The following is a 288,358-nucleotide window of genomic DNA, read 5'->3' as shown; positions in this document are numbered from 1 at the left end:
TTGGCTTGCAGGGAAAAAAAAAAAAATCTCCCTCCTTTGAAATTCAGTGTCACTCTAGCTGCACTTCTAGCTCTTGGTACTCTATGTGTTTTAGCTTTTCGTACGGTTATCTAAGCATTTCTTTCCTACAGTGACTACTAGATTGCAAGCCCCTGATAGCTGCGAATTTGTCGTCTCTGCAATGACAGCTCCTTGCAGGCACAAGTATATGTTAAGGCATTTTCTTAGATTTTGCTGTGTGTTCAATTTAAAGTCACCCCAAGAGATTTTTGAATGAGTAACTACACTTGGTTCTCATCAAGTTTGTCCTTGATAGTCTGCATAAATCAGGTCATTGAGTTATCCCAAATACTAAGCCAGCAATGCATAATTCTCACCTAAAATTATAGATGATGAAACAGATTTAATGATTTAATCAAATCATTGGTGGAAGGTCTGAGGCAGACTCTAATTGGCATCCTCTGATGCCCATTTGCTGCCTTCTCAGCTGCTCCAGGCTGGTCTGGTGAGGGGCCTTCCCTGAACCAAATGGAGAGTCTATCGCAGTGGGATGGGCTGGTCTGTGATGGAACAAGTAGTCCTCTCTGGATTGCCTCTTTCCAATTGCCATTCTATTTCTCCAGGTTCTATTCCCAACTCTCTGACCTGAACAGTCGAGTCCCATCAATTTCTCTCATTTCCCTTCCAGGCCCACATGTCGACTTTTTCATTCTGCCCAGCCCCCTTGGATTCATTCTTCAGTGGATGGTTTCCTTTCCCAGAGATGTGTTTCTCCTCTGTGACCTTCTAAGCCTTCCCTCCACCCAGGCTTCATTTCCCCCACAGCGAATCTAGGAGACTCCAATCCTCCGCTCAGTCTGAAGCTGGAGCCTTGGTTTCTTAGGAAGGGACTTAGCTTAGAACTGTTCTTCACACAGAATAGGATCCAGCAGATATTCATTAATCTGAAAATGGCTGCAACAGAATAACTGGTGTGGAAGTGGGTCCAAGCATCATCAGGAATCATCTACCTCCAACCGCCACAGCCCTAACACACCATGGTGCAGGATCCATGGCCTCAAGCTAGAAGGCTAGAAGGAAAAATTGACAGTGAAATAGCAATTGTTATAGTCACAAGGACGACTGCTGAATTGTCAAGTATCTGCCGAAATAATGTTGTCACAAATCCACAAATCTGGGAGTAAAATAAGTGAAATCAATATCAAGGCAAGAAGTCAGTAACAGCCAACGCAGAGCTAGAAGCAGGCTGAGCCTATTGACTCAGAGCATCCTGCCTCTGTTCTCTGCTTCCTGCTTAAAATGCAATAGATACAAAGTGTGCAGCTTACTCAGCATCCGTGTTCTCGCTTTCCTGGGGATCATATACCACCATCTAGTCATTAGCATTGAAATGCATGCTTCTAGGTTAAAGCTTCCCTCGGCTCCAGCTGCGCCAGGAGGGCTGCTGGGAAAACCTCCCCCCAGCCCCCATAGCAGTGCCATGTAATCAGTCACTTGAGTCTTGTTTGTTTGTTTGTTTGTTCCTTGCTGTTGTTCTTTCTTTTGTAATTAATCCATCCATTCATTAATTCATTCAGCAAACATTTACAGAGCACTTTCTCTGCCCCAGTGCCATGCTACTTCACAGAGTTTAAAACACGAAATACATCGATAGCTACTTCTGTCATTTAATTTAAAGAAACAGAATATCCTAGATTTCTCAGCAACCCTCAGTCCCATCAATGCTATCAGAAAAGTCCAGAACCAATCAGAATACTCAGTCACCCTATTGTGGAGATAAAAATTCTGATTGTCATTATGGTGTGAAAATGCTAAGCAGAGATGGTTCCAGAGACTTTAAGGCGTCAAAAAGTGTTCAGCATCTTCAACCATAACTGCAGCTTATGAACACACAGACTGAAGCTAAACACATGCAGAGGACAGCAGAGGACTGCCAGTAAAGCTATGGGTCTGCAAACCCTCACATTCAAGTGCTCTCCTAGGAAAGAGTGTGTGTTCAACCTAAGGACAGGAAGATGAACAAAAAGTAGGACTTAAAGGAGGCTGTAGGAGAGCATTGAGCTTATAAAAAAAAAAAAAAAGAACACAGAGAAAATGAGAAAGAGAGAAAGAGAGAGGTCCTTTCAGAATATAATGGCTAGACCAACGGGGTGAGCATAATGGGCCAGAAGGATAAGAGTTGATGGCAGAGGGTGGAAAGAAGATACAGAGAAAGCTTAGCAGTAAAGAACATGGGAGGCCCTCCGAGTTCTGGAGCTTTGTTCCTCAGGCCAGATTGCCTCCATGCCTCAATGACACCAGCTCATAAATGCTATATCCCTGGGGCTGAGGCCCTTCATTTGTGCTCATTGTGATGACAGTGTGGGCAGCTGGTTACACACTCTTCCTACCACCCTGGCTGAATGCTGCCCAGTTGGAAAACTGGCAGAGACTTACCAGGGTGCCTGGCATTCCTTAAGAGATGTCGCTGTAAGCCATGGGTATCAAAGAATGAATTTTCAGCAATGCACCCAGAATCAACTTACATTTTTATAAGGGATAATTCTGTCTGTGGTGTGGAAGAAAGAGAGACAAGAAAAAAGAGAGGGCATAGTTAGAAGTCAACCACAACAGCAGTGGTGGGAGGACTGCCAGGCATTTCTGGAAGAATCATTAGGGAGTGGCCTGAGTCTCCACCCCCAAGCCACGGCTGTGCCTGGAGCTCCACTGTGGCACAGTACTGCCTACCTTGCATAGATCTTGGCTGCAAAATCCACTCAAGAGACCCAGTCTCACCTCCTCTTGCAAAGGTTCCTATTCTTCACAGGTTTCTAGATGTGATTTGGAACACCCAATAGCCCATTCTCTAAGTCTGAAGTCTCTTTGGGATGGTCTTTGGTATTATTTATAATCCATGACACTGTGTGCATCATCATGGCCTATTGGATACAGGAAACATCCGACTCAGAAAAGACAATCACAGAGAGAAAAAAAGTGGTCAGATTCCACTGCAATGAGCTGAAATTTCCTAAGAAGTCAAGTCTGAGCAGGTCTCCTGTGTCCATCTACACAGAGGAAGGGTTAGGGGGAGAGCTATTAAGAGACATGGCCAATATCATGCAGTCCTTGAAAAATAGAAAATGTCAGGGGGCTTCAATGTAAATTTTCTAATTTGGGGGAAATACTAAGAAACACAAATGAACAACATTGTAAAGATACAGAAAAACAGAAAAGAATGCTTCCGACTCCAATTTTCTTGTGGCCTAGCTGAACTGATTTCTTACATAAGCTAATGCATAATCAAGTTTAGAAGAACACCTGGTGAATATCAGTACACATAAGTGCTGGCCACTGTTATTTTGAGTATCCATGAGAATGTCTGTGGTAATATTGGAAAGTAAACGCGTCAAAGCAACCTGAGAAGATTCCATTCTGTTTCTGTCACTAAAGACGAGAAAATTGCAGAATCCTTTCTATTTCTTCACTGCCAGAAAGTTACAGAATTTTGGTTGGTTGCTATTTTATTTTTCAAATGAATGAAATAATCCTAAAATTTGTTTTCTGGACCAATTGATCTCTATCTGCATATCAATTTTTGGTGTTTCCCTGTCTTTTGTTGTCAATAATATCACCCTGCATAATTTGATTTAAGAAAAGGTCAAGAAATTTTTATACTCTGCAGAAAACGGCTTATTTGTAAGGTTTGCTAAGATCTTGCTATTATACCTTGTTCCAATGCAACAGTTGCTGGTCATGAGTCATAAATTAAAACTGAGCAACAAAAATTATAATTTTATTCTAACACCCATACCACAAAACTGACAAAATGTATGACTCAAATACCTACATTAGTGCATATAGCAAAGTTTGATTCAATAAAGCTTACTTGCTGGAAATCAGATGCCAAGAGTCCTTTTGATTTACCTTTTGGTCAATTTCAAATGAAGCATTCCTCTGGATTGTTAGCATGTACATAGAAGTACCATAGTAAAGGAAAAAGAAAGAAAAGAAAAGAAAATGCACTTGAAGTTTAAACACTCCAGGAAGACTGGGTTCTCCTAATCCCAGCATGTTGACATAAACAACCTGGATGGGACAAGGTGAGGAATTAACAGGAGAAGGGATCAAGGCTCACCACACACAAGGTTATGAGTCAGTCAGAGGTAACTCCAAGTAGAACCAGGACGGGTGGAGAAGAGGAAGCAATATTTCTTACTCTTTTTTACTCCACAGTGACAGAGGGGACACTATACCCAGCCATTGTATCTGTGGCTTGCACAAAGATCATCACCTGAAGGGGCTGAGTGGGACTGATTTCCAGACAATCTCCGGTCAGAATGCTGTGCCCTTTGGCCCCAGTTGTGGGCATGGATAGAAAAAATACCTCTTCTAATTAATACAAAGGGAAGTAGGAACCATAAGACTTCAGCTGGAAATCACTGCACATGTGCAAAACCAATCAATCAATAACTAAACAAATAAATATTTATGAATATTTTAAGTGTTATCTGTAGAATGGGCTCCCAGAAAAAAAAAATTTGCAAAAGTGAGTTTAAACACATGGCCCATAGTTCTAAAGACATCATATGGTTAGGAAAGGAGTCTAAAGAAGAGTCCAGTGGATGTCCATATTCTTGTCCTCCAGAACAAAGAATTGTGAAACACACAGAAAAAAGTAGCTAATATGTAGATTTATTGAAAGTGAAAGTACACTCCTTAAAGCAGAGTTGGAGTCAGAGAGAAGGACTCAAGTGTCCAAGACCAGGAACAGGGTGCCTTATACCTGCCCTCAGTTGGGGATTTCCAGAAGGAGTGTTACTTGCCTAGATTCACTTTCCTTAGTCCTATTGACACTCAGGATAGGAGTTTCCATGGCATCCTCGCTGACACAACCAGGTGCATTGTTCTGCGACCTGCAGACATCTTGGCATATTCCACCATTTTGCCATCACCAACCTCCCACCTCAGGGCAAGGGCTCCTAGAATTATATTACAAACTGTTATATGCAATTCATTGTATAGACCTGTGGAAAGATTATCTGAAATTTCAAAATTGCAGAAAGTTTACTTCAGCTGCAGAACAAGAACTACGAGAAAAAGAACAATACAAGAACAACACAATATAAGAAGAACAAGAAATAGAAGTCTATTACCTACCAAATACGAAGATCACCGAAAGATTCAATATCAAAAGGCCACCTGAGCTCAAGGGGTTGCCAACCAAACTATCCAAGACCCTGGTTCTCAGACAAAGGAAGGAATTAAAAATTAGGCAGGAGCATGTATTCATGCTGCCTGGTCTGAACCACCTGCTTGGCCAACATAATAACAGTTCTCAGTCCAATCAGAGCAAAGGATATTTTTTTCATGAAATTATTGTTTTTTTCTTTTTGACTGAATACTCTCTATTCAAATCATAATGTGTCTAGGACAGGGAACATTAACTTATAGGGGTTCATGGAGCTAGATTAGATTACCAGAAACACAAGACTGAATTCCTTCTTAAACTGAGACTTTTTTTGTGTGGATTTTTAAAAAATTCAATGTAATTGACTACTTAAAAGTATTTACCTCCTACTTTTAACAACTGTGTCTCTAATGACAAACAGTGGAGTTGTATTTTTTAGTAAAAGGAACAAAACAGCTGGAGTTATATACTGGAACAATTTTTGAAAGACTCAGCATAAGAAAATGTTAAACACTTAAGAGTGGAGAAGCGGGATGTCTTAAAATAGCAAATCAGTGAGTTACTTCCAATTTGAAAGAGAAGAAAGCATTGCAGATGAAGAATAAGCAGGTTTCAAATGGGCTATTACCATTTTTCTTTGAAAAAAAATTATTTTAAAAAAAGTAAATCAATCAGTCAAATAGCAAACAACTATTTATTAGATATGCAATCAGTTCTTGAAAGAATTCCAAAGAAAGGGTAACTCTTTCTTATGTGAGGTGGTTAAAATAACTGTTATACTATGAGATGAGTGATAGTACATTAGTAAATATATTCAATTATATTTCTGACTAAACTTAAAAGTTAGCAACCTATGGCTATGTACCTGTTTTATTTGCTTTAATTATCTTAGTCCTTAAATTCCAAATCTTGAGACTATAGATTGATGAAACCATTAATCTATTACCAAAAATAGCTAAAAAAATAGAATACAGATTAGAAGATTCAATTGTTCAAATTATGTTTAGTTGTTCAAATAGCTTGGGAGGGAAGAACAGAGAAGGATCTAATAAGTTGGTTAACCAACCTGAAGGTAAATCTAGTAACTAAATTCCCCCACATAAAACTCTTCTGTACATTCGTTGACACTCTTTCCTCTGTTCTCCAAATTTTTATGAGTGTTTATAATTATATAACCAGGGGTCTAGGAGCTAGATTTATGGAAGGATATAATGATTTAGAGAAGACAAAAAAATCATATAAAATAAAGAGCAGGTTATTATGACAAGTCCAGAAGAGATCCTTTATAAAGGATGCAAAGAATGACTTGATTTATCTTTTATCATTATAGAATTATATAATGAATATTTTAAGTGTTATCTGATTTATCACCCTACTAAAGGAGCCTCCATTATTAACTTTCTAGAAAAAGACAACTGTTAATTCTTTGAAATATCTCTGGAGAAATGAATGTTATAACCAGTAGACAAATAGTTTTTAATTATTTTCTCTCCCTAGAGACAGGAAAACTCCATTACTTCTAGCAACTCCCTGTTCTCAGAGCTGCTATGACCAATGAACTGCCTATTCTCAAGTATAGCCTTGTGGTTATCCTAGGACTTCTCAATCTGTGAGGATAGTTGGGGGGAACATAAATACAAGAAAGAATTCCCTTTAATATATGTTAGGGTCAAAGAGTTAAAGTACCTTACAATCAACACAATCAAAAAAAGACTATACAAATTTAAAAATGTATAAAGTGAAAATTTCATGTTTATTATAAACAAAGTTCGTTTTTAATTTCAAAATATTGTTCAAGAACCTTAAAGTTAAGGCATCCTGTTATTCAAATATTGCTTTATTCAGATGATCATCACAATTTTGGAAATATAGATGAAAGTGGATCTCTAGTATAGAATAATGATCAACTAAATTGTAGCAGATCTATAATGCACAGTCACAAAATACAATTGACTTCTTTAAAAAGCAAGTAATGATGGGAAAAATTCTTATGACAGAATGTTAAGTGATTCCAATGTGAAAATAAATCATATATAATTATATCTGAGAAATAAGAGTGGTTTTTTTCTTTTTAACTTGTCGTTTTTAAAATTATTCACAAGGAGGCCATAATTCATTTATTGCTAAGGGAATTCACTTTTTTCAGGTTTGTCAAGCCACGCTGTTATACACCCAATATTGAGGAGAGAAAATGTTCTCTTTCTTCTCTAAGGTCACAGTTTTGAAGAAGCAAGGGACATCAAATTTCCCCATGATGCTCTTTATTTGAAGTGTCAGTTTGATGTAAATCTTGGCCCAGGGTGCTCTCCCAGCAATATGCTTGCTTTAAAATCCATGTTAGAATAAAATTGCTTCCTAGTTTTTTGCAAAAATGACTTCCAAGTATAGTACAAGTGCTAATAATTTTCACCATATCCAAAAATTGGCAAGAATCGAGTTTGCAGCTGCTACAGTTCCCATTTGCTTCAGGAATTTGCACATTTTATGATAGAAAAGACCACTAGTTATAAAGTTCCCACTGGTTTATGCATGTAGATGTGTTTCTTTATTTCTGCTTAATATTTAAGTTTGCTTGTTATTGTTAGATATTTAATATATATTATTATGTTTTAGTATGTATCATATAATTAATGTACAATATTATATCAACATTATACCATTGATACATGTTAATATATAAATATATATTATTATAGCAATAAGATATACTATATATTATTACTGTGATTATAATTATAATAATTACATGTTATATAATTATAATAATTATATATAATTACTATAATATTATATTCTTATGACTCTTATGAGAATATAATTATAAGCTAGATTGTCTTTTATTCTTATAAGAGTGTTATAAAAACAGTTACCACATATCAAAGATTCTGAAGTAGTTATATTCATGTAATGAAAGATTAGATTATTGTCTTCAATTTCAAAAAACAAATTTTGCTATCGTTTTAGTTAAATTATAAAGTTGCAATTGTGTTGGCCCTAGAGTTGCATGCCTGGCTCTGATTCCATGCCTAGTAAACCACTAACTATCTGGTGTGTCAATGAGGACACTACGTCACAAAGAAACTATATGACTTTTCCAACATTATATATGTGCCATCGAGGTCTAGCACTTAAGTCCTCTAATATTAGTTGAGTGCTATCCGTATGCTGCATATATTTGAAGTCTGTAAATCAATAAAAGATCAAACAAGAAATTATGTTTTGACAACAGGCAATAATATGAACATAAGCTGTTTATTAAGGGCATTTGATTTACAAATACCAAAATGTATCCACATATAAAATGCAAAAATAAATCCTCTGGTAATAAATATAATAAGCCTTCAAGCAATTAAAATTATAAAATGTATGTCTTTATGTCTGCTTCTTTCCTTCAATATTATGTGTGTGAGACTGATTCATTTTCTTTCTTAGATTGTAATTCATTCAGATCTATCACTTATGATTTTCAATTGTATGAATATATCATAGATCCTTTATCTACCTTATTTTTATCTACTTAATTGTATACAATTTGTTGTATTTGTTGCAGTAATTAATCATTTCTATCATTAGAAAATTCTAACATTTTGCTTATTTCTCAATAATTTTTCCTAGCTCAGCTTTCATAATATGTTCTTGTTTGTCTTCTGTTTTTATGAGTTTTCTTTCTTTCCTAGAATAAGTATTTTATATTTACTATTTTATATTTACTTATATTTTCTAAATTTTCTTTGATCCAATTCTAATTTTATCTTAAGTATCACTGATAAACGTTTCTGCAAGCTTAATTCTACTATTTAATTGATTCCAAATCTAATATGTTTAATTAAGTCTTTTTCAACGTATTCTTTTCTGCTTCTATTTGTTTGATACATGAAATACTAATCAAATTCAGAATAGATAAGAACCACTATATAACTTTATTAATAATTTTTCCTCTCTCTAAACATTATCCACTCATTCATCTTAAATGATTCCTTATATTTTTATCATTAGGTTTGATATTTAATTATTGGAGTAACCCCCAAGTTTTGAAGAGTTGCCTTTAAAATCTATCTAGAAGTACCTGTTCTAAAAGAGAAACTTAGTAAACTCCAGAGACAAATATAAATGTAAATCATTCCAGTACCCTTAATATGATGAAGAATCCTAAGTGTGTTCAAGGTGATATTGTTGGATATCAAACCCACCTTCATACTACTTTTATACATACAGAGAAATCATATAGGCTCAAAATGATAGGATAAACAGTTTGGGGTACAGGTTACAGATAATTTTTTAATTATTAGACTTAGAAACCAGTATTATTTAATCTTGAAAATGGTATATTCTCATTTTGTTGGTGTTATGACTACTAGAGAAAACTATCTTCCCTCTGGATGATTTTAAAGAAGTATTTAGCATTCTTTCTTATTCTATCAGTCCCCGAAAAACATTTTCACTAGGTTTTCAGCTACATAGTCATAGTGTTAGTCATATTGAATTAGTAATTAATTCATCTTCTCAGTGATGTTTTTTTACTGACCTGCTATCCAATCAGGTACTGTATGACTCACAGAAACTATTAAATAAGCATATTGTAAGCTTTAAAATTCAATTGTATCAGCAACACTAATTAATTAAGGTTCATATTACAATGGCAACAGCCCTATTCTCTTGCACAATAAAGCATGTAAGGACCAATATTACTGTTCCAACTTGCATAACAGCCCTTTGATGTGGTGGGCACTCAATAGCTTCACTTAGCTGCAAGGAATGCTGGGAAATAGTCTTAATGTGTACTGGGGTAAAGGAAACAGGTGGTAGAAACAATGGTAGGCCCTGCCAATGTCTAATCATGCACCCAAATATCCATTCTATCCTTTCTCTCAAACAAAGGAACACTGGACTTGCTCTTCAAGTTCCAGGAAGGCACTTCAATTTCCATTTAAATACCACAATCCTTCAAATCTCAAAGTAATAGGATGTATAATTGTAGGATTTAGGATGTATTCACCTTTGAGTGCAAATATAGCTCTTCCTGAGCTGGTGACCTTTAAATTAAGACATCACATGCATTATATGGGAAAGAGTAGGGGTGGGCAACTGCAGGAAACTTCCTCCGAATGTGGAAAAACAGACTGTACATGTCCCTAGCATTCATAAGCCTGATGGACAGCCAGTCTCCCTCAAGTTGTGGGAGTTTCCCTGATTATCTCCCGATTTTGTTTGGGGGAAGAATCTCCATAGTCCATTGCTTTCCATGTCTATTGATTCCACACATTTTCTATGGTGCCACATTTGATTTGGACATTATACATTCTACTTTCTATGGTGGCTGCCAAATTTTCACAGTTGATCTGCAGTTCATGAATATGTAACTGCCCCTAATTTTCATGTTTCTAACAGTTAAAGGAAGGTGTGCATAAGCCAGTTCACCAATATTTTCCAAATATAACAAAAAATAATACATGGATAAAAGATATATTCAAAATGCAAGATAGATCAATGGACTTTAATACAACTGTGTATTTAAACTTCATTAGAACTAGCCTTTGAAAAGTTTCCTCTTGTAGAGTTTAGGTGTAGAATCAAAGAATGTCTACAATCAGAGCTACAGTCAATATTTACAATGAGAATACTATTAAATACTATTAAATACTGCTAGTATTTTTATGAGGTCAGTTTTCCATATACTTCAGTCAAAACAACATATTAAAACAGACTGAATATAGAAACAGGTGTGTGAATTTAACCATCTTCTTTTGAAACTTCACTTTGTGACAGTGAAGAGATTTACAAACATATAACAATGCAACTTTCTCTTTATTTAGAAATATATCTGCTTTTCATGAAAAAATGTCATTTATATTAACATGAAGATTATTAATGTTATTTTTTAATAAAATATTTGAATTCTATTTAATTTCTAATAGAGTAAATTTTGAAATAGAGAATACACATAAGAGCATTTTTATGGTCAATAACAAACGTTAGAGAATCACTGGTCTAGAAATAAGCTCAGAAGGAAACAGAAATGGGTTTCTGATGAATACCTAATGTCCCCGCTACAAACATTACAGAATTCATATCTGCAGATAGAATTGTCTCTTGCAAAAATCACAAATTCCTGAAGGAAAACCACCTGTGATATGAGAGTAAATAAACCACAAGTATGTTCTGGGTTATTTCATAACAAAAAAATATTTGCAGATAGGGAAAAAACAGCAGAACACATAAGTTCTGGCGCTTCTCTTTACCTAATCTGACAGGAAATATACTGTCCAGGTAAATATCCATCCAAAAGTAATGGGAGGTGGCATGCATACAGATTTGCAAATGTTCCTAAATTTTAGTGTTATGTTTTTCACTTTGTATTTTCAATGTCTTGATATTCACAGTATGGTCTTTTACATGGTTCATAATGGGATATAGTTCATATACATAGCTGCTTATTTATAAAATATTTTTGATATGATAGATTCATTATATCCTTTTTCTTGAGATACAGAAATAATAGATCACAAATTTAGCTCACTGCCTTTAATAACAGTTGCTTAATAATACTTGATCTTACATTCTCATGTTGTACAGATAGAATGACTAGAGAGGAATTATCAAGGAAATAGAGGACAAATAGCAGTAGAAATCAAGTAGACCTAAGAGAAAACTACAGAACACTTCATTCAATAGGAGGATGCAGATGCTCCTCAAACACTCATCGAACATCCCTCTGATAGACCAAATATGAGAGCTCTAAGCAAATATTTCAAAGTACTGAAGAATATTATCCAATCCCAGTGGAAATGAGTCAGAAAACAGTGATAAAGAAATTTGGGGAAGTCTTAAATATATACAAATTAAAGAACACATCTAATTAACCAGTGAATATAAAAAATCAGAAGGAAAATTAGAAAATAGTATATAGAGTTAGCTGGAAATTCCACACAATTATTAAAATAGTGACTGATCTGTCACACCTACGTCTCCACCTGACCCCCAAAAGTGTAAATGCATCTTTCCTTTCTCATTTTTTTCATGTGCTTCTATAAAACCTCATGTAAGTCATAAGAACCTCTCTTAGCTCATGGTTCACTCTGAACCTCTCTTAGCTCATGGTTCACTCTAAATTATTTCAACCTAGAAGTGTAATTAAAAAATAAATTTGTTTATCTCAAATTTTGTGCACTCGTAGTTAGCCTGTGATTAGGTAAATTACATATTCTATTCCATATGATGTAAACACTATAAATAATAAGATTTATAACTTACTTTTTGTAATACCACCTAAAAGAGCAATTTTATTACCATTTAAACTATCATTACCATTGATATCAAACTTTTGAACATAATTAATGAATAAAAAATCATGAAGAGAGGAGACTACATGCGTCTTACTAGTAATTGGCATTTCAGGTAAGAATCACTAAAATCATCTCTATTACACAAAAAAAATTAGAGGCATAACAAAAAGAAAGATCTAGAATGTGTTTCAGAGCTGTAACTGAAAACTACATAGATCCATTAAGAATTGCCCTTCTCTCCAAGTGTAAAGAGGTACAGAAACTTTTATACTCACCACTCACGGTAGTGTTAATTCTTGAAAAGGCAATGTAGTTCAAAATCAAATGGTAAAAGAATAGAGAAATTTATTCTAAGGATGTATTAATACACTGTTTTAAATGTATTAATACATCCTTAGAATAAATTCCTAAATAAATTGAGAAATCTACCAGACACTCTTGTTCTCTTATCTAGCTAATTACTCTCTCTCTCATCTCCAAAAAGGCAATTCCAATTATCAATTTAATGTGTCTCCTTCTACATATACTTTATACATACATAAGAAAAACCTGTGCTTAATATTAATATATTAATTTAATTACATATCCTGGAGTCATTTGTATTTTGCTACATAGGGAGCTCCCTTAATTTTTTTTATAGTTTCATAGATGTATATGGGGGGAAAAACGAACCAGATTCTATTTTACCACCTCATACTGATAAAATGCATGACTTTCCCACCTATTTACTGGTTAAAAAAATGTTTCAATGAGTAATACTGTACATACACTGTTTTAAATGTATTAATACATCCTTATAATACATTCCTAAAAATAGAATTGATGAGTCAAAGGAACTATATGCCTTGACAATTTTGATAAATATTGAAAAATTACTCTCCCACAGGACTAAACCAATTTACATTTCCACCAATAATCTACATAATTTCCTGTTTCTCTGAGCCTTACTAATAAAAAATATTAACAGTCAACTTTTTATCATTTGAAACAAGCTTGAAGGAGCTTGATTACCTTGTCTGATGTTTTAAGCCTTTTATCTTCACTAAGAATTCCTAGTGGGCAACTGAACAGTTGAAATCTTATTTACTTCTAAGATCTTTTTATGCATTAAGGAAATCAGCCTTTTATGTGTGATCCAGTTTGGAATATTTCTCCAGTCTTCTGAATTTTAACTATGCTTAGTTTACATTTGTTGGTTTGATTTTTCCATGCGTTAGTTTTAGAGTTGTGCTGACTTTAATGTAATAGAATATTTCAGTCTCTTCTTGATGGATCTTGGATTTTCACTTAGAGTTGGAAAGTCCTTCTCCCCTGTAACATTATAAATTAATTCTAAGTTTCATTACTTATATTTAAAGACTGACTCAGAGTGTTTCAAGGTGTTCTGTGTAAGGTAAGAATATAAATTAAGGTCTTTCCAGCTGGCTAACCTCATTTTCTCAATAATATAGTTTGAATAGTCTACATTTTCCCTTATTGATTTGAAAATCAAGTTAGTTTCTATATTCAGATGTACAATTTTAAATTATCTTTGTATTATTTCACTTTGAAATATCTTGTCATAAATAGTTTGGTGCTATAATATTTTAATTACTAATTATGTTAATTATAATACTATGGCCTATTTTGTCTTGAAACAATTATATCATGATATCAACTAATAGTTAAGTATTATTTTTATCATAAATAACTTTTAAAACTATTTCTTAGCTTAGTATTTTTTGTTTCATAATGCATTCATTGGAATTCTATCCCTAATGAATTCCTTTCTTTCTTCTCTTTAACTCATTACATTCGTCTTTCCCTAATCTTTTGAGTGAGATGTTTAATCATTTGTTTTCATTTCTTGTTTTATTGATATAAGTATTTAAGGCTATACATAATTTTCCTTCTATGTTCTTCAGGCTATAATGCAGAAGTCATTTAATTTTTATTTCTATCTGGTTTATGGTCTTGGCTAGTATTTGTTTCTTTTTTTGACCAAGGGAAAAAGTAAAGATACTTAAAAGTTTTAAGAGAAAAACTGGTTGATTTATGATTTGAAAATAAATTTCTATTTATATTTCTTTTAATGTAGGGTTAAGTTTTATGATCATTAAAACGCTACACTTATAAAACATATTCTACATCAATAATTAACAGTCAGATATTCTACTTATTGTATTATGTTGGGATTTCATGGTTGAGCTTGTTTTTGGCTCTCCTAATCTTTGTACCCAGAGAGGTGCCTTCAGTTCTCTTCCCAGAGAATCTGTTCCACATTTAATCTCCTGCAATATCTCCTTAAAAGCTCAGTATCTGCTTATTGCTTTATAGATATTTATATGTTACACACACTGATTAATTATAACCTTTAACATTATTGTTTCCATCTTCATTTCATGTAATATTTTATAATTGGATTTCATTTTATCTAATGTTAACAACATAAAATCTCCTTCTTTTCATTTTCCTTATCTTTGAATATCATTTTATCTTTTACATTTTGAATCCTGTCATATAGGTGTTTCTTATTCAGGTGGGTTTTGTTTGATGACCCAATATGAAAATTCTATTTCTTTTTCTCTTATAAGGCAAACCCATTTATAAGAGATATGTTTAGTCAGATACTGTTTTATAACTTTTAATGTTATTATCCATTTTATTTTATTTTATTATGTCTTTTTATGGGCCTTGTGTGTGGGTTTTGTTTGTAGGATATATGTATGTGAGCTCTTTCTTCTATTTAAAAGTTTTATATTTTTGTCTGGTATTTACTTTTATAATTTAAGTACTGTGTTTCCCTTAGTTTTAGTTATTTGGATATTTGGACAATGTCTCTTAATTTTAACTTTGAGTCATGATAAAATTGGCTTATATCTTATATCCTCTTCTGCTCCCTTAGATTGTCTTCTCAATCATTCAATTTAATCATAATGGTATCTTTTCTAATGTCTTCCTTTGCATTGTTAATTATGTCCAAATTTTAATTTTTTTTAGTTTACTTATTCTAATTTATATGTTATAGATATTTATATGTTACACACACTGATTATATCTATTGTTATATATAACAGCATAATGCAATTCAATTCATATTATACAAATAGAGCACAGTTTTTCATGTCTCTGGTTGTACACAAAGTAGAGTCACACCATTTGTGTTTTCACACATGTACTTAGGGTAATGATATCTGTTTCATTCCACAGTCTTTCCTAGCCCCATCCCCTTTCCCTCCCCTTTGCCCTATCTAAAGTTCATTTATTCCTCCTATGCTTCCTGCCCCCCATCCCCATTATGAGTCAGCCTCCTTATATCAGAGAAAGCATTCAGCATTTGGTCACTAGCATTATCTTCTTCAACTCCATCCATTTACCAGCAACTGCCATAATTTTATTCTCTTTTAATGCTGAGTATATTCCATTGTGTATATATACCAGTTTCTTTATCCATTCATCTACTGAAGGGCATCAATTTTGGTTCAACAATTTAGCTATTGCAAATTGAGCTGCTATAAACATTGATGTGGCTGCATGGCTGTAGTATGCTGTTTTTAAGTCCTTTGGTTATAAACCGAGGAATGATGTTCTACCTCACCTTGGGCCCAGAGCAATGGAGTCAGCCACCTATGTACAAAGACCCTAGAAACTACGAACCAAAATAAACTTTTCCTCATATATGTTGTTCTTGTAGGATTTTCTTTTAAATTATGTTTTATTTTGTCTTAATTTCTTTTTTTGTTTGTCAATGGACCTATATTTTATATGTTTGTATGTGGTGCTGAGAATCAAACAGTGCCTCACACATGCTAGGCAAGCACTCTACCACTGAGCCACAACTCCCACCCCCTCTTGTAGGGTTTTTTTGGTCACACCGATGGAAAAGCTGATTAAATCATCCTAATTTTACAGGCAAAACAATGAATCAGTAAACTTGCTCTCTTTCCTTTATATCTTTGCTTCTGTTTCTTTGTTATTATACAAGATGAGCATCCCTATTCTAAAAGTCCAAAATCCAAAATGCTGAAGAATCTGAAACTTTGTGAGTACTGACATGACACCACAAGTGAAAAAATTCCACACCATGCAACTTTCTTTTAAAAAAAATATTTTCTTAATTGTCGTTACACCTTTATTTTATTTATTTGTTTGTTTATATGTGATGAATTGAATTGAGAATTGAACCCAATGCCTCACACATGCCAGGCAAGTGTGCTACTGCTGATCTACAGCTCCAGCCCCACATCATGCAACTTTCTATATGAGCAAATAATGTGCATCAAAAAATACCTAAAATACAGATTTGCTGAGGGCCATTGCCAAGTAGGTATGATGCATGGCATGACCCAGGTCATTTGTAGTGACATTGCATGTAAGGTGACCTTGCTCAAGGACCAGGATGGATCCAGGTTTAGGGTGTATCCTGCTGGGATTAGGGAGTATCCCACTCCTTGGGTTTAGGGCGGTTCCAGGTTTAAGGTGTACCCTGCTGGGAATAGGGTGTATCCTGCTGCCTCAGGCACGCCCGCTCCTTGAGTTCCCGTTGAGTTCTCATGGGATTCAGAGAGTATTTGGGATTTTGCCCAGAACGTGATTTGGGTCCAGAACGTGAATTTCCCCAGAACGTGTGTAGAGTGCCGGTGTGAGTTCAGGAATAAAGAATTGCTGTTTGAATCTACAAGGCTGTGAGTGGCTCGTGATTTTGTGCCCAGCCAGACTGCGGCACAGATTATTTTTGGTCCAAATCATTCTAAATGAGGAATAATCCATCTATATGATATTTTCATTCTCTTTTGTCAACCTAAAATCCATACCATTTTTTTCATAATCATCTGCTTGAATATATACAATATCCATTGCCAGTCTTTTATCCAATCTTTTGAAGACAGTTTTTGTTGAATACATTGTGTCTTCTGGAAACTTTCTTGAGAAAAAATATTCTGACTTCTTGCATGTGAGAAATGCTTGCCCTGTAGCTTCTATTCTGGAGGCCCAATTGGGCTGAATTTTGAATTATTGGCTCACAATTCATTTCTTTGCAGATATTTCAATGCAATTTTCAATTGAAGATGTTCAACATTGCTGTGAAGTCTGAGAATTAACTTTTCTTGTTATAAATGACTTGATCTATTTTTGTCATAGTGTTCAAGTAATTATGAATTTGTGAGTTTTTATCCTACAGCTCCATATGAACCACTTGAGGAACAGTTTGCCTGGAATACACTATCATCGTACAGAGCATGCATTTCAATCTCATTTTCATTCCTTGAGTTGTATCAGTAAATATTTTCCCTATTTTGGCTTTTACTTTTGTTTCTTAGAGACTGGAATTGTACACAGGCTGATTCTTCTTTCTATGTGTTTTTCCCTTTAGGTTTTTCCTTGGGCAATTTTTTATTTCTATGTTATGCTTTCTCTTCTCATTTCCTTTGTTTTTCATAGGCTTTGTTCCTGGTTTTGTTGTTGTTGTTTGTTTGTTTTGCTATGTTTTAATTCTATTGTGGTTTTGTCTCCAATTTTACTTGTCTTGTGATTTCTGCCACTTCGTACTTTAGGTCCTCTTTTTCCACATGAGATTTCTTTTTTCTTTTTTTTTTTTAAGAGAGAGAGAGAGAGAGAGAGAGAGAGAGAGAGAGAATTCTAATATTTATTTTTTAGTTTTCAGTGGACACAACCTCTTTATTTTATTTTTATGTGGTGCTGAGGATCTAACCCAGTGCCCCGCCACTTGAGCCACATCCGCAGCCCGACACATGAGATTTCTTCATGAAGGGGATTGTTTACTAGGTTTTTGTTTAAGGAATTTTTTTTTTAATTTAAGCCAAATTTTTCCGTCAGAGCTTTTATTTTCTTCAGGGTAACACTTCTCCTGTTAGTAATTTTTTTCTGATCTTTTTGCTTTTTTTCTTGCTGTACCATTATACCAATGTTATACTAAATCTTTTTTATTTCTTATCATTGAATATGTTGTCTTTCCTCAAATGAGGTTCCTATTGACAGGAAGGCAAAGTAGTTTTTCAAGCTTTCCAGTTTTCACTGCACAAGTGTGCTCTTTTTTCTCCTTGTTGCCTTCTCTGCTCCTTAATAGTAGCAGTTTTTCCAATGACATATTTTTACACATTGCATGGGCTCCTCTCCTCTGGATGAGCATTTGTGTGACATCTCTTGCATTCTGATGTCCCTGGGTCCTTCATTCCTTCTTGCATCTTTCTTTTCTCCACTCACTTTCTCTTATGAATGTGGTTAGAGTTTAGGAATTATATCTCCCTCCTAGTACACCATAGATGAGTTCTCTTGGTTTTTACTTTTGAATAATTTCCATGAGGAGAAGGAAAATGCAGACTTTTGCTGCCATAATCACATTAGAAATCCTCTTTGGTAACTTTACAATCACTTTTAAGGTTGATTCATTTTATCAGAAAAAATATATATACACAATTTCTCCTCCATGGAAGGTTTATCAGAAAATAAGTATTAGCTGTAAACTTGAATCTTTTATGAATATTAACTATGAACTTTAAACTAGAATAAATATTATAAAATGAAATCTTTTGACACAGGCATGTACAAAGTAGAAGGGGTTTTAGCTAAGGTGTAGAAGAAAGAACTTGGATATTCATATAATCTCAATTTTGTATGCCAGATAATAAAAGAGAATAAAATCATGTCATTTGCAGATAAATGGATGGAGTTAGAGAAGATAATGCTAAATGAAGTTAGACAATCCCAAAAAACCAAATGCCGAATGTTTGCTTGGATATAAGTAGGTTGATTCATAGTGGGATAGGGAGGGGGAACATGGGAGGAATAGGGAACTCTAGATAAGGCACAGGTTTGGGAGGGGAAGGGAGGGGGTATGGGGTTATAAATGATGGTGGAATATGATGGACATTATTATCCAAAGTACATATGTAAAGACATGAATTGGTATGAATATACTTTGTATACAACCAGAGATATGAAAAATTGTGCTCTATATGTGGAATAAGAATTGTAATGCATTCTGCTATCATATATAAATTTAAAAAATCAATTAAAAAAGATTAGTTAGGTCTTTTTCTCCATAATTTACCAATTAAAAGTTAGGAATTGACAACATATAAAATTAATTGGTCTTTCATATCCTACAGATACAACTTGACAACAGTAAAGTTTCTCATATATATATAATGGCAGCCCTGAAACTCATAGGAGAGTTGTCAAATTATCCTTCCTATTTATTACATTCATCATCTTTCTGTCCTTTTTCAGCCTCTCTTAAAAACCTTGATAACAAAGAAGATTCTTCCTTCTCAGGTACTCTCAGTGATATGGAATATTGCATTGTTACATGTATACTCTCCTCCCTCCATCCAGAAAAATGATCATAGCTCCCTGTCTGCATTCAGTAGAAGACCTCACCTCTTCCTGGTACAGAATGATAGGATAAAATCTCAGCAAAGTGTTAGTATTGGCAACCTGCTGAAACAGACCAAGTGTGTTGGAGTAGGGAAGGCATGTTGTCTGCTTTCAACTTTCTCTTTCTCATAGATAGATACTTACACACATAAGAAAGAAAGAGATTAGAAATATGGCTGGTTTAATGGCTGGATGGTTGGTTAAATAGGTGAGAGAGAGAAAGAAAGGATAGATAAATATGACAAATAGATAAATTATGCAGATGAAAGATTGGTAGATAGGCAGATTGATAAAAATATACATACATGCATATGAAAAAAATGATGATTAGAGATGGATAAATGGATGGATGGATTAATGGTTGACCTTTCTACTCAAAGTTTCATGGTTCAAATCTTCTGTTCTCAACCTATACTACTCTGTAATACTTGTAAATATCATTAAAAAAACTTCACCATGTAAAAAAAATTCTATCTAGAATATAATGATGATACTGACTGGCCCACATCTTCCTCTCCAGGTGTTGTCCATGGTTATTCACACCCCCCAGTTAATAAACTGGTCCCCTTTGGCCTATAAGTGAACACCATTACCTCCAGACTTATAGGCCAGGAATGGGTTGTGAGTGCACCATTCAGTATATTCTTTTAATAATTGGAACCAGAATTTGGAAACTACATTCAGTCCACTAACAATTTAAACCAAGAGTTTCCATAAATTTGAGTCTGGGGTAGCCAGATTTGTGTAAATGAGAAAAAGTTGAGAGGAATGGGAGAGAGAAAGAAATGAATAATAAAGCAATAGTCAGAACTTTAGGGGTCCAGGTCTCTGTTTCATGCTAGGATTGCCAGTTATCAAGATTCCTTTGGTTGCTTAAACTAGTTTCATTAAATCTGAACTTTGTAAAACAATGATTCCATAATTAGATATGCCTATTATTTAAAATAAGACAACATAGAAACATTTGTTGACAAAGCAATGATAAAAGCAACAGAAATATTTGAATTAAAATATTACAACAGAAGTTCAAATTACAGCTTAAGGGGGAAAAAACAAAAGATACTTTAACATTTGCAGCATTAACAACATGAAATAACTTATTTGTGCAGGTTCATTAGGCCTCAAGGAATTCTCAGTGGAGTATATTATGTAGAATAAAATTTCACAACCTCCTACCTTTTCAACCCAGCTATAAAAATCACAAAGCCATGCTTCAATACCAGCTTACACTTCACCATTTTAAATCAGATTCTTGGATCACTCCAGATTGATTAATCCAGATTCACAGACATGGAACTAAGATGACACCCTTTTGGCCAACTGGGGACCCTGTCCAAGGTATTTAAATCTCTAGTGATTAGAAACTCTCTTTTTTTTAAAGGTGGCAGCATGGATGATAATTATGGCAAGAATGACTTCAATGGACACATGTGAATAGGAGTTTTACTATGTGTTAGATTTGCAACACGAGGAAGTTTCTTCTACGCAACAAAGTACAAGGTCTGTTGAAGACCCAGGGATATTATATTCCAGTTAAGAAATGAATGAACTTGACCTTGTTATGTTCCTATACCAAGAGTGTCACAATGAACATCTTTGGTTGTCAAACTAAAGAACTAAAAAAAGTGTACATGAACATCTGAAGACAGGCACATGTCTGTCCATACTTCAGACGTGTGCCCTGTGTTCTCAAAACTGAATACTCGATGCTGCTAAAAACTTCCCTGTTTTCCAGGAAGCTTTCAGTCTTTTTTCCTATATGTCACCTATGTATAAATTTTTTAAAGTTTCTGTAGTACAAGAGGAAATTGGAACATTTTACTTTAAAATATTTAATTAACTAACAGGGTACATATTCAAGGCATATGACATGATTTAATATATGCTGTGCATTGATTAATAAGTTATCACAACTCATATATTTCATTGGTGTGGTTGGGGGAGGGGCATGATGACACTTAAAAATCTTCTCATCATTTTATATATAGTTAATACTGTACTATTAATTATAGTCACTATAATGTATGTCAGTTCCCCCAAATTTATTCATGTTACAACTGAAAGTCTATATCCTTGACCAATGTCTTCCTTTATTTTCATTTAAACAGAGCTATACAATTTTTTTTTGAGATGTTTGAGTTTTTTACATTTGTTGTTGGTGGTTTTTTGTTTTGTTTTGTTTTGTTTTCAGTATTGGACCTTGAACCCAGGCACTCTTTACTACTGAGTTACATCTGCAGCCCTTGTTTCATTTCATTGTGAGACAAGATCTTGTTAAGATGCCCAGGCTGGTCTTGAATTTGCAATCCTCCTGATTCAGCATTCCAAGTAGCTGGGATTATAGGACTGCACAACTTCCCTAGTCTGAGATTTTTAATATTTGGGATATTAACCCCTTATCAGGTATAGAGATTGTAAATATTTTCTCCCCTAGCATGTCACTGTTGATTGCTTCCTTTGCTAGATGGAAGTTTTTTAGCTTTATGCAATCCCATTTGTCTATTTTTGCTTTTGTTGCCTGACCTTTTGTGGTCAGATCCAAAAACAATCTTTCTAAGTCCAATGCCATTCCAGCTTACACATCACAATTTTAAATCATGTTTTTTTCTACTGTTTTACATTTAGAACACTCACATTTTAGTCTCTAATCCATTTTCAATTGTTTTTTGTGTATGATTTGAGATAAGGGTGAAATTTTATTCTTCTGTGGGCAGATATCTTATTTCCCTAACTTTATGGAAAACAAAATTATTTTTCTATTGTATGTCTGTGGCACCTCTTTTTTGGAAAATCAATTAATTGACCACCAATGCTTGAGGTCACTTCTGGACTCTGGACTCTATATTCTCTCTCATGAGTCAGTGTGTCTATTTTATGTCAGGATTATGTGTTTTGATTACTATAGTTCTGTGATTTAGTCATCGAGATCAGGTCGATTACCTTCAATATTTGAGAATTTGTGGTTTCATATAACTTTTAGAGTCTTTTGTCTATTCCTGTGAAATATAATATTGGAAATTTGAAAGGGACTCAGTTAAATCTGATTGTCTCTTTGGGTAGCATGGATATTTGAACAATGTTAATTCTTTTAATTCATGAATATGAAATAGCTTTCTATTTATTTGTGCTTTCTCCAATTTCTTTTATCCATGCTTTATAGTTTTCAGTGTATACATCTTTCATCTCCTTGTTTAAATTTATTCCTATGTATTTTATTTTGTAGCTATTGTTAATAAGATTGTTTTGTTGGTTTCTTTTTTTGGATAATTCAATGTTAATACAAAGTATCTGAATAAACAATTTGTCTTAAGAAGACATACAAATTGCCAGAAGATGCTAAAAAAATATTTAACATCACTAATCATAAGAGAAATGCAAATATAAACCACAATGATATAATACCTCATACTTGTCAGAAGGACAATTATCAAAAAGATTATATATAAGAATAGTGTTGAGCAGGATATGGAAAAAAAAGGAACACTTGGATATGACTGGGGGAACATAAATTAGTATAGCCATTACAGAAAACTGTATGTGGGCCCTTTAAAAAATAAAACATGATCAGCAATCCCACTTCTGGATATATATGTAAAAATTTGAAATCAATATGTCAAAGAGATATTTGCACTCCTCTATTCATCATGGCAGTACCTACAATAGCCAAATTATGAAATGATTGTAGGTTATGTCCATCAATATGTGGTGATATTTTGAATATTAAAAAAATATCCTCAGGTGATTTTAATATGTAGCCAAGAGTGAGGAAAATCCAGTAGTACTCTCAAAATGATTCCATTTTCATTTGATATATTTATAATCTACTTAAATACATAAAATCATCTGGACCCCACAAGGCCACAGACATGGGACAGATGCACAGAAAGGAAATGATTGGCCATAGTGGCTAGTGAGGATGTTTAAGGTCTTATGTCAAACAGGTTATGAGGCCATAATTCTGCCTTTGGGGGATAGTTCTTTGTCTTAGTCCATTTTATGTTGCTATAACTGAATATCATAGGCTGAGTAATTTATGAAGAGAAAAAAAAGGTTAAAAAGAAAAAAAGGCTTGTTGTTTTGGAGACTAAGAAGTTCAAGAGCATGGCCGCAGCATCTGCTCAGCTTTGTATTGCTTCAAATCACAGTGGATAGTCAGAGGGCAAGAGGGCATAAATGATGAGAGAAAGCACATGGGTGGCCTTGCTTTGTAACAATTCACTCTCAAGGTAACTAGTCCTGTCCTGAGAAGGAGAGAACTCAGTCCCCAGATAAGAATTAAACCAGTCCTAGATTGATGTGGTGGTTCACACCTATAATCCTAGTGCCTTGGGAAGCTGAAGCAGGAAGACCGCGAGTTCAAGGCAAGTCTCAGCAATTTAGCTAGGTCCTAGACAACTTAGACGCTGCCTCAAAATAAATAAATAAATAAATAAAATTTTAAAAGGGCTGGAGATAATGACTCAATGGTTAAGTGCCCTAGTTTAATTCCTGGGATCAAAAGGAAAAAAGAAAAAAAGATAGAAAGAAAGAAAAGAAAAAATTAACCCAGTCTAACAAAGTCTTATAAGAACTCATTAATTCCTGGTAAGAAAATGATCTCTTCTCAAAGCCATCCACCTCTCTAGACATAGTTACATTGGAAATCTAGAGCAGCAGAGGAAGCATATGGTCAGTAATCACGACTTTTATTAAATAACACCAATGCTCATGTTATAAAGTGTGATTGAATAACTGAATAAAATGGTAGAGAAAAACTTCCTGGTGTTATATGCTGTTAGTAGCAGATATTTAAGTGGTTTTTAGGTAGAAAGCACAGCCTCCCCAAAAATTCTTTTGATCAAGAGAGAACAGGTTAATTTTGAATATGAGGAAGCTAAAGAACAGGGCTAGGTTGCAAGTAAGGGTGAACTCAAAGGTCATTAGAGAACAAAATTGTGTGGATGCAGAAAGGACCCTAAAAGGGACAATGTGGATGGTGATCAGACAGGGCAATGAATGAGCTATGCTCAGGACCACATCAACTAAACAGAATTGGTGATTTCTGAGAGGTAACCTGCAGTTTTTCCTCAGCATCCATCAGGACAAAAGTCTCTTCTATCCAATTCCCTCCTGTTTTGCCTGCATTCTAGGGAGTAGTGGATTTAATAGGGAGTATTTTGCCCTACAATGATCCTCCCTCCTTTACCTAGAGAAGCTCTGCTTTTCACTACTTTACATACTGGGGACTTTGAGCAAATGAAAACTACTTAAAAAAATACAGTTGAGAAGCCATTAATTTAAGGCTAAATGTATATTATTTTTATTCCATGGAGTGACCCAATAATTCTAAATAAATCCTTTACTGGAGACTTTTTATTATATCATAAGGGACAAGTGTTGCTGCACCTATTGCTCCAGTTAGGGAAAGGCACTGGTGGATCCCACTCTGGATGCAGGGTTGTGAGGGCCATGCAAGTTAAGCAACACTCCTGCAAAAAGAGACTCTTAACATGGTTATTTCTAAGCAAGTTCACTTCCTGCTAAATATTAATATTTTTTATGAGGTATATCAGATCCACGTTCAAAAACTGTTTAGTACGCTGAACATTTGGGCACCAAAATAATAGAGAAAAAAATTAACATAAGCCTCTTAGTTAATATTATATGGGTAAAACAATTAAAATGCACGTGTCATTACTAAATTCCCACAGAAGGACATAGAAGTTAAATAGAATTTTTTTTTAATGCAATTAAGGACAGATGCCTGGGGCCCCATTGCAGACTTTCCGAGTGTTTCAGATTCCTCAGGTGATTCCAAGAGAAGCCAAAGCTGGGTGCTATTCAGTCAAGAGAACCAAGTCCTTCCTCCTAGACAAGATTTCCACAAGTTTCTCTTCACTTCTGTCTCCATAGATACTCAAAAGGGGAGGACCACGGGGAAGGTCCTGATGGAAGGACAGCAGGGCAGGACTTACTATTCTCTACTCATTCTACCTGTCATTTGGGGACAGACCTCCAAGAAATTCCATTTGCACCTCCCAACCACACCATCTTCATCAGTGCAGTCTGACTAGAAATCATGGTAATCTCTCCCTGACTTCTGAGTCCATTTCTCAATTGGTGGAAAATCCAGAGAATGAGTGAATTTCCTCTAGGATACAAATGCAAACAAACCTGGGTTCCTAGGGCTGGAGAGCATGGTAACGCAGGAGGACCCCAGCCTGACACTCTCCCTAGCTCAGCTGTCTGTGGCCCTCAAAAGTGAAAACACGTCAGTTGCAAGATGCTTCCCCAGAGGAGAAGCTGGAAGAACCCTTTGGGCATAAGCAGACATAAAATAAACTATTAAAATAATTGTTTTATATTTTACTTTTAATATTTGCTTGATTTTATTTCAGATAACCTATCTCCAACTTTCTGTTTTAGTTTATTATCATGCAATTAAGCCACATCCCCACTTAGATATTAAAATGTTCAATATTTTGAAAACTACGTGTCAGTAATGTAATGTGTATTTAAGTCATTTGAAAAATAGGTAAATTTTCCCTACATACTGCAACACCACACATAGGACAAATGAAATCACCACACCTCGGCCTGGTGCACAGCACCCCTCTATAATAGTGGCAATGGGAAGGGAACAGCACATACTATTAGCAACCCAAGAGGTCACTGCTGTGGTGTCACTCAGCCACCTGTTCACACTGTCATGAGGGTCAGTGGCCCCCAACTCTTTGTATAGTCATTGACTAGGTGTATGATTCAAGATAACAGGAACTGAAATACAGCCTGATATAAGGAATTAGTTCTTGGTGTTATATTGCACAGCAGGGTAATGATAGTGTTGTGGCTTGGAGGTAAGGTGTCCCACAGTAGGTCATGTATGAGACAGTGCAAGTTTTAAAGGAGAAATGATTGAGTTCTGAGAGCCTAAACCCAATCAGTTAATTAATCCCCTGACAGGATTAACTGAGTGATGACTGAAGAGATGGATAAAATGTGGCTGAAGGAGGTGGGTCCCTTGGCACCTATTTTGTATCTGGTGAGTAGAGTCTCTCTCTCTGCCCTGATCACCATGTGAGCTGTTTCTCTTCCATACTCTTCCACCATGTTCTGCCTCAACTCAAGTATGAGGAATGAAGCCTGTTATCTATGGACTAAGACATCTGAGATTGTTAGACCCTAAATAAGCTTTTCCTCCTCTAAAATTGTTCATGTAGGTCTTCTAATCATAGCAGCAGAAAAGCTGACTAAAACAAATACTGACAATTTATTATATGTTTCAAAATTCCTATAATAGAAGAATTCTAAGGTTCTCATATACAGAAATGATAAATCGTTGAAGATATGGAAATGCTGATTACCCTGATTTGATCATTACACATTGTATACATGTATCAAATTATCATACTATACTCCATAAAATGTACAAATATTATGGATCAATTAAATTTAGATATCAAAAAGGAATAGATTCATATACATATTATTAAAATAATATTATATGTATTTTTAATTCCTAAGAATTCTAACTATTTTCAATTTTTACTTCAGATTTTTTCTTACATGAATTTTTTGAACTTTAGTTGGAAGCCATTGCTTATTGACAAAGAAGAAGAATTAAATATATTGTAAAAATAATTGTTTTGTATTTTATTTTTAATATTTGCTCAATTTTATTTCAGATAACCTATCTCCAACGTTTTATTTTAGTTTATTATCATACAATTAAGCCACATCCCCACTTAGATGTTAAAATGTTCAATATTTTTGAAAACCAACTATGTTTCAGTAATTCACTTGTTTAAGTCATTTTAAAAGTAGGTAAATTTTCCCTACTTTACAAATGAAAAATTAAAATACCCAAACATTTGTACTCACTTGCCCAAATTCCCAGCTTCATTTGAAATATTTTTGTAATAGATTAGTAATTATGTTTTGGACTTAATAATGTGGTCTTTTTAATCTTTGACAAATTAAGAATTAATTTTTAAAATATATACTCAGTGTCATGAATATTTTAACAATAATATTACATATAACTCCACTTTCCTGAAACATATCATATTGATGCATCATTTTCTTCTGTCACATAGTTTTCTACTTTATAAACAAAGAGTACAGATTTGGGAATCTCAAGAGGCAGATTTAAATCCTAGATTGATGTAATATAAGAAGAATGAGCAGCAGCTCTGAGACCAAAAACACAGGCCCCACCACAGCTGTGGTGTTTGTTCTCTCATTTTCCACCAGGCACATTGGCGCACACCTATAATCCCGGTGACTCTAAAGGCTGAGGCAGGAGGATCCAAGTTCAAAGCCAGCCTCAGCAATTTAGCGAGATCCTAAGCAATTCAGGGAGACTATATCTGAAAGTGCAAAGGGCTGGTGAATGTGGCTCAGTGGATTCGAATCCCTGGGTTCAATCCCTTGTTTAAAAAAAAAAAAAGAGGGCTTATTTTCTTTGTCTAAGAAAATGGTGGCTATATTACTTTCTTCATGAGATTATTGTGGGGACAAAATGAGGTCATGGTTATAAATTCTCTTACACTGTGACTGGCACTTCATAAATGTTAAATTACTCTTGGTTTCATTTCTCCCCTCCTAATCACACATAGAAATAATTCAAGTTTATGTATCTGAACCCGAACGCCATTCAGACAGTCACCATCCATATGTCTTTGTGATCCCTCGACTCAATGTATGACTAATCAGTTTTAAGTTTATAGCAGCTGAAGATATCTCAATCCTTTTAATGAGTCAAATACAACTCAACACTAGGTTGTCAAGAAGGATAACATGTTTAAAAAGTTGTTTTCTCCCAGGAAAAATACATTGACTTTTAGCCCCTAGAGTGAAGGCTGCCACAGGTAGAAGACAGCAAAATGAATGAGGTCCTCACAGGAATTCTCTTATTTCCTCTCTTGGCCAAGCATTTTACAAAACACCTGCTGCCAAATTCTCGAGATGCAGATGACAAGTTATCATCTAGCCCTAGAATTAAATCCATGTTAAAAGTGCTCTGTCTCATGGATGTTGATGTAGTGGAGCCCCTCTTAGCCTTTTCAATGAAAGAAGATATAAAACCTTGGGGATTGTCCCCCATCAAGTATGTATCAACTTTGCATTGTTATATTTAACACATTAATTGTATTCATCTTTAGGAAGGTGTTTATACACCCATGTTACACACATGTACAACATCTTTAGTGCTTGGGCAGATTCAGATCTTTCAATTATCAATTTTAGCATCTACCTCCTTCTGCTCAACAGCTTTTGAATGTTGGCAATGGAAGAGACGACTTGAAAAGGATATTAAATGTATGAACCCACGCCTTGCAGAGGTATTTTCCACACATTCCCTTATAACTGAACATTTCTGGCTTTCTATACATAGTAATAAGACAAATTTATAGCAGAAAACTCCTGGAATTGGTCAGTTCTGGGCTTAATTCCTGTCTTCATTACTTAAACAATGTTTTAAATTGGATTTAAAAATTAACTGGTCTGAGCTTCAGTCTCTGAAAAGGGGTTGCAAAATCAGACTCACAAAATGTACTTAGTCCTTCTGTTTTTCTTTCATGCATAGATCCTATAACTTCTGCTCATTGGTCTTTTCCTGTCCAAGGAGCTACCACTCCTCCATTGTTTAACAACTTATTCTCTTTATGCTAACATAACCCAGCTTGCCTGTATCGTTTCAGCATTGCCAAGTAGAAGAAATAACAAAGCAACTCTATCTTAGATCAGAAGGAAGTTTGATCAGCTTGGTAACTGAACAATTTTGAGGTTCATAGATTTCTTCATGCCCCATCTGTTGAATGCCATCAGTGCTGTAGAAAGTCCTTGTGATTCCCCATGCCTCTTGTATATGCTTCCTTTGCCCCCAGAAAAAAAAAGATGTTTTTCACAATAATGAGGCTTTAAGCTTCACATCTGGGAAAAAAATAGAAAACTGTGGGTCTCTTCCTGTGTATGTGTGGTGAGGATTGAAACTAAGGCTTCTTGTACATGCTAAGCACACACTCTACCACCAAACTATGCTGTAGTCCCTCTTCCCAAAGCTTTTTAAAAATACTCCTTAAGCTTCACTATACCTGAACCATCTCAAGCCATGAACCCTCCTCTTAACCCATCACAAAGTATAAGACACATATTACCATTATTGGCTTAGACTAAGTGAGGTCTCTCCTGAATTGATAATGCGGTCTTTCTGAATAACACATGACTGACAAACACAGGGAGAGAGGTGGTACAAATATCTACATTCCACTATTTCACCATTCAAGTCTTTTCTTTCAACAGAATTTTTCATTTCTATCATGTTTGCTCTTAGGTATTACCATTCTAATTCAACATGGCCCCAGTGGCCAGTTCTAGAAACTTTCATGGGAAAGATCTGCTGTTGGATAACAGTACAGTAAGTATAGTTCCAGAAGAAGGTGTCCATTGATTTCCCAGGAACATATAAGTTTGCTGAAATTGTAAAATAAAATAAAATTGGGAAAACTGTTTATAAACAAAGATGAGTGTGAATGTCTTCTGATTCCTAAGTAAACCCATCTAGACTTGTCTTTGTGAGGAGACCTTGGTTTGTGAAAGAGGAAAAAATTCAAGGGGAATGTGCAATAACAGAAGTATCATTAGTCTATAGAGTATTGTTCACTTGATTACTGCCTTTTAGTAAGATGGGCATTTGAATGCATAGTATTATGGAATTTACTGATGGTTTACATTAAACCTACATATTTTTATGTAAAAAGTTCTTTATATTTACATAAAACAACCCAAAAAAAGGCAATGAATGTGGGTGATATAGAGAAAATCATGAAAATATTTTAAGCGTTCATCTTAAGGCTAATGGATACATTCTTAATAGCAGAAAGGAGAATAAACATTCATTTTTAAAGTACAGCATACTATCAACATATTTCCTAGGAAAATTGCACATTATAATAAAAAGGCACAGCCTCTCAAGGTGAGTACTTTATTTAAATGAGCAAGATCAGTTATATTTAGTTTAAAAAATAACACAGTACCTGATACCTAATACATTCAAATGGCACCTTACAAACACTCTTCTAGACATACTGCATGGATTATAAAATTTAATAAGAAATGCTCAGAAATGTTTTGTTTAAAGCCTGGAAAAATCCAAGCCATATTGATGAGATAATTTGCTGCAGTCACATTAAAATAGCCATATTTAAATATATAAAAAAAAGATGGCATCTGTAATATTGGCCCTGTTTGTGATTGATCAGTAAATTATTGTTCATCACTTCACAAATAGTTAGTTTTATTCAGTATTTTAGGCCTCCATGATGTACATAGGTATGCAAAAAAATAGGAAACATGATACATGCGTTTCTACCATAATAAACTTTAACAATTCATAAATAAATACAAATATATCTATTTTTAAGAACCCTCATTCTCATCAATCAGTAGGGTCCCACCTAACAGAAACACCTATCACAGGATGCTCCATAATTGCACTTTTTCCTCATGAAAAGCTGGTGCTACCAGTTTTTTTTTTGGCTGAATTCCCAGACACCGGATGCTTTAGTTTTATTACAAACCTTGCCCATTTTAATCTGATTCTTTCTTCATGATACATGAGCCTCTCCTTGCAGGGTAAGTTCATTCGAGTGCAGTTCTCTCATTTTAAATTAATCGGCTGCCTTCCACATTATCCAGATTGAAGTGTTGATTGTATACTATTTATCTTCTTAATAACAAAAAAAATTAATCTGTAAAGGAAAGATCAAAGAAGACATTCTGTTCTCCACTGTGAGAGATGAAGTGGTCTGATGTCACTGAGAGGAACATTTGCCTCCTTATATTTATTTCTGGGTGGCTGTTATTTTATTTAAATGTGATTGCTTTCTGGACTTTATATTTTTAACATTAGTTCCAGAATACCCATCAAGATTCACTTCGGGTCTTCCCAAGACCATAGCTGCTTCTTGCCAGGAATGCTGAACAGCCTCTCCTGATGTCCACTTTTAAACCAACTCCAGTATCCTCTTCGGAACAAAGATGTAGCATCCACACCCAAAGCAAAAAGCTGCAAAGAGATACTCAGCCTACAAAGCACTCCTTCCTTGCTAAGTGATCAGCACAATGCCTTCCTAACAGCACCTCACTCATTCCTCCCTCCAACCACTGGCTTCCTTCCCATTCTGCAGTGTAATGAGGGAAGAAATACTCATTCATAAACACCAGATGGAACCAGGAAACACATCCAGACATATATACCTAAGAAATTAGATCAGATGTTCAGAACTCTCCCTTGCAAGATATGAGCTCTGTGCTTCACTGGAGAATCAAAGTCCAGGGTTAACTCAAGGTTATGGTAAGATGCAATAGTCAAAGGAGTGAGTAAAGATGATGGAGCCATGGTATAAATGTCATCAGGGCCCTGGAATTAAACCCTAGTGTACATATAGTTTCTTCCATAAACCATGCAGACATTCCATCAATGCATGCCAAGTACTAAACACATACTAGGTCTGGAGAATGCAGTAAGAAACCCTAAAGTCCAAGCCGCACCCTCATTTAATTTAAAGGACGTGGTTCATGAACCCAATAACAACATGGACTTTCACAGAGGGTTTGTTAGATGCCAGGCATATCTGTGGATAATTTATTAGTTGTTTTAATTTCCATATAAATTATTTAGAGTCACTATTGCCATCCCTTTTTTATAGAGGAACAGATATAGGTATATAAAATACTTGTCCCAAAAGACATGGCCAGCAAGCTATACTGCCAAGTTTTGTGTATAAGCAGCAGGAACCGCCCCCCAAAATTTGTGCTCTGAGCCGTCAGTTGTATCAACAGAGCCATCAGTTGTATTAATAGAGCCATCTTCAGCATCGCACTCCAGCTCATCTTTACAAAAGAAAGCACAGTCTCAGAATCCTTTAGAGTGAAGAGTCAGGCTGGAGGTTATCTTAGACAAAACTCCTGTATTTGAGAGAGGAGGCTGAAGCTAACAGAGGGCTTCTGACTGAAGAGGCACTGGGCACCACATTCCTATACTACACATTACCTTCCTCATTTAAAACTAGCTGCAGCCAGCGAGGTAGTCATGTTAACTGAATCACCCAGCCCCACGTTTTCCAGCTTGAATAAGAGAATAATTAAGTTCAAATCACATTGCCTCTATGTTAACTTCAGCTTTTTTAGTTCTTTTTCTTGTCTCTCTGTGTCCCCCAAAACCCTGCCTATGTGTTTTCAATCTTGCATTTTGATAGCAGGCCCCCACTCAGCAGAAAGATTTTATTTTATTTTTTTTACTATGTCCAAAGCTCCTCCCTTCAGGGTGATCTTTTTCTAGATGTGTCTGTCACAGATAAGTAGTAGCTGGCCATCTGGAGAATCCAGGAAGATCAGGACATACCCCAAACATTGGTACCTTCTCAGTACAGCTGGGCATCTCCTACAGGGCAGAGCAGTACAACAGGCTAGCGAAGGGTAGTGGGTGATAGGAACACAGACCCAGCTGGTGATACACAGGAGTGTCCACTGCACACGTGGTAGGTCTGTCCTCTCAGCCTGCATGTCCTCACTTGAAAATGATGATGGGAAGGGCACAGACTCTCGGACTGTCACAGTCTCACAGCAAGTGCCTGAAAACTGTAGCTCTGATTATTAGTCAGTGAGATTTAATCTGGTGTTTGTTTACTGAGGTGTTTTCACTTGACAGCAGTTTATCCATTTTGATTTGTACACTTTTCTGTCTTCACAGGGTACATTCTATAATACACATGAGATCTGAGATGACACAAATTTTAAGTCTAAATCTTCAGGCCTTCATTCCTGCCTTCACTTCTAGGACAGTCTCCTAGTCTGTCCTGCCTTCCATTCATAAATGAAAATAATAACACTTGCCAGAGTTCTTCTAATAAATTGTTTTTTTTAAATAAAAAGAGTTTTATATGACCAAAAGCATCTGACGCACACCAGTCCTCCATGAGAATTCTTGTAAAGAAGAAAGAGCTTGTATTGTGATTTTTTTTTCCCAATTCCTATCATGGAAAGCCTTAACCAATGTTTTATTTAAATCACCTATGACGTTATTCATTTATCTTTCTCAAAGAGACACTTTATACAAAAATGTTAAGAGTTCCACTTAAGACAATTCTGAACTAGATGGCAAAGGTATTCTTCACACAACCCAAGTGTTAGAGAGATTCACTAGATAATAGTGGATTCTCCTCTCCAGGTGGAGACACAAAGTCCTGCTGAGTTTAATATAGTCCTTCAAGACCTGGCTTTAAATGGGCCATCTCCAGCCAAGAGACGTGGAGTGAGGCAATGAGTATTTATGTCTGTAATTACCTGATTTGCATAGCTAATTGCCCTCCACTGCCTGTGCAGCCTGGACTGCGCCAGTAGTCTAGATGCGGGGCTGAGAGCCAACAACTGCCTAGTACAAATGCTCTTTCTGCAATTCATTTGCTGAATGGCTTAGACAAATCACTTAGCACCTCCACATCTCAATTTTCCACTCTCTGTAAGCGTGGCAATGGTTTATACTTGTTTACCAATTAGCTGACTCAGTTAATAAATTTAAATTGCTTTGTAGATAGGTGATATTGAGTGCGAGTAAGTATTAATTATTGTGATTTGTGAACACTTCTCAGATAGTGAGTCTTACATGCAAATGAGGCAATAACTAGCCTAATTTGGTAAAAAGAGAAATAAATGCTAAGTAGACGTTGTGTCAGCAAGTGCAAATGTTTACATGAAAGCAGAAAGGAAGAATTAGAAGATGCACTGGTGGGAAATTGTCCTTGGACTGCCAAATTAGTCTGTTGCTTGCAGAGTCAAAAACAGATTGAGAAAGTGAATGATCTGGCAAGAGACCCTGGACAACCTCACCCCTTGGAGAGAGCAAGCTGAATCTACATGGTTGGACATGGAAAATCTAAAGGGTAGTCCAACAACTTTCCTTGAGAGTAATTGATTACTATCAATACACCTAAATTGCATCTGCCTTAGGAGCCACATGCTCTTTTGGGTGATTGGCAAGGGGAATGAATGTAACCTAAGAAAGAAAAGTACTAGGAATTATTCTCAGCCTTTGAAAAACTCATAATCTGAAAGAGGAAGACCTATAAACATGCGCATGCTTACATACACACACACACTTACGTATACACATACACAAGAGATTAAGTAATTATAAGAGACATCTGGTAGAAGAAAAAGTTGGTTCCCATCTACATATTGTGAGGTCAGGCTCCAAATTCCTTAATAGGACACCCAAAGCACAAGAGTTAATAACAAGAATAAACAAATGGGACTTACTTAAACTAAAAAGTTTTTTCTCAGCAAGAGAAACAATAAGAGAGGTAAATAGGGAGCCTACATCCTGGGAACAAATCTTTACTCCTCAGACTTCAGATAGAGCCCTAATATCCAGAGTATACAAAGAACTCAAAAAATTAAACAATAAGAAAACAAATAACCCAATCAACAAATGGGCCAAGGACCTGAACAGACACTTCTCAGAGGAGGACATACAATCAATCAACAAGTACATGAAAAAATGCTCACCATCTCCAGCAGTCAGAGAAATGCAAATCAAAACCACCCTAAGATACCATCTCACTCCAGTAAGATTGGCAGCCATTATGAAGTCAAACAAAAACAAGTGCTGGCGAAGATGTAGGGAAAAGGGTACTCTTGTACATTGCTGGTGGGACTGCAAATTGGTGCGGCCAATTTGGAAAGCAGTATGGAGATTCCTGGGAAAGCTGGGAATGGAACCACCATTTGACCCAGCTATTGCCCTTCTCAGACTATTCCCTGAAGACCATAAAAGAGCATACTACAGGGATACTGCCACATCAATGTTCATAGCAGCACAATTCACAATAGCTAGACTGTGGAACCAACCCAGATGCCCTTCAATAGATGAATGGATAAAAAAAATGTGGCATTTATACACAATGGAGTATTACTCTGCACTAAAAAATGACAAAATCATGGAATTTGCAGGGAAATGGATGGCATTAGAGCATATTATGCTAAGTGAAGCTAGCCAATCCCTAAAAAACAAATGCCAAATGTCTTCTTTGATATAATGAGAGCAACTAAGAACAGAGCAGGGAGTAAGAGCAGGAGGAAAAGATTAACATTAAACAGAGACATGAGGTGGGAGGGAAAGGGAGAGAAAAGGGAAATTGAATGGAAATGGAAAGAGACCCTCATTGTTACACAAAATTACATATAAGAGGTTGTGAGGGGAATGGGGAAAAAACAAGGAGAGAAATGAATTACAGTAGATGTGGTAGAGGGAGAAGATGGGAGGGGAGGGGAGGGGGGATAGTAGAGGATAGGAAAGATAGCAGAATACAACAGTTACTAATATGGCATTATGTAAAAATGTGGATGTATAACTGATGTGATTCTGCAATCTTATTTGGGGTATAAATGGGAGTTCATAACCCACTTGAATCTAATGTATGAAATATGATATGTCAAGAGCTTTGTAATGTTTTGAACAACCAATTTAAAAAGAGACATCTGGATGAGCAACTAGAATTAAAAGAAATCAAGAGAGGCTTCAGAGAGGAGGTAATATTTGAACTGGATCCTAGAAAAATAATAATAATTAGCAAGAAAGTAATGAACACACAGTTCAGCCTTTGGAGCAACAAGATAAGTGGGTGTTTCTGGCCATTCTACTGGGTGGACAGCATATGTCCAACACAGGCAAAGTGAAATGGAGGTAATTATAATAACAAGTGACCAGAGAAGGGAGGACATGGCCAAAGAGGGCCTTTGAATCATCTTCTTAGCACAGTATCTCTTAGAAAAGCAGGCCACATACTAAAGAGGCATTTTATTTCTTTTTTTAAAAAATGTTTTATTGGCTTATTTTGTCTAGCATGGTATTATCCAACTCCATCCATTTAAGCGGAGAGGGGTACTAGGGAAGAATACCTTAGATTAGGTAGAGGAGAGTGAAGAGAGAGAAGGAATGGGAGCGGATGGATTTGGGGATACGAAAGATAGTAGAATGAAATGAACATTATTACGTTATGTGTGTGTGTGTGTGTGTGTGTGTGTGTGTGTGTGTATATATATATATATATATATATATGACTGCATGACTGATGTGATTCTACAATTTATACAATCAGAAAAATGAGAAATAATACCCCATATACGATATATCAAAGTGCATAAATGCATTCTACTGTCATGTATAACTAAAACAAATGAAAAAAAAATTTTTAAAGTTTTCTTGGGGCATTATAATTGTATATGGTAATTGAAATCATTGTGCCTTACTAAAAACATGCACATTACATGGAATTTAAGTCTACAAAACCATGGTTTCCTTCAGCCACAGAAACTTCCCTTTTCAATGAACCTCAAGGAGGTGAAAACCAAAACAAAATAGAAAGAGTATAAAAATTCCAGGCTTATGTATTAAGTCTAAGGAAGCCAAACACCTAAATTGCCTTTGCATAATGGATATTTATTTTTGTAATTATCTGAAGGTTGGCAATAATCATTTTATTTATTTCTTTACCCACCTCCTTGATACACACAGTGTATCCCTATTTTATAATCCTATGCTGGATGTTGTCATTTGATGACTTTTGGGAACTGACCCGCTTCTTATCTAAGGAAACTCTCTGTTTTCACTTTGGCAGGACATAGTTCTATACCTCTTTCTAGGGAAGCTATCAGGGAGCAGATAATCCTTCCTTCTTTGGATAGCCAGGAGGGGCATAGGTGGCCTGACCCCAGCCACCATCTAAATCCAGATACCATGGTTTCTGCTAAAGCTGTGTGGGTATGGAGAGAATGGGGCAGAGGACCAGGAAGCTCAAGATTCCAAGGGGATTGCTGATTGTGGTAGAACATGCCTGTAATCCTAGCAGCTCAAGAGACTAAGGCAAGAAAGTCAGCCTCAACAATTTAGTGAAGTCCTTAGAAACACAGTGACAACTTGTATCAAAAAAAAATTAAAATAAAAAGGGCCAGGCATAGTGGTGCACACCTGTAATCCCATTAGCTCTAGAGATTAAGTCAGGAGGATTGTGAGTTCAAAGCCAGCCTCAGCAACAGCAAGGTGTTAAGCAATTCAGTGAGATCCTGACTCTAAATAAAATATGAAATAGGGCTGTGGATGTGGCTCAGTGGTTGAATGCCCCTGAGTGTAATCCCCAGTACCAAAAAAAAATTAAAAATAAAAAATAAAAAGAGCTGGAGATGTGGCTCAGTGATTAAGCACTGTTGGGTTTAATTCCTAGTACAAAAAAAAAAAAAAAAAACCAAGGTTCCAAGGGGGGGGGGTGACTGAAAATGTGTCATGATGATAACATCAGAGGTGGCATTGTGACCATATGCTTCATCAGATCCCTGACCTTCTTGAGCTCCGGTCTTGGCAATTCTCCCAGCTTAGCCCACAGCCCTAAACAAGGACTCTGAGAACCCCAAGTATCTCCTGGAACAACTTATTGTCTGTTTCACTTAACAAGCAAGAATCTCAACTGCACTACAGAAGTGTTAATCCTGTACCTGGAGTAACAGAGGACACAACTGCCCTGACACTCAGTGGTGCCGTCTTAATTCCAGCCACACCATTTAATCTAGCACTGTTCTGAGGTTCTGCCCAGCACCAGAGTTTGAGGCACTGCAAAGTATAACCAAGTTTTGACAGCATGAAATGAGTGAAAATTGTATAATAATTAATATTTTTCTATATTCATATCCCACATCCACATAAAAAAGGATAAGAGCAACCATTTATTTCCTACTATGTGCTTCGCCTTGTACCATAACATATATCCCTTTATGTATTCCATCCCATCTAATATCTAAATCGTTATAAGGATAGTATTTTACCCATGTTTACAGAGAAGAATTGAGGCTCCATAAAGTTTGGGCTATTTGCAAATGCACAAAAACAGTATGTATTTGCCTAACTCTTTATTTAATTTTTTATTTGTTTTAATTAGTTATATATGACAATAGAAAGCATTTATGCACTTTGGTATACATAGATGGGATATAATTTCTCATTTTTCTGAGTGTACATGTTGCAGAATCATATTGGTAATGCAGTCACATATATACATATAGCAATAATGTCTGTTTCATTCTACTATCTTTCCTATCCCCACATCCCCTCTCTTCCCCTCCCATCACTTCCCTCTACCTAATTTAAGGTAACGCTATTCTTCCCTAGTGCCCCCTGTGCCTTATTGTGAATTAGCATGCACATATTAGAGAAAACATTCAGCCTTTGGTTTTTTAGGATTAGCTTATTTCACTTAGCATGATATTCTCCCACTCCAAACATTTACTGTCAAATGCCATAATTTTATTCTTCTTTAAAGCTGAGAAATATTCCATTGAGTATATATACCATATTTTCTTTATCCATTCATCTATTGAGGGACACCTAGGTTGGTTCCATAGTCTAGCTATTGTGAATTGAGCTGCTATAAACATTGATGTGTCTGTGTCACTATAGTATGCTGATTTTTTAGTCCTTTGGGTATAAACCAAGGAGTGGGATAGCTGGGTCAAATGGTGGTTACATTCCAAATTTTCTGAGGAATCTCTATACTGCTTTCCATAGTGGTTGCACCAATTTGCAGTTCCACCAACAATATATGAGTGTAACTTTTTCACCACATCCTCACCAACATTTATTGTTGCCTGTATTCTTGATTACCATTCTGACAGGAATGAGATGAAATCTTAGTGTAGTTTTGATTTGCATTTCTCTAATTGCTAGAAATGTTGAACACTTTTTCATATATTTGAAGATCAATTGTATTTCTTCTTCTGTGAAGTGTCTGTTCAGTTTCGTAGCCCATTTATTGATTGGGTTATTTGTTTTATGTTTTTGTTTGTTTGTTTGTTTTGTTTTGGTGTTAAGTATTTGGAGTTCTTTATATATACTAGAGATTAATGCTTTATTGGAGGTGGATGTGGTAAAGATTTTTCTCCCAATCTCTAGGCTCTCTCTTTGCTTCACTAATTGTTTCCTTTGCTGAGAAGTTTTTTTTTTTTTAATTTGAATCCATTTCATTTATTAATTCTTGATTTTACTTCTTGTGCTTTAGGAGTCTTGTTAAGGAAGTCAGATCCTAGGCCAATATGGTAAAGATTTGGGTCTATTTTTTTCTTCTATTAGCACAGGGTCTCTGTTCTAGCACCTAAATCTTTGATCCACTTTGAATTGAATTTTTTGTGCAGGGTGAGAGATAGAGGTTTAATTTCATTTTTATACATATGGATTTCCAGTTTTGCCAGCATCATTTGTTGAATAGGCTATCTTTTCTCCAGTGAATGTTTTTGGCACCTTTGTCTAGTATGACATAACCATATTTATGTAGGTTTGTCTCTATTCCTCTATTCTATTCCATTGTTCTACAAGTCTATTTGGTGCCAATACCATGCCATGAGTTTAGCATATACAGCTTTTACAATGTTGAGGTATGTTCCTACTATTCCTAGTTTTTCTAATGTTTTGAACATGAAGGTGTGCTGTATTTTGTCAAATCCCAAGATGGGTTCAGCCACATGCAACCAAACCTGCAGTCTCCCCAGAAGCAGTCCACTAGACTGTGGTAGCAGCAGTAGTGGCGGTGGTTGTTGGCAACAGGCACCAGGGCAGCAGTAGTGGTGGCTGCAGAAGCCGCTACAACTGCAGCTGTGGGGGACATTGTCTCTAGGCGATCTCCAGGGGTCAGCGGGAGTGTTGGCTTCAGTTGCTTCTCAGGCAGTGGTTTCTTCTGTGGCAGTAGCACCCAGAAAGAAGACCTCCAGGTGATCTCAGGCTGACAGCAGTGGAAACAGAGGCAGCAGCAATGGCGGTGGCGCTGCAGGTGGCGGTTTGTTGACAAGAGACTTCCGGTTCAGCAGCAGCGACCACGGAGGTAGCCACAGAATTCACCTCGGAGGTAATGGGGGCCATGCCCAGAGAAGAGATCTCCAGGCATGGCACTGACTTCTTCTGCAGCCCAGAAAGAAGACCCCTCCAGGTGATCTCAGGCTGGCAGCAGTAGTGGTTTGCCTAACCCTTTTTTATTTCATGAAGTTTTAGTTAGACCTGAGTCATGGAAGCCTGGCTATCTGATAAATGTTACTTAATTGATGGTGCAAAAAGATGGACAGAATTGCAAGCACGGTATTAACAAAGCAAGTATTTATGCTTGAAGACTTATTATATTCATAAATGTCCCCTTGTGCCCTGCAGAAATAGAAACTGCCTTTTTCTAGCACTAAAAAAAAATGAAAGAATAAGAAAAAATTAAGACATCATATCTGATAAAAGATTTCTACACAGAATATGTAAGAACTCTTACAATAAAAAATACAACAATCTAATTTTAAAATGGACAAATAGCCAATTAGGTCATGAAAATATACCCAATATTATCAATCACTAAAAAAATGCAAATCAAAACTGCATACTCACCTCACACCCATCTGAATGACTAAATTAAGAAGTCTTGGTGAGGATGTAGAGAAATCGGATTTGACACATTGCTAAAAGAAAAATAAAATCCATGTTAGAGTACATGAGTCACAAACAATATGCTAAGTGAAAGAAACCAGCAAGAAAGACCAACTATTGCATGTGCCATTATACAGAATGTCCATACTAGGTGAAACTATGGAGATAGTAGGTTGATGGATGCCTAGGGACTGGTCAAGGGAGCAAGTGTGGAATCAGGGGTGAAATAGGCACAAACTTCTTTTTGGGTTAGTGAAAATATTCCAAGATTAGATTATATTGATGATTCCACAATGCTATAAATATGCTAAATAAATAATAAATGCTAAATAAATGCTAAAAAGCATAATACACTAAACAAATGAAGCTCATAGTTTACATGAATTATATCTCAACAAAGCTCTTCCCAATAAAAGGAATTTATTTAGTTGATGATTATACCATGTAACTTATTTTCAATAATTCTAAAATGTTTAATAACTATCCTTCTTTATGACTAACCAACCTTGGGCTATAGAGGTCACTTAATCTCTGTAAGTACCTCTCTGCATAACACAGTGAATGAATAACTAATATCTAAGTGGAACCTTCCATCATGCTTTTGACTAAACAAATAATATTCAAATGATAGAGCCCAATATGTTTTGAAAATTTTACCTTTAACTTCACAATCCTTTTATGATACATATATCATTGTTTCCATTTCTATTTATTTTTCTGTGGCTGAGAAAAAATGAGAATGAGAGAATTTTTAAAGCATTTTACACAGTTAATAAATAAATTTATTAAATATACATTTGTTTAATTTCAAAATAGGAACTCTTTTCTACTGTTCCTGTTTTTTTCTCCATTATACAAAGTTCAAATCTCTAAAGTAATAATTTGCTTCAGAGATATAAAAAAGTCATGAAAACAAAGCTGTTATTTCTTCATCATTTATATAAAGAAACAATATTAGTCACCTAAAGATTGAAAAAAAAGTTGTTCCAAGTGTGCATAATGTAGATGAGCGAAAATGCTCTGTCAGTTCTCAATCCAGTATTCCTGAAGGTATTTGAGTGGTACTGTACTACTAAGAACATATCTTTAATTTGGTTTTCTTTAATTCTTGTAAAACATATTTAATCTTATAGTTTTCTTCTCTGGAAAAGCAATAAAAATAATGCACTGACAGTAACAAAAAAAATAAAAATAAAAGAACTTTCCATACTAGAACAGGTGTTAAATTAGCCACAAGAGGACTCTCCTGTTATTTCCCAAATGTAATACAATGGAATTACAGGGAATGCATCATTAAGAAGGGAAAAGCTTTTTAAACTCCTATTCTCCAGTATAAATTAATAGCTTCTAGGTTTATTACCTCCCAGAAGGAAACAAGCTGAATTTGTTTACTCCTACATATGAATAATCATGTCCATCATGTCCCAGCAGAAGAAAACATACAAAAATGATTAATGTTCTTAGTTATATGAAGTAAACAGAAGGCCCAGTCAGAAATAAGGAGAGAGAGAGGACTTGAAATGTAACAAAGAATGTAGTTTGCTCTAGGGAGTTTAGATTTGCAGACAGACAATAATCCAAGAGCAAAGTTCATGGCAGTACAAGAAAGGCATGACCCCTATTATGTACCAACCAGCATTGAATAAGAAATACTTTCCTTCCTCATAGTGTTTAAGATCTCACTCATCTCAGTCCATTATAGACAGTTTCATGTCTTAGGAGCAGACATGCAGAAAACTGGGTGATGGGGATAAGTCACTACCAAATAAGGTCACCTTTGTATGCATCTTACATAAAAAATACAGAACACATCAGCAAATTGAGCTGATTAAACTAGAGACACAAATGATTTAAACACACATAATCTCAATAACAACCCCATGAAATGCCGTTTCTCACGTTGTCCAGATGTGAATATTGAAGTTGGAGCAGTTATGTGCTTCCAAGCTTAGATAGTTAGGTCTGTGTCTGCCAGTCTATGGTCGTCTTTCTTTGAGAAGAAAACACAAATGAGCAGAGAAAAAGCAAAAAAATCAGGAGGGACCAGATCCTAGAAAGCAAAGCACAGAATTTGTAACAGCCAGTTCTTTCTGTGTACCAACCTGGAATACCAATGGCAATGGCATGGAAACTTAGGAATTTATTCACCTGCTAGTGGGACAGACTGAGTAACTCCCCTCCACTTGTCTTGGATCCTCCCTGCAGATCCAGATGATTCTGGGAGAATTTTCATACGTGACAATGGTTAAGGCCAAGGGAGACATCCCAACTGTGCAGGCACAACGGGAGCCCCTGCCTATGCCAAGTCAACTGCTGGCCCAGGGGCCACAACAAAGCACAAGAGAAGTGCTCAGAGAAGTGAGGAAGTAACTTACTCTACCTCAGTGGTGGGAATAACAAGGAAAACAGGTGGAGGACATTGTGGTTTGTCTGGTCACTGGTGTGGACAATTTGGGCACTCAGCTTTCTCAGTCACTGGGGATAGAGACTTGGAGTCAACATACAGACACAAGGAACTGGTGAGAGAGCTGGCAGGTAGCAACCTGAGCCGATGTCTAGGAGCTCCTTTAATGTGGAAGTGATTACAATTGATATAGAATGCATCTTCCAATCATACATAAGCAAGCAGGTTACACAACATCTAGAAACCAATCATCTTATGATTAATGTAGCCACACTATGAGGAAGCTCTAAATATTGCTACGCAGTGGAAGGCAGACTGGAAGGATCATTGTCCCTATGAAAAGAGGGCCTTATGAGCTGAGGGTTTCATGCCCTGAAGCACCCGACTTTCGGTTTCCTGGCCTTGTAGCTTGGCAACTCTGACCACAAGCACTGAGGATGTGGTTTCACTGACGGCTTGATAGAGTAGAGCGCCCCGTCTCCTGCAGGTGTTCCTGTCAGGCCTGTATGAGCCTAGGTTTTCCTTGCATTCTGAGTTGCTCATAGCTGATAGCTGTAAACTGAAAGTTATTCCAACAGGACATGGATAAAAAGAGGTAAAGAATGGGAGTCAATCTTTCCATCTACCTCAGCATCTACAGAAATTTTACTTCAACAGTTTACTTCTGGGGAACCACTTACAGATGTTACTCAGGAGATTAAAACAGTCAGTGTTATCCTAGGTGTATGTTGGGAAAAACTTTAAAGAATAAATCAATTATTGGGATGCATGATAAGGAGATAATTTTCCCCCTTTCCTGGAAAATACATGAAATGCAAGATTTCCACTGCCACAGTCCGGCTGCAGCAAAATAACCAGGGGGTGATGAACAACTTGTGTAGATTGATAGAGCAGGAGTGGAAGCCATTATTGCAGGACAGGAGCAGTATTTATACATTCCACACAGCTTATCTAATTAGCATAAACTAGATGCAGCAGTCAACCAATCAGGAATCTCCACACTTAATGGCTCCCTTTTGTTACTTCTCAAACACTCCCTCTGGCATTTTGCCAGGCACCATCTAGACTTGTTTACGAACTCTAACATTCCCCTGGCAAAATGCCAGGTGTTATTTTGACTTGTTTACAGACTCTAACATTCCACAGTGGCTAAAGGATAAATGGAATCCACCTACCTGACTCCTGTAATTAGGTACTGAAGATCTGTCAGACTCCTGCAAAAATGGATCTGTACATTTTTATGGTGATTTTTTGCAAACATTTGTTCAAAGAAAAGAAACCAAAAGGGAACTAGGATTAGATTTCAAGCTTTGTTCAAAATATAGCAATGTGCATATGACATAATAAGTACTTTCATTGAATAGACAACTGTTTAAATCACCACCTGACTTTCATTCAGCATGTACATTTCCATTCAATAATAATGTGAAATTCTATCATTGATATTTTTAAATTATCAAAAGTGTTTTCAGAGCTTTGCACTAATCTTTATCCACCATTGGGATATACTTCATTTACCAAACTATGTATGAGTTTGCCTATTGAAAATTGATTATTATCTTCATATATGTTAAATTTGAAGTTGTGTAGATCTGAGCATGTACTTTTTCTGAGTCTTTTCTTATTTTTAAAAGAAAAATGCTAATACCTACAATATAAGAAAGTGTGGGTATTAAAGAAAAATATAAAGCATGATGCCTTCATTCATGGGAGCTATTATTATCATTATCATCATTATTATCATTATTGTTTGGCATGTCCCAGTGAAGAATGGGCTCCCACTTACAACATATTAAAGACCTCTTCAGTTAATAATGAGTTACTTTGAATCCTTCTGAAATCACAACAATAAATAGAAAATTGTTTTGTTTCTTAAGAATCAGTGACTCTCCCAGAAACCCCTAAAGCTAAGACAGGAGAATCTCAAGTTCAAAACCAGCCTCATCAACTTAGCAATGCCCTAGGTAACCAGCAAGACCCTGTCATGAAATTAAAAAAAAAAAGGCCCAACACTCCAGCATGTCAGCTCAAGAACTGAGTTCCCAAACAAGACTCCTCAAGTGCAAGAAATAAAATTTAAAATTAATAAATGCAATGGCATCAAATTAAAAAGCATCTTCACAGCAAAGAAAACAATAAAGATCATGAAGAAAAATCCTAAAGATGGGAGAAGACCTTTGGCATCTGCTGCTCAGGGCATTAATATCCAGGATATACAAAGAGCTCAAAAAACTTAACACCAAAAAACAAATAATCCAATCAATAAATGGGAAAAGGAATTAAACAATACTTCTTGAAAGAAGAAATACATGAGAATACGTGAAAATACATAAAAAGTGCTCAACATCTCTAACAATTAGACAAATGCAAAAACTACACATAAATTTCATCTCACTCCACTCAGAATGGCAATTATTAAGAATACAGTAACAATAAGTGTTGTCAAGGATGTGGGGAGAGAGATACTCTCATATGTTGCTAGTGGGACTGAAAATTGTTACAACCACTCTGGAAAGCAGTATGGATGTTTCTGAAAAAGCTAGGAATGAAGCCACAATGTGATCCAGCTATTAAATCAGCATACTAGAGGGATGTAGCTACATAATGTTTATAGCAGCTCAATTCACAGTAGCTAAGCTATGGAGTTAATCTAGGTTGTCTTCAACAGATGAATGGATAAAGAAATGTGGTTTATATACACAATGGAATATTACTCAGCTATAAAAAAGAAGGACTGTGGCATTTGCTGGTAAGTGTATGAAACTGAAAACTATCATGCTAAGTAAAATAAGTCAATCCCAATAAGTCAAAGGTTGAATGTTTTATCTGTGGAAGCTTATCAAAAGTGGGGGAGGGGTGGGTTGATAAAAAAAAGAATAGAAGAAAGATCAGAGGTACAGACAAGGAGAATGAAAGGAAGGGGGAAGGATGGGATAGGAAAATTCAATGGAATGATTATGATCTAATTTCATTATATATATATATATATACACACACACACACACACACACACACACACACACAGTGAATCTCACCACCATATATATCCACAAGGCATTAATTTAAAAAAAAAAGTAAATAAAAGAAAGATCAACATAGACACCAGCCAGCACAGAACCCATGTTCATAGTAGGCCCAGGTCCACCCCTCCACCGGCAGGCACCCACCCATGCCCAGCCTCTGGCATAGGACTGCCCCTTCTGACCAGCAGACAACCACAGGAGGTCAAGCCCAGAAGCCCAGATTCAACCACACCAGCCTGAGCATGACCCAGGCTCACAACTACCGAGAATGCCCAGGCCCAGCCCAGATCCACCCACACCAACTTATTCAGGACCCAGGTCCAGGGTAGGTCTGAGTTTGCCCCACACACACACACACACACACACAGGAACCTAAGCTTAAACCACTTCCATCTAGGGACACTTCAGTCACTGCCATAGCCTTCCCCATGCAGTAGCTCCTAACTTTTTGATAACATACAGGGCCTAGAAGCAGCTGTATCTCAGAGCAGGCATCCCAAAGAGAGTGTGGGGCCCACCCTTTCAGCCCCATCTCTGTAAGACATTGCTTCCATCTTGGGGCACCTCAACTATTATCTCAAGTTAACTCAGTTATTGCCGCCACCACCTTTAGATGCAGTAGCATACATGAGAGTCACCAGCAGGGTCTGGAATCCCAAGATCAAGATGAGGTACAGACAATCTGCATGGGTACTACAAGAATATAGGGTAGAAACTGTAATATCTTAGATCCATGATGCAAGAAAGGAAGACACATAGACAACATAAAAAAAAAAACAAGAGAGGAAAGTGCCCCAAACAAACCAGGATACTACTATAACAGAATCCATGGACAGCGAAGCTGATGAAATGTCAGGGAAGAAGATCAAAAGGTTCATAATTAAAATGATTTGTGAATTAAAGAATGACCAAAATGAGCAAATACAGAAAAAAACTGATTACTTCGATAAAGAGATAAGAGAGAAATACAGGTAGCAAAAGATTACTTCAAGAAAGAGATAGAGACTCTGAAAAAAAAAAGTCAGAAATCCTTGAAATGAAGGATACAAAAAAGACAAATAAAAAACTCAATAGAAAGCATAATCAACAGACTAGATCTCTTCGAAGAAAGAACATTAGATAATGAAGACAAAGTATACAATCTGGAAAATAAAGTTAATCACATAGAGAAGATAGTAAGAAGCCATGAACCATGAACAGAACATCCAAGAATTATGGGACAGCATCAAAAGACCAACTCTAAGTGTTATTGGGAAAGAGGAAGGCACAGAGCTTCAAACCAAAGAAATGCACAATCTCTCCTATGAGATAATATCAGAAAATTTCCCAAGCATGAAGAACAAATAGGAAAACCAAATACAGGAAGCTTACCAGATACCAAATGTACAAAATTACAACAGATCTACACCAAGGCACATTATAATGAAAATGCCTGGCATACAGAATAAAGATAGAATCTTAAAAGCTGCCAGAGGAATTCGTATCTCAGCAGATTTTTCAACACAGACCCTCGAAGCCAGGAGATCATGGAACAACATATACCAAGCTCTGAAAGAAAGTGGATGCCAACCAAGAATCTTATATCCAGCAAAATTAAGCTTTACATTTGATGATGAAATAAAAACCTTCTATGATAAACAAAAGTTAAAAGAATTTACAACTAGAAAGCCTCCACTACAGAACATCCTCAGCAAAATATTCCAAGAAAAGGAAATGAAAAACAATGATGAAAATCAGCAGAGGGGGGAATTACACTAAAGGAAAACCTATGCAGAGTAGAAACCAAGTCATGTTAAATACCAAAAATCAACAAAAATGGCTGGGAATACAAATAATGTCTCAATAATAATCCTGAATGTTAATGGCCTAAACTCACCAGTCAAAAGACATAGACTAGCAGATTGGATTAAAAAAAGAAAAAACCAACAATATGCTGCCTCCAAGAGACTCAACTCATAAGAAAAGACAGCCACAGACTGAAGGTGAAGGGTTGGGAAAAAAATCATACCACTCGCATGGACTGCGGAAGCAAGAAGGGGTTTCCATCCTCATATCAAATAAAGTAAACTTCAAGCTAAAATCAATCAAAAAGGATAAAGAAGGACACTACTCAAGGGAACCATACACCAACAAGACTAACAATTATAAATATATATGCCCAAACAATGGAGTGTCTACATTCATCAAACAAACTCTTTACAAGTTCAAGAATCAAATAGACCAAAACACAATAATTTTGGGTGACTTTAACACACCTCTTTCACCACTGGACAGATCTTCCAAACAAAAGCTGAAAAAAGAAATTATAGAACTCAATTACACAATCAGTAACTTAGACTTAACTGATATATATAGAATATTTCATCCTTCAACAAACAAATACACTTTTTCTCTCAGCAGCACATGGATCCTTCTCTAAAATAGACCATATATTATGCCACAAAACAAATCTTAGCAAATATAAAAAAGTAGAGATACTACCCTGCATTCTATCAGATCACAAAGGAATGAAATTAGAAATAAATGAAAGATAACAAATAAAAGCTATTCCAACACCTGGAAACTAAATAATATGCTACTGAATGAACAATGGGTTGCAGAAGACATTAAGGAGGAGATTAAAAATTTTTAGAGGTGAATGATAATACAGATAACAACATGTAGGAAATTCTGGGACACTATGAAAGCAGTTCTAAGAGGAAAGTTCATTGCATGAAGTGCATTCCTTAAAAGAAGAAAAAGTCAACAAATAAATGACCTAACGTTACATCTCAAAGCCCTAGAAAAAGAAGTAAAAGTCAACCACAAAAGCAGTAGGAGATAGGAAATAATTAAAATCAGAGCTGAAGTCAATGAAATAGAAACAAAAGAAACAATTTAAAAAATTGTTAGAATGAAAAGTTGGTTCTGTAAGTTGATTCCCAAGTATGTTATTTTTTTTTTTGAGGCTATTGTAAATGGGCTAGTTTTTCTCATTTCCCTCTCAGAGGATTTGTCACCAAAAAAGGTTGGTTCTTTGAAAAAATAAATAAAATTGACAGACTGTTAGCTAGTATAATGAAGAAAAGGAGAGAGAAATCTCAAATTACTAACATACATGTTGAAAAAGGAAATATCATGACAGACACTACAGAAATACAGAATGTAATTAGAAATTAGTTTGAAAACTTGTACTCCAGTAAAATAGAAAATATTGAAGGCATCAACAAATTTCTAGAGTCATATAATTTGCCCAAACTGAATCAGGATGTTATATACAATTTAACCAAATCAAATTCAAGACGCCATCAGAAGTCTACCAACCAAGAAAAGCCAAGGACCAGATGGATACACAGCTGAGATCTACAAGACTTTTAAAGAAGAACTAATACCAATACTCTTCAATTTATTTCAGGAAACAGAAAATGATGCAGTAATTCCAAACTCATAATATGAGGCCAATATCACCCTGATTCCCAAACCAGGCAAAGACACATCAAAAAAGGAAAACTTCAGACCAATATCTCAAAGGAACATAGATGCAAAAATTCTCAATAAAATTCTGGCAAATCAAAAACAAAAACATATCAGAAAGATCATGCACCATGATCAAGTGGGATTCATCCCAGGGATGCAAGGTTGGTTCAATATACAGAAATCAATAAATGTAATTCATCACATCAATAGACTTAAAGATAAGAATCATATGATCATCTCAATAGACACAGAAAAAGCATTTGACAAAATACAGCACTAGAAAAAATTAGGGATAACAGGAGCATATCTCAACATCATAAAGCCTATCTAAGCTAAGCTCCAGGCCAACGTCATTCTAAATGGACAAAAATTGAAGGCATTCCCTCTAAAAACTGGAACAAGACAGGGATGACCTCTAACACCACTTCTATTTAACATAGTTCTTGAAACACTGGACATAGCAATTAGACAGATGAAAGAAATGAAAGGGATATGTATAGGCAAAGAATAACTCAAATTGGCACTATTTGCTGATAATATGATTCTATACCTAGAAAACCCAAAAAACTCCACCAGAAAACTTCTAGAACTAGTAAATGAATTCAGCAAAGTAGCAAGATATAATAAAATCAACACACATAAATCAAAGGAATTTCTGTATATCAGTGACAAATTCTCAGAAAGAGAAACGAGGAAAATTTCCCCATTTATAATAGCCTCAAAAAAATAAATAAAATACTTTGGAATCAACTTAACAAAAGAGATGAAAGATCTATATAATTATAATAATATATAATTATAATTTTGTGGGTTAATCTCTGTACCATTGGTTTCAATTGAATCAAACTAAAAAGTTTCTTCTCAGCAAAAGAAACAATCTGTGAGGTGAATAGAGAGCCTACATCTTGGGAGCAAATCCTTACTCCTCACACATCACACAGAAGCCTAAAGAAAGAAATCAAAGAAGACCTTAGAAGATGGAAGGACCTACCTTGTTCATGGATAGGGAATATTAATATTATCAAAATGACCATATTACCGAAAGTACTATACATATTTAATGCAATTCTGATCAAAATCCCACTGGCATTCCTGATAGAAATAGAAAAAGCAACCATGAAAGTCATCTGGAAAAATAAGAGACCCAGAATAGCTAAAGCAATCCTTAGCAGGATGAGTGAAGCAGGTGGCATCACTATACCAGACCTTAAACTATACTACAGAGCAATAGTAACAAAAACAGCATGTATTGGCACCAAAACAGACTGGTAGACCAATGGTACAGAATAGAGGACACAGAGACTAATCCACAAAATGACAATTATTATATATTAGACAAAGGTACCAAAAACCTGCACTGGAGAAAAGATAGCATCTTCAACAAATGGTGTTGAGAAAACTGGAAATCCATATGTAACAAAATGAAATTAAATCTCTATCTCTCACCATGCGCTCAACTCCAAATGGATCAAAGACCTAGGAATTAAACCAGAGACTCTGCATCTAATAGAAGAAAAAGTAGGCCTAATCTTCATCATGTGGGATTAGGCCCCAACTTCCTTAATAAGACTCCTTTGGCACACAAGAATCAATGAATGGAATGGAATCAAACTAAAAAAATTTTCTTCTCAGCAAAAGAAACAATCTGTGAGGTGCATAGAGAGCCTACATCTTGTGAGCAAATCTTTACCCCTCACACATCAGATAGACCACTAATCTCTAGGGTATATAAAGAACGCAAAGAGCTAAGCACCAAAAAAAAACAAATAACCTAATCAATACACGGGCCAAGGACCTGAATAGACACTTCTCAGAAGAGGATATACAATCAATCAACAAATATATGAAAAATGTTAAAAAAAAAAAGAAAAAAAGAAAAATGTTCATCGTCTATAGCAATTAGAGAAATGCAAATCAAAACTACTCTTAAGATTTCATCTCACTCCAGTCAGAATGTCAGCTATTATGAAAACAAACAATAATAAGTGTTGTCGAGGATGTGGGGAAAAAGATACACTCATACACTGCTGGTGGGGCTACAAATTGGTGCAGCCAATCTGGAAAGCAGTATGGAGATTCCTTGGAAAATTGGGAATGGAACCACCATTTTACCCAACTATCCCTCTCCTCAGTGTATACACAAAGGACTTAAAAACAGCATACTACAGGGACACAGCCACATCAATGTTTATAGCATTACAATTCACAATAGATAAACTGTGGGACCATTCTAGATGCCCTTCAATAGATGAATGGATAAAAAAAAATATATGGCATATATACACAATGGAATATTACTCAGCAATAAAAGAGAATAAAATGGCATTTGCAGGTAAATGGATGGAGTTAGAGAAGATAATGCTAAGTGAAGCTTAATGATCCCAAAACAGCAAATGTCAAATGTTTTCTCTGATATAAGGAGGCTGATTCATAGTGGGGTAGGGAGGGGGTGCATGGGAGGACTAAACAAACTCTAGATAGGGCAGAGGGTGGGAGGGGAAAAGAAGGGGTACGGGGTTAGAAATGATGGAGGAATGTGATGGACATTATTATTCAAAGAACATGTATGAAGACATGGATTCGTGTGACTCTACATTGTGCACCACCAGAGATATGAGAAATTGTGCTCTATATGTGTAATAAGAATTATAATGTATTCCACTGTTTAAATAAATTAAAAATTAATTAAAAAAAGAAAGATCAGTGTAGTAGAGGAAGGGAAGAGGAGTGGGAAGAAGGGACTGGAAGGGGAAATACTGGGGAGTGAAGAACACATTATAGTCCATGCTTATAAAAATAAAATTAGAAATCCTGTAAATTTAATAAAATATGAGTACCACCTTTATGATGAAAATTATATGATGTTACTAAATAAACAACTACACCACGTTCAGTGATGGAAAGTGTCAGTATAATAAAGAGAATAATTTCCTCTCAAAAAGGGCCAGGGACTGGGTATATGATTCAATGGTTAAATGCCCCTTGGTTCAATTCTGGGAAACAAAAATAAGGAATTAGGGACTCAAGAAATAGGTTTGTTTTTCTTATTGTTGATATTGTTGTTTTTGTTGTTGTACTTCCTCCTCCTCTTCTTCTTTTTAAAGCTATAGCATTTTCTCTTTTGTTGTCAGTTCAAACATAACTCTGCACTGTGGAGACTGGAAGTGATTGCTGCCTGATGACCTGGAAATAAAGAAGGTAAGAGTCTCCATCAAGTTCTGGCAAGGCAGGTGACTGGTGCAGCCAAATGAATGTCTTTAATTGCCAGCCCTTTTCACAGATCCTGGGGCAGGTTAAGGATCCACCAAACATATTGTCTCATGGTCTATGGCCTCCCTTAGTGAGGCTGGGAGGCAGAAGGGGAGGTAGAGGGGGTAGTCCCACACATCAACATTTTTGCTTCATTCTCTCCTTTTAATAGAATAAATTAAGTATCTCCACCCAGAACATCATCAGTTTGGGTAAACTCAGCAGTAGAACAATATTGTGCTAACAGAGAGTCCGTGGTAACCAAGGTGGCCCACATTTGACAAAGTTCTCATCATGTACATTTGCATGCTACATATGCTCTGACATCTGATATCCCTTCTAAAATTAATACCAAAATGCCTAGTCATCCATTAACCACATGCACACCATCCCTACCCAATGATACTCTTGTCTATTCCACTCTCTGTAAGAAAAACCCGTTCTATTAGGCTTGACTTCCTCAGTGAGTAGGGAATTCCCGGACATCATTGGAAGTTTCAAGCAAAAGAACAGCTGGATGGTTAAGATACTAGAAAATGATGAAGTGCTTATACTCTATGAATTTTTTTATATTCCATTTCTAACATTAAGAACTGGAAAGGACTTTAACATGGGTTGAACTCCTACTAATTGCCAGGCCTATTAGGCATGCTTTACATAGACAGGTTTTATTCTGTTTATGTAAATATGTAATGAGACACCTCTGCAAGGCCTCTATTTTATAGAAAAGGGAAATGAGATTCAAAAAGCAAAAGGGACTTGTCCAAGATTGAATATCGAGGGAATATCAAAGCTGGGATTTAACTAGGGCCGGTCAGGATTTTTATTTAATTTTATAGGAGGATTTGTTTTGCTTCATTACACAATACTACCTTACAACCCTAGTCCAGGAGAAATAATTTTGCATGATCTGAATGTGAATTTGATTTGCTTTGGCCTTTTCCATTAGTAACTAATCACATTATGCTACGGATCAGAAAGGAGAGCAAAGAAGGCCACAGTGCCTGTGAAATCAGCTTGTCCAGGGGTTGGCTGGAGGAGAATGAGAGAGGCAAAAGCTGTGAGAACATTGTTGAGGTTAGAAACAAACTGGGTGCAGTGGTGCATGCCTATAATCCCAGCAGCTCTGTTGGCTGAGGCAGGAGGATTGTGAGTTCAAAGCCATACTCAGCAAGTTAGCAAGGCCCTAAGCAATTTGGTGCGACCCTGTCTCTAGATAAAAAAAATAAAATAAAAAGTTCTGGGAAGTGCCTCAGTGGTTGAGTGCCCTGGGTTCAACCCCCAGCATATATGTATATAATATCTATTAAAGAATAGATAGATATAATACATATATATGTATATACACATATATGCATATATATATACACAAACACATACACGCTACCTAAATATTACTGGAACCTTTTCCAACTCTTCTTAAGTCAAGAAAATGATGACATCATAGGGTTTGAGAGAAGAAAATGGAAAACAAAAGCTTACTTGCAGCAAGTTTGGAGATTACAGAAGATCACCCAAAATTTAAGTTCCCTCAGAATCATCAAAGAATCTCTCCTAAATTCCTCAAGATTTTCCTGAAGAGAAAAATTAAAATTCCTTGAGAAGCATAGCATTCCTACATTGGTTGGAAAGGCCTTGGAGATTCCCTGTTACCTTCCCTAAAGTATAAGCTAAACAATAATCTCTCTTTGCTTGCCATCTTCAAAAACAAACAAACAGCCATTAGGAAACATGGAGTTTTTCAAGGGGTGTCTAGCAGAGAGGAACTGAACAGAGAGGGACTGAAGGTGAAAATGGGAAGAAGTCAAGCTTCCGAAGAGCCTCATGGAAAAGCAGCAGAGTTTACATTTCATCTCAGTTCTCCAAATACCAGTCTAGAATTTCTGTCCTTCAGCCACCTTTTCAGGAGATGTATTTGGTGATTGTGTGTTGCTGAGAGCCACAGCTGAGTCGGAATGGCCCCTGGCATTTTGCCAATAGTATTGGTTGACAGGCGAGGCATTACTATCCGCCGAGGCTGCTACTTTGGAGTTCTCAAGCTACTTTGGAGTTCTCACGCTACTTTGGAGTTCTCGTGGGGATTCCCGGAGAGTTCCCATTGGTAGGGAGAGTTCCCGGGGAGCGTGTGTGGACTGTGCTGGTGGAGTTCAGAAATAAAGTTTGTTCCTGCTTCAGTGGCTCGTGATTTGTGCCCAGCCAGACTGTGGCATTTGGTGGCCCGTGCGGGGAACGCCTGAAGCTCGGGGGTAAGTGAAATTGCTCGCCCCTAAGGAAGGTGAGAGAATAGGTGACCACTTCAAAAAACAATGTGTTTTTGTTTTGATTTGTTTTGTTTGGTTTCAAGCTGCCTATCCCTAGAACTTTCTCAGGCAAACTGGGAAAAATGGTTGGCTCAAGGTTTGAAGTTGTCCGCCCCTGAGGAAGAGATAGAAATAGACCACAAATGCACATGTCAAGAAAATAGGAAAATTGATACAACGATTTTTTGTTCCGTTTTTGTTTCATTCTGTTTCAGTTTTGTTTTGTGTTATCTTATTGGGTTGTGTTATCTTTATAGTAGATTAGAAATTAGTAAAAAACAAACCGAAAGAGTGTTAAGTAAATTGTTAGAGGTTCAAACCATGGAGAAAGACATTTTAGATCAAGTAAAATAGAAGGTCTCTCGAGCTAGTCAGACAGAGGAAGAAAATTTAAAGGAAGAAAGCTTAGAGGAGAAACAGCTATTAGGGAAAAAGCTACAACAGGAGGCTGCTACTAACACCGTTCTATCACCAGAGGGCGTAATTCAACTAACAGCTCCACCTATAGAGACAGCTGAGTGGCCCTCAACCCCTGTAGTTGATAGATGGGATCCTGAGACAGGACCTCAAAGATTAGCATGCCCTATACTTGAGCAAGCAGGAGGGCAGCGAATTCACCGTGCTCTAGATTTCAAAACAGTGAAGCAGTTAAAGGAGGCTGTAACAACCTATGGCCCTCAAGCACCCTTCACTGTAAGCATGGTCGAATCCATTACCAACTTGGACATGACACCAGCCGACTGTGCTAGCATGTGTAAATCTGTGCTAAATGGAGGACAATATTTGTTATGAAAGGTTGCCAATGAGGAATTTTGCATGGAGACGGCTAGGTGAAATGCAGCAGCCGGTTGCCCTCAAAGAAATCTAGATATGTTGTTAGGAAAAGGACCTTATGAGGGTCAATGGCAACAAATTGAATATGATCCTGCTATATATGCACAAATTGCTGCAGATGCAGTTAGGGCATGGAAGACTTTACTAGGACATGGAGATTTACAAGGTTAATTATCTAAGGTAATACAGGGAGCTAATGAAACTTATGCTGAATTTGTAGATAGGCTTATTCAAACAGCTACCAGAGTTTTGGGGGATACAGAACAAGAAATGCCATTAATTAAACAACTGGCTTATGACCAAGCAAATCGTTGGTGCAGAGAGGTCATTAGACCATGGAAACATGGAGATTTAAACACATATATTAAATTATGTAGAGACATTAATGAACAAGGGCAAGTGTTTGCAGCTGCAGTGCAACAGGCTTTAGATGCCAGGCGCCATCTTGACTTGTTTACAGACTCTAACAGTGTGTTAAATACTATTCTAAATGCTGATATCAGATTTATGGCATTGTTGTTTTCAAGAGACCAGAGATTGGTGGAGAGGGCCAATCAATGCTCAAACCGCATATTCTCAGCACTCCAATAGTAGGGGTATTTCTTAGGGTAATGTGAGAAGTACAGAGGAGAAAAATCTGAGTTCCTCCTGTGGTGGGTCACAGGATAAAATGAAGATTGTATTGACCAAGCAATTAATGGCACAATTTTGACCTTCATAGCAATATTCAATACAAATAATTATGGTGATGGAGCCAGAGTCATGTTTCACATTGGGTAAGCAAGTTAAGGGAATGAACTGTGTGTGCAGAATGCCTATGCATGAATCCAGTCCCAACACTCACTCTCTATGTAACTGTGAGCACATGATTTAAATACTTGAGCCCTATATTTCTCAACAGTAAAGTGGGCATATGTATGTTATGAAGATAACAAGACTTACATGCGGTTAGTTGAATACCTGAAACGTTATGCCTTATGGAAATGTTGACAATTATTATCATTATAAATTAGACACAAAGACTTGGGTTTGTTGCCTCCATTGAGGACTTATAAGTCTCCTCTTATAAGAAACCTCTTTCAAGATGAAGGAGAGGGAAGCACCAGGTTCAGAATGTGTCATTTTTGTAGACAAAAAGTCTGCACTGCTTCAGGTCCAACACGGAAGTACTGAATTTTTTAATATAAAATATTCCTAGTGTAGGTACAAATATTCTTCCAGAACATCTTAGACTATGACTAAAAAAAGCAAAAAATTGTCCAATTTTATTAGATGAGCAAATAACAGCATTAGTATTTATAAAAGGAAACTGGGTCTTTCATGTGATGGTGATTCTTGGAACAGAAATCAGGTTGAGCACATAATATGTGAAATTTAAGCCTGTCAGTCACTGCCAACCCTGAAAATGCAGCATCCTCACATTGTTCATGGTCTAGGCCAAACCCCTGGATCATCAGCAAGGAACGGCTAATTCTCCCAGCTGTCATTAACAATCTTGATGATCATCTTACTGCCCCACCTCAGCCATTGTGCTTTCTGACACTTTGCTGGTCAGCACTGTGGCTTCTCTCTTTGCTGGTGCTGCAGGCTGTCCTTCTGTCTACGTGTTCTGAACTGGCTTCCTTCATATCACTCTCCACCTTCTACGCCGTCTTGAAGAGCTGATTCCCACTGACTAGGTGTTCAGGATTCTGTTACGGTTTTGACCATGTTCAGTCAGTAAAGGAGCACTGGGGTTGGGGAGTGGGGGCATGGACAGAGATGAAAGGAAGGAGGAGGATGCTCCTATAGTCAGAAGCAACAACTTGTCTATGGTGATAGCTCTGGCAGACAGACACTTTGAATTCCAGATTTTGTGGAATGGCCCTGGATACTGGGCATCAAGAAAGCCTCCTCCTACTGCCCCTTAGGTCTAAAGGCAAGGGATAATGGCTTTCTGATGTTACTCATTTCTGCCTACTTCACTGTCTTCTTTAGTCTTCTCAGCTCCTTAATAACCTGAACACCAACCTCCTAAACTCCACTCTCTCTGTTTCAAACACTCAAGTGGCTTCTGCTTTCCTGGTTAGACCTTGACTAGCAGAGTTGGTTTCATGAGTGTTCTTCCCTCCACAGTGGCACAGAGACCTGTTTTTGTTTGTTTTTTTTGTTTGTTTTTTTTTTTTTTTTGAAAGGGTTTGTGCTTGGTCTAGTGCTCAGCTATTACCATGTTCAAGAAACTCCCTAAAATTTCATTTTTCTCAGGGACCCACAGGTAAGTCAGCTAACCCTGCCAAGCAACACACATGAAAACTTTCAAAATTGCTTGCTATGATAGAGAAAGTTCAGAAGAGGTATTATTCTTCCCAGGATTGTCTGGCCAGGGATCTAGACATGAAATAGATGTTCCCTCTGACGTACTGTTTTTGGAGATGACAGCAGCACTTGGTCTTGGCTCATCATGTGCCCCATATGATAGCACAGCAATCCCATCCTAAACAGGGTTCTCTTTCAGTCCTAAGCTGTCCATGGACATAAAACAGCTATCAGGCTGGCTGCTCAAGGCAATGGGACATGTCATGAATATTGCAGCTGACAGGAGCAATCTAGTTATACAAAGCAAATCTATACTATACTTACGAAGATGAAATCTCTGTTGTCTCACAATCCATGATGAAAACATTTTAATGGGAAAATGTATTCAACTTGTTACTTGGGAACTGGCTGATATACCCTAGGAAACAGTATTATAACAGATGTCCAGTGACTACCCATCAGGGTCATGAGTCTAACCCAGCCTCAGTGTTGTGAAGTCCCTATGTTGAGCCCCTGGAAAACCTTGACTCCTGCCACCATGATCTATTTACATGGATTCCACAATGAGTCTGGGCTGCTAGACCAGAATATCATATACAAGCTATCTTGGAAAACAAACACTGCTCACAGTTTTGAAGGCTAAAAGTCCCAGATCAGGCTGTCTATATGGTAAGTTTCTCTCTGAGGGCTCACTTTCAGATTATATTCCCAGATGGCACTCAATTGCAGATATTTTTTTTCTTTTCTTCTGGCATTGTGGATTGAACCAAGGGGAAATTTACTATTGAGCTACATCCCCAATCCTTTTATATATTTTTTAATTTATTATTATTATTAATTATTATTATTTTAGTACTAAGGATTGAATCCAGGGTTGCTTAACCACTGAGCTTCAGCCCCAGCCATTTTTTTTAATTTATTTTTCATTTTGAGACAGGGTCTCACTAAGTTGTTGAGGCTTTCCTTAAATTTGTGATCCTCCTGTCTCAGCCTCCCAAGCCAGTGGGAAGACACGCAAGTGCCACCACACCCAGTTTATATATTTTTTTTATTTTTAGACAGGGTCTTGCTAGGTTGTTGAGGCTGGCCTCAAACCTGTTATCTTTTGGCCTCAGCCTCCTGAATCATTGGTATTACTGGTGTAAGCCATCACACCTGGATGAGAAAAAGGTCTTCTATACTTCATTTAAATTCAATTACATCCCAAGTCCCCAACCTATGAAAGTCATCAAATTAAGTATTGGGTTTTCAGCATAGGAATTTGGAGGGAGGGCCCAACCCTTGGTGAGTGATAGTAAGCCAAAGAGGGAGTGCTAGGTAGCTGGGAGAGAGGCTGACTGACATCACAGGGTGGATTTTCATGGCCAATTCATCTCCAAGAGCTCTTTCTGCAGTCCATGCCTTTCTTTAACACCTGTATGGGACAAAAGTATCTTCACATTCTCTGACCATCTAATGAGTCCAACATCCTATCTTTCCCTAAAATTCTTTCTCAACAATCAAAAACAAATCCCTGGATAACTGGCCAAGATATAAGTCATTTTCCAGATCTCAAGGTCATGTACCCTTCTATTAAAAATGAACAGTCTGGCATTCTGAAAAGATTGTCATGACCACTTACTTTCAGGGCCACTCTTAAGTCAGAATTTATTGAGACAGCACTTTGGTCTTGGCTGGTGCCAGTACATTATGCAGAACCTTCTGAAAACTAAGGCTGAGATTAAATCTTTTATTTCGAATTTTTAATTTGGCAACTGGCCAAAGGAAATCCCCCTTAAGATGATAGATTTGGGTTGAGAGCATTGAAAATGAACAAGGAGTCTTAGGCAACGTCTCGTGTATCTGCTGATTATATGTACACATTATTTGCTTTTTAAAATGGATTTCTGCTGTATATTTTAGTCTTATGGTTTGGTGATTAGATATTATCCAGATTATAATAAGAAATTCAATCCCATAGTCTATTGGTAATCAAAGCAAATAGCAGTCTCTACAAAGACCCAATTACAAACAAGGAGCTGATTGTTAAAATGGGAACAGTTATCAACATGAGAGGCCTGACATCGCTCAAAACCCTTCAGGGTCTGCCTTATGATTTCACTATAAACCACCTGAACTTAAGGAGTGAGGAGGTAGGTTCTACCTGAGAGAATACTATCTACATAATTTAATAGGGGTACTTCAGTTACAGGAGATAGCACTATTCAACTCTATTTACTGATTGAATACTTTTTGTCATAAACATTTATTTTATTTTATGCCTGTATTATAATCCAATCATATTTTACTTATTTATTTGCTCAAATATTTCAGCTTTAGCCATTATGAATTTTCAGTTGTCTCCTGTATCCCTTCAATATATCTTCATCATTAGTAGTTTATTGCTGGGGGTTTTATCTGTCTGTTTTTTTTTTTTTGGGGTGGGGAGTGAGGGTGGGAGTGGAGAGGGAACACTACTAACCTTTTTTTTTTGAACACTACTAACCTTCTGGATTAACAAAATGCTTTCAGCTCATCTTGTGTATTTCTTCCTTGAGCCGTAGAATTATCCATTTCTCCTAAATTACTCTTATTGATTCATTTTATTCTAGATGATACTAGAAACAAAGACCTCTATGTTAAGTGTGCTCATTGGGATTGAGGTATCTCCAGACTCAGTCAACTGAAAGAGCAAGGGAATGTCTGGGTCTCTAATAACCCATGTATATAGCTCTCTCTATAAAAATTTCTGTGTAAACAACTATATCTATATTCTAAAAGTGAGTCCTATTATTGTCTCCAGCTCTGATCCTTTATTATATGGATCATTTTAGCCTCCTCCAACAGTGAGAAACCTACCATTAGCCATCTATCATCTATTTACTTTGCTATTCAATTTCGATATACATGTATGACAGTGTAAGGACTGTTATAACCCATACCCCATTGGGAAGCAACTATATGAACTAGAATACAATACTTATACACTCTTACTTTGCCTTTAGTCTTACAGACTCCACTCAGTTCCAAAATTATTTTGGAACTTATTCCCCTACCCATTTCTCTGAGGTATCTTATGCATTTGCAATACAGGTAGATAATTTCATCACTTTCTCCATTCCATCCTAAAATGGCTTAAACTCCTAAATGATGTTATTTTTACAAATTTCATATATTTAGTTTAATTGTTTGCTATGAATTTCTACAGGTTCTCTTAAATGCATGCTATCAAGTATCCATCATTACAAAATTATACAGAATAATTTCATCACTGAAAATAGTATCCTGTGCCTCACCTCTTCAATACCTCCATACTCCACCTCTTTTCCCAAATTTTGTAAACCACTAATCTGTTTACTTCCTCAATAAGTTTACATTCCATAATCCCATACAATTGGAATCACATAGTATGAAGCTTTTCTTTTATTTTTCTTTTTATTTAGGGTTCATCCATGTATTTTTTGTTACTTAAATGCTCATTTATCTCTTCTTTTTGCCAAATAATATTCCATTTTGTCCATTCACCAATTGAAGAGCATCTTGTCACCAAGTAGAGATGATTATAAATAAACCTGTTATAAGCATTCTCATGCTAGTGTTTGCAAGAACATGTGATCAAACTAGTTGGATAAGTTGGACACATCAGGTAAATACCCATGGAATCATTGCGGGACTGTATAGTCAGGCTGACAAGGTTTTGTTTGTTTGTTTGTTTATATTCATAATTCTCTAGTGTCAAATTATATGGAACATCTATTCTTATATTTATGTGCCAATGTATAATTCCTTTGGTGAAATGTCTGTTCCGATCTTCTATTATTTGATTTTTTACAATTGAGTTTTAAGAATTTTTTAATAATTTGTACATATTATCAGACACGAATTTGCACATATTTTCCCCTAAAATGTCACTAGAATTTTCATTCTGTTAGCAAAGTCTTTTATAGAACCAAAGTTTTTAATTTCAATAACACCCAACTAGACAATATTGTCTTTAAAAACTATGATTATATCAAAACATTTATCATTAAACCTAAGGACTCTCAGATTTTTTCTTTTATATTTTCTTCAAGGTATTTCATGATTTTGCATTTTTCATTTAAGTGTATGGTCCCTGTTGAGTTAATTTTTGCCAAAGGTGTGAGGCTACGCCTAGATTCAGGCTTTTGCATGAATTTGTGAAAAACACTTTCTTTGCTTTACTGTGTAGCCTTTGATCCTTTGGCAATGATGGATTGACTATATTTATTTGGGTCTATTTATGGGTTCTCTATTTTGTTCCATTGATCTTTTTATCTATTCTTTTACCAACTACTAAATCCTCATTATTATTGTAGCCTTACAATAAGTCTCTAAGTCAGATAATGTCAGTCCTTTGAATATGATATTTAATATTGGTTGTGATAGCTTTTATAAGTATTTTTTATGTTCCTATAAACTTTAAAATTAGTTGTCAATGTCTACAAAACTACATACTGAAATTTTGATAGGGATTATGTTGAATCTATAAAGTTCATAATAGCCATCATATTAACCTTGAATTTTCTAATTCATAAACATAGAATCTCTCTCCACTAATTTAGATCTTGTTTGATTTCTTTTACCAGAGTTTTGTAGTGTTCTGAATAAGGGTCCTATACACATTTTGTTATATCTAGGCCTAAATATTTCATTTTTTGAACTATTACATTTATTTAATTTTAAGGTCTAATTTTTCATTGGTGCTATATAAAAAAATAATTGGCTTATATATGTTACTCTTCTACCTTGAAATCTTGCCAAAATCCCTGTAGTTTGGGGAATTTTTGTTGATTTTACATAGACAAGCATGAATCTAAGAATAACACCTTTTTTCTTGCTTTCCCATGCATATATATTTTATTTCTTATTTGTGTCTTATTGTACTAGGTATACTTACAACATGATCTTGAAATAACTGATGATGCTCTTTTAGTTTTTTCTTACTCTTTAACACCACCCTCATCCTACAACACACAGGAGTAAAATATAACAGTTCACAAGGTAATCTGTGGCCCACATTTTTAATTCACCTAATTACACACATTAGCTCACATTTATAATTCTGTAGTCCCTTCATTGATTTTGTTTTTGATTCCTTCCTTTGAAATCTTGGATTGAATATGGATGATGTTTTTCAGCCCTAAATCATCCTACATCATCATGATCAAATTGACTTTGTTATCTAACACTCAATTTAAGAGATTAAAAGATTCACTGGTGGCAACTGATAGCAAGAAAGATAGAGAAAACAATTTTGGATACCGGGCATATTAGGGATAGCCACAATGCTTAGGATAAAAAAGAGGTGATTTGAATATAATGAACTTGGAAATTAAGAAGTGAAAAAGACTTTGGAGGAAAAATGAAATAATAGTAAAAACAAAATCTATATACCTTAAATATTTTATTTGGATTGGATAGTTGAGGAACCCGGGTTTACTCTTCTCTTCGCCTCCTATGAAAGAATGTATCCTAAGGCAGCAATAAATTCTCCCCCAGATAATATTTCCACTCTGTGATTTGAACAAACACTAAAATTACCTTTTGAGAATTAACATAAGTGAAAATATAGGAGATTGGGATAGCAATACATATACTAATATAACAAGGTTGAAACCAAAGTTTAAAAAATGTTGAATGAGCTGTTACTGAATTTAGAGGGGAAAAGTATCCATAAAAAGAAATGTTGGTCCGCAATGCAAGTATTAGAAATGAAGGTTCAGAAATATAGATTTTGTAGAATTTCTATATCCCTCTCCAAAAGGTGGTTGCCCCCAGAGTTTAGTCGAATTGGAAATAGAAAAAGATGTTATCTTTATTGAGAATACAGAAGTACCTAATTAGCCTCACCAATAAAATCAGCTCAGTTCTGAGCTCAAGAAGCAACCTCTGATGGTACAGGTATTCCCATGCTACCCATAGTCCTCAGAGGGTAAAGGCACCAACAATGTATTCTACAGGGAAATGAAGCCTCTTGAGCATTCTGTTCCTCATTACAAATGAACAAGCTAGTATCTTTTGTATAAAATTATATTTTGTCAGGAGTTTGGTTAACACTAATCAGCAGCTCTTAAACTTCACCAATTTAATGTTCTGACCAAGTGGTCAAGCTCTGGAGTCAGTAAGCTCGCCCAGTCATTTATCATAGTCTATATACAACACGCCCAACTCCAGCCAGCCTCCCTGTTGAAGGCCAACCACATCACACTCCTTAAAATATCAACAATCCCACTGACAATATTTCTATTTCAAAAAGTGTGAAATGATAAATAAGAATTTAAAACATTCACCTTAGACCAATTCTCCCTGGAGAATGATAGAGCCCTTGAAGGCATTACCAGGTTCTCCAGGTACCACCCACCCTTCTTCATATTTTATATCTGAGGCTGAGTAGGACTCAACTATCTTCTGGCCTGAAACTTGGAGAGCGGCTCATGTTAAGCTACACACTTAAATAAAATAAGTGTTAAGTACACCCTTGGATTGTTCTCTCAAAAGAAGTACTTGAGTTTCTGCTTGAAATCAGAAAACAGCCTAAGAGTAAAGGATTGACATGACAACATGACAGAAAGAAGTATAATATAATTCATAGCCCATGGCTGGAGCAGCAAACACAAGGCAACTGATATTCCCCTGACTCTGGCTAGATGGTACCTTCCTTCCAAATGTCAGTCAAGGTGTTTGTCTCAGAATGTGATGCCCACATTCAGGTTCATTCGGGGTAACTTTAAATGATGAATTCAGCCATGACATCACTTCTTGAAAAAAAAATGCATACAAGTGATTAATGGCAAAAGAGCGTAGGCAAGCGGACCACAGTCAGTCGGGGAAAAATATGGAAAGTTAGAAAATAAAATACATACTCAGCAGATGCTTGGTCTTTTCTCCTTCTCAGGAAGTGTGCTTTGGGCACTTAAAAAGTATACTGTTCTTGAAAAATGAAGCTTTCCTGACACATAAGGATTGTGTGAAGGAACAGTCACAGTGATGGGGTCCACAAGGTCCAGTGGTTAACTCAGCACAGACCTTCCTTGTTCCTGGGCTCTAGGGGGCTGCCTGTTGAAATCACATTGGGAGTTTCTAAATATTCTACACTTTCCCATGAATTTTCTTCGGATAGTATTGAAAAAACTCAAAATAACGATAATTCAATTTGTTGAATGATTTTGAGTACATAAGCAAAATTCTAATGGGATGGTGTGCTGGTGAGAAGAGCTCATTATAAGAGAAGAAAAGCCTGAGAACTGATTAACACAAGGGAGGGCTAAGGCCATAGCAATAACCTTTCTTCCCATGGCATATAGAGAGGAGAGGGCAAAATATTTCAAAATTCAATCTGAAGCAGAGTGACAATCTCATCAGGTACTAAAAAATGGGTCAATATCCAAAAAATTCAATGGGAAGGTGACTAACATACGATGTAAAGACAAATGAAGGCTAGGAATTCATGGCCATAATAGACCAAGCATCTGTGCAGAATGAGATGAGAGTTTATATACCTTTGACTACTTTGGATACCTCACACGAATGGAATCACATAGTTTTTGAGACAGACTTATTTCATTTAGCATAATGTCATCCAGGTGCATCTATTTCATCATAAATTGTAGGATTTCCTTTTTTCAAGGCTGAATAATATTCCTTTGCACATATATACCACATGATCATCTGTCAATGACCATTTAAATTATTTCCATAGCTTGGTTATTGTAAATAATGCTACAATGAAAATGGATGTAAGATCACACTTTGAGAAAACAATAGAACAGTGATTGCCAGGAGATGGTAACCAGGGAAGAGGGAGTTGTTCTACGGGTATACAGTTACCCAAGAAGAACACAACAGCACATTTAACACCACAGTGTTGTACACTTACACATTTGTTCAGATATTTGTTCAGATAGTAGATGTCATTAAAATTTTTGTCACCAAAAAATAATGAAGGAAAGGGACATAAGGAATCTTTTGGAGGTTATGGATGTATACATATGGTATTCCCTTGGCTGCCACGATGGTATCACAGGTAGACGCTCATTTTCAAACTCATCAACTTTAGTATGTTAAATAAGTGCAGTTTTTTGAATATCAATTATAACTTAAAAAGTTGTAGAAGATTAAAGACCTATTGCTAGAGACAAAATCAAATTCACATAAATGAGATAAGAAAGGACAATAGTCTTGATTGATAAAGACTGAGCTACAGTCACTAAGAAAACTTTGCTTTCTAAGTTCAAGAGAACTGGATGTAAGGGGCTGTTCTATAGGAAAGTACAAAAAGACTTTAAAAGGAGGCTACAAAAACAGCCAATTCATGTAACATATGAAGTGACATGGTTAACTTCTTAAATTCATGACATTAAAATTCCAGGATTTAACTCAGTACCTGAAAAACCATAATTTGATCATAATTCTAAAAGCTCTTAGGGGAAATAGAAGGGAAAATACATGGAAAGTGCCTGGAATATATTTGAATTATGTACAGGAAACCATGACACAACATTTACGTTTTGGTTTGTTTATTTGTTTGTTGCTTGTTTGTTTTTATTTTGTACCCAGGGGCACTTAACCACTGAGCCACATCCCCGACCTTTTTATTGTTTTATTTTAAGACAGGGTCTTTCTGGTAATTGCTTAGGACCTCACTGAGTTGCAGAGAGTGGACTCCAACTTGTGATCCTGCTGCTCTCATTCTTCCCAGTTACTGGGTTTATAGTTATGCTCCACTGTGCCCAGCTATTTTGTTTTTCATCCAAAAATACTTAATGCCTATATGCTTTCCTTAGAAATTTTCTTTTCCACTGACAACGAGTAGGAATCCACTACCAGGCTTGTCTTGTGTTGGCCTTGTGCCTGCACAAAGTTTAGCCTACGGCAGAGACCACATGGAAGACAGTAGAGCCAGCAAGGAGCAGCCAAGGACAGACAAGTGGGACTGTCCCAAGATAGATTGTGCTCCAAAAAGAGCTAATAAAAGTTTCAAGAAAAGCACACAGGCTGGTACCATAGGACATAGAAAATACGTGCATAGGACATAGAACATTCCATGTGGTGGCTCCCATGCAGAAGTGGTATCTCAGGAAAGGTGTTAGTACCCACTTCCTTAGAGCAGAAGCATGACAGCAATTCCAAGCACAAAGTCAACCAGGGAGTGTCTAATTGTGAGTTTTCCAGGGATAGTAATGTCAGCAAGCAGTGCATAAGTGAGGTTCAAGCTTTCAAAAACTTCTCAGAGGGACCTGACTGAGCAATCAAGAGACCGAAGCTCCCCAAAGTTGAAAGAGAAGACACATGGAAAACAGTGTCTGTCTGGGTTCCGGGAGGGGCAGTATTGGCTGGGAATTTCTAAACTATGGCAGTGGGAATTGCTAGGATGAGATCAATTGCTAGCAAAGCAAGATCATAGAATTGGGACAGGGATCATGAATTTTCTTGGAAAGATCTAGCTACTAAATATTATATGTTTTGTGAACAATACTGTCTCCCCTGCAGCTACTCAGTTCTGCGATTGCATTGAGTACTAAAAGCAGCCACAGTCAAAGCAAATGAACACAAGCAGCTACATCCCAATCAAATTCCATTTACAAATCCAAATATCAACCAGATTTAGCTGCAATTTGTTGGTAGCTTTCTTAGAGGAGAAACTTTGCAGGTATAAAAAATGTATACTTTCTGAATATTGTTTTTTAATTTTGATTTGTTATATATGACAATAGAATGCATTACAATTCATATTACACATATAGAGCACAATTTTTCATATCTCTGGTTGTACACTAAGTAGAGTCATATTCTTTGTGTCTTCTTACATGTACTTAGGGTAATAATGACCATCACATTCCACCATCTTTCCTACCCCTATACCCCCTCCTTTCTCCTCCCTCCCTTTTTCCCCTTTGCCCTATCTAGAGTTCATTTAATCCTTGCCCCACAACCCCCCACAGCATATTATGGATCCTTAAACCAGAAAATCTTTCGGCATTTGGTTTTTTGGGATTGGCTAATTTCACTTAGCATTATATTCTCCAGCTTCATCCATTTACCTGAAAATGCCATGATTTTATTCTCTTGTAATGCTGAATAATATTCCATTGTGTATATATACCACATTTTCTTTATCCATTCATCTACTGAAAGGCATCTAGGTTCATTCCACAGGTTAGCTATTGTGAATTGTGCTGCTATAAATATTGATGTGGCTATGTCCCTATAGTACGCTTTTTTAAAGTTCTTTGAGTATAGACTGAGGAGAGGAATAGCTGGGTAAAATGGTGGTTCCATTCCCAGTTTTCCAAGAAATCTCCATTCTGCTTTCCATAATGACTGCATTAATTTGCAGTCCCACCAGCAATGTATGAGTGTGCTTTTTCCCCACATCCTCACCAACACTTGTTGTTTGTGTTCTTCATAGCTGCCATTCTAACTGGAGTGAGATGAATTCTTAAGAGTAGTTTTGATTTGCATTGAAAGAGATGTTAAACATTTTTCATATATTTGTTGATTGATTGTATTTCTTCTTCTGTGAAGTGTCTGTTCAGTTCCGTAGCCCATTTATTGACTGGGTTATTTGAGGGTTTTTTTTTTGTGTGTGTGTGTGTTAAGATTTTTGAGTTCTTTATATATTCAAGAGATTAATGCTCTGACGTGCATGTGGTAAGAATTTGTTCCCAATTAGTAGGCTCTCTTTTCACCTCACTGATTGTTTCTTTTGCTGAGAAGAAGCTTTTTAGTTTGAATTCATCCTATTGATTCTTGATAATAATTCTTAAGCTATAGGAGTCTTATTGAGGAAGTTGGGGCCTAATCCCACATGATGTAGATTTGGGCCTACCTTTTCTTCTAATAAACGCAGTATCTGATCCAATTTTTCTATGTATGTATATGAATATACCACAGTTACTCTTCCATTTATGTATATACACAGGCACCATTAAAAAATAAAAACTATAAATGAATAGCAGAAATATAAGTAGAATAGAGAAAAGAGAACAGGGGGAGGGGCAAGTGGAGGGATAAGGGAAACACTGGGACTGATTTAGGGCAAATTATATTTCACACTTTTATAATTATGTCAAAATGAATCTTAATGTATGTATAACTAAAAAAACTAATAAAAATTATTTTTTTGCTCTGACATTAAAAAATAGGTGATCACTGTTCAAAATTTATAGAGTAGAAAAATGTAAAAATGTTTTAAATTACCTATTTATTACCAGAGAACCACAAAAATATTTTGATATGCATTCAATATTTTTGCCAACTTTTTATACAAAAGTGAAATTCTATGTATGGATAAACCTGTTTACTGCTTTTTAGTGAAAATTTTAATTATCATTTATATAATCTCATAAAAATTCCTCATAAATATTTGGATCACTATAAAATACTTTACCATTTAATCCATATTAACTAATAAAGACATGGTTTCCAATGCTTTGCTATTATAAGTGGATTGGATGTAAGCATACACTAAGACATCTTTACCCATGCACCTGATCTTGTCTTTATCAATTGATTACCTGAATTGAATTTGGGTGCACTACCCAGAGTGATCCTGCTGCTCTCATTCTTCCAAGTCACTGGGTGAGAAACTAGAATGACTGCTTTTTAACACTGAGCTACAAACTAGTCTTTCTCAGGAATACATCAAAGAATAATTAAATAATTTTTTGCTCAGTTTATTATTACCATATTTGATACTTACCTTGCCATAAAAATTTCAATCATAAAATTGAGATGTAAACATTGATTGGATGGTATAATGATGTAAATCATTTGATTCTAATATCTCACTTCTAAATTTGAAAATTAAAAAAAGAGCATCCAAGTAGAATTCAATAAGTAAAAAAATTTGAAGGTAATAATGTTAATAATAATTTATATTTGTATAAATTCTTAATGGTTTTAAAACCCACTTTCATATACATTCTTTAACCCTAGAACCAGTACTTTTTCAAGATAACTTTTTTTAGAACAGCAAGTACATGATCTTATCTGCTCTAGGACTATGTATGAAAGCATCAAACCAGATCCACTCAATATATTCCACCATCCACACACACACACACACACATACACACACACATACACACACACACAAATGATGTTTCCAAAGAATTGCAATTCATTTTAATAGAGAAGTAATCTGGAAAAGAATAAAAATATTAATGTTAGATTATTAGATTGAGACACAAAGCCAAAAAAAAGATAAAAAGTCAAAATCTACATTGAAAAATTATTTTGTTTTTGTCAACTTTAAATAATGTTGATATATCTTGAAAAATGGAAGAATAAAAACTAAAAAGTTTTATACTACACAATCTGAAACCCATAACAATCAAACCTTTCCACAATGTTTAAAAGAATTTCTCAAAGGTCATCTCTCACTCTGAACTCCTGTTTCCACTGAAATTTAAAGAATCAATAGCTGGAAATCCTACAAATGTCCCCTCTATTTTATATTGATAGAATCTCAGTTTATACCTATAACCAAGACAAGCAAAGAAACCAAATTTTCACAGTGAAAATTTTCAACTTAAATAATCCTGTTGTTGAAAGAGTTCTGCAAAGTACAGATGTTGAAAACCAGAGGAAGGCTCCAGGATGGGAGTTTAAAAGGAAAGCTATGTTAAGAGCTGAGACGCTAAGAGCATGCTTTCAGATTAAATGTTGAAGATAAATGACAGACAGACACATAGATAAATACATAGATAGATACATAGAAATATGGAGATAAAGATAGAGCTATACATATCTCCATAAGATATATATATATAGATATAGATATAGATATATAGATATATAGATACAGATATAGATATAGATATAGATATAGATATCTTTAGATATGTATATAGATAGATAGATAGATAGATATAGATATAGATATAGATATCTTTATATATATATATATATATATATATATATATATATATATTTAGATATGTATATCTACGTGTGTGTGTGTGTGTGTGTGTAGAAAGAGAGAGAGAGAGAGAGAGAGAGAGAGGAGAGAGAGAGAGATCATTCTGGAAAAACAGAAAGAGACAACAAGGAAATGCACTCGACTTTAGCTTTTAGCTGAAGGTTAGGTGAAGAATTTTTTTTTAAATCTCCCTCAACAAACTTAACCAGAATTTAAGAAAAAATTATAGTACTTGTATTTCCTAAAACTCGCAGATAATGTAGGACTATATATTTCAACCAACAGGTAAGTTTTCAAAGAATCTGTACAGAATCCAGTTATTCCCAGAAAAAAAAGTCACAAAACATGCAAGAAAACAAATCATGATGCATAAGAAAAAACAAACCAAGATAGAGTCACAATGCAGTTATGGGAATGAAGAGAGACACTAAGTATGTTTAAAATGTATCCCAAGATGGAAGTGACACTCTGAATATAAAGCAAGGAGCAAGGGACCAAACACACTTGGAAAAAGCAAATAAGTAATGCAACTTCTCAAAATTTAGGGGAAAAAAATATTGAAATTAGAGATTCATACTTAAGTAACTTCTAAAAATCAAATTTCCAATAAGGATTAAGGATCCAAACTGAAAAGTCAGAGAAGCAAGAAAGTATAATAAACTAATTTATTAACTAACTAGTAATATAATTTACTATATAAAACAATGATATTATTTTACAATTTGTGACACTAAACAAGATAAAATGTCCAGCAAAATAAAAATTGCATAAAAATTGGAAATTAAATGACCCAACTTAAAGCATTTGCTCATCCTGGTTTTGGGGGGTTTTTTGTTTGTTTGTTTGTTTGTTTTGTTTTGTTTTGTTTTGTGAAGATCATAAAATTACTGGTAAAATTAAGAAATCCAAAACAAAAAGAAAGAACAAAAGACAAAGATCCAATCTAAAGCACAAAATAAAGTTAGAAAAACAAATTCAAATACATCAAAATTAAAATAAATGTGAAACAATTAGAAATGCTTAGGAAATGACAAAACTTTTCATTCAGGATTTAAATATTGGTAGAAAACAATTGTTAGATATATTAACCAAAATAAATCTGGTGTTGATATAGCAGTATATGGAAAAATAGACTTTTCTCACAAAGAACATTTCTAGAGATGATGAATTCTCATAATAATTAAAAAGTACAACCCACCCACAGTAATAAAATGTTCAATTGTTAATTCACTGTATATTATAGGTTCAAATTATACAAGTCAAATAGGCCTAACAAATCAATAGCAGAGAAAAATTTTTTGATTTTTGAAATTTAATCAAAAGATATAATTAAGAAAAAGAATAGACATAAAATATTAATTGGGAGAAAATATTAGTGAAACATATCTTCAAAGACCTGGTAAACTTTCCATATAAATAAATCTTACAACACAATAATAAAAAGAAGAAATCCAATAAAGGACAAAAATCCAACATGGACAAAAGTTTTAAGCATACATTCCACAAGGGCAGACATATGAATAACCCACAAGCACATAAAACTTTGCTCACCATCATTATTCATAGAAGAAATAATAATTAAAACTAAAATTATTCATCACTACATACCAACCCAAATTATAAAAATTTAAAAGATTGAAATATACATGATTCTAAGAATTCTCATTTTTTGCTGATGGAAACACAGCATGGTTGCTTGGTGGTAAAGTACTTGACTAGCATGTACAAGGTCTGGGTTTGGTTGTCAACAACACATACCCATAAGGCTTTTTTTTCCTGCATAAATGAAAGACTCATAAATTCATATGGAATTCCAAGAGAACTTGAATAGGCAAAACAATCTTGACACAAGTTAGAGAACTTGCAGTTCACAAGGTTTCATTATACCAAACAGAGTAGGGGTAGTATAAAGACTGACATAATGACCAAAGGAAGGGCTGGGGTTGTGACTTAGTGCTAAAGCACTTGCCTGGCATGTGTGAGGCACTGGGTTCAATCCTCAGCACCACATAAAAATAAATAAGTAAACTAAAGGTATTGTATTCGTTTACAATTAAAAATTTTAAAAAATTAGAAAGACCAAAGGAATAGAAGTGAAAGTCCAGAAGTAAATCTATACATCTATGGTAATGTGATGTTGAACTAAGGTACTTGGTCCATTTAATAGTAGGCAGAACAGTCTCTTCAACAAATGGAGATGGGAAATTAAACATCCATTAAAAAAAGGAGTAAAGTTCAGCCCTTACTTCATATTATTTCCAAAATTTAATTTAAAATGGATCAGTGATCTAAATATAAGAGTTAAAATTATAAAACCCTTAGAAGACAAGATAGGGCTAAATGCTAATGAACTTATATTCAGATAAGATCTAGGATTCTTAGATATTGTACTAATAGCACAAACAACAAAGAAGAAAATAAACATTACTTTATCAAAATAAAATCTTTATGCATCAAAAGACATTATTAAGGGCTGAGGTTGTGGCTCATTGGTAGAGCATTTTCCTAGCATGGGTGAGGCACTTGGTTCAATCCTCAGCATCACATAAAAATAAATAAGTAAAATAAAGGCATTGTGTCTGTCTACAACTAAAAAATATTTTTAAAAAGGCATTATTAAGAAAGTGAAAGATGAGATACAAACAAGTATATATCTGATAAGGGTTTGGTATCCATAATGCATAAAGAATAATTTCAACAACAAAAAGACAAACATCCTAATTATAACATTCACAAAGGAATTGAATAGATATTTCTTCAAAGGAGATACAAACGTATCCAATAAAGATACAGAAAGATGTTCAGGGACACTCTTAGCCTCTTACTCTTTATATTTAGAGTGCATTCCTTTTACTTTATTATGCAAAGTATTTAATAACTTTCCTCAATTGAAATTCAACAAGCGAAGTTATTTCAAAGATCACCTTTAGATATTCAAATACATGGGTTTGAACACTAGCTACATTCAAAACATTTAACCCTTGCTATGAATAGACACTGACCAATTAGAAAGGACATTTTATGTACACAATTGTTACAGCTGTTCCAGACAGGCCCAGCTGCATCCTGATCCTAGTGCAAAGCAGTTCTGTTCAGAAAGGTAGAATACTGACATGGTAATGGGCTTATATCCAAACATACTCTTTAGAGATGTCACCAAAAGTGTATATCATATTAACATTTGTGCTTTGTCCCAGCCACAATGAATGACTTGCTCAATTCAGACTAGGAAAAAGCAAATCACTTAGGTAGCACAAGAGTTCAGTCTTCAACCAGATTTACCAGATATTAACTCCAATTATTGCTGCACAGTATTGTTAAGGCATAAATTATATGCTGCAATAAATGTGCAAATCTGATTATGCCCAAATCATGTCCTAAATACACTCCATCCTTCCATCCCCCCCCAACACTTCCCCTCCATCCGTATGAGACTACAGAGTTGACACCACAGGAAACCATATCATTCACCATCATAGTAACACAATTACCTGTTTCTTTTTACAGCTCCCCCTGTACCACAGCATGTAAATCTCAGGGAAGGGACTGTATTTTATTCTCCTTATTCCTAGTACCCATCATACTGCCTAGAATAAATGTGAAATACTAAAAATTTTGGAATCACACTGTTAAAAATGAGAATAAGCTTTTAGTCTCCACAAGCACTTAAGGTGTTTAAGGATGATCTGTGTTTGATGTCTTTATTTTACATTTTCCTTGACAGGGAAACAAGAGAGAAAGGACATCTTATAGTGCTGCTAAAGTGGCAATTGTGTATACATTTCTCATCTTAGCTGTGGAAGAAAAACCATTTAGAGTTCATGTTAGTCCATCTAAAAAAATAATGTTTGTCAGATAACTTTTATGGAAATCAGATACAAATATAGAAGGAAAAAACCATGGTATAGATTACCTAATAATAAACTTCAGATTTTAAACTAACGACTCCTGGTTGACATTCACATTGTCTTTAAAGTCCACACATTTGAAATCTGCAAGTTATCTACATTTATTAAATAATTCATGATCATACAGAATATTTTGGAATCACAAAAAATTAAAAATTAAAAATAACTCCTGTATAATATCAGAAAATAGAGAAGATATAAAATTTGTATGAACACAGTTACCTTTTTTCATAATTTCGTACATTACTTTTATTCTTTTTTTATTTTTAAATATATTCTTTTATGTTTGATTAACACACAAAATCATGTATATTTCTAGAATGAAGTGTGATATTTCAGTACATGTATACAGTATGTAATGATTAGATCAGGACAATTGGCATCTCCATCTCTTCAAACATTTATCCTTTCTTTGTGTAAGAACACGTAAGTTCCTCTCTTCTGGGTATTTTGAAATATGCTTTTAGTTGTCAATCATACTGGTTATCCAGCTCTGTTTTAGAACTTTAGAAGCTTTTCCTGCTTCCACTGCAGCTATCCTTTTCCTCCCCACTCTCATGCACACACTTTTTATCTTCCAGTAACCATTATTTTGCTTTCTATTTCTATGAGATCAATGTTTTAGCTTCTACGTGCTAAGTGAGAACAGTGTTAATATATGAATGGACCTACAGGAGTGGATGCAAAGTGGATAGACCTTTGCATTTCACAGAAGTGACCCACTGTGAGCCTCCACCTCAACCAGACATACAGAATGCATTCAGCGGATATCAACTTTCCTCTATTCTCAGCCATTCCAGGGAACAATGGATTTAAAAACGTAAATATACATTCAGCTAAAATTCAATAGATTCAACTTACAGTTACTTGATAAAGTGAATGACTTCTTAGGACAAATTACAATCTTATTATAGTATATCAAAGAAGAATTTAAGCATTTTTATTAAGAAACTAAAGTACTACTAAATGGTTATTATCAATTATAACAAGCAAGCCGGTTTTGCCCTAGAACACATTCAGGACACTTTTTTTCTTTAATGATTCTTTTTTATTTAGACAATTAAAAATCTATCTTGTTAATGGGGTGTATTATATTGAGTGAAATAATTCAGACATACAAAGACAAATACCACTTAACATACATTACTTTTATTTTGAAAAAATTATATTTTCATCATGTAAGCTAGTGCTTTACTTTTCTAACTCACAATTGTTTGACCTTAAAAGCATAACTAATTTATTAATATTTTATTTCCAAATCTTTACTCTCTTCTGCTGTTGATTTAAAATTATTCCTTGTTAGTATATTAAGTTCATGTGCATACTGAACTTCTATTTTATTGATTATTGGAAATTTCTCAATTGCTATAAATTTTTATGTCCTAATAAAGAAGATAGGCTATTCCTCATTATCATCATTTTCAAAATTTATTTTGCAAATAGTGGAAACAGAGAAATTCAAGCACTGGGCATTTGTCTTCTGTATTTTAATCAAAGATCAAACATGGGCAGCCAAATTTGTTCCTTCTAGACATATCTTAAAGACTTAAAAGTATAATAAAATTGATCAAACGAAGTACATATATGAATATATACCACTATGAATTCTACTTCTGTGTGTGACTATAATGCACCAACTTAAAAAGTAAATGAATAGAAGGAAGACCATTAGAACAGGAGGGGGAAGGAGGAAGGGTATAGTACTGGTGACTGAAATGGAACAAATGATATGCATTTGTGACAATGCCAAAATGGATCTCACAATTATGTGTGACTAAAATACACCAATAAAAATATTTTTAAATTTTTAAAAAATTAAAAATTAAGGTTAATTTGAAAAGGTATAAGCCTATAACAACCAGTGAATCCAAGATATGAGTGAAGAGGAGAAAATATCAAAAGCTAAGAAAGCAGATAAATGAGGTAGTAACTGAGAAAGTCCAGTGGTCCCTGTTAACAACATAATATTTAGTCTTAAATGTAAAATGACTGAGGATGTAAGAAAATCAGCTGGAGAAGAGATAAAACAGATGGTTATGGGTTAACTAACACCTGAGTGTGACAGATTCATAGTCCTTTGACAAACAGGAAGAGAGGGGAAGAGGGCTGGCCTGACCAAAAAAATAAACTTTATACATTCCAAAATGCACTCAATCCCAGAAAGGCCTTCCTGCCACAAAAGAACAAAGGGACATGGGAACAACCTCCTAAAGGTTTATTTCTTTAAATAACCCAATAGGAGACAGTAAAACCTAGGCAACCTATGGGAAGGTTGTACACCCCATAGTACTCAGCCAATGAGAAACCTAGAGAGGAACCTTGTGCTTCTAGGGGGTAAAATGCGGATTGTAACCACTCTGGGTATGCCTGCTCCCACAAAGTCCTGATCTTCTAAGACTGTCAGTGAAGCCTTGCTTTTTGCTTAGTCAATTCTTTGGGTTTAGGAGGGTGAGAGTATTTCCTCACAGTAACTCACTGAGCAACCCAAAAGTTATATATACAATATTATTCTTAATAAGTAAGAATTCTATACCCCTTCATACATATATTATTTATTTGTCATAGTATATGACATATTTAGGTCATATGTAATACTCAATAAAGAGCAAAGAGTTTTTAAGAACTGATGACATGATAGTATAAACATAAAACTAAAGTAAGTCAAGAAAATCTGTAGACATTTATTTCAAATACTAAAAAAATGTGGAAAATACAAAAGATACAAAACTTAAGAGTTTCTGTTCAAAAGATCCATCAACAAAATGATAGGGTTCCAAAAAAGAGATAATAAAGACAAAATCAAGACAACTCTTACAGAAATAATTTTAAAAATCCATCCTCTGAAACTGAAGAACTTGAAGGAATACCTGAAAGACTTCTTTCCCCCTAGCTTTTAATTAAGATGAAAAGTGTTACCCATTCCTTAAAAGGAGAAAACAAATGGAAAATATACAAAATCAAACTTTTTCTTCATTCCTCCAGAGATATCATAGATTGTCAGGCAACCTTAGCTGAAACTTTAGGAAAGTACCTGTAAAGAATAATGGTACATGACCTAGTGTAGGTTTGGACAAGAGTGTAGAACCTTGGAACCTACAGGCAGAAGGAAAATTTTCACCACCTCACAGGCTGGTCTCTAGGACTTCAATGGCAGCTTTCAAGAAAGCTGGGAAAGGAAAAGACAGGGAGAAAGCCCTTCTCATGTTGCATACCTAGGGGAGAGAACAAAAGCTGCTGCAAGGATATAGCACTACCTAGATACTTGGTCCCCACTGTTCAGCAGAGCAAAGCCTTAAACTGCTTTGGGGAGGCCAGTAAACCCTGTCATCCTCAGGACTTAAAGATCCATTGCAACTATAGAAAGGAAACAAACAAACAAATAAACCCACCATATCTGGAGTAGGTGCTGAAAAAAAAAAAATCTTGAACCCAAATAGTAAAGCTCTCCTAAGACTTGGGAAAGAGGAGAATCACAGAGAAACCATAGACAAATCAATGCCTAATATGAAGGCTAAATGAGGAAAGGAGTACTCCCTGCTTCCCACACAGCTAGCAAACTCCCAGTCACAAATAACCTAATTTCAAGGACGGTGTAGAGAAAAGCACATAAAGGAGACATTGTCCAAGGTGCAAACACACATGGAAGGATAAAAGCTGGTGGTATTTCAGGATCATTGAGAAAAATCCTCTTGCAACCTGATCCCCATTTAAATAAAAAGTAAGCTAGAAAAATTAAGAAACCTGTATGGAATTGAAGGTAACTATAGCAACAATAAAACCAAATCCGGCTTAATTTCTGACTAGATTGACTCAGAGTCTCACAATAAAAGCCTAACAAAAGAGAAGAAGGCATACCCACTTCCAGCTATAAATTCTATTTACTTAAGTCTCTTCTGTCCTACATAAGATGTCCAACTTTCAGTCAAAAATTAGAAGACACAGAAAGAAACAAGAAATGATAACATCCTGAAGAGAGACAAGAAAGTCAGCAGAGAGATACGCTTATAAGACCTTATATTGGTCCATTTTTTATTATACGAATGAAATATGTGAGGCTGGGCAACTTTATAAAGAAAATGGGTTTATATGGCTCACAGTTACAGATGATGTAAGTCCAAATAGCATACCCAGTTCTAGCAAGGGCCTCCTTGGCTGTGTCTCACCATGGTGGATGTGCATGTATGGAGAGATCACACGGCCAGACAGCATGGCCAGAGAAGTGGGGATGGGCAACAAACTTGTCTCCTTTATAACAACCCTCTCATGAGACATAATTTAGGGGTATTGCATCCCTTCATAAGGGATATTCCAGATTGACCTTAGGATCTCCCACTACACCGAATCTTAAAAACGCCACACCACCTCCCAGCACCACATACTGATAATTGAGCTTCCAATGCATAAACCCTTGGAGGGTGAATTCAAACTATAACTGAGTTGGAAATAGAAGATATCAGAGAATTAAAATAATAAATGTCAAAGATTTAGTGGGGAAAGGAGAAGCATGCATGGACCCAGAGGAATTTTAAAACATTGCATAAAAGAGTTAAATGTAAGTGCTGGAAATGAAAGCATTGCACCAAAGACAAAAAAAAAAAAAACTCCTTCAACAAGTGCTTATGTAGAATTATAGTGTCAAGGAAAGACTCAGTAAAATTGAAGTTACATCAATAGAAATTACCCAAACTGAAGCATGGGAGAGGGAAAAAAACATAGAAAAAAAATTTTAAAGACTAAAGTATTCAAGAGCTAAGGAATGATACAAAATTACTTCCTATGTTTATGATTCGAACCAAAGGAAAAAAGAGAGAATGAGGCAAAAACATAATTGAAGATATCAGAGTTGAGAACTGACCAAAAGTATAAAGGACACAAAATCACATGAGAAGCTCAAATTATGCTAAATAAGATAAATATGTAAACTAAAAGTAAAGAGAAAATCTTGAAGGAATAATTATCATCAGAAACTGTTTAAGAGGACAGTAGAATGATGTGCCTAATTTTATGATTACAAAAACAATTAACACAGAATTCTATACCTACTGAAGCTATCTTTCTAGTTGATAACAATATGAAAACTCTTTGACCTAAGCAAAAACTTAGAAAATATATTAACTGCTGAATTGCATTACAAGAAATGGGAAAATAAGTTCTTCAGAAAAAAGAAATAAGATGTCTGACAGAAACTTGCATCTACACAAAGAAATAGACTGTTAGTAGTAACATAACTGAAGAGAAATATCAAATAATTTCTTCTTTGCTCTAAAATACTATTACCAGTATTAAAATACTATAATAAGAATGCACCATGTTTATAGGTTATGTAAAAGTAAAATGTATGACACTACATCAGAAATAAATGGAGAAAAAAAGACTCCAGTTGAGAAATTTTTACACTACAGGAGAAGTGTCATGATATTTGAATATTGAATATTATTAATCAAAATGTTGGCTTTCTCTCCCCCTGAAGATAGCCTGCATTATCCCTTGTATGACTATTCCTTGCTTGAATGCCTATTCCATGTGAAATAAAAGATTCCCACCATTCTCTCTTGAATATATACCTAATTTCCTAAATAAACCTCTATCTATGCCTTTGAATAATATACATACACACACGTACATATATAGAAAGAATATATAAAACATATGTATGCATACATACTTACATATATATAATTATATACATTATAATATATATATATATATATATATATATATATACACACACACACACACATATATATGTGTGTGTATGTATGTATGTATGTGTGTGTGTGTGTATGTGTATAAAACTCCTAAATCCTGGAGAAATCATTAAGAAAAAAAATTTTTAAAGGGGACTAAAGAGTAATACAAAATAAGAGACAAAAGACAATCATTGTTTTAAATACTGAATTATTGCAAAAGAGAAAAAAAACAAAAATAAAAAATGGTAGACAAAATAATAGACATTTCAATCATATTGAAAACTATAGTAAATATGGTCTAAGCATTCCATTTAAAAGAACCATTCAGAAGAGTATATAAAATAATTAACATCCAAATATATGGTACTTAGACCTGCCGCCCGCGCCTGCAAGGTAGGCAGACCTGCGACTGACCAGAAGAACAGGCCCAGCGGCCCACCGGCGTGGTACACACGTCACCCCAATTGGAGGAGGGGCAGAGCAGAGCCGCCGCCCGCCGCCCGCACCTGCAAGGTAGGCAGACCTGTGACCTACCAGGAGAACAGGCCCAGCAGCCCGCCGGCATGGTAGACACATCACCCCAATTGGAGGAAGGGCCCAGCTGCCGCCTGCAAGGTAGGCAGACCGCGCATCTCGGAGAAAGGGCCCAGCGGCCAGCCGGCCTAGTTGAAAGACCACCACAATTGGAGGAGGGGCACAGCCACCGCCCGCGCATGCAAGGTAGGCAGACCTGCAACCTGGAGAACAGGTCCAGTGGCCCGCCAGCGTGGTAGACAGATCGCCCCTATTGGAGGAGGGGCCCAGCCTTTGCCCGCAAGGTAGGCAGATCACGCGAACTGGAGAAGGGGCCTAGCAGCCCGCCGGCGTGATAGACAGATCACCCCAATTGGAGGAGGAGCACAGCCTCCGCTTGCCCCTTCAAGGGAGACTTTGCAACTATACAAGAGCAATATAAATATATAGGGGGAAAATTCAATAACACAACAGTTTCACCAAGCAGAAAGAAATGCGAGCAGTATGAAAAGACAAGGAAAGAAAGGACCACAAGCAATGGAGGTCAACTCAAGTTTAGAAGAGGTAATAGCTGCAGCAGATGGAATGTCAGATAAAGAATTCAGGATTTACATGCTTCAGATGATCTGGAGTCTCAAGGAAGACATTAGACAGCAAAATCAGACAATGAAAGATCACTTCAACAATGAATTACATAAACAAATCCAAGAAGCAAAAGATCAACTATACAGGGAGATAGAGGTTATAACAAACAAACAAACATAAATCCTAGAAATGCAGGAAGCAATAAACCAACTTAAAAACTCAAATGAGAATACTAACAGCAGAGTAGAACACTTAGAAGACAAAACATCAGACAATGAAGACAAAGTATTTCAACTTTGAAAAGAACATAGACAGCTCAGCGAGACTGTTAAGAAACCATGAGCAGAACATCCAAGAAATATGGGATAACATAAAGAGACCAAACTTAAGAGTCATTGGGATACAGGAAGGTACAGAACTCCAAACCAAAGAAATGAGCAATCTGTTCAACGAAATAATACGAGAAAACTTCCCAGACTTGAAGAATGAGACAGAATCCCAAATCCTAGAAGCCTACAGGACGCCGATCATGCAAAATCATAAGAGATCCACACCTAGATACATTATAATGAAGATGCCCAACATACAGAATAAGGAGAGAATTTTAAAAGCTTCAAGAGAAAGGAAGCAGATTACATTTAGGGGTAAACCAATCAGGATAACAGCTGATCTTTCAACACAGACTCTGAAAGCTAGAAGATCCCAGAACAACATATTTCAAACGCTGAAAGAAAATGGGTTCTAACCAAGAATTGTGTATCCAGCGAAATTATGCTTCAGGATGGAAGATGAAATTAAAACCTTCCACAATAAACAAAAGCTAAAAGAATTGGCAGCTAAAAAACCATCTCTTCAAAACATCCTCGACAAAACCTTACAGGAAGAGGAAATGGAAAATAACAATGAAAACCAACAGTGGGAGGAGTACAGTAAAGGGAAAAAATAATCAAAGAGGAAAAACAAACCATGTTAAGTAACATAAATAAACAAATATGGCTGGAAGAACAATCCATATCTCAATAATAACCCTAAATGTTAATGGCCTAAACTCACCAATTAAGAGACACAGGCTAGTAGAGTGGATCAAAAAAAAAAAAGATCCAACAATATGCTGCCTACAGGAGACGCATTTGATAGGAAAAGACATACATAGACTGAAGGTGAAAGGTTGGGAAAAATCATATCACTCATATGGACTTCGGAAACAAGCAGGAGTATCCATACTCATATCAAATAAAATAGATATCAAGCTAAAGTTAATTAAAAGGGATAATGAGGGATACTACATACTGCTCAAGGAAACCATACACCAACAAGACACAACATAACTATAACAATCATAAATATATATGCTCCAAACAATGGTGCAGCTATGTTCATCAAACTCTTCTCAAGTTCAAGAGTCTAATAGACCACCATACAATAATCATGGGAGACTTCAACACACCTCTCTCACCACTGGACAGATCTTCCAAACAAAAGTTGAATAAAGAAACTATAGAACTCAATAATACAATTAATAACCTAGACTTAATTGACATATATAGAATATACCACCCATCATCAAGCAGTTACACTTTTTAATCAGCAGCACATGGATCCTTCTCAAAAATAGATCATATATTATGTCACAGGGCAACTCTTAGACATTATAAAGGAGTAGAGATAATACCATGCATCTTATCTGATCATAATGGAATGAAACTGGAAATCAACGATAAAAGAAGGAAGGAAAAATCATGCATCACTTGGAGAATGAACAATAGGTTACTGAATGATCAATGGGTTATAGAAGACATCAAGGAGGAAATTAAAAAATTTTTAGAGATAAATGAAAACACAGACACAACATATCGGAATCTATGGGACACAATGAAAGCAGTTCTAAGAGGAAAATTCATTGCCTGGAGTTCATTCCTTAAAAAAAGGAAAAACCAATAAATAAATAATCTCACACTTCATCTCAAAATCCTAGAAAAAGAAGAGCAAAACAACAGCAAAAGAAGTAGAAGGCAAGAAATAATTAAAATCAGAGCTGAAGTTAATGAAATCAAAACAAAAGAAGCAATTGAAAAAATTGACAAAACCTAAAGTTGGTTCTTTAAAAAAATAAATAAGATCGACAGACCCTTAGCCATGCTAGCGAAGAGAAGAAGAGAGAGAACTCAAATTACTAGCATTCGGGATGAAAAAGGCAATATCACAACAGACACTTCAGAGATACAGAAGATAATTAGAAATTATTTTGAATCCTTATACTCCAATAAAATAGAAGATAGTGAAGGCATCGATAAATTTCTTAAGTCATATGATCTACCCAGATTGAGTCAGGAGACAGCCTAAACAGACCAATATCAATTGAGGAAATAGAAGAAGCCATCAAAAGACTACCAACTAAGAAAAGCCCAGGACCGGATGGGTATACAGCAGAGTTTTACATAACCTTTAAAGAAGAACTAATACCAATACTTTTCAAGCTATTCCAGGAAATAGAAAAAGAGGAAAAAATCCAAATTCATTCTACGAGGCCAACATCACCCTGATTCATAAACCAGACAAAGATACTTCAAAGAAAGAAAACCACAGACCAATATCTCTAATGAATCTAGATGCAAAAATCCTCAATAAAATTCTGGCGAATCGGATACAAAAACATATCAAAAAAATTGTGCACCATGATCAAGTAGGATTCATCCCTGGGATGCAAGGCTGGTTCAATATACGGAAATCAATAAATGTTATTCACCACATCAATAGACTTAAAGATAAGAACCATATAATCATCTCGATAGATGCAGAAAAAACATTTGACAAAGTACAGCATACCTTTATGTTCAAAACTCTGGAAAAACTAGGGATAACAGGAACATACCTCAAGATTGTAAAAGCTATCTATGCTAAGCCTCAGGCTAGCATCATTCTGAACGGAGAAAAATTGAAGGCATTCCCTCTAAAATCTGGAACAAGACAGGGATGCCCTCTCTCACCACTTCTGTTCAACATAGTTCTCAAAATGCTGGCCAGAGCAATTAGACAGACGAAAGAAATTAAAGGCATAAAAATAGGAAAAGAAGAACTTAAATTATCACTATTTTCAGGTGACTTGATTCTATACCTAGCAGACCCAAAAGGGTCTACAAAGAAACTATTAGAGCTAATAAATGAATTCAGCAAAGTGGCAGGATATAAAATCAACACGCATAAATCAAAGGCATTCCTGTATATCAGCGACAAATCCTCTGAAATGGAAATGAGGACAACCACTCCATTCACAATATCCTCAAAAAAAAATAAAATACTTGGGAATCAACCTAACAAAAGAGGTGAAAGACTTGTACAATGAAAACTACAGAACCCTAAAGAGAGAAATAGAAGAAGATCTTAGAAGATGGAAAAATGTACCCTGTTCATGGATAGGCAGAAATAACATCATCAAAATGGCGATATTACCAAAAGTTCTCTATAGGTTTAATGCAATGCCAATCAAAATCCCAACGGCATTTCTTGTAGAAATAGAGAAAGCAATCATGAAATTCATATGGAAAAATAGAAGACCCAGAATAGCAAAAACAATGCTAAGCAGAAAGTGTGAATCAGGCGGTATAGCGATACCAGACTTCAAACTATACTACAGAGCAATAGTAACAAAAACAGCATGGTACTGGTACCAAAACAGGCAGGTGGACCAATGGTACAGAATAGAGGACACAGAAACCAATCCACAATATTACAACTATCTTATATTTGATAAAGGGGCTAAAAGCGTGCAATGGAGGAAGGACAGCATCTTAAACAATTATTGCTGGGAAAACTGGAAATCCATATGCAAAAAAATGAAACTGAATCCCTTTCTCTCGCCATGCACAAATGTTAACTCAAAATGGATCAAGGAGCTTGATATCAAATCAGAGACACGGTGTCTGATAGAAGAAAAAGTTGGCTACGATCTACATACTGTGGGGTCGGGCTCCAAATTCCTCAATAAGACACCCATAGCACAAGAGTTAATAACTAGAATCAACAAATGGGACTTACTCAAACTAAAAAGTTTTTTCTCAGCAAAAGAAACAATAAGAGAGGTAAATAGGGAGCCTACATCCTGGGAACAAATCTTTACTCCTCACACTTCAGATAGAGCCCTAATATCCAGAGTATACAAAGAACTCAAAAAATTAAACAATAAGAAAACAAATAACCCAATCAACAAATGGGCCAAGGACCTGAACAGACACTTCTCAGAGGAGGACATACAATCAATCAACAAGTACATGAAAAAATGCTCACCATCTCTAGCAGTCAGAGAAATGCAAATCAAAACCACCCTAAGATAACATCTCACTCCAGTAAGATTGGCAGCCATTAGGAAGTCAAACAACAACAAGTGCTGGCGAGGATGTGGGGAAAGGGTACACTTGTACATTGCTGGTGGGACTGCAAATTGGTGCGGCCAATTTGGAAAGCAGTATGGAGATTTCTTGGAAAGCTGGGAATGGAACCACCATTTGACCCAGCTATTCCCCTTCTTGGTCTATTCCCTAAAGACCTAAAAAGAGCATATTACAGGGACACTGCTACATCGATGTTCATAGCAGCACAATTCACAATAGCAAGACTGTGGAACCAACCTAGATGCCCTTCAATAGACGAATGGATAAAAAAAATGTGGCATTTATACACAATGGAGTATTACTCTGCATTAAAAAATGACAAAATCATAGAATTTGCAGGGAAATGGATGGCATTAGAGCAGATTATGCTAAGTGAAGCTAGCCAATCCCTAAAAAACAAATACCAAATGTCTTCTTTGATATAAGGAGAGTAACTAAGAAAAGAGTAGGGACAAAGAGCATGAGAAGAAGATTAACATTAAACAGGGATGAGAGGTGGGAGGGAAAGGGAGAGAGAAGGGAAATTGCATGGAAATGGAAGGAGACCCTCAGGGTTATACAAAGTTACATACAAGAGGAAGTGAGAGGAAAGGGAAAAAATAAGGGGGAGAAATGAATTACAGTAGATGGGGTAGAGAGAGAAGAGGGGAGGGGAGGGGAGGGGAGGGGAGGGGGGATAGTAGAGGATAGGAAAGGCAGCAGAATACAACAGACACTAGTATGGCAATATGTAAATCAGTGGATGTGTGACCGATGTGATTCTGCAATCTGTATACGGGGTAAAAATGGGAGTTCATAACCCACTTGAATCAAAATGTGAAATATGATATATCAAGAACTATGTAATGTTTTGAACAACCAACAATAAAAATTTAAAAAAATGAAAAAATATATGGTACTTAAAAGACATCCATACAAAGACATCTTTAAATGCAAAGAAACAAATGACTTAAAGGTCAAATAATGTAAAACAAAAGAAAACTTGAGTGCATATATGAATGGCAGACCAAATGGACTGTAAAACAAGTAGTATTGCCAGAGATTAGTAGTCACTGAATAATTTTCTTCCTAAAAATCGTAGTTCAATCCAGGTGAAATAAAAGGATAAGTAGTAAAATTCACAATTATAATTGGAACCTTTAGTAGTTCTTTGCTAGTAATCAATGGGACAAAGAGAAAATATATACAGACATAGATGACCTGAAGGACACTATCAACCAATTTGACCTCACTGACATTTACAGACACTTCCAACAAGAGCAGATATATAAAAGTGTAATTGGAGCAATCATCAGGATACGATTTATTCTTGATCAAAAACATAAAACTTAATAAATAAAAAATATTGAAATTTTACTAAAATCATTTTTGGATCTTAGTGGGAATAAAGTATAAATGAACAGAGAAATATATATGAAGAAATCATTCAATATTTGGAAATCAAAACACAAGACACTTATGGCATATGAAAGAAGTTAAACAGATAATGGGAATTTTGATGGGAATTTTGAATTTAGTGAAAATAAGGCCACAGCACATTGATTTCAACTAAACCACATTCAAAGAAAAACTGGCAACATTGAATATTTAAGTTACAAAAGAATGAGAGCCTCTCATCAATATCTAACTTTTCACTTGGAGAAGTTAGAAACAGAAGAACAAATTAGATCCAAATAAGCAGGAGTGTACAGGAAGATGACAGAGACAAAGGACGAGGCAGGAATGTCACCCATCAAGCTGCAATTTTGAAGACGGAGTGGTGGTTCTGATCCCATCACCTGGGGTATCACTGTAATTGGTAAGAGTTGATAATATACTTCACGGCATCTCCAGGATATAAAGCTGTGGAAGGATTCTGCCTGTGGGGCTGGGGATGAGTCACTTCTGTTCCCTGTGCTAGTTTCCTTACCTGTGGAATAGGTATTTAAACCAAGAGTGACACTGCTGCTTTAATATGCCACATCAATAGGCTGAATGAGAATCACTGTAAGAAGTTTAAAAGACGAGAGGAAAAAAAAAGGTGTTTATCTTCTAATTTCTAAAAGGGCATTGTAAATAGCATGACATTTTACATTTTTGAAGACACTAAGATGTTTCTGCAGGCACATCTTACTTTCCAAGAAAATCAATGAGCAGGGGAACAGGCCTTTCTAGATGATCCTGTGAGGGAGGGTTCCAAAGTATCTACTCATATTTTGGTAAGTAAAAACTAAAATAGCCCAGAATACATATTTTAAATAAAACCAGGTATTTAAATGTGGCTGCTAGCTATTTCCCATGGTTACATAAATTGTAGAGGATAAAAATAAAACAAAAATTCCTCTGGATTTCTGACCTCAACAGCAAAGGGGCAATAAGCCCTCACAGAAAGAAACACTATAGGGACCAATAAGAGGCAGCAATAAAATGGTAGAGAATTCTCAAAAAATGCCATTCGGGTAAGTGACATTTTAGTAGTTAACTGGATGTTTTCTGAAAATGTAACTCTACATTACGTCTCTTGTCAACTTTTTCCTGTATTGAAAACATGTCTAACTCATAAATTGTAGACATCTATAAATTTTCAAAGGTCAGAGTTTTCCTCGCTTATCATATTAAATATGTTATGGATACATATTGGTGATTTTTCTTTATATATTGGTGCAACATTAATGAAATTTCAACCCTTTTATAGAGTTTCACTCCAATTTAGAAAAGGCTTACAGGGTTGAGACTGTCATTGAGAAGGTACAAGTTTGAAAATTCATGCCCACATCTCTGTGAAGGAGCTCCAGCTACGGTAGCAACCAGGGCTCAAACAGCAATATGTGACAGCAGCTCTTTACACACTGAAAATATAATGATGCTGGCCGCGATGATATTTCTATTTTCTGTTTCATCTTAGCTATGGCACTCCATTTCTTGTATTTTTTTTTCTTTTTTTAACACCAGTAATATAGAGTCATTGTGGAAAAATAGGCAACAGAGGTAAAAAAAACAATATATTAATATTGTTTTTACATATATATATATGAATATAAACATATGAATTATATATGTATATATATGAAAAAACAGCATTAATATATTGGTTTATATCTTTCCCAGCTTATATGCATACACTTATATAATAATCCTATACCTTTAATAATCTCCTTTTCTCTCAGAATGCAAGGCTTTTGATGTAATAAATATAATAACCTTATCATTTTCAAAAACTACTGCTTTGAATTTAAAAGTAACAAGAAGTTTTAGCTGGAGGCTATAGAAGGAACTTTATCAATAAAAGATAGACCAAGGGACATAAAATGACAAGAGATGTGAGAAAATTGTGTGGTCAAGTACTTTAAATTTTAATAAATCAATTTACTAAAAACCATTTATACCAGATCTTCTGTATATTTGAATATCTTCTAAGCTACACAGAAATAATGATGAATTGCATGAGGATTGTGGTCTCACATGGTTTACTATGTAATGGGGAAGAAGCCAAATTCCTCAAACAAACGTTTATTCAACAAGCTACATAAAATACTAGAAAGAACTTTAGGAATGACATAAGGTACTTAAGTGTCATGATTACACCAACATAGCATAGTATTCAACTAAGCAACTGATAGAAGATTTGTGGGAAAGATGGCATTTAATTGAATTAAATTCATGAGTCTGAAGTCAAAATTGACAAGAAAATCCCAGGATAAGGAAAACAACCCACGCAGTGTGCACCACATTGGAGTCTGAAGTAGAGTAGGAGCCCAATGTTTGACTCCAAGTCAAAGGACTGGATCTCATTGCCTCAAAACTCAATAAGGTAGAGGATAACACTGAAATCCAATCAGAACTTGTGGTTAAATTAATCCAAGATTCCACACATGCAAGTCCCAACTACTTAAGGGAAATTTATTGGAGAAAATAGAAAGGAATTAATCTTGCATAGAAAATATATGCCTTAGATCATATCATCCTCACAATCCCATTTGAAGTGTACATTATTAACTCTATTTCTTAAATGTTAAAAAATTGAAATTCAAAGAGCATCAAATGTGTCCTCCAATAATGCAGGTCATAAATAATGGAATCCAGTGTAAATTTAGGGAAATTTGCTTTCAAGGACAATCCCTTTCAGTCATCTCACTGTCACACTGGAAGTGATTAAATAAATGGAGGTATAAACCTGAAACAAACTTTTAAATGAAAGGATGGCTCTGAGTTTGTGGAGAATAATAAATGGAGAATTGAAGGAAGAAGATAAAGAAGAAGGATGGAGAATAGAGTCTGACTGAATGTGATGGAATGTTAAATGATGCTGCTTCTTAACTATACTGTCTAGGAAAGAAGCCCTTCACGAACACAGGATATTAGTAGAACACCTTTCTTTAGTAAGTTTTTCACCCTTCTGCCAGTCTAGAAATTCAGTCCTGATGATGTGAGACCTAGTATCTCCAGAAGTAAGAACACTGCCTATTTCACAGTTCATAAGGGAAGCCAGGCTTAGGGAAAATTATGACCTTCATAAGACAGCAAATGGATGAGGAAGGGGAGTCTGAGTCTGCAGCAGAACCCCAAGTGTTTCAGCAGACCCTGTGTGGCTGCTGACTATCTTAGTCTTACTTCCCCTTGAAGCTCCATAGAGAAGAGTAGGTAGGGTACAGCTGCAATTGCTGCATTACCTATAGCCCAAAGAGCTCTCCTGCAATTCCCTTCCCTTCAAGAGCTGCATTTACCAAGGAAAGAGCCATTGCTAAAGGCCATAAGAAATTTGAAGCAGGAGAGAGGGCAGTGAAAGACTCAGTTCCAGATGCATGGCAGGTGAATAGATATTTACACAGTGAACTTGGGACTAACTGTAGAAATGACTTTGCCCAGTTTCCCAAAGCAGGTAAATCTGTGAGATATGTAAGTATCACTGGAAATGTTGAGGTTGTTTTGATAGGATATTTGGGAAATATCCTACTAATTAGGATACTAATAAATATCCTATTAATTCCCTACTAATTAATGCTTTCAAAAATTAAACTCATTTGCCTACAAATGCCATGATTTTATTCTCTTTTAATACTGAGTAATATTCCATCATGTATATATACCAGTTTCTTTATCCATTCATCTATTAAAGGGCATCTAGGTTGGTTCCACAATTTAGCTACTATAAATTGTACTACTCTAAGCATTGACATGGCTGTGTCACTGTAGTATGCTGTTTTTAAATCCTATAAATAAATAAAATGCAATAATAGAGTTTTTAAAAAAATCTATTTCTGGCCCACAGAAAGACGTCTCTTTAAAAGCAGGTCTTTAATTTCTGTCAGGTGGTTCTCTAACCTCCATAATCAATGGCTTGTTTCCCCTTGGTGGGATTTATTCAAAGCAAAGAAAAATCCCCAGCCACCTGCCACATAAAGATATTGATTAACTATAAGCAACATATTATAAGAGAAATCTTCCATCCATCAGCAGCCACGAGGCCACACATCCCACTGTACAGACCCCCAAGTTGTCTGTAGAAGTTATATTTATCATGATAGTAAACTTGTTGATAAGAATTCATCTCCCAAGAAAAGGAAATTAAAAGCCATTTCTAGAGTACTAAAATGGCCCAGCCCTATTTCCAATGTCTTCCTTGCTTGGGTCAGGTTTATAGTTTTTCAGTGATAGATGGCCACCACTCAAGATGGCCGTTACCCACTTTGGCATGAGGTGATGAAAATGTCTCTTCCAAGTGACAGCAAATGACAGCAGGATGATATAGCCCACTATTGGCTGGGCTCAAAACTGCAAACAAGCAAGCAATTAACTTCCCTTACTGTAACAGATGGGCATCCTGCAGGGGGATACTAGAGAGATTTAACTGGAAGGCTGAGATTGTATGTATTAATCCAAAAGCAAAGAGTCTAGTGCAGCGATTAGTAGGACAAAGAGTGATATCTTAACTATGAAGTTATTCGCAGGCTATTACACAAAGCTCTTTCTGTAAAAATGCAGCTATGATCAGGCACTGGCTACTTGCGTCTGAGGTATTATGACTTTACACACACACACACACACTCACACACCTTCCTCACTACTATATTGACAGAAAGGAATGCATTAAAATGAGAAAGGGTCTCTCTTAGGTGATCACAGTATTATTGTTTATTTTCTTCTACATTGTATAATTTTCAAATCATCTTAAATAAGCATATATTATGTTTTGTTAAATGCCTTTCTTGTAAGTTTGAACATCAGCAAGAATACATGCCTTTCCTCAAGATTATAGCATAATAAAATAAACTTTGATTCCATGAGGTATTGCGTTTGTTTTATGGATCCTGAGAATCCAGGATCATGAAATAATTCCAGTAATTTCACCATAACAAAAACCTCTATCCACATAACTCTGATCACATGTAGAAGTAGAAACATATAATACTCATTTTTTAACCTTTCGATTTGGACAAAAAAGGAGAATGGTAATAATAAGGTAGTGTCTAGTTCTAGCACTGAAATAGTCAACATGATGTAATGGAATCAGATCATAAGTTTGACAAGTAAAAGTGCAGGATACTCTATTAAATTTGAATTATTGAAAAACAACAAAAAATATTTTAATATAGATATAGCTCATGTAGTATTTTCTGTACTTCATCTGGGAATCCCAAATGGAAAGAATCTAAGTTAAGAAACCTGGGAACTTAATTTGAAGTTCAGATTCTAGCCCTGTTCCTAACGACCTGGCCCTCAATTTCCTGAGTTAAATAGGAGGCTGGCTCCTGGTTGAAGTGCAAGGAAATGTTCCTGATGAACTTCATTCCTAGAGACTTGTGATAAACCAAAATTTGTTTTTCCCAAACTCAGACCTTAGAACCATGAGGATTCGGGAGCATAGGTTTTGAGGTCTTTAAGTTTTTGTTTTTTTTTTCATTGATTTTTTCCAATTTTGTTTTACTTTTTCTAACAATTTTTAAAATTATAGCAACCAACAATAAAAATTAAAAAGAAAATAAAATAAAATAAAATTATATAAGCAAAATTTCTTTCCAGTTGGTATTTGGAAGGATATGGGAGAGGGGGACTACTTCCATTTTTGTCAACAAAAAAAAGGAAGAAAATGTTCAGAATGTTTTATTTAAAAATTTTTTGAAGAGCTGTGGATGCAAAGAAATTGAAAGGAACTAAAACTCCAGAAGGCAAAACACATCCTAGGTGAGCCAAGACTGAAGCTCACCCTCTCATCATTCTGAAGTGGCCAGAGGTATGATGGAGAAACTTGTGTCGTCCAGAGACAAACTGTGGCTGGGATAATAAGGAAACATGCAAATCACTGATAAACTGTGGGCAAGCAGGTCAACTCGGGGTCTGAAGAGAATGCAAAGGCAAAGAATTTCTCTTGTCCCAGTAATTACGTGACCTGTGAAATTTTGGTGGTAGGAAGGGTTCAGGAAGGCTGGTGAGCAGAAGGAGAGCATGAGCTCTCCTTATCTAAGTTACCTAAGTCTCACAGCCCTGCAGTATCCAGATCTCAGCCTCCAAGCCTCCAGGTTTCCAGAACTGGATGTCTGTACGTCTTTTAGATTTATTACACAGTAGCCTCACAGTCTCAAGGGGTAGGGGTCTTCCTGGGTCTTGATTCTAGAATCTTAGGGACCAATACAGCTTGAGCTCACTTTCAAAGCATGTGAAGTGATAGGTGAGCCAAGTTTAAAGATGAAGTCAAACCCAAGTCAAATTAAATTGTTAAAATTGTAAATACAGCAAGCATCTCAATGATTGATCAGCTCAAAGAGATGGTCTGTCTTAGCGGTTCATGACTATCACAAATACTTGAGATCTACTTATAAAAAGTTCATGTTGATTCAGTTTCATATATTCCAACAGTCTATGGCTGGTTAGTTAGCCCTGTTTCTTTTGGACAAATGGTGAGACAGCATATCATGTCAGGAAGCATGTAGCAGAGCACTGCCATTCACTTCATGGCCAGGAATGAATGAAAGAGAGAAAGACATCAGATAGAAAAAGAGGAGGGAGGGGCTGGATCTCTCTCTCCTCTCAAAGGCATGGCCCAGTCATAATACCTCAGAGTGCAAGTAGCCAGTCCCTACGGAAGGCCACCTACTTGGCCCCACCTCTTAATGTTTTCCACCACCTCTCAATAGCATCACCCTGGAGACTAAGCCTTTAACACAGAGACATTTACTTCCAGATTCAAACTAGAGCATGGCCCTAAGCTCTAGTTGTTTAATATACTTAACAGAGGCAAGGATATTCCATAAAATAAGAATATATCTATTTCCATGTATCTACCTATAAATACACATGTACACACACACACACACACACACACACACACACACACACACAGATATTTGTCAATCAGAAATAAGCTGAAATAAAATAAAATATGATGGCTCATATTTTAGTATCAGCAGATATACTCTAACATAACTATGAGTTGAATTTTTTTAAGTTTATAGAGAAAGATATAGGTTACGAAGGTTAGGAGAGATATGGAAACTTTAAAATAACATGTTAGCATCCAAGAAACTCAACATCTGAAATAAAATTTTGTTGTATAGGGTTAACAGGAAATTGGACACAGAATAATTAGGATTTGTGAATTTGAAGACAAGTCAATAGGTATCACTGAAATTGAAGTATTGGCTGAAAAAAAAAGACTGTGTAAATGAACAGAGCTTTGATGGCCTTTCACCAATTTCAAGCATTCTGAATTATGTATAGTTGAATCTCTAGTAGGAGAGGAAGACAAGAAAAGAAAAAGTATTTTTTAAACATTGACCACTTTTTAAACTTATTCACAAATAACAATCCAGACACACTGCAAGTTCAACAGACATTAAACAGAATAAATACAATGAAATGAGAACATAGGAACAGCATAGTTAACTGGCTTAAAAACAACAATATGAAGAAAATCTTAAAAGATGTCAAAGAAAAAGACACATTAGATATACAAAAAAAAAGTTTGAGAAAATTCAAGACTTCTCATTAAAAACAATGGAAGACAAAAATCATCATTAAAAAAACAACTTTTAATTAGGAAAATAAAAACCTGACAATCTAGAATCTAATATTCAGTAAGGACCATTTTCAATAATGAAGGTGAAATTTTCAGAGAAATGAAAGTTGAGAGATTTTGTTGCCATGAGACCTGTATCATAAGACATGCTAGAGCAAGTTTTCAGGTAGAAAACAAACAAGGATTCCAGATAGAAACTTGTATGTAAAGAAAGAAATGAAGAAACCTTGAAAGAGTAAATGGGAAATTATTTTACTTTTTTTTTTCATTTAAGAAAAATTCAGTTGACTGTTAAAAGCAAAATATTAATGACTATGGGGTTTATAGCTTATGTAGAAGTAAAATATATAACAATGATAACATAAAGAACAAGATCACACATTCATGGAGTTACGTTGTTGTAAAGTTTCTTACATTAGCCTTGGAGGGCAGTAAATTAATCAAGGTAGATGTGATAAATTAAGGATACCTATTGTAACCCCTATAGCAACCGTGACAAAAGTAATACCAGCACATACAGATAAAATCCAACAGACACAATAAAATAATAAAAGACACCCATTGAAACCACAGAAATACCAATAGCAACAACAAAATAAGTAAAAACAAAGTAAGAAAAAAGGAAAAAGCAACACCAACACAAGGACAAGTAGAAAACAAATCACAAGATGGTAAATATAAGCCCTAATGCCATTGATAATTATGGTAGATTAACCACTTTAAATAAAAGATAGAAATTTTTCTTTAAAACACATCAAAGAATGGGCACATTAAAATAACACAGATCAGGTTGACTTTTCTATGTTATACTGCTCTCAAGAAATTAATTTTAAATATAAAATTATGTAAAAAGATTAGCAGAATGGAAAAGCTACACTACTCAAAGAGTAAGCTCAAGATAATTGATGTGAAAATACTAATATTAGATACAATAGAATTTCAGACTATGAGTGTACTAGATATGAAAAGGACCATTGCATAATGAAAAAAGGTCAAATAATCACATCCCAATAATCCCAAATGTGTATAAATAGTGTCAAAATACTTGGAGAAGAAAATTGACAGCACTAAAGGTTTTAAAAACAAATCCACAGTCGTAATTATAATTATAATCATAATTTCAATGTCTAGCTCTCAATGCATGAGAGAAAATATAAACAAAACTCAGGAAGAATATATGGAACCAACTTGCTGTAGTTGGTATTTGTGAAACACTATGGTTAACATCTTTTCTAGAGCTCATGGGGCAGTGAACAAGTAAAACACACCATGGTCTGTGAAGCCAGTCTTTTTGTATTTTGAAAACTTAAAATAATAAATATGTGTCTTCTAATCTCAGTTAAATTAAATTAAAAATAAATAGCATTTAATTATAAAATATCTAGAAAATTTCCAAATATTTACAGACTTTGTAGCAGATATTAAATAAGAAAGTGATCAAACAAAGCCCAAGAAAAATTAGAAATGTTTCAGCAATGATAAAAAAAACCTCAAAAATATCAACAACCTGTATGAGATAAAGATATAGTGGTTCTTAAAGAAAAACTGATGTTAAATGGTTTAATAGGAAATTAATTATGCAAACATTCAATATGAAATATACAAAGAGAAAGAAAGAGAGTAAAATTTACCTAAAGAGATAAATGAAACAGAAACAAACTATAAAACATATTTATAAGGCACAAGTTAGGTTTTTTAAAAGTAGTAATGAAATTTCAAGCAAATAGAGAAAGAATATGTAATAACAAATCCTACTATTATGTATCATTATAATGTGCCAATATAAAGAAAAAAGTTGAATTTTTTAAAATTGTTTAATTTAAAAATTGAATTTCTAAGTAATCTTCTACTCACAGAGAAATCTCCAGGCCAGATGCTTTATTGGTGAATTCTATCAGATATTTAAAGAAGAAATAATACCAACTTTCCGGAAGTCTCTTTCAAATAAGATGAAAAAATATTTCTGAAGTTTCTTTTATTGTTTCTTTTATTAAAAGCAAACCTGAGAGATTTCAAAAGAAAAAAATTACAGACCAATATTTCTCATAAAAATAAATATAGAAATCCTCATTAAATAATAGCAAACTGAACCCAGTATCAAGATCTAGTGGTTTATTCAAGAAACACAACATTTGTTTGATGTTTAAAATTTAATCAATTCACACATTAAGAAAAAAATTTATGATCATGTTAACTGTTGTCAAAATACATGCACTGGAGAAAAATCAACACTCATTCATTAAAGGAGGAGGAGGAGGAGGAGGAGGAGGAGGAGGAGGAGGAGGGAGTACAATACAATTGACAAAAAAATAAATAAAAATAAAAATGAATTTCTTGAATCTAATAAAAGATATGCACAAATCAAATCTGTACCCAATATTAATTTGAATTATTAATTATGAATGATTTCCTTGTATGACTAGGAGCAAGACTCTCAGTCTTTTTATTTCAGACTGCATTGGAGGTTCCTAAAGAACACAATCAAACATTAAAAAAGACAAACTAAGAATTTTCAAAAGCAGTTATACTCTCATTATTGAAGCCCAGAAATTCTTTTCTTTAAAAATTTTTGAGAAATATAGAAAACAATAATTACAATTAGTAAGTGAATTTACCAGGTGATAGGATATAAGATCAATATGCAAAATCTAATTCCTTATTTTTTATAACCCAGGGGCACTTAACCACTGAACCATATTCTCATCCCTTTTTATTTTTATTTTAAGAAGGGTTTTGCTAAGTTGCTTAGGGCCTTGCTAATTTGCTGAGGCTGGCCTTGAACTTTTGATTCTCCTACCTCAGCCTCCTGAGTTAATTGTCATTTGTAATAGCATCTAAAAGCAGCAAATGCTTGTATTAAATTTTTAAAGTGTCATAAAATATCACAAAGAAAATATAAACATATAGAGATATATATACTATGTTCATAGATTAGACTCAATATTATTAAAATGTCAATCCTTCCCAAATGGATCTGTAGAATAGTACAATCCCAGTAAGCATTTCTGTAAAAACAGACATATAAATTCAATTTCTGTTATGTAAATCCAAAAGAGTTAGTAAAGCTAATATAATTTTCAAAATTTTGGAAGGATGAACAGTACTTATTTCAAGTCTTATTATTAAGCTACTTAATCAGGCACTGTGTTAACATAAGGATATATAAATCCATGGAACAGAATAGAAATATGGTGAATAAAATTGATAGAATTGACTAATTTGACAGATTCTGAAAGGAAAGTCAACTTAGCACATGATATTCAAAATAATGGAGGTATCTATTTGGAAAGAAATAAACCTTGACCTCTCTTTCTGGACATACCACAAACTTTCCTTGAACAAGATCATAGACCAAAACATAAAAGCTCAACCTACTATGCCTCCAGAATAAAACATGAAAATAACTGTTCTCGTGTCAGAGAAGTCAAAGATATTTTGAAAGGGGGAGAAAAAGTAGATCTGAAGAAAACACAAGTTTGGTAAGTTGGAATTTATGAAAATTTAATATTACTGCTTTGTAAGAGACTCTTTAAACCTGAAGGTGTAACCATTCAAAAAAATTTTTTGAACAACAAAAACTCAGAAAATACTGATAATACTTTCATCTAAGGAATCCTATCAAAAACATAAAAACTCTAGAAACTCCACAAAAAGGTTAACAACCAATTTTTTTAAAGGGTGATGAGAATAGACTCTTTACAACATAAGATACATTAATAGTCACAAGCTCATGAGAAAATGTTCAACATAGGGGAGTCAAATGCAAGTTAAAAGCACACTGAGATATATTTTCACACTCACTAGGTGGTTAAAGTATTAAAAGGTTAGTAACTTCAATGTTGAAAAGGATGTGATATAATAGGAACTCTCAGATATTGCTGGTAGATATATAAAATGCACACAGTCATTTTGGAAAGTAGTTTGGAAATTTTTTATAAAGTTATTTATATATTATAGATATACCAATTGCACTTCTCCAAGAGCATATATCCACAAAATTACTTGTGTAAAAATGCTCAGTTAGCTTTAATCATGATAGTCAAAGTGTGAAAACCACTCAAATGTTCTTTAGTAGGTGAATAGAGAAACAGGGTTGGGGCCATACAATGGAACACTCAGCAGTTAAAAACAATTTTCTGAGATACGTAATCTCACTGGTGAATCTTAAAACCATCAGCTAATGGTAAGTATTACCAGGAGGAGATTTCCTTGACTCTTGTGTTCCTAAAGGAAAGATTTCAGATGAGACTTACAAGCAGTCCATTGTGTGAGCAATGAGATTTATTAAGCAAGAAGTGAAAGTACACTCCCAAGAAGAGGGAGCAGGTCATCCTGCACAGAAACAATGTCCTGACACCCCATTTAGGTTCTGTCTGTCTTTTTTATATCCAACATTGTCTGAGTTTTTTTCTCCATTTCCCCTACCTCACATGATTGTCAAACATGATTGACAGTTAATATCAATAATTATATCCTATCACATCATTATCTATAAAAGCCCACAAAGTGGGTGTGGGGTTAAAACTGCAATACTGATGATTTTGTAATGGCTTGGTAATTTGCCACAGGTTACCTTCAAACATACGGAAACTTAGTGCATGAGCCCAGGGAACTGGTTTGACTGAGCAGATACACTGTTTCCAGATAGAACATGGAGTTCTATCTGCAACTGGGCATAGCTTTCTTTGTCACTTGGTCTCTCCTTTTGGTCTGCCTCTAATTGCCCTCTTCTTTCCTGTGGCCTTGATCATGTTTATACTAACTACCTAATAAAAGAAGTTTGACGTAAGAGACTATGTGGCACTACATGATTCCCTGTATGGACATCCTTAAGCAAAATGGTAGTGATTATTTGGGAAAGGTGCGGTGGTAGGCAGTCAGATAAAGGATTGACTGAAATGGATAATAGGATAATTTCTGAAATGGTAACAATGTATATTTTTATTTTGGGGTTACCTAAACATTTGTGTAAACTTGTCAAAGGCCACAAAGTATGTAAAATATTTCTCAATAAAATTGGTTTAAAATGATGTAAGCACAGGTCCTTAGATGACCACGCTATGAAGACCATCATGTGAGTTTATTTCTAACAGTTCAAATGTGTTTATTTTTATGCTGATATGGCATTTGGTACAATTTTAATAGTTACAGACTCAATAAGAAACGGCAGTGAATCTTCATAAATAACAATTGTAGTTATGTTAAGTAAAGGATAGCTACTTTATGGGAAGTCCTGCTAATGAAGCTCTGAAGTAGTTTAAATAAAGAAAAAAATCTGAAGAATCCAGGGCCCACCAGGCATGAAACTCTGGCGATGCTGAGCACAGAGGAACCAGTTATTAGAAACATGGGCCTCTCATACTGAGAGCTGCCATGGGGTTTCAGGAAGATTCCCTTCCTGTCTCATTAAACTGGTGGGTCTGGCTTCAATTTCTCTGGTTTTATAGTTTATTTTATATCTGGTCTGTAAATTCATTTTTATAATTGTCTAAAAGCTATAAGCCTAAGGATTTGTAGTGTCTTATGTTTGCATATATTTAAGTAAAATTATAATAAAAAGAATTTAAGTCAACATTGGGGGATCTGTGTGAATATTTCCTCCTTTAAAAGAGACCAATACATTATTCAAGGCTGGAAAATGCTGAGTATTTCCAAATGGTGTTTTAATTGGAAAAGACCCAGAAATCTTGATTGAATGCTGGGACTGCCAGAAAAATGCAGCCGAGTTGGCAATGGTGACTCTTTGCACAATTCAGGACCAGTTCTGCCTCTGACAGCACAGAGGCAGATTTTCTGGGATGTCATGAAAGGAATTCTTGTGCAGAAAAAGCAGTGGCTTAATCTCCAAGTGAGAAACCACTTTTGAGAGCAGTGGAGATAGTCCTAAAACCCACTTAGAGTCTAATGGTTATGGTGGGATTTCAATATCTGCAGATAGGTTTGGGGGCCACAGTCTGAACTATATCAATGAATTCAATTAATAAACACACTGAACCATTTGATTTGTCAGGACTTTTGAATTTGCAAGTAACAGAAAATTCTAATTCAAAATGGCTTGGGAAAGAAAAAAAAATTTAAAAGATATACGTGGGACTTGTCAATTGAAAAGAACACCAGTCGGAGACTTTTTCAATTCTGAGAGGACATTACATGATATTAACAGGAGTTGATTTGTCTTTTATTCTTGTTTCAGTTTTCTTCTATACTGTCTACATTTCAGTTAGACTTATCCTTTGTGGTGCCTCTAGCTGATCAAGACTTATGTATACATAATTCAGGACTAATGGAAAAAAGAAAAAGTTTTCATCTTCAGATGATTCAAGCAGAAGTCCCAGTCCTGACTCTCATCATCCCAAAAGGATCATATGAGCATCCCTACATCACTCATCATGACACAAAGACAAAGATCCTAGTTATACCTGTTTCCCTTGTTCCAGGTGTTAGCTCTATCTGAGAAACAGTTGGGCTGAGAATGGGTTGACTTTGATCTTCTAGAAGAAAATCAAGTTGGTATTTGTTATCAGAAGAAGGATAATGGATGCTGGGTGGCAAACATTTAAAAACCTACTGCCATATAGATATGATCATCTCTCTATATATATACAACCTCCAACAAAATTAATATAAGCATCAATAAATAAATTTCTAATAAGTGAATGGTAATAGTATCTTTGAGGCACAAAGAAGAAATAGTTGAATGCAAATATAGAAGGCTGCTTTGAAACTATTTGAAAAATTTTTACCCAAAGAATACTAGTGAACTTCTGGCTTCTGTTCCAATACATAGGAAAAGCTTAGAAGTCTTCCCTCTGTTCTTAAAAAAAAAAAAAAAAACAAAAAGTTAAACCTACTGAAAAATCAACAAACACCAAAAATCAAAAACTTCAGTTTTTCAGAGAAATGAACTCACAAGCAAACCTCTATTCCCAAAATTAGATAAGTGAATGCAGAGAATTAAAACTTATTGAAGTATAAATTCAGAGTAGCAACCTCCATGAGAAACAGAGATGGGATAGGAAAACCTGAACTGTAATTAACTAATTGTTTGAGGTCAGTGTAAACAAGTCTCACATTAAAAACTCCAGCTGAACCCAGACATAGTGGCCATCACACTTTTGTGAGTTTCATCTGCTGTAGCTTCATCAGGTTCTTGCTTCCATCAAGGGTATGGAAAAAGGAGCTACTTTGAAATATACCAAAGCATTCTGTTCTTCTTACAAAGGTTTGCCCTCAGGAGAGACTAGTTAACAGTGCTTAACCTGCTGTGGTATCATTAGACCCTAATGTCTTTGGGGAAGGGAAAACTCAACTTCAACCCACTGCAGCCATCCTGTACCACCTGAGGATAAAGCTAATCTAAAAGTACTGGTGACATTTGCGTACAGGCCCACCAAAGACTAAAACCTGATAAAACTAAAGAATGCTTCCCTTTTCCCCACTTTTAAACATTACTAAAGGCCTACTTTTACCTTTTTTTTTTTTTTTTGCACAATACATATGCCCAGACATCAAGAAAAAATTACAAGGCATACTAAAAAGCAAGCAAACAGACAACAAAAAAAAAAGACACACACACACACACACACACAGTTTGAAAAACTAGAACAAGTATCAGAACCAGACATGGCAGGAAATTTGGAATTATCAGACCAGGAACTGAACTGGAATATTAACAACTACAGTTAATATACAAAGAGCAATAACAGACAAAGTAAACAACATGCTAGAACAGATGGGCTATCTAAACAAAGAGAGGGAAATCCTAAGAAAGAACCAAAAGGAAATGCTCAAGATCAAAAACACTGCGGCAGAAATGAAGGATGCCTTTCATGGACTTATTAATAAACCATACAGGAGGAGAGAAAAGAATGAGTTTGAAGATATTTTGATAGAAACCTCTAAAATTGAAAAGCAAGAAGAAGAAAGACTGAAAACAATAGAACAGAATTGAGAGGATTCTTTGGGACAATTATAAAAGTTGCATTATATATGCCATGGGATTGCAAGAAAGGAAAAACAGAGAAAAAGGGGATGGAAAGAGTGTTTGAAACAATAGTGATTGAAAATTTCCCCAAATTAACATCAGGCACCAAACCACAGTTCCAGGAACTTCAGAGACCCTCCAACAGGATAATTGCCAGAATAACTGTGCCTAGACATGTCATTTTCAAACTACCAATATCCAAAGACAAACTCCTGAATGATGCCAGAGGGGGAAAATACCTTAACTATAAAAGGGAAAAAAGGAATACATTTGACTTCGCAGAAATCATGCAAGAAAAAGAAAGTGAAAATTAAAATACAATTATGCACCACATAACATTTTTGTCCATGACAGACTCCTTTTTGATGTTGGTTCCATAAAACTATAATGGAGCTGAAAATTTCTTTGTCTATTTAATGCATAACTGGAGAGAACCTCTACCCAGGCTATTACTGCAACTGAGGAAGACCCTGAGAAGACACTGAAGCAATGCTGAAAGGATTCCAGCACTTACTTCTGCTGCTTTCTTGGCTTGGGATGATGTCAACAAGGAGTGAATAAATGACATCTGGAACAAGATACTCGATAGGTTATTTCAAGACTATGAAAGATTTTCAAAAAAAAAAAAAAAAGAGGTTGCAAAAATCAACAAGAAGGAGGTTAAGTAAGACGGCAACACCTTTGCCATGTGTGTGGGTGAGGATCCCATTGAGGAGCTCCTGGAGATGGTTCCTGATGAATTGGCTAATGAGGAATCATTCAAACTGGAACAGGAAGTTTTAGCTAAAAAAGAGTCAGGAGGAAAAGAAACCTCAAGAGAAGGAAAAGAAGAATCCCCGAGAGAACTGACAGTGAAAGGTTTAGCAGAAATATTTGCAGACCTTAACAAGCACCTTAAAAAGTGTGAAAATAGGGCTGAGGATGTGGCTGGTAGCAGAGGGCTTGCCTGTCATACATGCCATACATTTTCATCACCAGCACCACCAAAAATAAATAAATGAAGTGAAAATGTGGGTCCCAACATGATCAACTGAAATGAAAATTTGCGGCACATCATCTGCTTACACGATGATATAGAGAAACAAACCAGGGAAACTTCCTTGGTTAGATCTCTGAAAATAGTACCACCTCCTCAATAAGAGCCTCAGGAAGGTCCTTTAGGAAGAAGTCCAGAAGCTGCCATAGGAGATGCCAGCTCCATGCATGTTAGTACCTCTGAAGACCTTCCAGTGGGACAAGGTGTGGAGATGGAAGACAGTGATAATGATGATCCTGACCCTGGGCAGGCCCAGGCTAATGGGCTGTGTCTTTTTGATTTTTGTTTGTTTGTTTTAAACAAAAATGCTTAGAAAGTTAAAGTAAGTAAATAAGTAAAATCTTTTTCTACAAAATCAGGACATAAAGAAAGATTTTGTACAGCTATACAATGAGTTTCACTTTTTAACAAAAGTGTTAAAAGGTTTAAAGAAATTAAACAGTTACAGTTACAGGAAGCTAAGGTTAATTTATTATTAAAGAAGTCAAAATATTTTTGAATAAATTTAGTATAACCCAAGTGTACAGAGTTTATAAAGTCAACAGTGATACCCTAGGCCTGAATATCAACCTAGATATATTCTCAAAAATTATCTTTTAAAAATGAAGAATAAATGAAGATTTTTCTCAAGTAAAAATTGAGGGGATGTGTAACCAGCAAAACTGCCTTGCAAGAAATGTTATAAGAAATTCATTAGAGAGGAGGAAAATGATATAGTTCAAAAAGTTGGGTCTATATAAAGAAAGGAAGAATATCAGAGAAGGAATAAATGATGGTACAATCAAACCTTTTATTTCTCTTGATCAGTTAAGACCAAGATATGAAAGAACAAAATGAAATCATGAGTTGGTACCAGTCCAGAAGCAAACTAAAGTTGAATGGTAAGAAATCCTGTGCTTGGTGATAGAAACTTGAAGTTCAGTTCATCAAACATCTAGCTAAACAAGGTAGAGGTTGCTTAATTTGCTGCAAGACAGAGCATTGATTACCAGAATATGAACCAAATAAAATAACTTGGTATAAATAATAAAGTGAAAGGCCAATTATTAGTGTACAATCCAGTTCCAACAATAGTAAGATAGGGAAGGCTTACCCATGCTCCAACACTGGTGGGCCCCAGAGCCACCTCCTCACTGAGCAGTGGTAGAGATCAGGTACTGAATGCCTCACTAGTCCCACTAAGGATTTTCTTCTTGAACATTACAAAGGAATAGGAAATAATGAGGACAAAAGAGGTATACACTGAGCTATAGAACAGGGATTTTTAATCCAGGACCACAGAGAAATTCCAGGTTTCCTACTGCCTGGTGCTAAAAGGAAGGAGTTTCTCTTGATAACTGGACTAACTAGTATGGCTTTCTTAATTAAATTATTTATTTATTTGATTTTGTTATACATAATTGCAGAATGCAATTCATTTCATATTACACATACAGAGCATAATTTTTCTTTTTTTAATTTTTAAATTTTTTTTAGCTATAGGTGGACACAACCTTTATTTTATTTTTATGTAGTGCTGAGGATCAAACCCAAGGCCTCACACATGCTAGGCAAGCACTTTACCTCTGAGCCACAGCCCCAGCGCTAGAGCATAATACTTCAAGTCACTGATTGTACACAAAGTATTTTTACACCATTCGTGTCTTCATACATGTACTTAGGGTAATGATGTCTAACTCATTCCACCATCATTCCTATTCCCTTGCCCCTCCCTTTCCCTCCCTCCCCTTTGCCCTATCTCAAGTTCCTCCATTCCTCCCAAGCTCCCCCACCATTGCCATTATGAGTTAGCATCTTCATATCAAAGAAAATATTCCACCTTTGGTTTTGGGGGATTGGCTTGCTTCACTTAGCATTATCTGTTCCAACTTTATCCATTTATCTGCAAATGCCATGATTTTATTCTCTTTTAATGCTGAGTAATGTTCCATTGTGTATATATACCAAAGTTTCCCTAACCATTCATATACTGAAGGGCATGTAGATTGGTTCCATAATTTAGCTATTGTGAATTGTGCTGCTATAAACATTGATATGGCTGTGTCCCTGTAGTATGGTGTTTTTAAGTCCTTTGGGTATAAACTGAGGAGTGGGATTGCTGGGTCAGATGGTGGTTTCATTCCAAGTTTTCCAAGGAATCTCCAACTGTTTCCAGATTGGCTGCACCAATTTGCAGTCCCACCAGCAATGTATGAGTGTGCCTTTTGCCCCACATCCTCACCAACAATTGTTGTTTGTATTCTTGATAACTGCCATTTTGACTGGAGTGAGATGAAATCTTAAGAGTAGTTTTGTCTTGCATTTGCCTAATTGCTAGAGATGTTGAATATTTTAAAGTCATGTATCAAATAAGAAGTGCCTGGGACTGTCCAGCAAACAACTAAAATAGTTCAGGGGGCATCCATGTGTGAGAACTCAACTTATTTGCAGGACAGTTATGTATGATTAAGCATAGCCTGGAGGGGAGAAAGTGATGGGGAAGACCTATGAAAAATCACCTTATGTTAGTTATTTTGTGTTTCTTTGTTAAATCATCTGATAAACATTTATCATGCCCCTGATATGTTCTAACAGATGTGGCATGTGTTAGATGCTAAAAATGCAGCAATGACTTAAAGGGTGGTTGGGGCATGGAAGGTGAAATAAATTAAACAAATACAATGGGCCCTCTATATTGACAGATTCTGCATCCTCAAATTCAACCAACTGTGGATCAAAAATATTCAGAAAACATTTGCATCTATAATGATCCTGCTGTCACTTTTTTTCTTTTTGTTATTCCCTAAACAAAACAGTGTAACAATTATTTACATGGCATTTACATTGTGCTACTTATTATAAGTAATCTAGAGATGATTTAAAGTACACAGGAGGATGTGTATAGGTTATATGCAGACAGTATTCCATTTTATATAAAGGACTTAAGCATCCATGGATTTTAGTGTCTGCAGGGGTTCTTGGAACCAATTCTCTGCAGTTACTGAGGGATGACTGTATACACGGCACTAGCTTACAAGCACAAAGGAGTTTGTATTTGAAAATAATGGCTTTTGAAGCATGCGTGGGTGATTTGATGGTACAACCCTGTTCTATTTCAGCCAGCCCAAATCACCCCCAACTGAGAAGGACCAACAGAAGTGGATAGCATGAAAGGCAACCTATGCAGAAACAGCTTTTTCATGATGCCTAGAAGTGCATCATTGCAATGTTCTTGAACTCATTAGATACTTCCCACCCTCTCCCTTGGTCTTCAGTTTCCCTGGCTTAATCACCAACAAATGATCATTTCCTCAGTACCTCATATCTTCTGCTTTTACCTCAGATATGACCCTGTCATTGTCCTTATTTCCTAAAGTTCCAGAAGAGTAGGTCCTGGCTATAGTTTGGAAATGTTCCTTGAAGGCCCATGTGTTAAAGTCTTGGTCACCAATCTGTGGCACTATTGGGAGGTGTTAAAACCTTTAGGAGGTGGGGCCTGGTGGAAGGAAGTCAAATGATTGGGTCATGCCTTAAAAAGGATATTGGGACTCTCTGAACATTTCTCTCTCTCTCTCTCTCTCTCTCTCTCTCTCTCTCTCTCTCTCTCTCTTTCTCCCCAAAGCCACCAGGTAAGAAGGTAAGCAGCTTTGCTTTACCACTTGCTACCCACCATGACGTAATGTCTTGCCATCGGCCCAAAAGCAATGGAGAAAACAAATCATTGACTGAAACCTTCAAAACTTCAGCCAAAATAACTTTTTCCTACTTTAAGTTGATTATTCCAAATATTTGGTCACAGTGAGGGAAAGTCCTTGGCTGTTATAGGATACATCCTCTGGTTCCATCATTGCTCAAGTCAGTAACTGGCAACATCTGGGAAAGTGTTGATATGCTTCAAACGATTTCAAAGTTTCTTGGAATATTATAGATTGTTCTGGAAACCAATAAGCTTGGGACAGAGAGAGAAGTCATCCCTGGAAGACATGTGCCTAACTCTACCATCTATGTGTTACCTATTCATTATCAGTCCACTTGAAAGACCCTCCATTCTTATCCCCAGCAAGACATCCCTTGCATACCACTACATCTTGTGGTATCAAGCCAGGTCTGTGCCTGGCTCCTGGGAAGACCTTAAGCCAGAGAATCAGCTAGGAGAAGGAGAAGGAATATCCCATGTCAGAAGTGCTCCAGATTTTATTACAGAAGTTCTTGAGCAACCTCAAGGAAAATCCTGTCCTTCCATATCTACATGACACTCAGCACTTTGAATAGACTGCCACCTTTGGAACTTTGGAACCATCCAAAGGAAAGAGCAAAATCTCGAGTGATACAATTAAAGGTCCTTACTCTGCTTGACCCACCTGGATCCTTTTCAAAAACATCACCATGACATGCCATCAGCAGTCCCAACAATTCTAAGCAATCTGCTCATTGCAATTCTTAGACCAATAAACTCCAATCAGCCCTTGTTTCATAATAATTGTTTCAAAACTTTCTTACCCATCAGTATTGATGTGGTCTGTGATGCACACACAGTGAATGATTCCGTGGTATATTAAAAATGGATCCCTAGAAACTCCTTCCAAGGAGCAAGCTTTTGCGACTGATTTTAGAAGAATATCTCTGAGTCATCCATTTGATTATTTGAACAGATGCTGCTGACTTTCGGCATCATAGCAGAAGGGATGAGTCCCCAAGGTGCGTTGTAATCAGGCAGCCTGTAAGGCGGGTCGGTGCAGGGAACAGTAACTCTCAAACCCAGGCATGTATCAAAAGTGTAAGCAGTAATGGAGCTGTTGCTTTGTCAACTGGTAGTTTGCTCCAGAGCAGAACTTTAATTAGTGGCTCCCTTAACAGCCAAGCAGGCTCTGTGTACATCCATAAAAAGCCATCTGAGCACTAACAGTGGCTTCTTCCACTCATTAAATTGAGGGAATGGTCAACCTTCTGCCTGAACCACAGAAGTCCCGCTGACCTGATTTCAGGTGGAAGTGGTTTTTATTCCCTGTAACCTGGAAAGAGGAAGGTTTTACAGCATTTCCTTCACTGGCTCAAGTCCAGAATTCAAATTGATTGTGGCTTTGTCAAAGGTGTAAACAGGTGTAAGCACCTGTTATTATTTTGAGCAGGACCTTAGGCAGTCTGAAGGATAAGGTGAGGAACTCTCTTCATTTGTGCTGGCCTTGCTGCAGTCACTGTACCTGGAACATGAGTTCCCAGAGGGCTTCCTATCCCTTGGAAGCTACAAGGTGCTTCCCCATCCACAACAGTCAGGCCCACTGGCAGGGTGCCATGTCTGTCCACTGCCACTCCTAAAGATATTTCACCTCTGTATCCCCAAGCAAATCTTCATTGTTGAGAATATGCAGAAGGTACTTGCTCTGTCCCTGTATCTGCTTTCCAATCCCAGTGAGGCCTTTTCTACTTGTGGGGGCCATTTTCCAATAATCCTAACTTCATGCCATATTTTATTTCACACCATCTCTTAACTACTTTTAATGCCAGCAGATGATTTTGTCACAACCTCCTTTGAGCAGATCCAAGCTTTCTGGTATCTTGTCTATTTCATTGTCCATAGAGGCTCTGATGTGAATCCTATCCTAAAGCACCTTGTTTTGCATCTTCCTCCAAGGTGAACCTGCTACTTGGTTCCTTTTCCTTTAGTGTCTCATTTTCCATTAAAGTACCTTCTTTCTGCCAGGCATCTCTTAATTTGTTTCCCAATTCATTGGCATCCTCTCATCCACTGAAACTGTTAAGAGACGGCCACTAGCCTGAGGATGTGCAGCTGGGAAAATCTCAGCAACCAACCTCAAGGGTGACAACAGCCTGTGCATTGCTTCTCTGCAGCCTGATGAGTAAAAAGGCCTGGTAGGTTAACTTGTATAGTGTGGGCAGAATAGGGAAACAAAGCGGGGGGCATATTAATTAACACAATGAATAATTCAAAGAGCACTTTCTCCCAGATAGCAGTTGGGCTGGGCTGGAACATGACTATGGAACTCTAATATCATGCTTCAGGGTCAACCTGGCTTTGAGCTGTATAATCTAAGTCAAAATCTCTTTGAGATATAGTTCTTCACTGAAAAAAAAGGAAACAATAATAGAGGTCTTGAAAGACCCTCAAAATTCAAGGTGCTGAATGAGATGGTTACGAATATACCCAACAATGTGTAGATGATAAGCAAATTTTGCCAGTTTTTACCTTTTTTCTTCCTCCCACCCTCCTCCCTCTGTATTAGTCCATTTCCAGTTATTGTATGAAAATTATTAAGGCTGGCTACTTCACAAAGAAAATAAATGTATTTTGGCTCATGGTTCTGGAGGTGCAGTCTAGGCAATGGCAATGGGTTCTTGCTGGCAGCGTCCCAAGGTAGCACAGAGAGTCACTTGCTGAGAGACAGGGAATGTATGTACATCTATCTGGTCTCTTTCCCTTTTGATAAAGCCACAGGATGCAATCCTATTCTAATGACATTTTCTAATCCAAATCATGCCCCTATTACCACCACAGTGCCAACCAGAATCAGGTTAAGTTTCTACCCTCTTCATAAATTAAACATCTGATTTTGGAGATTAAACTCTTGCGTGAGTTCAAACCACAGCTTCCTCTCCCCTTCCCCTCCTCCCTTTCTTCCTTCCATTCCCCTCTTCCTTCTTTACTCCTTCCCTTCTTATTTAGTCCTCTGAAGATCCTAGGTGCAAAGCATAAAGAAATAAATGAAGCATAGCCCCAGCTCTTTAGTAAGATGCTATTTCAGAGTGAGTGCAGATACATCAGAGCAATGAAGAAGTCGACTATTAAAAAGGTTGTAACAGATCAGAGAAGAGGAAGGTAAGATCAATTCTGCCTAAGGGCATGGGAAAGGTGACCAATCTTTGAAGTGGAAGTCTAATCCTGCCTGAAACCTACCTGCTCTGCTTTGCTGAGGACTGGACCTGAGACCCAGCACACACTCACACTATCTTTGGAATATGGTTGTGTTTCAGCTGACTGATTTAACTCTTGCACAAAGAAAGAAAAATGGGAGTAATAAACTGGATTTAAAATGGCATGATGGCAGAAATGTGCCATGTTACCAGGGCATGTAAGGTTTCCTCTCCATTCAGAGATTCTCTCTTTTTCCTTTTAAAAAAATAAAGACCCTATAACACTGGGTGGCATATCCAATGTTGCAAAACCAAAACCTGGTGGAACTTGGATGAGACTCACATCATCATATTCCCTGATCACAGATCGTTCTGCTTCTGCCTTTCACTTCTGTAGCCTGAGAAACAAATAGGAAGGAAGAAAGAGAGGAAGAGGATGGAAGAGAGGGGAGAAAGGAAGAAAGGAAGAAAAATGTAATGGAGAAAGGGATGGAGAGTGATTGCAACAATTTATTGTTTTGTCAATAAATAAATTTTAAATTCTTTCAATGCTAGCAAACTCCATAGTTTGAGTTACACAGCTAATCAAGCTGTATGGGTGTTGTTCGTTGTTCTCATTCACTAAGGACAAAATCTTTCTGTAATTGCCTTCCTCCCTAATCTCATCTGCCCTGTCATACCATCTCTGAGAATATCTGTTAGAAAAATCAGGTTTATGAATAGCTCATATTGTGGCTCTCCAATGTGACTGGAAGGAACAATTTCTCATTCAAAGAGACCTGTGATTGAGGCAAAACCAACGAAGAGACATTATTCCCTTTTTCAGACCCCAAACAAATTTTCAGTTAGAATGCTTTATACATACTATCATAGGTTCTTATTAGCTGCATCCATTTGTGGTCAACCCACTGTAGACATAGACTTTTTGTTAAACAAAACAAAGAGGATATTTAATGACAGAAACAGAATTAGTTAATAAATAAGTCAAACAAGAAAAACTTCCTACATTCTATAAAATTGTTTGATGGTGTCACAAGATCCTCCCCTCTGGACCTGTTTCCCACAATGTATATAATCACACCTCTTAGCCCCATTTGCATATTGGAGGCACTGTGAAATCTGTGGAATTCGTATTAAAGATATCATAAAGACACAGAAGCCTAACTGATGGATCAGAGCACATGTGGAAGAGTACTGGAAAGAACTGAAAAGCATTGGACAGGTGGTGGTCCCACTATTACAGTCCACAGGCAAAGTTGGCCCATCTCTTATCCTGGGATGAGCAGAAGAAAAGAGAGTGAAAAAGCAAAGGTAGAAGCACTCAAATCATCCTGGACATGTAAACCTTCCACTTGACCACAGTTAGTTTTGTCTTCTTTACTTTTTGTTGTTGTTGTTGTTGTTGTTATTGTTGTTTTTTTCCCCTGCAACTTCTCTCCCAGGATTTCCAAGTCTTCCTGTTCTTTCTAGCACCTCATTTAAGCCTGATTTGATCATGATAAAGGGTGAGAGTAACCTCAAATCACATTCCACCCCCCAGCAAAAGTCCTGCCTGAGCTTTTAGGAAAGATAGTGTTTATCATCAGAGCATTTTCAAGGATTCCAAAATACCGTGCGTAGTAACCACTGCCCTGAAAATGAACATGTCTATAAAAATTCCATTTCATAGGTTAATTTGAACAGGACCATTGACCTTTTCTCCGTAATCCAAGTGCACTCTGTGATCAAGAGCAAAGAGTAAACACAAGCCTAGTCCACACAGTCCTCCACTTAACAGTTTAGCATTCTAACAAATTAATCAAAAATGTTTGTTTGTGGTAGAAGAGAGAGCAAAGCAGAGATTCAGAAAGCACATTGTTTGGATTTTTGTGAAGTTTCATACTTTCATGCGTCTATACCTCTGGGTTTCTGAATGTAAAGAGGGATAAAAACTTCCCAACAATCTAAGTCAATACCGTCTTCGCATCCCAAACTGAACAATTTGGTTGCGTTTTTCAACAGTGGCAGAACCAGCTGTCCACAAAGCGGAAAGCCAAAGGGGGCCAGTTAGAGAGGAAGAAATTAAAGAATAAAGGAAAAAGAAAGATGAAAGGTCCATCGGAGAGTGAGTGACAAGCCTGGAGAAAGGCAGCCTGCGCAGCGCTGGCTGCCCACCAGGGAGGTGAGCAGACCGCCTCGCGCTAGCCTGACAGGTGAATGGAGCGGCGCAAAAGGAGAAAGCGTGCGAAAGAAGGTCCTCTCGCAGACCGTCGCGGCTACGCCTGCCGAGCGGGGGCAGCAGAGGAGCTGGGCGCGAGTTGGGCGGAAGACGGCTGCGACAGGAGGCGGGAGGCTGGAGGCGGGTGCGCAGGCTACACGCCAGCCTGCGTACCACTCGCCCGCCGGACGCGCTCAGGGCTTCTCCTCTTCCTCCGACGCGGGGCGGCTGCCCAGACATCCCCGCCTCTAGGTCTGGAGAACTCCCGAAACCGCCCGCGGAGTAGAGCGAGGCCGGGAGTCTGGCGGTCCCCAAGGCGCTCTTTGTCGTGGAGACGCGGGGACTAGACCCTGGGATGAGCGGAGGAGGGCGGCGCGGGCACTGACGCGAGTTGGGACCAGGACAACCCGCCGCTGGCAGGGGGATGCGCCAGCCCCGGCAGACAACCTAACGGGGTGCACGCGCCAGGCGGAGCGCGCAGGTGGGACTGCGCTCTCCGTGGTCCGTCCCGCGCGGGTCCCCTGCTGGCCGGAGGATGGGCACTGGTGCCCCAGGGCTGCGCCCGCCGCTGCTGCCCCCACCGCGAGCCCGGCGTCAGGCTGGCGTCCCATGCTCATGTATGTAGACTGGGCGCTGGTCTTCAGGGATGAGGGTGTATGTTGGGTGTCCGCGCCCCACGCGCTGGGACGACGCCCTGCTGCTGGGGTGAACCCTCATTTCCCCGCAGCCCAAGTTTGTAAATATGGGAGGTTCGCCCCGGGTTAAGGTCGGCTGGACCCGGACTAGGAATGAGCAGAGAGCGGGTATGACAACCCTAATGGAGAGGGTTGAGGGGGAGGAGGACAAGCGCACTGGAGCATTTAGAGTGGGTGGGCGTTTAGGGAAGCCAGGTTGGGTTGCAATTGCATAGCAGTGATAGGGGCTTTCTATGCTCCTTTGGGTGGTAGAAACTTTGAGACCCAGAAAGGTTGGTTGGCATCCCTCCAAGTGAGATACTCTTACCCCTACTTTGCGTGCTGGAGCCCATACCTCCCCCACCGTCCACCTCGGTGTTTCTGGGCAGTCTCTATCACCAGGACCCCTCCCGGGTAAAAGCACTTCCAAGACTGAGCGCTATGGCTGGCTACCCAACCTCGCATCACCGCTCTAATCGCCCGTGACTGGTTGGGCACCGGGGGCTGGCAAAGGAACAGATGCCTTGGGAATCCCCGATTCTGCTATCCCGGAAGGGTGAGGGGTATCCTTCGGGGCAGCAGGGGTTAGAAAAGATAGAAAGCCTGTGCTCCCCGGACGGGAGGCATTTAAGAAGTTACGAATGAGTCACGGGGTCGAAGGAGAAGCCTTGTTAATCTGCTCCTCCCCCCTTTCCCCAGTAGAAGCCCTTAGGGCAAGTGAGAAAAGGTTTGCCTTTAATCTTCCTGCCCATTCAGTGTCCAGCTCCACTGCAGAATTTTCCATTTAATAACCTTGAAGAAATACGGCCAGGACCTAGGGAGGGACAACCAGTGTGCCTGAATTATGTGGTTTCTGTATGAGCTTTGCAGGCGGGCACGGCCGGCTCGCTGCATTCCCTAGCTCCTCAAGCCGCCGGTGACAATCTCCAACACTCTTCACCACTACAGAAGACCCTGCCGGCCGGTGTATTTCTTGGACTTCAATTCCAGTGTATTCCTCCACAATTTGCGATGTCTAAGAACCCCAGCTGTGCACTGACGCTAAGCATGCTGCCTCCGTCTCCGGCGTCCAGCTCTTTAATCTAGAGCTATGCTGGAGCCCGGGCGGCACCGGGCCGGGTGGGGGCCGCGGCGGCCGGGGCGCGCGCGGGCCGTGGGGCTCAGTTGTGCTGCTGTTCTCTCCGCAGGGACAGCGGCTCCCGGCTGGCGGCGGCGCGCTCCCGGGCTGTGAATGCGACTCTCCCTGTGTCCGCGCTCCCCGCCCGCCCGCCCGCCGGGACGTGGTAGGGGATGCCCAGCTCCACTGCGATGGCAGTTGGCGCGCTCTCCAGTTCCCTTCTGGTCACCTGCTGCCTGATGGTGGCTCTTTGCAGTCCGAGCATCCCTCTGGAGAAGCTGGCCCAGGCACCAGAGCAGCCGGGCCAGGAGAAGCGCGAGCACGCGTCTCGGGACGGCCCGGGGCGAGTGAGCGAGCTCGGGCGCGCAGCGAGAGACGAGGGCAGCAGTGCCCGGGACTGGAAGAGCAAGAGCAACCGTGGGTTCTCCAGCCGCGAAGCGTGGAGCAAGCAGAAGCAGGCCTGGGGTGTCCAAGGCGGTGGCGCCAAGGCCGGGGACTTGCAGGTCCGACCTCGCGGGGACACCCCCCAAGGGGAGTTCCCGGCCGCAGCCGCCCAGGACGCGATCAGCCGGGAACTCGCGCCTACGCCAGAGCTGCCTGAGGAGTACGCGTACCCAGACTACCGAGGGAAGGGCTGCGTGGACGAGAGTGGCTTCGTGTACGCTATTGGGGAGAAGTTCGCGCCGGGTCCCTCTGCCTGCCCGTGCCTGTGCACCGAGGAGGGGCCGCTGTGCGCACAGCCTGAGTGCCCGAGGCTGCACCCGCGCTGCATCCACGTCGACACGAGCCAGTGCTGCCCGCAGTGCAAGGAGAGGAAGAACTACTGCGAGTTCCGGGGCAAGACCTATCAGACTTTGGAAGAGTTCGTGGTAAGAGGACAGGCGACTTTGCACTTTCCTGGAAGGGGTGAAGCAGTTTTTGTTCTATGGTTCCCTACTATTAAGAGGCAGTTTTTGGTTCTCATGACCCTTTAACAAGACCTCTCTTTTACATTGTAGAGGTAACACTTCCAAGAGGATATTTGGCCAATCCATATTGAGTGCCTAGATATTCACTATAAAAGGGTTTCATTAGAAGGAAGCCCAAGGTAATGAAGGGAACAGCTCCAAAGTACCAACTGTACTTTCAACGTGAATGTATGGCTTCTAAGAAGTACTATAGGTGAAATGCTCAACCTGTTTTCAAACAGGGTAATTTACTATGACACTTGGGATATATTCTTAAACTAACAGCTGATTAACACACACACACATACATACACACACACACGCCATTTCCCTAAATTATTTGTTCACGGTATCATGCAAATGTTCTAAAAATTAAAAGAAAAAGAAAACATTGGCTAATTAGGCTCCAAATCATACTGGATGGCAAAATCACAAAGTCCAGTTTATAGTTAAAAATGATTTCATTTCAGAAGAGTAGCAGTAATATTCACAGTACTAGTCATGGCCCCAATGTTTCTGTATTGGGCCCCAGGCTATGTTTTTCATATGCATTAGTTTATTTAAATTTCATATACCATGCTAGAAGGTAGATTATTGTCTGTTATCTCCATTTTATAAAGAGGAAACTGAGACACAGAATATTTAAATAACTTGAAGGCAATGAAGCTATTAGAAAGCAGATCCATCAGTTAGAACTCTGCAATGCTACTCCATAGCTCACGCTTTTAACCCTTACTCACCACCTTGAACCAAAAGCCCAGCCCTATTGAGGTGTGGATTTGCTTGGAGGTGCTGCCCAGCACGCATGCGCTGGCCCTGGGTAAACTCTCCTCCGCTAGGGGACTCTGAGAGAACTCAGCAGATGTTCAGCATTTCCAAACTCCTCAAGGTAGATTCAACCCATGACTGGCCCTGGTCTGGGCCCCTTGACTTAACAAGCAACAGATTCTTTTTTTTTTTTTTTTTTTTTTCTCGCCTGCAGAGGGCATACTGGAACCTACAGCCCCTAAAGAGGAGTTTGGAAGGCAGGTAGGGAGGAACTCTTGAGGAATCTGTGAGAGCTGCTGATTCCAGGGCACATTACTGAGTTGTAGCAATGTGTTATCGAGTTGTATAGACATGTAAAGGCAGAAATGACAACACCATAGATAATGTACAAATATGGAATGAGTCCTGGGATTTAGAGTCAGGAAACATGGGTTTCATTCTGGCTTGAACATTAGGCAACTATATTACCAAAACAGAGCACATGTCCCCTCTGGATTTCTTTTCTCACCTCTGTAGTGTGAGGGTCAAGCTATCAGTAAGGCTCATGAGCAAAGTATAGTTTCAGACATAAAATATTTAATTACTTACAGTCTTTGGCTTCAGCTCTTTAGAGAAAGACAACTCTGGTGAGAATTTCCCATGAACCATCCCTAAGTGATACATTTCTGAGTCAGGAACTCTTCTCTCCAAATCCCTCCTGTTGGTTGGGAAGTCTGGTGTATACTTCTTCAGATGTTTTGGTCACTACACAAAATACACAGGCAAAAGCATCCATGGGTGCTAAGGAGCCTAAAGAGGCACCTTCCATTTTGCTGTGGGAAAATATCATAGGTACTGGCTCAATAAAACAATTCTCTTATAAGTAGTTGACTTTCATTAAGATAATCAAACTTTTATAAGGTCAAAGATAGGCAACTGTTCTTAAATTAATAACATTTGTTGTTTGCAATATTTAGTGTTCCACAGTTTTTTTCTTATAAAGTTTCCATAAAATAAGCTGAAGAATTACTACCACTTTCATCTAAAGAGCCCAAATACTTCTCAGAGTGGCCATTCATCCCGGGTAGAAGGAAAAACTGAAACTTGTTTTTTTTTTTTTCTTTTTTTCTTTTTAACTCATGGCCAAGAACAGCCCTAAAGCTGTCTTTGCCTCTAGGGGAAAAGAATCTCTTCTTTGATTTCTGTTTGCAAAAACTGGTAGTCAATACATAGAATGTGTTTTTCAAACTCTGGGGATGGAAGATGATATTGACCAAAGAGGGACTGGAAAGATTACAATCTTATAAAACCAATAAAGCTGTTTTTAGAGTATTAAGTGCATCTTTCATCTTCAAATGACATTTTATTCTTAACTTTCATCTTAGGATCCACACATGCTTAAATGCTGAAAAGTTATTATGAATTTTTAATTATATGCTTTCTGCTTTCTCTTACGTACACTACAGAAAGGTATTTTTTGTATGGTGTCATGTTTTCTCATTTCTGTTAGCATCAGGTAAATTTCTAGGTATTTCTCTTACGTAGTGTGGCTTTGTGCATACCACGTAGTGTCTCTGTTTTTGTTTCCTACAATGTTGAAAGGAAAACCCAGCATTTTGATGACAGGTATGGAAAAGACGAATGCAGAAGGAGGTAGGGCCAGCTGTAAGTCCATGGGGTTCATGGGGTGCAGTAAAGGAAATTTGTTGTGATGCTGAGGCCAGACCAAAGCACTTGGTAACATGCCTGCTCTGGGTATTGTGGGCTTTAGAGAGAGATAAATTGTAGGTCTGCAGTTTGCACAGCACAAAGTATATGGAAAAAGAAAAAGGAAGCATTTTCTATCAGAAGTGCTTTGAGCTACTCTGAAGAAAATGTAATTCAAATGGAGATTGTGGCACAATAAGGTCATACTTGGAACAGTGTTTACCTTGGCACAGAAGGAAGTGAGAGAGAGATGGCGCCTGGCTCTCTTTCTCTGAGAGATGAACAGCCCTGCAATAGTCTATTCTCTACTTCCTGAGAGGAAATCACTACTGATGGAGTCTGGACCCACCTTGACTGTGACTGAAGTGAGGAGCAGATAAAACTCCTGAGCTGCTGTTGCCTATGATGTGCAGGGCATTTGGCCCCAACAATAATGGCTTCTCCTTAGCTTCCTGGATTTCTGAGTCTTTGGGCACATAAGCTTTCTTGCCACTTTCTGTGCCAAGTATTGTACAAATTCCAAACCTCTTCCCTCTTCTTTCTGGATTCTTTTACTCATCAAAACTCCTCTTCCTTTACAGTCTGTTTAATCTCAGCCACATGGGTAGAAAACATCACTGATACAACAAAACGCCATTAAGTTGCTAGTAATAATGAGTGTAGCATCCCCATTCATTAGGGAATGGTTGTAACTTAATTTGTGAGTCCAAAGAAAAATATAGATAGTAGCAGAGTTTTTTTCTCTACTAACTCTTAAGTTGTACCGAATATCTTATTCTTCAACCTGTGCCACCAGACATCCAACTTTGAGGAAGCCTGTTCATTGGTTTATATATGTTTTATAAATAATTCATATCTGTGCTTCCTAGGATATATTGACTTTCTAGGGCTTAAATAACAAAGTACTAAAATCTGGGTGCCTTAAGCAACAGAAACTTATTGCCTCATAGTCCTGAGGGCTAGAGGTCTAGGATCAAGGTGTGTACAGGTTTGATTCTTTCTGAGTCCTATTTCCTTGGTTTCCAGGTGGTTTCGGTGTCTCTATCTGTTTTTCCCCCTGGAGATATGTCTGTGTCCATTTTTTTTTTTTTTTTTTTGCTAGCACTGGGACTCAGGTTCTTGTGCATGCTAGGCAGGAAGTACTCTACCATTGAGCTGTGGCCCAAACCCAAGCTTCTTCTTCTTCTTTTAAAGTCACCAAAACTAATGGATTGAAGCCAACTCTAATGATCTCTTAATCACCTCTTTAAATAACTTGTCGTATCCCCAAGTGCATTCAGATTCTGGGGTATTTAGGGGATATAATTGCAAAATATGAATTTGAGGGGGACACAATTCTGCCCATAACGTAGGATGTCTGTGACCAGAGTTGACCTTGTAGAAACAGACCCAAGGAGCATTGATTGGGGAAGGATGCACTAGTAAATATGAATAAAAGGAAGAAAGTATTTACAAAGAATGCAGAGATTAAGTGGTAATGAACTCACTGATGAATATAAATACCCAAATGGCCTCCGATGCATATTCAGTTTCTGTGTCTATTCTATTCTTAGTGCTCCTTTTGGAATTCTTATATTACTTATGTGAATAGATCCTTTTATCATAGATAACTAAAAGGTGAAGGAGGGAGGGGGTTATTGAGCAGTTTTACATCTGCCCTTAATGATCACTATTCATTCCACAAGCAAATCAAATTTGAAATTCATTAATAAAAGTACTTCTATTGTGATCAAGAGAATAAGTTGTTCCCGTTATGAGAATTATGGTCTCCTGTTGGATTGTGACGTTTGAACAGGAGTCTACAGCCTTGTTTCAGTGTTTTATAGAATCTAATGAAATCTGTGCTTTCTGAAATAAGGCCTTATAGGATAACTAAATCATTATGTTCCTTTGTGTTTAGTTGGGGTGGTATCAGTTCAGGGTGTCAGCAATGGTCATCAGAGCTGATCAGAAGCTCTTGATTGAGAATTGTATAAGACTTTGAAAAAAAAGAGAGAATGAATTATTAATAAGTGCGGCTTGCTAGACTACCTTTCAAAGCTTGAAAAATGTTGAAAGGGGTTCTGGTGGACAAATTGATCTGGGACCATAGAGAGCCAACTGCTCTCCCATGGCTTCAGTGTCTGACTTGCCATTAACCCCATTGCAAAATCTCATTTCTGGACTTTTATCAATGAAAAATTATTCTCACATGAAATTTGGAACCAAACCCTTCATCTAAATAGATCTCTATTAAAACTTTGAAATTGTGCCAGTAAAGAGAAAGACACAATTAATCATACTTTTCAGTCTTCATATTCTTGTGGCTGATATTGCTGAACCAAAAATAATGTTATTATTATCTACCTTTACAAAGTAAAATGACTCAGTTTGTATTAAGTTTGTGCCCTTTTCTGTGAGACAGTCTAATATATGTGCTGTTGCCACCTCTGATTTTGTTCTGGTTAAGATTTTGCAAATGCTGCCTTTCTACCTAAAGCCATTTAAACAATCACAATTTTTTAAAAAGAAGGAATCCATTTGGTTTGGCTTCTTTGGACTTTTCAATGTGTTTCTAACTCAGGTGGGAGCAACATAATCTTAAAAACTCTTACTTACATGCCTTATGCAATGTTTGATGTATAAATACAGTCTAGCCTTTTCTAATGGTCAGAGGAAGCCAGTATGTATCTAAAATTTATTATACATTAGCTTATTTTCCTTTGTCAATTTATAGGACAGATTGATGAGCTGGTGGTATTTTCTTTATTTTGAAGGAAAGAAAACTAAGGTTCAAAAAGAGTCGAGTAACTTGATCCTGGTCGCAGAGCTAGTAAATGGTAGAGCCAAGATTTGAGTCCTACTCTGTTGAACTCTGACAATCCTGCTCTTCCAGCTGTTCCACAGTGTCTTCATGACCATATTCTGATGAAGCAGCAGTTTGTGTGTGGCAAAAAGAATGGTATTTAGTACCAGGTACCTGGAAAAAAGAATACTTCCACAGACTTGGAACATCCAGCCCATGTTTCTGTCCAACGGATATTCAGTGGATCTTAGATAAGCTTTATTTATGTGGATTTATATTATATCTGACTCAGGCTATCTAGAATAAAATAAATGTCTACCTACTTCAAAGTATGAAATACTGAGTTGTAATGATAACAAACAAATTTGGTCTTAGGTGTTCCTCAAGGACAATGGGGAAGGATTCCAGTGAGCAGTGTACAAGAATGTGAGATCTGAAGAGGTAGATAGGACCTCAGTGAGATCTGAAGAGGTGAATAGGACCTCAGGGGTGACCAGGCCTATCTCGGGCCAACCTGTGACCCAAGAGTCACATCTGGCCTTAGAAGGTATTCCAAGTGGCCATTATTTACCAGATGAGAGGTTCGTATAAATATGCAGATTGTCTATTTCTTGTGAAAATGGTAATACTCCCTGATGGCAGCCGTGTACCAGAGCTGAGCACTGGAGAGGGCATTTGCTATGGAGCTCTCCACTTAGTGGTCATGTGACTCCCCCTTGAATCTGTTTCTTTGAAGTTTCACCCTAGAAAATAGGAAATACATGTCTTATTCAAATCAGACAGCTAGCTGGTAGGCAAAGGAGGTTTGGGATCTCCAGGTTCAGTGTTATCAAGTCCTGTCCCCTTCACAGATTTCAGAGGGTGAGCTTTGGGGACTTCAAGCACAGGGAATTTAGAGTCTAGAGACGTCAGTATAAAACATCACTCTCCATCATTCTGTGCCTCTGGGAAAAATTTTAGAGCTTCACTGTTCTCATTGTTTTCTGGTGATATAACATAGGTAAAACCTGCATCTCTCTTACATTATAAGAAGCAAATGAGATATACTTAAGAGCAGCTCACTCCGAGATCTGATGTGAACATTTAGGAGAATGTGTATCTGTGAGAAGTGATGACTGTACCCTAGCAGTCTGGGGCTCTAGGAGAAATATCTATAGATACCTTCTTCTTCAGCACTGGCTTATTTTTTTATCTTTTTTTATTATTTTTTTGGTACTAAGGGTTGAACCTAGGGGCACTTAACCACTGAGCCACATCCACAGCCCTTTATAATATTTTTTTTTATTTTGAGACAGGGTCTCACTAAGTTGCTTAGGGCCTCTCTAAGTTGCTGAAGCTGGCTTAGAATTTGTGATTCTCCTGCCTCAGTCTTCCAAGTCACTGGGATTAGAGGCATGCATCATCATGCCCAGCTCAGTGCTGACATTTGGAGCTAGGTTTCCCCCACAGAGCATTTCCCCTCCAAATCTGGTAAATTCCAACAGAATAAACATTCTTGTACTTATTTGTTCATAATAATTTGAACCATGAGCCAGGCACTGGGCTAGATTCAGGAGACACAAATGGGTGTCTCCAGGAGACAGTCAGGAACACTGGTGTGTGACGTGTTCTGAGGGCCTCGTGGGGAGGCTGTGAGTGGGTATGCAGCTGGGAGCCACTGCCTTGTTTATTACTGTTATTATTGTTATTATTAATAATAGACTCTTCTTGTTGATGGCTCAGTTTTGAATGACAGAGGAGTCCTGGAGCAGATGTTCTAGGGAAAAGAAAAGAATTTTTCTCAAATATAACAATTGTGAGTTTGAATAAAGGATGTGGCTTTTCGCCCAGGCCTGCATGCCCTGTAACCATCTTCATGGCACTTTTCTGACCACGTAGCTGGAAATCCTCCTTGCTGCTCATCTGCTCCAAGGCTGAGATCCTGCCAGCTGGATCTCACTTCTCATTCTATTTCTGTCAGGCACTGGGGTGCGGCCAGGACATAGACTGCCTTTCGAATCTGTGGAAAAGGATGATGTCAGTCATCTGCCGATGGCCCTGTGGGTTTTCTCAGAAGCACTAGCCACTGAGAAAGCATAAGAATTGAAAATTAAAATGTCCTGTGGCTCTGTGCATTTCCACTTGTGGCAGAAATGATATTGCTTTAAACATATAGAGAGCATTTCTTTCCTGGGAATATGGAAGATGGCCTGAAAATCCCACCTTTGACAAATCCGTGAACTCCTGAATATCTACATTCATCAGCCTTCCATACTATAACAAAATATCTGAGATAATCAACTTACTAAAGAAAAAGAGTTGTTTTGGCTCACAGTTTTAAAAGCTCTAGCCCGTGATATATTGGCCCCACTGTTTTGGGTCTACTATGGGGTAGTACATCATGATGGGAGCACATGGCTGGGTAAAACCACTCATGTCATGAGCCATAGAAAAAAAAAAAAGAAAGGAAGGAGCCTGGGTCCCACAATCCCCCTTATAGGAGCACCCCCATGACCTAAGGACTTCTCACTAGGCCCCACCTCTTCAAAGTTCTATCACTTCCCAGTATCACCACACTGGGAACCAAACCCTGACCACATGGGCCTTTGAAAGACATTTGCAATCCCAACTACAGCAGTGTGTTTTGAAAAGCACAGCTGAAATAGGAAGAAAGTTAAATAAATTAATTCCTAGAAGGGGATATTGTAATCCACAGAACAAAGGAGTCCTTGCTGTGGTGGTTGTCTGGAGGCGTCTGTTGGTCCCTGAGGTCTGTGCTCATGGGGCAAGACTGAGGCATATGATGAGTCCAGGGCCCTATGATGAAAGATTCAGATAAATATCTATCTCATATATCCAGTTTCTCTTGAAGAGCCTGTTCTGCAAAAGAAAAGTGTAGGCAAACACCTCTCAACAGGCCTCATCACTGTGCAAAGGGGAAGAAAATGTTTTCTTTGGGTAGTTTTAGTCTCTAGCATACAAATCTGTTATGGGCATGGAAGCCAAATCATGCTTCTCTGTATAACCTACAAAATCCATGTGGATTTTTTTTTTTTTTTGAGAGGTGGGGGAGGAGTCTACAGGTATCTGACCTAAGCAAACATTTAGAGGTGGAATACACCCTCCAACCAGGCTGCAAAAAATTCGTACAAACTGCATTCCAGAGAATGTGACCTCAAAACTAAAATTACACTCAAAAAGAAAGGGCCTCAAAAAGTAAGAGTCAGCCAAGATAAAATATGTCATATCAGACTCAGATATTGGAATATAAAATAAGTATATTTAATATAAATAAAGAAATATATGTTGGAATAAAATTCATTGATAAAGAATGGAAATGCATATGGAATACTAGTCAGCTTTGAAGAAAAATCAAATACAACTTGAATAAATGGGTAATAAAAGCATGGGAATCAATTAATTGGAATTAGTGAGAGGAGTACTTAACAGTAGTCTGTTAGATACTGATGAAGAGATAATTTAGTGAACCAGCAGATAGCTCCAAGGAAAGTAGCCAATATGAAAGGCAGGCATATGGTGGAACATAGTAGTGACATGTTTCCATACATGGAGGAGAGAATGAGAAATCTAGCATACACCTGATTAGAATTCTAATGGAGATAGAAGAGTGCATGGGAGAAATCAAGAAGTAAGTGTCCAAGACTTTCTAGTTGAAAGACCAATTGTCTGATTCAGAAAAAAACAGTGAATCTAAAGACATTTAAAAAAAATGTATCATACCTAACCACGTTGTAGTGATACTGCAGAACACCAAAGACGAAAAAAGATGCTCAAAGCTATCAGAGAGAAGACATTACACTAGAATTCTTTTGTCTCATTAAGGGCTACAGTCACAACACACTAAGATAACATCTTTGAAGAATAAAGAGAAGCAAATGTTAATCTGATTTATATATGCACCAAGGAATCCAAACAAAAGTAATTTTAAGAAATAATAAGCCACCATGATACATACCTGCAGTTCCAGTTACTCAGGAAGCTGAGGCAGGAGAATCGCTGGAGCCCAGGAGTTTGAGACCAGTGCCTGGGCAACATAGTGAGACCCTTTATCTCAAAAAAAAAAAAAAAAATCAGGAGGAAGGAAAATGATCACAGAAGAAGCAAAGTCACAGTTAAGGAGAGAATAAAACCTTTTGTTTACTAAACGGTAGACTAGTGGCTCTTACCCGAGAATAAGGATGCCTGCCTTCTCCCAGGGGACATTTACACTTCCTGGAGTTATTTTGATTATCATATGGACGTGAGGATGGAGGATGTTAGTGACATCTCCTGGGTAGTGGCCAGATGTGCTGTTGGAGTTCCACAGTATACCAAAGAGTCCTGAACAACCCACACCTGGGTATGGGGTGAAGAACCCCAGTATAGACTGAGTGATGTTAAGTCTCCAGGGTCTGTCTTTACCTGGGGAGGGGTCGGTTTGTCTTAAACTTTAGTTTGACTTGGGAACTTTAAATAGGACAGGCCAGTAGATAAAGCTTTCAAATGCTCTTGGAAAATAAAAGGTACTAGGGGCTAGCTCAGCTTTAGGGCAAATCAAGATAGAAGTGGACACTTTCAAGGACCCCTCCTGCTTCCCAGGGATGCCTACTCCAGACAACCACCAAGCTCCATTGAACCATGAGCAAATTTTCCTGCCCTTTCTGTCCTAAATGTCAGAATACTTCAAAATGATCTTCCTTTCTAGTTGTCTCTCTGTACTTTTGGGGCACAGGGCTGCTAAGGAATAGTCCTTTCAACCATCCAAAACAGACTGGTCCTTCTGTATTGTATCTTTGTCTTGCTTACATCCACCTTTAAAGCAGTTTATTTTTTATTTTGTTTTGGAATTGTTTGCCTTTCACAAAGATATCTCAGTACTTTTTAGGAGACTTGAAATGAATAAATATTATAAAAAAATGTTTGAAGCAAGTTACCACTCTTATTTGTTAACTATTTTTGGAGTATTAGGACCGGACCTCTCCTCTTGGTAATGTCTAGGGGCACAGTAACCCAGTCAGGGAATCCACTGTGACTGTAGCATTTTGTCCTGTTGGCTGTGATCAGCAAGTGGCCAGAAGGAAGGTCACATCCCCTTCTCATTTGGGGCAGGCCTGCCCTGAGACCCAGTGCAGCCACTTGCTAGTGGTGCAACTTTGTTACACATGCAGAAGTGTCAGAAAAAGGATAAGAAAAAGGATTCTGACAAGGCTGCTCCTTCCCCTGGGTATGAGGAGCAGGAGAGGTGGCCTGAGGGATAAACTGTGCTCTGGAGTCTGCCTCTCAGTTCTGGGTAACCTCCTGCTGTTGGCAGAGTTCATTTCTGGGCTCTCAGTACCCTCCAGGAAGCCAAGAAAATAAGCTCATCTTGCTTCTGGGTAACAGCGAGGGATGAAGGATACAATTTAATGGTCAGGTCTCAGGGACCATCACACCAGTGTATCTGAGTGCAAAGATGGATTCCTTTCTGGTTGAATGAGCCCTCCAGGCTCCTCTTTACCGGAGCTTAAAACCCTACAGAAAAAGGACTTGATTACCTAGAAAAACTGCTGTGGTGCCCTGCTCTAATTTGAGAGCACTTAGTTCCGGGCAGAGGGATAGGGCCAGGGGTGTGAGCCAGCGGTGTGTCTGCTGCTGGCTGGGCTGAGCTCCAGCTCTTCCCGAGTGACTGGCAGCTGATGTACCCTGAATGAGCTTTAGCAAGACAGCCAGACTCTGACATCAGGCCATGCCCACACAGGCCACTTTATGGCTGGGAGTCTGATCCCTGTTGCTGGGGCCATACCAGCTGTGGGTAGAATGTCATACCCCTTTGGTCATTGTCATTGCTCCCTGCTTAAGGTGTCTGTTGTTGCTGCCATCTAGAGTGAGGAATGCCAAAAGGGGCAACATAGCTCTTTCCTTCTGATGCATGTGTGTGTGTGTGTGTGTGTGTGTGTGTGTGTGTGTGTTGATAAACACATACTAGTTTCAATGCATTACTTTTTCCTCATTTGCCACAGTCCTCACCACTCCTTATTACTGCATGTAGTTTGTACTTCATTTACTTACTTGACTGATCCCTGAAAAAATGGATTTGCAGTCTTCAAGAGAGAACCAGTCCCCATGCCACAGTTGTCTTTTAAAAGCCTACTCTTCTGAAGATATTTGATTTTAGGCATTTGTGTGGTAAGTGAAAAGTATCCCCTGATTCATTCTCCCAAGGGTTACTTAGCTTTAATACTTTATTCTCATTCTAAAACAAAAGTGTTTGGATCTTCCTTTTTTTAAAAAAGAAAAAAAGTGGTTCACCTTTCAGCAAAAGTTAGCAGAAGGACTTCATTTATACCAGTAGTCCAGAGTAGTTTGTCATATCCAGGTGACATCACCTCCCTTCTCTTAAGGGCTTGATTTAGGAATCTGAGAATGAGCAAATTATCCACTAAAGGAATTCCACAAGTGTCTTGGCATCACCTAGGCCCCCAGACGGGAGGCAAGACCCCTCCCTACCCTAGGTACAGTACCAGATGGATGCACTGAATCTGGTCGCCCACTGCCCTGTGGTCCTTGGTCCCTCCATTCTCTGCACTGGTTTGCGGGACTTAGAGCAGGAGGCCATACACCCAACAAGGCACATTCACCTGCCTCCACTGCAGCAGGATATTTATTGGTGCATCCATGTAACTATATGTCAGTCATGCCTACAGATTCCAGAATGTTCCTCAGGTCTGCACCACTAGCAGAGAAGAAGGGTTCTTCCTCCTGATTCTCTAAGCTTCTCAGCTCATTGCCAGCAAATACAAATTCTGTGTAAATACTGCCAACATATCCCCTCTCACGATTGACCTAGCAAGTTCCTGCACGATTCCTGTTAATCTGAGAGAATTATTTAGAAGAGGAATTGGAAGATGTTAGTAGACAAGGGTCTTGCCTCAAGCTAAAGCATAAAGAAGGCCACGCTGTTGGTTGGTGCATGAGAAGAAAGCTGTGTCACCTCTCTTTGGCAGGCTGGTGTGCTGTGACTCTGCCGTACGGTCCGTGGAGTTGTTTTTTGTTTTTTGTTGTTGTTGTTGTTGTTGTTTTCCTGATGCTCAGAAGCTGACAGCTTCTGGGACAGTTCTTAATTAAGTCCCTTTGTGTGCAAATCCATTCTCTGACAGAGAGTGGAAAGGAAAAGAGAATAGCAGCAGCAGCAACAACAACGACAAAAATCTTCTCTGAAGGACAGAGAAGGCTCTCTGTCACTGGTTTTCTCTTGCTACTTATGTTGGAGGTTAAAGGTGGCCTGTGGATCAGCCTCATTCAATTTTAGACTCACTCCCTTCCCGTGGGAGCAGTGGGCATGTCAGGGAATGTGGAGCCTTTTTTGTGCTGGCCCTGGTGAGCAAAGGGACATGAGACAGCAGGGGCACTGGCCAGCCTTTGAGATTGTGGGGCAGGAGAGTACATGGATCAGCTGTGTCCTGCTTCTGGTCAAGTTTGAAGGAAGCATGTGATAATGCCTTGGAATGCTTTGATAAGACAATTTCAGGGAAGGAAAACTGAAGTGGAACTGGGAAGAGATTCGATTCCAGGTGATTGTGGAGAAGAAGGTAGTCACTTCTGGGAATCTTGCAGGTAGTAGAGAGATCAGGGCCCCTCATGGCCCAGGATGCATGTGGATTCTGAGCACTCGGTAATGAAGATGTTTATACTGGTGGCTGGGTTCTGTGACCAGACCAGTGTTCAGGTGTCCATCCTGTCTTGGCAATACACCAGACCTGTGGGTATTTTCACTCTATAAAAGTGGAGTCAAAAGGCATCACTTCTGCCCTTTCCTCCAGCTCTGAATTAATACAATTATTCCAGATTCTCAGACGCTAATAAGATGTCGTGTTTTGCATAGAAGGGGACTTGGTGACTTGTCTTCTGTGTGCATCTTGCTAAGAGTGTGAGCTGGACACAGGTTTGATGGATTGCGAATCTAGAAAGGACACTTTCGCCACCTGGTGACAAAACTGTGACAATGGCTTTGGGAGGCTGCATGCCCTGGGCCAGGTGGAGAGGCTGCTTTTAGGTTCCTGCCTCTGGCAACTTGTTTCTTAGTCTGAGCTCATCAGAATAATCCACAGCAGAGTCAGAAGGAACCCAACAAAATTCAGATGTGTGAATGTGGAGATAATTTTCTTTAGTTTTAGAACACTTCTTTTAGTTTTGTGACTCCCCACATCTGCAGATGGCTGAAAACATTTATGCTTGGCAATTTTAGCTAAGTCTCTTCCGGGATATCCCAGTCTTTTGGGGTATCAGGAATCTCATTACTTTTGGTAATCACTCAGCATTTCAGGAATTCTCCCCTCTGAACACATCTTTACCTTCTTTTATTTATTCCAAGTGGGAAGAACTCTTGTAGTATTACGGTGTTAGGAAGGAAATCTTATTCTGTGCTATCTCCTGCTTCTTGCCCCTGGTAGAATTCAGCCCACAATGCCAGGGTGCTGCTGGTCCTGCACTTTCATGGGGACATTTTTCTAGCTCCCTTGGCTATGGTCATGGGCCTTTTTAGAGCCCCTGGGACTGGGGTCTTTACCCCCTGCAGCTGACTTGTCTCAAGTCCCTCTGTACTACTGGTCCCCAGGGATCTCTGCTATACTCTGCACCCCAGAAGAGGATGGACAGTGCCTGTTAGGACTTCTTGTTAGTATGTGTCCCATGATAAAATTACACAGAGACCACCATGGGGACAAATGGCAAATGCACTCTGGAGCTTGACTCATGGCCTGATGGTAGACCCCTGGAGGCTTGGTGTGTGCCACCCTCAACCAGGGTCAGCTTTGCATCCTGAGGTGGGGCTTCCCTGTAGGCACTCTCTTGAACAGTTACTATGGGGAGGTAGCCAGTGCCTCACTAGGTGGTTCTTCCTGCCAAGGAGGGGGAAAGTCACCTAAGAAATTAATAATTAATGAAGAACAAAAGACAAAGTCAGAAAGATATTTTCAAAAATTGGAGCCCCTGATAAGTCCAGTCCACAAAGGAGCTGGAGCTAGACAATTAGAAAATGGCTCCTGAGGTTTATTTAAGGGGATCCATCAAAGGCAAGGATAAGTTTTCAGGGTGGGTTCTTGCTTCGTGATGTCTTGCAGTCAGCAGGTTGATTGGCATCTTGGCAGGTCACACCCATCTCGAGAGGCTGTGTGGCTACAGCAAGTCACCCCATCTCTGGTGCTATGTGGGACCTAGCAGAGCTGAATAGGACTCACAATGTGTCTAGGCAATCTTATACAGAGGAAATGTCCACTGGAAGCTCCCAGACATGAGATTATCTTATTCATTAGGCTGTGATGCTTGATATAGTCCATATACAGCCTCAGATGGCTTTCAACAAGCTACAGTAACTTTTCTTTGGTACACTTCAAAATGTTTGTGTTGGGTACACCTAAAGCCAATTAACATTCCCACCTCTGCAAGTAACCAATAAAACGAGCTCCCTTCTTTCAATCAGGGAGCCAGCCTGGCATCTTCTTGTTGGTGCTGGGTCACCTGTCCTAAACAAGAGCCCAAATAAAAGCCTTTTGCTCATTTGACTTGATTTCACTCCATCACCATTGGGACAAAATTTCTCAGTGTCTGGCATTAAGAACACTGATTCCTCCATGTCTCAGGGGTCCCAGAACCTATCAAAAGCCAACTTTCTCAGAGGTCTACAAGGTCTCCAGAATGTGTCCAGGGGAGTGGAAGACCAGCTTGGACTTCTCAGACTTCACTAAGATTGGGGGATGTTCTCCAACCTCAGGTTGACTCAAGCCTGGGTTAAGGCATTTGAACTCTTGCCTTTGCCATTTGCCCTTCTTCCTTCCTGGCTCAAGTCTTCCTTTTCAATACCAAAGATAGCCTGCCTTCCCTGCAGTGCATGCTTTGAATACATCTTCCTTATTTCTGCTCCATGGTTGAACCTCCTTTCTTATTCTTGGTAAGAAAAACCAGCTTAACAAGTACTGAAAAATGATCACTTTCACTCTGGAAAGCTTCACTATTGTAATACTTAAAAACTCAAATGTAAGCAATGAGTTACTTGTTCCAGCTTGTGTCTGCTCTCAAGAAAACTAAGGCATGGCTTCTTTGTATACATAGGGAGGTAGCATGGCTGAAGGGGAAGCACCTCTGAGAAAGGAACATGTGTTGGATATTATTTTGGAATACAGCCAGCCCTCTCTATCTGTGGGTTCTCTGTCTATGGATTCAACTTACTATGGCTTGAAAGTACTGGAGAAAAACTTGAAAGTGTGTACTGAACATGTACAGACTTGTTCATTATTTCCTAGAGATACAATAAAGCAACATTAACATAGCTTTTGCATTGTATTAGGTATTATAAATCATATAGAGATGGTTAAATATCGGGGAGGGCATACATAGGCTATATGCAAATGCTTAGTCATTTTGTATAAGGAACTTGAGCATCTGTGGATTTTGGGATCTACAAGGATCTGTACAAGGATCCTGGAATCAACTCCCTCAGATACTGAGGGAGTTGAGTGCCTAAGCATATTGTGAACATTATTTAATCATCCCCCTTTTCCAGATAAGGAGACTGAGGAACAAGTTCAAGGTATCTTGTTCAAGGTCACACAGTCAATCAATGGCAGAAGTAGGTTGGACCCAGAGTCTGGTTGTCCACTCATGCCACACACTTTTACACTGCATTAGACACTTTAATTTGCACCCATGTACATTAAGTAGTGTGACCATTGGGATTGTACCCTGCTTTGTTTCTCAGATATCTTCCTCTTTCCCCTTTTTTGTATGAGAACACTGAGGCTCAGCAAGGTGAAGGGACTGGCCTGAGATGGTGCCTTTTAGCTACAGAGTTGCCTTACTCCTCAAATCTCTGTACTGTTGCAATGTGAGGATACAATTCCACCTGTCTTTGGTAGTGTATCCTGATGCTTGCTCTTCTGGGAGAAAACTAGAAACCTCCCATCTTGATGGTCAGAGGCTTCCTCACCAGTGATGTGTCTGGCTTTGCGTTTCCAGTGGGCTTACTGGGAGGAGGCCAGTAAGAACTGGGGTTCCTTACAGCGTCTTCCCTTTTGGAGCCCATCAGGAAGTTGCTGGGATAGAAGGGCACATGGAATTCTGCCTGTGTAACTTATCCTGTGTTTTAGTCAGCTTTTTCACTGTGACTTAAGGATCTGACCAGAAAAACTATAGAGAAGGAAAAAATTTATTCAAGGGCTCGTGTTTTCAGAGGTCTTCATCCATAGAAGGCCGGCTCCATTTCTCAGAGCTTGAGGTAAGGCAGAACATCATAATGAAGAGTGTAGCAGAGGGAAGCAGCTTACATCATGGTGACCAGGAAGCAGAGATACTCTAGCTTCAGATACGAAATGTAAACCCCATAGCCACACTAGCAATTAACCACTTCCTCCAGCCACACCCCACCTGCCTCTAGTTACCACTCAGTTAATCCCATCAGGGATTAATCCACTGATTGGGTCAAGACTCTCACAATCCAATCATTTCTCCTCTGAACCTTCTTGCATTGTCTCACTTGTGAGCTTTGGGGGATATCTCACATTCAAACCATAACATCCTGGGACTGCAATGCCAGACCTGCAGGAATTGGCCTGAAGCCACATGCAGGTTAGGGAACAGATCTTGCCTGCCACCACCTGCCTGGACCTGTAGATCTCAGTGCATCCTGGAGTCTAGCCCTCAGCAGTTAATACCATGGACACCCTCTGAGGGGTCCTAATGGGGTGTTAAATGGTGATGTCATTCTCTGCACTCTCTTTGAATCCCCAACGAAGGGCTTCAGCCCAGAGGAGCTTCATCACACCCCTGTATCAGGTGGTTACCAGATGGGGGTAATAAGTGGGATTTAGGGTATTTCCTGGCATACATTAGGTATTTACCAAATATATTTGGATACAGAATGAATATTTAAACATTTTTTGTACAAAATATCAAGTGTGCATAAATAATATGCAGATGTTCAGGTACCACATGTTACTCCAGATGCTGTCATTTTATCCCATTTGTTTCTATTTTAATGAAATAAAAAGGTACAGATAAAACTAAATCTCACCAGGTGCAGTGGTGCATGCCTGTCATTCCAGCAACATGGGAGGCTGAGGCAGGAGAACACAAGTTTGAGACCAACCTCAGCAAGGCCCTAAGCAACTTAGTAAGACCCTAGCTCAAAGAAATAAAACAAAAATGGGCTGGGGATGTGGCTCAGTGGTACAGATCTTGCCTGGCAAACATGAGGCTCTGGGTTCTATGCCCAACTCCAATAAAATGTTTTTGAGATTCATAGCTTTTTTGCATGCATAATAATGCATTAATTTTTGCCACTTTCTTATATTCCAGCTCTTACTAATGAATTCCACTTGTTACTAAGTTTTTTCTTTATTCCAAGCTGTTACAATTTTAGATTGTCCATATAAACAGGACCCTATTATTTTACTTCCAAGTTTTTAACCAACTGAGAAATGACACAAAGTCAGGCGTTAGTGTCCTAGGCTTGATGTGCAGCTAGATGGATGGCATGTCACCAGCAGATCAGGAGCATATCTGTACCTCCATAGTCAGAGCAACTGCAGAGCCCACATATAGCACAGCACCTGCAAGCTTACTGAAAGTGGGGTACAGATGCCATTTTCCATTGACAAGCTGACATCCAAAGTTTTCAAGATCAGAGGGGCCAAACAGAGCTGGCTGCAGAGTTTCTTTGAATACCCACTCCTAGAGAGACATGACTGGAAACAAGAAATGGAGGGATTTTTGCACTCCTGACCCTTCCATCATGACTTCCTGTGTATCATGATCCAAAGTCATTGTGTCTATTTGCGTACTGACATACATAAGAATTCAGGAGCTCCTATTTGCCAAAGCTTGATGTCATCACACATTCTTCTCCTATAACTATAGTGCCTATGATATTCTCATTTGATTTGAGTTTTCCTGATTTTGAATGTGCAGGAACATGCTTTCATATATTAATTGACTATCCAGATTGTCTCTTTTGTAAATTGCCTTGGAATAGACTTTGCTTATTTTTCTTTTCAGTTTTAAAAAATAATTCACAATTGATTTATAGGATGTTTCTTTTGCACAAAATGGATATTCATACTCGGCAGTTCCATCATGATAACTCCAACAGTGACAACTGGTATTTGTTAAGTGTTGTATGTTTTAATTCATTTCATCCCCCACAATAATCCTTTCAGCTCAACACTGTTATTATATTAGCCATATTTTTTATTGATTTTTTTACAAAAAATAAATGACAGCAAAATGCATTACAATTCTTGTTACATGTATACAGCACAATTTTTCATATCTTGTTGACACCAATTCATGTCTTCATACATGTACCTTGGATGATGATGTCTATCACATTCTATCATCCTAGCTAATCCCCTGCCCCCATCTTTATATCATGATAACAAAATATCTCAAATAATCATCTTACAAATATATAAGGTTTACTTGGGCTTACAATTTAGGAGGCTCTAGTTCACGAATGATTTGACCCATTGCTTTTGGGTCTGTGGGGAAGTAGCACATTGTGGTGGAGCAAAACCATTTACTTCATGGTCAAGAAACAAAAGAAAGCATGGAAGAAACTGAGGCCCCACACTCCTCTTCTGGGATAGGCCCCCAGTGACCTAAAGACCTCCTGCTGGGCTCCATCTTTTAAAGAATCCATCCCTAACAATAGTGCCTCCCTGGGGTCTAAACTTGTAAACATGGACTTTTAGAGGATGTTTAAGATCCAAACTGTAAGAGTTATTTCCAACTCACAGGTCTGGACATTAAACTACAGCAATGTTCAGTTACTTTCCAATAATTACACCAATAAGTATGCTGGATTTAAACCCATGCTGGTTAGCTGTACTGTTTTTGGCCTTTGTGATACAATACGTGAGCTCAGCAGGCAGGTAACTACAGATGTTGCAACTAGAAGGCAGTGAAATAAATGTTGCTTATGATTGAACAAGAAATTGTTGGTTAGCAAAGATCCAGGTTGATCTTGTTTTATCATGCAAGGACCACAGACCCCACCCCCAGCATGTACAGGATGTGTTCCCAGTCTCTTCCCTCTCTCCCTGCTATGTCTGCTCTGCTGCTGTACCTCTTCATCATGACTATATTCAGTCAGTTTTGAATAGGCAGCATACTCTGAATATTCATCTCCATCCTTCAGCCTCTTGTCTACGTAGCTGTCTTTTCTGCTCTACCTGCCCAGTCCTCCTCACCCATCTTAACCATATTCTAGCTTGTTCTCTAACCAGTCATTCCATCAGAAGTGAAAATTTGCCTTAGGAACTCTCAAAAAGCACATAGCATCTGACATATTCTGCCATCTTATTAGTTTCTCCTCCAGATATTGACTACAGTGTATATGAGGTGAGTGATTTAGGTATTACTTTGTATCTTTCTCTGACCAACAGATTCTCAAGAGGGCTTGTAGCAAGGTTTGTTGCAGTCTTATACAATTGGTGGATGGAGGGATGGAGGGTGCATGATGCCATTGGAGGAGGCCCCGCCTTTGTTGATGCTGCAGGTCCCACATGTAGAATTTCCATTCTGCAAGATGAAATACATTTCTTTCATCTTTGGAATTGAAAAATAATTTGTCAATTTTGGAAGTAAGAAATTTTGAGCCTCCATTTATTCTGCAGAAATTTTTTAGTTGTTTAAAGAAAACTTGAAAGAGAATAGAGGGTTAAAAAACAGGAATTAGGTAGACTGTGTTGTGGTTGCTGTAGAAGGTTCTGAATTAGAAACAGTCTTGAAGTTCTACTGTGTGCTCTAAGGCTTCGAATTAACCTACTTGATTTCTACATATGCCTTACATACAAAATCAGACCTCTTCTTTCAAGTCATTGCTTTAATGTTTTTATAGTAGTGTCTGCATATTCTATTCCATCTATGGGTTAAATATATAGATCTTGATGCCTTTCAATGGACAGATTTGTTTTTATCTGCATCTCACCCTATCCTTAGATGTGGGCATCTAATCCTTAAGTACTTTGTGAAGTGCTGTGCAACCCTTCTTGAAGCAAAGCTGTAGGGTTTTTTTGTTGTTGTTGTTGTTGTTTTGTTTTTTATCGTGTACTGTGCAAGCTTATTGACTGTATCAGTCTGTTTCCACTCCTGTAATAAAATACCTAAGGCTGAGTAAAGTGTAAAGAAAAGAGGGTTATTTAGCATATGGTTTTTCAGGCTGAAAATTTAAGCTTGGGTGACTTCATTTGTCTGACTTTGTTTGAGGGCCCCATAGGAGATATCGTCACAGTGGCTGTAGCATATATGAGAGGAAGAGATCACATGGTGACACAGAAAGCCAGAGAGAGAAATTCATGGGCCACCCTTGCTCTTTTTTTTCCATTTTTTAAATTTGTTTTAATTAGTTACACATGACAGTATAGCAGTGTTACCACAAGAACTGCCTTAACCATTTCACAGGTAGCACCGCAAATGACCTAACCACTTCATACACCACTTAAAGGTTTCACCACCTTTCACAGGAACCACTGGGGAGTAAACCACATGCAAATGTAGCAAGCAAGTAAATGACTGAGATTTGGCTTTGGATCTGGAGTTACAGAGTCCAGCTGGCCACCATTCTGCACAGACTAGGATTAGGGAACTAATAGATGGAGGCTTTGTACTGTGTGCCTGGCCAACTTCAGGAGGTTCAGGGACCAAAGTCTTTTCAAGGAGGAAGTGATTGGAAGAGAATGATAGGAAGGAAATAGGCAGGGCAGATTCCAGTGTTTTTTTCTTTGTCATTATGATAATTCTATTTTGTGGTCATTGCAGAATCAAAGAATTTGGAGGTTAGAAAAATAAACGCCACTTCTCTACTGATAAAAATGGGGAGAAGAGTTCATTTCATGCTGAATAATGTTGGTTGAGAAAGATCTATACTGGAGCCTGTTGCCTCATACTTCTCTTTCTTCTCTGTGTTTAAATTAATCCCAATAATGAAATCATTACAATTATTTAGGAATTTATTCTGGGATTTTCATGCCTCCCATTTGTCGGCTCTTGAGTTTTCAGCCTGGAATTGTTCCCTGGCTACAAGAACGAATGCATTTTGCAGCAGTGGGATTTCATGGCACCTACTCCAACAATTCACAGTAAACATCTCCAGTTTGGAAGGAAGTGCAATGGTGGTCACCACATGGGTGACAGGATTGTTGACCTGGGCATCTCATCTCTTCCTTCTTTCCCATGAAAAACCTTTCGTGGTCATTTAGAACAGGAAGATGTGTTAAACTGGATTTTTAAAAAGTATGTTGCATTCCAAAGTGGGTAGGTATTCTGATGGGTAATTAGGGAATGCTGCTGAACAGACAGAAAAGAGCAGAAAGAAGTCCTGGAAAAGACTTCCTACTTCGCACAATGCGAAGAGATTTGAGACATAGATAAGAATAGATAAAAATTTACCCAGCTCTCTGCAATATTTCAGAACCTGGCTCTCATGGTTAAAATTATTATAATCACAGTTATTAACCAAGGAAACATTTCCTACTGATGGCTGCTTAATTGCACCTGAGTTCCTTAATGTTACCTATATGTGACAAAATATAAAAATTATTTTATATTACTTACATAAAATTATTAGTCCCCAAATCTCAACCACTTACCATCCTATGGGGATTCATGTGTTGGAGGGTGATGGAGGCATGGTCCCTACTCTGGCAAAGTTGAGGTACATTTAAGATGGGGGGGTGTTCGTTTCTCCAGGAAGTGGTTAGGTCATATACAGGTACTTAATTTATGTTTAAAGTACTTCAGTTAAATGGTATTCACTTTATAAGTCTCATTTTATATTTAAGAATCATTTCATCCTACATTACCCACATCTACTTCATTGTTCAGAAATAGAGTCAATATTTATTGTACAGTCCCTGCTGCTTATGGACATATGATGTAGACATAAATGATTACTAAGGACAACAAGGGTCTAACTAATTAGGAGCCATTCTGTTTTAATTACCACTGAGTTCATATCTTGACCAAGGCTGTACTATTCATGTTGTGGACGTGGTTGTTTCATTGAAAAAAGTATTCCCAATCTTGTCTGTTCTTGATTGTTGTGCTTCAGGTTTGAGGATGTATTTCTTAGATATATTTTAAAGCATAGTTTTTTTGTAAGCAGAGTCAGTGTAACAGCTATGAAAGTTGCATGAATGAATAAATGAGAAGGAACTTCACCATCAGCTGAGAGATTGCATGTGGAGGCCAGGTCCAGCATGCTCACCTTGGTTATTCTCCCTTAAACCCCGGATATCATCCCTTTCTCACCTTTCTCCCTGCAATGTCAAAGGACTGGCCTCAGGAGTAGAATAAATGAATGAAATGTCTTTATTTTCACTGCCAGTTGGGAGGAACAGTATCCTTTGCGTCCAACACAGTAGGTGCCCTGAGGTGCTGAGCAGACTCTTTGTTGGAATGGTGGGTACCTGTGCTGTAAGGAGGGCAGGCCAGAGTCCCGCTGAGTCTTTGTGGGCCACACTAGAGGACTCAAGGCTTGGATTTCAGTGGGAAATCTTCATGTGCCACATGGTAAGTCCAAGAGTGGCTGCATCTTCCTCTGCTGGCTGCTCAGTTCACATAAGCGCAGGCTTGAGTGTTGATTTTGTCTTGTTTCTTAACTTAGCAACATTCCCTACACTGTCTGAGGGTCATGGGAGACATAGATACAAGCCCAGGTGAAGCCTTCATGGAGGGCCAGGCCCCAGCTCTTCCATGTTAGGGTCAAAGATGGCTTCCCAGAGGAGGACTCCTTTTAATGTTATCGGTGGTGAACAGGAGTTTATCAGATGTGAGCTTTACCAGGAACAGATCAGCATGGGGAATAGACATGTATGAGAATATTTTTTTTTCAATGAAACAACTGTGACTACAACATGGATAGCACAGCCCAGGTTAAGCAAAGACTGGGTCAGTTGTGCTCAGTAGTATTACTGATCTCTGAAGACAAGGACCCAACATTATTTTTGTCTGTTAGGTCAATGCAGGGCTGGTTACTTGAGTAGAGTCCAATCAGTGACCTGATCCTGCCACACACAGGGGTGGTGAGGCCTACAAGACAGTCCGAACATAGTCGCTGAGCCCATGAGGCAGGTCTCACTAAGAAGTGGGTTGTGTGTTGGGTTTGGGGCTGGCCAGGCCCTAGGATTGCACTGTCTCACAAGAGGTGGGGGCTTCTGCATAGTGAAGGCAGGCTTCTGTTTTGTGACTTGAGTCCTGGGGCAAGGGCTGTGAGAGCCTGTCATCAAAAGAGAAACTCTGGTTTCTATGATCCAGGTGCGTGTGGTTAACAGGAAGGCTTTAGCCCAGATGAGAGTAGGACTAGAAGGCATGTGGCTGGCGTCTGATGGAACCACAGAGTTTGGAACTTGTTCTCAGCAGCCTTCCTTCACCAGAACTAGGCAGCTGAACCTGGGGTGAGAGTAAATAGGAACCCAGTAGGGGAGCCGGTGAAGCAGACTGGGACCAGGAGACACACTCATGGTAACCCTAATTCTAAGCATTGACTCTGATTTTTGAGAAGTGAACAACTCTCTAAATAATCAAATTAGGATTTCTAAATATTTAAGACCGTAAAACTCATCATCAGCTTTTTGATAAAATTGCAGAACCTTTAAGAAAATAGTTCCCCATTGTGTTTGGCTGCGTTTGAGTGGGTTCCACAACATGGTGTGGTGAAATTGCAGCTCTGAGGTGGTAACCCTAAGAGTTTCCTTCTCAGGCCAGGTTCCTTGCCCTCTTCATGAGGGCATGTCCCTCATGGGAAACTGCTGCTGGTTCAGGGCCTCCTGCCCAGCTATCTGGGGTCATTTGATTTGTAGTTGCACACTTTGCTCTGTGGTCCTGCTCTTTTCCTGGAGCTATACTTATGAACACGACATAGGGTCCATTCCCCCTCCTTTCAAATTCACAGCTAGATACAATGCTTTTTATTCTCTCCCTGGAGTACCACCAAGGTGAGGGGTAGGAGCTAGGTGGTGCAGCTTTCTGAGAACAGATTCAGATATTTGACCCTCTTTTACCCCTAACCCCAGCCACCTCTACTGCTCTCTGTGGGGTCTGGCTCTCCATCTCTAATCCATACCATCTTGGATATCTGACTTGTGCCAAAATCCATTTAGTTGAAGGCTCCAACATGCGATAACCCGTACCTCTGACAACTCAAGGTCTCTGCTTTTAATACTCAGAATCTTTTCTTCCTCCTGCTTGCTGTGTATGTCTGCCCTTGAGACAGAGGTGCTGCAATCTGAATGAGGGAAATGGTAGGAGGTGAAGGTAAATAAGACCACGTGGCAACAGCAACCAAGAGAAACACTAGCTATGGTAGCAAAACCCAAAAAACTTTGTTGTGTCAAAATATATCCCTAAAACATACCTTTTTTGTTATACTGTTGTAAGTTTGATTTTAACTTCTAAGACTGTTTTGTAAACCAGGTCAATATTTTGTCCTGGATTGAGGTTTTCCAAAGTTTCCTTTCTTTTCTTTTTTTTTTCCAAGCATGCATGCACACACATGCACACACATGCACACACACAAACACACACACACACAAACATACACACAAGTACACATATATTTGTCCTGGCTCCCAGGCAGGTTGACTCTGGCCTAGGGCAAACATACATTTAAACCCAAAGCTTGAATGTATCTGCCAGCATTTAACTGTACCTGTTTGAGCTTCTACTTTATGCAATAACTAGTCTGTTGATCACAGATCACTAATCTGTCTCAAAATAAAACATAAAAAGGGCTGGGATGTGGCTCAGTGGATGTTTGTTTGTTTGTTTGTTTGTTCCTGATTGCATTGCATAGAAGAAGCATCTGTCACATCTGTAAATGTTACTTGTGTTCTTTGCCCCACAAGTGATATTTGTATCATGTTGTGGTACACACAAATCAAATGTTGTCTCCCTGCTCCTGAGAAGACAGGAAACATGGCTTCACAAACCTGTTTCACATGATCATTGTATTTCAAAGTGCAGCTTTCAATCTATGGTGTCTGCTTCTGATGGCCAGGACTCTATGTGCTGTTTTTGCCTTGTTCTGGGTCAATCCAGATCAGAAATTACCCAATGTTTCCAGGAAATAAATTATGCACACTGTACCCTGCACTGCTACAGGAGGACTCAGTTGGCAGTTACTGCAGTTCCTGTGCGATCTCTTCAGGAATGGCCGTTGTGCTTGACTTGTCTGGTGTCAAAAGGTAGAGTTTAGGCCAATACCTAGAGTCCAGAGGCAGATGGCAGCCTAATATCTAGAACAGCATAACACTGGATGCTGGAAGGAAATATCACCCAGGGCCTTGGAGGAAGGTGATTACAGTGGGATTGCAGTCAGGAGCCCCAGGTGGAATCAAAGCTCAACCCCTTAGGAAATTTCTGCTGCAGACAAGTTGCCTAATATCTCTGAGTCTAAGTTTCCTCATCAAAAATAGGGCCAGTAATTGTAGTAGAGTTGTGTTAGCATTCATGAATTCAGACATAACATTCATACAGCCCCTCACAAGAGGCTTGGCCCATTTTCTCCTCCTTTCACCTCTTTCCTGCCTTCCCTGTTCTAGTGTGTTCATAACCAGAAACCTTAGAAATGCTCCATGCTAGGTTGGGCAGTGACTTGCCAGGGCTACAGAAGAGGGATTATTCATGATGAATGGCTGGGCCAGAAATCAGTAGCAATTTATTATTTGATCAATCTTTCAAAAAAGCAAAAGCATTTTTTCAAAAGGAGGCTAATAAAGAAGCCCAGTCATTAGATGACTAAGCACTTTAGATGCTCTCTCTCGTTGGATGTGAGAGCCATGTGTCCCCAGTGAATGGATGTGTACATACAGTGACCTGCTAAACACCCAAGGTGTCTATGTCCACACTTGGAAAACTGCTGGACATGTCAATTTTTTTTTTAATATTCCTAAAACAGCCAGGCGCAGTGGCACAGGCCTGTGATCATAGTGATTTGGGAGACTGAGGCAGGGGGATCATGAGTTCAAAGCCAGCCTCAGCAACTTAGTGAAACCCTGTCTCAAAATAAAACATAAAAAGGGCTGGGGATGTGGCTCAGTGGGTAAGTCCCCCTGGGTTCAATACCTGGTATTAAATATATATATATTTTTTAAATTTTTATTTTAAATATATATATATATTTTTTTTCCCCAAAACATTTGATGTCTGATGTCTTTACAGAAAGTTTAGGAGAATAAAAATATGACCTTGTAAAGCACAGCTTGAGGGAGATATGATCTGACCGGTGGACTTGTGTTTCAGGTGTCTCCATGTGAGAGGTGCCGCTGTGAAGCCAACGGTGAAGTGCTCTGCACAGTGTCGGCTTGTCCCCAGACAGAGTGTGTGGACCCCGTGTATGAGCCTGACCAGTGCTGTCCCATCTGCAAAAATGGTATGTGGAATGCCCGTCGGTGACAGGGTGCACCTCTGAGTCCACCATGCATTCTACTCTCTACTTCATGGTAGAAGGAACGTGTATGGATATCTGAGCTTAAATAGAAGTGTCCACGCATGCACAAGCATGTGTATGTGACCTTCAGGTCACAGGGTATGGTTGGGACTTGCTGTGTATCAGGCATTCCCTGTCTTATTGGTGACAGCCCCATTTTTATGGATATTAAGAAATTCTTAGGGAAGAAATTAAATTTCCACTATCAAGGAGAGTCACTTATTTTAATTTAGCTTTGTTTGTTCTTGCAAAGCTGTTTCTTTCTTTCCAAGACAAATCAAACATGCTGGTTGAGCTCATTTACTTTTCATTACTAAGTGAATTAAACTTGGAACATAATTGAATATTTTTCATAAGCAAATTAGGCAGGGAGAGAGACCCCGGTTCTCAGGAAGAGCCAGTGGTTGATCAGAAGCCATGCCTGCTTCATGAAAAGAAATGGCAAGATGCCCTTAGTGCTGAATTACCATGGACAGGGATTTCTTTTTCTGAATAACTAGGACTCTGGACCTGAGTCACTGGGCATCATTCTCCACGAGGGAATAAAATGAGAGCCAGAATGGGTGAGAAGTATGGCTCAAGAGGGAGATTTGGCAAGGAGAAGAGAGTACCTTGGAAGAGAGCAGAATCAGGAATCACAGCTGCCATCTTCAGGATCTGATTGTTGTGTGTGACAAGAGAGACTGGGTTTTCTAGATGTCAGACACATGGTGTATGCTTCTGGTACTCTGTGTGGGAGCATTTTGGGCTAACTTGTGTCCTCTGCCTGCTGGACCAAGGCTTGATGACCATGTGATAATGGGCTTTGTAAGTTGCAGGCAAGCTCTGGGAGCATGGTTTACCCAGGTGTTAATGGTGTCCTTGGCAACTCTGTGAATCTGCAGTCATGCCAATCATACATGGATCGGGAAGTACCGTGGAAGTCTTTGACTGGGTACATACACCCAAATTGCACCACAAAGCATTATAACACACTTCAAATATGTAATCAAATCAGGAAATGAAGTATCTTTTGAGACCAGGCTTGACAAAGCACGACTGTTGTAGTAGGAATGCAATAATTACCAGGTTGCTATGTGTATAGTCCTCTAAATACAAGTGGACAATGACTAAGAAAAAAGGCACAAAGTGTAATTCATGAGGGGTTGGCTGTTCTTTAGTGCATGTTTATTATGAAGAAACCATGAGGATAATTCCATAAAATGAGAATGTGAAACTTTGGACATAGAGTATGTTCTTTTAAAAAATGATGTTGAAAAATTACAGTAAGGTAGAGGGGACATCAATTATAGTTTATATTACTAGCATAAATTGGGAATAATGGGATGGGGTGGAGTTGGGGAAGCAGAAGCAGGTAGAGGCCAGGGGAGTCTCCTTGGGATTGGGATGTGGCAATACAGTAGCACTGTGAAGAGTTGGCCCACATCTCAGGACTGTTGGGAGATGGTGAAGATAGGATTCTCATATAGTTCCCTGTGTGGAGAACTGGGACCAGAGAATAACTCCTCACTGAGTCAGATGAGATTTAGCTAATGATTTAAACACTGGTGGCTAAAATACTTGGCATTTTAAGTGCCCAAAATATTTCATACTTTTCTTGGTTAGTTATGGTTAGAAACCAATTTTGGCGTTAGAGAGTCATGGATGGAATCCTAATTTGGAACAATAGGTAGGAAATCAGAATTTCAGTCCTTGGGTCTGTTTTATCTGCCTTTCCCAGTAGAAAAATTTCAGACCAATGGAAAAGCTGAAATAGTTCTACAATGAGTAATTATATACCCTTCTCTATATTTGCCTCTTGTTGATGTTTAGCCACATTTGCTTCCTTTGTCTTTCCACCTCACAACCCAGCTCTGAAAACCAGTAACATCAGTGTATTTACTCATTTGTTCTGTCCCATAATATGCAGAGTAACTTCTGTTTACCCTACCACAACATGAATCCTAACCAGTAGAGATCAAGAATTCTTGGCAGTTCTTTTATCCTAGTTAAGGTACAGGATCAGAAAATATTTGAATTAATTCTTTGTCATGTTAAAATTTATGAAGATATAATTTACTTCTGTTTGCATTCAACTTTTGCATCATTTAAGGTATCATTTTACTTATTTATTTATAGGTCCTGGGGATTGAACCCAGGGACAGTCAATCTCTGAGCCATATCTTCAGTCTTTTATTTTATTTTATTTTATTTTGAGACAGGGTGTTGCTAAGTTGACCAGACTGGCCTTGACCTTGGAATCATACTTCCTCAGCTTCTCAAGTCACTAGGATTATAGGTATACACTACCATGCCTGGCAAGTTTTATTTTTTGTGTAGGCAAAATGTGTTTGAAAGTGTGTTTTATTATTGGATTGATGGTTTAGGAAGAGAGTAGAAGGCAATCCACCCTGATGATAAACTTCCAAGTGTTCACCCTTCACCTCTATAGTTTGAGAAACAGCGCAGGTCAAAATTAGACGTGGTTTTTATGGCGACAGTTGAGAGATTTCTTAGAAGGATGAATATTTTTAAACTAGATTTATATTACATAAGGCTTTGTATTAAGAGACTTGAGCCCATTTTATCAAAACATCCACCAGTTTTTATTTTCAAGACTATAACTAAAAATAAGTTGGAATGTATTTAATTATGTACATATTTTGAAATTTTGTTCTGTTTACCAGAGAGAACTTGGCTTTAAGCTGTATCCAGTTGTCGGGTACTCTGACTTTGATGGGACAAATCAAGTGTAGAATTTTGAGTACAAGCGATTTGCTCAAAAATGAAAGCCAATTCTGTCAGAAGTGAATGCTCTGTAGTAATGGACTGAGGTTAATGAATAATTTACAGTAGTCCAACCCTGCCGCCACACACACACACACACACACACACACACACACACAAATAATGTTTTTATATAAAAAAATTCTATCTGAATATTGAAAATTAGGATACATCAAAAAAAGAGATGCTTCATATGAAATTAAGTTCGAGGATAGACTTAGCTTGGATGAAGTACCAAGGTTCTAACTCTTGATCTCTGCAGACCAGCCTCTCCTCCTCATGTCTTGACCTATGGCATTAAATAGCCTTTTCTCCCAATCGAAGGAAAATTACAGTTCACTGTGAGCTGCCAAAGTCCCTTGCATCAAAGGAGCAAAAGTTTGAAATGAAGAATGTCTTGAATATAAATAAATGATCACAAATCAAATACAGTTTAATATATTCACTTTGCTGACTTGTGTAGATCAGTCTCCCAAGGGTTTTCTTTTGATAAAATGGATGTTCCGTGGTTGAGCTTGTTTTTTGTTGTTGTTATTTGTTTTGTTTTATTCTCTTTTTCTTCCCCCACAATGATGTAAACAGCGAGTATTATATTGACTTTCAAGGATTCAGGTTTTCTCTGGCAATTGATGTACTTCAGAAGTTCACAGCACCCTTTCCATTTAAGCCCCTGGGTCTCAGATGTGCTTGTCAGCACTAAGTAGGCCTGAGGTTCCCATTAGTGATCAGTAGGCCTCCCTTTGGCATGTATACAGCCACCTTACTTTATGGATACCAAGGAAGAGAACCGATAAAAAGCAGGAATCGGTGGTGTAGTATGAACGCCATGTTAGCTATGCATCTCAAAGGTAGAAGATGGTACCTAAGGGGCGTGTGATGTATACCAGCAGCACAAAGGCACTGGATACAAAGATTACATCTCTCCCAAAGGTCTCACTGATACTTGATGATAGTTATTTGAATCTTTATTTTCATAGGAAAATAAATATAGCTGTTTGGGGAGGAAAATAAAAAACATTTATAAAATGGATAAGGTGAACAATGAGCTTTCAAATGAGTAGATGTACTGCTATGGAAATTATGTGAGAAGCACTGACTGAGAATTAAGCAAGAATTTTCTTTTGGTTGTTTGTTTTCTTGTGTATCTCAGAGAAGGATAAGTTCATAGTTAAAATTTATGGAGTGAGTTCAACAAAACCAAATGGGATGCTTATGGGTGGGTGTGGGTGTGTTTCAGATCAAGATTCTCTCATAAAAGCCTCCTCGTATTTGGCCTTACCATGGAATACTTCCAAAATTTTCACCAAGGAAATAATATCGATCATAAAGGAATGCTCATCATTATTTATAGATGATATGGTTGTGCCCATAAGAAATAAAGGAATTCCCAAATATCAAAATAAATAGTTAATTGTAGTAAGGTTGTTTAGCAATGTTTAATAAAAAGCTGTATTTCTATATAAGAACAAAAAATGTAGAAATGCATTAAAAACTACAGTTTCAAATAACATTATGCATATTAGATTAAATAAATCCAACTAAATTTTGTAAGCTCACTACAGTTAAAAATCATAAAAGTTTTATTGAGAAATTCAAGAAGCCCTGAGGAAATGGTGGCATACAACATATTCACAACAGACTCAATAATGTAAAGAAGTCAAGCTGATTCAAATTTGTCTATTGATTGAGCGCAAATCCAGTAAAAAATTTTAATGATTATTATTACATTTTTGTGCATGGAAAATACCAGATTGGTTCTAAACTCCAAATGGGAATATAAGAGTTAAAAGTAGTCCAGTGAAATATTGAAAAACAGTAAGCCTGGAAAGTGTATATGACGAGAGAGATTAAGACTCAAAGTCACAATAAGTAACATACTGCGATATGGTCTAAAAGACTGACAAATGGAGCAGAATTGAGTTGAAAAGACCTGTGTATGTAAGATCAGCAGCTTTATGTCTAAGCTGATACTGCAGGATAGTGGGCAAAAGAGTAGTCATTCCAATGATTGGTGTTCAACCACAAATAGGTAAATAAATTCCCTACAGATTACAGATTTAGATATTAAGGCTAATACAATAATGCTTTTAGAGGAAAACACAGGAGAGCATCTTCATGATTTTGCCTAGATGATGATTAATTTTAAAAGAACACTAAAAGGATGGGTGTGATGCTCCCAGTGGCTCCAGAGGCTGAGGCAGGAGGATGGCAAGTTCAAAGACAGTCTCAACAACTTAGCAAGGGCCTAAGCAACTTAGCAATACCCCATCTCAAAATTAAAAAAATAAAAGGCACTGGGGATGTAGCTAAGTGGTTAAGCGCCTCTGAGTTCAATCTCTGGCTAAAAACAACAACAAAAACAAAAACACTAAAATTATTAACCATAAAGAAAGAATTAATAAATTGGACTTTTATTAAAATTAAGAAGCTTCGTTTATCAAATAATACTATTAAACAAATGCAAGGTAGCTTACATATTTGGAGAAAATATGTCATGGATATATCAGAAAGGTATCTATTTAACAATTCCAACACATCAAAATAAATCAAAGAGATATAAAAGAGAGAAAAATACAGAGTAGATTCCCAGCTCTGTACATTGGTACCCCTTTCCCATTCTTCTCATCAGAGGGATGCATTTTCTCACTGAGTTTTAGGTACTTAGTCTAGCACTATTTCCATCCCATTCCATTCCCATGATAGGGCCAGTCATTGTTGCAGATATGACGGAAAAAAAATAGAAAAAAATGTAATTTCAGGGCAAACAAATTAGTGTTAACCTGGAGTAGGCTATTATAGATTAAGGTGCATCTTGTAATTCCTAGAGCAATCACTAAGATAATCAATAAAGGAATTATGCACAATGCACTAAAAAATGTATAAATTTTAAAAAGGCATTCAAGGTGAAACAGAAACAAACAAAACCCCAGGAAACAGATAGGAAACAAAATTTAAAAATGTGCATGGTCTCAAAACAAAGCCCCAAAATACATGAAGTAAAAATCTATATAATTCAAGGACAAATGGAAACTTAAATAATTAGAGTTGGAAATGTCAAACCGTTCATTCATTGAAGATCTAAAGAAATCTTGCAAGTTAGCAAGGGTTATAGAAGACTTGAATGACACTATCAACAAACTTGACCTAAAAGATATGGATGAAGAATACACTACCCTGTACAATTCTTATTTTTGCCAAGGACAGACAGATATTCTTTAGGGGAAATCAAGTGTTAAGCCATAAAAACATTCTCAGAAAACTTAAAGTGCTTAGTCATAGAAAGTATGTTCTTTGAAGAGAACAGATTTTGATCAGAATTAATAGTAGAATAAAATGTGGGAAATCTGAAAATATCTGGAAATTAAATATCATACCATAAATAACCCAGGGGTCATCGTAGAAATCACAGAGTTTTTAGAAAACATCTTGAATCTTTAATAAAATGAAAACAGAACATATCATACTTGATGGGATGATGCTAAATAGTGCTTAGAAGGAAATTTAGCTCTCAAATCAACAATTTAAGCTTCTCTCCTAAGGAACTAGAGAAGAAGAGCAGATTTTACCAAAAGAATGCAGAAGAAAGAACATAATAAGATGCAGGCAGAAATCAATAGAGTATAAATTTAAAAAGCTTAGGAGAATATTCATTATAACCAACTTAAGCAAGTTCTTTGGAAGCAATAAAATTGACAAAACCTTCACAAAACTGACCAAGAAGAAATCAGAGAGGATACACAAGTGAGGAATGAAAGAGGGCATCATCAAGGATCCTTCAAAAATGAAAATTATTATGAGGCAATGTTATGGTCAGCTATACGCCAACAAATTAGACAAATGTGAAGAAAAGGAAAACTTCTTAGGAAAGCAAAAATAAAAATTCAAACTGATACCCAAAATCTTTCCCCAAATGAAAAGCCTATCTGCCTTCCCCAGAGAATTCTACCAGATATTTAAAAAAGAAATCTCACAAGTTCTTCACAAACTAATTCAGGAAATAGAGGCACAGCACATATTTCAATTTAATTTCTGCATTAATTATGAACTTGATATTAAAGCTACATGAGGGCATCTCACATGCACAAAGGGAAACTACATACATTTTTTTTTCTTTTTGAACATAGATGGAAAACTTTTAACAAAATATTAGCAATCTGAATCCAACACCCTCAAAATAATTAAACAGTATAACAAGTGAGAATCTTTTCCAGGAATTTAAATGTGTCTTAATAACTGAAAAAAAAACTAATGAAATATGCTGCAGTAATAAGATAAAGATAACAAAACTACACATGATCTCAAGAGAGGTAGAGAAGGTATTTGACAAAATCCAGCATTCATTTATCATTCGAACTCTTGATAAACTAGGCATAAAATGGAACTTTCTCAGTTTGTTAAAGGCAACTGAGTCACAGCCAACCGCTAGCGTGAATATTCCCACGGTGCTCCTGCCTCCTAAGATCAGGAGGAAGGCAAGGATATCCATTTTCACATCTTCTATCCACTAATGAAGTGAAGGAGAAAAAGAGAGGAAGGAAGGGAGGAAAAATTAGAAAGAAAAACTGTATTTATTAGAAAACTATACGCGGGAAGTTCCAATCATCTCCCCTCCCAACACTCACACTTATTAGAATTAATAAAGATTGATACCAGATGAATATACAAAAAAAATTCCTGTAGCCTATAATAGATCACAAAAATTGAATAAAAATAATTCCATTTGGAATATCATCCAAAAGAATAGAATAATTAAGAATAAATGCAACAATGGGAGTGCAAGATTTGGAAACCAAAACTAAAAAATATTGCTGAAAGAAATTAAAGGAGATATAAATTAATAGATATCTCATATGTATAAGAATGAATATCTTTTCCAGTCACTGAGGCACACACCTGTAATCCCAGCAGCTTGGGAGGCTGAGACAGGAGGATTGTGAGTTCAAAGTCAGCCCCAGCAATTTAACAAGGTTTTAAGCAACTCAGCAAGACCCTGTCTCTAAATAAAATACAAAAAAGGGCTGAGAATGTGGCTCAGTGGTTAAGTTTATCCCTGATTAAAAAAATATATATATATTGTCGAGATGGCAGTACTTCCAAAATTGAGCAGTAAATTCAATGCATTCTTATGCAAATCTGAGCACACTTTATATTTCTCAGAAATGAACAAGATGACTCTAAAGTTCAAATGAATCATAAAGTATAGATTAAACAATTTTGGAAAAGTACAGTTAAAAATTTTTTAATATCTCATTTCATAACATTTGTAAATTATCAGTCTATGGTATTGTTGCAATATATATATATATGTATATATATATGTATATATATATATACACACACACACACACACACACATACATACATACATACATACACACATACTATTTTATATATGTTATATTTATATAACCTTTGATGTATATTTTCTTGAATATTCCTCAGTTGGGAATCCAGGAAAAAAAGTGCAGGATATGCATCTTTACATATTTGTTTTCAACTAGGGTAAAAAGGCACTTCAATGGAAAAAATAGTTTTTTCAACAAATGGTGTTGGGACAACTAGATAATCACAGAGGCTAAATTCATACCATCTACAAATGTTACTTGTAGGTGACCCATAGGCCTAAAATAAAGAACAGTCTCTTGACCAGGTTGGGCAGAGTTCTTAGATTTAACATTAAAATCACAGTCTATAAAGGAGAAAACAAAACTTGAATGCATGAAAAGTATAATCTCTTGCATTTAAAAATACACTATGAAGAAAATAAAAATAAAAGTTACAGAGTGTGGGAAAATATTTTCAAATCATATATCTGAAGAAAGACTTTTATCAAGAATGTACATAGAAATTTTATGACCTGAAAAGAACAAAAACCATAACAAAAAAATGGGCACAGGATTTAAGCACACATTTTAGCCGAGAAAATGAGCAAATGGCAAATAATCACAGAAGAAAATATTCGCCCTAGTAATCTTTAGAGAAATAAAAATTAAAGGCACATTGAGAGACTACCATATTCCCCCAAATTAGTTACAGTACCAAAGACAGACAAAACCAATGTTGGAAAAAGATGTGGAGAAACTAGAAGCCTCAAAGCCAGGCCACGTAGTGCTTGTCTGTATTTCCATTTCTTCAGTAATCTGAGGCAGGAGGATTACAAATTTGAGGCCAGCCTGGACAGTGAAGCTCTGCATTGGATCCCTAGGAACATAAAACAACAGAAAAAAAAAAAAAACTAGAACCCACAAACATTGAGAGTGGAATTGTCAAATGGTATATCCACTTCGGAAAATAATTTAACATTCACTGAGATATTAAACAAAAAACTTCCATACATCCCCACAATTCCATTCTAGGATTCCATCCCAGGAAAATTGAAAGTATATGTCCAACAAAGATGTGTATGCAAATGTTCAGAGCAGGATTATTCTTAAAGGACAAAGAATAAAGATCTGAATGTCCACCAACTGTTGAATAGATAAACAAAATGTGGTGAATTCATACCATGGAATACTATTTGGGAATAAAAGAAAATGAACTAACAATACATGCTACAATACGAATGAACCTGAAAATCAGTATTCTAAATGAAAGTAGTTAATTTTCAAAAGAGCACTGAGAGCAGAGTTAACTGACAGAATTAACTGCAAATAGGCATGAGAGAATTTATTGAGGTGATATTTATTGATTGGGTTGCTATGATGACTACACAGTTGAATAATTTACTAAAAATTAAGCTGTAGACTTACAATGGGTAAGTTTTATAGTATATAAGGTATAGCTGAATAAAGTTGCTAAAAACTTGACAAGGTCTTTAAAAGAAAAGTAAAATTTTTCTAATTTCCTTTGACTTGTCAAGACTAATCTTGACTACATATTCTTCCATCTTTCCTCAGACTAACTTTTCTATCCCAGTTCTGATGTCCTTGATATTTTTGTTAAATCTTCCTTATCAAGCCTGCCAAAGCCAAAACCCTTCTAAGAATATATTCTTATTACTCATATTAAAATAAAAACTTCAGATAAATTAAAGAGAGTGTATTTCAGCAAAGAAAGCTTGATGAGCTGGACAACACTCAAAACTAGAAGTGGTCTTAGAGGTCCACCCAGTAGTTGAATATTTTTTAAATTTTTTAAAATTATAAATGGATACAATATCTGTAATTTTTTATTTATTTTTATATGGTGCTGAGGATTGAACCCAGTGCCTCACACATGGGAGGCAAGCGTTCTACCACTGAACTACAGCCCCAGCCCCACACAGTAGTTCAATCAACAAGATTTTATAGAGAGAATATGAGAATAAAGTAGAAAAATCCTCTGATTGGCTAACATCTGGACATCTGCCTTATTTGGGCATAGTGTGATGAGATATTTGCCTTATTTGGCTGTGGTCTGATCAGTCGATTGCCTGTGACTGGCTGAGGTGTAGAGATGTTTGTGATTGACTGAAGTCTGCCTATTTGTTACAAAAATCAACTTCTAAGTTATGTTTTAGTTTGTTCGGTAGGAACTTTAAGTAAGGAGATAGCCTCAGGTTAATCGCCTCCTACTTGTTTATTTTCACACCTTTAAAAGATATGAAATTGTGAAGAATAACACAGCATAGAAACCAAATAGAAGTCAATGGCTTTTTGTGGATTTCTATATTCTAGATCCCCCATCCATAATATGGATGTCCAGTTCCCCACACAAACACCTTCTTTGGTCACTCTTCTCTACAGGGCAGATACTACTTCTTTTCCTTCAAGTCCTGCATTTCCTCATGTCATTGTAGGATCTTCCTTTTTATGATTCAGCTTCCCAGAATGTGGGATGGGATTGAAAATGCAAGAAGAATGAAAATCAGGAAGTGCCTCCTGGTCCATGGCAGGCACTATAGTTCTCTGGGTGGCTGACAGTAAGATACACCATCCACCTGCTCCTTCACTCCAGTGATTCGCAAAGACAGCTGAGCATCAGAATTGTCTTGAGGATAGGTTCAGACAAAAACCACCAGCCGCAGCCCTGATGTTCCTGATCCATAAGGTCTGGGTTGGGGTCTGAAAATCAGCACTTTTATGAAGCTCCTAGGTGCTCCTGATGCTGCTGGTCTGGAGACCACCCTGTGAAGACCACTGCTTTCTGGCACTCATTTTTCCCACACTCTTCTTTGTTCATTTCCTCACGGTCAGATTTAGTGAGAGAATATAGTAGAGCTGCAAGGCTTTAAACACGGAGTGAGATCATTCTGAGACTTAACTGCGTTTACAAATGCTTTCATTATGTCTGGTGTTTTTCTAGAAGCTTTAGAGTTTATAGAAATATAAAACATGTAATAGTACTTTAAAATTTGAAAATATCAGGGCAGAGAGAAAATGAGCATTGAATGGCAAATTAGGCCAGAATATGATGCTTTGTCTCATCCAGTAAAGCAAGTTATTAAAGGTGGACATAAAATTTGACTATAAACTTTCTAGCAGCCAAAACAAAACAAAAAAAAAGAAAACCATAATGAATAATAATAAATATTAGTTACAAAGAGAAACGCAAAATTAAGCTTTTTCTTGGTAGTGAGGCTGGAAGGAATGACTTCTTAGTGAATAGATTCCCTAAAAAATAAGTACATACATAAATTCAAAAATATTTAAAAGCTTTATTCAACTCCTTCTGCTTGTATTCTTCAAAATAAGTCAAGAACCCAACTCCAAAGTGCTAAAATACTTATCTACATGTGTCTTAATTTACTTGCGATTTGCTTTGGTGAGAATAATGATTCAGATGGCAGCATATTAATCCTCATAAAGCCCAGTGAGCATCAATTATTTATTCTTATTTAGAAAAGCATGTGAATGTCCTAGCCTCCGTGGTATATATTTTTATTCTGTTCCTTATCAGTTCCTTAACTAGTATTAATTCAGGGTTTACTGGTACCTGTTCCAGGCTTCATGCTCAGTATTGTCAGAAGAAAGCTCAGCTAGTTCTTGGATCTTCTTATTTCTGACAACTAGATAAGAGGAAAAGCAAAGTTTGGTTTCATGAATTTTCATTCCCACCTGAGATCCTTGAATTAGCTCTTTTTCATAAATTTGACAACAACCCAGAATGGTTTGTTTGCAAACACTGATGCAGAGTTTTATTTTTGAAACAAAAGGTAGAGAGGGATCACCCCAAAGTAGTTCCTACCAGTTTATGAAGATGACACTCTGAGTCAAGTGCACTTTGACTATAAACTTCTTCCTATCAGAAGGTATATGGTGGTGGTTTTGCACACTAGTTTCTGAACAGAAACTAGTCTGCACTTTGCCTGGCCATTTCCATTTTACACAATGCCTTTGACCTTGCTGAGAACCAGACCTGAAGTCCCTTTCCCATCTCCATTCTTTTGTAAATCACTTTCAGTCTCTGAAGACAAGTTTTCAAATATCCTAAGAAAGCTTCCATGGCCTACTTTCTAACCACTGTTAGCTATTCTCAAAACCTACCACGCTAATCACATTGATTCTGAGTCTGGGCATTGTGGAGACAACACGTTTAAGCATTCTCATTTATTCAACATTGGCTTCTCCTTGTAGATTTTTGGAGAGGAATGTGCATGGCTTTATAGATTTTTATTGTTTATACAAAACATTAAGGCTTATTGTTTATTCTTTGCAAACATAAAGATGAATCAAGATTTGGTGCTTGCCCTTAATGAGCTCATGGTCTAGAGGGGAGGTTGTCGTGTAAATAACTCGTGTTTGCTGTTCTACTTGAATTATGATGAAGGGTGTGGGGGAGTGAGTAATATTGCAGTAACATCACTACTACGAATGTGGCCTTGATTTTGAACTATTTCATTAGGATAAATTCCCAAGAGTGAGATGATTAGGTCAAAGGCTTGGAACATTTTTATGACTCTGATATTATTGCCATGCCATTTTACAAAAGACTGTGCACATTTATAAAGCCTCTAGTTTTATTATAACCTTGGTATTCTTAAATTTAATCTATAGAAGATGGTGCCTCGTTATTTCAATATTGAGAGCCTAAACTTTAAAATATCCTGGATGACATTTTTCTGTAATATACTCTCTACCTTCTTAACAAAGTAACTTCTAACATAATTTAAATGGTTCTTGATGACTGAAGGCCATTGATAGGAAAACCAATTGTTGAACTGCCCTATAATGCAGTTAGGACTTCAGAATAAGATTTTAATTAAGTAACTTCATTTTTCTGTGTCCTTTTTGTACCTGTAAAATGGAGATATGAAATGAAGCTACATTAGTGGATGTTTGGTGAAAAATGACATGATGGATTTTGAAATCCTTCTTTCATTTATCCAGAGGATACTGACTCATCCTTTGCTGTATGCCTCAGGCAATAAAATGAAAAATAATAGTAAGACCCCCAGAAACATAGATTAGGCAAAAGAAACAGTAGGAGAAGTTTTCTTCACTGCATGAGGAGGCGGCCTGTCGGGCTATAGAAGGTGAGAAGAAAAGGTGGAGTGAGCAGACCCTAGGGCACAGCACATGTTAAGGGGTGTAGCTGCGCCACTTTGGTGAACTAGAACAATCTTGTGGGCCTGGAGATGGAGCCAGAGTCAGGAAATGTGATGCAGAGGCATACGAAGATCAATGCCTAACTTAGAGAGGATCTTTAGGTTTTGTTGAGGAAGTGAGATTTAATTCAGAGGCAATGAGGAGCCAAAGAAGCAATTTTAGGATAGGAGTGGTCTCAATATATTTGAATCCTACAAAGTCATTTGGTTGTAGGATTCAAAATAGAGGCTATTGCAGTATCGGAGAAGGATAATAGGGGCATCAACTTGTACATGAGCAGTAGCCGTGGGGAGAAGCAGATGCATGTATAGATACTTCAGAGGTCGTCAGCTGCATTCATTGGCCATTTGTGTAAGGTAGGTGCTGATCAAGAGTATAAGAATGGGGATCTGGTTCAGATTTGGACAGTGGCAGAGGTGGTGGTGTAGTTCCCTGAGAAAGGAAGAATGGGAGGACGAGTGGACCTGATGGAAGACAAAAGGCTCATAGATGCTATAGGCTAAATTCCTTGAAGAAGGATAAAAAAAAAAATCCTGGCTTTGGAAATAAGCAAATATTACAGTTCAGCTGAATCCCCGCCATCTTGTCTAACTGACTTATCCTCTTCAGTTTCTTCACCTGCAATTTTGGGATAATCTTTCATATATCCCTTGCAGGTTTACTGTGATGATTAAGTCAAGTGCTTACTGTGAGTCAAGAGCTCTCCCACAAAATTGAACTTAACAGTAACACCCAATTCAAGAGCACCTGGGTAACATAATGATAAGACTTCATCTCAAAAAGAAAAAAAAAATAGAGCACACATTGCCAGATTTTCTTTCAATCTACTTCTAAAATTTGTTCCACAAACACCATGGCAGTTTGCCCAGCCTGAGGAAGGCAGACAAACACTGAAGAAGAGGTTAAATTTCCAGCTGTATTTTACAGGCAAGGCCCTCTTGGAGATTATCCATTCATGCTTCTTCACCATTATTCATCTGTTAAAAGCCACTTGGTCATTAATACAGTGGTCCAAAATCTCTCCCTCCCAGTGTCCTCAGCAAAAGGGAAATCAATTGTCACAATACACAATAAAGCTATTCATCCCAAGACAGATAACTTTACCACATCCACAGGATGATCAATGGCAGCATTACCAGAGGTAACTTGAATTGCATCCAAAACACTTACATGGGACACATTCTGGTAGAATGATCTGTCAGGGATAGACAGTGTGAAGACAAATAACCCTGTGGATGACTTGCCCAATCTGTCTTCGTCTCCAGAAGAATGAGCCAATGAATATTCTTAGCAAGGATTTTCAGTGGTTGCTTCCAGGGAATATAAAATACTCTCTTTGTTGATCAGAAGACACATTCTGCTCTTATACCAATAGCAAAACCCAAACTTTATTTGTCTTTCAGGAAGATAAACTTCAGGTATAAAAGAGTCCATTACCCCAGGAGGTATCCATAAACCTCCAATTCTGAAAATTGCATCTCATCTTTTGAAAGCAAATGCCTTCACTTAAGAGCTCTTACAATTTGCTAATCCCGACAGCTGTGAACTGAATTTATCTTTAATCACACATTCACTGAATGTCTTTTGAAAGCACATCAACCATCATTGAGTAAAGCATTATCATATGGGGGGAAAAACATTGCCAATTCTTTAATTAGGAATGCGGAATTTTTTTAGATAAATAAGAATCTTATGCCTCTGGAATGAGCATATATACTTCAGTTTATGCTATAACTTAATCCTTAATAATTCTGGATAAAATAGCAGTAGTTTAAACAAGTGTTTGATTACTTAAGGGGCCAAACAAGGTAGGTAGAAAGGAACATGCTAGACTTCACCAGATGGAGAACCACCAAATGTGAGGCATGTCTCCCATTTTAACTTAGGAGGCAAGAACTGAAAATGGGTGAAAACTGAAAGAAGGTAGATTGGGATTCAGTACAAAGAAGAAATTTATAACCATTTGAATTGTTCTTCTGAAGTGTTCAGAAGATGGAAAACCAAATACAGAGTTTATCATTCCCAGACTGGTTCATATGACTTGAGTAGTCCTTCAGCACTCAAGATCTATTTTTCTTTGATATTGATGTACAAATATCTCAGATATGATTACTTGGTAATCCAGTTTGGATCAATTTTCTCTTCTCTGGTTAATTCACAGGCTTTCTTGCTTATCCCTATCTTGTTATACCATATCACTTCCCTCTAAAGTAAAAGAGAAAGAGACATCAACTCCAGGGAAGGGTACCTAATATATTCCCTGGAGAGAGTTAAGTTTTAAGAACCTGAAGCAGAGTTGCTGGATCTGCTCCAAGTCTGCCGGAGCCATTTGTGATGTGTGGACTTTGCTTTTACATCTGCAAGTGAGATCAATAAAGTAAAATAAAATATATGTGTCTTAATAAGCTTATTCACTCCTGTGAGTAAAAGACCTGACAAGAACAATTTTTAAGGAGAAAAAGTTTACTTTAGGGCTCATGGTTTCAGTTCATGGGAGGCTGGCTCCATTCCTCAGGGATCAAGGCGAGGTAGAACATCATGGTGGAAGAGTGTGGCTGAGGGAAGCAGCTCACATGATGATCAATAGGCAGAGAGAGACTCCACTTGCCAGCTGCAAAATATGTATCCCAAAGACATGCCCCCAGTGACCCTCCTCCTCCAGGCAAACCCTACGCACCTTAGTTACCAGGCTGTTAATCCCATCAGGGGATTAATTCACTGATTGAGTTAAAGTTTTCATAACCCACTCATCTCTCCTCTAAATCTTCTTGCATTGTCTCACACATGAGCTTTTGGGGAACACCTAATATCTAAACCACCACAATATGTGAGGTTGTCTTAATTTTTTAACAGTGTTACATAATAGAGGGCAAATACCTTAGCAAACAAATCAGGTATGTTAAATGTTTATGAAAAGTGTCATGGATATACCTTTTCAAACTTCAAAATTTCCTTCAAGTATTCACTAATACTTGAATATTTGAAGCCCTCTCATCTGGCATTGTAAAGGTGGGCCTCTTAGCACACAACTTCCTGACTGCTCTGCATTTTCCTCAGTGCCTGAGCCATTCAGCCCCTCCTCCTGTCTTGAATCCACACAGAGTTGCTGATCCATTCATTCATGTTCACCTGTTTTTCCTCAGTCTCTCACTCTACCTAGAATTCCTTAAAGCCCTCCTGGTACAATCACAACTCTACTCATTTGCAAGAATCTAAGCAAATGTCTATCTCCCGTCTTCCAGTACCTTGAGACACAGGCCTTCTTATCTTCATATTCACGGGAAATGTGTGTATGCCCCTGCTGTGGCCCTCATCACTCTCTATGTAGTGACATGTTGACATGTTTGCTGACAGGAGGCAGTGGACAGCCCCAGTCCAGGACCCAGAACTCTCTCATTCCCCAATCTTTACAACTATGTCCACCAAAACAAAGAGGAAGTGAGAGCCAGGAGACCTTAGTCATAATCTGAAACCTAAAATGTCAAATCACATGTTTCTTTATAGTATAGTGAAAAAAAAAAATAACCCCCATAGGTTCACAGTAGGAGTGGATCCCCAGTACAAAAGACAAATTGACAAGAGAAAACAAATGGAAGTTTATTATCATGCATATTTTATATATACTGGGAGACACCCAAGGAATGATTAGTTCTCAAAGAGATGGTTTGAATTCCAGCTTATACAGTATCTTCAACAAAAACCAGTAAATTTTTAGAGAAGTGACAAGACAAAGGAAAAAGACTTTTAGTCCTTCTGGGTGGCAACTTGGAGGAAGGCAAATAAACTGACAGATAAAGGCCAGTTGTAAAGCTTGTTAATGTAGATTCCTCTGGTTCATCTGCACACCCACAAGGGGCTGAAGTGGCTAAATGTTGTTTTCCCTGGTGGAGAGGGGAGATGGGATATATTTTGTCTATGTACTACTCCAGACAATTGGAGGGCACAGACCTCTCCTGCATCTGCTTCTTCATGGTCTACAGCTTAACAGTCCTTCACATTTTGAGAAGGTGCATTCTGGTCTCTCATTCTGGTCTTGCATTTCTAATCCCTTCTAAATAAAGTGAATTTACAGATGTCAAACTTCCTGTCCTTAGTTAAGGAGAAATGATTCTACTAATCTCCCTGAAGTCCTTGAAGGAAATGATGATGATGATGATACACACATACATCTGTGTGTGTGTGTGTGTGTATATATATATGTGTGTGTGTGTGTGTGTGTGTGTACATATGTGTGTGTGTGTGTGTATATATATATATATATATTTTTTTTTTTTAACACCTCTTACAAATACCCAAGGAATGCTTTACCCTGCAGTTTCTCTGGAGCTCTTAGCCCGTCAGGAGTGCCAGTTGCAGGCAACCATGGCTGCACTCCAAGCTCCATGAACAATGATCCCCAAGGCGACTTGACGGTCATGATTTAAAATACAGCATCAGAATAATGAAGATGCTAAAGACTCTTCCCTCTGGCTCCCATGAGTAATGACAGCCTGAAGGAAGGGCTCATTCATTAAGATTTTATAAGCAGAGCGAGAATAAAAGGATATTTGTTTTAAAGAAATTCATTTCTGTCCAGTCTATTCTTGCTTTAAAGGAACTTTGTAGAGAAGGTACATTTATTTTTAAAAAGTGGTTAGAATGACGTTCAAACGAGCCTTTTAACTACTCCTGAAATGTTTCATTAGTAGCATTTTGTTCCAAAATTCTAATCGGCTAAGAAGAATTTGTTTTTTGTTTCATTTTTATAAAGGAATATAAATGTGGTTATCCTTACACTTGGGAATCCAGAAAGTAAAATGCTTCCCACTTATATTGACTCTTCCCATCATTTAAACTCACAATGCTTTTGTGACCCCTAAGTAAGATGGCAATAATTTGTCGCTCAAAACCTACCAAACTGGTAAAAATTGACAGTCATACTCCACAAGTGCAGGCCAAGAAAACCTGGAGGGACAGAAGTTCAGTGTGATGGTGATAACAGGAAAGAGGAGCTGTCCTTTAGCCTGCACCAGACACCAAGTGGGACCACAACCTGGAGCTGACCTGTGCCACCCTCCCAGACTGAGATTCTTAATTATGGGCTTATTTTTCTGATTAGGCAATATTATCACAACAAAAGTCACTACAGTTACCCCTTGGCATCTAAAGGGAGGTTTTCAGGATCTCCACAGATCCCCAAATCTGCAGATGCTCACGTCCCTTACATAAAATGGTGTAGCATTTGCATCTCACCTGTACAAATTCTCCTGTATAGTTTATATCATCTCTGACTGATAATATCTAACATGATACAAATGCTATATAAGTAGATATCTCACTATATTGTTTGGGGAGTATTGACAAGAATAAAAGTCTGTATATGTGCAGTAAAAAATGTTTAGGTTTTTAAAATATTTTCAACCTTAGTGCTACTGTTTGGATTTCAAATGTCCCTCACAGACCCATGTGTTAGTTAGCATTCCATTACCATGACCAAAATACCAGAGATGAACAGCTAAAAGGGAAGAAATATTCATTTTGGCTCATGGTTTCAGAGGTCTGGTCTTTTGAGCCTGTGAGGAGATAGTACATCATGGTGGAAGTGCTTAGTGGAGGAAGTATCTCACCTCCTATCGGCTAGAAAGCAACAAGAGAGAGGAAGAGGCTGGTTTCTCAATATACCCTTTAAGGTCAAAACCCCAATGACCTGCTTCTTCCCACTTGGGTCCACCTTCTAAAGTTTTTGCCACTTTCCCAATAGCGCTATCACCTGGGGACTGACCTGTTCAGGGACACTTGACATCCAAACCATAAGGCCTGTATTAGAGACTAGGTCCCCAGGGAGGCAGTACTAGAAGGTGGTGGGGCCTTTAAGAGGTAGAGCCTAGTGGGAGGCTCTTTAGGTCATTGGAGGTGTGTCACTTAAAGAGGATTGTGGGATCCGGCCTCTTCTTGCTTCTTTTTTGCTTCCTGACCTTGGGGTGAGCAGTTTTGCCCCACTCCCCACCATTGCTCTCCAGCATCCCAATCTAAGCAATGGGTTTACCTACTAATGGAATGAAACTTCCAGAACTGTGAGCCAAAATCAACCTTTTCTCTTTGTAATTTGATTATCTCAGGTATTTGTACAATAACCAAAAGCTAATACCCAGGTGAGTTCAATCCACAGGTGCAGAACGGCTACTATGGAGGGATGACAGTAATAATATTTGCTAAATATTTTCCTTTTTACTACTAATCCTTGTATTAGCAATGAGAAAGAAAAGCAGGAAGAGCATTTTGCCAATATGTAAAATATTTAGTATTGATTTCAACTTCTGGGTGCTATTGATGATGAATGTTTTCATTTCACAAATTTTGTACCAACATTGATGGGGTCCATAGTGAACTCACTGACCAGGTACAAACAAACTGACATACATTTCCTTACAAAGAAACAGCATTTGGCTCAAAGATTAAGAGTTATTCTAAAAAGACTGTCTATAGACAGAGCAGCCTATGAAGCAGTGGAAGATATTCTCTCTTGTCCCTCTTTGAACTGTGAATTTTCTTTAAGAGCAAATGATTCATACTCTAGAGGAATGCCACTAATTTTGAGCTGAAAGTTATTTTGTAGTTGTACAAAAAGTGAAACAACTGCTGTTAACAGTTGGCTCCAATAACAGAAAAAAATAGCAAAATAATTAATAATCAAAGGTTAACAACATAATCCTATTTCTACTTCTATTTTACTTTATTTTATTTTTAGGCACTGGGAATTGAACCCAGGGTTTCACTACTATTGAGCTACATCCCCATCCCTTTTTAGGGTGATGGGGTGGTGTTAGGGGACCAAGGATTGAACTGAGGGCACTAGACCACTGAGCCACATCCCCAGCCCTATTTTGTATTTTATTTAGAGCCAGGATCTCACTGAGTTGCTGAGCACCTTCTTTTGCTGAGGCTGGTTTTGAACTCACAATCCTCCTGCCTCAGCCTCCCAAGCTGCTGGGATTACAGGCGTGCACCACCATCCCCAGCTCCCATTCCTTTTTATATTTTATTTTGATTCAGGGTCTTGCTAAATTGCAAAGACTGGACATGAAAGTGTGTTCCTCCTGTCTCAGCATCCCAAGTCACTAGAATTACAGACATGTGCCACTGCAGCCAGCTTGCTATTTCTATTTTAAGTTCATTTTTAAAATTCAACGTTGAAAGGAATATTTTGACTGCTACTATGAATAAATGTTTGGTAGAACAGAGTATCATTATAAAAGCCATGATCTCCCTGACTGACCAAGCCAACAGCAGAAATGCACTTGGACTTGATTACATTGCACATATTATTCATAATTGCATCCAAATAAATTGTGATATCCTAGAAATAAATGCAGAAGCTATAATTGTCAAAATTTAAAAACCTGGGCTGGGGGCACAGCTGAGAGGTAGTGTGCTTGCCTAGCATATATGAGGCCCTGGGTTAAAAACAAATAATCTTTTTGTGAATTAAAAACAATTTCAGCTTGACTATGCCCTCTCTTCATATTTATTTTCTTTTCATATAGTTGGATCTTGGAACTGCTACTTTGACATCAACTTAAATTTTTAAAGAGTTTTTGACTTTTTTATTGTAAATGATTTGTATATATTTTGGATGCACATTTTTTTTCAAAATCGATTGGAAATGTTTACTCTCAGTGTTCAGCAAATAGAAAAAAAATAGCTTTTGAAGGTTCTGAAAGTTGCTATTTTTGAAATAATTATATGTTATCATATGTAAATCGTAGTGTTTTTAATTTCTTCTTTTAAAAATCAGATTTATTGAGATAAAAGGGAGGCTCTTTAGTATATATAATTTTGAACTGCTTTGGTCGGTTCTCAGCATCCTTCCCTATCTACTGCTCTGGCCCCAAACAACTACTGATCAGCATATCATCACTGTCATGCTTTTAAAGCTGCTTCTCATAGAGTTTCATAGGAATGAAGTAACAAAGAATCTTTTTTAAAAAATTTTTTAGTTGTAGTTGGACACAGGAACTTTACTTTTATTTGTTTATCTTTATGTGGTGCTGAGGATTGAACCCAGGGCCTCAACTTGCAAGGCAAGAGCTCTACTGAGCTACAACCAGCCCCAAGAATCTTTACATCTGGCTCATTTGACTTATCCTGATGGTTGAGATTTATCAATGTTATTGTCTGCATCAGTCCCTTCATTTCATTCTGTGGATCACACTTTATCCTACCTGATGGAAGTTTGCTTTTATTTTGGTTTCTGACTACTGTGCATATGCGGCTACGAGCATTCCCCAACGAGCCTTTGTGTAGACATATGTTTTTACATCTTTCGGGTAGATTGTTTGGAATGGAACTGCTGGCAGCGAGAGCACTTGTTTTACTTGGTAAGAAACTGCCCAACAGCTTCCTGACGTGCTGTCCTGCTCTACCTTCCCTTCAGTGATGCATGAGTGCTCTCTTTTGTTTCATAATTATCAATTAGGTATGATTGCAGGCTTTTCGGATGGCAGAGTACAAGACAAAGGCACTCAGATGAAAAGCATACGCCTTTGCTACTTATAGCTCCAAACAAGAAAAGGCTGCCACTTGAAACTTACAGTACAAAGCATGCAGGGACAGTTACAACAAACTGGAACTATAGGAGGCACCTATGGATGGCAAGTGGGGTGGGAGGGCTTGGTGGAGCTAGATGGGGTTCCTGGAGTTGGGCATTTTGAACCTACAATTCAGAAGGGGCCATACCTGGATGTTAGGTACCCAGAGGTCTCTGTGGTTGAGTGTATGTGTCTTATTTAAATTCAGGACTGTGAGAAACTGATGAGGGAAGAAATAGTGAAGGGATTTAGGAAATTGTGGAGGGTTTGAGAGTTTGCAGCCATGACATCAAATCTGGGTTAAAAACAACCTTTGTAAAGTATGACACAGGTACTCCATTATTATTGCCGACACTTGGTATTGACAGTGTTTAATTTTAGAAATACTAGATGGTTTAGTGTACTTTAAATGGTATTTCCATTATTACTGCTGATGAGCATCATTTCTTATGGTTTATGGCCATTTGTTCAGCTTATTTTGTGAAGTGCCTATTCATATTTTTGGCTCTTTTTTTGAGTTTTATGATCTTTGTTATTAACTTGAAGAGGTTAATACAAATCCTCTGTCGTGTGTGCATGCAATCTAAGATAAACTTTTCATTTCTTAATGATATTTTTTCAAATAATAAGTTTTTAATTTTGATGAAATTTCATTTATCAATTTTTCTTACATAGTTTATACTGTTTGTGCCCTATATATGAAATATTTGGCTAATCCAAGGTAACGGAAGTTTTCGTTGTTGACTTGTAGAAATTTTATAATTTTAGTTCTCAGATTTATTGGTCTATATTTTTGGGTATGGAGGGAGGCAAGAGTTGATGTTTCCTTTGTTTCCATATTGATATCAATTGTTTCACCAACATTTTTTGAAAAGATTATCTTTTCTCCTTGACTATTTTTGGTCAAAATGAAATCGTCATGTAAGGATGGACCTATTTTCAGACTATCTGTTATGTTGCATTGATCTGCATGTCAGACTCTGTGTTACTTTAGAATTATTTAAAGTCTTAAAATCAGAAACTAGCAAACATTATTTTTTAAGTTGTTTTGACTTTTGTGTTGTCTTAAAAATTTTAAATCAGCCTGTGAAAAATCTGTGGTTGGATTGTGAATGGCATTGCATTGAATTTATAGATTAATTTTGAGGGAATAGACTGAATTTTCTAATACATAAACATGGACTATCTTTCCGTTTATTGATAGCTTGCTTATTTTCTCACAGTGATATTTTATAGTTTATTGTGCAGGTCTTACACATATTTTATTAATTTGGTTTCTAGTATTTTATTTTTCTAATATTAAATAAAAATGTTTTATTTTATTTTCCAGTTGTTTGTAACATTAGTATAGAAATACATTTGATTTTTGCTTATTAATATCATACCTTACCGTCTTACTAAATTCACTGAATTTAGGAGATTTTTAACCTAATATCTTCTCAGTCAATTTTTCTGTCTCTGTTTCTCCTATCCTTCATGGACACCAGTTATACATATGAAAATTTATTTTATTGTTTGACAAATCTCTGAGGATATAATCATTTTTTCTATATCATTCTCCTTTCTGTTCTTTGAATTGGAAAATTTTCTATTGTTGTATCTTGAAGCTCATTGATTCTTTCTACTGCCCTCTCCAATTTTCTGTTGAATTAAACTAGTAAGTTTTTCACTTCAGTCATTGTACTTTTAGCTCTTGGAATTTCACCGAATTCTTTATGTACTTTTTATTTCTCTATTTGATTCTCTATATCGTCACCCACTAGGACTCATTAAGACCACATTGGCCATATTTTTATTTAAATCTTCAAATGTATTTAAAAGATGCTTCAACATCTTGTCTGCAGAGTCCAATGTCTACAACTTCTCAAAGACAGTTTTTGTAACTTTTTTTTTCCAGTATGGGGAAAACACTTTTTTGTTGTTGTTGTTCTTTATTTTTCTGGAAACAAGCTTTTGTTTTAAAAGTATGTATCATAGATATGCTGCAGTAACTCTGAATTCTGTCATTTCCTCTGAGGATTTATGGTTTTCTCCTCCTATAGGCACTTGGCTTGCCTGAACTCATAGTGTGAGCATAGAAAATCCTTGCAGAATGCAGTTTTGCCCAGTTTTTGGGGGAGGGATTGGGTGGAAAAAGTGTTTGGTTTTGCTAATATCTGCGTCTTTTTTAGCCTGGGTTCCTGGGGAATTTGTGCAATTTTTGCTGGGTTTTAGACCCAGCCTTTTTCTGTTTTCTTGCTTCTGAGTTTTTCTCCTCATTTTCCACTGATCTCCTGATCCCACCTGTTTTCTTTGACAGCTCAAGCCAGAAAGTCATCTTTCTCTTGCCTGAGATCTTTGTATGTTGATAAATTCACATGGGCAAAAGAGCAGCAAATTCACAGATGTGTTTTGGTGTACTTTGTCTTTCAAAGATTGACTTCTCTGTTGTCACACCTCCTCTTTGGTTAACTCCCCCAGAGTCCTTCCCACGCTACATGCCAGGCATACAGGTAATTTGCACTCAGATTTGGGCCTCACCTCTTCTTGGGCTCTATCATGCCATACACCCCCCACATTTCCAGCTGTCCTGCCAACCCTAACTCTGTCACAGGGAGACTCTGATTTTCTGTGCCTAAAGTAAAAAGGGTACTGGGAGAACCTCGGGCAAAAATGCCACAAACTCACAGTTCTTACCTTTTGATGGCTGTGACTGTTCAGAATAAATTCACAGGCTTTCTTCCTGCTTTGGGTGATTTTTCTTATACCTCCCCTAAACTATTTCTTTCATCTAGTTTTCATCATTTAAAATGAGCATGTTCTTGTTGTCAGAAGTCTTCCACTTTCAGTTTTCAATATGAAGATCCAAGAAGGTTTCAATAAGCTCAGTTCAGTATTCTTATCTATGAAATCTTGTAGCTCAAAAAGAATAAATTTCTTTGTCTAAACACCTTAAAATTTTTTTTAGAAAAGATCATGTATTAGGTCACAAATAAAATATTAGTGGATTCAGAAAACATAACTCTCCTAGTCATTCAATAATTAAGAATCAGTTTTCTTATATATACTAGTGTGGTTATAAGTATAAGATGTAGAGATAACAAGCAAGAGTCTGTCTCTCATGGTGCATAAATGCATTGTTTATAAATATCCAGTTTTTTTAAAAGTGTTCTCGATTATTTTTAGCTTAAAGAAGAGAACATATTAAAATTTTACTGGGTTTAGATGTTAAGAAAATAAACATCCCATAACAAAACCAGTTGTATTTCTGTACATTAATGTTTTGTTATGTACTACAAATATGGTATGAAATTTTTTACAGTTACATTTAAAACATTTTAATAGATTTTTTATACATCTGTATAGATTCAACTATTTGAAAGTTTGAAATATGTTACACACAAGATGACAACATCATTTAATTGACTCTGGCATTGGATAGGTGTACTATATAAATATAGTTTTTTGTTTCTTTGTTTCAGCAAGTATTGTGTATTATTTGCCTTATGATAAATTTAATGTTGTATGAATTCTGTATATTTTATTAAGTAAAGTTTTCATCCTAAGCATGTTCAGTTTTCCAAGTTAGGAAAACCAGTGTATTCACAATTGTTTTTTTCTTGGGCTTATCTACAGTTATAAATAAGCATATTTTATCCCTTCCCAGATTTCAAGTTTTATAAGTATTCAAGTATTATAAGTATTAATACTTATAATACTTTCAAATTTTTGAGTTTATTTTTTGCTTAACTTGGTCTTTCATGTTCTATAAACACAAATATCTTAGATTGCAGTTGGATTTTGAATAGGACTTGTGTCGTTTAGATTTTATGTAGTTTTTCCTATTCTTGGGTTTTATAATCAATTCTGATACACAAGTAGAGTGATGTTTTGCTCATGTTTATGTATTTTAATTTTAAATTTTATAGTCAACATGTTGTTTGGTTTTGATTTTGATTTGTTCTCTCTCTCTCTCTATGTATGTATGTATGTGTGTGTGTGTGTATATATATAGTAGTCCAGCCATTTTAGTATTTATTAACACTAGACTCTGTAGGGGTGAAGGAAAATCTCTCCTATTCCCTGTCAGTATTCACTGGAAGAAAAACGGACAAAGATTAAATAGTAGAAAAGCATACAAATGGATTAACATGGAAAAGGGGGAAATCACAGCTCAGGGGAAATCACAGGAATGCATCACATACTTAAACTATCCATAATCTTATATACCCCATCTTCTATAGGGGAAGAGGAGATAGCTTTGGGGGTTTGCAGACGATTATTAGGAAATTATATGGTCCTGGGATCTGTCTCTTTGGAATTGGCATGAGTTCCAGGGGCAGACATTATTTGTAAGGGGAGTTTCTGTTCTTATCCTTTTTATTCCTATGTTATATGGAACAATAATTCTTTATTTTTCTTTGTGTCAGATTGGAGGAAATTACATGTTATTAAATTTATTTTCTAGGATTTAATTATGTTCAAAATAATATATTTTCATTATTTTCTGCCATTCTTACCATTGTATCCTATTAATAGAATCACTATTTAAGAGATCTATTTTGTAGAAAGAGCAATTCTAACCCTTCTATGTAATGCTTCATGGCTTCATGGCTCCCCTGTCCTCTGGGATACTTTTCCAAATTGAGCAAGGGGCGTCCTCCTCTGAACATCCCTTTATATCATTTTGTTTTGTGATGCTAGGAATTGAATCCAAATCTGCATGCATGTATTGAGCTACTTCCTGCTTAGGTGTTTAGTTTTTTACTATTAAACATAATACAGAATGAATTTTGTTCATTTCTATATTCTGATTAAGCCTTTTATTAAGGCATGGCTTACATACAATGCAATGCACAGATTTTAATCATCCATTTAAATTTTGATAGTTATATACATCCACCAAACCATCACCCCAGAAAGTTCTAAATGCATGTTACTGCATAGGTCCCAATTCACCCAATTTCTATCTCTGTAGATTACTTTGATGGGTCCTAGATAATATGTAAGAGAAATTATAGAAGATGTTCTGGGTCTGCTTTTTTCATGCAACATAATATTTTTGAGATTCATCCATGTTGATGTGCTTACTTATATTTTGTTTCCTTCTTCTTACTGAGTGATGAGTCCATAGTACAAATAAACTACAGTTTGTAAATCTCTTCTCTTGCTGACGGACATTTTGTTTCTTTCCAGTTTGGATCAATAATGAATAAATTGCTATGAACATTTTCACACTAGTCTGCTCTCTGTCTTAAGTAAATATTAAGGAGTGAGTCATGGTTTAGGCCTACATAAAGTTATATGAGATTGCCAATTGTCAAAGGGTTTGTACTATCTTAAGCTCCTACAGCCATGTATGAGGGCCCCATTACTAAAAATTCTTACCAACACTTGGTATTGTTGATTCTAATGGGTGTGTGGTGGTATCATGTGTGTTGAGCTGGGTCTGGGTTTATTTGCTGCATAGTTGGATTCAGTTCTGTATTTACCATGTCCTCCCTCCCACCCACCCCCGTATTCTGATACTTTGACATATGGGGCATTGCTGACCCTGGAGAGATGGACCCTCCAAATGTCTAGTGGCCAGTGTCTACAGATACTAAACAACTTGCTCAGGAGCACAGTTGTCAAATATCAATCAACCAATCCAGAGCACAGCCCCTGCTCCATCCACCTCTGCAGTAGGCTCTCACCTGCCCTCATGTCCTATTAAGGTCAAGTACCAAATGACTAGGAACAGCCCCTACACCAGAACCACTCAAATGACTCAAACCAGCCAGTCCTAGGCCAGCTTGTACAGGTTCACTTGTTCGTTCCCACTAAAACCACAGTCATGGTTCGTGCCCATAAATCCTCCCTCTGTGGCCTTGTGACAGATACTCGATACTCGCTTTTGGGCAAAACCCCTCCTCTTGGGAAATGTGAGTAACACTTGCCTCCTTATCTGTCAACTTACTCTGCCTCACACTTCTCTTATTAAACCCATCTTAACCCTTTCCCCAACCCTACTGGGAATTCACTGTTCTCACTAGCTCTGTTCATGGTGCCTCTGGTCCACCATCTCACCCTGGTGCCCTGGAAGTATATCCACAGCATTCTCAGTTACAGACTTCACAGTTTTTTGGAGGGTGTCTCAGTACCCCTGCACTTTCCCAATTGTCCCCTGTTCACTTGGGGAAACTATGGCAAAGGGCCAATGTTTGGGTGCAGACTTGCAACTGGCTCGGGCTACACTTGTAGTAAGGCACCATGCCAGTCTACTCTCTCCTTTGAAATCTGTGATCACTTTATCCCTGCCTGAACAGCCTCCTTTCTCTCCTGCTACTCTGTGGTGATGGAGGCAGCTGTGGGCCTCTGCTTTCAGGGAAAGTCTTATCCTTTCTGGGTTTGGTCCACTTGAGCCTCTTTGTGTCCTTAGTTCTTTAATGAACAGATAGATAACAAACAACAATAACAACAGAAGCCTATGGTTTTATGGTTGATACAGTTCCTTCTTGTTTGGATGAGTGTGACAGTCTCTGGAGACTTTTATATGCTAACTGGCAGCAGGACTTTATATTGATTTATAGATATTACTACCTATCTGTAGGTTATTGTCATCTTCTCTAGAGAATCTGCTGCAGATTTCTGTTGCAGATTTTCTTTTTACAGCTATGGAACTATGTTTGTAGAATTTTCTCCTGTCCTTGAGCTACTGAAACATTTTTTTTCTTTTGCTTTCAAAAGTCAGGTAAACAGGTGTATTGGCACATGCCTGTAATCCCAGCAAGTGAAGGCTGAGTTCAGAGGATCCCAACTTCAAGGCCAGCCTCAACAATTTAGTGAGACCCTCAGAAACTTAACAAGACCCATTTCTTAAAATTAAAAATAAAAATGGCTAGGGATGCAGCTCAATGGTACAGCACCTCTGGGTTCAAAGACCAGTAACAACAACAACAAAGAGAAGTCAGACCAATTGATTCAGTGATTGCAGCTGTAACAGCCTTCACTTAGACTGTGCAGGGCTCTTCCTTGCTACTCTCCTTCTTCAAAATCTCCAGGAAGAAATCTGAGGCATTCTCCTTTTTCTTGTCCGTGGCATATCATAGCATCTTCTTTTTAGTGCTTGAAAAAAGGAACTCCTTAATAAGTAGAGGTCTGAAGCAGAAGAGAGGTCATTTCTTTACATGGATCAGTGGGTATTCTGGGTTGTTAGAACACCCTGATTTCTCCAGAATGTTGCTTGCATCACATGCTGCAATTCTGAAATGTGATTTCAAAATTTGTGAGTTCATCTCATATGTTGTTGTTGTTATTATTTTTTGATATTTGTCAGTCTTCATTTTTTTCTGGGATAGCATTTATGTAACGTTACTCTTCCATTATTTGTCTCTGTTCAGTTTAAATTTTGAAAAGTTTGTTAATCCCTACTTCCTGACACATGGCTGTTTTAGCTGCAGGACACCATAGCGTGTGCTTGTCTGCTTCTCTGAAGGCATTGAGCATTCTCTTTTTCATTTAGCTGAAGAAGTGTGCAAACTCTTCCAGAACATCATGTGACTCCTGGGCTGAGTGAGCCGGTGTCCAGCTGCCTGCTCTTCTTTGTGTCACCAGATAGGCTGTGGGTGGTGGTGACCTTTCTTTCAAAATTCCTCATTGCTTTTTTGGAGTTTTTCTAACTAATTTAGATGTGAATTTTCTTTCCTTCTTTCTTTCTTCCTTTTTTTTTTTTTTTGAAATGTTACTGGAAATGCACTTGAGAATGTTGAGATTATTATTATTATTTAAAATTATTTCAGCGGCATTCATAAAGAGAACCATTTTGTGTTGTCCAGGATTTAGGAATTTCATGATAAATGTTGTATTTATTAGCATGATTATTTGACAAGGAGATACTTATTTAACTTAGAGAAGAGAAGATGTTAGGGATTCAGGGGAAAAAATGCTATAATAATTGAGAGCAATTGGCTCTTTGTATACATGTGATTCTACATTTATGAATCAAAAATGTGGGCCTATGATGTTTGCATCTGTTCTTAATTCCCCCCCATATATAGCATTTAAATTGCATAAGATATTATAAGTAATCTAGAGATAATTTAAAGTGTATGGAAGGGTATAAATACTGCATCACTTTATATAAGAAACTTGAGCATCCATGGGTTTTGATCCACAAAGGTCCAGGAACGAGTGGCCAAGGAATGATATTATCTTATGGAAAAGAATTATTCTACACAAATTCAGGGGACCTCATGGGTAGAGTATACAACTGGCTGATTTGGGCTTCATGTAAAGAGAAAGTCCTAAAAATTAGGAATAACCTCCACTGAAATTGGTGGGTATTGAGGAGTGTCAAGCTACTAGAGGCAGATGGACAAAGGCTCAGTTACCATGAGAAGAGAGACTTACTTCAGCAATGAAAAAAGAAAAAAAAATGTGTTCTATCAACAAGTTGATCAACTGTCAAATAAAAAGACAAATCTGAATTTAGAAAGGAGAGACTTTTATTCAAAAAGATTATTGCACGGTGGAAGGGACTATTATGGTGGGAGGAAAGGGCCATTTCAATAGGGGAAATGGGCTTTTGTAACAAGGGGATGGCTTGTTGCAATAGAAACAGAGGTTTATTGCAGTAGAAGGAGGTGGGTGTTGCAATAGGGGAAAGACCTTGTCTGAAATATCTTCAAGCAACCAAAGAGGAAATATGTGGTTTCCATTAGTAGATGGGAGTAGAAAAGATTAGAAGGAACTGGGTGTGAGAAAGTGGGATGAAAGAGCAACATGATTGGATTTAGACCTAAGAATATTTTACCTAAGGCCACCTGTTCTCACGTGGGCCATAGCTCTGGGGACTGGAGGCAGGCTAACAAATGATCTGTAACATTTGAGCAGCGGGGATAAAATGCTTCAGCTAATCATGTATGTGGCAAAGAATGGGAATTTGTAGGTTCTGTGCCTAGTCTTGCCATATGTAGACAAAGGGCATTATGAGTCATCATGAGGTTTTATCTAAGTCATATGGAGAAGGGTGATTCTTTGCAGTTAGCTGTTTTCAGGAATGCAAAGGGGTGGGAGTTTCCTTGATCTTGTCAAAAGATAAAATTATAACAAATTGTATAAAGATCCAATTGGCTTTTGTTGATGATTCTAGAGTCAAGAAACTTCTCATTCTACTAAATATAAGAAATATTCTGGAGAGCTCAGAAGAGGAGTTTGACTTCAAAGGCTCAAAAGGGCTGAGAAAACTAGAAATAGTAATAAGTAACTTGGTTGTTTCAAAGTTATTTTTCTTATATAGTTAAAACAGAGAGGACTTCCTTATTATACTGACTCCGTTGACAGAGATCTCCTGAGTTCTGGAAAACTGGCCCATTCCAACATTCAGTTTGATGACCTGATACTTAGATCATGTGACTCCATTTTTGTTTGGTCTGGTCTACTGGGACTTAGAATCTCAGTCCAAAAACAATTGCCTTCCATACACTTTGCATAACAACCCTCAGGTATAAAATTCAGTGTTGCCAAGACTCTCTTAAGTTTTATTAGCTTCTTGGAGAAAGATTGTGTGCCCATGTTATTTAGGTTCCTGGGTCATATACCCAGCACCGGGCACTCCGCTAGACCTCAGGACTAAAAGTCTGAACGAAAAATTGACCCTCCCCCAAGGAGATCACAGTACTCTGTGGTGAAGGACACCTCTAGAATTGTAGCCATGGGCCATGTGTGTCTTGAGTTGGAATTGTGTAAAAATCCAGGAAGTCAGGAGGACCCAAGGAAAGGAGACAGATCAAAGGTTATGATGACAGGCTGATGTTTGCCATGATTTGCATTTGTGCATGAGACACATAGAGCTTAATTGTGAACAGTTTAATCTGAACAACTAGATGAATAGAATTGATATTTATTGTCACTGAGGGAAATCTTAGCATGGCAAGAAGGAGAGGAGGAGTGTTCAGTGTGTTAAATTTGATAATCCTATTTTAGAGACCCAAATCACTTTTTTGAGTAGAGACTTAAAGTATAGAATTTAGAGGTGGGATTTGGGCCAGAGAGGTGAATGTGGAGGTGACTTTTGGATCATCATAATCAGGGGCCATAAAATGGACCTAGCACTTAGAGACCACGTACTGGTTGATTGAGACAAGCAGTGAAGCTATTGAGTTCTAGGCTGATCGATGGGATTTGGGAGTGAAGAAGACCTGATATTTTCCAAAACAATCCTCTGATCTATAAGCAGGGATATTCTGATTAGCTGAATAACATTGTGTGGGTTATGTGGGCCTTGAGGCAAACTTCAATGTTGACTTGATGCAGTTCATTGGTATGTTCCTTTGTCCTCTAATCCATTATGCCCAGTGGCTAATTCACTCCCAGGGGACTCTGTGGGAATCAGATAGTTCATTATATGGAGAATGAATCTGAGCAGAGAGTTTTAATCATACATTAAGAGGTCCTTGCAATAAACAAGTTGCAAAGCTGTAAGTGTAAGATTAAAATTATGTAAATATATACTCATGCAGGAAGTTGATTAGCAAGTTGATTATGTGACAGATTTGTTAGTCCTACTGTGTGTCAATGACTGTGTTACATGCTACAGTATACATGGAAAATAGGGTTTAGGACCACATGGCTGGTGGAGCTGAGATTCATGAAACCATCCTACTGAAAAGACTGAATGTTGGGGATAGCTGTACATCTTGATTTTTCTGTCTACTGATAGATACACAGAAAGATGTTTGAACAAAAATGTAAGTAATATCCTCATGTGCTAAAAATAGAAAAATAAAACTCAGAGTAATATCAGACCATCAAAGCTCCATAGACTCTGGGTCTTTGGAGCTGGACAGAGGCCCCAAGCATCGGAGTTGCAATCCCAGATGGGAACATAAAATTTTCATACAATTTTTAATCTAGATTGTGTGGGGAGGAGTGGAAAGGAAGGATATTTAAACCCCTACATGGGCTTGGAGTTCTTGTTTTCTCACATGTGTTAGGAAGGAGGCAAAGGCCAGAGTCAGACATTGTCAGAAAGAAGCAGCAAGACAGATTTTATTCAGACAACTGCCAAAGGACAGAAAGTTCCATATACACTGAGCTCAACTCCAACTAGGATAAAAGTGATTGAAAATTTTAAAGGAAGACAGAGAGGGAACAAAGGGGATTGAGGAAAAGTAAGCAAAAAAAAAAGTGCCAATGGTCTTGGGGAATATGGAAAATTAGCAGGGAGTGAGCAGAGCATTACTGAAAATGACTGGGTAATGTGGGTTGAGTCAGGGCACATTTTGCAGTTTGGTAGCATTGTTTTCTTGAGCAAAGACTCATCCCAGGAGCTGGGGCTACCTATAGGGACACAGCATGGTGCCTGGAGAGCCAGGCTAAGCATTGCTTAGGGCTCTTAGCACAGAGGTCAGGTGATACACTGGAGTCTGCAGCACAGAAAAACAACATCTTGACATACGAGTTCTGACAGAAGGATGCTCAAACCACTCTGTAGTGACATTTTCACTAGTAAAGAACAAAGGAATCCCTCTAAAAAGAATAAAACTGCGTGATTAGGGAAGATCGCAATAAAAAATTATAGTTAGCTCACAAGATGGAGCATAAAGGCATAGCAAGTGATAATGAAAAGGGGGAAAAGATCTGAGACCCAGCTACAATTACAGTTGAAGGTAGAAAACTCAAAAATTCAGTGAATAATTATACTACAATATTGAAAACTTAAGTGAAATAAAAATTCTTTGAGAAATGCAAGTTTCTAAAATTGATCTCAGAAAAACCAAAATAGACATGCAAATATTAAAGAAATAGAATCAATCAGTTAAATTTTTAAAATCTGCTCATATAAAAAAGCTAGATAGTTTCCCGGATAAGTTTCATCAACTTTTAAAAAATAGCTGTATCTTGCATTTTTAAGAACTAGTTGGTGATTACAGGATTTAAAACTGTCTGAACTCCTTATGAGACTCAAAAATCTTTAAGGACAATATCTATAACTCAGTTTCACAGACATAAGTACAACAATTATAGCAGAAATTATCATTAAACTAAATCATCAATGCGGATTGTGATCAACTAGAGGTTATCCATGAATTCAGAAATAGTCACAAGAAAATCAGTTGAAATAAGCATATTAACAGGTTAAATGAGAAAAGTGTGTGATTATTTCAATAAATTCAGAATAAATACATGATGAAATTCAGTCCCCAGCCATGATAAAAAAAATATATTGCCTTATCCAATAAGGAATAAAAAGAAAAGCTAAAATTTTTGATTAATTGTGCAAACAAAACAATAAAGCAAATATATTTTAGGTGAAACATGGTAAGTATTCTGTCGAAACAGAAGAAAACAATAGCCATTCTTACCATTTTTAATTGAATACTTTATTAGAAATTTTAACGTGATGAGATTTAGTAGACATGAAAAAAATAAGGATTTGAAGATAAAGTTTTATTTAGAAGATAGATTATACAGAAAATCCTAAAAATGTGTAGATAAGCCGTTAGAACTAAAGAGAGCTCATTAAATTGTTGATAGAAAACTCAGTAGTCGTTCTATATATCAAGAGCAACTAATTAGAAAATACAATAGATGACTGAATATCACTGGAAAAAAAACATATAACTATTGATATTAATTATCTCTCTTAAAAAGTTATTAGTTCCCTTTTGTTTCCTATTTTAGTCATCATTGTGTTACTGTAACAAAAACCTAAGATATAATCAACTTAAAAAGAGAAAAGGTTGCTTTTAGCTTATGGTTTCAGAGGTTTCAGGCCATGATTGCATGGCCCTATAATTTTTGGCCTGTGTTAAAACAGTTCATCATGAAAGAAGCATTTGGTGGAGGAAGCTACTCATCTCATAGTAGACAGGAAGTGAGAAAAAGAGTGGCAGGAAGGGGCTAGGACACATCCCCAGAAACCAGACTTCCTCTCTGTAGTCCCTACCTCTAGAAGGTTCCACCACTTCCTGATAGCACTACAGGCTGGGCACCAGGCCTTTAACATGTGGATCTTTGGGGGACATTTATCCAAACCATCGTGTCTTCTTTATACGTTTTTTCCCAGCTTGCTATGATTGCCATTATTTTTTGTATCATAAGAAAAAATTGAAGTCATGCTACCATGACTAAATCCTTATACATATAAACAAAAATAAATTAAATGGCTTTAGAGGAAAAGCCATTTCCTGTTTCTCCTTTTCTGGATGTTGACTCATACTCTGTAGATGATAACGAAAGGAAGCCAGAAGAAGGGACTTAGTTAATATTTTTCATTCTAAGCTTAAACAGAAATCTGGGATGTTATTCTGAGATTGTTTCAATATGGCACTATGCCAAAAAATTTAATTTGGATAGAATGTTATAGGCAGATAAATTCAGTAATTGTGCGTGTGTGTGTGTGTATTTGTAAAAACAAAGTGATGATTTTTCCTACTTTAAGAGGTAAAAACTTATAAGTTGATGGCTTCCATTAATGTATTTTACATTCAAGTTTTTATCTATGACTTACATTCAAACATATTTAAAATATATACTTAGGTGTTCAGAGAAGTTATAGAAATTTTTCTTGAGGCCTGGCAAAGTCTGAATTTTATATACAAATAATACAAACACACTGACAAAGAAACCAAACCACTGTTTAGTTGATAGATACAGCTGTGTCATATATTCTTCACAAAGGGAATCCTCATTTGATGAGTCATAGTCAAGTCAGGATTCCACACCACCTTCTGCTGCCCTTGAATTAAATGCCAAAAGTCATGACAATGTATGCAAAACTACTTTCTGAAGTCGTGGTCACTAAATACTCGAACTTGTAGTTATTTGGTTTGTGTGACATTACAAATGGGCTTCACAGAAGATAATATGAGGCAATCATTGAAGTGAGTTGAAAACTTTAACAGAAAGACCCAGTTCTTTTCAAACATTTTTATTACACATATTCCACAGAGGTAAGAACCATTTAAATTAAGAATTGCAACTGTGATAAACACTGAGGGAATATTTAACTAAACACCACTCTATGAGACTCAATGGACCATGCATTTCTCATACTGACTTGAGTGATTGAAGTTAATTAAATGTAGTCATTCTTAGAGTAATTGCTAATGATTGTATTATCTTTTGCAAAAAAAAAAAAAAAAATCATATCACATGCAAGGAAACCAAAATAGCAAATGACCTGAATTATGTGCTTATGGTGCCAGGATGGAGCATGGATATCCCTAGGATATATTAAGGATCTTTGAGTCCCCTCTTATTAGCCTTAACCTAGGGTTTTTCCTTGGAATTTCTGAAGGTGGGTCAGGTGGTAGAGAGGGTGCTGGACTGTACCACCTGAGGGGTCCTGGAACTTGCTGGAGGAACAGTGGTGAGGGGAGTCCCTTGCATCAGGAGGGATGCTTTAAAGATCAAAATTGGGAATAATACATGAAGAGCAGTTTTATTCATTCCACTCCACTTCTTTTCAAAAAGAACTTGGCAGGCTAATACAAGATATAGAATACAAAGAGATTTTAAAAATTGCAAAAGCAATACAGTTTGAGAGGGAGTAGAAGAAGATAAATCCAGTAGCAAGATTATGATCCCAAATGCTGTCCAAAGGTCATATACACTTATTAGAGATGAGACACAAATTTCATTTTGAATTTTCTCATAGACATGGGGCTAGAAATCTAATCCATTGCATGACTCATGTGCTGATAATAAAATTAAAAATGCCTTGCTTAGGAAGACCATATTTATTTCTCATTTTCAGGCCCAAGAGACATGTCCCCATTAAATGTAATATAATAATAATAATAAAAAATCTTTCCAATTCTTACAGAAAATACAAACATAAAGTTAAAACACTGTCTATAAGCATCTTCCGTCTACATTTATGGAATGGTGCCAAGCACAGCTCAATGGAAGCAATTCAAAGGGAAGTCACTGCCCTCAATCCAGTGTAGCCATTCTCAAATAGTCTGGCTTAATCTAAGTATTGAATTCACAACCATTTTGGGGTGTAGGACTGAACATTCTGAAGGCCCTGTTTTGTAACTCTCACAAATATGCCAACTCTGTGTAAATTTCAGAGGCATAATTAAGGGTCATAATCTCTGGTAGGAGCGTGCTAGAAGTACAAAACCAAGAAAGGTGAAAACACTGTATGAATGTGAGACATTTCTCACCTGTGATTCCTGAACACTGTTTTGAGAAACACTCATTAAGCAATTTACCTATAATCTCTTGCTTAATTCTTTCTTTTCATCAGATTAGTGCTCTTTTTTATTTCATTAGGAATAACTGGTTGAACTTTTAAGGGGTATGTGGAGGTTGACCAAGGAGGATCAGGTGAGGGGATGTGGTTCAGGCAGATGGGTATGTCTGCAGATATGGTCAGTGAGGGCAGCTGAGTCCCAGGGGCTGCTGAGGCAGGGGCTGGGGCTCCTGGGGCTGGGGTTGCAGTAGGGATTCTTCCAGGGGCTAGCAGAGGAGGGCCCACATTGGTGGACAGGATTCAGGATTCAAATTGTGTGGGGCATTCTACTGCCCTTAGAGGAGACTACAGTAGTGTATAAGCAGTTTTTTGAGGGAAGCCTTAACCAACATCTTCATAAAGTTGCAATGGTCATGGTAAAGATTGTAATATATTTTTAAGTTTCCACAATTTTCTAGGAGCTTTTAATCTATCATTCAGACTTCATAATGACTATGTAAAAAAAATGTAATACACAGTTCATAAATAAAAGAACAAGGCCTAGAAGTAATATAGGAGTCATCCAAAGTTACTCAATTATTAAGATTATTATAGACTGAATTTTGTATACCCCCTAAAACTTGCATGTTGAATTCTTAACCCTCAATGTGATAGAATTTTGAAATAAGGCCTAGCAGGGGGCAATAACATTGGATTGAGGTTCATTAAGGTGGGACCCTGGTTTGATAAGTCTGGATTCCTTAAAAGAGGAGGCTTGTTTTGTGAAATAAGCCACATAGCAAGAATCTAACTCTATAAGCCTGCAAGAGAACCCCCAACATACACCAACCCAGCTGTACCTGGGTCTTGGACTTCCCAATCTCTGGAACTATCAGAAAAAAACCTTTGTGCCAGTCTGTGACATTTTGTACTGGCAGCCTAACAGACCAATACAAAAACACAAGGGCAGATTTTCAATTCAGTCCTGATGTCCCCTGAGGTCAAAATGATGCCATGTTACCTCTGAGGCAGTGATGCTAACATACAATGTATGACATTATTTAATTTTCATAGTCTTTTCAAACATGCTCGAATGCCATCAAAACTGAGGGGATTCAAGGATTTTCTTACTCAGAAATGTCTATAATAACATCAGAATTTCCTGTTTGCACTAAATGATGTTGCACATCCTCATGATTAAAGCAGAGAGAAACCAGAGTAATGACTAGAAAAACCTTACAATATTGAAACCAGAATAATTGTTGAAACACCTCCAGGTTCCATCTGGAGAAGATGTGGGTGGAAGATAACCATTATTAGCAAAAACAGAGATTTCCTTTGATGCCAAAAGTCCCTTGGACAATGCCCAAGGTCAGAAAGTCCAGGACTTTATATGTAGGATCAGTGAAAGAATAACATGGTGATGTTTGAAAATGTCCTGAGAAGATTGATAATTAAAAATCACTTGACAAAGGATAGGACCTTTGACATGAGCTAAGTATAACATTGGGGTTTGAACCATGTGTTTCAAGTTGTGAAAACCCTAAGAATACAGGTACCAAAAGATTTGATGTTTCCAAATGAAGTTTTTGTTGTACTTGTTTTCCCAAAATGAATAATTTCTAGGATCAAATCATGTCTTCCCATGTCAAAGCTGTAGTGAGGCCCCACGAGCATGGGGGCAGATGCATCTCCCTCTCCCAGCATGGGTCACCATGGCCTATCAGCTGCTAGACTTCCTCAGCAGAAAATCCATTTTCTCCTTTTGTCACATTACACATTATATTCCATATGAGGTGACTGTTCTTTGGTTAGTGATAGAGAAAATCTAGGAATCAATTGGCTTGTTAAGAATAAATATCATTCTCTGAAAAGATTATCATAATCTAGAGCTCCAGAGAACATGAGGTGAAGTGAGCACTCCCATTGGTGGGTGTGAAAAATTCTAACCTTTTTCTGGCACATACACCCGAAGTATTGAGGTTATAATTGTCATGTAGCGTCTGCTTTATGGAGCTCATCACATTTGATCAGTGACTGATTCTGGATGGATACATTGGCTTAACAGAATGTACTGGCTGTTGCTCAGTAGCCACAGCTTGGTGGGGAGCCATTTAGGAAAACTCAAGTGCTGTGTAATAATGTTTAGCAGTGGGAGGGAGTGATTTTGGATCAGTGAGCTCAAATCAGTGCGTTAGGTTTCCAAATCAGCAAATGTTTGGAAACTCTTCTGCTTTTATTTATTTTGTGAGCAGAAGGGGTATTGGTATGACTGCTTTTTCTTCCTGAATCACTAGCAAATTGTTTCAGTGCAGCTTCAAGAGCTTTATGCATAACAGCACGTTGCTTATCTGTCTTTTATTGTTCACTTATATGAATCAGACATTCAGGAAAATCCTCCAAAATTTCCAGTTGCAGGTTCAACGTACTTCAGGTTTAAAATGAGTCAAGCAATACTGTATTTTATTTTTCTCCAATCTCTCTCCAACCCCCAAGGCAAAGCTGTAGCTCAGTCCCAAGCTGTCTGCCTATCAGTGCAAGCTGTTCAATACCAGAGCTGGTTAGAATGAATGAGTTCATGGGTGTGCAAAGCACAGACAATGACATTAGGAGGAAGGCTAGAAGGAACACCTTCCTCTTGATTTGTTTCCATTCAAAAGGACAGGAGGTTGACATACTTGGTTCTATTTGAATGCATGGAGGAGTGTGGTTTGATTTTTTTTTTCTGCCTGAATTATGAGACAAATGTATATAAGGAAGCTGTCTGTTGTGACCCAGGAGGGATCCCACAGCAAGTGATCTTAGTGCTCCAGGTCTAGTAACCAAGGCCAGGAAGGAGCTGACAGTTCCCTATTGACAAGTGAATTCAGCTGTGATCATGATATGGAAACTAGCATTTGCTTGATATAGCCTAAGATGTTCACAGTTTTGTTTGTTTAAAGTAAGAAAAACAAGCAAAAACAGTAAGCAGACTATCAGCTTAAAGTACTGTAGTCAAGCAAAAAATGTATTTTTCACTGTGAAGAAAAGAAATTAAATGGCTTGGTGGAATTTAAGGTAGTGTTTAAATTTGGACATATGATTCTCACTTAAAAGTATTTGAACAGCTGAACCAGTGTTTTTTCTTTGGAAGTTTCATGCCTCAGAACTCTTGTATTTCAGTGCATATTGTAAAGCTCTATGAAAGGGTAGAAAAAATTTCCTAAAATTTGGACATGGAGCTTTTTCCCTTTGAATTTCCAATGGAACAGATGTTCTGTGTGACACCCTAGGAGACCCTGCAATAGATATTTACTTACAACAGATTGCTTTTCTTCTGATCCCTCATTCTATTTGATGTCATTATTCACTTATTTCTTATAATGTAGAATAATATATCATAGAGATTTGTTTTTGTAGGAAATCAGTGTCTCTGTGTTCTGTTGCTATAACTGAATGCCACAGACTGTATAATTTATAGAGAATAAAGATTTATTCAGTTTCAAGGTTCTGAAGGCTGGAAAGTTCAGAATTGGACAGATACATCTGACGAGGTCCTCCCTGCTGGTAGCAACTCTGAAGAGTCCTGAAGTAGCAGAGGGCATCACGTGGTAAGAGGGAATGCCTGAGCTCAGGTCTCTCCTATTCTTAAAAAGCCACAGTCCAATGGGACAAGTGTCCCACCCTCATGTTCTCATCCAATTGTGATTACCTTCCAAAGGTCCTACCTCCAGATACCATTATCAGATTAAGTTTCCACCTTTTAAATAACTTGCCATGGGAATTAAATTTCAACAAGATTTTTGGTTGGGATGTTCAAACCACAGCAGCCTCCCTTAAGTTTCTGAGTGAGGAGAGCTTGTCCATGTACCCGAACAATTATTCATAATATGTGACATAAAATAAGCCCCTCTTATGAGAACATTTTAAATTCAGCTCTTTAAAGTGATGCTATAAGGATTGCATAAATATTCAATAAATACATGCTAAAATTTAGTGCATATGAATAAATGACTTTCACAATACCATAGCTCATAGAAGAATACATATTATTCAGGAAATAAAAAGAAATTTAAAACTATATTATGTATCTACTTTAATGTATTTAAAAAATTTAAATGCCATGTTTTATTTTTTATTTTATTTTATTTGGGAGGGAGGTACCAGGGATTGAACTCAGGGGCACTCAACCACTGAACCGAATCCCCAGCCCAATTTTTGTATTTTATTAGAGACAGGGTCTCACTGAGTTACCTAGCACCTCGCCGTTGATGAGGCTGGCTTTGAATCCACAATCCTCCTGTCTCAGCCTCCTGAGCTGCTGGGATTACAGGCATGTGCCACTGTGCCCGGTCACTTTTTATTTTATTTTTAATGGAATATTGATATAATAATTTAGTCAAGTCAGTCTAGGGAAGAACCTAAAATTTCAGAATAACATAAAAGAACAAAAGTGGGGAAAAAAAACCTATGTTTGGAAAGACCCCCCACTGAGACTCAATGACATCACAGCAAATCTACACCCTTGCCTGTGTGAGATTTCCAGAAGAGACCCTTACCCCAATCATGCATGAGCTTAATAAAACTCATATCAGAAATAGTGTGTACGCTTGCACAACAATGTTTTCATTAATGTTTTTGAGAATAAGCTTTAATAATTTTTGTAAGTCCAGTGTTAGTGATATGTATCTGTGAGGACTGTGAAATAAAGGAAAGTTTTACAGTGTGACTTTGTAGCTTTTTTTTTTTAAAGTATTCTTTTTTTTTTTTTTTTTTTTTTTTTTTTAGTTATCGGCGGGCACAACATCTTTGTATGTGGTGCTGAGGATCGAACCCGGGCCACACGCATGCCAGGCGAGCACGCTACCACTTGAGCCACATCCCCAGCCCCTGGCCATGTAGCTTTAATGCCATCTTTTCACTGTAGACAAGAATGAAACCTGGTTTATGGAGGCTGGTGTGACCCTATAGAAAGGGATCATGTTTCCCCTTGCTCCCATGGCTTAATAAATGACACCTCATAGCCTTATCTACCATCTCTTCTTTGAAAATTTCTTGCTTACTATAACCAATAAGAAGTAGCAAATACAGTCATTCCAGTATTGGAAGGGAATCTTGATTCAAATTCTGGGTTAAATTTCTTTTTTTATGGATGAGTCATTTTTCTTAGAATCCAATGCCCTAGGCACATGAAGCTCTCAGGCTGCAGGTTATAGATACCAGACCCAAGACTTCAATGAATTAAGAAGTTCAGTGAGGTCCCACTTTGTTAAGCAAATATTTTTTGGAGATTCTGTGCAGTTATAATTTCTTATCATTCAAGAGGCGAAACAATGTCTCATTAATGATCTTAGCCAGCAATGTTCCAACTCAGATCATTGACCGAGGAGATTTTTATTATTTTCCTAAATAGCTACTTACGTAAACTCAACAAACAAACCATCTGTCAACTTTCACAATTACTCTTCAATGAATGATTGTACTTCAGTAAGTTCAGAAAAGCCTTTCCATTTGTGGTATTCCACTGTCGGTAAAGACGTCTTTTTGTCGTTGTTTTAGTCAACTAATTTCCTGCTATTTTTACTACAGAAGGAGCAATGATTTGAGATTAGAGCAACAGTCATTGGAGAGGTCCTGTGCACAGCACAGTCATGAGGTGTTGGAAATAGACTATTCTATGCAGGGGATACGATATCCTAGAAGATCTTAGTCCATCCTGGGTGGTCTTAGTTTATCCTCAATTCTTAGGATAGTTATCTCTAAAGAAACAACATGATATTGTCCAAAAAAAAAAAAAAAGTAATGTGTACTTTTGGAACCACCGCAAACACTTTTTGGAAAGATGAATAATAGAGACAAATTATATGGAGGAGAGCCATCTTTTATGAATGCCAAGGAAGCATTTATATCAAAATACCCTCAGTGACAGATTTCAAAGATTCTTTGGTTGAAAATCTTCCAACGATCAATACATAATAAGAAAAATTGTGTGTGTGTGCACGTGTATGTACATGCTCACTCTTCTTTGCTACTCCAACATAACACATTGATGTTTGTGGCCCTGGGCAGACTGACCATACAGAGAAAACCCTCCACTGTTATTCTGGATGTCTGCCTGGTATTGGAGAGGGCTTTGGAGTTTAATTTTGGCAGACTTTGTCTCTAAAGTATCAGTGAGGGTTGGTTTCTTGAAGTTAGAAAGGTGTCTTTTTGAAGATTACTCTCTGTAGGAATTCCTTTAGGTCACGAAAATTCTCTGTTTTGTTAGGATCTGACTAATTTGATTGACACCTTAGATATATTCCTTCATTGTTTTATATTTCATACATTTTAATAATTAAACCATAAGATGTCAAGAGTTGGCTATTTTACTAGTGATTGAGGGCCATAATCACAGGTGCTATGGTTGAAATTATAGGTCGTACATGAACATGCAAGCTTCCTTAGAAGTCAGAGATGATTAACAGATGGATGGAGTACCAAAAGTTGAGTATTTTAATCACCTCCCTTACAAAAGTGGAAACCATGGCCCAGAGATGAGGACAGAAGTGACTTACTCAAGGTAATGTGGCTGTTGTTTCTGGGTACATTGAGCCCAAACCAGAGAGTCTCAAAGGCCACCACTCTTTCATGCTACCTTTCTGTTTTAAGATTTATTTTGCTACTATCTCATAACCTAATAATAAGCAGAAATTTATATTCAGCAGTAGACATACAATTAATTGAATAATGTAGAATAAATACTGCCCAGGGATATATTGATAGGACAGTCTTTTAGAAGTGTATCGTATTTGCATTAGTTGACTGCAGACCAAAGCCCACTTTTCCTGACCACCTTGACTTGACTTATGTGGAAGTGTGAAAATAAAGAGGTTAATAACTTAATGAGACTCTCTAAAGGCAAATACCATAGGGTTTTAAATGGCTTTAAAGGTAAAGAGGCTAGAAGCAGTTTTCTAACCTCAAAATGTTTACTTCATCGTCCATAATGATATGGAAATGTCCCACACCAACATCCAAAGCCCATTTAGAGTATGAGATTTATGTCCAATCAAGTAGACCTCTCCACTTGGCAGTCCCACCTGCACCTAAATACCACTAGTTCTTACTCCTTTTGCCATCCTCTCCCCAACAAAAATGACTCCTGATTCTCATCTCATGTCCCCCACCTTCATGGATCATCCACTAACCAGTTCCACTGCCAAAACTGTGGAAGCGCAACACAAAGAAAAGACCACCAACTCCAATTTTAAATCAAATAAAGCCAGCTTGTATTGTGTACACAAAAGCTGGCCAATGACTTTCTCACCCAAAACCCAGGCCAGAGAATAGCCCTCCAACACTCCAGAAAAAAGGTTTTATAGCACAGAAAGTTTCAAAGTGGCGGGGGGTGTCTTGAGAACTTACAGCTAACGGGATTTTGACAAGCATAATACAAAGGCAGATAGCAGGTTAATGATCTACATGGCATGATATTTTAAGGTAGGGAGTAAATTCAGATTCCAACATCAGAATTTATGAGGGGCTGCTGAGGTTTCAGAGAGGGTTGTTATCTGGTCAGGGGGAGCCAGGATTTATGAGGTGCCACTAAGGTTTTAGAGAGGGTAGTTATCTGGTCAAGGAGACCCAGGCATGGGTGCGTTCAGAGAATGGGCACGAATTCCAAATCTTAGTTTAATTTATAGTAAAACAGAAATTTTTCATGACTTTGTGACAAGATGGCTCCCAATCTTAAGATGGATTTGGGCTGGGTTTGTCAAAACCATCAGTTTTCATTGGCTTTTCCCCCTTTTCCCTTCCCTTACACTCAGCTCCCAACCCCAATTGAATTAGTCCTAAACCCTTCAATATCTCTGAGATCTCTCCATTTGCAAGGACTTGCTACCTCAGCCTGTACTCTCATTTTCCCACCCATCCTCTGCATGACAGATAGACTGATTTTTCTAAGATGGAATTTTTCTGATATCACTGCCCAGCTTGAGTCCTTCCATGACATCCTGTAGCACCAGACACAACATTCACACTCAGCTTCTCATTCCAGCACTCCTGTGATCTGGCCTCTACCAAACCTCAGTAATTGCTGCTTCTGCACCCACATGCTGGGCCAGTTCCCCAGCTTCCTCATTTAACTGTGGCCCAAGCCTGAGTGCTATAAAATCCTTGTTGAGGGGCTGGGGTTGTAGCTCAGTGGCAGAGCGCTTGCCTAGCATGTGTGAAGTACCGGGTTCAATCTTCAGCACCACATATAAATAAATAAAAAATAAAGGTCCATCAACAACTAAAAAAACTTGAAAAAAAAAAAAAAGCCTTGTTGACCAAGACAGAAGGCTTCTCCGATTCTCCTTGTTACACTGTAGTATTATCATTGCCTTACTTATTTCCTTCACTAAACTGTAAGTACCATGTAGACTTTTTCATCTTTGTATCCACGGCGCCTGAGGAATGGATGACACTTAAGTCCCTGCACTACATATGGGTTGAATTAATTCATAATTTTCTGACATAGGAATGCATACATTTTCAGTTCTTGATACATATGTAAATTTCTCTGAGCATCATTTGACAGTCAGAAAAGTAGGTTTCCTAATCACTCTGACACCTTGGCAGTTTAGTGTACATGAGGTAAAATATTATGATACAAATATCTGATTGTTTTTCTTTGAAGGAATAATTAGCAGTTTGACAGCTTGCATATGTGAATTATTCAGTGTGAGGCTGTAAATTTCCTACCTGCATAATTTAACTCTAGCTTGCAGTGAACAGAAGGTCTGTGTGAAAGTGTGGATGCCTTTGAAAATGTTGGCTTGTTATTTGCCAAGTGTTTTAAAAGAACAGTGCAGAGACGGCTTTGTTTTAAAAAGAATAGATCTTAAAAGGGTCACTGCTAGGGTATGTGACTCCTCTGTGGGTTGTAACATTAGGAAATGAAAAATGGGAGCATTTTATAATATATGACTGATTGGGTATGAATTCCACATCTGATGAGTGTCAGCTCTGAACTTTGACAGTTATCTGTCATCTGTAATTCTTAGGGTTTTTTTTTCATATTTAAGTTGGTATAAGTATGTTACCTGTGTTGCAGAATTGTTGTAGGGAGGGTCAGATAGCTGATGCTGTGCTGCCAGAGCACAGAGCCTGGAGGTGTTCCCTGCTATCACTGTGTCCTACTGAGGGCATGTGCTTGAAAGATGGGTTTTATTATTGATGGATACAGCAAGGTCAACAGATCATGAGATGATTGCCTTTGAAAAGATTGTCCATTCTACTCACATATCTCGGACAACCCAGGGAAGCATGTGTCAGTCAGATGGCAGAAGAAGCCAAAGGAACACGGAAGAAAAGCCTTGATCCTAGTTTCTCCAGGAGGAACAAATAGGCAAGGCCGGAATGTAAGGCTTAGGATTGGCTAGTTGGGATAATTTCTGCAGCATCTGGAACACAGTAATATCCCTAGTTTCCTCTTACTCAGACCTGGGGTGAGAAAGGCAGCTGGAGATGGCTCCCCGTGTGAGAGCCCATGGAGGAGGTGGGGATGTGTGGGCTCCAGATGGACTGGTTTACCTATGAAAAGCATCATGCTCACAGGAAAATCCTTTATTCTTCAGGAATGGCTAAGCCTGGAAGGGCTGGACTCCAGGGTCAGCAATGCTCCAGATGTCACAGCATCAGAATGCAGAGAATGTAAGAGCAGTAATACAACCTGTCACTCTGCTCCAGTATCAGTCACCAGTTAGATACCGTCTCCGAGGGAGAACTCTGACAAGTGTTCATTTTGTGTGTGGGATGTCCTGCCTGACCCGCTGGAAGACAGGGGTTGAGGGTTGAGAGGAACATGAATCTTCACCGGTGAACCAGTTAGTGACACGGAACTAAGTGCTAAGGTGGTGTGGTGCCCTCATCTCCACTCATGGCCTCCCATGGCAGGATCTACCAAAGATCTACTCTCTGCCCCAGTGGCAGTCCAAAATGTCCTTTTCTCCGCAGATAATAAGAAGCAGGAGATGCCCTGTGGCCCCTAGGAGCCAGGACACTGACTGAACAAAGCATCCTGACACATTTGTATCCTATCTTTCCAAAAGTTCTGGTCCAGAGGTACATGTGGGCAGGGGAAAATGTCCCCCAGTAGGCTGAGAAATTGCTATATGTTCTCATTTTGCAGTTTATCATCCACTTCCTCATTACCCGCTTTCAGAAGCCATCTTTTCCCTTTCTCCCACTTGTAAAATCTTGCCAAAAATGTGGGCAGGCTATCCTCCATATCCGTGGGTTCTACATCTGCAGATTTAACCAACCATGGATGGGAAATATTTGGAAAAATAAATCATGTCTGTACTGAACATATACAGTTTTTTTCATGCTCTTATTCCAGAAATAATGCAGGATAACAGCTACCTCATTTTATGTAAGGGATTTGAGCATACTGAGTTCATTATTTGTGGTACATTCTGGGACCCATATCTTGTGAAAGCCGAGTATCTATGAATCAGTGACTGTCATTTCCCATATCCTTAGGCGTAATCTGTTCAAAATCAAACACTTTTTTAATGTTTTATGTGATTCATGTTTTTCATATATTAATGGTATAAATTGATACTTTGGTAACTCTTATCTGGCCCTGGAATTATTTTTCATGCTATAAATTGAACACATTTTTTAAAAGATAGTCAAAATGATTATGTTTTATCTAGATCACTAGACCAGAAAGGAATCTTGGGGTGGGGGGGAAACTCTAAGAATTTTTCTAGAATTTATTTCTCTTTCTCTGCATTTTTAATGAATTAATTTGTTGTTTGATTATTTATTTATCTATTTGGTGATACTGGGGATCAAAACCAGGATTTTGTGCATGCTAGACAAGTTCTCTATCACTGAGTTATGCTCACAGCCCTATTTCTAGAATTTCTTAAGCTTCATGTTAATACCATATAGATTTGCTTAAAATTTGGAAAATGCATGTCGCTTATATCTGCTCCATAAAATAGCCAATTATTTATATTTCTCTTCAGGTTCCTCTTGCTTATATATGGCAAATAGCGTGGAGCTACAATCTTGTGATTTCTTGTCCTACTGTCCAATATTTTGAATTTCTCAGAGTTTGACTCTCATATCCTAGTAAGTCACACTCCACAGGACTCAGGCAGGTTTCAAACTGGTTACCATAAAGCCAGCCAGAGGTATTTACCTCACTAGGGAAAAAAACATACCATTGCCAAACCTTGATTCAGCAATACCCTCATCTTTTATAAACAAATTTCCACTAGAGAAGAGGAAGACTGAATTATAACTACATTTATTTATCTGCTCAAAACTCACTGTTTAGGAAAACTGGACTAGAGGAGGAGCCCTAGAAACCAAATGGCCCCCCCAAAAAAGGGGAGTTTAATTTTCTATATGTACAGAATCTGCTCCTGAAGGCCCTGAAAAGCAACTGCTAAAACTGAGACCAGAGCTACAGGGAGGCCTTCTCATGGACCTGTAGTAGGGCTTAGATTTCAAGTTCACATTTTGTGTGAATCATTAGCAGGAGAGTTTTTCCTACATGCAATTTCATCTTGTAAATACACACGCTGCTTTCTGTTGTTCCTTTCTAGTCAACCGAGACTCTATCTGAGAACATCAGGTCTGGTGCTGCTTGTTTATCTTCACCATGTGGTGGCTGCCTGTTTATTTCAGGGAGATTGTGGATTTTCGCTAAAGCCTGGAGGATGGGCAACCAGCCAGAGTCAGTTTGTTCTGCTCCCTGAGTCTGACTCACCAGGTGTGGCTCCTGCTCACACTGGATCAATTCTCATTTTCTAAACTATAAATGCATTGGAGGCCCATGTGATAGGATTGAGAGGATTCCAAGGAAACTGAGCACAGTACTGCAGCATGGTGTGCAGGAAGACTAAGCATATTACCATAGCACAGTGCACAGGTGGACTGGGTACTGTACCTGGTACAGTGTGCAGGGAAATGAACCACAGGACCATGGCATAGGTGAAGGAAGGTTGAGCCCATTACCCATTACCGTAGCATGGTGTGGAGGAAGGGCCTCTCATCAGTGAGGATGTAACAATAAAAACCATTCTCCTCACACCACTGGAAGGGAGGGAAAGCTTTCCCACAAGCATATAAACAGGAGGAAAAGAAGACAAATTTATTATGTTCAGGGGAACATTGCATGAAAAAAATGAGTACCCCAAACCAGTGAGATCTAGAAGCACATATACTCTCTCCTTGAGGAGAAAAGGGGAAAAGGAAAAGTCACAGAGAAGGCCACATGAAGACGAAGGGGACTAAAGTCAAAGAAGCCAGGGATTGCCGCCAGCCATGAGAAGCCCGTGAAGCAATCTGGAACAGATTCTCCCTAGAATCTATAAGGACTCCACCCTGCTTACTTGTGGCCTCCAGAACTGTGAGAGAGTTGAGGGGAGGGGGATGAGGTGTGAATATAACCAATTTAGGGAAAAGTGGATGGCTTTGGAGAAAGATGAGTGGATCCCCATCAGAAGAAGTGATTGTCAGTGAAGAAGTCTGCCTGGATGTGAACTTGACCTCCAGTCTTCCCTCTTATGATATGAGTTTAATTTTCCCTGTTTGATGAAGTTCCCAGGACCAGATTCAAGAAAATTGTCTTCCTTTTGGAGGGTCTGTACTTGTGTAGCTGAGTGGAGCTTAGAGCAAACCCTCCCTGCATTTACTATTTGACAGATATCTTCTGTTTGAAGGAATGAGCACACCAAAGTAATATACTCTGGAGTGGCATTACCTGAACACCTTCACTTCACACCAAGGAGTTGGAATGACATCAGCACCTAGGAATTTGTCCTTTAGATGTATTGTTCAACTCCTGTTATCTGACAAATTCTACTGGTGAGTTCAAGATGAAGAACACTGGCCTGTGCTATGGTGAAGTTTCAGATAGTTGTAGGAGGCCCCTTCCTGCAAAGTCTTCATAAGCCAAGTGGCCCTATGGGAACAGTGGTGGCATCCACACAGGGGATGGATGAGAGCTTGCTGGAAGATCCTGAGGTCGAAAGATATGCTTGCTCTCTCATGCATGCACAAGCCTATGGAAACACACGTGCGCGCGTGCACACACACACACACACACACACACACACACACACACACCAGCCTCTACAGTCTTTCCTGTACTCGGTCATATCCAATTTCATATCATATAGACAGTCAACTGTTTGTACTTAGGAATTGAAGTATGGTCTTACGGGAAAATGCTAACATCAAACAGCTTGTGTCCAAAATGTCTTACCTATGAGACTTTTCCTAAATTACTATGCTCTACATTACTCTCAGTTACATCCAGTGCACAATGGGGTTCATGTATCATCTAGCAAATATTGGCACTCAGCTGGCCACAGGGGATGCACCTGGGGATGGCTGTCTGTGCAGTGCTGCATGATAAAATGGAGATAAACTAAGTTCCTGGTTAGATTCCTAGGGCTTCTGTAACAAATTACCACGAGTAGCTAAAAACAGCCTAAATTCATTCTCTCACAGTTCTGGAGGCCACAAGTAAGCAGGGTGGAGTCCTTATAGATTCTAGGGAGAATCTGTTCCAGATTGCTTCACGGGCTTCTCATGGCTGGCAGCAATCCCTGGCTTCTTTGACTTTAGTCCCCTTCGTCTTCATGTGGCCTTCTCTGTGACTTTTCCTTTTCCCATAAGAACTCTGGTTGTTGTGTTTAGAGCCACCTGGGCCATCCAGGATGATCTCATCTTAAGATCTTTTACTTCATTCCATCTGCAAAGACCTTTTCCGAAGAAGGCCTCATTCACAGACTAAGTGGAAATAAACTCTGGAGATGGCCGTTCAATTCATTTCAGCTGATAAAGGCAAAGCCCTCTCACAGCAGACAGGCATTTAGGGAGGTCTCCCCTCAGGAAAGGGAATGCTTATTTAGCACTACCATTATTCCAAAAGTGCTCTAATGGCTTTGAGAGTGTCACATAGTGGTGTGCAAATGAAGACACCGTGGGTCCTGAGGAACAAAGCTAAAACCAAACACCCTGCTGCAAACGGACCAGACCCGTGGAGTTTTCACTGCCACAACTCAGGGTCTCCATGGCTCAGTGGACTGCTTCCCACTCTTATTCTTATGTTCTCATAAGCAATGAGGTCATGTGACATCCTTTATCACCTGTAAGTCATTGCTGTAATCCAGAGATGAACATTTTATCATTAAACCCCAAATTTTCCTGAAACTAGTAGCTGGCCAGAAGCCCTTCCGGAAGGGAGACAGACAGGTACCACCTGTTCTGCTTCCTGGAGAATGGATCATCAGGCCAGTGGATGGTCTCCTGCTTCATGACTACTGCCTTTTCTCTGAACCTTACCACCAACATGAGAATCAAAAGCCCAGGCTCAATAGTTCTTCCTTTCCCAAGGGGGTTAGATTTGGGGGTTGGAGTCATAGCAGCTCAGCCCTAGAGTTATGTTTTCTGAGGACCAAGGATACATGTACTGATGACCTCAAGGGTACCAGTTAAAAGAAGAGTCCATCCAGAACTGGGCCAGGAGCTATCCTTGATATGTTTGCTCATCGACTTAACAGCAGCTCCTGCTGTTTGACACTTGATGAAAGTCTAATGTGTAACCCAGAACTTTAGGGAGATGATTTTATTCCATCTTTAAACCAAACTTTTATGATTTTCAGGGGCAGAATGATTGAAGATCGCTATTTAATGGTTTTTCCTATTGTTATGGCTTTTTTGAGAAAAGGTCATTGTATGGTGTGAGGAATGATTGGGGAGGGTTGAGGTTGGTGGGTTCACCTCCTCTCTTAAGTGGAGCCCTATTGGGCTGGGGACAGGCCTTGCTCCTTCTGTAGACTCACATCTGTGGGGATGTAAGGGTCTTCACCTCAACTTCTAAAACCTCTCTCATGCCTATTCCCTCAAACTCCCAGATTAACATTCGGCCATGACTTGGACTAAAGGGCCATCTAGTGTTTGCTTCCTTGAACTACAGATTCCAGTGGAAGCCAACACCTGTTAAATCAAGTCGGCTGTTGAACTGGGTAACAAGAATGAGCAAAGGGCATCCACGCTGCCCTAAGAATCAAGTCCTTTATTAACACAGATAGCCTCTGATCCAGTGCCCTTTCCTTTTATTCCTCACGTCACATATTAAAACACAACAGCAGAATGTCAGCTTCGTGTTGCTCTGACCAACACAACTAACAAGAACAATTTAGAGGAAGAAAACTACTTTTGCTCGGAGTTTCAGAGGCTTAGTTCATGATTCATTGCTATTTGCCCAGGGTAAGGTAGAACATCATGGTGGAAGATCATGGCAGAGAAAATAGCTCAGGACATGGCAGCCAAGAAGCAGAGAGAGTTTGAGTGCAAGGAGCCAGGGCTAATATAATCCCCAGCGTCATGCCCCCAGAGACCTACTTCCTCCAGTTACACACTACCTGCCTACAGTTACCACCCACTAATCCATTCAAATTATTAATCCATCAAATAGGTCAATTCAATGATTAGGTTACAGCTCTCATAATCTAATCAGTTTGCTTTGAACATTTCTGTGTTTTTTCACACATGAGCTTTCTGGGGACACCTCATATCCAAAAGATAACAAGCAATAACAAAGGACAAAAATGAAAGTCACAGGAACTAACACAACCCAAATCTCATTCCAGGCTTGATAGCTGGCCTGACAAGGCTATGAGGAAGGGCTTCCTTTTCACTCTAAGATCACTGTTTGAAGGTGAGGCCCCTCATGGTCAGGTTCAAGCTAGGTATGGAATAGGCTATTCTACAGGCAGGCCCTCCCCTGAGAACTGTAGGTTTCCCCCAGGGACATGTAGCTGTCTGTTGACTGCCAGCTGCTGCCCATGGAGGCTCCATTCTGTTCCTCCCCAGGACCCAGAGAGTCCTGCTGGGAACCCAGACTGGCCTCTAGCCTCAGGAGATGCTGATGACCTGTCTGCTCTTCAGCAAGAACTCTGCTAAGCCAAAACTCAGTCTCTGACATTAGGCATTTTATAGTTCAAGGGACAGAGTGGGGAAAGACAGATACTAGAATTATTTTTTATCATGATAAAGTATGATGAAATTAACTGAAAGAACTTATATAAAGTATGTTAGGTTTTTCTACTTATCATGTAATGTTGCACCCTCTATATGAGCCACACATTGTGCTACCTGCTGTAGGTACACATTTGTCACAACGTCTGGATGAATAGCTATTATTATCCACATTTTTTTAAAGATAAGAATATGAAAACATGAAAATTTTGTTTAATGTCATGCAACTTGAACCAAGGCAGATTGGTTGATAAATATTAATTATTCTAATAAAAGGAGTACCAAAAATGAAGGTGCAAAGGGAAAAACATTCATGCATCGCTTAACAAGAATATGATCTGAGAAATACAGTGTTAGATGATTTTGTTGTGGTATGAACATCAGAGTATACACAAACTCAGATGGTATAGCCTACCACACCTAGGCTACAAACCTGTATAGCATGTTGGTATACTGAATACTATAGATAATTGTAACACAGTGATAAGTATATGTGTATTCACATATTTCCAAAAATGGAAAAGGTATAGTAAAGATGGTAGTGATAGGAATTTTTTATCCCCTTTATAATTTTATGGGACTGCTGTTGCATATATGGATCCTCACTGACCAAAATGTTATGAGACTATATTATCATACCTATTTGAGGTGGGTGAGGAGTTCTCAGCTTCTAGATTTTAAAGTAGAAAAATGAATATGTTCCTCAGTAAAGCCATGGATCTAGGAATAAATGAGATCATGTATGTGAAAAGATTGCTCACATTAGGTTCTTAATATTATTTATGCAAATACCATATCTCTTGTCCCTCAAAGGTGCTTCTTTCTTACATGGTGTCATCTCTGAAATTGGAATGTGTTTTGCAACCAATGGCTGAGGAAAACATAGGGCCATACGGACAGCATCTTTTCTTTCTTAATGATATTTAATGATGCTTCTTATGATCCCTGACAGCTTAGATTCAATTTGGTACCACATCATTTGTTGTTAGGTGCAATTCTTTATGGCGATCTGGTCAGCATTCTTGAGTGGCAATTCAATGTTCAGAGAATGAGCTTCAGGAACATTCAACAAGGTCAGGAAGGCATAAGTGAGCCTGGCTGGTCCTGGAGTGAAAGAGGACAGGCCTCCAGAATCAAGTTCAGTTAGGCAAGTTCAGTTAGAATGAGCCCAAGGCACAGAAAGAAGGAGGAGACCAGCTGGGCAGCAGAGGGATTTTGTTCCTTTGTGTCAGGACAGGTTTCATGCTTGGTGCTGTGAAAGGTGACAGTTTTCCAAAATAATTTCTGGGAGCCTCGTATTGGCAGATGGAGAGTAGTAAATGAAGCCAACACTAGTCTCCTGAGGAGCCAGCTCGGTCCTTGTCTCCAGGGTCTCAGCCTGCCCAGCTGTGTGGCCAACCAGCTGCCCTCTGCCTACCAGGTTCCTGTAGTGCAAACTAATTCCCAGAGCACATGGGTAAGCTTGTCTACCTAGCTTCATCATGGTCCCTAGGGATTTGGTGAGAGGGACAGAACAGAGTGAGGAAGAAAAGGAAGAAGGAAGACTGATGGCTCTTTCAAATCAGGTGACACCAAGCCCACAGTGTGCCTCTGGGAGCTATGGCTTCATTCAGTTATTTGTGTGACCAGATGGAAAAAATGCTAAACTCTGATTTGTTCAGGTGTATAAGGTTGCCTTTCAGGACTGGGTCCTTGACTGTCCCCCAGAGATGCCATTCATTGAGAAGCAGTGCATAAGACTATTCAAAGAGAGTTGGGCTTCCATTTCTGGATTCTTCCCAACCTTTTTTTGAGATATAATTTATATACAAAAATTATACATTATTAACATATTATTTGGTGAGTTTAGACATATGTGTACACTCATTTGACCATGACGATCCAGGAAATAAACATATCCATCACCTCCAAAAGTTTCCTTATGTCTCTTTTTTTTTTGTTTTGGTAAGAAAATTTAACATGATATCTACCCTTTGAATAATAAATTTTTAAGTGCCCAAGACCATATTGTTAACTTCAGACACTGGTACTAGGAGTACCATTAAGTGCTACTATTAAGTGCTACTATTAAGTGTAGCACTTACTCTGTAGTACTTGCTCATCTTGCACAACTGAAACTTTATATACAATTAATAACTCTTCATTTCTCCCATTATGGTAACTCCCATTCTATTCTTTGGTTCTGTGTCAGAGACCAGCTCCAACAGGGGGTCTCAGGAGACGAACGAATGGTGAGGAGTCGGCGAAAGGGGGGTGGAGAAACAACACAGACACCAAAGTGAAGGTGTTGATCCGAATCTTTACTTGTGAAGTTGATAATATATACTTTTCATTTTGGCAGGCTCACAATACTTTGTGGTTACAAAACAGGAATCATTATTCAAAGAAACAAAATATCACGTAGCTACAATTAGAATAGAAAAATGTATCTTGACTTATGCATAAGCAAGCATTTGTACTTTCAGTTTGCGTTTTGCTTTGAGCTGTTTCTGCTTAGTTAACTTTTAATAATAGTTAGAAATGTCCCAAACTATTGGCCTATACCTTGACTATTCTTTCTTGACTTACTGACTGGAACCGGTGCCATGGTTACGGCAAGTGGTTGACTTGTTATTAATTTTAATCAAACAAGAGTAAGAGCACAAACCATTGTGCACAGGAACAAGAACAAGTTGCCCAGTACTAAGCACTAATCTGTCTTCTTAACATTAATTTTTCTTCTCTAGATTTTAATTTAATTTCTCAAAAACTTCCTTGACAGGAATACAGGGAGTTTTTCATTAGACATTAACAATTTACGCTCCACAGCTGAATCATTGCATTTAGAGCAAACAGATCTATTCTTTAGAAGTAGCTGCATTAATTGGGAAAGTCATGTTTTTTCCTTCATACTTAATGGTCATATGAGAAGTCACAACTATACTTATTAAAGGCATACAAAAACAAATCAGCCCATTCCCAGAAACATACTGCGCTCCTCCAGAGGATGGACGCCTTGCGCCATCCACCTCAGTAGGGCCTTGCCATTGCCTGAGTCAGGGGAGGGGTGCAGCAGTTCTGAGTGTGACTATTTTAGGCACCTCATTTAAATCATGCAGTATGAATGGAATTGAATTATACACTATGGTCCTTCTATGACTGGCTTATTTCACTTATATCTTCAAGTTTCCTCCATGTTGTTACAAATGGCAGGACTTCCTTAAAAAAAAAAAAAAGCCTGAATAACATTCTATTGTATCCATATGTTGCATTTTTTTATCCATTCATCTGTTCTCAACATTTGGGTTGTTTCCATATCTTGGCTATGTGAAGACATGCAAATGGGTAACAGAAACAAGAAAAAGATGCTCAGCTGCTCAGCATTGCTGATCATCAGGGAAACATGGATCAACAGTCACAATGATATATTACAACTAGAGTAGAGTAGATATTATAAAAATATGAAAAACTAATAAGTGCTAATGAAGATGAGAAGAAAAGAGAAACTTCATAAACCATTCATTGGTGGCAATATAGCATCATGCCTCTGGTGCGAAATTTCCTCAGAAAGTTAAAAATATACCTACCATATGATTAACAAACTCACTTCTGGGTATAAGTTTTTAAAAAGTGAATTCAGGGTTGCCATGTCTTTATCATAATGCATGGTTCTCAATCTGGGCTGGGATTTGTGCAAAATGCAGTGAGTGGTCTGACTTATGTCTAGTGTTTCCAAAGGCTTGTTGGTGGTTATCCACCATACAGGCTTCCCAGAAATTTCTAATTCTTTCTCCTTAGTCCTCTAGAGTTCCCCTGCAATCTCACATCAATGAAAAGCAGGAACCACTAGTAGCCATGTTCTTGATTTAATCATCAATTAATTATTAGCACATGTGATAATATCAACTTTCAGGGCATGACAGAAAATAATAATAATGACTGCTGGCCAAGTTACTGGGAAGAGTAGCTCATTTGTCCTGGGTGGTTTTCTAGATCAGTGAGGACACTCGATTCAAAAATGCAAACCATGTGCAGGAAACCTACCTTAACAATAGTGCTCTCTGGCACTAACTATGATTCATAGTTTTTAGAATGCTTTTACCCATGCAGTTTTGGGCCTTTATTTATCCTGTGAGGCAGATTCATTCCCATTTTACAGTTTTGGATATTAGTTCAGAGATGCCCAAGTAAAGGAGAAGTAAGGTTTATCGTCACATTAATGTCAGTCATTCAGATCTGAGGGCATTGCTTTCTAGATCTTCCTTTAAAAATTGTTATGAAATATTTCATCACTATGAAAGAATGCATAACATATACAGATAAAATTTTAAAGCGGGCAAATACAAACCAGTGATTCTTATGAAGTAGAGCATTAAAAAGAACTAACTGAAATCCCCAGGTATCCTCCTCCAGGGGGAAGCATCTATTAGATTTTGCATTTATTACACATTTAAAAATATTTTTTTTATTATGTAGGTTTTCTTTAAAGTACTTAGGGTTGGAAGTATAGCTCAGCGGTAAGGTGTGTGCTTAGCACACGTGCTGTGGTTTTGGTAAGTGTCCCTCAAAGCCCTTGTGTTGGGGCTTGGTCACCAGCCTCTGATACCATGAGAAGGTAGTGCAGACCTCAGGAGGTGGGGCCTAGTGAGAGGAAGTTAGGTCATTGGGGATGAGCCTTTGAAGGGAACTTTGGGATCCCATCCCCGGCATCTTTGCTTTCTGATTGCCAAGAAGTGAGCAGCTTCTTTGCTGCAAGTGCCCCAACATGATATCGTGCCTTGCCACAGACCCAAAAGCAATGGGACCAAGGGACCATCGACTGAAGTTTCTGAAACAGTGAACCAAATATATCTTTCCTTTTCAAAAGCCAGTTATCTCCAGTATTTGTAATGGTGATAGGAAGCTGAATGACACAAAGGGCAAGTCCCTGGGTTCAATTCTCAACAGCTAAATAAATATGACTTATTTCTTTATACTCTTAAAATTCAAATGTTTAACATGGAAAAATAAGAATTCATACCCCATTTGAATCAAATGTATGATATGTCAAGATCACTGTAATGTTTTGAGCAACTAATAAAAAAAATTAAAAGAGAAAAAATTTCAAATGTTCATGTCATACAAATTGTCTTAAAACTTACTCTTTTCCTTAGTATTATCTTTCTGAGATTCATGCTCATGGATGAGGGCTGAAGGTGTTTATTCATTTCATCATTGTATAGAGGTTCTCTGAATATGTCACAGTATATCCATCTATGTGCTTATTAGACATCAGATTTGTTTTCTGACAGTGTTTGGTGAGTGTAGGTGATACTGGCTTGATTCTACATTGTGGCACAGATGGGCACACACTTATTCTCCAAACACACATGTGCACAGAACACCTGCCTTTAACTTTCCTCAACACCAAAATTGTTTTTAAGAATTCTTCTATCTTCTTTAATGATTCTTAAGTTACAAATATCTTGAGTTACCATTTTAGGTAGTCTCTTTCTTGTACTTCTATTTATGGTATATTTTGACAAAATCAAAGTCTATATTTTATGATTTTGTAGTTTGAGTCTTGCTTCAAAAGTTCTGTCCCTTTATGTAGCAGGATTTTTTTTATCCCATTTGTTACTTATGTGTTGTGAGACTGGAATCTGATTTTGTTGTTCTTCACGTGGAAAACCACTTGTCAGCACCAAGAGTGAGGATGCTCAGTGCCACCTCTGTCTACATATGTGTGAGTCCGGGTCTGGGTTGCCTGGGCTTCTGTTCTATGGTGGATTTGTCTAGTGCTCTGTCAGGACTCTAATCACTTAATGGCTACAGACATTTAGAAAGGTTTGACAATTGGCAAGGCAAGTCCCCAGGATGACCTTGACTATTTTCTCCCTTTTTCTTTTTAAAAAATGTCTTCAAATGTCTTAACAACAAACACAGAAATAAACTCTGTTGGGGGTTTTATCACAATGACATTATATGTGTGAATCAATTTGAGGGAAATAAAACTTTACCTTTCTCTCTCTCTCTCTCTCTCTCTCTCTCTCTTTCTCTCTCTCTCTCCCCTCTCTCCCTCCCTCCCTCCCCCATATATGTATACACATAGTTATATATACCCATATATATAAATATATATATATATATATATATATATATATAATTAGATTCTGTAGAAGTTTAATGCCACTTTAGTTATTTAATTAAGTCATATCTCCCCATTCCTCTCTTCCTCTCTTCCAAATCCCTGCTAAATTCTAACCTAGTTTCTGTCTGTATAAATTTACCTATACTAGTCATTTCATTTGAATGAAATCATATTTGTCCTTTTATATCTAGTATATTTCATTTAATGTTTTCAAGATTCACCCATTTTGAAGCATATATCAAAACTTCATCCCTTCTTGTGGCTGAATAATATTGTCTTATATTATGTACCAAAGTTCGTTTATCCATATCTCTGGTGATACACATGTGGGTTACTTTCATCTCTTTGGCTGCTGTGAATAATGCTTCAAGGAGAATGTTGAAAGACAAATATCTAAGTCCATTTTTAATTCATTTGGGTAGGTATCTAGGAGTTGAACAGCTGTGACATACAGTAGGTATTATGGACTGAATTTCATCCTCCTTCCAAATTTATAATGTTGAAGTCCTAACTCCCAATGTAAATATATTAGAAAATAAGACCCTTAAGTAATTATGGTTAAATGAGGTCATAAGTGTGGAGCTTCATAAAAGAGGACTAGTTTTCTTATAAGAAGAGACACCATAGACCCATGTGCTCAGAGAAAAAGACATGTGTGAACACAGCAAGAAAGCAGATGTCCACAGGCCAGCTCAGGAGAAATCACATTTGCCAACACCTTAATTGTGTATATTCAGTCTCCAGAACTGTAAGAAAACATATTTCTGTTGAATAAACAACTCAGTTTCTGTTTTTTTTTTTATATGATAGCCTTAGAAAGCTTATTTATAGGATAATCTATTTAGCTTTTTGAGGAACCTCCAAACTTTCCCATGGTGCCTACACAATTTTACCTTCTCAGCAAAATGGAAAAGGATTCCAATTTATAGGAGTTTCAATTTTTCCACATTTTTACACTTGTTATTTTCATTTTCATTGTTGTTATTATTGCCATATTAGTAGATATGAAATGATATCTCCTTGTGCTTTTGATTTTCATTTCCCTAATGACTCATGATATTGAGTCTTTTTCATAAGCTTACTGGCCATTCTGTATGGAGAAATGACTATTCAGGTCTTTGCCTGTTTTTATTTTTTTAATTTTTTTTTCAGTTGCAGATGGACATAATACTTTTATTTATTTATTTTTATGTGGTGCTGAGGATTGAACCCAGTGCCTCACTTGTGCTAGGCAAATGCTTTACCACTGAGTCACAACCCCAGCTCTTGCCTGGTTTTTAAAATCAGAATGTTTTTGTTGTTGTTGAGATACAAAAGTTTATTTTCTGAATATATTCAAATGTATGATTTGCAAATATTTTATCCCAAACTGTTGGCTATCTTTTCACTGTCTTGATAAAATTCCCTCTGATGCACATAAGTTTGTTTGTTTGTTTTGCTTTGAAGGACACTTTATCTATTGTTTCTTTAGTTGCTCAACTTTAGGTGTAACATCTAGGAATCCATTACCCAGTCCTGTGTCAGAAAATTTATACCTTTGTTTTCATCTAAGAATTTTACAATTTTAGTTCTTATGTTATGGTTGTACACCCACTTGGAACTAATGTTTGTATATGGTATGAGATAGGGATGGGACTTTGTTCTGTTGTACCCCTCTCTAGTTGTCCATAAACCACTTATTGAAGGGACTATTCTTCACCCATTGAATAGACCTGCTGCTCTTGTCCACAACCAACTGGCCAAAGATGTAGTGACTTGTATTTGGACTCTAAATTTTATTTCATTTTTTTAAATATATCTTTTTTATTATAGTTTTGTAAGTCCCAAATTTGGAAAGTTATGTCTTCTGATATTTTCTTGGAGATGAGTTTGACTATTTTGGACCTCTGTGTAATTGCATATGAATTAAGGAAAGATTTTCCCATCTCTCTAAAAAGCAGTTGTCAGAATTTTGATGGGAGTCCTCTTGAATCTGCAGATTGCTTTGATTGTTCCATTTTAAAAATATCAAGTATTAGCCATAGGTTGGGAAGTTTTTCCCCTTCATTTGTGTGTCCCTTCTACTTTCTTTAAGCAACATTTTATAGTTTTCAATGTACAGGTCCTTTACGTCAATAGTAAAATTTATTCCTAGGTAATTTATTCTTTCATATTCTAATGTGGACTAAATTGCTCTTAAATTCCTCTTCGGATTATTCATTGCTGATATACAGAAACACAGTTGACTTTTGGGTGTTGATCTTGTCACTTGTAACCACTGTGGGTTCAATTGGCAGCCCCAGTACCATTCTTGCGGACTCTCTAGGGTTTTCTACACCCGGGCTCATGGTATCTGTGAATGGAAGTAGTTTTACTTCTTTCTTTACAGCTTGGATGTCTTTTATTTCATTTCCTTACCTATCCACTCTGGCTAGAACTTCCAGTACAACATGGAATAGCAGTGGTGACACTCCTTGTGTTGTTTCTATTTTAGAGGGAAAGCTTTCACTGTTTTCGCCATTGAGTGTTAGCTCTAGGATTTTCATTAAAGCCTTTCATCATGTTAGGAAGTTCCCATCTCTTCCTTCTAATTCTACTTTGCTGAAGGTTTTTCTAAATGATGAAAGGGTATTGGATTTTGTTGAATGTTTTACTGCATCAGTTGGGATGACTATAATTTTTGCCCCTTCATGCTGTTAGCATGGTGTATTACATTCATTGATTTTTGTACACTGTATCACTCTTGCATTCCAGGGATAAATCCCATTTGGACATGATATATAATCCTTTTAATATGCTGCTGGATTCAATTTGCTAGTATGTTGTTGAGGATTTTTGCATCTATATTCATTGAGTTATTTGTCGGTAGCTTTCTCCTGATGTCTCTGTCTGGCTTTGGTATCAGGGTGATGCTGAATTTTTACAATAAGGTAGAAAAAGTGCTCCCTTCTATGGTATAAAAGATCTTAAAAAGGATTTTTTCTCATTGCTTTTCAAATAATGTTTTGATAATATTCACCAGTGAAACTCTCTGGTCCTAAAATTTTCCCGATGGGAGGTTTTTAGATGGCTGATTCACTATCTTTACTTGTTATAGGGTTTTTTGTTTGTTTTGTTTTGTTTTAGATTTATCTATTTCTTTTTTCATCAGTTCAGGTAACTTGTCCATTTCTAGGAATTTGTCCATTTAATCTAGATTATCTAATTTATTGGTGTATACTATTTATCACAATCTCATATAATCCTTTTTATTTCTGTCAGTTTTTATTTTTATTGTTGATTTCAATTATTTCTGTCTTTACTTTTTATCTTTGTAATTCTAGCTGAAGTCTTGTCAATTTTGTTGATCGTTACAAACACAAACTTTTGGCTTTGTCAATTTTCTCTTTTGTTTTTCTATTCTCTAGAAATAGAAATGAAGTATTTGTTTTTCATTTATCTTTGCTTTAATCTTTATTATTTCTTTTCTCCTGCTACCTTTGGGTTTAGTGTACTCTCTTTTTTAAAGTTCTTTTAGTTAGGTTATTGATTATTTTTTTCTTTTATAATAAAAAGTTTAGAGCCATAGATCACCTTCCTAGAACTGCCTTGCCTTAAGTTTTGATGTGTTGTGTTTGTTTCCTGATAGGTCGTATTTTCTTTCATCAATTCTTTTTTCAAAAAATAGATATCTGATTATTATAATGTGGCAAAATTTGAAATCAGATTTTCCATTTTCTGCAGGTTTGCTGAAGTTTTCAGGGTTGTTGAAGGCTGGGATAGTTGGTTTATTGGACTTTCATCAACCATTTTTGCATATTGTGTTCCTTCTCATCTGTGTCACTGAAGTGTCCATTACTTAACTATTATTCAATTAGTGGTTTGCCAAAGACTTCCTTTCATTCAAGGGAGAACTGGGAGGCAGGGGTGAGGGTAACAGGAGAGAGGAAGAAGGAGGGAAAGAGTAGGGAGGAGAAAGGCCCCCTTCTCCTGTTCTCTGCAGATTGCTCTGAGCTAGGACCCTCTTTCAACTCCTACCTAGATTTCCACTAAGTCTAGGGCTCAGCTTGGGATGAAACCAATGTCCACACAGGTTTTTTTTCTTGTCTTGGACACCTGGATGGCTTTCAAGGTAACCCATACACCAGGATTCTTTGGAATACTCTAATGTCCTAAAGAAACCCTTTTCAGGCTCTTTCTCTCTCACTGTTGCAGATCTCCACTTTGGCCTAGGTGGCTGCAGGTTTGTTTGTTTGTTTGTTTGTTTTTTAATCGGTCTTGCAATGTTTTTGAGCAATATCCACCTTGAGTAGCTTCTGAGTTAGGCAAAACAGATCTGAGCCTCCTGTGTCATTCCTTCTGGTAGCCCCAGACAGATTCAAACAGAGATGCTCAATGATTTGCTAATGCTGTCTGCTTTTCTGAACCTGGTACCAAGCATCCACACTGTATGTCCAAACATAGGCTTCAGACCTCCAGATTGCCAAGCCAAGAAGAGGTGAAGCAAGGGCACATAAAATGCCCCAATGCTTTCCTTCCATTTTTAAATTGCCTTGTTCTTGATTTAGTGTTTGCATGGTTGCTGTAAATCTTTGTCTATTTTCCACCTTTCTAACAAAGTTGGTTCTGACAGGTCCTGCTTGCTTTTCAGTATTTCTGTGGAGCAGATGAAACTCTGGAACTACATACTCTTCTTTTGCTGATATCTTTCTATATTTATTCTGAAAGACTTATCATATTTTTGGTAAACAATTATAGATGATATAGTTTAATGTCATATTTTTGAACTGAAAATTTGCTATATAGGAATGTGATTGATTTTGTAAGAATATAACCTATAGAAAGAGGGAATTATTTTTACTATGGGTGGTAATTAGTGAGCTAGGCTCTAAAATCAGATTACCTTGGCTCATACCTGTGATTTGATCCATTTTATAGTATTTGATAAGCTATTTAAACCTTTAACCCTCAGTTTTCTCATCTGAAAAATGGGGATAACATGAGAACTGAATCAGGTAGCTTTGCATAACCAACCACTACAAAATGTATGGCTTCAAGTAACCTGTTGTGTGATTTGGTCATGTTTTAAGTTGGAAGTTAGACCACCTAAGAAAGTTGTTCAGGGAGGCACATATAAGTAAGGGGTTCCTTTCTGCCATAGCCCAAGCTAGTTTGCTGTCCAGCATCAATCATCTGACCACACCCAAAATGCAAGATGTATCCACTCCCTTCTAACACCCCAGAATTCTCATCTCATGTAATATCAATCTCACAGTCCAGATGTCTTTCTACTTTAGGCAGAATTTCATGGTGAAGTGGGACAAGGCCATGAAACTATTAGAAACCTTGTTGTTCAGTTGAGTACACTCAACTAGGTACTACCTTAAATCTTGTATAAACCTTCATATATGTTCTTATAATCTATCTTAGTCTGCTTTCTATTGCTAATAACACAATACCACAAACTGGGTAAGTTGCAAAGAGTTTTATTTACTCATGGTTCTTGTCCAAGGTCAAGATGGCCTAATGATGGCCTGCTTGCAAGCAGCATCCTCAGGTGGCACAGGACATCACAGGGTGTGAGTGACAGGGTATAACTGGGAAACCTAGTTGAAATGACTTTTTTAAAAGCAGACTCACTCTCCAGATAACTCATTTACCCATTAATCCATTAGTCACATGGATTAATCCAGTCATGAGGACAAAGCCTAATCACCTCTTAAAAGTCCCACCTGGTTTCACTCTCTCACAAATGGTCTAAGTTTCAATATGAGTTTTATAAGAGAGACACCATATTTCCTACTTGGAGAATTGTTTTCCAGCTGGACAGTTCAGATATGTGAAACTGTTTCATTCTTCTACCTAGCAAGTCCTGGCTCCTCCATGTTTCTCTAAATTCCACTTCTTGGCTGAACATTCTCTTCCTTGGCTTACCTTTTCTTGCCAGTAGCATATCAGGTACATCAAAGAGAACCAACTGGTATTTCACCAAATCCATCAGTCCTGTATCTTCTGAACTTCCTGCAAATTTCAGTTGTGCCATGTGTTTCACCACAGACATTTTCCTACCCTGAGTAGCCATTTCCCAACAATTTTTCCAATCTCTGCCTGTTGCTTAGTCCTAAGATGAATGCCACAGGCCAGGGTGGGCCTCTTTCATGGTTATCTTAGGATTGCAGGTGCAGGCGGAGAACCAGATCCAATGTGCAAGCAGCCCAGAGTGCAAATAACACATTAGTAAAAACAAGCAAGTGAGCAAGCCCTGACTCAAAAGGAGGAAAATCAGACTGCAGTTCTTGATGGGAAGAGATGCACAGTCACATCTTAAAGGGGGAGATCAATTTTGACATCAGTCCCATGCTTTGAGTTTGTATGGTTGCGGTCAGCCATCATGTCCTCGTTTGTTAGAAGAAGGTAATAACACATATGAAGCTACCTCTTAAGATGATCACACATGACCTTGGCAGGCTGGAAATATGTGCACAGTTCAAGGCACCTCTATGGCATATAGTTTCCTATGTTTGTGGAATTGGATCTATGATTGCTTCCTTTCGACTTGGACAGCCTGAGGCAGCAGCAACTCACCTAAAGAGGCTTCAGCCAGCAACAGCAACAAACTAAAGAGCTCCTGCGAATATGTGGGGTTGCCTCTCATGAGTGGAACAAACACAGAATAGCATGTGAGGAATGTCTTTCCATTTTACTTGGCTTCCTGTAATGAGATTTAAACTTTTGTTATTTGTTAACAATTCCATAGGAAATAATATTGATCAAAATATTCTGAAAATGAAGTAAAAAAATGGTTCATTCCTGAATGATTGTTAGGAAGAAAAGGAATCATGAGAAAACAGAAATGTGGTCTTCTCATTTACTCATTATTTGTCAGAATTTGCTATTCAGACAGAATAAGAGAGGGAAGGAAAGATGGTCCCAACGATCCAAAAAGGTTTGACTTCTAATTTTTCCATTTTACAACAGTATAGAAGCAATATTCATTCAGTATAATCCATACTTCACATTTGAATCCAGATAGTTTTCTGGGCTAGCAATATGATGTGTAGTTTGTATCACAGGTCTCTTGCAATGCTGAGCAGCAGCAGCATGCTCCAGTTTCCAGCAAGTCATCTGATTAAGTGGGGAAGTCACCAACACTCTATAGTGTACTGTGTTGCCAGCATTTTTTGAATGATACATTACATGAGGCATTCAGCACTTTATTATAAAAGAAGTTTTGTGTTAGATGATTTCACCCAACTGTAGGCTAATGTAAGTGTTCTAGTCACACTTAAGGTAGGCTGGGCTGAGCTGGAATCCTCTGGATATTAGACGTATTCAATGTGTTTTTTTTGATTTGTAATCTTCACAGCTTGCTATGGATTTATTTGGCCATAACCCCAGACTTAGTCAAGCAGCATCTGTAATGGAATGTCAAGTCAATGGAGAGGTGGTGCTGTGTATCCAAACTTAAGGGGGAAAATATTAGGAAATGATTCACTGTACCAAATAAAGTATGTTCCATGTGCTAACACGAACTCTTCACACCATTAAAATAATAAGCATATAACTAAAGGTTCTATAAATTAAAAAGGCACTACAGTATGCTGGAAGGACGTGGAAAGCCTGGGTCAAGCCACTGGAATCTGGCATCTGTGAGCATCTGGCCTGAAAGACAGGAGGATTTTGATACAGAGGTGCACGTGCTACTTAGCCATGAACTTGAAGGCATGGGAATGTTTCCCTAACACATGTACAGAAGCAGAAAGAACATACCTTCAGGGTTCTTAGTGTGCCCAGTGGAAGGAAAATGACATCGTGTTGAAAAAGATATGATTGAATAATTCATTCCCCCTATAATAACTGTGTTCTTGTTTTCTGGAGGTAACATTAATAGTACTGTTTCCCAAGAGCTTAGACACAGATTAGGTGTTATAGATAAGAGGCATTTGTTCTTTCTTCTAAGGCAGAGATCTAGAACTGTTTTGGTCCTGTTTTGCCATGCTAATTTTACAGATATATAAAGAACCAATTTGATGGTTCATTTGCTCATGCATAACTAAAAAGAACCAATGGAAAAGATAAATCCTAAAAATAAATAAGTTAAATGATGACACTTATTTAGTGTTTGTGAGGTGAAGCACATATAATTCAGAGCCACTATGTCTACTTAAGGACTATGTTTATATTTTATAAAACCATCTGAATCGCTTAGAAGTAGAGAAAGTGCCTCAGCCTATTTCCGTCCTATGTAGAAAGACATAGAATCATTTGTAGATCATCATATGGTTCTACATGTATGTTCATGATTTGTAAACATTCATATCCATCATTTAAATGTTCTCACATAGGGAGGTCTTAACGGATTGTTATATGGGAAGAAGTTTTTCTGTCTCAGATAGATGTATAATTTTTTAATAAAATAATTTCCAGAAGGATAAGCCATGAATTAAGAAAATGACAGTTTCTGAATGGTAAAAAGTTTTTGATACCCCTACAAGTGAGGAAGCATTTATACATTCTTTCATTTTTCTCCCTAAATATTCATGGAACACTAGCTATTCCCTTAAACCCTGCAACAAGGCTAGGGGCATACATATGAATAAAACATGGCATCCCACAGCTTGGGAGAATAGGCTGGCATTGCCAGTAATTCCACGAGGGCAATTGCTATAAATTAAGCATTTGCAAAGTTCGTAGAGAATGGGGAAAATAATTCCACTCAGGGATCCAGGGAAGAACAGTAGAGGAAGAACTATTGAGCAGGCTCTGACAGGGTTGTTCATCTGGCCAGGGGGAGAAGGGGAGGAGGACTATTTCAGGCAGACAAAGGATTTTAACAACCAAAATCTATAATAGGCTAACAAAATTGGAGATTGAAAAAAAAAAATGATGTTGTGTACTATAAAAGTTGCATGGTAGTCCCTATGTCATGATAGTTCCAAACTTTAAAAATCTTAGATCTTTAGATTGATTCTTTTGCAAATTTTTAAGTCCTCATTTTGACATGTTTGCGTCGAACGAGTTAAAATAAAAAGTTGCCCGATGAAAGGATATGTTGTTCACAGAATAGTTAGAGTTACCAAGCCCAACAGCAAGGATGTGAAACAACTGGAGCTCTCATAACTTGAGATGACAAAATTAAATCCATGCCTGGCCCAGCATTTCAACGCCTAGATGTACATACAAGAGAAATGAGTGCACATGTCTACCAAAAGGCATTTATAAAAATGTGCGCATATGTTTTATTTATAATAGCCCCAAACTGGAAACTGCCTAGTTCCCATCAAGAGGAGAATGGATTAACAAATTATGGCATATTCATGCACCACAGAACTACTCAGATGTCAAAAAGAATGAACTACTTGTTATACACAAGACATGTTGAGTCTTCAAAATATTATGCTAAGTAAAAGAAGCTCTAAACAAAAGAATGCATATGATTTCTATTTATTTGAAGATCAAGAACAGGAAAACGAATGTCTGACAAGACAGAATGGCAGTATTTATTGGGAGTGGGAATGAGAAAACTTTCTGGAATGACAAGTCTTTCTGTATCTTAACTGGAAATATTAAGTAAATATTACCAGCCTAAAAGGTTATTTTATCTTAACTGCATATAAAAACTAAAAGATTTTAAAGTCATATAAATAAGAGTGATGACAATTACTTGGGTAGGATTTTCATACTTGCAGAGGTGAGCTGAAGCTGCAGGTCCCAGGTGTAGCAAAAAGACTCAAATAGTTTCCCCTTTTGGAACAAGAATCAGGAAACCATGACATTATCATGGGCATATAACAGATAACATTTCTTCCCACTATTTTGTGCTGCTGAAAATGGAACTGGGCATGGTTACCCATGACTAGAAAAGAGTTACCCACAAGGGAGGAAAACAGACTGTGCCCTTCATTTTACACTAATCTTTATTGGGTTACCCACAATTCAAAAACTTACTTAATAACAGCAGAATGCCTTAGATCCCAGGCAAAGCAGCAATGAATCAACTCCAGGATAGATTTGGGACTCTCTTAGAAGAAAAAATACCTTTACAAAACAGGAAGATAATTAAAAACAAGAAACATATGAAGAAGGCAAACTCCTGAAAATATTCCATAGACGCAACAAATTGAAGAATCAAACCCCCCAAATGTAGAAATAATGGAGCATTCCAAAGGGGACTTCAAAATAACATTTTAAAAATATATAAGGTGGAGGGAAAGGGAGAGAAAAGGGAAATTGCATGGAAATGGAAGGAGACCCTCATTGTTATACAAAATTACATATAAGAGGTTATGAGGGGAATGGGAAAAAAAAACAAGGAGAGAAATGAATGACAGTAGATGGGGTAGAGAGAGAAGATGGGAGGGGAGGGGAGGGGGGATAGTAGAGGATAGGAAAGGCAGCAGAATACAACAGTTACTAATAGGGCATTATATAAAAATGTGGATGTGTAACCGATGTGATTCTGCAATCTGTATTTGGGGTAAAAATGGGAGTTCATAACCCACTTGAATCTAATGTATGAAATATGATATGTCAAGAGCTTTGTAATGTTTTGAACAACCAATAAAAAAAAGAAAAAATATATATAAGGTGATAAAGGAATATCAATTTAAAGCCAAATTTGAAGTGAAAATGAGTGATAATATCCATTGTTGGTATCTTAATAAGACTTCTGGCAGTCTTTTGCATAATCAGTTGGTCAGTGTTGCCTAAAACTGAATCTCATGTTTCCTTCTACCCCAGTCTGATTCCTGAAACCACAGGGCAATTTAAACCTTAGCATTGGAAGTTACATTCTATGGTTTTCTTTTTTATCAGAGCATTGCTTATAAGAAGAAAAAAGAGAAATTATGATGAATACTTGTTAGTGATGGAATGGCTGAATGAAATATGCTGCATACATGCATGAGCTAATAGACAGTGGTTAGAAGTAAAGACTTGGTTGGAGATGAGTTGACTTGGTAGGATTTCCATGATGTGTTTCCAAGAGAAAAAAAAATGGCATAAAAGTTGATGTAATATCTAATTTTTCCTGAGAAACATTGAACAAATTAAAAACCTCTGTATTTATTCATTTTATTGTTTCATGATATGAGAATGTAATATAGAAGGAAACATAATGGAGTGATTCTGTTGGTCTATACAAATGTGAGATAGGGTTGGGTCAAGCAAGGAAAAAAAATGTTAAACACACACTTAAAAATGCATTGTTCTCTGAATGTGGCAAGCATTTTTTAATCAGGTCTGTGGGAAATTATACACTCAATCAATCTGACATGTATGAGCGTATATGTGTATAAAAAAGAGAGGGAGAAAGAAATAAGGAGTGACAAGCAAGAATGATAAAAGAGTATGTGGAAATAATTAATAAAACTAAACAAAGTTTAAAAAATGTAGGAGTAATTTGTCTTTAAAGAATGAATGTAGTCGTGCACACAATAATCCCAACAGTTTGGGAGGCTGAGGCAGGAGACTAGCAAATTCAAAACCAACCTCAGCAACTTGGCAAGGCCCTAAGCAACTTAGTGGGACCCTGTCTCAAAATGAAAGATAAAAATGGCTAAGTATATAACTCAATTGTTATATGCTCCTGGGCTTAATCCCTAGTAAACACAAAAACAAACTACAACAAAGAATGTAGCAGCCAGGCATAGTGGCATATGCCCTGAGGTTCCACCTTTTGGGGTGGCAGGATCACTTGAGCCTAGAAGTTGGAGACCAGCCTAAGCAACACAGCATGATCCTGTCTCAGAAAAGAAAGGGAAAGGAGTAGAAGGGAGGGGTGGGAGGGGAACTCTGAAACAGGAAAAAAAATGCTGTTCTTGGTGTTCCCATAGAACTAAAAATCAGCACAAAGGGTCAATACCCTGTCCTTTCAGTCCTTACTCCCTCTGGTCTAAGCTGGACATCACTTGGGCAAACTCTACCAAAGCCCCTCTTCACAGATCTGTAATCTCCATTATCTCCAACACAGAGCAGGCAAGGCAAGGCTGAGAGACAAGAGGAACCCAAGGGAGACAGAACTCTAAACCAAAAGCCAATGAAAGGAAAAAAAGAAAATCACAATGGCAAATTTAGTAAGTAATAATCTAAGAACAGTGATAGGAGTTGGGGATGTGGCTCAAGCGGTTTAGTAAGTAATAACCTAAAAACAATGATAGGGGCTGGGGATGTGGCTCAAGCGGCAACGCACTCACGTGGCATGAGCAGGGCGCTGGGTTCAATCCTCAGCACCACATAAAAATAAAATAAAGATGTTGTGTCCACCAAAAACTGAAAAATAAATATTAGAAAATTCTCTCTCTCTCTCTCTCTCTCTCTCTCTCTCTCTCTCTCTTCTCTCTCTCTCTCTCTCTCTCTCTCTCCTCTCTCTCTCTTTAAAAAATAAATAAATAAAAATAAAAACAATGATAGAAGGAAAGGAGGTTTTGTGTATGCTTGGAATCATGTTATCAGGAAAATAATTGCTAACAATTACTTGACAGTTTAGAGGAAAGTTAAGCTACAAAAACTTATCTGTCCTTTTGGAGAAGAGACTAGAAATACTATTTAACTTTAGTTAACTATCTAACTATTAGAAAATTTAAGGGCAGCCATCAACAGAATATACACAGATCATTTAATGACTACTAGTAAAGGGAGTACAAGAAATTACCACCAAGTATTGAAGAAAGTGGGGGAAGAGGAACAGCTGTGGCTATATGTTCCCCAAACAAATATAAAGATCACAAAAGTAAATCCAAAGAGACCATTTGTCACAATGAATCTAAAAGTTTAATCCTCCTAAACAAAATACCTTTAAAATGTCCTCAACAAAATCCATTTGTTTCCTCAAAAATGTATACCATTACAAATAGTAACAATAAGACCTTGTCAAATATGTCCACACCAATATAAGACCATATCAAATCAAATAAAAAATAAGTCAAAATATCAAAGAAGTCCACACTGTTTCCGCTAAAAATAAAAAAGGGCACTCTAAATCCATGCACATTCCAATGGGAAGACCCAGCATTTTCTTCCCTTGGTGAAATGGGTTGTGTTAAATGGCACTCCAGCAACTGACTAGGCACATGAGGTGAACCCAAGGAAGAAGCCACCAGGCACGGGGGACAGAAATTCAGAGGGAACTGAGCCTCTCAGGAGCATATAAGTGCTGCACCAGGCCTGAGCTGCTGCCTGCTGACTTTGTGACATGAAAGAAAACTCAGTTTAAGCCTGTTTTTTGTAGACAAGCCTAATCCTCACTGGTATTATTCAATAAATAATACCGAGAAAATTGGGTTTCCATATGGAAACAAATTAAATTAGATCTCTGCATCACAGTATAAGCAAAAATACATCCCAGGTGGTTTAGAACTCTAAATGTGAAAAATAGGTAATTGAATATGTAAGAATCTATGGCTTATGGAGTGAAAATTTCTTTGAGATAGAAAATAAAAGATATAGAGGAAAAATTACCATATAACATATCTACAGTAAGATACAATAAAAACCATGAAGATAAAATTTGGAATCCAAATAAATAAAATTGTAAGTTAATAAAGAAACACTATTTGAGAAGCAAGAATTAAACCAGAAATGTTGATGAAAGAATTATATGAAAAAGTATTCAACCTTAGTCACTGTTTAAAACTACTGAAGATAAGGGCTGGGATTGTGGCTCAACAGCAGAGCACTCGCCTAGCACATGTAAGGCCCTGGGTTCGAGCCTCAGCACCGCATAAAGATAAATAAATAAAATAAAGGTATTGTGTCCAACTACAACTAAAAAATAAATATTAAAAAAACTGAAGATAGATAATTCTGACCCATTCTTTTGAAAAAAAGAAAAATTTGAGAGGGTAACAACTTATCTTGGTCTCTTTAGGTTCCTACAACAAGGTATCATAAATGGAGTGAATTATAAATAACAATAAATATTGCTTAGAATTCTGGAGGCTAGAAGTCCAAGATCAAGGCTCTGGCTCACAGGAGGTCTGGTGAGGATCTACCCACTCGCTGATTCTTCTTCTTCTTCTTCCTGTGTTCACCTTGTGGTGGGGGGGAATGAGGTCCCCAGACCTATATTATGAGGGGTCTGACCCCATCAGGATGGCTCCACCTCATGACCTAATCATTTCCAAAAGGCCCTACCTTCTAATGCCATCACCTAGGAGTTAGGATATCCACATGAATTTGTTCAGGGCAGGGGGCGGAGGGGGGGTGCTGCAAACATTCGGATCATGGGTCAGATGAGGGAAACCATGTTACACACAGCTGGCATGAGCATGAATTGGAAGGAATACTTTGGAAAAAAAGTTTGACCATAGATTTAAAAACTGTTAATGGGTATAGGCAGGCAATTTGCAGTAATTATGAATTTTTGCTTCTGGATGGAATAGCCCTCATGGATTTTGTATAAGGAAATTGAAACATGTATATTTATTAAATTATTGTTTTTAATAACCTTATAAAGTTAGAAACAGATTAAATAGTGGCTATGAAGAAAAGAATGAATAATTTAAGTATGATACATTCATATACTGTCCTACTACAGAACATTCTATTTATGTCAAATGGAGAAATGTCAGAAGACATAAACAATAGTGTTCTATTACTATTACTGAATAACACAGAGTAGGTAATTCATAAAGAAAAGAGGTATATTTAGCTCACAGTTCTGGAGCTCCAAGAGCATGGCATCAGCATCTGCTTGGCATCAGGTGAGGATGTTTCTGCCAGGTCATGGCATGTCAAAGGGCATCATATGATGAGTCAGAGCAACTATGGAAAGGTGAGCTCAATTTTATTAAAAAAAAGCCACTCAAAAGATAACCCATTAATCCATGACTTCATTAAACCATTTAAAAATGAGTGGATTAACCCATTTGCCTCTTAATGATCCCACAACATAATGCTATGATAGGGATTAAATTTTAACATGTACTTTGGCAGAAACACTAGAATTTTAGCAAACAATTTTAACATATTATATTTGTTTAATATAAAAATCAAACCAAAATCAATTCATTTTATTTTTGGAGTGTGTGTGTGTTTAATGAAGGCATAGTGGACACAACATATTTTGATAGATGTTTTCCTGGGAAACAGGAAAGAATGGGGCAAGAGTTGATGGGCAGAGGAGATCCTTGTTCTGTGTATTATAGCCAAGATTCTTAAAAAGCAAAACTAAAAACATGTACACACACACACACACACACTTGTTAGAAACCAATAACACACACACACACACACACACACACCTGTTAGAAACTAATACAGTGATAGGATTTAGCCCCCTTCTTTCCTTCCTTTCATTTCCCTTTGTCTTTTTTCTTTTCTGGAACTTATAAACTCACTGTAAAAATGCCAAGATGACACTGGCCTGCCACAGGTTAGGACTCACGAGTTATAACCACTGAGCAGTGATGAGACACAGTGAGTCTCCTGTCCCGTGGGTCCATCCTTTTCCAACTTCCCCACAGTTTCCTGCAGCTCTTCCGAATTCTGAATGGACAGAAAACATCAGAGCCACCCTGGGTTGTCCTTCTTTGTAGGGAGGGAATTGAATTCCTCAAATTAACTATTTCCCAAGGAAATATATTTCAGATTGTACAGAAATGTTGTTGAAATAGTTTTATCATTATAATATGGTTTCAAACAGGTAAAAACAAGTTTTCAAAACTGGACTGTTAACTGTTTATGATATTGTTTCTGTGGGGAAAAAAGAAGAATTTCCCACATAAATAATGAGATAGAAGTAAAAATCATTTGGATCTGGATCCATTCACAAGGTGTGTTCCCTGTGCTGAGATAGAGATATCAAGGAAAGGCTTTGTCCCTGGCCTGTGGCTTGACATTCGTTTGCATGATTATTCCACTAGTGACCAGAGGTAGGGGATGCTTCTGGAGACCACTTCACCTTACTGACTCTCAAGTTCCTCCTTTATACAATGAGAGCAATTATAGATTGAGTAGCCCTTATCTGGAATGCTTGGGAGCAGAAGTGTTTCACATTTTGTATTTTCAGAGTTTGGGATATTTGCATATACAAAATGAGATCTCTTAGGAATGAGACCTAAGCCTAACACAAATGCTCTTTATGTTTCTTGTGCACTTACACACAGAATCTAAATGTAATTTATATTTTAAATAATTTTATGCATAAAACCAAAAATTCATGGTGTGGCATTTTCTACTTGTGATATCATGACGTTGCTCAGAAAGTTTTGTATTTTAGAACATTTTGAATTTCAATCCTTGGACTAAGGATACTCATATGTGATAGTCTTTGATAGGATCAGACAATAATTACATTGCTGAATATGTATTTTCAGTCCTTCAAACCATGTCTAAACATAGTAAGTACAGCAAAAAGCAGCTATTTATTGTTAGTATGAATGTTATTCCTCTTAGTATCTGTCTCCCCAGCTCCATGAGGAGTGGAATCATGCTCCAGTATGTCCTTGGCATCTATACAGTGTCTTACCAATTGTGGATGCTCAATGAGTAGTCTCTGAAAGGATGAATAGAGGAAATCAGTACTGGATTTTGCTGACACTTATTCTGTACTGGCAATGTGAATCTTTACAATATTTCTGGAAAGCCACTTGGCAATGTGTGTCAAGTATTTAAAATGTTCAGAATTTGTTATGGCTTGGGGATTATATTTCTGGATGCTTATCCTAAGAAAATAAATCAGGATTTATATGGAAGGCTCTCTGGGCTACATAAGAACTTCAAAGGACCTGTCCTTTGAGTCATATAAGGAAGTCATGTCCCTATGAAGAATATGATATTGAAATGTATGGTCCAAGATGATGTGAAAACATTGGCAACTTTTCCTTTATGAGGAGTAGTTATGGTTCCTTCCATGGAAAATAAATGAGCTTTTTGATCTTTCTGCCTGCCACTCTGTGGCTGATGAGTTTTGCCAAGTCACCTCATATCTAAGAGCCTCAGTTTCCACATCAATAGTTGAGAAAACATTATCTGTCTCACAGTTCAAAAAATAATTAACAATATATGAGAGCTGTTTGAAGACCACAAACTTAGATATAAATATTATTCCCAAGTGGTGTTCAAGGAAGTGCTTTTGACATAATTAATATTTCAATGTAGTACTTCAATTAAATACCTAGTTGGGGCAACTCCATGAGTATTATCTGAGAGCAGCCCCTGGAAAGAGATCAAGAAAGAAGCTCCTTGATGCTTTTCAGGTGGCCTGCCACTTTATCCTATTTTAAGATGTTCCTTCCTCCTCCCTTTTTCCTGACAGCCTGTATCCGTATTCAATCATTACCTGTCAACACAGTTTTATTTGGTATGAATAAATATGGCATAATTAGCTTGGAAGCGATTCTTGTAATTACAGTTGTAGAGTTGCTTTATTTGCTCAGTCTTCATGTCTAAAGAATGTGACACAACCTGCCAAGATGACTTAAAACACAAATTGGTGTGATCCTTTGGATGTGCTCGCAATCTTGTGGCTTCGCCCAATTTCTGTTGACAGGTCTTCAGGGTTCAAATACATTTAAGCCACACTGATTCCTCAGAAGAGTCTGGGGGTGCAGAGCTTTCTACTTAATTGTCAACCTCTTCCAGAATTAGGGGCTGACACCCAGAAGGATGGGAAGAAAAGATGGCGCCCCCTGCATCCACCGCTGTGGTGTTGCAAGAGTCAAATGAGAAAAAAACATCATCACAAGTTAAAAACACCTCTTCCCTGGCATGTAGTCAGAGCTCAGAAATACTCGTCAGTCACTGTTCACCTAGGCATCTTTTGCCTTCTATCTCTCTTTATGACCATCTTCATGACGAAAACCCAGACTCATGGATAGACAAAATGTGGTGTGTAATGGTTGTGATTTACCTGAGGAGGGTGGTAGACGGCAGAGAGTCCTGATCTGGGTATTATAGCCCTTCACAACTAGTCCTGATTTCATATCCTGGACAGTCATTATCACTCTTCATTATTATTTGGAATGGATAGCTCTTCAAAGGCTCTGTCCTCATTTCCTCACCCTGCTGTGAGCACCTGCTGTGGCCATCTGATTCCTCTGCCCTTGAATTTGGACTAAACATCCTAGGAGCCTTTGAAGAATTATGTTATATTATTGGGTTCAGCATCCTATGTCCTTCAAGTTAGGGTTAGTGGTTGACTCTTTTCTTGATATGCTTTGATGATTAAGGATATTTTATTCAGCTTTCTCCTTCCATTGACTCAGAAGATAATGATATTTTTTAGTGATGGACCCTACTGTTTCAGTGTCCCCCCACCCCCCGTCCTCCGCCCGACTTCCCACAGTTGCTATCAACCCAAGCTTCTGCCCACTGCCTGGATAACAGGAGGGCTTCTGTTCACTTTGCCTCCAAGTACATGGCACTGAATTAATGTCATTATTGAAAAATCAGTGACCAAGATCTGTTCACATATTCATGAGTTGTTGCTGCACCCCACTATGCTCGTTTTGGGGTACTTCCTGCCTCAAGATTATACTCTTTTAGTAAAGTCTTGATGGTGATTAATTTTTGCAACACTTGTTCATCTGAACCTGTATTTCTCTTTCCTTCTTAAAGACTATATTTGCTCAATCTTTTCCTCTAGTTTGACTATTTTCTTTCACATATCTGAAAATACTTTACTCTCTTCTGACTTCCAGAGTTGAGCTCTGTTCTCAGTGTACTCTTGGATCCTTTGGAGGTAACTCAACCTTTTTTTTCTCTGACTGACATTAATACTTTATCTTGCCCAGAGCAAAGGTGCACGCCTGTAATCCCAGCAGCCAAGGAGGCTGAGGCAGTAGGATCACGAGTTCAAAGGCAGCCTCAGCCAAAGCGAGGCACTAAGCAACTTAGTGAGACCCTGTCTCTAAATAAAATACAAGATAGGGTTGGGGATGTAGCTCAGTGGTCAAGTACCCCTTAGTTCAATCCGTGGTACCAAATAATAATAATAATAATAATAATAATAATAATAATAATAAATATTTGTTCATCTTCTTCAGCAGTTTGATAATGTTACTCCTAGCTGCACATTGTTATTATTTAAAAATTTTTCCTTTTGGTTTTTCTAAGGCTTGTTTTATCTGTGGCTTGTTGTCTTCATAAATTCTTTGCCAGAATCTTAAAAACAATTGTCCATAGTCTATTTTTGCTTTTACTGATGGTATTGCACTTGATTTCTCAAAAGTTAGATCAGGAACCAACAACTATGTCTCACTGGTTAAATAAAACCAGCTGGCTATATTTGTAATTCTCTTTTTTTCTTTTGCAGTTCTGAGAATAAAACCAGAGTCGTGTATACTAGGTGAATGCTTTACTAACTGGGCTACATCCCCAGCCCTTTAAATAAAGTTTTATTGGAACACCTCTGCCCTTATTCATTTCTGTTTCGTGCATGACTTCTTTCTTTCAACCATGGCAGAACTGAGTTTTCCTCAGAATCCAAAAGCCTGGAAAAGTTACCTTTTATCCCTTTACAGAAAGGTTTACCAGCACTTAGGTTAAATTTTTTTGCCATATCCTTTATATGTTACATGCTCTTCATAATTTCTAATCTTTTGTCACTTTGTGCTCTATTCTGGATATTTTTTTCTATTAAGTCTTTCTTTATAGTCTCCAGTTCTTTGCCTAAAAATTTTGTGTTTTACCTTCTTGAATATAGTGAGTGAATTGAATTTAAATACTGTGTCAGGTAATTCCAGAATGTGAAGCAATTATTTACTTCTCTCCTTAATATCTCATCTCATGTCTTATTGTCTCATCTCATTTTTAAATAAATATTTGCTAGATATTAATTTGCAAAAGTTTTTAGGAATAATGTGAGAATAAAGATACAGTCAAGCCAGGTGTGGTGGCAGATACCTGTAATGTCAACTACTCAGGAAACTGAGACAGGAGGATGGCAAGTTCAAGATCAACTTAGTGAGACCCTATCTCAAAATAAATGGAGGGAAGTAGCTTAATCACAGAGAGCTTCAGATTTAATCCTCAGTACTGAAAAACAAACAAACAAAAAGATGACATCATCTTAGCAGAGCAGATTTGTATGTACTATATACTGCTGTATGTACAGCAGGCTGAATCACCTGGTCAAGCTGAGCTTCAGTCCCAGGGAAGCCTGTTTACTTGTATTGAACTGTGAATAGTAAATAGGACTGCAGCAATTCAGGGTCCTGATCCAAAGCCAGTGGTGGTATGGACACTGCCCAGCCCCAAACTTTACTGGACTGTAGTTTTTGTGAAAATCACATCCTGGTATACAGTATGTCTTTCTAGTATTTTTTTTCAATAGTTATTATTTTATGTAGGCCTTTTTCTATCTTTCTGAGTTTTTATTTTTAGAATTTCAGGTGCAATCATTATTTTCAGTGGATAGTTTTCTCATTTCCTTTTCTATATACTAGTTTTGAACCTCAGAAAGTTGTTTGGTTTTCTGGGCATACAGTCTGATCAATGGCTTCCCAGTGTTTATTGAAGCAATTTCATCCTTCCATTTACATTTCTGTAGTTTGCAAGTTTAAAGAAAGCACTCACTGGTGAGAGTGGGCATCATTTTCTATTTCTTGATTTTAATAGAAATGGTTTTAGTGTGTCATCATTTAGAGTCATAACTCTTTAGATTTTGATAAGCAGTTTTTATTTTATTAAAACATTTTTTCTGCCTTTATAATGTTTTTATTAACAGTGTCTGGCAAAATTTATCAAATGCCTTCTTTATTTTTTGTGTTGTAATGGTTTTTCTTTTATATGTATTGATACAAAGCATGCTGACAAATTTCTTAAACTGAACCACACTTACATTTCTCAGCATGTCATTTTGTATACAATACTGAATTCTTCATATGTATAATTTCCTCTTAAATTTTATGTCTGTATTTATAGATGAATTTGGATTTCTTTTAGGTTTTGGTATTAAAGTTTATCTGGCTTCATTTTATTACTGGGTTCAACCTCTAGCATTGCAAAATAAATGAATGAATAATACTAGGATTAAGGTTACAATAGTTCCCTCCTTATCCATAGTTTCACTTACCACAGATTTAGTTACCCACAGTCAACTGAGTTTTAAAAATAGTACATGAACAATTCCTGAAATAAATGAATGAAATTTAAACGTCATGCCATCCTGAGTAGCATGGTGAAATCTCCTACCATCCCACTCCATCCTCTTGCAATGTGAATCATTCTCTGTCCTGTGAGTCCATGCTGTATATGCTACCTACCTGTGAGTCCCTTAGTAACAGTCTTGGTTATCAGTTTGGTATCATGGTATCATAGTGTTAGCCCTTTCTATCTCTCTTCCTTCTTTTTCTTTTTAAATAACTTTTAAGTTGGAAACTTTCTAATTTTTAAGTTTTTTTTTTTAAACTTTCAAGTAATCCTCGTTTTCTTTAATAGTGGTTCCAAAGTGCAAAAGCAGTGACACCGGCAATTTTATTACATTGTATTATTATGATTGTTTATCTGTAATTATTGTTGTTGGATTTTTTGCTATCTGATTTATAAGTCAAACTTTCTCAAAAATATGTGTGTATGTATAGGAAAAAATTACTTTATATGAGTTTGGTACTATCATGATTTCAGGCATACAATGGGGGTCTTGAAATGTGTTATCTGTGAATGAGGAGTGACTCCTGTGTATTAAATCCCATTGTCCATTTATCTGACTTTGAGTTTTCTTTAAGAGTAGACTTTTAACTCATCCTTTTTATGGTGATTGATCTATTCCGTGTTTGACCTTTCTTTCATCCCTCTATCCATCCTCTGTGATCTAAGATCTTCCTCAAAGTACCCAGTTCCTGGTTGTAGTTTATTTGGCCCAAGGGAACCAGTCTTGGTTCTACTTCTATTCAGCTGTTCTCAAACTGTGGGAGTTGCTGTGCTCTGGAGCTGAAGCTAAATGAGTTTTTTGGAGCTGGAGAGTCCATCTCAGGTACTTTGACCCCAACTTCCCAACTTGTCTGTTCCATTTACTTAACCAGCCAGTTGAGAGCTTTGGCGAGCTGCCTGCCTAGTTACTCCACGCATCTGACAATATAGCTGATGGGATTCTGAAAACACAAAAAGACAGTCTGAAACGATGTGAGGGGTAACTGGAAGTTCTGAGTAAGAGTGACTTAGTGGATTTATGGAAACTGATGATTAAACAGACAGCAGTTCAAGCACCTCTTACTTTCTTAGGCTAAAGGTACTATTGATGGGCACATCAGGTACTAGGAAGGTAAAAGTGCATTGTGCTAACAGACATGAGAGTTGTATTTAAGGTAGTGTGTTAATAAGATCCATTAGTAACTGCATTGAGGGTTTTTTTAGTTAAAGGAAGTAATTAATGGACTTATGAATAATGGTTGTTATTCAATTCAACCTCAGAAAATGATACTGCATATGAAAAGAAGAATTTGATGTTATCCAATAAAGTAATGTTTGGCAAGTGTCAATGTTAGACTAAACAGGGGTTGATTGTGTATATCTCTAAGTTAAATACTATTGCATAATTGTTGAGTGACTTCTACAAGTGTTTTATGTGTAAGAAGGTTTTTTTTTTTTCTTTAAAAGTGGGAAGACACAAATTGCTATTTGCTTACTGTATTTCAAACTTTCACAAATAGTGAGGGTGGGGGTTAAGAATATAATGTTGGATCAAATGTTCTAATAAAGACAAAAAAATGGAAAGAAAAAAAAAGAGTGACTTAGTGGAAAGTCACCTGGGCCTACTCCACCTTCACCTGCACAAGAAAACTTCCTTTAACCTCTTCTTTCATGGTGTTAGTGGTTTGGGTCCTCTTAGGAAATAATTATGTGTTCTTAGACCCACAAAACATTTCTATATCTTCTTTGAGATTCTCTTATTTTTCTTACCTCTCATGCCTTGCTCATCTCAAATAAACCACCATGTTGTTATTTCAGAATATATTAATTTCCCCTAAAAGACTTGATTCCTAGTAGAATAAATACAACTGGCATTTGAAGGGCAGTTTCTCTTTGATAAATATTTATTGAAATCATTTTTTTACATAGTGAAAATGTTTACTTCAATAATTGGTCATTTATTCTTGTGCTATAAAACAGATATATTTCCAAAGTTGAATTTGCAAATGTATATATAAACGATGAACAAATACTAAAATAAAATTCTCTATTATTTAGTGAACTCAATATCCAATTGGTTGACTAAGTTTTCCCTTTTCTAGGTTGAAATTTATCTTGAAAATAAATTGTTTTTCACTTTATTTTATAAGCCTGAGAGAAAATGAAAACAGCTTTTAGATAAGCATCCAGGTGCCATCTGCTTACTTACTTGTTGTGCACAGATTTTTTTGTTGTTGTTTTAGAAATTATTTTAAACACTGAATATAAATATTTAAGAATAGATTTACATGTGGTATAAAATTTGGGAACAAACTAATCAATCTTTTTTTTAATTAATTTAACAGAAAACAAAACTAATAGAAGTAACCCTCTTCCCTTACATGGAAGTTGTCCAGATTTTGCAATGAATAATATCAATTCCTCAATATTTTTTTTTCCTAAGCCTGCTCTTCTCATCCCATGTAACTTTGACACATACATTAAAGCAACAAAAAGTAGATTAGCAGAGGAGGAAAATATACCAGTGTTTCACATCAACATACCATTCACTGTCTTCAATTGGGTCGTCTCTTCTTTTTCCACATACATTCCATAATTTTAGATTGTCCTTATAAAAAGAAGTAGAAAGGAGAGAGAGCAACAGGAGGAAAAGAGAAAGAGGGAGAGACTCACATTATGTTGGATTCCTTGCAGGCTTTTCGCTTCCCCATCCCTAGACTTGTACTGAAAAGATCAATTTATAACCCAAAGCCACAAGAAAGCTGAGCAGGCCAGTGGGCACCAGCTACCAGGATGCTCTATGGACTCAGATCATAATAAACTGCACTGGGCGGAGTGGTGCATGCCTGTGACCCAGTGACCTTAGAGCCCAAAGTAGGAGAATCATAAATTCAAGCCCAGCCTGGGCATGTTAGTGTAAGACTCTATCTCAAAAAAGAAAAAAAAGAGGGTGGGGGCTGGGAACTTAGAGCACTTGTGGAGCACGTACAAGGCCTTGCTGATCCCCAGCACTACTAAAAGAATAAAAATAAATAAAAATAAAATGGGCTGGAGAGGTAGCTCAGTGATAGAGCACCAGTGGGCTCAATCCCCAGGATAATAATAATCTTAATCATATGTATAACCATAATTATCTGCCAAGTAAAATAACTTCCATTTATCAAAAAATAGAAGAAATTTTTATAAAAATAAGATTGTACTCTCAAAATAAACATTAAAAGGAATTATATATCTGTGGAATTAGGCTTAAAATAGCAGGAAGACTAGGAAAGCCCTAGGCAAAATTAAAATAGCATTTGTCAATGTTTAAAGTGTATGCTGGGCAGTACTAGCTGCACCATAGGATTGGTGGAGAGAGTAGCTTACACATGTTCTTCCAATGCTGTGGGAAGGGCACAAGATAGAAAAACCAAAAAAGGGAAAAATGAACAGAAAAGGAGGAAAGAACATGAAATCTCACTGTGCTGCAGTGGCACTTCCTAAAGGGAACATCAGAACAGGTCACACAGATTGAATGAATTTCTTTTTAAAGTTCTCATTGAAAACTTTAAGTGCCTCCTCAAGAGTCAGTTAAGATCAAAGAAAACAATATAATTCATACACGTACATTAGGAAATATTTGAACTTCTGGAAAAAAGAAAATACATATTCAACGAAGAAGCAAAAGTCATGCTGGCCTTGGATTTGTCCCCTGACATAAAAGAACAGAAGGCAGCAGAGGATAATGCCTTGTTAGCATGATGGTGGGAAAACGTTTTCATCGTGCAGAAGATGGACACCAGTAGGTGTGGGGACAACCAAATTAGGGGCAGGCTCCCAAGTAAGGAGAGTGTGGTGCATCTGAGAACTCTGAGCACCTGATTCAGTAGCACCGTAACTAGGTAAGTAGAAGAAAGGGCTCTTGGGGTGTCCTTTGAAGCCCAGTGCAAGGGCCTGTCCCCCCGGGTTTGGGAGGGATGAAGGGTCCTAGCTGCTTCATGAGGAGCTGCCGTCCACCTTTGCAGGAAGGAAGGAAGAATGGGCAAAGACAGGCAGCCAGTGAGACTCGGGGAAACGAGACCTTTGGGCCCAGCCATGTGGACATCCTTGAGATTTCTAGCAGAAATTCCACTCATTTTAATACACTGCCTTACATATTTTGACTTGTAAATAAGGACAAACATAAATCAACTGAGTGTTCCAGAGGAGAAAAAAATCAAAAGTAACTTAGAGATTAGTAGCTAATGTAAACAAATGGAAAAATAATCAGAAAATACAAAACACAGAAAATTTGATGAACATAAAAATGACCAAACCAATAAATAAGGACTTTTATAAGCTAAATAAAGTAAAAGACTAAAAGCATCAATTTGTAAAATTAGGGAAAATAAGGAAGCTACAATAGTTGTAGAGCTAACTTTAAAATCATAAGAGAAGTTTTATATAATAGTAACTTTTTTATTTATAAAATATTAAAACTTCAATTAAGTGGACTATTTTTTGGGTTTACTAAAAGTGTCTCAAAAGGCGAAATATAAAAATGGAATGGTCTAAAATATGTATAAAAAATTGAAATGCTTTTTAAATAATTAAGTTGCAGAAAAGTTTTAATGGTGACTTTTTGGAAGTTTTTGAGAAGTAAATAATACTTCCTACTGAAAATTAGCACACAAAAGGTGGAAGTTTATCAATAAATTTCATGTTATTAGTATCATTCTAAACCACAACATGATTTTTTAAAAAATAGCTCTAGAAAGAAAAATAGAGTAAATTCTATTTACTGATATAAGAGCAAATTAACTATCAAAATAAATTCAAAAAGGTAATGTTGTGGGGCAGAAAACACACCAAGTCCCAGTTTTGTCCAAATTGAAGAGTATTTATCTGGTAGCTGGTGACAGCTCCCACAGTACCCCTAACTGTCTCTGCAAGGAACAGCCTGGAGCCTCAATGTTTTAGGATATTTAAAGTCAAAAATCACAAAAACCACATCCGGGTTTGACGTAGCTGCAAGCAAGCGGGTACAGAAGCTGAATTGGGCAGTTAGCGAGACAGTGCAGTGGGTACACTGGTATTTCTCATGGGACTTTCCAGGTTAGCATAGCAGCAAGCAAGCAGAAGGGAAGTGGGTCAAAATGACCCTATTTCAGTACACGCTAGACAATAGTTACTAACATCTAGACAATCAATCTCTGACAAGGTATATTGCCCAAGAAAAATGGAAACCAAAGAGAACAATTTTACATTATATAAGAATTGCTATTTTGCTTTGTCAAGTATGCTAAGCTAGGTAACTATTAATGGGTACAGAGGTGGGGCTTTCCCATGGGAGAAGCGTTTCTTACATGATAAGGAGTCTCAGGGTAAAATGGGGTCTGTTTTGTCATTTCCCATCCATATAGCCTGGCCCATAACAAGTAATACTCCCTAAATATTTAGTATTTTTTTTTCCTAACAACTTTTTAAACTACAAAGAATATCTGTTTCAACGTAACCTCACCTTAAGAGCAAAATACAACATATGTTTTTTAAGAAAACAATAAATTTTCTCATTTTATTCTGGAAGTTCTACCTAATCCAGTTATGTAAAGGTGTTGACATAGTATTCATGAGTGTTCACAAGAGTTTGAGAGGGTGTCTGTCATCATTTGGGATTAACTTTAAACGTGGCTAAATCATTGATTCATTAGTGAAGGTGCTTGGAGGCGTAGATCCTCAGGACCAGAAGGTGGCAATGGAGGTGTTGGGAAGCAGGTGGATGCTCATGATTCCAAAGGTGAATCTGGTGAGATGTGCTCACCCTTGGATGAGAAAGGGAAGAGGCCGAGGTACCTGCTGGTATAGTTAGGATCTAAACTGTCTTCCAAAAGCCCATGTGTAAAGGCTTGGTCTCCAGATTGACACTTTTAGGAGATGGTGAAACTTACAAGACCTAGTAAGAGGTCTTGGGTCTCAGAGGCAGAACCTCAAAGATATGGTGAGAATCAATCCCCTTCTACTCTCTGCTTTCTGGCCTCTATAAAGTGAGCAGGTTGTGCTACCACATACTTCTTGCCTTGATGAGCTGCTTTACTACAGGCCCAAATGGCCTAAAACCATGAGCCAAAATGACCCTTTTCTCATTATAAGTTTATTACTTTTAGGTATTTTGTCACAGTAATGGGTGGCTTCATCTTTTTCTATAGCTGGAAGATCTCAAAAAGACTGGATTTTCCCTATTTCTGACTTGATAACTTTGAGATGCCCATTAGATATTTGAGTAGAGAGGTCAGTTTACCAGTATGTGTAGGAGTCTGGGGATGGGGAAGAGGTCCTTGATGAACATGACCTATAGGCACTTGATCTCATCCAAAGCCTCAAACGGGGGGAGTACAGATAAAGAAACATACCCACACTGAATTTAAGGCACCATGAACTGGGATGAAGGAAAAAAGGGACCTTGTAAAGTTGCCTTTCTATTCTGTTTATTGAAATTTTCTGTGTGCCTTTAAACTAATTCTAGTAAAAACCCCTTAAATATTAGATATTAGGGTGTACAAATGCAACCATGTTCCCCTGACCTCTATAACGTTAATTAAGCTTCCTATAGCTTCTAAGCCATCATCTAATGTGCCATTTGCTAAGTAATTAAAAAAGACATTACTACTTTTCAATTTTGATTCCAAATGGAGTTTTGTTTAAGTATTTCATTGGTGTGCTCTTTGGGATCTTAAGGTTTAAAATGTTTTTAACTCCTTATATTTTGAATTTCATTTGTTATTACAAAATGAATGTTTCTATTCATTTCTTTTTTAAGGTTGTAAACACCATTATGATATAGTTTTCTAAAGGAAATTATGCATGAATTGAAATTTTTATTTTTTACATATGTTCCTTGAGAGCCACATTTTGGTGCTTCTTTGCCTTAACAAAAACATTTAGCCTAGAATAAATAGGGGAATAGATGCGCTGTAACTGCTGGACCTGGTAAGACTTCCCTCCCACTTTATATTTTATGGATCCTCTGTTAGTTTGTCTGTGTCTTTTTACTTGCTTTTAACTTATTTGCTTTTGCCTATTTTTTTTGTCTTTACCTTTTTTTCTAGGAGAATTTTAAGTAATTATTTTTGCAGAAAAGTTATTTTTAACCATCCCAAATTCCTCTCTATCTTTCAATATAAAAATTATAAAATTCTTTATCAATGAGGGCTTGAATATTTTAAATTCAGGAATGACTTGTACTGGCTGTTGAGAAAACTTACTATGAGGATTTGGAGTTTTCCCCCTAATCTCAGTTCTACTTAAAAGAAGCTAGAATTGAGGTCCAGCTCTGACATAAACTTATTCGTCAAGTGGCTTTGTGTGAGATCTTAAAATCCATAGGCACCAATTTGACGAAAGGATCTTCTGCATCATTTGAAACATTTGAAATTGATTTGTTTCATGTGACCTCTGTGGATGAAAACAACATTTGCTAGTCATTAAGAATGACTGACAAAGATTTTGATATCATTTGGGACTTATTTATTTATTGACATTTATTTACTAATTGCAGTACTGGGGATGGAACCTAGGTGTGGTCTACTAGATAGAACTATATACCCAGTTCTTTTTTATTTTTAATTGTAAGACAAGGTCTTGCTAAGCTGACAAAGCTAGCCTCAAACTTGAAATCCTCCTGACTCAGCCTCCCAAGCTGCCAGGATTATAACTGTGTGCCACTGCACCCAGCTTTGGGACTAATTTTAAATGTGGTTACAATTAAAAGACTGAGATTGTAGCAGGCTTATGGAAGATTCAGGTAGCCTGACACTCGAGCTCACACCCTGACCAGGAAATGGCTCAAAAATTCATCTTGGATGAATGGATGGGTAGATGTTGGATGAATGGATGGGCGGGTGGATGGGTAGATGAAGCTAGGATGACAAATTGAACTGGTCAGGGTGGCATGGAGAGCTGGGAACATGCCTACAGGCTTTATGAGGAGTATTAATGAGGATAAAGTTCAAGTGAGATCAGATACAGAGGGAAGTTTGTCTTTTATCTCTGGTGGGTGCATTATAGATGACTATTCCTTCATTTGACCCATATCACATTCACTTCATGCTATGGTTTAGATGTGAGGTGTCCCTGAAAAGGTCATGTGTGAAATGATGCAAGAAAATTTAGAGGTGAAATGATCGAGTTATGAAAGCCTTAACCCAATCAGTGAATTAATTCTCTGATAGGAATTAACTGGGTGGTAAATACAGGCAGGTAGTATTTGACTAGACGAGATGTTCATGGCAGAGGTGGTGGTGGGTGGGGTGTGCCTTTGGGGAATATATTTTGTTCTTAGTGAGCAGAGTTCTCTGTTTTCCTGGTGCCATTTTCCCAGCTGCTTTTCTCCACCAAACACTTCTGCCATGATGTTCTCCCTCATCTCAGGCTCCAAGGAATGGAGCTGTCCATCTATGGACTGACACCTCTGAATCCATGAGCCCCAAATAAACTTTTCCTCACCTAAAATTGTTCTTGGCAGTTCTTGGTCACAGTGGCAAAATAATTGACTAAACATTTCATAATAACGATGTTGTGCTTATTGAATATGTTAATAGAACTTGGAAAAGGAACATTTCCTGGAATCTGTTTTTCTGGAAGTTTTTCAGTTAGTTAATCAGGCTTCTGTCTTAAAGGTGAAATTTGATGAGGTCATAATATCACTGACTAAAGCTGGGCCTAATCAACAAAAATGAGAAGATCTGATTTAAAGACAACATGATGTATTGCCATGTACTTGAGATTGTAGTGCTTTGGCTATGGGAGAACAGAGGAAGGAATGCATGAGAAGGCAGAAGGTGAGAGCAACGTCTTGGAGCTACGATGTTAAAATGGGTCAGAGGGAAAGGGGAGTGCCAGGAGCTGGATCCCAAGGCCAGTAGAAGACAGGAAAGAAGAGAAGCAGCAACAGGATTATGGTCCAGCACAATTTTGAGTGGCACACAACTGTCATCCCTGCAGGCTCTTTTTGATCTTCCGAGAGTAGACAGTTTACCCCCAGAAAGTCCTCAAGGCACCCACAGTTGGCTTTTGGCAGTGATCATTAAAACTTGAAAACCAACTTACTCCAACTAAGTAACAAACTTGATTAGCACATTTTTGAATATTCTATTTGAATTCAAAACCTCTCAATTGGTCTTTAGCCAATAACAAATAGATGCTCCTGTGTATCATCATTCACAACTGAAATTTTGAAACAATGAGACCATCTGGCATGTTAGGTCATACGGAAAGTTTGAGAGACAAATACGTGTTTTGTAAAAGAAAGTCAAAATCTAATCCCAATTCCAATCTTGTGATGTTTCAGGGACGTCAGGGCTTTGAGTTTCCCATTTGAATGTTGAAGGAATCTGAAGGAAAGATCTTTAGGGCATAATATCTTGTGGTTTGAGTATTCTAAACCTTATTTTCCACCTAGCAGTTAACACTCATGCATCTCTTTTAGGAACTGACAAATAGCGGAACAAATAGCAAGGAAGAACTACATGAATAGCACAAATACAAAGTGATATGTCATCCTAATAATTAATAGGACAATGGTATTTGCTATACACTTTGAAATTCCATTATTTTATAAATTATCTTCTCACTTAAATGCTGTAATATTAGGGAACATATTCAAAATCATGTTTAATTTATTTATGATTCAACTAGGCAGGAAACAAAAGAACTGGTTCAGAAGCAGGGATTTATATAGTCAGTTGAGAAAGGAATACATATGTAAACACGCTAAATTAGACTGCATGCTTTGTTATGACACATGTGAACATCCTGGTAGGACTGTGTAGCTGTGACACCTTGCCAGCTTCTGTGGTGTAACTTTGCATTTTCCAGGGCTGCTTTAGGTCTGTGCCTTCTGATTTGGGAGGTTTTGGCCAAATATGTAAGTGCAAAATGACAGATGCAGCTGGGGAAACTGTTTATTCATTCTCTGACTCAGGCACCAGAGGAACTCATTTTCTGGATGCAAAAAATGGTCGTCTGTTACAGAGGGGATCTTGGTTTTCTAGGGTACAATTGGGGTGGTTTGATCATTGGAACTTGTGGACGTGCCGTTTGGACAGTCAGGGGCTAGTTGTGTAAGTTAAAAGTTTAACTTGTTATGTTCAAATTCGGGACCCCCAAAAGACCACCAGAGACCAAGATCGAGGTAAGCAGCAAAGAGGTGTTTATTGCAAGCTAGCTGGGTCCTCCGAGCACAACAGCAACTGGTGATGCTGAGAGGCCCTGAGTACAGGGTTTGTAGCAGTTTTATACACTCTTTGGGGAAGACAGGGACTTCACATACATCATAGCATCTCTTAGTAAATTATCACACACTGCGGGAAAATCATAAAACAACTCTAAAACATAATTAGCACATTCACTGGCTGGAACAAGTTGGGTAGGGGTGATTGGTTAGTACAAGAGGGGGATTCATTTGAACTGATTGGTTTAAGCCCTGAGGGTTGTACATGCTGAACTAGTGGTTTCCCAACACGTTATCAACCACCATAAACTACTGGGAGGGTCATCTGGCATCCCAGGTATTTTCCCGGTCTCATGCTGATTGGTGGCTGCTAGGGGGTTGCTATGGATCCCCACCTAGCCTGACTGAGTCAGGGACACCTGGCACAGCAGATATCTCCTGTTATTTGTAGATAAACAACTCAGCAGGGTGGGTATGGGCCTAGGAGTGCTCTGAGGGTCTTTCCAAGGACAAAGGTTATGCCCCCTTCCTTGGACAGGCTTTGCTCTGAGGTAGAGGCTGATTTTTCAAACTCAGGAGGGCAATTGTAAAAAAAAATAAAATAAAATAAAAATAAAAGGTTGTTACCTGGAGAGATGAGTACTTAAAATTTGCCCATTGTTTTTTCTTTCCCTGGGATTCAATATTTACTGGGTTTTTGGTTTAGGACCCATTTGCAAAGGCTGAAGGTCAAAGTCCAACATTCAGTATCTGCCTCCTGCTGTCAGGGCCCTTTGTTATTGGGAAAGAATTTACTAGGAGGTGAATGCTTGGCTAGTTTCCCCTCCCTCCTCCAGAGCTGCCTCCTCTCTCCATTTTTCTTTGGGGCTGATGTGTGAGAATATTATTTTCCATAACTCTTCTAATATACTGTAACAATGAAATTATATTCCTGCATTCTACACTTTGCCATGATGGAATAGAGTGTACGAGAGCAACTCTCCCATTGAGAACAATTTTAAAGAATGCATAGAATACAAACACATTGAAAAACCAAAACAATACAAAAAACTTCTTGTGTAGCCTTCTTCTAAAGGCAATCAACAAAGATTTCTGTGACTTCAAAAGGTGTGCAGATTTCTTCCCACCTGCAAGCAAGCAATTAATTCTGCACCAAACACCAGCTGTGTGTCCCCCTTCATTCAGTTCAGTTCTGACCCTCTTTAACTGGAGATAGCATTGTTACAGGCCTGGTGCCCTCCTCACTTACCTTCAGGTACTTGAGACTGCTGGAAAGAATTCCAGCGAAACCCAGAGTAGTAAGCAAGTGTTTAACAGGGTGAGCAGGAAGGGTAACATACAGTAGGGGAACTGCAAGGGCCGCGTTGAAGAGAGGATGGTCTGGTACTCACAGAGATGGAGTTGTTGGGGAAATTCAGTCCCCCTGTTTTTATCTCAGTTTATTACTAGGGGGGGGGTCTTGATGTTATAGTTATCAGGATGATTGGGGGTTGTGATATAGTTTCTATAATAAAGAAGTGTCCTGGAGACCATGACAACATAGTCTGGAAACTAGCTTTTATTAATTAAGGCTGGGGGAGGTTTTGATATACAAGGCCCCCATTTTTCAGGTGCTTTTCTGTTAGTTAAGGCCCCCTGTGGTTTTTAGTTGCCCTTCATTTTCCTTTCTCCGACCCAACCATTCCTGGCTGACTAGCTACCTAATAACATCAGATCCTATTGTTGAGGTCTCAGTCCCCAAGACTCTTAAAATGTCAGTTGCAAGACCCTGGTGGTTTTACCTGTGCTTCTGACGGATCAAGTATACACTCAGGTCCTTGCTACCACTCTTCAGGCTTGATTAATATGCTGGAGTGGCTCTCAGAACTTGGGGAAACATGTTTACTGCTTTAATACAGAAGATATCACAAAGGATTCAGATGAAAAGATGAATTGGGTAAGAGATGTAGGATGGGGCTCAGAGCTTCTGTGGCCTCTCTGGGGCTCCTTGAATCTCATTCTTTTAGTGTTTTGTTTTGTTTTGTTTTGTTTTGTTTATGTGTGTGTGTTTATTGCTTTGTTTTGGGGTTGTGTGGGTGAAGCCTTCATTACATGAGTTGTATAAGTTATTACATCAAGTCACTGGCCATTAGTAATCAAAGTTCAGCTCCTCTTCATTCCCTTGATATTGGGGGTGGTGGGCCCTCATCAAGTCCCAGCCCTCTAGTCTTGCCTCTGGCTTTCCACTGTCCAGCCCCCATCCTAAAGCTACCTGGGAGTTGCCAGCCATCTTTTAATTCTTTAGAATACAAAAAGACTCTATTCCTTTGAAGAGTGTAGGGATTTTCAGAGTTGTGTGCTAGGAAATGGAGATGAACACCAGAAATAGATTTCAGAATCTCACTAGGTACCCAAGAAGAACTTCAAAGTCTACCTCTTAGAGAATGAGAGACTCAGTAAGATAAGCCCCATACATTCAGCTCTCCATTTTCTTCCTGGGTATATGTGCCAATCCAGGGAGTAGGGAGTGGGCGTTAATCTCAAAGCAAGAGCCTGAGTTAGCAGCACTTGGTACCACCGGTTATGGGTGATGAGCCCTGCTTCCCCACATGTTGAAGTATAACATTAGAGAAGCACGTGGAGGCAAGCATATAAAGCAGGGTTCACTTAAAAAGGAATAATACAGACTTCTCCTGGGAGGGTGAAGGGGGCCATATCCTGGTATCTCAAGAAGGGAGGGTGTTCTGCCTCTTTTATACATCCTAGACTTTCTTTGTTCTTCTGCCTTCTTCCTCCTGTCTCTCTCCTTCCTGCTGTGTGACTAGGCCCAGGAGATAGCCCAGGTGGGATGGCCAAAGGTGGGAATGTGCCTAGGAGTGCTCTGTGAGTCTTTCCAAGGACAAAGGTCATGTCCCTTCCTTGGACAGGCTTTGCTCTGAGGTAGAGGCTGGTTTTTCAGTAGATGGGCAGGGGGAAGGGCCAAATGGAGTGATCCAGGCAGAAACCAGCCCAGGAGACATTAATTAACAACTTTTACAACTCCCTGTGGGAAGGGGCAATTCCTGGGACAGGTTACCTTAGCAACAGGTTGGAGCTGGGGCAGTTTAGCTTGATAAGAGTGGAGGAAGGTATATCCACTTGATGATGGTTGATATATTCTATATATGTCAGTTAAGTCTAGGTTATTTATTGTGATATTGAGTTCTATAGTTTCTTTATTCAACTTTTGTTTGGAGGATCTGTCCAATGGTGAGAGAGGTGTGTTGAAGTCACCCATAATTATTGTGTTGTGGTCTATTTGATTCTTGAACTTGAGGAGAATTTGTTTTATGAACGTCGCAGCACCATTATTTAGTGCATAAATATTGATAATTGTTATGTCTTGTTGGTGAATGGTTCCTTTTAACAGTATATAATGTCCTTCCTTATCCCTTTTGATTAACTTAGTCTTGAAGTCGATTTTATTCGATATGAGGATGGCCACCCCTGCTTGCTTACGAGGACTGTGTGCGTGGTATATTTTTTCCCAACCTTTCACCTTCAGCCTGTGTATGTCTTTTGCAATCAGATGTGTCTCCTGGAAGCAGCATATTGTTGGATTTGTTTTTTTAATCCATGTTACCAGCCTATGTCGCTTTATTGGAGAGTTTAAGCCATTAACGTTTAGAGTTACTATTGATATATGGTTTGTACTTCCAGCCATGTTTGATTATTTATCTTCTTTTTTTTTTATTAATTTAGTTTGTTTCTCCATGATTAGCTTTCCCCCCGCCCTCTGTCTTTACAGAGGCACTTCCCACTGATGGTTTTGGTTATTATTTTTCATTTCTTCCTCGTGTAGTGTTTTGATCAAGATGCTTTGCAATGCTGGTTTTCTGGCTGTAAATTCTTTTAGCTTTTGTTTATCATGAAAGATTTTTATTTCGTTGTCGTACCTGAAGCTTAATTTTGCTGGATACATAATTCTTGGTTGGCATCCATTGTCTTTCAGTGTTTGAAATACGTTGTTCCAGGATCTTCTTGCTTTCAGAGTCTGTGATGAAAAATACGTTGTTAATCTTATTGGTTTACCCCTAAATGTAATCTGCCTCCTTTCTCTTGTAGCTTTTAATATTTTCTCTTTGTTCTGTATATTGGATATCTTCATAACAATGTGTCTTGGCGTTGGTCTACTGTGATTTTGTGTGCTCGGTGTCCTGTATGCATCTACAATTTGTATATCCATTTCTTTTTTTATTTCTGGAAAGTTTTCTGTAATTATTTCATTCAGAAGGTTACTCATTCCCTTGGTTTGAATCTCTATACCTTCCTCTATCCCGATGACTCGTAAGTTTGGTTTTTTTATGTTATCCCATATGTCTTGGATGTTTTTCTCATGATTTTTTACCAGCCTTTCTGAGTTGGCTAGACTCTTTTCAAGATGATATATTTTGTCTTCATTATCTGACGTTCTGGCTTCTACTTGCTCCACTCTGTTAGTGATACTCTCATTTGAGTTTTTAATTTGGTGTATAATTTCCTTCATTTCTAGAATTATTGTTTGATTTTTTGGAACCACCATTTGACCCAGCTATTGCCCTTCTCAGACTATTCCCTGAAGACCTTAAAAGAGCGTACTACAGGGATACTGCCACATCGATGTTCATAGCAGCACAATTCACAATAGCTAGACTGTGGAACCAACCCAGATGCCCTTCAATAGATGAATGGATAAAAAAAATGTGGCATTTATATACCATGGAGTATTACACAGCACTAAAAAATGACAAAATCATGGAATTTGCAGAGAAATGGATGGCACTAGAGCAGATTATGCTTAGTGAAGCTAGCCAATCCCTAAAAAACAAATACCAAATGTCTTCTTTGATATAATGAGAGCAACTAAGAACAGAGCAGGGAGGAAGAGCAGGAAGAAAAGATTAACATTAAACAGAGACATGAGGTGGGAGGGAAAGGGAGAGAAAAGGGAAATTGCATGGAAATGGAGGGAGACCCTCATTGTTATACAAAATTACATATAAGAGGTTGTGAGGGGAATGGGAAAATAAACAAGGAGAGAAATGAATTACAGTAGATGGGGTAGAGGGAGAAGATGGGAGGGGAGAGGAGGGGGGATAGTAGAGGATAGGAAAGGTAGCAGAATACAACAGTTACTAATATGGCATTATGTAAAAATGTGGATGTGTAACCGATGTGATTCTGCAATCTGTATTTGGGGTAAAAATGGGAGTTCATAACCCACTTGAATCTAATGTATGAAATATGATATGTCAAGAGCTTTGTGATGTTTTGAACAACCAATAAAAAAAAAGAGTGGAGGAAGGGCTCTGAAGGCACTAACATTTCAATAACTCAGGGTTGTCTCCAACTTCTGAGACCCAAATTGGTCTCAGTTCTCTCCTTCTGACCTGATTATCTATCTATACTGACTGTCTGACTTTAATTCTGGCTTCACAGTGATACCTTACTGAACTAGGGAGATAACACTTGGGATTTAGGACTGCCAGGGGAGCTGGGATCTGAGCATCTGGAGTCTAGACATAGGTAACCAAAAAAAACAGGCATTAACTCTGTGTTGTTCTACAAATATTCAGGAGTCAGATTGGCAGGAAAACAGTTTCATTCAAAATCACCATTTAGGAAGGTAGAGACATTTCTGTCTCAAATCTCTTTGCGGGGCTCAAGGGCACTGGAAGCTTCCATGAACAGGGAAAGGGGTGGATTAGGACAAAAGACAGGAATTTCACAGGTTTCCAGGACCTGTGACAGGTGCCTCCTTATCACACCAAGGGGACCCCCAGCCTCCTGGGGCCAGCACCTGATGTGTATGTGTGATGCTAGATATTAAACCAAGGGCTTTACACATGCTAACTCTGCCATTGAGCTATATATCCCTAACCCTCTATCTTCCCTTTAGATAAACATTTTACCTTGTGAACAGAGAAAAGATGCATCACAGAAGGCTTTCCTTAGCTGATTACCAATGGTGATGCTTATAATCTCAGGGACCTGAGACTGGGGAGCTGGAGCACCAAACCTCTAGTGTTCCAATGGAAGAAAATTTAAAGTCAAACACCCCAACAACCATGCAAGAGAGCATTATAATAAGTGACAATAAAGTGAGGGTCAAGCAAAGGGCACTCTCAGGAGAGTGAGTCCTCTCAGACCATAGAACGAAAAAGGAGAGAGTGCTGCTTCCAGATGTATTGTTTGATGTTTGCCTTGAGAACTGGGGTGCATCTTCTGTACCAATCAGGTGTTAAGTCCTCCTTCATGTTGGAGGGGGCTGAGTTTTGACCCTAGTTGGTCCTCTTGATAATTGTCATGGTGGCCATCTTATTCAGGGGAGCTTCATCTACAAGTCAGTCCTATGTTAATGTGGGTATTGAGGTCAGTGGCTGGTCAGAATTTACCTTATTTTGCCTGGGTTTCTGAAGAAACCTCTCTTCTGACATATATGGAGACACCTGTGGCCATGAATTCTAACTTTGCAATGACCTCAGTATACCCTGTCAAAAGCTAATCCCTTTCATCCTTCTTTTTTTGATGTATTTCTTGAATTGGTTCCCTTTGATTCTATCTGTTCATTTTCAAGGTTTGTGCACTTAGTGTTTTTCTGTAAGTTATCTGATTATCTGTGTGCCTCAAAAGAAACTTGAAGAAAACTTTAAAAGTAACTTAAAGAAAACCCATGACCTTGCCATGAATTTCACTGCTCATTACCAACTGCTACCTAACAACTCAGGAGGCTGAGGCAGGAGGATTGCATGTTTGAAGTTAGCCTCAGCAATTTAGCCAGGTCATAAGCAACTTGGTGAGACCCTGCCTCAAAATTGAAAATAGAAAGGTCTGGGGATGTAGCTCTCAGTAAAGCCCCCTGGGCTCAATCCCCAATACAAAAAAAAAAAAAAAAGAATTTGCAACATCAAAAGAGAGAATATTAGAGATGGATGGATAGAGAGAATAGTTGGGAAGGGGAAGAAGGAAGTAGCATTAAGAAAACATCTTTTCAAGGAAATACTTTAATTTAAAAAAAAAAAAACTCTCCAAATTGCTCTGTTACAAAGAGAGGTCAAATTCTGAGTGGAAATTTCCTTAAAGCATTTGTAGACTTTTGGAGGCAAAATAATAACAGAATAACAGCTTTAAAAGAAATAAGAAAATAATTTATTCTGAATCAAATATGAGAGACCCAGTCCCAGGAGCACAGATTCAAATTGTTTTGAATGGATGTTCCAAAGAAGAGTCATATTAACTTTTATAAAGAGAGAACAAGGGTATTGTTAATCACCCTATTCAGTGAATTCTTTGGTGAGGGCATTACGTAGGCAGGTTAAGATAAAGCTGAGAACTTTTGATCTTTGGAATAAGCTGGTGTCTTACTGCATTTTTAGTGAGAGGATTGGTCAAGTCGGGGGTCTGTTCTTTTTCAAGATATGGATGGTTAACCAGGTCCAAAAATACATCCCAGAAAGTCTAACTAATAATTTTGAGAATGATAGATCAGATACAAAAGTCAGGAAAAGGACTTCTAAAGCCTGAAGTGTTAGAACCAAAAGACCAGGTCAAAAGCGAACTTCACAAATCAGCTCAGCTCAGCTCCTTTATTCAGGAATGAAGTTTCACACAAGAGCAGGGGAAGCAGGGACGAAATGGCACCATGGGACCCACTTTCCTGGTTGGAAATAAGCCTCTGAACAAAGAAAGGGACTGGGGCTTATATAGGTTATACTGAGAGGTGACTTAGGAATTTGGGGTCCCTCTGGGTGAGATGAGGAGGGGTCTAGGGTCAGTGGTCAGTTTTAGACCCTCAGGAAACAGGTTTGCGAGAATTTGAAAATTTGTTTTTCCTGGGCGATATTTTTACTTGAATCAGAATGGAGGGTCTGGTATCAGGTGTCAGTGTTCAGAGCTTTTCACCTTTCCCTTCAGGGTCCCATTGTACTGTCACTGGGAAAGGATGTATTTGGGAAGGATCCATGCTTTGGCTTCCTTTCTAGGGATTGTTCGGTCCCTGGAAAGAATGCACTGGGAAAGAATCGATGCCATCAATATGCTGCTTTTCTCTGCATTCCCTCTCCCCAGGCTATACTATTTTGGGGTTTGTCATTTTCCATATCTAATATAAAGTAGTTTTGTAAAAGAAGTCTCCAGTGTCATATCTCATAGGTATCCAGTAAGCCCGCCTGTGTTTTTATCTAGGCACTTGCTGGAAGAAATTCTATTGCAGTAGTTTCTTTGGGAATGTTTAGTTTTGTTCTAGTGCAAGACCTGCCTTCCAGCAGAGCTGCAGCTCCAAAAAGCAGTTGCAGGGTCATAAGGTGGATGGTTGTGAGACAGAACAGGTAGTCTGCATAGATGGTAAATGATCAGTCAGTAAGAAAGATGAACACTGATTATAAATGGGTTGCTAACACTTCCTGAGATGCACTTTCCAACTCAAGAGCTCACCCCAGGGGCTGCTACTTCTTGCCCTTAGACACATATGCTGAAAAGAAACAGAAGGTGGGGGTATATATAAAAAAAAAAAAGCAAGACACACCTACTCCCCAGGAAACCCAGCTCTGGGCTCCATTTCTTTTTGGAGAAGTCTGCTAGCTCTGTTCTGTCTCTTTCTTAAATAAAACTTGCTTTCTATGCTTGCCTTTGTGTATCTTGGGTATTTAATCTTCAACACAGGGGGAATGAGGACCCCATCCTGATTTCAAAGACCAGTATCAGTTGGTCCTGAAGATTGACATTTTTTTGGTGAACTTGCAGGATTTTCAGTGAGTCGCCCAGAACAACAAACATGAATTTATTGGGGAAAATGAGACAAAAGATAAACCTACAGTAAGGTAAGGACTGCTAAGTGGTTCCCTACTGCCTCTGGAGAGGATGGTGTATTTTTCGCACACCCAGGAACTTTTAAGGGGTTTGAAACTAGTTGAATTTAGAAGGCTTCCCCTCTGAAATTTAGATGTTACCCCAGGAAATCTAGCTCCCTTCTGATGTGATAAGGAAGGCATCAGGCACAAAAAGGAACCAAAACCTATGAAATCCTGACTTCCTGAATCCTAGAAGCATTTGTGGGTATAAAGGGTATAAAGGTCATAAACATCCTTCTTCAGGGTAACTTGCGACCTTTCTGTCAGCGGGGAAGGAGTCTCTGGGCCTGCATTTTTTTTTTTTTTTTTTTTTTTGCTGATAACAGGTTGTTTGCTAAGGAATCTAGCATAATCCTTTTGATTTAAGCCAGAACAGGCCCTCAGGTAAATTACATTTTAAAAGAAAGCACATGAATGTCAGCCCAGTGGGGTCAGCTTATAGAATTATACTCTTAGCCTCATGTTCCCACCATTCTTGTCTGTATCCTATCAATTCCACACTCCTAATTTGCACATGTGCAAAAGCAAGACAAACAGGAAAAAAAAAAAAAAAAAAAGCAGCCCCTGGAGACTGAAAACTCCAGATGTTGTCAAGCAGCTCTTTGCAAGGGCTGCCTCCCCACAGTGAGAGAAGAACTGCCCTTACAAAATCTTATGTTATAGTGAAGCCAGAATCAGACAGGCAGTCAGTATAGACAGGTAAATCAAGTCAGGTCAGATCAAGGAGGTCAATTTTGACTGAGTCTGGGAAGTTGGAGACTGTCCCCAGAGAGATTGAAATGTGAATTCCTTCTGAGCCCTTCCTCCACCCTTATCAAGAGCCTCCCCCTGCTCCTACCTGTTGCCAAGGTAACCTGTCCCAGGAATTGCCCCCGTATAGGAAGCTATAAGGTTGTTAATGTGTCCTTGCTACTCCATCCTGCCCTTCCCCCTTCAGCCCACCTGTTTCCCACCTATGGGCAAACCCCCCAAGCATTCCTGGGCTTAGTCACTTACCCAGGAAGGAGAATGATAAGGGAGAAAAGGCAGGAGAACAAAGGAAGCCTAGGACATATAAAAAGGGCAGAACACCTCACTTCTTGGGATACCAGGATACTAGCTATGGGCCCCTTCTCCCTCCCAGAAGAATTCTGTGTTACCCCGTTTTAAATAAACCCTGCTCTGTATGCTTACCTAGGCCTGCTTCTCTAATGTTCAAACTTCAAAATGTGGGGAAGCAGGACTTGTCGCCAATATCCAGCAGTATCAATAGAACTGGAGTCTGCTATGAAACAGGAAGCACAAAGGCCCCTCTTCACCCCTATTATTGTGATCAGGACAGAGAGATTTCAGACATGTTGCTCAGAGTAACAGACGTGAGTTTATTAGGAGGGATAATGTTATGGTTTGGATACAAAGTGTCCCTCAAAAGCTCCATGCAAGAAAGTTTAGAGATGAAATGTCTGGGTTCCACGTAATCAGCGTGTTAATCCACTTAAGTGGATTAGCTGGGTGATGACTGTAGGCAAGTAGAATACGGCTGGAGGAGGTAGGTCCCTGAGGGTGTACCTATGGGATTAATATTTTGTCCCTGGTGAACAGAACTCTCTCTACTTCTCGGTGCCACTTTCCTCAGTCATGCTCCTCTATCATGGTGAGCTGCCTCTCCTCAGGCCCAGGGCAGCAGAGTCAGCCATCTATGGGTTAGACCTCTGAAACCATGAGCACCAAATGAACTTGTCCTCCTCTAAAATTGTTCTTGTCAGGTGTTTTGACCACAGTGGTGAAAAACCTGACTAAAACAAACGAAAGGAGAAAAGGGGGACATATTAGAAATACTGAGATGCCACAAGAAATCAGACACATGTTTGGAAGTGGGTCAGCCAGGCAAAATTAGACTTCTGTCTGAAGAAAGGTGCACCCCAAAAGGGAACCTGGAGAGCAAATACAGTTGGGTGGGCAGTCTGCTAGTTTTTATTTCTAATAAAGCACTGCCCCTCACTTTGATAGGAAGAGTTTGGGGGTACTCCCCTGTGGGAGTATTTAACATTGGGAAGGGCACAGAAGAGGGCTACAGCTGAGACTGGATGCCTGTTAGGGAATTTAAAAATGGTTTCCTAACTTAAGATGACTCCATTATGTATGTAAAATTTAAGTTATAGTCAACATGACTATGTTACATTACAGGTTTAACTTTGATAGATAGGAAAACATAAATCATCCCCCTCTTATATGATCCATATAAATGTTTTTCTTCAGATTTGGATAGCATCTTTTGACATTCATGATCGACTATATCTAATACAGGAGGATTATTTCGATATGAGATTGGATTATGGGGAGAGCTATCTCCATCATTCATTGAAGAAGACTTCTCATACATGGAATTATGTAAATCTAACTGTAGTCATGTCTTCCAATACAATATTAATGGTATAATAATAGATGCGATTGATTCTTTCTATATCATTATATTAGTAACATTTTTTCTATAATTCCCTTGAGAATGCCTCTGGTATAATTAATAATCCTTTGTTAATTATAATTAATATAATTAATCCAGTGTATATTTTGATTTACCATAGACCACCAAGGAAAAATTGATTCAAAACCTGCCGCTGATTCCTGACTTTGAACTCATTAGGAACCCCTAGAAGAATTCCAGGTGAATCCATGTAAATATGATGTTCAAGGACCCTGGGGAGGAGACATCCCTCTCCTTCCTCAGGAACTGGCATTGATTTGATCTGAGAAGTGCCAGGGTGAAAGGAATAGCCAATTGAACCAAAGTACAAGTTCCACTCCAGTTGGTGGGTAAGTTCTCAAGTAATGGCCCTCCACAATACCACCAGTCACAGGCTCAGCTATAGTGAGGGCTGTTTGATTAGATATCTCTTCAAAGGACTGGCTTTCTTTGCATCCAGATATCTTGCCCAAGAAGGCCACTCGTCCACCCCACCCCCCACCTAGAGAGGCATGAAGTATAATTGGTTCCAAAGGAAGGAAGTCAGATGGTCTTTGGGGGCTTAATTAATTAATTAAGGCCTTAGACCCTTAATTCTGGGAACAACAATAACAGGGGATTGCAAGAGTTATTTCCTCCAAGCTGGGTTTTCCTGAAAGAGCGATATAATAGAACTCATGCCCATCAGGTCTGAGGTCTAGCCAAGCAGGAATGGTGATACTTATATTGAGAATCAAGGCCAATTTACGTACCCACAGTGTTGAAGGTTGAACAACCCTGAAATGCCAAGGAAAGAGCAAAAAGTTATTTAAGGAGAGAAAGGGACAGAGGCTCCTCCACAGAGGAGAAGGTCCATGTTGGTGTCAGAGGAGGTAGGGGCATTCTTCCCTTTTTGTAGATTTTAGATTTCCTTTGATCTCATGCCTTCTTCTCCTATCCTGCCTACCTAAGCCCAAAGGTGGAGTGATCCAAGGCGGGAATGAAGCTGCTCAAGGGTACAGGCAGGAAGGGAGTCACCCAGGGTTTCTCACTAATAACTCCTTGCAGGGAGGAACAATCCTCTGGAGGCACGTAACCTTGGCAATATGTTGGACCAGGGGAAGTGTCCTGAAGGTATGAATATTTTATTTCCTTTTCTTTCAAACCAGCCCCCACCTTCCTGATCCACCTGATTATTCATTACCTACACTGACTATCCTCCCATCACCCTCCTCAACCCCCCCCCCCATCCCAAAAGGAACCCCTACTGCTGTAGGGAAAACTATGATATGATGATTGCTCTGGCTTCATTGAGCCAAGAGGGGGCAAGGCAAGATGAGGCAAGCAGTTTGGGTTTCCCTTTTAGGAATGTTTCGGGTTAGTTGAGGGGTTTGTGGCAAAAGTCTGGTTTGAAATTGTAAAGTCATCTGGGAGGTGGGTGCTTAGAAGCGACAGCTGTAAAGTCATTTTGCGGGGTGCTTCTATGAAAGAAACAAAAAGATAAGAATACTAGAATGTGATTAATACAAAATAAATGTTGTAGCATCTGGAAAATGTCAATGAATATCATGATGATGTTAGAAACCAGTAATTTTTCACCAGGAGGTGCAAGAGCTAAGAAGTTGTTCCCATGACAAGGCCGATAAGGAAGGACCTAACCTCTATTTGGGAATGTAAATCTTTAATGACATTAGTTGCATTGTCAGAGTTATCAGGAATGTAAACACAACACTTAGTTTTTATAATGTCACAGATGCCCTGAAAGAAATCTAATGACATCTGATTTTTGTAAAATATTTTTTATTGGTATGACCTCTGGTTAGTAGAGATCCCTTTATTTTTCTGTTACTTAGGGATAGATAATCATTCTAGCAAACACAGATCAAGCCTACCTGTGAAGGAGGTTAGGAAGATTTATAGACCTTAAATTGACTATTGACTTTGATAGTCTGTTTTATAGTCTCAAGTCTTACTTTTGGTGGGACTAACATAGTGTACATCTTAAGTTACATTAAAAGAATTATTGTCTTTCCTTTTAAATGCCCAGGTATATCTGTACTTTGGTTATAACTTGTTTTGTTAGGTTTTTAAGATCAAGCTGGTTAAATTTGACCTTGTTCCTAACTATTTTTAAAAGTCAGCTGAGTTCCCTCAGGAGGTCACTCTTGGGAACTTGAGAGCAGCCTCTTAACTCTTTTAGTGCCATCTGCCAGGATGGGTCAGAGTCTCCTTGACAATGTGGCTTCCCTTGGAAGTATTAGGGATATCTCCCTTCTCCAATGACCCTCCTCTTTGCAGCATGTGCACTGGTTGGCTTTCTATTCTCTAGGGTCTCATAAATTCCCCTGATTAGGAGGTCATGTGACCTAGTGTTGCAAAGCCATTAGGAAAGTCCCCTTGTTTTCTGAGTTCAGCTGACTCAGAGGGCAAGAGCCAAATATTGGCTATTTTCTTTCTTGGCCCTTTATTTCTTTAACTTTAGTCTCCAAGCTTTGGTCTTAAACATCCAGCAAGCCAGTTTCACCAGTCTTAAAGTAAAAGTACTAAGTTTTACCTTTAATATCTATAACTTTAGTGTTATTTACCCCTTCTATCTAATTGGGGCCTGTATTAGTACTAGAAGTTAGCCTTACATCCTGTCTGTCCTATAGATGATGACCAATTATCTCAAATTAATTTAGGTTGTTATATTAGATATTATACTTACGTAAGGCACTAACAGATAATGGTTATACAGTTTATAAGAAGAATATAAAATTAAATTAACAAGAGCAAAAACATATTTAGTTTGTAGAATAGCTATGAACTAAGAAACTTTTTTTTTTTTTTAATAATCCCAAATCTTGACTATAAACCTTAGTTTGAATAACACCACCTTGGTAAACTGTTCTTTTAAATGTTATATTTTTAAATATTTATATACTTGGAAGATAAGACAAAGAAGACAGTAACAGTACCATAATTGCGCTGATATTCTTATATTAACAAGTTTACCTTTTAAAGAAAAATTTAGAATCAGTCATGTAGTATAATACTCTAAAATAACAGTTGTTGTTTAACTAGAGTTGTACAAATCCTAATTCCTTTAAGACTAGTTTCTCTAAATAATAAAACTTAACAGACTCAAAAGATTATCTTGCTAGATAAGAGCAGAGTAATGTTTTAAGAAATATTTGTTACTTCAGCCCATAGAGGATTAAATGTTGGTTTATATCAGTACATTAATATTTGATCTTAGGAAAGAGCCTTGAATAACTTTAACTGATTGTGCTACCAACTTAGTTACACACAAACTTTTTGAAATTTGCCCTTCATAAATCTTCTGTAAACTAGAAATTTTACAACTTTTTACTTTACCGTATACTTTCTCATCAGAAACATTTCCCTTATCCTTCTTCTTTCTATACTAAAATATATTTTCATACCTAGAACCTTCTTATATATCTTTACTAGTTGTTGACCTTTTTTAAAAATTCACTTTCTGAAACAACCCTTATAAAATTTCTTAATAAGATGAAATACTTTTATGTTCTTATAGTAATTTAATTGAAGTTCAATTGAAACCTCTTTTTCTAAATTATACCTGATAGAATCTTAACTCTTAGCAACCTTGTTTTAGTGAAGACACAGACACAAAGCAATCTCAAATTTTTTCATTTACCCATTTATGAAAACGCACATGTTTAAATATATTACCTTATGGAATTTAATAAGTTAAGAGTACCTGATTTTATACTTAGCAGATATTTAGTAGATATATTTGTAGGTAGATCTCCACAGTAAGGAGGCAATGCTACAGATGTTTATTGAAGCCTCCATTAGATTTCACTTGTTAGAAATTTAAATAGATTCTATCAGGCTTTTACATTATGACTTACATAGAGGGTGGGCCTGTATAGTTGGAAATGCTAAATATAAAGTCTGACAGCCATGGTGGACACTGAAATCAAAGGTTCGGGTGGCCTCTTGTCCTCAATAGCTATCAGATTTATTCCCAACATCATCATGTCTATGTCCTTAGGATTCTGTAAAAGGAGATTTTTCCAGTGTGTTTGAGAACAAAGCCCTTGAAAATTGGCCTCTGAACAAAAACGAGTGTAAAGCCTCTATAGTTATATAGAATAAGACTAATCAGTAAAATATATTAATTTAGGCATGCAGGATCAAATGTGAATTCACCATAAAATCATGAGCTCAAAGATACAGAATTTTAAAATAACAAGAATTCTAAAAACATGGCATGGCAGTAATTACTATAGTAAAAGTGCATGCAAAACGTCTTTATCAGATCAAAGTTCCCTTTTTAGCTCAGATTAGAGTCAGTTCAGATATCTAAAGAATGTTGAGAGCCCTGAAGGACTCAGGTAAAGAATCTCGAGGAAAACAAAATTTGTATATAGGAGATCATTCCATCTTTCCTCCCTGTGCTGTAGTGTTTAGGAAGATGCATGGTAGACTGCAAGAGAAGATAAGATAGTCAGCTATTTAGGTGCCACAAGCAGCTTGAATTTAAAAGTGATGCTTTTTATCCCTTTTGGTCTCAACTGGTTCTCTGCAAGCCTTTCAACTCTAGCATGCTCTGTAAGCCTCTGTCATTTACATTTTAAATGCAAGCCTTGAAGAGAGATCTTGCAGAAGCTAAATAAGGGAAGCTACTGTTTTGAGCTTGAGATGTAAAACTTCATGTATAGGGCATTTTAATATTTTTTTTTTCCTTTTGTAAAATCAGTCTCTTAAGGTGTAGTCCTATAATCTATGTTTCCTCCAGAGACCAGTTTTTTTTTTTTTTTTTTTTTTTTTTGCCCCCAGTTGGTAATTAGGCTAGGTTGGATGCAGAAAATTAAGAGACATCTTTTTCCTACTGTGATTATTAGGTCATTTCCCAGGCCTGGCAGCAGAAGAAAATGAGACTTTTTCTTGAGTGTCCGTGGGTCAGACTTATCCCAGTTTTTCTGTATGCAGGCTAGTGGTGAACCTGGCATAAGTATTGAGAACAAACCTTCATCTGAGTAAGAAAAAAACAGAACTCGGGTGCCTGAGCCAGAGAAAATTGTCCATTTCACTAGGGACTTCTCCCTATGAGCTTCTAAAGGTCCAGCAAACTCATTTCTCACCACATGATTCTGCCAGCTCTGTTGCTGGCATCATGGCAGAATGTGAGGGTCTTTGCTTGCCCCAAGCCAAAGACCTGGGAGAATTCAGACTTAGAGGCATGACTAACCTTCTCCTGCCACTATAAACTTCCAAATGTGATAACCTTTGGGGGAAAAAAAACAAAAAACAAAAACCTTTGATGGTGTACATTTCCCTGCTCTGAGCTAAAGGAATCTCTGGAGAGTAAGGAGGACACCTAGTGGTCGTTACACACTTAACAGGCCTTTTCTGGAGGAGTTTATGGAAGGATTGAATTGAAAATGTCTCCCTTTTGAGCCAAAGAAGCTTGTGGAGCACAGAAGCAACAATGGGGAGAATCCATACAGGCTAGTAAAGGCTTAATACATGAACAAAGGGAAACCAGGCGTTTCTTTATGAACCATTCCATGTAAAGTGTCCCTTTCTCAACTGCTAGTTGAGGTTGGTGAGGGGAGGGAGCTGTTGGGGAGGAGTGAGCATGGAAGATTTCAGTATGGCTCTTTTGGAGGCTACTTGTGTTACCTGGGGCTTTAGCTCAGTGCCACTTGATCTACCAGTCACCACAGGATACCCCATAGGGACAGTCAGGAGAGGAGTCAGGGAGAAACTTTTGAGATTCATTGGGAAGTGGCCCTTTGTCTATCTCAACCCTTTGTCCATCTCTACACATCCAAAAGCAGACTGGGATTAGAAACACTGTGTACTCACACCAGAAGCGCTCTGAGCCTGCATAGGATAGTGAATAATGGCTTTGGCATTATGACCTTCAGGACAGGTGATTAGGAGCCTTTTAAGCCATGAATTCTGTCATCTAAGTCTCAAAGAATGGTGGATCACACTAACTGCATAGAAGCAGCTGATGGGTGCCCATTATTGTCCTCCAGAAAGAAATAAAGACCCAAAGGCACACCTCAGAAAGATGTGGGATGCTTGTGAAGGAGCTTACCTTGTTGATGATCTCAGTGGAACTTCCAGAGATGATACCAGTGTTGAGAATCAGGGCCAATTCCTGTCCCCCCAGTGTTGAAGAGTGAACACCCAAGAAAAGAGTTTTATTTAAAGGACAGAACAGAGAGATACAGGGACAAAGGCTCCTCCACAGAGAAGTGGGTCCAAATTGGTGCTCCACAAAGTGGGAGTGTCCTCCTCTTTTTATAGATTGCAGAGAGCTATTCTAATTCAAAGGAGAACAATGGGGGCCACTTGGTCCAGGGGAGTGTTTTTTCTCAATATTAGCTTCACAATTTGTTTCTATAGTTTAGTTCATTCTTTCCACCTTTCCTGAGGAAGGAGAGTGCTAAGGAGCGGAGAGTCCCATTTGACATTCAGATTTTCATGAGTTCTTTAATAATGGTTGCAGTATAGTGGCTTCCATTATCTGAATCTATATTTTTTAATCAAACCAAATCAAGGGATTATAGATTCCAATAAGACCTTGGTCACATTTTGGGCAGTGGTGCTGGATAGGGGAAAGGCTTCTACCAAATTAGTTAAATAAAAGTAACGACAAATATTTTAGGCGTCCTATTTTGGGCATTTCAGTATAGTCAATCTAGATGCTTTGGAAAAGCCTTAATCCAGGGTTTCCCCCTTCTGAGGACTGTTTTCTCAAAGCCTGTTTATTTTTTTTATTTGTTCTTTTTAGTTACATATAATAGTAGAATGTATTTTGGCAAATTATACACACATAGAAGTTGAATATGACTTATTCTATTTAGGATCCTACTCTTGTGGTTGTACATGATGTGGAGTTACCCTGGTTGTGTATTCAAATACAAGGCTAGAAAAGTTATGTCTGATCAATTCTACTGTTTATCCTATTCCTCTCCCCTCTTCCCTACATTTTCCTTTGTCTAATCCAATGGATTTCTGTTACTCCCCTACCCAACCTCCCTTGTTTTAGGTTAGCATCCATAAATCAGAGACACAATTTGGCCTTTGGGTTTTTTGAGATTGGCTTATTTCACTTAGCATGATAGTCTCCAGTTCCATTTATTTACCAGCAAATGCCATTATTTTATTCTTATTTCATATATATTCCATTATGTATATATACCACATTTTCTTTATCCATTCATCTGTTGAAGGGCACCTGGGTTGGTTCCAGAGCATAGCTATTGTTAATTGAGCTGCTATAAACATTGATGTGGCAGCATTACTTAGTGTGATGATTTTAAGTCCCTTGGGTATATGCTGAGGAGTTGGATATGAGTCAAATGGTGGTTCCATTCTAAGTTTTCTAAGAAATCTCCATACTGCTTTCCAGTCCCACTAGCAATGTATGACAATACCTTTCTTTCCACATCCTTACCAACATTTATTGCTACTTTTATTCTTTTTTTATGTATAAATTCCAGGTCAATTTATTTTTCTTTAGACTTTAGTTGCAGACTTCATATATATATATATATATATATATATATATATATATATATATATATATATAGTTTAGTTATTGATAGACCTTTATTTATTTATATGTGGTGCTGAAAATCGAACCTAGTATCTCACACATGGCAGGCAAGAGCTCTACTGCTGAGTCACAGCTCCAGCCCTGCTACTTTTATTCTTGATAATTGCCATTCTGAATGGAGTAAGTTGGAATCTCAGTGTAGTTTTAACATGCATTTCTATAATTGCTAAAGATGTTGAACATTTTTTCATATATTTGTTGACCATTAGTATTACTTCTTCTATGAATTGTTTTTTCAGTTCCTTTACCCATTTATCAATTGGGTATTTGTTTTTCTGGTGTTAAGTTTTTTGAGTTCTTTGTAAATCCTGGAAATTAATCCTCACCTGAGATATGTATGATAATTTTTTCCCATCCTGTAGGATCTCAGTTCATGTTCTTGATTGTTTCCTTTGCTGTGAAAAAGCTTTTCAGTGTGATACCATCCCATTTATTAATTCTTGATTTTATTTCTTATGCAGGGTTCTTGGGCATCAAAAATAAGAGAAAATAATATAAAAAGGAAAAAAAAAATGAATGTGTTTTAGTAAGCTATTTTGTTGCTGCAACTGAAAGATCTGACCAGAACAATTTTAGGAGAGGAAAAGTTTATTAGAGGGCTCACGGTTTCAGAGGTCCGTTCACAGACAGAAGACTCCATTCCTTGGAGCTCAAGGTGAGGCAGGATATCATGGTGGAAGAGTGTGGCAGAGAGAAGTAGGTCACATAGTGATCAGAAAGTAGAGAGAGAGAGAGACTCCACTGTACAGATTCAAATATATGCCCCATAGCCATACCTCCAATGAACCACTTTCTCCAGCCACACCCCACTCGCCTCCAGTTACCACTCAGTTAATCCCATCAGCGATTAATTAACTGATTATGCTAAGGCTATAACCCAATCACTTCTCCTCTGATCCCTCTTGCATTGTCTCACATGTGAGTTTTGCGGGGACACCTCACATCGAAATTATAACAGGATATAATCCTGGTTTGGCCAAAACTGGGAAAAGAACTCATACAACTCATACAGAAACATTACAATTGACAGGAACAAAAGCCAGGAAATCTACATATGTAGGTTCAGCCAGGCTGTGCCCAGAGATATGTTAAGATTCTGGTTCTCCAACTTTTGTTGGGTCCTCCTGTTCCCAAGCAGGGACTTTGGGGCCCTTTCGGCTTGCATTCTCAACACAAGATTATGGCCACTGGGAATCTAGGGTGGAAAATACAGCTTAACCAGCATATTGTCAGGAAACAGCTGGAGGAAAAAAATGATTTGGGGAGTTCTAATTTGAAATGGGCCCTGTCAACACCATCTAGACCTCTATGACCATCAAAGTTAAATTTCACCAATGAAGGCAATCAAGAATATTTTCAGTCACTCCCAAAACAAAACAAAAAAAAAATGAATAAGAAAAGAACAAACTAATATGGGGAAAAAGAATATAAAAAGTTCATAAGAAGGCAGAAAAGGAGGAAAAAGGAACAAGCACAGATGGATCAAATGCAAAATCAGTAATAAGGCTGTAGATGTAAGGCAAATGTATTTCTCATTACATTAAAATTAAAAGAAAAAAGATTTTCAAACACAATTGTTGGAACTCTACATACTGTTTTCAAGAGAGGTTTAAACTTGAGGGTAGAAAACTGTTGAATGTAAAAAAGAGACAAGGATGGAGTTGTGGCTCAGAGGTAGAGTGCTCGAATCACACGGGCAAGGGCCTGGGTTCAATCCTTGACACCACATAAAAGTAAATAAATAAAATAAAGGTATTGTGTCCAACTACAACTAAATTTTTTTTTTTTTAAAGAGACAAGGTTGGACCATGCACACTCTCACCAATGGAAGGTAGCTGGAGAAACAGTGGATTTGAAGGCAAGAAGCATCAGGAATCAAAAGATACCAGGCTCCACTGAACCAGAAGACACAACTCAATTGAATATATGTACCTAATAGCTTTAATGCCCTTTTAAAATAGGTAGGGAAACATTGGAACGAACTAAAAGGAGAGATGATAATGCAGTGATTATATATGGAAGTTTTGTTTGCAATCATCCATCAAAGGACTTATTCAGGGTATATGAGATTCTTGTAAATGAATAAGAAAGTCTTCACAGTTCAGGGTTAAGTGTTATCAATACAAATCCTTTCAGTATTTAAGATGTAAAAAGACCCATGTTGAATGAGAATACCCAAACAATTAGTCATCAGGGAAATGCAATTAAAACCACCAATCAATACTGTTGCACACCTGCCATGACCCATAAAATATAACAATTAAAAACTGACAATACCAAATGAAGGATGTGAATTAACTGTAATTCTCAGACACTGATTCTGGGTATCAATTTGTTGCAAGCACCTCCAGAAAATATTTATCAGTTTATACTACAGCTAAAAGCATAGTATCAAGCAATTATTCCATTCCTGAGATGTGGGTGTTCGTTCATACCAAGGATGTGTATATTTATAGTAGACTTTTTTGTCTCATAAATAATTCCTTATAAAAGTTACTTCCAAACTACTGTAGTTTTCTACTATTTATTCATTTATTTATTTACTTTTGGTACTGTAAATTGAACCCAGGTGTGCTGTAACACTGAGCTACTTCCCCAGCCCTTTTTAGATTTTATTTTGAGACAAGGTCTTGCTAAGTTGCTGAGGCTGGCCTCAAACTTTCAACCCTCCTGTCTCAGTCTCCTGAGTTGCTGGGATTATAAGTGTGTGCCACAGTGTCCAGCAGCTTTCTATTATTGATAGATATTTGGCAGGAAATATCTAACAATATTAGAAGTAAGTATATATAAAAAGTAGTAAATAAATAGTAGAACATTGATAAAATGGAGGGCCATACAGTGCTAAGAATGAGATCAACAATAGATTCAACAATCTGAATGAATCTCATAAACAAGATATTGAGGACAAGAAGCCCATCTCAAAGAGGTGTATATACATTATGAATCTTATTTTCAGGGATAGCAAAAGTAGGCAGACTCATTCTGTTGCCTTAGAAGCTAGGCCAGGATCAGGGCACAAGTGGCTTTTTAGGTCCTGGTATTATTCCGTCCCTTGATCTTGTAGTGGTTTCATGCATGTGTTGGCACTTTGGTCATGAGCACTGTAAGCTGGGTGAGCAGACCCATTACTTGCTCATGAACCAGTGCGTACATGCCCTCAGTGTGTGCCTCTTAGCTCTGCATAGACCATACAAAGGGGTCACTCACACACTTCATTCATAATTTATTGACTCATTTTATAAAATATGAATTTTCCTCAGATGCTAACAATTATTTGTGAATAAAAGCTTTCATAATCAAATAAATTTAGAAAATATTTCCACTCCAGCCCTTTTACTGATGTTCCCAGTACATGTCAGCATAGTTAAAGTTCTGAAAAGATCTCAAGAACCCTCATTTCTGGCGTTTAATGAAACCTGTCCCAAATATACTCTACAGTGGGGACTTCTTTTTTTTTAAAACAGGATATCTTCTGCCATATTGAAGTAGGAATTTTGGAAAATATTTCTCACCATTCCCCTGAGTGGGACATACTTATATTTTATAAGAATTCAGAGCATGTGAATGCATTAGCCCCTAAAAATGAAGATGCATTTTATTTCTTGAATTTTGGCAGAGATTGGGTGGCATGTGATAAATTATATCATTACCTGAGTTCTTGAGCGAAGGCCCAACTCCTGTAGTCCCAACAGACCTGACTCATCCCAGAGTGCTAATCAAAGAGACCAGCAGTGTTGAGAGACAGGAAAGGAGCTTAAATCTGCATGGCAAAACACAAGGATGAACAGATGTAGGGTTACAGTGACCAAAGCCCTGTCTTCAAAGGACTGACAGAAACTGGTGTTTTATAGAAGAGGGGAATAAAGGCAAGGATTGGGGACTTGTTTCTGTGGGTGGGAGGTTTGCATAGCTAACAAAGTAGGTCATCCTGGTCAGGACTTGTTCATTATCTCAGTTCTTGTTCTGTGAGGTGACTCCAGAGGTGCTTATTGCTTGTGGAGGGAAGCAATTTGGTTCCCATGAGATGAATGCTTCTGCTTAAGGGTGGGGGGCAGCCTCAGGACTTGTGTTGCATAGAGGAGTAATCTCATCCATCATGGGTGATTTGTTTTGCTAGGCCTTCCGTTGCGTATAGGTAGATTTGGTCCCGTGTCATAAAGATGCTTATTAACCAAGCCTGTAGTTATTGGAATACAAGGTAACTGGAGAAGAAAGTTACTCAGAAGGGAAAGAAACAGACATTTTATTAAAAGGCAAATGGAGTTGAAAGAGACAAAATGGAGCTGGCTGGGTCAGTGACACGACTCACTTTGAAGAGCAACTTGACAAGATTGGAGTAGAGTGACTAAGGAGCTATGCAGTAGGTTCTAGAGGCTGTAAGGAAAGGTGAACTACGAAAAACAGGCTCCTTTTACCATACTCCCTGGGAACCACCTGGAGAGAATGCTGATCTGGCAGGGTGGTTTTCTAACTGACAGATGTTTTCTTTTGATGAAGATTATTTCTCCTACAGATATAAATTTGCTTCATTTTCATGCCTATTTTGGAGTCCTTTGTTTTGTTTTGTTTTTTCTCATTTTATCTGTTCTGGTTTAAAAGTAATTTTGTACTAGATTCTTACCAGAGAGACAGATATGTAAACATGAACACATAGGTGTGCAGACACACGTACTTTTAATTTCTTAATTTCCCTTAAAATAAAGATGTAAAGGCATATTAGAAAATGTCTTTCCTCTCCTTTTGAGACCAATGCCCTGTGAATCTAAAATACTCCAAGTATATAAAAGGGAAATTGAGATTAGGGCCTACTTTTTCTTCTATTAGATGCAGGGTCTCTGGTTTAATTCCTAGGTCCTTGATCCACTTTGAGTTTTGTGCATGGTGAGAGATAGGGGTTTAATTTCATTTTGTTGCATATGGATTTCCAGTTTTCCCAGCACCATTTGTTGAAGAGGCTCTCTTTTCTCCAATGCAGGTTTTTCGCACCTTTGTCTAATGTAAGATAATTGTAATTTTGTGGGCTAGTCTCTGTGTCCTCTATACTGTACCATTGGTCTAGTAGTAGATTAGTAGGCCCTAATCTACCAGTCTGTTTTGGTGCCAATAACATGCTGTTTTTGTTATTATTGCTCTGTAGTATAGTTTAAGCTCTGGTATAGTGATGCTACCTGCTTCACTCTTCCTTCTAAGGATTTCTTTAGATATTCTGGGTCTCTTATTTTTTCAGATGAATTTCATGATTGTTTTTTCTGTTTCTATGAGGAATGTCATTGGGATTTTGATCAGAATTGCATTAAATATGTATAGTGCTTTTGGTAGTATGGTCATTTTGACAATATTAATTTTGCCTATCCAAGAGTAATGTAGATCTTTCCATCTTCTAAGATCTTCTTTGATTTCTTTCTTTGGGGTTCTGTAGTTTTCATTTTATAGATCTTTCACCTCTTTCATTAAGTTGATTCCCAAGTATTTTATTTTATTTTTTGAGGCTATCGTAAATGGGGTAGTTTTCCTCATGTCCCTCTCAGAAGATTTGTCACTGATATACAGAAATGCCTTTGATTTATGGCTGTTGATTTCATATTCTGCTACTTTGCTGAATTCATTTACTAGTTCTAGAAGTTTTCTGGTGGAGCTTTTTGGGTTTTCTAGATATAGAATCATATCAGCAGCAAATAGTGCCAATTTGAGTTCTTCTTTTCCTATATGTATCCCTTTAATTTTTTTTTCATCTAATTGCTGTGGCCAGTGTTTCAAGAACTATGTTAAATAGAAGTGGAGAAAGAGGGTATCTCTGTCTTATTCCAGTTTTTAGACGGAATGCCTTCATTTTTTCTCCATTTATAATGATGTTAGCCAGGGGCTTAGCGTAGAATTAAAACCAAGAAATTAATAAATGGGATGGACTCAAACTAAAAAATTTCCTCTCAGCAAAAGAAACAATCTGAGATGAATAAAGTGCCTTCATCTTGGGAGAAAATTTTTGCTTCTCACACATCAATTAAAGCTCTAATCTGTAGGATATATAAAGAACTCAAAAAGCTAAGCACCAAAAAAACAAATAACCCAATCAATAAATGGGCCAAGGACCTGAACAGACAATTCTCAGAAGAGGATATACAATCAATCAACAAATATATGAAAAAAAAATGTTTATTATCTCTAGCAATTAGAGAAATGCAAATCAAAACTACTCTAAGATTTCATCTCACTCTAATCAGAATGGCAGCTATTATGAAGACAAACAACAATAAGTGTTGGTGAGGATGTGGAGAAAAAGGTATACTCATACATTGCTGGTGGGACTGCAAGTTGGTGCAACCAAATGGAAAGCAGTATGGAGATTCCTTGGAAATCTGGGAATGGAACCACTATTTGATCCAGCTATCCCTCTCCTCAGTCTATACCCAAAGGACTTAAAAACAGCATACTACAGGGACACAGCCACAACAATTTTTATAGCAGCACTATTCACAATAGCTAAACTGTGGGACCTACTAAATGCCCTTCAGTAGAGGAATGGATAAAAAAAATGTAGCATATATACACAATGGAATTTTACTCAGCAACAAAAGAGAATAAAATTATGGCTTTTGCAGGTAAATGGGTGGAAGATAATGCTAAGTGAAGTTAGCCAATCCCCAAAAGACAAATGCTGAATGTTTTCTCTGATATAAGGTGACTGATTCATAGTGGGGCAGGGAGGGGGGGTATGGGGTGGGAGGTGAACAGAGGGGGCAGGGGGTTAGCAATGATGGTGGAATGTGATGGACATGTATGAAGACATGAATTAGTGTGAACATACTTTATATACAAAGATATGAAAAATTGTGCTGTATATGTTTAATAAGAATTGTAATGCATTCCACTGTCATTTATTTTAAAAATTAAATCAATTTTACAAAAGGGAAATTGAAATGCAACACCTGTTACTTCCTCTCTATAAATAACAGGTGGGGAATTTCATACTTGGGAGTTAGGGTTCTGCTGAGCAACATGATTTACAGTAAGATAGAGAAAACGTAGCTACTTCAACAGGTATGGGAAGTTCTGTATACTTAATAATTGTTTTTATTCTAATTTCATGGCTCCAAAAGAAAGATTACCAATAATCTAGTTCCTAAAATAAAATGTGCAGCCACCAATGAATGCTGTCCCTGCTGGGCTCCTGAACTGGATGGATTTCTGCTCCATAGCTCTGTCCTTCTGGGATGTGGGGACATCCTCAGTGTTCAGTTCTGGATGGAAGTGAAAGCGATATGACCTCAAGCATGTGCTTGTGTCTTTTCTCATTAACACTCTGTCTTCTGTGATGCACCATTCCTTGTGGTACAAGTCTAAAACATACTGGCAACTTGCTCATCAATACAGCCATTGTAGTTTATTTCAGTGTGTCAATTAATTGTCTAATTCTAAAATTTTAACTCAGTTTTACGTACACTGAGCTCTTGCCCTGTGCTGTAAGCAGTAGTAGACCCTGCAGTGAAACCATGATGTCACTGTGACTTCTGCCCCTAGAGGATGCCAATCAATGGAGGGTTCCAAGGACTGTCACTGTGAAAGGCAGTTTTGTTGGATATACAGGAGCAGCTGAGAAGGATGTCCAAATCCAAATCTCCCAGGAGGTTCCAGCTTGATTTGTCTTCAGTTCAGCACACCTTAAGTTAACACACCTATTCTGGTCTAGATTGTGCTGGTATCTATGGCAACAGTGGGGCATGACAGACTCTCCATTTCAGGGACAGACTGTGGAGGGTCTTAAAGGGATGAAAAGCAGCTTCTTCTTGTCCATGTCCATCCAGATCAAAGCCTGTGTTAACTGTGTGAAGAATTTCAAGTCATTCTGATACCATGTGTGTTTGTCCATTTGTGCTGCTATAATATGACAAAAAGGGAGATTTATGAAAATCAGAAACTTATTACATCACAGTTCTGGAGGCTGTAGAGTCCAAGACCAGGGATTAGCAGTTTCTGCATTTGGAAAGGGCCTGTTACATGATGGCATCTTCTGCTTGTGTCCTCACATTAAGAAAGAGGTAGCGGCAAAGAAGATGAATGCCTCCCTCAAAGCCTCTAATAAGATTGCTATTCTCATCTGTTAGGACTTCTCATGATTTAATTCCTTGTGATCTAATCACATCCAAAAACCTTCTCTCTTAATACTAGTACATTGTTAAGTTTCAACATAGGGATTTTGAGGGGAGACCAGCATTCAAACCAAACCCCTGTGTATCATCACTGTAGTGAGTGGGGTTCACATACTTATGTGATCCAGGTGAACAACCTTCCCAATTGTGAACCCTCTGTCCTAAATTCAGATCAGCACAGAAAACATCATTTTAGCAACATTTATCAAGTGTCCCTTAGGAAAAAAAATATTATATGCTATAATTATTTTGAAATTAGCCATTTTTTTACCCAATGTGTACTTTAATTGTAGCCAAGCCAAATTAATATAATATAATGTAATGTATCAGCAATTATTAGCCATGTGACTTGACAAATGCTTATTTTCTCTAAATGTAATTTTCCATATGTTGAAATTGTTCTGCCTTATATAAATATAAAACATAAATGCATAAATATGAAACAAATTTTATAATTATGGTTAAAATTATTTTTTTTCCTCCATTGCCCTACTTACTAATGAAGTTAAATGTATAGAAGTTCATTTGTCATTGAGTGATTATAGTAGCACAATCTACTTTCATATATCAGTATTCTCTTAGGTAGTTTACCGAGTAATTGGAAGTGATATTTTCCCCAAGATTTTTAGTCATCCACTCTGTCTGAAATTAATACAACTACTTCTGCTTGCATATAGACTTTCTTATTTTCTGCCCCACGTCCACCCCCCAGTACTGGAAATTGAACCCAGGGGCATTCTACCACTGAGATACACCCCTGCCAAGACCTCAGGCCTGGGCTGTTAATTCAGGAACCAGATGGGTAATGAGGGGATGAAGAAAAGACAAACAGACACACATAGAGAAAAAGGTGGGCCAGGTTCAGCAAAGCCTTGGTGAGGCTTACCAGTGCTAGCTCAGCGCGTTTATTATATAGGGTTTGTCATTAAAAGGTTATTTGTTAGAAAGTTTTAATGGAGCAGGCAGTCTGAAGGCAAGGTGAAACTTTCGAGACATGAGATCATCTTGTTATACCCAGAATTCTCTACCCCAGGAGTGGGCATCTGAATCCAAGATTCCAATTGTCAGAGCTGTGCACCTTGGCACATAGCCTCCCCTGGCCAGTGTTACCATAGCAGTTGAGGGCCCCCTGACCTGCACTTTTGCAGAGTTAGCTCCCAGTACAAACGCAACCATGAGGGAATCAGAGACCAGGTTCCTGTCACCACTCTCCACACACCCCTAGTCATTTTTATTTTATTTTTGAGACAGGGACTCACTGAGTTACCTAGGAAGGCTTCAAACATGTGATCCTCCTGCCTTAGCCTCCCAAGAAGCTAGGATTATAGGTATGTGCCACTACAACTGGATCTTTTTTTTTTTTTGATTAGTGTTAGCATGGTACAACTTTCTCTATTTCTTTATTTTAAATTTATGTGTGTATTTAATCCACGAAGTGGTTTTTTTATATTCAACAAATAGTTGTGCACTGTTTTGTGATCTACTCTGAAAAACTCTTTTATTTTACTTGGTGTATTTAGATCATTGACATTCAAAGTGATTATTAATGTAGTTTTGTCAATATCGATCATATTTGTTACAATTTTCTATTCATTACCTTCATTCTTAGTTTCTATTTTTGTCTTCCATTCTATTTCTGCTTTTGCTGTTTTAATTAAAAAAATGGTTCCTTTTTTTTCTATTTCCTTAGCATATCTGTTATCCTTCCTTCTTAAAAAAATTGTAGTGGTTGCCATAAATTTGTTACGTACATTTACAGGGTTATCAGGGATATTATACGATAGCAGGCTAACAGAGAGGTTATATAATGATAAAGGGGTCAGCTCTCCAGAAAGAAAAATACATCTTCAACATGTATTTGTCTCCAATTAGAAAATCAAACTGTATGAGGCAAAATATGACAGAAATACAAAACTAAATAAATGAATCCATCATTATACTTTGGATGCTATAGTACTCCTTTTTCATATCTAGCAGGTAGAAAATTGGAGGACATAGTTGACTTGAAGAGCAACAGCATTCTACTGGATAGTACTACATCCATTGAGTTCTTCATCTAACAATAGCAGAATAAACATTTTTCTCAAGATTGCATGGAACATTCACTAAGAAAGAACAAATTCTGGACCATAAAACACACCACAACATATTTAAAAGAATGAAAATCATATACTATCTACTCTCAGTCTATAATAGTATTAGACTGAAAACAGAAAGATAGTAGAGAAATCCCTAAATACTTGGAGATTTAAGAGCACATTTATAAATAACACATGGATCCAGAAGAAATCTCAAGGAAATTTTAATATTAAAAACTAAATGAAAATGAAAACACTTTATCAGAACTTGTGGTATGAGAGAAAGCAGTGCTCAGGAAATTAATAGCATTAAATGCATATATTAGAAAAGAAGAAATCTAAAATAAATAATCAAAGCTTCTACTTTAGGAAACTAGGAAAAGAAGGTGAAATTAAATTAAATCCAAAATAAGCAGAAGAAAATAAAAGGATAAACTTTCAACAAATGGTGCTGGGATAATTGAATATCCATAAACATACACACACAAAAATCTCAACATAAACCTCATTCCTTATGCAAAAATTGTCTTAAAATGGATCATGGGCTTAAATGTAAACCATAAAACTATAACATTTTTATGAGATAACATAGGAGAAAATCTTTAGGGCATAGAGCTCTTGATGATTTTCTTAGGACAATCAAAGGTGTGACCTATAAAAAAGAAAATTGATATGTTAAAATATAAAACATTTGCTCTGAAAAACTCCCTCTTAAAATGTTAGAAGGCAAGCTAAAAAAAACAGGAGAAAATATTTGCAAGTCATCTGCCTGACAATGGAATAGTACATAGAATATAAAAAGAATATTCCAAATTCAACACTAAAAAAAAATAAAACACCTAAATAAGCCAACTAAAAAACAGGCTCAACACATGAAGAGACCTTTAACAAATGAAGCTTTAAAATGGCAAATATACACATGAGATGATGATAATTACCAGCCAGTAGAGAAATAACAAACTAAAAATGTGAGATATTACTACACATCTATCAGAATGGCTAAGCAAAGCTGGGCATAGTGGCTCATGCTTGTAATCCCAGTGGCTTAGGAGGCTGAGAGAGGAGGATCACAAGTTGAAGGCCAGACTCAGCAATTTAACAATGCCCTAAGCAACTTAGTGAGACCCTGTCTCAAAGTAAAAAACTAAAAGGGTTGAGGATGTGGCTCATTGGTAAAGTGTCCCTGAGTTCAATTTCTAGGACAAAAAATTTAAAAGTATAGTAACAAGGCCAAATGCTGATAAGTATGTGCATAAACTGTATCCCTGGTTGGACTGTAGATTTTAAAGGCTCTCCAGTTTATTAATTTCTTATAAAACTAAACATACAACTACCATACAATCCAGCAATTGCTCGGAGGTATCCCCCTCAGACAGTAAAACTGTTTACACAAAGCCTATACAGGAATCTTTATAGTAGCTTTATTCATAACAAGCTCCAAACTGGAGAAAAGTGTTCTGCTTTATGAGTGGTTAAACTGTGTTATATCCACACCTTGCATTTTAGTCAGCTTTTGTGTCACTGTGCTAAAAGATTTGGTGAGAAAAATTGTAGAGGTTAAAAAGTTTATTTGGGGGCTCATGGTTTCAGTGGTCTGAGTCCCTAGATTGCTGGCTTCATTCTTCAGGGCTTGAGTTGAGGCTGAACATCATGGCAAAAGAGTGTGGTGGAGGGAAGCAGCTCACATGATGATCAGGAAGGAGAGAGAGAGGTCTCCACCTGCTAGATACACATATATATATATCCCATAGCCACACCCCCAATGAACCACTCCCTCCAGCCCCACCCCACCTGCCTCCAGTTACCACTCAGTTAATCTCACTAGGGATTAATTTGCTGATTAGGTTAAGGCTATAAACCAATTATTTCACCTACCAACCTTCTATCATTGTCTCATGTGAGCTTTTGGGGGACACCACATCCAAACCATAACACCTTGGAACATCACTTATAAAGAAAGAATGAACTGTTTATGCCTAACATATAGGTGGATCTCAACAGCATTATGCTGAACTTCAAAAGCCAGTCTTAAAGTCCAAACTACTGCATGAGTTCATTTCTATAATGTTCTTTTAATGGCACAACTGTAGATATGAAAAATACATAAATGGTTCTGTTGGGGAAGGAAGGAAGATACAAACAACTTAAAGGGTGGCATGAGGGAGTACTCTGGTGATGGGACAGTTCTGTGTCTTGATTTTGGTCCTGATAACACAAAATGTGGGAAAATAACGTAGATGTATACCTGTATATCATATCTCATCAGTTTCTCTTTTTATATTGTTCTTATAATTATGGAAGATCTAACTTTGGGGGGAGACTAAAGAGTGCATGAGTTTCCTCTCTACTACCTTTGCAACTTCCTGGTTTGATTTAATTCTACAATTTCAAAATCAAAGCTTTTTCGTGAACTATTTCATAAAATTAACTTTGTGTGTGTCGTATGTTTCTGTGTCACCAAATATTCAGAGGGAGTTGGTTGAAACAGTCTTACAATTTGGTTAATTTACAGGAATTCTGCTTCTAAGAAGAAAACTTTAGAAAATGTCAGTAATTGGAATCTGTTGTGGAATTCTAAATTTATATTAAAATTTTATAACTTATAAAACAATTTATATGGCCTTGATTCAAAAGAATTTATAAAATACAAGAAGAATAACCTCAGCTGTGTCATAAACTAAATATTTGAAGTAGGAAAAAATGGTAAAATGGCAGATATTTTTAATTAAAAATTACCTGAAAAATCCTCTACTTGAGCTGAGGTCGTTTTAGATGAAGACAGCTTACTTCATAAATTCTTTAACAGTTCATTTATTAATCCTTTTTTGTTGCTATAATGAAATATTTGAGACAGGGTACTTCTTTTTTTAAGTAGAGGTTTATTTAGCTTCAGGTATAGAAGTTTAAGGGCATGGCACCAGCACCAGTTTGTCCATGTGAGAACCAAATGATGGATGGCATTGCAATAGTGGGACCCCATGAAAGAGGGAGAAAGATCCATCACATCACCAGACAGGAAGCCAGAAGGTCTATTCAGGATGAGGCTCAGCCTTTTAAACCACTAGCTCTTAGGGGTCTCCCCAGAACAACCTTAATCCCTTCCAAAGACACACCTGCAGTGACTTAAGTTCCTCTTAAGTCATTCTTCATGTTGTCACACTGAGGACCAAGCTTCCAGCACATGAACACTTGGGGCACACACCCAACCACAGTGGTTCACATTTAAATACCATATGTGAAGTACTTGTTACCCCTCCTCTTCCTCACTGACACCGCATGAGACAAAGGCATGTTCACATGTTTTTCCAACATAATCAGCCTGGGCAATTCTATGAGGTTTTAGAAAAAGGGGCTAATGAATCTGGTTAATATTGAACACCTGTGAGAATTTAATTAACCATATCATTGTAAAATTCTTATCAAGAGTTACTCTTTTTTTATTTTTAACATCTGACATTTCAAATGTTTATAGTACCTTTGGGTGCAATCAGCATGGAAGCTGTGACAAGGAAGGTTCAGAATCAGTGTTTCTCCTCATGATTCATTTAGCATGATTTGTCATGAGAGGAATTTATATAAAACTATAATTAAAAGTGTGTGAAATAGAAAGTTTCCTATATGAAACAGAATGTCACTTGTGTTCTGCCTCTAGGTTTGTGTATTTTAATTACTATTTAAACATTTGATATTTTTGTTGGCTTTTTGGTTTTCTTCATGAATATATTTTTCACTAAGTTCCCGCCAATTTGTGTATCTCTTCTTGCCTGAAGCAGATGATTAAAAAAACACACTAAACGTATATGCACTTCATGGATATGTGGGACCAATTTCAAATTGCCCAGCAGTAGAACTCATTTTGAATAATGATAAATGCGCATGTGGGGCCATAAACAATGAGGGTCTCCATTCTAACATGAAATGATCAGCTGGGACAAGTCCTTAAGGAAGAATAAAAGTAAAGTATGTAATTGTTAAGAAGATCCTGCATTTTGAGGAAAAAAAAGTTTCTTATTTTTTAAAAACCAGTTGTCACACTAGGAGAATACATTAGAAATTGATGAAAATATTGACTATACAGGCCAGAGGTGGGAGGTGACAGAGTAGTAATGGGTAGAGTGGACACATGGAAGCAAATGTAACTAACAGTATGTTATTGATAACATGACTATACTGAGAGGAATTGAGTGACTTTATTTATTTTTCCAGTTGGATATTTAACCCAGGAATACTTCGCCACTCCTCTGCATTCCTAGATATTTTTATGTTTCATTTTGAGACAGGGTCTTGCTAAGCTATTTAGAATCTTGCTAAATTGCTGAGGCTGGCCTTGAACTTTGTGATCCTCCTGCCTCAGCCTCCCAAGTGTATGAGTTTACAGGTGTGACTTTTAAACAAAATATATTGTAAGAATTGCAAAGAAAATGTATTCATTATTAATTAATAATAATATTTTGATATAATTTTAAAATTGCTTTATGTGAACCATAGGCTAAAAGTAACTGTAGTATTTGAATATGTGAATATTTAATAATTTTTTTATTTCTTCTTCTTGTGCCTGGCCTTAGAGCTGCAACCTGACAGTGCTTGGGTGGTCCACCCACATCCAGCAGTTCCCAACTCCTTTGTGTTTCATAAGTCCTCATGGGAGGCCAGGGGCGGGACTTCCACCTTAGTCAATGATTTTAATAAAGGAGAATTTCTGTCAAAGGAGTCACACAAGATAGCATGGTGACCTGCTGGTGGTCTCAGCTATACAGCAAGAGCCAGGCTTAAAAAGGAAAGAAAAGAAAAAGAAATATATGTGGAATTAAAACCTATCAGATAAATTAAATAAGTAAAACTGATAAATTTAGTGTTTCATTATAAAAGAAATATATATATATATGTATATACATACATATATATAATCTAAGAAAAATTTTTGAACTATTTATTATGAAATCACAATTTTAAAATTTCTTATGTACATTTCTATCTGTGCCCATCTCTGAAGAGGGCCTGCAAACAGTGTCTGATCAGTACAATGAGTGCATACAATATTCAGGTCTTATGTCTGAATATATTCTCCACTAAAAGGAATCAGGGTCCCTTGGAAAAAGTGCTAATTTTAGATTTAGGAAATATGAGCTAAAATTGTCATGTTGGTTCAGAAATTAAAGATGCTTCTATTGACCAAAGAAGCATGTCAAAAGATACAACAACTGGTTTGAAGTTCTCTAGCCAAATTTTAGGTAATTTGAACACCAAAAAGAACAAAAATTGCAGTTGGTTGCAAAACATTGAAAAATAAAGACCAAAACCCATCAGTGATATTAAAAATAAACTAATAAATCACCAAAAACCTTTAGAAGTGACTACTAACACTGGCATAGAAAAAATAATTCAGAAAAGGATATTTGTTGGAGTTTTCAAAAGCGTATGAGAGGTATATTATTTCATAAGATTCTTTGGCATGAAGTACAAAACATTATTTAGTCCACACTTACTTAACTATTAAGTGGCAGGACCAGGTTTTTAATCCAAATGGATTTAAAATAAAGTAATCCAAATTGATTTAAAACCTGTAAATAATTTAAGGATACAGGTTTCCTGGGCAATTATGGTGTGCCTTCTGTGTGGAAAGCACACTGCGATATATTATGCTGAATTGGAAGCAGATTGTGTCCTCAAACTCTGCAAAGAAAGATGGTAAACAGAAAGAAAAAAGCATTTCAGAGAGCTCAGGCCTACTGTAAAATTCATAGCAGCTCAGGAATTGTGCAGAGACAGTATGACCAAATTAGGAACACTTTCACAAGGTTGTTCCCACCTAAATGACCACTGTGGCACTGTCTTTTATCTCACATAGCAGAGGAAGACTCATTCTACGCCAAGGAAAGTGGTGCTGAAGTGTATGGGTGGCCAGAAGAGGATTGTGTTCAGGGAGTATCAGGACATCATGCCAGGGCAACTGGGTAGGGAGGGGTCTTGAGTTTAAATAGTATTACAGTTTACCAAAATTTATGAATTGGTTGTCTTTAATGTAAATAAAGCTCATCAGATGTCAGCTTGAAAAGACACAAGGCCTAGGCTTGGTCAACCCGGTATCAGCACGCAGTGCAGACAGCTTTCCTCTGGAAGCACAAAACCTGAGCTCAAAAAAGAATGTTGAGTCATTTCCAAATGAATGACTGTAAAGCTTCAAGGTGTCTGAGGGAGAAGAGAAGAGAAGAGATCACAGGCAGAACTTTACCAGCAGTGTCTCCATAGGAGACAAGAAGAAAACAAGTCAAGGGAGGGAGAAAGGGGCCATGTGCACCTATGTGTTTGTCCTAAGCACAGCATTCTGGAGCTAATTTGAAAGATAGCTACAAGAAAGTGTGACTTAGACAGTTTGGAAGTGTAAAAGGGCTGATTTTTACTCTAGCACTTTTTTTGGATTAATTTTAAAATTTTCGCAGATGAATCTTTTTATCTCTTTGATGATTTTACCCATTATAATTAAACATGTTTTGGTTGTGAGCACATCCTCAAAGACTTTAGAAGCAAAGAAATTTGGAGAATGAAATTTTTTTTTAAAAAATTAATTAATTTTTGCACGAGCTCTCATTATTATTTTTTGCATAATAATTCTTAATATACCTTTATACCACAATTTATCATATCTCTGTATATAAGATATGTTGACACCAAATTCACATCTTCATACATGTATTTTGTACAACGATGAGGGTCTTCTTCCACCAACCATCTCACAAATTGTTAAAGTTCTAAGTTGGAGCCTTTGTTAGTGATTACTTATGTTGGAATTTTAGAGAGGGTTTTGGAGGCAGAGCAGTTGTAGGTGTATGAACGATAACATAAAGCCAGTGATTTTTAAAATTAGTTCCAATTCACATTGGAAATTGTTCTAATACTCATTTTCTTCACATATTTGACTTTCTTATAGAGTGAAATGTGGCTGTGACGTCTTTATTGCTTGACAAGGTTATAATCAATGTTAATTGAATTACAGAGATCCTCAGTTCTTATGGAAGATTGTTGAAGATATACCCCTGGAGCATGCTAAGGAGGGGCTTCTCACAGTGTGATCCCCCCAAAACAGCAGCCACATCAACTAAGGAACTTATCAAAGCAAATTTTGGGGCCCCATCCCAATCCTGGGGAGTCAGAAAATCTTGGGTGGGACCTGCAACCAGCATTTGTATAGTCTTCCAGGTGACGAAAAGTCTGATGAAGTTTGAAAACCTGCTCCAGGAGATATGGAAAGTATGATGGATTTATGCTACTTAAAGATGTTTTATTCTTTGAGCTCTGCTAAAAAATGTCAAGAGGAATATGACTGGTTCTCCGAAGGTCTTGGTTAATGAGAATGCTTTTCCTATAATTACTTAGCATGAATTAAATCTATGATTGCAAATATGACAATACATAAGGTCTCAAAATGGAATAGACTGATAATGAAAACCACAGCATTATCACTCATAAAATTTTAAATGCATTGGTTTCATTTCAGATGAAAAAGGGAGAGTAAGTACTTCATTTTACTGAAGTTCTGACTTTCCCACTATCCTTCATAAAAAAGAGTGAATAAAATATATATTATAATGCTAATTACCTAATTATATTGATCATATATTTATGCACACACTTAGTATAAAATGTTCTTCTGCATTTCAGGTCCAAACTGCTTTGCAGAAACTGCTGTCATTCCAGCTGGCAGAGAAGTGAAGACCGACGAGTGCACCATATGTCACTGTACTTATGAGGAAGGAACATGGAGAATTGAGCGGCAGGCCATGTGCACGAGACACGAATGCAGGCAGATGTAGACACTTCACAATATAAAAACTCTCACGTTTTTCTAGACTCTTTTACTGATGTGAACATTCTAGATGACTGGGAAATATCAATCAAAAGGAGAAGACTTTTGATAAGGAATCATGGAAAATAGTTGGTACATTTGCTTTTCTTGGTAACAATTACTGCAAAAGAAGGAGATGGATATATTTCAAAACATCAACAAGAACTTTGGGCATAAAATCCCTCTCTAAATAAATGTGCTATTTTCACAGTAAGTACACTAAAGTACACTATTATATAATAAATGTATTTCTATAATCCCTCTATTAGAGAGCTTATATAAATGTTTTCTATAGATACAGATTAAAAATGCTGTGCTGTCAACGTCCTCACTGTGTACCTGCATATCTTTGTCAGTTCTGATTGCATCACACGGGGATGCTAAGGGTTGCCTGTCCCCCTTCACAGCTTCACACAGACTAGTGCATCCATCCATTAATGGATCATAATAGGACTGGTTTCTATTGAAACCTTGTCCAAATTCTATTTAATTACAGACATCTCTCTGATGTTCATCCCTAGAAGGCACAGACAAATTCACATAAACATAATGCTACCTTCTTATAACAACATATTGCTTTTATCAGTTCATTCTCATTCATTTGGGAAATGCAGGTATAAAAGATTACTAATACACTTTTTCACTTTTTACAGCTCTCCTATGTTGTGGACCATAAATAAACATATACATATATTTCATTTTTGTTATCTTCTCTTCTAAGCATGACTCTATTCCATTCCCTAAAATGAGGAATACAATAGACTGGAAAACTTGTATGATTGTTCCATCAAGCTGAAGCATGCTTCAAAATGGAAGGGTCCTTTGATTACCTGGAGAAAATAGAAGGAAAATCCTGTACAAGTTTGAAATTGAAATGTAAACATGGTACAGATATCTCCATCCTCAGTTCAGTGTGGTCATATTATTAATGGGAATAAAGCATCCATCCTCCATAACAGAGCATCTGCCATTAAGAGCAGAGTGAGAAAGCATTTCTTTTGTTCAATTATGTTGAAAGATATAAAGCTGAAGGTCAAGTGTACTCTAAAATTTCCTGTGTTTAAATATAATCCCATCTTCATTTGGACAGAGAATAAAAGATGCCACTGCACAGTGTTGCTGATCTAACCAGTGTAATTGGAGAATAGTTCCACCATTATGGATCACATCAACACTTGGCTCTTTGATGAAAGAGGTAGTCAGGGTCTTAATAGGTGCAGGATGAAGAAAGCAAAACTGCAATCACTATTTTAAACCTTTAAAGTGCTTTTTCTATAGATTAATGTATTACAAAATTCTGAATTACACAGTGTTTAGTACAAAGGATTATAATTACAAAAGAGGAATAAGGAGTGGTTTCTCACCTTCACATGCTTTTGGTCTCAAGCATAACTGGAATAAAAAATTTGTGTTATTATATTAGGAGTCAAACTAAAGACCATAAAATAGTGATTAGAAAAGCTTACTAAAAGGAGGGTAGAGTACAAAAAAAAAAGAGGAGAGGCGCTCATTATATTAAAAGTTCATTAATTAAAAATAATATTCAGGAAAAATTGGTACATCTGCCATTGGTGAAAAGTTGAAGTATTGTAGACCTTAGTAAATTGAAGCCACCACTAACTGAATCACCAGGACATTTACATAGGCTCATATTGTTTATAAAGAACATCTTGAGTCAAGTGTATTAACATGCACATAAATTTCATGAAAATACTCAGGGGAATTATTAGCTAATTACTCTCAGGTATGATCAGCTTTTTAAAACTTAACTTTTAGTATTAAAGACGATATTAGCTATTCCTCCATTACTCAACAGTAGTTTTTCTGAGACTAGGTTATATAAAGGTACCATTTTGCCAACAAATGACCCTACACCAGTTGGGTAGGTGGGCTATTGAGCAATGTCCCCCAGCAAGCGCATAGCATTTTCTCTTCCCACAAAACACAATGTGGTTACAGCCCCAGTCTACAAAGCCAAGTTTTCCTATTTCCCTTGAGAATACAATCCCTCTCAGAATGGACAGGACAGTGAGCTCTGAAACAATGACAGTGGTAAGAATCTTAAATGCTGGGAGAATTGCAGGAAACCAAGAATTTTGTTGCACAGAGAGTAAATAGAGTTTCATATGGGGAAATTGATTTTCACTCAGTATAAAGTGGTCGGGACACAATTGTCTCAACTACTCCTGGGGGCTGGAGATCAGTGGCTGCTATGGCCCTAAGTATCTCTCTTCCTGTGTCCATTTCAACCCCCTCACTTGTTTCTCCTCATAAGGAACAGTACATACACCAAACATGGCAGAATTTGGATGAATAACACTGCACACACTTAATAATAATGGAATGATCTGCATTGTTGTTGAACAAAAGCTACTCATCTCCTTGCAGATAATTCATGCTGTCACATTTACATAGCTATCTCAGGTAGACATTTGCTTTTTATCCCCTCTGTTCCCACAGAATTCTTTGCTGAGATTTTCACCAATTAAATTGTTCTACTTGATAAGCATGATAACTTCAATAACTACATAATAAAAAGAGGAGTGTATGACCCCAAGTTATATGATTCCAAAATATAATTGTTTGGACATAGAACTAAAAAAGCCTCACAATTCAAGTACAGAAGTTTTTGGAAAGCCATAATTCTCCAAATTTCAATAGTTTTGATCAACAAGTATCTAATAACTCTTAGATTATTTATTCAAATAAAAAAGGAAATTGTGCTTACAAATGTATTATATGAATTTATTTTAAACTTTTAAGCCTATATGAAGCTTCTTATGTAAATTATAGAATAGTTCTGGGATGTTGTCTGATACTTTAGAAGTTTTCAAGTATCTTTCAGCCACAGGACATATTTCCTTTTGGGGTAGATTTTTTTAGTACTTTCATTTGCATTTCACAGAAGTCTTAGATAAAATACTTTCAAAAACATATATGTCATTCTTGGGTGCAAAAAACATTAATCGTGAGCCAAGTCACAGAGGCCCCAGTGATGTTACAGCTGGTACAGATGGAGGGCCGGAGTATTTTTGACTTCAAGTAGTTTATATTCTGTGAGCCTAATTTTCATATGCTTATTCATATACTTTTAATATTTATAATATATCTTTTGTGTAATAAAACATGTTAAGGATGAATTATCATCCATTTTTAAGTTTGTGGCATCGTGAATACAGTATGTTTGAGCAGTGCTTCTATTGACTTTCCCAGAATAATGTTGTATGTACACAATGTTTTGAAGTCTTTAAATTTTCAGAAAATGCACATATTTTCTATTTTTGGTTTTGGGTTCAAGCAGTGAAATGTTTCTTTAATATGTACATTCACTTGAAACATATATGCAGTATTTCAAACAAGCATTGTTGAAAATTAAATCTATTATTTAAATGGACACTCTTTCAACATACAGAAAACAAAATTATAGATATAAAGCATGGGCTACCAATATTAATAATTTATCACATTTTCTTCAATAGGCAAGAAATCAAGTCTACTTAGGTTTGTTTAAAATCAGACTTTTCTCTAACACACACAATGAAGAAAAGTAATCTAAATATCATTCCATCTGAATACTGGGAAGAATCAAAAATACAAACAAGCACCATTGGTGATATATTTTGTGCTTTCTTTGGCCAATATAATTTGTAACCTTAACTTCTTACTGTACCTACTCAGTCCTTATTTTTTTGTCTCACTAGCAGCATCTGTCAATGGCTGATGTTGTAAATAGTTATCCTGAAAGATTATATTTAGAGCGTAATTCATTTATTCTGGTATAAATGCATTTTTACAGCACATAACTTTTTTTACATTCCAGTTGCACTTCCAAAGCTGTAGTTCTCATTGTTCCACAGTGGAAATGAAATAGCCTACTTACTACCAATTCCTCACTCAAAACCAACCTCTTTTTTACTATTTTAGTATTCTAAGCAAAGATCTCATTTTTAATTGAATTCTTTGAGGATTCCGATTGCACACAGAAGTTTACAGCCAAACTCCTCAGTATGGCCAACTAATATCTTCAAAATTAGGCTCAAGTCTACACCAGGAAACAATGCACTACTAGCTGAAGGTCCTGAGTATCCAGACCCTCCTCTGACAACAGTCTATTTCTTTCCCAGATTTTGCTCCATGGATCCTTCTCAACAAGTTAAGATAGTAGCCATTTTTTTCAATGTACAACAATAGTGCCACTGTTTATAATACAGCTTCTGTAGTCTTTAACTGGATTATTACTGTATGTTCCTGTCAACACTAATTTGGTATTTTGTTTTAGTATATGGTTTAAAAATAATATATACTTTGCATTATAGTTATGTGTTTGCTCTATTATTTGTAAATTTAATTTATATTATGAGATATTCAGTTGTCTAAATTTTACCTAGTATCTTTATGTTGAAGGCCTGGTGAATTGAATTCAGTCTGTTAATACATAGGTACTTGCTTAAGACAGATATAACTTCCCAGTATTATTTTTCTTCCCTGTTGTTTTTTGGTTTCTCACTTAACTTGCAGATCTCAAGTAGTCAGTACATAACAAATTCCCCAATGTTGCATTGTAATAGTTTAGAGTGAACTTTGGTAGCCACTGGCCATTTCTGATGAAGTCAGGAAAAAAATTATTGGTTTTGGAGTAAAAGTTCTGGTGCTGAAGAAAATTTTTATATTGAAGAGACATACATATTAATGATAAAAGAAGTCTTGTTTGCAGTTTTGAAATTTACTTGCTTATTTTCAGTTTCTGAAATGCAGATTTATCTTAAATTTTATGATTTTGAAAATTTCTGCATTTTATAATTTTCTATATAACATAAACACTAGGTATATAGGGGACTGATAAAATAAATCAATAAAATGAGTTGTCTATGAAGAAATATGGCAGGTTCCTTAGCCTGTTAGAAAGGTACTCAAAAGTGATGGTTGTCACCACAATGTCAAACTTAACTATGAATTTTTTCAAGCATTGGCTATTATTTTAGCTTTAAAACACACCACACACACACACACGCACACACACACACCAAAAAAACAGAAGAAATTAACTAAGTCCAAATGCCTAATTTTTAAGTGAATAAATCCCATTGACTAGTAAGTGACATTGAAAATCTGGCTGAGAGTATTCACCCAACGTTTTAAAAACATGAAAAATTAAATGAAAACGTGTTCCAAATTTTTGACTCATGGGCTGTTTGTAATCCAAGAAATATATACCTTTCACCCCTACCTGTTATGTTCAGAGAAGTACATAAAGTTCATGGCTGAGCCATTATATAGGCACAGAGTTATCAAGATTAATCAAAGAAAATACCTGATATCATTTGAGTATGTTATGATGCAACCTGATAATTAAAAGGAATATTGCCACCTTAATTTCTAATTCAATTTTCAGTAAGTAGAAATATTTCCCAATTTTATTTAAATTTTCATAATATTTAATGATTAATCTTTCTTATTTTCTCAATTCCTGGAATTTAAATTTTAGGCAGAATTGTTTCCAAGTTAATTTATGAGAATATTCATTTTCTAATTCTCTTCATTATATTTACATTTTGAAACAAATACAATTATATTTTTATTTCTGTTTGTTCTCAGGGATTATTTGCTTCCTTAGCAGGTAATTCTTACAATTAAACTGGAAGAAAAGTGAAAAATTTCCAGTAAGCAATCTCTTCATATGAACCAATAGCTATGAAATACCTCTTTTAACTTCAGGATTTCCATAAATACTGGGTAACACTGTTCTCTTTGCAAGGTAAATGCAAGCTCAGGGAAGTTCAGAAACAGCCTAAGATTCAGTCTAGTGACTTTCAGCTAGACTTTGCTTTTCACCAGAGTGTGATTTGAAGTATGCTCATTTGCTTTCAGATCAGGGATGTTAGAAATTAGACAGAATTTCAAAACTACTCTTTCATATAACTCCCCAGAAATATATAGAGTTAACAGCAACGTATTTTCCTAATTCAACCATGGCACTCTTGATACTTGCTAGTAAAATGTAGCTTCTCACAAAAATCCTGTGGACCTCCCTACTCTAAATGTTTGTCATAATTTTGATTCCTAACTAAACTCTATCTAGATCTCATGTTAAAATCATTCTTAACCATCAGTAGTGCTTTATATGTTCTTGTTTAGCCATTTTTCTTGTACTTAAACAGAAAATATGATGGTATGAATCATATTAGCTTCCTGAAGGTAAATAAACTGCCATTTATTAGGTAATAATCATGACACTATGATTTTAAATTCTCTTATCTAATTTTTTCCTCTTAACAACTCTGCAATGTCAATGAGAAAATTAGCAGCTGGTGGGTTTATTTTCCAAATTTCATTGATGGGCCAAGGCTAATTTTCAATGGTTTCCAATCCCAGAAAATTCCACTGTCTTCAAGGGGCATACTCAGGTTTCATATGGATAGCACTGTTTTTCTAGGTGAGCAGCTGCTAATCTTATCCAATCATTTATTCCATTCTATAAATATTTATTGTGTATGTTCTGTGTGTCAGTCAATATAGTTTAGGTCTGGGTGATTAAGTAATGTGCTACCTTAGAGCCCTTAGAACTCTTAGTCTACATACCCACTGAAGTCCTTAAGCCAATAAAAGAAAGTTATAGCATGTCATTTTGAACTTTTTGCATTAAAATTGTTAATATTAATATTGACATTTATCATTGTAAACAAAATGTTGCTATTTCCTGATAAACAGCAGTTAGTGAAAAATTATGAAGTTAATGTTAGATGGTATTAGTGACTTAAAAAAAATTTAAGTGCAACTAAGTGTAGTGGCACACCCCTGTAATCCCAGCAGCACTGGAGGCTAAGGCAGGAGGATCACGAGCTTAAAGCCAGCCTCAACAATTTAGCAAGGCCCTAAGCAACTTAGGGAGACTCTGTTTCAAACTAAACAGGGCTGGGGATGTGGCTCAGTTTTAAGCACCCTGGGTTCAATCCTGGAATTGAACTCCTTCCCCTCCCCCCCAAAAAAAAAATTAAGTGCCTACTTTATAGACCCTATATAGAGTTTCTTCATTTAAAATGTATAAATTTTATTTTAATTAATACAAATTAATTATAAAAGCAATCTGGCCATGTTACATAATGATAAGTTTGTGATTTCAAAGTATCTGTTATTTCTCAAAACAAAAACTGTCCCCAATCAAAAAGGTGACAGTGATGGTGAAGATGGCTGGAGGACAGGGAGGTTCCCTCCAAGATCAGTGGCCAGACCTGTGTAGCATCATCCACTTGGTCCTTTCTATTTTCTCTTAAAGAGTACTTTTCTATTTTAAAAAAGGCATCATTGCAGTAAGGTGCTTGACACTAAAAATATTATTCCCTGTATATCTTTTTGTGGGTTATAGATTAATTATGGCCAATTGATACCTTAAATGTATACATAAATACACATGTGTTAAAAATAACAGCCTTTAAGTGAGAATCAAAATGGGTCTTCTAAGTCAAGAACCTTGTCTTTAAAAGATACATAATGCGGGGCTGGGCTTGTGGCTCAGTGGTAGGGTTCAATCCTCAGCACCATATAAAAATAAATAAATAAAATGAAGGTATTAAAAAAGATACATAATGGGCTAATTTCATACAATAGAAAGCAAAAGTGTTATTGAAAGGAGTAACAAAGTTATATAGTAATCAACAGAGAAAGTTAATGGGATAATTAATTTTGGATATGGAAATATTGAAACTTAGAGTAATGAAGGTAATTATGAGGTGTGATAGAAACATTTAAACTATAATAAGTATGATTTATAAACCCCCCAAATTTAATACATTATGAATCCCCTTCTTAAAAATAAAAAGAAAATAATTTTGAAAATTGCTTTTTGAGTGATAAAGAATTACCGAATTTTTCCAACTGGAAGTTTTTTTTTCTATACATACATGTATTTATACAAATGGCTAAACAAAGTATCCTTTGAATTCACTGAAATTGAAAAGTAGATAGAAACAGTGGCATGTAATCAAAACAAAAGACAAATGAAGTGATGATCACTGGCTAGGAATTCCTTTTAGGTCAGAAATTAAAGTAAGTTGGACATAAGCAGTGAAAAGTGCATGGGAGATGAGGGAGATCATGCTCTCTGGACCTTGTCATTCTGTCTATGTAAATAAGGCTACATAAATCTATATGACTATTTGCACATAATCATAAGCATGTGTATAAAGATGTGTATGTATTTGTGTATTATTTATGACTTATTAAAACATTTTAAATTCTTATTCCATAGATATAGTATTTGAAAATTCATAAGCCATTTTAAATGGCATGATTTACCAGATGTGTGATGTTGTACCATATAGCAGATATCATAGTTTACTGTTTTTATTTTTTAAAGGTTGTAGGAAAACTTTACTAGAAGAATGCATTTATTGCATTTATGAATTACAGTTTTCCATAAACTGAAAAAAATATATTTTTATAAGTTCAGTGGTGAAAGTATTCACGTTCTATACAAGTTGATCAGATAACATCAGTATTATCTACCAAGGATAACAATAAATTGCCAATCACCATTTTTCCTGTTCAATGGAGAATATTGGGCTCATGTTCAGGATAGCAAAGGAAATTCAGGTTAGGAGAAAAGAGGAGAGGAAGTTGATAAAAAGTGAATGCTCATAATACTTTCAGGAAACAATGGTGGGATCTCTTGGTTAGATAGATGGGTCTGAGTCTGAGTAGAGATATTAGGAGCTTAAAGGATAGACATTGCCATTCCTGGCCTTGGCATTATTCCATACCTATAAAGTCACAATCTCCAAAAATAAAGGCTGGAGCATCCATTTAACATTTATGTCATAAATATTATTTGCAATCTCTGATTTAATATAAATTGGTAATGATATTGGCCTTTGGTGGTCTGGCTCTACCCCCAGTTCGAATGCCACTTATTGGTTGCTTATCTAGTACACCTTACTACTTCTCTGTAGTTCAAGATTGCTCATTAGTAAAACAGGAACAGGAGCATCAACCACTTCCTAGGAGGGTCAGGGTTAGGGTTAGGGTTAGGGTTAGGGTTAGGGACAGATAATATTTATAAAGCCCAAGGTCTATATTAGTTTTTACTGGAAATATGAGAAGGTTGAAATTAAAATATTTTAAAAATTCTAATCAAATAAACAAATTATAGCTCATTTTTATACTTTATTCTCATGTTTAAATTTAAGATATATGATTTATATAACATCTTAATTTTACCCCATTTATATGGTACATATGCCAGAGAAAATGTGTTTGTAACACCTTAATTTTATGTGGAGCTGAATTTATATAATTAGGCCTAATTTGTATGTGTTGTTGAATGGGTATGTATGTTGAACTAATTTACAAAATAAAATATTTATTCAATTGAATTTTTGCATTTCCAGGTAGAATCACATTGAAGAGAAGTTTTTGATCTATTTTAGCCTTTTTAAGTACTTTAAACAAGATCAATAAAATAAGTCTTAAAAATACTGACAATGCTTCAAATATTTTGAATATATCTGAATATATTATATATAAATAGAATTCTTGAGACTTATTCAGATATATAACTTTTGTTTCTGTTATTTAAATGAAAGATAGACAGGGCTTTACAGTGGAGTTAGAGCTATAATATAATAATGATACTGTGATAATACATTTTTAATGCCATTTCAAAAAGTAAATGTAAAGATTATTAAACTACATTTCTAGAAATATGGACTAATGGTAAATAAATATCTTAAATTTGGATTATTTTTATGGAATTTCTCTGTAGCTTGGAGCAATTCTTAAAAAATATGAAAAACAAAAAAATTTCTTTTGAGGTAAGTTAGAAGAATCCTTCTAACAAGGGCAACTGCTAAAACTGAAAAGTAATATACATTCCTTCTTCAAGCCACTTGATGACTCAAAACTTAGGGGAGAAAACAAAAACTATCAGACCAAGAACCTGGAAAAGCCCAAATCCAAGTTCAGCCTAACATTCTGAGCATTTTTTTCCTGGAATATATCTCTTACTTGGAATAAGATACTGAAGAAATGAAGTGGACTTTTTTGATATTTCAAAAGTTAATGGTGACTAAATTTGGACTTGAGGTACTCCAAGGATGAGTAACCTTCCCATATTTCAGTTTGTGGCCCCCATGGGCCATTTATGAGCTACACAGGTGATCTGAGGGTGACTCAGGGCTCCTCTGAACTAAATCAGTGGATTGCCCCAGAAAATCTCAACTACTGAAACTAGGTCACAATAACCCCAATTTGTGGGTGCCTTCAGACTCCACTCTGGAATAAGATAACAAAGTCTTTGGTCCTAAATTAATTCTAAACATTTTCAAGTACAATATTTTACATACTATCAAAATTAAAGAGGCACACAGGGCATAAAGCAACACGGCCATAAAGGAGCAAAATTAAAGAACAATAGAACAATACGAACAGAAACATAGGATCTCCCAATGAGGGGATAATGATACCCAGGATATAAATGAATGAGACTACAGGGGGAAAAAAATGGAAATTTCAGCAGAGGACTAGAAATCTAAACTGCCATAGCAAAACTGAGAAGAACAAAATAAGAATTGTATAAATAAAAATATCTGAAATTAAAGACTCAGTTGAATAGGTTCAACCTCAAAAATAGACACAGCTTCAGAGAGAATAATGAATTGGAAAACAAATCAAAAGAAGCACAAAGAGAAAATGATGAGAGTAAAGAATGCAGTGCAAAGTTGAAGTTCCAGAGGCAAGAAAGAGCAGGATGGAGCAGAAAAGTAATAGTTGAAAAGATAATGGCGATAATACTTTAAGTTAATGAAAGATAATAATCCAATGAAGAATTCCTAAGTGACCAACTACAGTGAAGCTAACAAAAAATGTAAATCCCAAAAGCAGCTGCAGGACACAGATTCCAGGCAAAACAATTATACTAACTAATATCAAAGGAAACCATGGATATCTAAAGCAGTTGAAGATTTCCAATATACCGAAGGAAAAGAACTACCAACCTAGAATTCCATATACAGGACGAGTACCCTAAAAGTTATAGTATACATTTGTAACTTATCAAGATTAGTATTTACTGATGCTTTTTAAAATGTTATTAGCACGTTATAGTTTTACATAATAAAACTATTATGTGGTGTTCATTTTGACATAGTCATACATGCATAGGATAAAATTCACTCCATTTCAGTCCTCAATACTTCTTTTCCCTGCTCTCCTCCTTCCTTCTGGTCCTCTTCCTTTACTACTCTTGTCTACCTTCTATTTATTTATTGCTTTTAAAATTGGTGCTTTATAGATATACATAAAGGTGAATTTCACTGTGGTATATTCACATATGTACATTGTATAATTTAGTCAGTAGCTCCTCTCTTTTCCCATCCCTCCTCCCTCTCCCTCAATCCCCTACTCCACTTCTATTGTCATGGAATTCCCCCCCACTTTTTTTTTTTTTGGTCTAGCTTCTGCATATGAAATAAAACCTTGGATCCTTGACTATCTAAGTCTGACTTATTTCACTTAGCATGATGTTCTCCGGTTCTATTTGTTACAGTTTAGATATAAGGTGTCCCCTAAAAGCTCACATGTGGGACAATGCAAGAAGGTTCAGGGGTGAAGTGATCAGATTATAAAAGTTATAGCATAATTTTTGGATTAATCCACTGATATGGATTAACTGGGTGGCTATTGTAAGCAGGTAATGTGGGGCTGCACTGGTGGTGTGCTGTGGGGTTTAAATTTTGACCCTGATGAGTGGAGCTCTCTGCTTCCTTGCATCATGTTCTGAGCTGCTTTTCTATGCCACAACCTTCTGCTATGATGTTCTGCCTCTCCTAGGACCCAGAGCTATGGAGTCATCCAACCAAGGGCTAAACCTCTGAAACTGTGAGCCAAACTAAACTTTTCCTTCTAATTTGTTTTTGTCAGATCTTCTGGTCATAGCAGGGGGAAAGCTGGTTAAAACACCATCCATATATTGACAAATGTCATAAGTGCATTCTTCTTTATGGCTGAATAACCTTCCATCATGTATATATACCACATTTTCTTTATCCATTCATCTGTCAATAGAAACCTGGGCTGGTTCCATTACTTGGCTATGTATTGAATTGTGCTTCTATAAATGATGTGCTTGTGTCAGTACAGTATGCTGATTTGAGTTCTTTTCAGTAAATACTGAGGAGTGGAATAGCTGGGTCATGTGGTGTTCCATTCCTAGTTTTTTAAGGAATCTCCATACTTCTTTCCAAAGTGTTTGTACTAATTATAATCCCACCAACAATGTAAAAGTGAACATTTTCCTCCACATCCTTGCCAGCATTTATTATTTGTATTCTTGATGATTGCCATTTAAACTGAAATGAGATGAAATCCCAGTGTAGTTTTGATTTGCATTTCCCTGTGTGATAAGGAATATTGAACATTTTCTCATGTATTTGTTGACCTGTTGGGAGCCGCAAAAGAATTGTGAGCTGGAAACTTTGCTAAGCGGAGGTGTGCCTGTCTGAGAACTCTCAGTGCTATTTTGCCAACCTGAGATTGCTCCGTTGTCCTGTTCAAAGAGAATTCTATGATACTGTGTAATTTATTGGTTCATACTGCCCTAGGTTCAAATGCAACTCCCTGGAAATGGAAAGAGATACCAGTGCGCCCAACTAGTCTTGAGGACCCAGCTGCTTGGGGAGAAAGAATTACTACACAATTGATAAGTCTCCAATCAAGCCAAGTTCCCCATAGCCTCTCCCTTCTTGTTTACCTTGAGAAACCCTTCCTTTACAATAAATTCCTTTGATGTGTTTCACTATAAATAAAGTATTCCAGGGCTTTTTCCCTTTGTTAAGATCAGACCCATCAAGTCTTTTCCATCCATCAAGCCACTACTACATTTCTTGTGTCCTTTGTTTTTATTTCTTTTTTTTTAAGTATATATTTTTTAGTTGTTAATGGGCCTTTATTTATATGTGGTGCTGAGAATTGAACCCAGTGCCTCACACATGCAAGGTAAGTGCTCTACTACAGAGCCACAATCCCAGCCCTGTTTTTATTTCTTAATACTACTTTCTTAGCCTTTTACTTTCGGCCAGCCCACACGGGTTACTTATTTCCTCCTCGAGCAGGATGTGGCGAAATTGGCCATTTGTTTTTCTTCTGAGAAATGTTTTGTATTTTGCCCATTTATTGATTGGTTTTTTTTTTTTATTTTTTGAGGGGGTAGGGGTTTGTGTTAAGTTTTCTTAGTTCTTTATATATTTTGTATATTAATCCTGAGTAGTACCTCGCAAAGATATTCTCCCATTCTGTAGGCTCTATCTTTATGCTCATTTCCAGTGCTGTACAAACCTTTTAATTTCAAGCTCTCTCACTTAATTGATTCTGGGTTTTATTTCTTGAGCTTTAGGGTTTAAGGAAGTAAATGCTTGTGCCAATATGTTGTAGTGTGTCTATGTTTTCATCTACCACTTGCAAATTTTCTGTTCTAATTCATAGGTCTTTGATCCATTTTGAGTTAACTTTTGTGTCTTCTCATTTTTTGCAGAGGATGCAAAAGTCATAGTACAGTTTATCTCCATTTATCTTTTCCTTAATTACATGTCTTGGTTTGATGTACATTCATTCTAATTCTGAAAAATTATTACTATTATTATATTCCACACATTTGCCATTTTGTTGGGTTTTAGTCCTTCTTTTACTTTTAATTGGGAATCCCCCCCTAAGGAATTCTCCTTTGTATTTCTTTTAGGGATTATCTATTGATAGTGAGGTTTTTTCAGTTTTTATTTTATTTCAACATCTTTATCTCAACTGCAGTTTTTAAAGGATAAGGATAAAAAATGATAAAAGCATAAATAAGTATTGGGTCTTGATAAGGCAAGTGTGCATACTATAATTTATGTAGTTTTTAAAATGTAACTGATGGAATGTATAGGAGAAAAAAATCATAAAAACAATACAGAAGTCAACAACATAATTAACAAATTTGGCTTAATGGATGTGTACATACTTCTTCATGAAAAAATTACAGAATGTATATACTTCATTAGCATATGTAAAAATATATAAACAAAAACTACATTGAGTCATAAAGAAAGCCTCATTATAAAGAACTGAAAGCGTATGGATTATTGATTCTGATAACAATTATATTGATACAACTCAGTACAAAAAAAACCAACTAAACAAAAAGTCACCTTATGTTGCAAAGTAAAGAAACAATTCCAAATGATCTGCCTGTCAAGAACAAAAAGGAAGAGAAGGCACAAATAGCCAGTATCAGGCGTAGAAAAGGGGCTAGCGCTAGAGACTTTCACAGATGTTAATGAGATACTAGAATTATATAATGTGAGACTCCTGGTTCTGTCAAGATAGAGTTGCACTATTCTTCCCAGGTCCTCCCTTTGATTACTAAAATAATGCACATAGCATAAGCAGCAGCATAAGAAGATTCTGAGAGTTATAAAGAAAGCAACTATCATCTTAGGACCCTGGAATTTGAGGAAGCACATTACAGAGTTCCCTGTTTTCTTTTTGCTTCTCATAGATCCCAGTTTAGTCAACAGGCTCAGATAAAAGAAAGCTCTAAGAAGAGCCAGATAACAGGAAAAGGATGACCTAACAGCAGGCGAAGGCAAGAAGTCTTTGATACTCTAAGAGTGGGCAAATGATACATGTGTGTACATGCTTATAGCAGGGCCTGGGTTGTTCCATGTTGCAAAGATGTCATGATTTTCATAATATGAAAGTCAATGGTAAGGCCATAAGAAACAATATTGAAAGTATCAAGCTTTTCAGGAAAAGCTGCATGGGATTGCTGCAGATGAGAATTATTTGCCAGAATATATAATTGGATCTTGATGAATTAGCTTGTTGTTCTGGAAATATATGCTGGAGTGTACATGCATTCATTAGGAGTCAAGAAAATTCTAGGATTCAAGACATTCAAAGATGATGTTACACTGCTTTGGGGAGGGAAATACTGCAGCAAACAGAGAACCTTAGAGCACTCAAGAATGTGAGCAAGCATATGCTTCCATTTATAATTGCCAACAAATCCTGGATGACATCCATATTGTCTGAAGAATGGTTTTTGAACCATTTTATTACATAAACAAGAGAATATTGAATGTAAAACATCCCAATCATGCTCTTTCTGATCAGGGCATCTATAGCATATCTGTGATGCATATCTTAATGTAAAATTTATAACACAATCACACTGCACAAAGATGCAATAGCTGTGTTCTGAGGATGTTATTTATGCTGAACATTTGTACAGGCTATTGAAGAGAATGAATCTGACCAAATGCTTCAAAAGTTTTGGAAAGGTTTCAACATTCTAAATACCATCAGAAACATTGTTGCAGCATGGGAAAAGTCATAGAGCAATGCAAGAACAACTTTCATAATAAGGTTTCGGAGGCACATGTGAACATATTCAAAGCCTTTAACAAAGATTCTGCTGTTGATGGAACAGTTGCTGCAGAAGTAGTAGTTATGCCTAAGACACCAAGAAATCTTGTTCATAGCAAAGAAGTGGAAGAGGTGTTGCAGTTTGAGAAAAATCTCACCGTTTTTTGTCTACTTGGCTGGTGACCAGAAGTGTTTCTTTTCCCTCCTGTTCCTGCATGGGAGTTTTCAATTAGTTACTTTTTATCCATTTTCTATTAGGTTGGTTGGAGGCAAACTGTCTAGACCACAGAGACCCTGGACCTTGAGGAAACTTCTACACATTACCTATGACTCTGACATTCAACTTGGATGAAGTAACTGAGTAAGAATTTGAAGTTGTATTACATGGGGGACAGAATGAGCATACTACATATAGAATTTATTAATGTGAAGGTATGCATCAATGCAGGTTAGTTAAAGGGAGTACCCCCTTTTTACTCCTTTTTCTGTATTAAAGAGATCAAAATTAATCTATTTCCAGTCTCCTTTATAGTGTCAAATGGCCTGTGACACTATTCTGTTAGAGATAATGTAAGTCTTATAATGGGTTTGTATATTCATTTTTTTATATCTGAATGGAAGGCAAATGAAGTGCCTGGAGACCTAATAGCACTTGCAACCATGAGGACAGAAGTTGTGCTAGGAATGAAGGAGAAGAGCCCAAATGGCCAGAGGTCAGGACACCATAGAGCCTCTGCACCAGCTAACAGAGACCAGGGAGCCAGGGCTCTTGGTAATGTGCAGCAGAACCAAATTGAAGCTGAAATCAACTTCACAACTCAGCAGATGTGTAAATGAGGGAAAATCATTTAATAATTATGACTCATATTTCATATATGAAATGAGAACATTAAAAATCAGTTTGGCAAACTACGAAAATCTATGTGAAGAGTTTCCAACAAAATAATAAGTACTCAATAAATATTATCATTAGCAACAGCAGAATTATTATATAAGAAAACTTTGAACTTCACTAGTACTAAAAATATGAAAATATGGGAAACTTTCCATCTATCAAATAATAATCTTTAAAATGACATCCGAGAGGGAACAGTGAAATATGAGCTCTGACATATCACTGGTGATACTATAAATTAGAATAATTATTTAGTAAATGATGTCTCAAATTATCCAAAGGATTAGAAATATCTAAGTCTAGCAATTCTACTTTTGGGTATTCATCATGAAGATGATTTTTAAAATGCCATAGGATTTTCATAAAGATGTCAATCAGAATACTACATATAACAGAGAAACTTTGTAAGCAACATAATATTCTAGATGTTAGCAACTGTCTGATATCTAGAAATACTTAACTGTGTTATACTATTTTTGGTAAAGAAATAAAATTCTAAATTCATTGAAATTACATAAATGAAATGAATAAAATTCCATGGAAAGACATATATCATAATATTAAGGAAATTTTGGCTCCCTAATGGTACATATAAGATAAATAAAAAGTTCACACAAAAGGAGGAAATTCTTTGGGCACCGTGGCAATACCTCAGCTACTCAAGAGTCTGAGTGTAGGCTTCCTCCTCAAGTGCATTCACCTCAAGGCTGCAACAAAACAATGGTCAGGGGAACCATGTGCTGACTGGCTTAAAAGAAAACTGCCTAGAGTAAGCAAAACTGGTGCTGTGTTAGGAAAAAGGGAAAGAGTGAGTTGATACTAAAGAGATAAGCAGTAATGTTTCTCTAAAATTCTACTACTTTAATTTTTCAAATTACATTTATTGCTTCCAAGATTTTGAAAGTCATTTATTTAATTGAAGAAAATTTGGAGAACAGAAACTGTCAAAAACTCACACATGATCCTATTACAATGAGACATTCATTGTTAACATTATGGTGCATTTAAAAAATCTAAACAAATAATAACAGTGCAGATAAACTAATAAATTATATATAATCCTAATTAATTCCTTTAATTTGGAAATACGATTTTAATGGCTCAGTAACAGTTTTTCATATGGAAACAGCATAATTTATTCAACCATTTCTCTCTTGTAGGTCACTTGTATTAATTTCCTTTTTATTAGTGTATAAAATATGTCAATATCATTGGATGTAATATTTTACCTGATCTCTGATACACTGCCTTAGGATAGTTTTCAAAAGGTAAGATTATTGGATCTAATTTTTTAAGGATCTTTTTACATACTGCCAAATGAGCACATACTACATATTGTGAGAAAAAATCTAATAAATACAAAATGAGAATAATATTTGCCCTTCTAACTTCAGAGGTTGGTAAAAATATCAGAACATATAATTTTCAAAAAT

General features: G+C 37.3%; 1 protein-coding gene across 1 annotated transcript; it reads left to right on the top strand.

Annotated features, from left to right (window-relative positions):
- Positions 1–115,885: 115,885 nt before the first annotated feature.
- On the top strand, positions 115,886–271,333 carry Vwc2 (von Willebrand factor C domain containing 2). Its single transcript, XM_046456895.1, has 3 exons — positions 115,886–116,596; positions 143,163–143,292; positions 270,454–271,333. The coding sequence occupies exons 1-3, from the start codon at positions 115,901–115,903 to the stop codon at positions 270,603–270,605; spliced, it is 978 nt and encodes a 325-aa protein (XP_046312851.1). The 5' UTR covers positions 115,886–115,900; the 3' UTR covers positions 270,606–271,333.
- The last annotated feature ends 17,025 nt before the right edge of the window (positions 271,334–288,358 follow it).

Source organism: Marmota monax, unplaced genomic scaffold (assembly GCF_021218885.2).
Source record: "Marmota monax isolate L192 unplaced genomic scaffold, Marmota_monax_Labrador192_F-V1.1 WCK01_AAM20220418_F8-fsc00412, whole genome shotgun sequence".
NCBI classification, from domain to species: Eukaryota; Metazoa; Chordata; class Mammalia; order Rodentia; family Sciuridae; genus Marmota; species Marmota monax.
This window is presented reverse-complemented; position numbering and strand designations above follow the sequence as displayed.

What these genes read in the sequence shown, in the direction of transcription:
- Vwc2 (XM_046456895.1), top strand. Translation starts at nt 115,901, where the DNA reads ATGCCCAGCTCCACTGCGATGGCAGTTGGCGCGCTCTCCAGTTCCCTT. An exon ending in AGACTTTGGAAGAGTTCGTG is followed by an intron (nt 116,597 to 143,162) that starts GTAAGAGGACAG and finishes CTTGTGTTTCAG; the next exon opens with GTGTCTCCATGTGAGAGGTG. An exon ending in CTGTCCCATCTGCAAAAATG is followed by an intron (nt 143,293 to 270,453) that starts GTATGTGGAATG and finishes TCTGCATTTCAG; the next exon opens with GTCCAAACTGCTTTGCAGAA.